This window comes from Podarcis pityusensis (assembly GCF_964106645.2).
Source record: "Podarcis pityusensis genome assembly, chromosome: 9".
NCBI lineage: Eukaryota > Metazoa > Chordata > Lepidosauria > Squamata > Lacertidae > Podarcis > Podarcis pityusensis.
Window position 1 is genome coordinate 75,450,240 of NC_138034.1, and position 287,158 is coordinate 75,737,397.

The 287,158-nt window shown below is 47.5% G+C and overlaps 4 protein-coding genes across 5 annotated transcripts; 3 read left to right on the forward strand and 1 right to left on the reverse strand.

Moving 5' to 3' along the window:
* Positions 1-23,458: 23,458 nt before the first annotated feature.
* On the forward strand, positions 23,459-37,463 carry SPEF1 (sperm flagellar 1). 2 transcript variants are annotated; one of them, XM_081021239.1, is made up of 8 exons: positions 23,459-24,159; positions 25,880-25,991; positions 26,875-27,028; positions 27,947-28,009; positions 31,092-31,140; positions 33,224-33,278; positions 34,065-34,176; positions 34,571-37,463. In XM_081021239.1, the coding sequence occupies exons 1-8, from the start codon at positions 24,048-24,050 to the stop codon at positions 34,676-34,678; spliced, it is 765 nt and encodes a 254-aa protein (XP_080877365.1). In that variant the 5' UTR covers positions 23,459-24,047; the 3' UTR covers positions 34,679-37,463. The 2 variants fall into 2 exon arrangements, with proteins under 2 accessions (XP_080877365.1, XP_080877366.1); XM_081021240.1 differs by lacking the exon at positions 27,947-28,009 and having other exon boundaries at positions 23,836-24,159.
* A 4,857-nt stretch (positions 37,464-42,320) lies between these two features.
* On the forward strand, positions 42,321-115,833 carry ADISSP (adipose secreted signaling protein). The gene is made up of 7 exons (XM_081021277.1): positions 42,321-42,461; positions 71,832-71,948; positions 79,968-80,110; positions 90,677-90,815; positions 109,135-109,257; positions 113,599-113,676; positions 114,977-115,833. Exons 2-7 carry the CDS (start codon positions 71,930-71,932, stop codon positions 115,009-115,011), a joined length of 537 nt encoding a protein of 178 aa, XP_080877403.1. The 5' UTR covers positions 42,321-42,461; positions 71,832-71,929; the 3' UTR covers positions 115,012-115,833.
* Positions 115,834-120,675: 4,842 nt separating this feature from the next.
* Positions 120,676-171,898, reverse strand: HSPA12B (heat shock protein family A (Hsp70) member 12B). Its single transcript, XM_081020804.1, has 13 exons — positions 171,686-171,898; positions 160,008-160,069; positions 152,717-152,817; positions 146,967-147,091; positions 144,811-144,997; positions 142,481-142,585; positions 140,467-140,583; positions 138,224-138,395; positions 131,410-131,496; positions 128,225-128,329; positions 126,108-126,366; positions 124,208-124,311; positions 120,676-121,800 (listed from the first exon to the last, which is right to left on the reverse strand). Exons 1-13 carry the CDS (start codon positions 171,811-171,813, stop codon positions 121,157-121,159), a joined length of 2,196 nt encoding a protein of 731 aa, XP_080876930.1. The 5' UTR covers positions 171,814-171,898; the 3' UTR covers positions 120,676-121,156.
* Positions 171,899-201,609: 29,711 nt separating this feature from the next.
* SIGLEC1 (sialic acid binding Ig like lectin 1) lies at positions 201,610-246,436 on the forward strand. Its single transcript, XM_081020654.1, has 21 exons — positions 201,610-201,688; positions 202,416-202,775; positions 207,763-208,059; positions 210,227-210,490; positions 212,085-212,339; positions 214,940-215,239; positions 216,961-217,215; positions 217,525-217,827; positions 218,836-219,090; positions 221,296-221,598; positions 223,322-223,582; positions 224,929-225,234; positions 226,236-226,487; positions 227,180-227,485; positions 228,625-228,876; positions 231,595-231,897; positions 235,002-235,256; positions 235,767-236,069; positions 237,815-237,923; positions 239,642-239,732; positions 245,913-246,436. The coding sequence occupies exons 1-21, from the start codon at positions 201,640-201,642 to the stop codon at positions 246,039-246,041; spliced, it is 5,208 nt and encodes a 1,735-aa protein (XP_080876780.1). The 5' UTR covers positions 201,610-201,639; the 3' UTR covers positions 246,042-246,436.
* The last annotated feature ends 40,722 nt before the right edge of the window (positions 246,437-287,158 follow it).

Sequence of the window (287,158 nt, forward strand, 5' to 3'; positions counted from 1 at the left end):
TGGTACCTATTTATCTACTTGCACTTTGATGTGCTTTCAAACTGCTAGGTTGTCAGGAGCAGGGATCAAGCAACGGGAGCTCACCCGGTCGCAGGGATTATTATTATTATTATTATTATTATTATTATTAATAATATTTATACCCCGCCCATCAGGCTGGGTTTCCCCAGCCACTCTGGGCGATTTCCAACAAAGAATTTAAATACAGTGGTGTGTTAAACATTAAAAGCTTCCCTAAACAGAGATGTCTTCAGATGTCTTCTAAAAGTCCGATAGTTGTTCTTCTCTTTGACATCTGGTGGGAGGGCATTCCACAGGGCGGGTGCCACTACCGAGAAGGCCCTCTGCCTGGTTCCCTGTAACTTGGCTTCTCGCAGGGAGGACACCGCCAGAAGGCCCTCAGCACTGGACCTCAGTGTCCGGTCTGAACGATGGGGGTGGAGACACTCCTTCAGGTATACAAGACCGAGGCCGTTTAGGGCTTTCAAGGTCAGCACCAACACTTTGAATTGTGCTCGGAAACATACTGGGAGCCAATGCCAGTCTTTCAGGATTGGTGTTATGTGGTCCCAGCGGCCATGCGCAGTCACCAGTCCAGCTGCCGCATTCTGGATTAGTTGTAGTTTCCAGGTCACCTTCAAAGGTAGCCCCACATAGAGCACATTGCAGTAGTCCAAACGGGAGATAACCAGAGCATGCACCACTCTGGCGAGATGGTCCGCGGGCAGGGAGGGTCTCATCCTGCGTACCAGGTGGAGCTGGTAGACAGCTGCCCTGGACACAGAATTGACCTGCGCCTCCATGGACAGCTGTGAGACCAGAATGACTCCCAGGCTTCGCACCTGGTCCTTCAGGGGCACAGTTACCCCATTCAGGACCAGGGATTCCTCCACACCTGCCCACCCCTTGTCCCCCCAAAACAGTACTTCTGTCTTGTCAGGATTCAACCTCAATCTGTTAGCCACCATCCATCCTCCAACTGCCCAAACAATTGGGGGGGGGGGTTTCAAAGCCAGCCGAGAAGGCAAGGTGTATAAACAATATAGAATAAGGATCTAAGACAGAGAGCTTTTCAACCCACTGTACAAGTCTGTTGAAAGAAAAACGTCTCCGCGTCTGATGTGATGGAGGTGGAGAAGAAGGATCATGGAAATTATATAATTGTGATGTTGGAAGAGACCCTGAGGATCATCTAGTCCAGCCTGCAGGCCTCTGCCTCTACCCCATACAGGGATTGATCCTGCAACCTTGGTGTTATCTACGCCTCACTCTAAGCCAGGCACCCCCAAACTCGGCCCTCCAGCTGTTTTGGGACTACAACTCCCATCATCTCTTGCTAACAGGACCAGTGGTCAGGGATGATGGGAATTGTAGTCCCAAAACCGCTGGAGGGCCGAGTTTGGGGGTGCCTGCTCTAAGCAACTTAGCTGCCCGATGATCATTTGCAAGGGGATCCCTTTTAATTCCACTGGATCAAACCTTCCCCACAAAACCATAGGAAAGGATTATTAATTCTGTGTGTGCTCTGTGATCTCACACGTTGCCAATGAACCTCATTTTGGGGAGAGTGCCCAGGGGAGGGCAAGGGGAGCCACTTGCGAGGGGGTGCCCATGGCTAATAATAATAATAATAATAATAATAATAATAATAATTTATTTATATCCCAACCTCCCCAGCCGAAAAGCCGGGCTCAGAGAAACTCTCTGCTTTCCCCAAAAAAGTTGGCAATCCCGTTTCTTTAAGCGCTAAAAGCTCTGATGGATGATCTGGCTATGCCGAAAATGGCAAATGACATGGTAATTATTACTATCATCATTATTAAACTTATTTGCCTCCCCTCCACCAGCAGGTCCCAGGGCAGCTTGCAACAATTTAAAATCCAGTATCTGTAAAAAACAGCTAAAACAAACTACAGGAAAAAGGAAACACTAATCTCACAGCATCTTTAGGAGTTTTAAGGATGAGTGGTATGGAAATATTCTTAATACATAAATATATAAATAAGGAAACTGCTCCTTTATTTCGATGGAGATGCTTGCAAACCAAAAACAAGGCACTAACCAACACCATCAGCTTTGAGGATATTTTTGGAGTTGAATATTTTTACCTGACCTGTTTCCCCATTTAAACCTTTAGGTACTGTAAGATAAAATGAATGGGTGGGTTGCTGCTGTTGTTTTAAAGTGTTAATGCTGTCATTAGCAGTGTGGGAAGAGCAATGGAGAAAGAACTGGAAATTTACAGCCTGTGAAGTATTGAGGGAAAATCTAATCAAGATGTTTTATAGATGGTACTTAACACCTACCAGAATAGCTAAAATATATAAGACAAAATGTATACTTTCTTGGGCTCCATGATCACTGCAGATGGTGACAGCAGCCACGAAATTAAAAGACGCCTGCTTCCTGAGAGAAAAGCAATGACAAACCTAGACAGCATCTTAAAAAGCAGAGACACCACGTTGCCAACAAAGGTCCGTATAGTTAAAGCTATGGTTTTCCTAGTAGTGATGTATGGAAGTGAGAGCTGGATCATAAAGAAGGCTGGTCGCCGAAGAATGGATGCTTTGGAATTGTGGTGCTGGAGGAGACTCTTGAGAGTCCCATGGACTGCAAGAAGATCCAACCTCTCCATTCTGAAGGAAATCAGCCCTGAGTGCTCACTGGAAGGACAGATCCTGAAGCTGAGGCTCCAAGACTTTGGCCACCTCATGAGAAGAGAAGACTCCCCGGAAAAGACCTTGATGTTGGGAAAGATGGAGGGCACAAGGAGAAGGGGACGACAGAGGACGAGATGGTTGGACAGTGTTCTGGAAGCTACAAACATGAGTTTGACCAAACTGCGGGAGGCAGTGGAAGACAGGAGTGCCTGGCGTGCTCTGGTCCATGGGGTCATGAAGAGTCGGACACGACTAAACGAATAAACAACAACATCAGACAAAAACAAATCTGTGCTGGAGGTGGTAAAACACAGGGGACACTTATATATGTTTGGTGGACCTGCAAAAAAATCAAAAGCTTCTGGAACACAGTGTATGATGAGGTTAGAAAAATGTTTAAGTGTAACTTTATGAAAAATACAGGAGCTTTTCTACTAGGGATAACGGACACAGGTATAGCAAGAGAAGATCAGAAAACATTCCTCTATGCCACAGGAGCGGCAAGGATCCTAATTGCTAAAAACTGGAAAAAAGGAACTGTGCCAACAAAAAAGGAATGGCAAGATTAACTGTTAGGGTATATTGAACTGGCTAGATTAACAGAGGCAATTAGAGATCACACTAGACAAGAGTTTCAAAAAGCATGGGGGAAATGCAGAGAATACTTCACAAAACAGCGCCCTACAATACATACCTGGACTTGTCTCGATTAATGTTTGCAGGAGACTTTGTGGATATTTAAGTTATAATTAGAAAAATCTTAATAATTATTCATAAAGGAAACAGCTTATAAGAAGTAAATAAGGAGACCAGATCCAGGATAAAGGAAGTCTTTTATTTGGTTGTTTGTATTGTTGTATGTTATGCTTATTGTATTTCTGTATTGGGGGGTGGGGGGGTTATGTTATGTTGTAAATAAAATTTCCAATAAAATTTACTAATTAATAAATAAATAAAGTGTTAATGCTGTAGTGGTATTTACACTTTTTATTATGTATTGTTATTGTACTACTGTATTTTGAAATATTTGTTGTGAGCCTGGTTGTGTTTGTGGAAAATTCAGCCTGCATTGGCTATGAACACCAGTTTGGAAAAGCGAAGGCAGCTTTCTGAAGAAAAGGAATGCAGCAATTCTGATAGAAATTACTGCACCGCCCTTTTAAAATCACCTTATTTTTGTATCCCTTGCACTCCTCTTACAATGGTGTACATAGTGTAAAGGTGAAAACAATTTTCACCCCTTTAGCTCCAGAATGCTCACTTTGAAACACAAAGAAAACTAATTTAAATTTTATTTATGCACTCATTTAAATTTTATCTAGGTGTTTGTGGGTAAACTGCACATAGCTCCTTTGGTCTGTGATGTTGATTGGATTTTATTGATTGGATTTCATTCTCCAGCTGCCGCCCCTTCTTTCTGAAGAATGCCAGGGTGCATTGTAATGGGTTGTGGGTTTGCTTGGGGATGCAGTTTTGAATTTCAAAGCACTTTTATTCAAGGCAAAGAAGCACCTTGCCACAAGGTCACCAGGGATGCGGGAGCTGAGATTCCTGCATTGCAGAATCCTTCTAACTCTACAATTTTATGATTCTAAGCTAGTGCCCACCCTTCAGAGGTTTTGGACTAAAGCTCTGGACACTCTGGACAGCCAAGGCAATGGTCAGTGATAGTGATGTGAAAAATGTGGATTCCCCCCCCCCCCACAATTTCGTATGCCAGGCCTTCCTATAATTTTGAAGGAAAACGTCACCAATCCACTTTAATTTCTCTAATTGCAATGCATCCGCAGCCAGCCATTCCTTAGGAAACACGTGGGGTTTTTATTCCTTCATTGTAAATGCAGCCTTACAGTGTCTACTCAGAAGCAAGCGCCACAGTATTTAAAGGAGCTTAAAGGTAAAGGTAAAGGGACCCCTGACCATTAGGTCCAGTGGTGGACGACTCTGGGGTTGCGGCACTCATCTTGCTTTATTGGCCGAGGGAGCCGGCATACAGCTTGCGGGTCATGTGGCCAGCATGACTAAGCCGCTTCTGGCGAACCAGAGCAGCGCACGGAAACGCCGTTTACCTTCCCGCCGGAGTGGTACCTATTGATCTACTTGCACTTTGACGTGCTTTCGAACTGCTAGGTGGGCAGGAGCAGGGACCGAGCAATGGGAGCTCATTGGCAAGTCCTAGGCTCTGTGGTTTAGACCACAGTGCCACCCGTGTCCCACTAATTATCAAGTGATCAATTGCTGAAATGGATAAACTGACAGATACAGCTCAGAGAGAGAGGGGAGAGAGGCATAGGGTGGTTTGCTGGTGCCCGGGGCAGGGCAAGCGTTGCACCTCCTTGGTGGACTGGGCAGCTGGGGTGGGGGCACACACCAATGGGGGCACGGAGCCTACATGGAGGGTGAATGGATCCTGCCTCTGATAGGCTCCTCGCCCACTGGACCATCCACCTCCCCACTGGACCAACCGATCCTCTGCCAAACCTCAGCTGCTAGGGCTCTAGGCCTTTCTTGGGGGTGCCTGATCCCGTCCCCTCAAAAATGTGCACCTGGGGCCACTGCCCGCCCGGCCTCCCCACATTTTGCCTCTGGAAAGAGGGCAGTTCACCAAAAGGAAATACTTTTTCAATGACTTTAGGGAGTAAGTGGACTCCGGCTTCCAAGTACTGGGACTCTTACTATAAGCATGTAATACATGGGTAGGCAACCTAAGGCCTGGGGGCCGGATCCGGCCCAATCACCTTCTCAATCCGGCCCACAGATGGTCCGGGAATCAGCGTGTTTTTACATGAGTAGAATTTGTCCTTTTATTTAAAATGCATCTCTGAGTTATTTGTGGGGCATAGGAATTTGTTCATTTTTTTCCTTCAAAATATAGTCCGGCCCCCCACAAGGTCTGAGGGACAGTGGACCGGCCCCCTGCTGAAAAGGTTTGCTGACCCCTGATGTAATATTTGAAAAAGGAGTTTTAATGGAATGCAGCTCCCATTATTATTATTATTATTATTATATTATTATTATTATTATTATTCCCTGCCCATCTGGCTGGGTTTTCCTAGCCACTCTATGGATTGTTGCTGTTTAAATGCTTCCAGCAATACAGAGAATTGAACTGATATGAGGTGGTCGCGGTGGAAGGAATATGGCATTGTGAACCTAGGAAGAATCCCCCTGGATCGTAGTCCCACATACCATTCTCACAGGTTGAAATTTTAATCTACTTTGACTCACAGGGGAACTGCATACTGAATAGTTACTGAACTGCCAGATCGAAAAGCACACACCATTTTAGCTTTAAGCAAACAAGCGACTGAGCTATGGATTCTGCCTAAGAACTAGACAAACGAAAGACGGCAATATTGCTAGTTCCTGAATTCCCTGTGGCTCAGAAGAGTTAACCAGGCCTTTGTGAAATCCTAGATTTCATGGAAATAGGTGGCAAAATCTTGCTTGCTTCGGAGGGCAAGTGTCTCTGCCCACGGCATAGGGCAGCCTTTGTTTGTGGTGCGAACCGAGTTTTCCTCTGATCAAACACTGATGAAAAGGTTGGGCTCTGTTCAGTCGCTGGAATGTTTGTTGGATGCCTGGGTTGCGAACGTGATCTGTGCGGGATGCAACTTCGCAACCCGCAGCATCCGCAACCCGCAGCGGCGTGTCTGCACATGTGCAGGTTGCGATTCGGCACTTCTGTGCATGCGCAACCGCTGAAACCCGGAAGTAACCCATTCTGGTACTTCTGGGTTTCGGCGGTCCACAACACAAAAAACACAACTGAAGTGTCTGTAACCCGAGGTATGACTGTGTAGGACAAAGGTGTCTTTTCAATTGTACTCCCAAAAACTCAGAAAAGGGGTGTGTGTGTGTGTGTGTGTGTGTGTGTGTGTGTGTGTGTTTGCATCCACATGTACTTCACCTTTCTGCTTCCTTACTCTATAGAATCACAGAATTGTAAAGTCGGAAGGGACCCCGAGGGTCATCTAGTCCAACCCCCTCCGATGGAGGGATCTCGGCTAAATAATTCCTTGCAGATGGCCATCCAACCTCTGCTTAAAAACCTCCAAGGAAGGAGAGGCCGCCACTGGGTGAGCTCCCATTGCTCGGTCCCTGCTCCTGCCAACCTAGCAGTTCGAAAGCACGTCAAAGTGCAAGTAGATAAATAGGCACCGCTCCATTGGGAAGGTAAACGGAGTTTCCATGCACTGCTCTGGTTCGCCAGAAGCGGCTTAGTCATGCTGGCCACATGACCCGGAAGCTGTACGCCGGCTCCCTTGGCCAATAAAGCGAGATGAGCGCCACAACCCCAGAGTCGGCCACGACTGGACCTAACAGTCTGGGGTCCCTTTACCTAGATTCAATAAACCAGCAAATAAAATGGAAATTCTTTAATTCACCATGTAAAAAACCATTGGGTGACATCCAACGAAGTCATACTTCCTGAGTAGGCCTCTTGATATCAATGGAGTATGCCTAATATTGGCAACCCGCCTTTAATGGCTGAAAGTCTTGTGACTGCTGCTATTTTGAAACCAGCGATGCCAAAAGGTCAGATGTTTGTAAGTGCCTTGCGAGTGACTCCATCTTTCCAGTGTGTTGACCTTGGGGGAACCAGGTGGCAAATGGGTGCTTGCCTCCAACTTGAATTGGAGATTTAATTATCTGTTGGTCACTAGGTCTCAAGGTCGCTTGCTCTCTCTTTTAAAAATAGCTGTGTAAGGGGAAGTATGAGAAACCACCCTCCCCAATGGGTGGGGGGTGGCTTCTGAAACCCCATTATCACCAGATATCCTAAAATAATGGCTCCAGTGGGATCAGTGGGCAGCTGGAGCTGCCCACCAGCAAGTGATCTAATCATGGGTTTTGTTATGCAGATGCGTCAGAGCTCTGAGAAATCAGCAGGTAAATGGAAAATGGCAATAGTTTGGGGGCAGCTAGACTCCTTGATCTGCTCCTCCTTGCCAGATTGCAGAAGCCACATTCAGAGAAGGGCCTTTGCTCTCCCAAAAGCTAAGCTGAGGCTGAAGGAGCCAGGAAAAGGAATGCCAAGAATATCTGCAGCTAGTGAAAGCGACAGGCCAATTAAGAGGCCAACCAAAACAAAAAGTCTATAAGGAATCTTTAAAGAATATTTAGAAAACTATGGAATAAAAGGAAACATCTTGGCAGAATTAGACTGATCCGTGTATTGTATAAATCTAAGTTCGTAGGGAGGTAAAAAGAAATTATGTAAGAAATATGTAACTGTGTGGTATAGAGTAATGGATAGATAAAGTACAGTGAGATTAACTGGAAATCAATTTTAAATTTCTTCTCTATAAGTTTTATAATTGTGTTCAGTATCAGGAGTATATATGATGATAATAATTATATTAATCTTCTTGTATCTTATAGTGTGGTGGTTTGTTTGATTTTTCTGTTATTTGTATGTTTTATTGTATGTTTGTTTACTTGTACGTAGTCTGTTTTCCCATAAATGTACTGTATTTATTTTAAATTAATAAAGATATATTTTTAAAAAAGGAATGCCAAGAATATTTTTGCCCCAGGAGAGAGGTGTCACAATGCTTGTGCATTCAAGCATTTTACATTCTGGATTTGGTGCTCTTGAAAAAGAATATAATGTTATTTTTATTATCTGTATATATTATTATCATTATTGCCTGTATATGCCCATTCAACTGCTTTGATTTGCAGAAATGGCCCTGTAAAAGATGTCAATAGGCAGGGAGTTCCGAAGTTTTAAGTGCTGCCACACTAAAGGGATTCCTTTGCTAAAATGAGGAACGGGTATTACGTGACATCTATAAGAGTGCCATGTAATGGCAAAAGATTGCTGGCTGTGCATTGCCAGTGAGCTTTATGGCTGAGCAGGGATGTGATCTCAGGTCTCCTTGCTCCTGTGCTACATTTCACACACCACACTCTGCCGTATGGCTCCTGTGGGATCTTTGCCTGTGGCACCAAGGGGTTGAGCTGCCTTGGTGATATATGGAATGTCCCAGCTGCTCAGGAAATAGAAACCTGCAGTCCAGTTTCTGAGACTGAAGGGAAAGTTGTCAGTCTGGCTGGGGTTAAAAATGGACACGGAGAAGGCTGAGGAGCAAAGAATGAGAATAGGGTTTGAGGAATGTGAAGGATAAGGAGGCCAGACAAAAGGAGACTGAAGATAGCACTTGGAATCGGGAATGGACTGATACAGTGGCATAGTGTGGGGGGTGCAAGGGGGGCCGGCCGCACCGGGCGCAACATCTGGGGGGGGGCGCTCGCAGCTCTCTGCCCCTACCTGGCTCACTCACTCTCTCTCACTGCAGTGCTGGCTGTGCGAATCCGATCTGAGCCGCTGGGTCGCCGCCCACTGTGGAGGGGATGGGTGCCAGGCGTGCGGTGCGGAGAGAGAGCGAGGGACTATCTGGGGGAGGGACAGTGCAGCGGCCGCCCAGCGTAGCGCTGAGCGCGGGAGAGAACCACACCAGACCAGCCCAGGCAGCAGCAAGAAGAAGCTGGCAGCGGCGGCAGGTTAGGGGTTAGGGGGCGCAAATTACTTGCCTTGCCCCGGGTTAGGGGGCGCAAATTACTTGCCTTGCCCCGGGGGCTGGCAACCCACGCTACGCCGCTGGACTGATAAAGAGAACCCAAGGGGTCAGTTGAGGCTTGAGGAGCCAGGGCAGTGAGGCGTTGGAGGGCGCTGCAAAGTAGCTGGCATTTGAGCAAGCAAGGGAAATGATTGGCAAGGGAGAGGCAGAGGCAAATCGTCTCCAAAGGATTGTAAGGAAAAGCGACTCCTGCACAGCAGGGGGTTGGCCTAGATGACCCCTTAGGGTCCCTTCCTACTCAACCATTCTATGATCCTCTGAATACCTGTTTTATGAAGAACTGACCTTTCACGCTTGCCTAAAAGGGGCTAGATGAGAGATTTGGTATGGTGCGTCAAGACAACTCTTCCTATCGTTTGGATTCTGAGTTCTCAGGGAACCCCAAACTCTTGCCAGACCCCACAGAACTTTCAGCTTGCAACAGACTGGGGCTCGAGGCCATTGGAGAGGCACTGAGCCCCTTCTTTCCTGGGGAGAAGGAGGTAGGATTCAGCAGAAGAGTTCAGGAGGAAAGTGACCGGCGCTTTCTCCTCTGCTGGAAGAAAAGCTCAAAAAATGTTGCTTTTCTTTAAGGGCAGGATTCAGGAACCATTTGTGCCTCCACCTGGAAAGGAAGAAAGGAAGCATGTTGTTTGTTGTTGTTTTAGTCGTTTAGTCGTGTCTGACTCTTTGTGACCCCCTGGACCAGAGCACGCCAGGCACTTCTGTCTTCCACTGCCTCCCGCAGTTTGGTCAAATTCATGCTGGTAGCTTTAAGAATACTGTCCCACCATCTCGTCCTCTGTCGTCCCCTTCTCCTTGTGCCCTCCATCTTTCCCATCATCAGGGTCTTTTCCAGGGAGCCTTCTCTTCTCATGAGGGGGCCAAAGTCTTGGAGCCTCAGCTTCACGATCTGTCCTTCCAGTGAGCACTCAGGGCTGATTTCCTTCAGAATGGATAGGTTTGATCTTCCTGCAGTCCATGGGACTCTCAAGAGTCTCCTCCAGCACCAGAATTCAAAAGCATCCATTCTTCGGCGATCAGCCTTCTTTACGGTCCAGCTTTCACTTCCATACATCACTGCTGGGAAAACCATGGCTTTAATTATACAGACCTTTGTTGGCAACGTGGTGTCTCTGCTTTTTAAGATGCTGTCAAGGTTTGTCATTGCTTTTCTGAAAGTAAGCATATAATCTCTCAAAAGCCAGCCAGACTTCAGGGGGGGGGGGGATGCACAGTGTTTTGTTTTTGTTTTTTTAAGACAGGTCTCAGATGCAAGGATCTTACAATCCACTTGGGTCTCAGAAAGGAGCGGAGGGGATACAAATGGCAAGAGCACCAGACAAGGAAGTGGGGAGGGGGGTAATAGGAAGGGCAGCACTGGTATAGTGGTTAGAGTGTTCAACTACGACCAGTGAATCCCATGTTCACATCAGCTATGATTCCTGCATTGCAGGGGGTTGGACTAGATGTCCCTTGGGAACCCAGTCAGATGGGCAGGGAAGAAGAAGAAGAAGAAGAAGAAGAAGAAGAAGAAGAAGAAGAAGAAGAAGAAGAAGAAGAATTCCTCAAAAGGAGAATGGCAGACGAAATTAATGGATTACGCAGAATTGGACAAAATGGCAGGAAGGATTCAAAACCTGCGGGACCAGAGGATTGGAAGAAGTATATAAACTATTTGAAGAGCAATTGTAACCAACAAATTACGCTAGTAGGACTACAAGAAGTTTTGCAAGGAGAAATATACAAAGTGTTACAAAGTAGAAAAAGATAGAGATATTGGTTATGAGTTTTAAATGTAATAGGGAAAGTAAGAAATGCATACTAAGAGATTAGACTGGAAAAATTTTCAGACAGGACTGATGGAAGTCAAAAAATTGAATAAGATGTAAAAGTACGTATGTTTAATTATTGTTGAAAGCGGTATGTTAAAAAACCTAATAAAAATTTATATTAAAGAAGAAGAAGAAGAATTCCTGTCGTTGTTTATTATTGATGGATAATCCTAATATTTCTTGCCATAGACAGTGGTAGCCGAGGGGAGAAAGCCACTTTGCAGAAGTCCACCCACCCACCCACACCCCAGCTTGGAGGCATCAAAGCACTCTCTGGGGATTTTGTCTGCTTGTTGTGCAGCTGCCTTGAATACTTTTGAAAACGAAGTCCATGCACAACCACGAATCTCTTCTCTTCTTCCCACTCCCCGCAGCCTCCTGATGAAAAGGAACTGGGCCTCCCAGCCAAACTGAAAAAGGCAGATCTGGCAGGAACAGGAATCTGGGAGAATTTGCAGGAGAACCACGACCCAAGCGAAGCAGGCACAGAGAACCAACCATATTAGGCAATGGAGTCAAAATACGTGTGTGTGTGTGTGTGTTGCATTCTATAATCCTTTAAAAAGCTCCTGGGGAAATGTGAGTTATTGTATTTGACTGTCATTGGGAGGGATTAAATGACTTGCATTCTCCCTCTTGGTATTTATTCCCCATACGCCTTGATTTTTGCAGGCGATAAACCCAGCAGTCCTGAAAAAACAGGAGAAAGGAACAGCTCTGCCAATTCCAACAGCTCACTTCCAGCAGGAGACAGAAGTTAACACCCCTCCACTGTTTATCTCCAGCATCCAATATTCAGAGATATATCACTCCCAGACATGGAAGATCCATGAGCGATCCACTTTAGCAACACTGGGAACAAGGCATAAATCACTCTTTTTAGTGGACTTCGGAACTCCCTGCCGCTTGACACCAGGCAGGCGCCTTCGCTGTGCTCTTTTCGGGGTCTGCTGAAAACAGTCTTGTTTAGACAAGCCCGCCCAGGTGCTGTGAGGGTAGACACGAGTTTTAATCTGTTTTTAGCCTGCTGCTATTTTAACTTTTCAGAAGTAAATTTTAGGAAACAAATAAACAGACATTCCTTCAAATGTAGGAAGGAGATAAAGAGACATTCCTTCAAATGCTCAAAAGCCTGATGTGATTTCCTAGCGAATACAAAGTGAAAAGGGCAGAGAGAGATTTAATTTCAAATGCGAAGAATTTGTAAAAGATGTTTGGAAGTCAGAAAGAGGGAGGGAAGGAAGTTGATGCTTTGTTTGAGCAATGCTTTAAGTTATGGATTGGTGTAATGAAAACGTAATGAAATATGGAAAACCCAATAAAAATTATGTTTAAAAAAATAAAAAAATAAATAAAATTTCTCCCCAATTTCAGTCTGCATGGAACTGGGGTGGGGTTTCCCAGAAGGGAAATAGCCTGCCCCACCTGTTTTGATAGACCTTGTGATTGCAGCAACAAAAGCCACACCAGGAATGACAATCTAATCAGTGCCCAGATTTTAACCAAATCATGCTTCCTTTGACCACTGGCAAGTGCAAACAGGGACAGCCCTTTGCCCCACTGAACGCACAGACTTTACCCGCTTACCTGGGAGTACGTTCCATTGAAAACAGTGGGACTTACTTCTGAGCAGACAGATAAAGGTTGCTCAATTTGCAATAAAGGAATAAACGCCCACGTAATTCCTAAGACATGGCTGGATGTGGAAGCATTGCAATGGAAGGATTTAAAGTGGATTAATGACCTATCCCTTCAAAATTATGGGAAGGGCTTTGCATGCCAGCAAAGCCCTTCATTTCCTTCATTTGGAGCGGGAGTTTTGTTTTCAGGATAAAACAGGGCTCCGTTTTTGCACCTACAACCCCCCCCAACACCACTTTTAATTGTTCTCCAGTTGGAATTGTTCTACACTTGGAAGGTATGTTTTGGTTTGGTTCTAAATACATTTTATTAGATTTTCTCCCAACTACTGTATACAAAAGTGAAAATCACCATAACAGAAACAATAATAACAAACACACACACACAAAACTATATACCAAAACAATTTCAAATCCAAAAATAGGGATTCTCTTAATCCCGTGACTTCCCTCCAGCCCTTCCCCTGGTTCCTTAATTTTTCTTTTCAACTGCATATTATTACTATTCAAAAAAATCATCATCATCATCCAATTTTCTCTATTATATCTCTAAAACTACAAGTGTTCTTAAAATCCTGCCAGTGTGTTAACTTGGTTACAATACTTTTACAACAAACGTTTCCCATTCTTTTCTCAATTTCTTGTCGTCTTGGTTTCTGAGGTTTCCAATTAATTTAGCCATTTAGGCGTATTCCATTAACTTGATTTGCCAGTCTTCTTTAATTGGGACAGCTTCTTCTTTCCATCTTTGGGCTAAGAATATCCGGGAGGCGGTCGTGGCATACAGAAACAATTTCTTCAGAAGGCATATTAAGGCAACATATCAGAGCAGCGGAGTCTCTACATTACAAATATCAAAACCATCTGGCTTCTCCCTGCCCCTCAGTTCTAGGAACTGCCACCTTAAAAATAAGTGCCGGCCTGTCCGGATCAAACATAAGAAAATAAGGGCAGCCCGGTGGGTCAAGCCAAGGGCCCCTCTAGTCCAGCATGCTGTTCTCACAGTGGCCGACCAGACAGGATTCGAATCACAAGAGCAGCTCTCTTGCGGTCTTAAACAAGCAGCTTCACAACAGATTGGGAAGAAAGTGCTGTGAGTTTCTGAGCGAGGAAGGGGGCATTGAGGCCGTGAGCCCGAGGCTCTTCTAATTCCAGAATCCAGCAAGGATTCAATTGCTTCTTGATAGATAATGGCCACACTAAATATGGGTCATTAAGGGAACAAAAGAAGTGGCTCTGTGCCAGAGGACAATGGGTGGAGGGGCCCCTCCCTTAACTGCCTGATACAAAATCCTTTAATGCTTGTTTAATGCTTGAGTTGTGCCTTTAATGCTTGCTTACCCCCCACCCCAAACTTTTCTTTCCCTCTGTATTTTTATTTGAAACCACACAGAGAAACTTGGGACAACCCAGTCAGATGGGTGGGATATTATTATTATTATTATTATTATTATTATTATTATTATTATAGCTAACTGGAAGCTAGTGGGCTGCAGACTGGGCAGCTAAACAACAGAGCCATGCCTGATTTCTGCTGGGATCCAAGGCTGTGGCTCTGGAAGAAGCAAGACTTTCTTGGGGTGCAATGCCGTGAGCCTTTCCATCCTAGGCTCAGGTTGCATGTATGTGTAAATAAACCATATATCCTAAAGACACCAGAGTCTCCGCTGTCCCTCATTCCTGGCAAGTAAATTTTTATTCAGAATTTGTACAAAAAAAAAAGAAAAAGAAAAAAGAACTAACAAATACAAAAATAAACATTTTAACATAAATTATTCATCCTATTTTCATACTCTACAAAAAGGAAACATACAATCATACAAAAAATAATAATATAACCATTAGGCTCTCCTTAGCCTTTGACTTCCCTTCACCCTTTTGGTAAGTATCAAATAAATCTCGGATTGCGTAATTAGTTTATTAAAGTTTATAGTTATTAGCTGATAAAGTTTTTCTAATACCGCCAGTTCCTCCTATATATCCGTTCCAATATAATTCCAAAATTTACTCCAATTTTTTTGAAATTTCTGGTCGTCTTGGTCTCGTATTCTGCCTGTTAATCTATCTAGCTCGGCATAGTTGATCATTTTGACCTGCCAGTCACTTATGTTAGGAATAGTTTCTATTTTCCAGTTTTGTGCCAGCATAATTCTTGCGGCTGTGGTGGCATAGAGAAATATTTTTTTATCTTCATTTTTTATTTCCTTACCCATTATTCCCAGCAAAAAGGCCTCAGGTCTCTTGGGAAAAGTATATTTAAAAACTTTTTTAAGTTCATTATAAATTGCTTCCCAAAAAACCTTCACCTTGTTGCATTGCCACCACATATGGTAGAGGTCTCCCTCCACTTCACCACATTTCCAGCATGTCTTATTTTCTGATCTATAGATTTTAGCCAATTTTGCCGGCGTAAGATACCATCTATAGAGCATTTTCCAAACATTTTCTCTCAAACTCGTACAGGCCGTAAATTTAATATCTCTATTCCACAATTTCAACCACTTTTCAAACTCGATGTTATAACCGAAGTCAATTGCCCATTTAATCATTGCCTCTTTGACTTCCTCGTCTTTTGTATGCCATTCCAGTAATATGTCGTATAATTTAGACAATGTTTTGTTTTTGCCTTCTATTATTTCTATATTGAATTTTGATTTCTTGTCCTCAAAGCCCATTTTTCTTTTATCTTGTTTTAACATATCATTCACCTGATGATATTGTAGCCAACCGGTGAATTGATCCTTTATTTCCTCATACGGTTTAAGTTTAAGCCCTTGTTCTGATTTTCTTACCAAATCTTCGTAGGTGGCTGTCTTCCCTTCCATGTTGTTTTTTTTTATTGTTAAGACCTCTACTGGTGAAATCCACCATGGTGTTTTTCTTTCGAGAAGGTTCTTATTTCTTTCCCAGACCTGATATATTGGTCCCCTGAAAATATGGTTTAAGAAAGCCCTATGGACTTTCACCTTCTCGTACCAGAGATATGCGTGCCACCCATACCGATTATTGAAACCTTCTAAATCTAGTAGGTCTCTGTTCTCCAATTTTATCCAATCTTTTAGCCAAAGTAGGCACGCTGCTTCATAATATAGGCTCAGATCTGGGAGAGCAAAACCTCCTCTTTCCTTTTTATCAGTTAGTATTTTCAGTTTAATCCTTGGTCTTTTCCCCTGCCAGATGAATTTCATCAGGGTTCTCTGCCATTCTTTACATTGTTTTAAACCTTTAATAACTGGAAGAGTTTGAAATAAAAACAACATCCTCGGCAAAACGTTCATTTTAACCACTGCTATCTTCCCTAAAAAGGAAAATTTCATCCTCCCCCATATTTCCAGATCTTTCTTTATTTTTTTCCATGTAACTTCATAATTATCTTTATATAGGTTTATGTTTTTTGCCGTGATCCACACTCCCAAATATTTCACTTTTTTCACCACCATGATTTCCACTTTTTGTTCTAGATCTTTCGTTTCTTCCTTAGTTAGATTTTTAACCAGCATTTTAGTTTTATTCTTGTTTACCTTAAAACCTGCCACCTCTCCAAATTCCTCAATTTTTTGTAATGCTTCTTTTACACTATCTTGTGGATCTTCCAAAGTCAGAACAATATCGTCGGCAAAGGCTTTAATTTTGAATTCCTTCTTTCCTACTCTAATTCCTTTCACTTCTGTTGCTTCCCTCAGTCTCTTATTAAGTACTTCCAAAATTACAATAAATAATAAGGGGGACAGGGGGCAACCTTGTCTGGTCCCTTTATAAATGTTAAAATATTCTGTTGTATTATTATTTATCACCAGCTTTGCTTTCTGTTCTTTGTATATTGCTTCTATGCCTCTTCTAAATTTTTCGCCAATTCCCATCCTTTCCAAAACCTTCTTTAGGAAGTTCCAGGAAACATTGTCAAATGCCTTTTCGGCGTCTATGAAGACCAGTGCGGCTTTTCTGTCTATTTTCATGTCCAGGTATTCAATAATGTCAATCAAATTCCTTACATTATCCCGTAATTGTCTCCCTGGGAGAAATCCTGTTTGATCACCATGAATTTTATTAATCAAGACCTTCTTTAATCTTTCCGCCATTATGTCTGCAAATAGCTTATAATCATTATTTAATAATGAGATTGGCCTATAGTTCTTTACTTCCATAGTGTCCACCTCTTTTTTAGGGATCAATGTAACATAGGCTTCCTTCCAGGTATTAGGTATCTTTCCTTCTCTCAATATATTGTTCATAACCTCTCCCAGCACTGGTGATATTTGGTTAATTAATATTTTATAATATTTGGCCGGAAGGCCGTCCGGTCCCGGCGCCTTCTCAGCTTTCATCTTTTTAATAGCCTTTTTTATCTCTTCCTGTGTTATTTTCTCCTCTAGTGCTGCTCTTTCATCTTCTACAATTTGTTCCAGATGGTGTTTTTGCAGAAATTGATCTATTTCTTGTTCTGTTTCCTCTCCTCTTTTGTACAAATCCTTATAATATCTTTGGAATATTCTTTTTATTTCTTTTGGTTCTTCCATAATCATATCTCCTTCTTTTATTTTACTGATCGTACTCAACTTCTTCCTTTCTCTCAACTGCCACGCTAGATATTTCCCTATCTTATTTGCGGACTCAAAGTTCTTTTGATTCATCCTCTTAATTTTCCACTCTATCTCTTGGTTAATTATTGTAGCAAATTTAGCTTGTAGTATTTTTAAGTTCTGTTTTAAACTTTCTTCACTAGGGTTAACAGTTAATTTTCTTTCATTTTCCATAATCTGTGTTAAAATCTGCTCTTTCTTTTTTTCTTTTTCTTTTCTTAATTGGGTATTTTTCTGAATCAAAAAACCCCTCATGACCGCTTTTCCTGCGTCCCACACCGTCTCTATGGAAGTTTCTCCATTTAAATTCCACCTAAAGTATTCTTCAATTGTTTCTATAGCCTTATTTACTATCCTTTGATCATTAAATAAATATTCATTCATTCTCCATCTGGCTGTTTTAACCTCTCTACCTTTTAACTCCATGGAAACCGCACTATGATCAGATAAAGTTCGGGGCCAAATTTCAGACTTAATTAAGTTCTGTACCAATTCCCTCGAGACCCAAATACTGTCTATCCTCCCCCAGCTCTGATTCGGATTTGAAAAAAAAGTGAATTGTTTTGCAGTAGGGTTTTTAAACCTCCAGACATCCGTCAATCCCAAATTATTTACCATGTCGAAGAAAGATCGTGGTAGTTTACCTTCTTTCCCATCTTGTCTTTTTGTTAATCTATCCATATTCGGCGTCACCACCCCATTAAAATCTCCCATCAATATCATTTTCTGGTCCATCCATTCCATTAGTATATTATCTAATTCCAAAAAGAAAGCTGATTTTTTCTCATTCGGGGCGTATATTCCAACCACAACTATTTTTTCTCCATGAAACACCATCTGTACCACCACTATTCTCCCATGTTCATCTTTGTACAGTAATTGCGGGTCATATTTTTCCTTTATATAAATTACTACCCCTCTTTTCTTAACCTTGTCGGAGGTCACAAAGTCCAGTCCCAATCTCTTATTACTTAATACTCTCTTGTGTTTTCCTATAACATGCGTTTCTTGAAGACAAATTAAATCCCAATTCTTTTTCAACAATACATGTGCAATCTGGTTCCTCTTATTTTTATTATTCAAACCGTTTACATTCCAGGTTATTGTTTTTAAAGCCATCTATTAAACTATTCTAGCTAATTTAACTAGATTAAATAGGGACTACTGTTCCTTGCTTTCCTCCTCTTGTTCTTCTCCTTCTCCTGTTAAGCTCTCCTCTTTTTCTTCTTCTTCACTCCCTTCACCCTCCTCGTCTCTCTGTCGTTCCTCCCTTTCCACCTCCCCTTCAACTTTTCCCAGGTCCTTCTCGTATCTCCTCGCAAATTTTTGGAGTTCAATACTGGTGCTTAATTTAAACCTTTTTTCCTTAAAGTAGAATGAAACGCCTTCGGGAAACTCCCATCTATACAATATCCCATTCTTCTTCAATTGGTTTGTTAATTTTTTGTATGGCTCTCTCCTTCGAAGAAATCTCGAAGGAATTTCTCTAAAGATAATAATTGGGCTTCCTCCAATATATAACCTTTTTATGTGGTTCTGTTGCAGTATTTCATTTCTTATTTCCAAAGTGTTGAACATGACAATTACATCACCTGGCAACTTTTTCTTTCTGGCTCTGTCTAATTTTGGTCTTATTCGAAAAACATTTACTAAATGACAGTTTATCTCCTCCTCGCTCTTATTTAACCAAGTTGCCAGCTCTTTTATCATTTTAGATCTAATATTCTCATTTGGGGTCTCTGGTACACCCCTCAGTTTTAGGTTGGTTTGATTTTGTCTCATTTGCGTCATAGCCATATTGTCCAACAACTCTTCCTGCACTCTTTCTATCTCTTTAACTTCTACTCTAATTCTATCCACCTCCTTCTTACTAATTTTCGTATCTTTTTGCACCTTTTTCATTGAATCTTCCAAAACCTTAGTTCTTACTGATAAATCTTTAACTTTTCCTGTCAATTCCCCCACCACTCCCTCCAATTTCTTATCCAAAGTGTCCTGTACCTCAAGTAATTTTCTCTCAATATATTGTTCATTATTTTTGAATTCTTTCCTTATTTCGGCCATCAGACTGCTATAGTCTTTAATTTCTTTACTTTCCTTAGCATCCTCTTGCCTCGACGACCTCCTTTCCGCTGGTGTTGCCACGCCTTTTTTTGCACCGTTTGTCATTTTGTAGGCTTGAAAGGTCTTGGGGTCCACCACACTAATGTTGTTCAAAAAGGGATGAGGCACAGGATCACCGATAGTCTCTAATAGGTTAATAAGTTACCGGGTCTGGCGTTGGGGTATAATAGCAGATATTAGTCATCACACATCAGGCTATACACAAAGTTTTACAGTCTTTACCTTTTACAGTCTTTGTCCTCTTAGAGGGTGGTATAATAGAGGTCTGGCGTCACCAAAAATTTTCCTTTACTGGAGACTTGGAGGTTCTTCAGGAAGTGTTCTTTATGCTGGTTTAAATTCTCCTATTTGGCTTTTGGCACATGTCCCTTTAAATCTCAAATACATGCAGAGGCGTAGTAGATCAAGGACAAGATGAAATGGCAGGTAACAAAGCCAAGTTAAGTCTCGAAATGGCTTCCTCCTCCCTTTTTTATACCCATAGGGAAGTCACTAACATAAAACCAGCATTAAGGTCTGGGGAAGACCCAGGCTTTCTTCCACCCACTTCAAACAAAAAAAGTTGTTGTTAACAATAACGTCCTCAAAAAACCTGTCAGTTAAAGCATCAACCAAATGCCCCAGAAACCTCCTTTCCTCCTCTCAAACCCGGTAAAGAGTCTCTCAATCAAAATAAAGAAAACTCAATATTATCTTGCTTCCAACTCTTTGTACTTTGTACTTTGTAAAATGTACTTTATTACCGAGGATATTCCTTCCCCTCGCTAGCGGTTACTTTCTTGCTCTTTCATTCACGTCTGCCAGCTTTTCGCTTTACTCCTTTATCATTCTTACCGCCAGTAGTGAATTCCTCCTTCTTTTGTCTTTAATTACTTCTCCGCTGGGTACTTCATTCAACATTCCTTTTGCTTTTACTTTGATTGATTGTTTGTTTTCCAGTGTTCTCCCTCCTCTGCTTTCATCAAAGCTTTAGAACTATTTCCCAGCTTTTCCTCTGTTGTCGGAGGTCCGCCGCTTTCACTCGGAGCCTGAGGCTTCACAGCATGGAGTCTGATATTTCCCCTTCTCGCTGCGGCTCCAGCCTTGTTAAACGCCGGCAACACAGGCGAGCACACGCAGCCTTGCTGGGTGTTATGGCCAACAGGATATTCCACCTGTGGTTTAGGGGTTCACGGAGCCTTCGTGACCCCTCTAAGACCCCCACGCTGTTCGAGGCTCCTCAGACGAGTTGCCTCGCGCTCCTTCCCGTGGCCGCGGCGTCCTGGAAGTCTCTCCGCTGTCCCTCATTCCAAGGAAACCGAACCCTGGGGGAACTCCTGGAACCCGAGCTTGGAGACTGGTGTGACATGCAGCAATATATAAAGCAATAGCACATATGGAAAACAAGTTCGAATCCCACACGGATGCCAATTAGGTTTTTTAAAAAATCTTCAAGCTTTGCTGAAAACTAAAAGCTCTCCAATGCTAAGGTGTTCCACATAGCATCCATTACGCAGGTGTAGAGTGCCTCTGAATTTGGAGCTTTCAATTAAGGACCAGGTGGGCAGCCTGGGAGTCATTTTGGACTCACAGCTGTCCATGGAGGCACAGGTCAATTCTGTGTCCAGGGCAGCTGTCTGCCAGCTCCATCTGGTACACAGGATGAGACCCTCCCTGCCCGCGGACTGTCCCGCCAGAGTGGTGCATGCTCTGGTTATCTCCCGCTTGGACTACTGCAATGCGCTCTACGTGGGGCTGCCTTTGAAGGTGACCCGGAAATTACTACTAATCCAGAATGCGGCAGCTAGACTGGTGACTGGGAGCGGCCGCCGAGACCATATAACACCGGTCTTGAAAGACCTACATTGGCTCCCAGTACGTTTCCGAGCACAATTCAAAGTGTTGGTGCTGACCTTGAAAGCCCTAAATGGTCTCGGTCCAGTATATCTGAAGGAGTGTCTCCATCCCCATTGTCCAGTGCCGAGGGCCTTCTGGCGGTTCCCTCACTGCGAGAAGCAAAGTTACAGGGAACCAGGCAGAGGGCCTTCTTGGTGGTGGCGCCCGCCCTGTGGAACATCCTCCCACCAGATGTCAAAGAGAAGAACAACTACCAGACTTTTAGAAGACATCTGAAGGCAGCCCTGTTTAGGGAAGTTTTTAATGTGTGACATTTTAATGTATTTTTAATCTTTGTTGGAAGCTGCCCAGAGTGACTGGGAAACCCAGCCAGATGGGCAGGGTAAAAATAAATTATTATTATTATTATTATTCGTGGGACTCATAGCTGACAGCGCAGTGTAGTGGTTAGAGTAGCTCTGAGGAGACCTGGGTTCACACCCTACTTGGCCCGAATTCTCTCACTGCGGGTGACCTTGTGGCCACTGTCTCCCAGCCTTTCCTACCTCGCAAAATTGTTGAACCAATAAAATGAGATGGAAAACAAACAGGTCTGCTGTTTTACAGAGGAAAACAAAGAGTAATAATGAATGAAATGAGTAGAGTATTGGCCTCTGCTCCTCCACTATCTAGCCCCCTTTAAAGTCATCTCAAAAACTAACCGAAGCTGCATTTTGTGAATGCCACAAAATAAACTCTTTCATATATTTTTTCTGTCCTGAATCTCCCCCCCCCCAAAAAAAACCCTGTTTCACTGATCCTGAGGCTGTGTCAAACTGTTTTTAAAACTGCGTTTTTAAATTGCTGTAACCCAGCCTGGCACCTTATGGCAAAAGATGGGTAATAAATCAAAATAACCACTGCGACGTAAATGTCTTTCTGCCTCCCACTTATGAGGATGTGCCTGGGCTTGCTCTGAAATCAGAATATCCAACAGATACTCTCAGCTTTCTCTAGGCAGGAAGGTTCTAATAAGTGGGGAAACTGCACCTGTTGAATTTTTGCCTGCAGAGCAGCTTCTAAAGGCATACAACACCTTTAGAGAAAAATATGCCCATCTGAGGCATTAGCATTTAGCATTGTAGCAGAGCTTTACCAACCTGCCCCAGTTGTTTTGGACTCCCGCCAGTGATGGAAATTGTAGTCTGAAACATCTGGAGGCAACCATTTGGCAAAGACAAACCTGTCCTAAACTGGCAACAAAACCAAGTTCTCACAAATCTAGCTGAGATTCCTGCATTGCAGGGGGTTGGACTAGATGACCCTCGTGTTCCCTTCCAAGTCTACAATTCAATGACGCTATGATTACAGTGTGGTCTCTGCTGCCACCTGGTGGTGTTCTGGCTGAAGGACGTAGAGACCCGAGTTCCACATTAACTACACAACAAAGCATTTTCTCTGCTATTTTGCATGCACAAGAATGCGTGGCCCTAATTCCCAAATTTGAGAAATAAAATTATATACGGGACAGCAAAGGATATAATAGATTCTCATAGAATAGTAATATATTGTAACCAGAATAGAAGTCTAAAAGGGGAAGTAAATGTACTTTTAGTATTTTCATTATTGTAATAGTAATTATTATTTCTCATCGGTAGAAGGTAATGTTAATTTAGGCTTCTTTGTTTTGCTGTATGTATGTGGGCCTACCTTTGAAGGTGACCCGGGAACTACAACTAATCCAGAATGCGGCAGCTAGACTGGTAACTGGGAGCAGCCGCCGAGACCATATAACACCGGTCTTGAAAGACCTACATTGGCTCCCAGTACGTTTCCAGGCACAACTCAAAGCGTTGGTGCTGACCTTGAAAGCCCTAAGCGGTCTCGGCCCAGTATACCTGAAGGAGCGTCTCCACCCTGGACACCAGGGTCCAGCTCTGAGGCCCTTCTGGCGGTTCCCTTCCTGCAAGAAGCAAGAAGCAAAGCTACAGGGAACCAGGCAGAGGGCCTTCTCGGTGGTGGCGCCCACCCTGTGGAATGCCCTCCCACCAGATGTCAAGGAAATAAACAACTACCTGACATTTAGAAGACATCTGAAGTCTTCAGGGAAGCTTTTAATGTGTGACATTTTAATGTATTTTTAATTTTTGTTGAAAGCCGCCCAGAGTGGCTGGGAAAACCCAGCCAGATGGGCGGGGTACAGATAATAAATTATCATATTATTATTTGCTTTGAAGAGTAGACAACCACACTTCTTGTTTCCCAAGCACTGCAGGGGGTTGGGCTAGATGACCCTTTGGGTCCCTTCCAAGCCAAGAAAAGTACCAGCAGCTGATTCCTATTGCTCAATCTGCGGTTAAAGTCACAGGAGCGAGCCGGAGAAGATGTTCGAAATCCCTCAGCGACCTTAGCTGGCCTTGCACTTGTGAATATGTCCCGCTTTCCTGGCCTCTGCCCCCTATTCTCGCACGCTTTTTGGGCCCCCAGACGCACAGCCAGCCACTTTCTGGCTCTTTTCCCCCAGTTGCCTCTTAGCCGGCCAGCTCCCATCCCGTTGCTAGGCGCCTGCTAAGATGCTCCGGTTGCCTAGCAACCCTGCTGTTGCGGTTGCGGTTGCTGGGCATCAGCTCAGAACTACCACTCCCAGGGTGCTTTGGGGCCTGCCACACCTGAGATGGGGGGGGTCTGATGTTGCCATGGTCACGAAGGCAAACAATATGGCTGCGCCCAGCCCTGCAGGGCAGAAGGGAGCTGGTGGAGAAGCTCTGAGCCCGGTCCAGGGGGGCACCTAGAGGCTGCCAAGGATACAGGGGAGACGGGCATCAGCATGGCCAACGGGGAGCTGGATGAGGAGAGCCTGAACGACCTGTACAGTTGGGTCGATGCCATCCCTCTTTCGCGCCCCAAGAGGAACATCGCCCGCGACTTCAGCGATGGAGGTTTGGGGGGCCCAATTTTGTGTGTGTCCTGGCACTTGTATATGTGTGTTTCACAGTGGATTATAGAATCATAGCATCCAGGGCCTTGGGCTTGGGCTGATGCCAGCAGCTGCTGCAAAAGTCATGCACTTTATTATTATTATTATTATTATTATTATTATTATTATTAATTCCTATCCTGTCCATTGGGCCGATGCCAGCAGCTGCTGCAAAAGTCATGCAGACTCTCTAATAATAATAATAATAATAATAATAATAATAATAATAATAATAATAAATTATTTCTACCCCGTCCATCTGGCTGGGTTTCCCCAGCCACTCTGTGCGGCTTTCAACAGAGCATTAAAAATAGGATAAAACTTCAAACATTAAAAACTTCCCTAAACAGGGCTGCTGCCTTCGGACATCTTCTAAAAGTGTCCCTATTTTCCAGGGACAGTCCTGGATTTACAGAAGCCATCCCGCCAGCTTCCGATTTGATCCTGGAATGTCCCGCTTCTCCTTAGGAAGTCCCTATTTTCACTGCAGAAATGTTGGAGGGTGTGGTGGGACAATCTATATCTTCATCAGGAAAATGTTGGAGGGTTTGGGGTTATGAGACCCTTCAGACATAGTTGAGTAACTATACAACCTTTAGAAGGCATCTGAAGGCAGCCCTGCATAGGGAAGATTTTTTCAATGTGCAGTGTTTTATTATGTTTTTATATACATTGGAAGCTGCCCTGAGTGACTGGGGCAACCCAGTCAGATGGGCGGGACATAAATATTATTATTATTATTATTATTATTATTGAATAGGATGGCCCTATTTTTGTTGGAGAAATGTTGTAAGGTATGAGTCATAATAATAATAATAATAATAATAATAATAATAATAAATTTATTCCCCACCCCTCTGGCTGGCTTTCCCCAGCCACTCTGGGCAGCTCCCAACATAATATTAAAACACGATAAAAATCGAACATAAGGAGAGGCTGCTGAGATGTGGGGCCATGTGGGGCTCTTAAAGTCACCTCAACCCTGAGTTATGCACGCACTGTACTGAGGCAGACTAGGAGACTGCAATTAATCCAGAATGCGGCAGCTAGACTGGTGACTGGGAGCGGCCGCTGAGACCACATAACACTGGTCTTGAAAGACCTACATTGGCTCCCAGTATGTTTCCGAGCACAATTCAAAGTGTTGGTGCTGACCTTTAAATCCCTAAATGGCCTCGGTCCAGTATACCTGATGGAGCGTCTCCACCCCCATCGTTCTGCCTGGACACTGAGGTCCAGCTCCAAGGGCCTTCTGGCGGTTCCCTCCCTATGAGAAGCCAAGTTACAGGGAACCAGGCAGAGGGCCTTCTCGGTAGTGGCGCCCTCCCTGTGGAACGCCCTCCCACCAGATGTCAAAGAGAACAACAACTACCAGACTTTTAGAAGACATCTGAAGGCAGCCCTGTTTAGGGAAGCTTTTAATGTTTGATGCATTACTGTATTTTAATATTTTGTTGGAAGCCGCCCAGAGTGGCTGGGGAAGCCCAGCCAGATGGGCGGGGTATAAATAATAAATTATTATTATTATTTAGGTTTCATTTGGTAGGTTCTGTTCTGGTTAGAGACATGTTGGGTCACCATAGATTAAGTTTGTAGCAAAAGCCAGGGATGGGGTGGGCTTTGGGAGGGTGGGGGTCATCAGCTGATTCTGCTCCTACTTCTCCCTTTGTTTTCCCATGCAGTTTTGGTGGCCGAAGTGGTGAAGTTTTACTTCCCCAAAATAGTGGAAATGCACAACTACGCTCCGGCTAATTCTACGCAGCAGAAGCTCTCCAACTGGGGACACCTGAACAGGTCAGTGACATCCCTGAGCTATGTCCTGAATTTAAAACCCACTGCTGCCAGCTGAGATATGGGACATGTCAAATGGGAACATTGAATGTTAAACGCTGCTTGTTTTGCTTGGTGATGTCCTCGTCTTCTTTGTGGATTTCGCTGCATTTTGCTGCTAAACGGAGCATAGCTGGCTGCTGAACTTTGAAACGCCTTTGGAAATCCATCACAGACTTTCAGAGCTGCCCATGTACTCCCAGGAGTCAAAAACCTGGATGCCTTAAGCTCTTGCCAACCCCATCCTGATGTGTCCAAGGGATTGCACCCTATGTTCCAGTGGGGACCTTGGATACGCTAACTTGATTTCATTGCAACTAATCCAGAATGCAGCAGCTAGACTGGTGACTGGGAGCGGCCGCCGAGACCATATAACACCGGTCTTGAAAGACCTATACTGGCTCCCAGTATGTTTCCGAGCACAATTCAAAGTGTTGGTGCTGACCTTTAAAGCCCTAAACGGCCTCAGCCCAGTATACCTGAAGGAGCGTCTCCACCCCCATCGTTCTGCCCGGACACTGAGGTCCAGTTCCAAGGGCCTTCTGGCGGTCCCCTCACTTCGGGAAGCCAAGTTACAGGGAACCAGGCAGAGGATCTTCTTGGTAGTGGCACCCGCCCTGTGGAACGCCCTCCCACCAGATGTCAAAGAGAAAAACAACTACCAAACTTTTAGAAGACATCTGAAGGCAGTTCTGTTTAGGGAAGCTTTTAATGTTTAATAGGTTATTGTATTTTAGTGTTCTGTTGGAAGCCGCCCAAAGTGGCTGGGAAAACCCAGCCAGATGGGTGGGGTGTACGGTAAATAATAAATTATTATAATATTATTATTGCCTTTCTTCTTCGGCAGGAAAGTGCTGAGCAAGCTTAACTTCTCCATCCCAGAAGACATGGTCCGGAAGATTGCCCAGTGCACCCCTGGGATGGTAGAGCTGGTGCTGATTCCCCTGCGGCAGAAAATCGAGGAAAAACAGAAACAGGCCAAGATGTCTAGCTCCTATCAGGTTAGCAGAGCCCAGAAGGAAGAAGGGATGGAAGGCAGTAAGCCCTGGCCTGTTGCATCTTGCACTGTTACAGCATTTCCGTTCACCTGCAACCTTGCAAGCAGTCCATGCAACAGGAAACTATTGTGCCCATTTTACAGATTACAGAACTGAGGCTGAGAGACAGCAGTTTGCCCCAGAGCGCCAACAACTCCTTGCTAATGGCCCAGCCAAGTCCAAACCACTGCCTCCCAGATCCATGTGGAGCCTTCAAGCCTGCGGGCTGCAAATGTGGCTTCTTGTTGCGCCGTAATCACTACTGCTCATACTCTGTGCTCTTGCATAGAGCTCATTCATTTCAATGGGACTTCCACAGGAGAACTTCCCCTGTCCGTTGGCGTTTTTTGGTCATTGCACCACAGTTTATTTTGCATGTGGGGACAAAGCCATCCGGTTTATGCCACAGAGTATAAATAAAGTGGGACAGCCCCTATCAGCAAAGCAAGAAACGGGCCAGTCCGCTTGCTATTTTTTTGGAGAGCAGCAGAGGGTGCTCTCCCTCAGCTCACCAAACTGCTTGTTTCAGGCACTGGGAAGACGGTGTCAAGATTAAGGCTGCAACTAACCGCATGCATTGTTTCTGAAAGACGTTTTCTTAGCATGTTCTTCTGAAATGTTTCGTGCTGTGCTGCAATGCCCAGATCTCTGGAAAGTGAGATAAATCGATGGGGGTGAAGTTAGATCTGGCCAAAGCAGCAGCTGGCTGCTCTTTGGTTTACTGATGAATCAGAAAAAAATGGATTGGAGTTTGTTCTGATTCAGCAATAAGCAGAGGGGTTTTTTCCCTGGGAAATCAGCGGGGCAAACGGAAAACCTCTTGGACGTGTGTTTCCTAGGCAAGCCCCTTTTCACGCCTTCCTCCCTTCTGCTTCCTTCCAGGGCCATCCTCCAACCGCTGTGGGCTCCTGCAGTCTTTGCTCCTTTCCGTCTCCATTGCCCCAGGTCTCAGCCTTTTTCCTCTTCAGCATCCGCCCCTCCTCGAAGGTCCCCTCTCTCGCTCGCCCTCTTTCCCCCTCTGCTTATCTGATTCACAGGCTCCAGGCTGGGGGGCGCTTGGGATTGCCAGTTGAGTTGCCCTTTGCTTGAAGGCTTGTCTCTCCTCCAGCAAAAGGGTTGCCTGCTATTGCAAAATGCCACATCCTTAAGGTAAAGGTTAAAGGACCCCTGACCGTTAGGTCCAGCTGTGGCCGACTCTGGGGTTGCGGCGCTCATCTCGCTTTACTGGCCGAGGGAGCCGGCGTACAGCTTCCGGGTCATGTGGCCAGCATGACTAAGCCGCTTCTGGCGAACCAGAGCAGCACACGGAAACACCGTTTACCTTCCCGCCGGAGCGGTACCTATTTATTTACTTGCACTTTGACGTGTTTTCAAACTGCTAGGTTGGCAGGAGCAGGGACTGAGCAACGGGAGTTCACCCCGTCACGGGGATTCAAATCGCCGACCTTCTGATCAGCAAGTCCTAGGCTCTGTGGTTTAACCCACAGCGCCAGCCGCGTCCCTGCCACATCCTTACACCGATGAAATTCATAGAATCGTAGAACTGCAGAGCTGGAAGGGACACCAGGGGTCATCTAATCCAACCCCCTCTTGCAATGCAGGAATCTCAGCTCAAGCATCCTGGCAGATGGCCATCCAAACTTTGCTTAAAATTCTCCACGGAAGGAAAGTCCAGCACCTCCTGAGAGAGACCGTTCCACTGTCAAACATTTCTCCAATGAAAATAGAGATGTCCTGTTTAACTTATTTAACACTAAACTATTACTATTACTATTATCAGAGCTAGAAGCTACAACATTTCTCCAACAAAAAATGGGAACATCCTATTCTATGATAATAATAATAATAATAATAATAATAAAATTTTTTATTTATACCCTGCCCTCCCTAGCCAGAGCCGAGCTCAGGGTGGCTAACACCAGTACAATTACAGTAAAAAGATAATGGGGGGGGGGACCCAATTTAAAATACAGGTTAAAATGCAATTTAAAAGGCAGCCTCATTTTAAAGTAGCCCATAGATCAAAACCATAAGGGGAGGGAAACATAAGGGCCAGTCCGAGTCCAAACCAAAGGCCAGGCGGAACAGCTCTGTCTTGCAGGCCCTGCGGAAAGATGTCAAGTCCCGTAGGGCCCTGGTCTTTTGTGGCAGAGCGTCCCACCAAGTCGGGGCCAGTACTGAAAAGGCCCTGGCCCTAGTTGAGACCAATCTAACCACCTTGCGACTTGGGACCTCCAAAATGTTGTCATTTGTGGACCTTAAGGTCCTCTGTGGGGCATTCCAGGAAAGTCGGTCCCGTAGGTCTTATTATCTTATTATTTATATCCCACCCATCTGACTGAGTTGCCCCAGCCACTCTGGGTGTCTTCTAAAATATTTTAAACAATAATAAAACACGAATCACTGAAAGCTTCCCTGTACAGAACTTTCTTCGGATGTCTTCGGATGTGTAGTTACTTATTTCCTTGGCTTCAAGGGGGGGTCGCATACCTCCGTACCCTCCAACGTTTCTCCAATGAAAATAGGGACGTCCTAAAGAAAAGCGGGACATTTCGGGATCAAATCGGAAACCGGGACGGCTTCTGTAAATCTGGGACTGTCCCTGGAAAATAGGGAGACTTGGAGGGTCTGAGGCGTCACAGAACTTGCTGGAAATGTAAAGGATTCTGGCAAGAATAAGAAGAGACTGTAACTCTCCTTCTCACCTGCGGTGAATATGCAAAAAAAGGCAGATCTGCGTCGAGAGGCCAGTGCACTTATTCTTCCATGGCGCGAGCTGTGCTGCAAAATCTCTTTTCTTGGATAGATTCCAGGAAGGGAGCCAGGTCAGGGCTCTTTCATGCTAGCCTGACGCATCCGGGACTGTCGCAGAGAATATGAATGGCCGCTGTCTGAAAGCACTGGGCTCGAGCTGTTTGATCTGCCACGGCCCATTCACAAAAGACAGCCGGCGTTTGTGGAGTAATGGGTGGGCCGTGCGCGCCGAAACACTGCACTTGCGCTCTGTACAGCACATGCGGCTGTCAGTCGAGAGAAGGAGCCAGGAATCCTACGTGCAGCCCGTTTGTGGGACTCAACGGAACAGGCATCGGCCGGCGCTGCAACTTGTTTAATGCAGCGCAGGGCGGCCTGGCTTGACCCTCCCTGTCCAGCATCTAGAAAGAAGCCAGGGAATTTACACCCAGGGTGGGGGCAGGGACGGCATCCAGGAAACCCCCTTGCAGGGCAGGATTGCAGTAACCCTTACCCACTGCCTGCTCTTCCTCCCTGCCTCACAACTGGTATTCAGTGGTAACTGCCTCTGAACCTGGAGGTTCTACGTAGCAGTCATGAACAATAGTCATTTATCTGCCTCTCCTCAGTGCATCTTTCTCTAGTCCTCCATGGCTGCCCTTTCTTTCGTTGCTTCAAGCAGAGTTAAGGTTGCCATATTTTGAAGAGCACAAAAGGGTACGCTATGATGACTCGTTTTAAATACCCCTACTATATGTAGGCTACAGAAGCTGTGACAGATTGCTGGGGGGGGGGGGGCAGGAGAAGAGAAGAGAAGAGGAAAGCAAGTCTTCAACCACCAGTTATGTCTAGGTCTCATCCAGAAAGTATAGCTCTATAAGACGCACAGACATTTCTCCTTACTTTTTTAGGAAGAAAAAAGGGCATCTTATGGAGCAAAAAATACGGTAATCTCAAAAGCCCGGGAAGCCATCTCACCTCCCCTTTTTCTGACAGTTTCTCACGAGCCCAAGAAATGATTTGGGTGGCTGTTCCTCAACTTTCTCTGCTGCTGTGGGATTAATCCTGCCCTGCTCAGAGGCTGCTGCGACTCCCCTGCTCCTTTGCAAGCTCACACCTGCATGTTACAACTCAAACCAGCATCAGACCAGAAGGTGGGGAGGGGTGGGGGGAAGCCAATTTAACTGAATAGTGTTGATGTGGCCAGGAGGACTTTTCACGGAGGAAGGGAGGAGCGGGACCCTGAGCGCTCGAAGAGTCAACTTGCTTTTCTTCTCTGGCTCTCTCGACACAGGAGCTGGGAATGCGCTCGACCCTGGAGGAGAACAACTACCTGGATACAGGTAGGATCCGTGTTTTAACTATACGGACCTTTGTTGGCAAGGTGATGTCTCTGCTTTTTAAGACACTGTCTAGGTTTGTCATTGCTTTTCTCCTGAGAAGCAGGCGTCTTTTAATTTCATTACTGCTGTCACCAACTGCAGTGAGCCCCCAAAAATGAAATCTTTCACTGCCTCCATTTCTCCCCCTTCTATTTGCCAGGAGGTGATGGGACCAGTGGCCATGATCTTAGTGGTTTTTTTGATGTTGAGCTTCATAAATGACTAAACAACAACAAAGGATCAATGTTGGATCAGGCCAGAACAGCAGAACATCAGAAGAACCGGCTGCTGGATCAGGCCGATGAGTAATCTGGTCCAGCATCCTGTTCTCACAGGGGCCAACCAGATGCCTGTGGGAAACCAGCAAGCAGGATTCGAACACAAGACCACCTCTCCCCTCCTGTGGTTTCCAGCAATTGGTATTCAGAAGCATTGCTGCCTCTGGCTATGGAGGCAGCAATGGCTGGTAGTGATTGACAGCCCTCCTCCTTCATGAATTTGTCTAACCTTTGAAAGCCATCCAAATTGGTGGCCATTATTGCCTCCTGTGGCAGAGAGTTCCATAGATTAACTCTGCATTGCATGAAGAAGGACTTCCTTTTTGCCTGAACCTTCCAACACCCAGCTTTTAAATGTGTCTGTGGGTTATTGGTTTGTTTCTGTCTTATTATGCATTTTGGGTTCTCATTTTGTATTTTTCTGCTGTGAACCACCCTGTGATCTTGGGATGAAGGGCGGTATACACATTTTAACAACAACAACAACAACAACAACAACAACAACAACTAGAGTTGGAAGGGACCATGAGGTTCATCCAGTCCAATGCAGGAATCTTTTGCCCAACGTGGGGCTCGAACCCACAACCCTGCGGTTAAGAGTCTCCAGCTCCACCAAGTGAGGTACCCCAGTCCTAAGCCCTGGAGACTTGCTGCCAGTCAGTGTAAGCCAGGGGTTGGCAAGGTTTACCTGCCATGGGCTGGATCACTCCCACGGAGATAGTCCATGGGCCGGACTAGCGCAGCGCGATGTTGGAAATTGCATCTGCGCATGTCTGTGGCACCGAAAATTGCTTCTGCGCATGCCCAGATGCCAAAAATCACACCTGCATAGAAGCGATTTCCGGCGTCTGGACATGCACAGATGCGATTTCCGGTATCTACGTATGCGCAGACGCCATTTCCGGCAAGGAGAAGCAAGGAGTCACAAAGCCAGGGGTCCGAGGATCAAGAAACAAGGAGTCAAACGCAGCAAGGCAGGGGACGTGTTGCTGTGGCAAAGAGCCGAAGGGAAATGCTGACCTTATATCCCTTCCCGGCTCTTGCCACCTGGTGCTGTGAGTTACCAATTGGCCTCACCTGTGCGGCCGTGCCTTACCTCTCCAGAACAAACTTAGGAAGGCCCCAGTCCTGCAAAGTCCTATTGGTCACAGGGCTCCTGCACGCACAGCTGACAAAGGTCAAGGAGATTAGATAAGGTGGCTGCACAGAAGGCACGGTGGATGCGAGATCAGGTTGCAAGACGAGGAAGTGACTCGGGGGGAGAAGTGGGTGTAAACCTTAACTGGGAGCACCTTTACTCCGAGAACGGACTCTTTCCTCTTTCGCTGTGATCATTAGAATCTCTTTAAATGGTAAGAGACTATTTTTGCTTTGTTCTGCTTATCCACGGCCAAAGGTAGGGAGGAAGCCACTTCCCCGAACCCTGACACCATCCATCACAGTATTGTCAACACTGACTGGCAGCAGATGTCCAGGATTTCGGGCAGGAGTCTCTCTCAGCCCTGCCCGGAGATGCCATCAGGGACTGAACCCGGGACATTCTGCATGCAAAGCAGATGTTCCGTCACTGAGGTGTGGACCTTCCCTAATAAGATGGATCAATAAATAATAAATTCTCATGGGATTTTTTTTATTTTTTAACAAAGTCATATAAAGGTATAGATAGCTATAAATACAGTCTCTGTTGAATTCTGGTTTCATTGCGGGGTGGGGATTTTGGAGGTCCTACATGCCTCTCATTACAGTCTCTGTTTCACATTTTACAGGCTTCACTTCAAAGCCCAAACCCAACAGCACCCAGGACTCTCCTGGGTTGGAAAGGTAATTAAAAGAAAAGAAAAGAATTACTGGCAGTTAGGGAAACCCTGTCTTGTCAGGGCTGGCAGTACAGCTGCAAGCAAATATTATTATTATTATTATTATTATTATTATTATTATTACCCTGCCATAACTGCCTCTTGTGGCAGGGAGTTCCATAGTTTAAGGAGCTGCCCAACCTGGTGGAAATCCTCTTGGTTCTTTCTTTCACCTGAGCCCTGCGGCAGCCTCAGTGCCGCCCTGTCTGTGTCCTTTGCCCGGCTTCCCCAACATAGCGCCCTCCAGGCATGTTTGACCACCGCTCAACTCCCACCCGCCCCCTCCCCATCTTATCCCCACAAACAGCCCTGTGAGGTAGGCTGAGAGGTGGCGAACGGCCACAGCGAGCTGAGCGGGGATTCAAAACCCGGCCTCCCAGGTCCCCAAAGCCAGGCACTCTAACCACTAGTCCACACTGATATTGCTGGACTCGCAGCACTCATCAGCGCTGGCAGCCAGCCCGCCAGGGACGAGGAGTGGGGAGGTCGTAGTTCACCCGCATCTAGGGGCACCACGTTGGCAAGCTCTGCTGCGAACTGGGATAGCTAAATGGAGCCTCCAGGATTAGTGGCAGGCTAGCTGAAGTCCTGCACCAAATCTGGGCTTTTGCTTTGACCTGGTAAAGTACCTGGCTGCTCTTAAGGTCAAGTGTGTGTGTGTGTGTGTGTGTGTGTGCGTGCGCGCGCGTTTTGGGTAGGAACCCCAGGTTTTTGCACCACTGTGATCTCCAGAACTTTTCCTTGTCTCCAGGGGGCCCAAAGGACATCAGAGCTACACGGTGCCTCTGCAAACGGATGCCAACCTCCGACTCCACTTAGCAGAGAGGGAACAAGCCCTTCTGGCCTCGCAGGAGATGGTGCAGGTGAGAGAGGTGATGAGGGGAAGTTCATCTTCCCCACCTGAACTTTAGCCCTGCCCTGCCCTTCCTCAGCCTCACAGAGCCACACAGTTGGAAGGGACCTGAAGTGTCAGATGCCAACAGACTCAAAGATCCCAGTTCCTATTGCAGCAGAATGGGCATTATGTGGCACTTGCCACAGCACCCCTTCTGCCTGTTTCTAGATTTGGGCAGGGTTAGTCTGGACAGACGTGTCTGAGGCTGTTAGCCACACGCACCACCCGAGGAACTCCCTGCCACAGGATGCCGATTGTGGCTGCCTCAGGGCCCTGGGTCTCTTTCCTCTCCACCAGGAGCTGCTGGGGCTACTTAGGAGACCCTTCGAAACCTACCCTTCTGTGTCTCTTCCCTGGTCCAGATCCTTCAGATGAAGGTCCGCCGCTTGGAGCATCTCTTGCACCTGAAGAATGTCCGGATCGATGACCTCACCCGCCGCCTGCAGCAGGCGGAGCAGAGGCGGAAGTGAAGGCACTGTCTCGGGTTCCCCTCTCTGGGGCCCATCAGATGATTTTTTCAGATGGCCTGGCCTTCTCTCTCTCTCTGTCTCTCTCTCTCTCTTTCCTGCCACCTCTTCCTTTGCGAACAGCTGCTTTCAGGCTCCAGGCAGGCTGAGACGTCAGAGCAACAAAGGCTGGCAGAGGTCCCAAGTCTGGCTTGCACGGGCAGATGTCCTCACCGATCCCCAGAGGCCAGGGATGGGGTGAAAAGCAGGAGTCAGCCAAGAGGCGCCAGGCCAGGAGGACGTGCCCTCAATTCTCCCCAACCCTCTTGCTGGTCCACATCCAAGGGGTAGACTGCCCTGGTACAGGGGGCTCTGCTGCTCAGGGATGAGAGCTCCCTCTTGGGCTCTCCAAAACCAGCACTTGCTTGAGAGTTCCCCACTCAGTGACAGTCTAGGAAATGGGCTTGTGGCTTCGCTGTTGCCTTGGACGCCCTGCTTGCCGCCTCCTCACCTGGTGACTAGGTCCAGGCCCGCCTCCTCCCAGGTGAGGCCAGCCTCTGTGCCTTGCCCACTCTCTCCCAAGTCCTTGCGCTTGCAGGTGGCACTGGAACATCTTGAAGGCTCTGCGGGCTGTGGATGGAGCAACAGGGCGTTCTGCCAGGAGCCTTGAGCTCTGTGATTTTCTGTCGAGGAGAAAATGTAGTTTCAGGGTGCACGTGACATCCCTCAGGGGGGATCCTGCTGGTGCATTCCCCCTGGGAAATGTAGTTCAGAGAAGAGCCTCAAGCCTTTGTGGGTGACGTGGCAATCAGGATCCAACCTCCTTCTCTCTCCAGCATTGTTTTCAGCTTTGGGGGGCGATAGTTTTGGCTGCTTCTTCTGTCTCTTCATCTCCCTGCTCCCAGTGCTGCAGATGTGCAGATGGAAGGGTTCCCCATAGACCCCACTTTTTCTGCAGTGAGGGGCAGGCACCTCATGCATTAAATAGGGAGTGGGTCGCCCCTTGAACCCTGTTGGTGCCCGTGAAATCTTTTTGCACAACTGCGCTCTGTGCCTCTGTGGCAAAGGGCATGCAAATCCCAGCTGTGAAAGAAAACGCTTGGGGTTGCAAACCCCAGCCGGCAAATGGGGCTCTTGCACAAAAGTGGAATCTGCAGATGCAGCAGCGACAAAGAGGCGTCGTGACTTCCACTTGATAAGTTAGTTGCAGGCCTGTGTTTTGAACATAGGTTCCCCAATTTTATTTTATTTTTAAATCCCGTTCTCTTTTTAAGTCAACTTCCTTTTTTTTTTTTTTGCCAAAATGAAAGAAGGCAGCTTCTGCTTCCCTAAGCCAGGCTTTGCCAACTTGGTGCCCCCCAGATGTTTTGGATGACAGCTCGCGGGTCGGTCGTTGCTCAGAAAGCATAAACCGACGGCTATATTATTTGAAGATTGGTGGGCAAAGGAGACCGTCCTTGGCGATAGGAGAAAAGTAATTTGCCTTACCCTCCAAATCTAGACCTATCAGGTGGGAGGTTTTGTGAGAGTTTGGGAACACCACCCGGGATGTCCTTTTACCTTGCAAGCCCTGGTTTTTCTCTCTTGGGTTTTTGTGCTAAATCTTCACATATGCCAGGCCACTAAGGAAGGCTGGGCGTTTGCATCCAATGAATTTCGGTCCAAACAGAACCGAACGTTGTTCTTTCTGAGTTCTATTATTTGGCCCTTGCTGGGTGCAATTCAGTCTGACCTTGCAGACCTCCAACATTCTCTGTTATTGACCTCAGGATCTGCCCATCATACGGGGGTGTGCAGAATTTTTTTGCAGCAAGCTTCATTTATGGCGTCAGCAGACCCTGCACACAGCCTCCAACAGACCTCCGTACATAATTCTGCGTGGGCTTCACTGCTCAATACTGTGTAAGATTCCAAGCTTGCCACGTGGACTCTTGAGTAGGCTCTCCCTGTTTAGCTCCCATAATGACCTCTCCTTCCGACACAATAGATCTCAGGAACTGCCATGCAGATCTCAGAATCTTCTAGAGGTGCCTGCACCTGCCATCCTGTTGCAAGGGAGGGTTGAATTCAGGGATTGCCAACGCGGTGCTGTTTGACCCCAGGTCCCATCACATGGACCAGTGATCAGGGATGATGGGAGTAGTCCCAAACCGTTTGAAGGGGCACCACATGGTCTAAACCATGGGGCCTTCTCCTTGCGCCCCAGGAAGCTGGAGGAGATGTCCCACTTCCTATTGTCCTCAGGCATCTAGTGAGCAATTCACATCATAGCTATTGTTTTCCTTGGTGAAAACGGTGTCTGTGGATTTCCCCCACCAGGCCTTTGTGACTGTTGCAGCCCAGAACACAGAACTTGAAGAGACAAGCCAACATTCTTCAAAGCATGCCATTCCACCGTGGCTGCTGCCCCGGGCTCTCAGAGGCGGACGCCACATTTCCTTATGCCACGCGGAAAAAGGAACGTGGCACAAGGGATGGGGGAAGGCTGGCACCATGCCACGCCCCAACTACGATGAAGGCACGCTTGAGCATTTGCTCAGGAGATGCTGTCTAGAGCAGACACAAGACGGGCACCCTTGGCCCAGCTCTGATGTGAAAATGGTGGCGTGGACGAGCAGACCCTCCCGCCGATGGAGCAGGCGTTCTGATCAGTTGCTTTTAATCAATCACTTTTCGATTATGGTGAAGCTAATGTTGCATCTGGGTAGCGTTGGGTCATCACGGGCCGGGGTTTCTGTACAATCGTGTTGTTTCTTTGCATAGGGGCTTGTCTGAAGATCTTTCAGCATTAAAACAGTTAATCCTTCTCGTTCCTCCTCTCTTTTATTTGGAGCACTCTAGCAGCAGGGAGAGGGCTCCAAAGGACTTTGGAACAGCACTCCCAAGCTAGGGCTCTCTCGATGCTTTAGGCAAATGCACGGGGAGAATGCTGTCAATGGATACTAGTCACAATGGGCATGTTCTCCCCCCACTTCCAGAGGTGTCATGCCTCTGAATGCCTGTTGCTGGGAATCGTAGGCTGGCAAAGCTAAACATACCCAGCTCCTTCAACCATTCCTCATATGGCTTGGTTACCTGACCTTTGTTTGTCTTGGTTGCCCTCCTCTGCAACACCTTCCAGCTGGTCAACATCCTTCTTAGATTGTGGTGCCCAGAACTGGACACTGGACTCTAGGTGGGGTCTGACCAAGGCCAATAGAGTGGGCCTATTACTTCACTGAGCACTAAACTTCTGTTGATGCAGCCGAGAATAGCGTGATAGAATAGAGGGACACGGGTGGTGCTGTGGTCTAAACCACTGAGCCTCTTGGGCTTGCTGATCAGAAGGTCGGCGTTTCGAATCCACATGACGGGGTGAACTCCCGTTGCTCTGTCCCAGCTCCTGCCAACCTAGCAGTTCGAAAGCATGCCAGTGCAAGTAAATAGGTACCGCTGTGGGGGGGAAGGAAAATGGTGTTTCTGTGTGCTCTGGCACTCATCACGGTCCTCCGTGCGCCAATAGCGGCTTAGTCCTGCTGGCCACATGACCCGGAAAGCTGTCTGTGGACAAACGCTGGCTCCTTCAGTCTGAAAGCGAGATGAGCGCTACAACCCCATAGTCACCTTTGACAGGACTTAACCATCCAGGGGTCCTTTACCTTTTACCTAGAATAGCATTAGCTTTTGTTTATTTTTTGCTGTTGCCACTGCTGCTGCATCATCACACTGTTGACCTATGCTAAGCTACTGGTCTACTACGACCCCTAGAACAGTTTCACATGTACTACTGGCAAACCAGGTGTCCGCCATCTTATATTTGTGCAGCTGGTTCTTCCTTCCTCAGTGTACAACTTTGCATTTGTCCCTGTTGAAATTCATTTTGTTAGTTTGTTTTTTCCTCAATTTTTTTTATTGATTTTCAACGTTTTCAACATCACATAAACAGATAAAAACATAAAAACACTCAACAAAGCTAACATAGCAATAAACTAAACACATACAAAAAAGATTTGTTCTTCTAGCACCCAACTTCTTCACATTAATAGGTGACTTCCTCGAATCCCTTCTAACTGAATTTCATTATATCACTTTTATAACAGTTCTCCAAATTCATATTTCTAATAATATTAACTCCTTTCATTTACTAACCTCTTCTCCTTTACTATTATTCTAATCCTTAATACTTACTAACACCTTTTCCTATTCTACCCCTAAGCCTATTTGATACTTCCAAGGATTTTCTATTTACCTTATACCACAATATTTAGCTAAATATTCTTTAAATTTCATCCAGTCCTCTTGTGTCGCCTCTTCTTTCTGATCGCGGATTCTTCCAGTCAGGTCAGCCAGCTCCAAAAGTCCATCATCTTCATCTGCCATTCCTCATTTTGTTAGTTTGGTCCCGGTTCTCCAATCTGTTACCGTCATCTTGAACCCCGATTCTGTCTTCTGAGGCATTAGCTATCCCTCCGAGTTTGGTACCATTGTCAGATTTGATGAGCATCCCCTCAATTCCTTTGTCCAAATTATTTATAAAGACGCCGAACAATGGGTCCAGGAGAGAAGCCTTCAGCACCCTACTTATCACTTTCCCCCAGGGTGACGAGGGAACATCCTGATTTCTGCCTTCTGCGTGACTGGAGCCTTGTTTCCAGAACCCCAGGTGCCATTTGCTCCCATAGATTGTATCTCATATCATCTCATTTGCTCTGTGTTCCTTGATCTCTGGGGAGGCACCATGGCGAAACCCAACCTCCTGGCTCCCCGTGAAGGGCAAAGAAATCGGGCCCAGCAAAGGAAGCAGGAGACCAAGGCTGTCGATGACTAATGGGACGAAGAAACAAGACCCCTCTCTCAGCTACAGACCATCCATTAGTGAATTATGGATTCTGATGAGATTACCCAAGTTATTCTGGGCTGCCGGGAGCAGAAAACAGATCGCTCCTTGCCGCTTCTGGGAGACAAATTTATTTTCTCAAGTGTGGTGGGGTGGCATGTGGTTGCACAAAGCACATTTCGGTGACTGGCTGCAGAGGCAGACCGTCGTCACAACAACGCTTGACATGGGGGCATTTTTATAGACTAATTGGAACGGTAGAGTTGGAAGGGAGCCTGAAGGTCATCGAGTCCAACCCCTTCAATGCAGGGGTCACAGCTAAAGCTATGGGATGTATGGTAATCCACTGGGTGTGAGATTTGACCAGCTCTGGCCCGTCTGAAGCTGGTACAGGCTTGTCTTATCTTGAGCCCAAGCAGAGTGTAGTCCCGCAACGAAAGGATAAGCAGGTAATGTGCCACATGCTGAAGTTTATTTACAAGCTATGCTGAGAGCATACAAACACACATCTTGCCTCTGTGAGAGCAGAGAAGCAACTCCTCTCGACACAAAGAAACCGAAAGAACACTGAAAAACAGGAAACCAGTGTACGTCACATCCAGTCTCCCATTCCCATGGGAACCCAACAGTAACTCTGAACTGTGGAATGTAAAAATTGTCTTGTGACAAGCATTTTGCTGCTCAGTAAGGGAAATAGAAACCAACACTGGGAGCAGTCAAGTACAACATTCCTTGTAATGCTAGAGAAGACATGCGAGGGAATGTTTGGTCCAGCCCGTCGAAACTTCCTGTTCTTCCTGGCTGGATCATCCTTCCTTTTGCATGTGATAGGTGGGCGTGACCTTACCTGTCCAGGTAACAAAAGGAGTCACGCAGCACACCTCTCTCTTTTTCACTTCCTTCTTTGTTGGACTAGCTTCTAGCTAGGACTGCTTTGCTAGCTCTCAGCTTTCAGAAGCACTGGGATTATTCCCCCATATAATTATTATTATTATTATTATTATTATTATTATTTATTATTATTTATACCCCGCCCATCTGGCTGGGCCTCCCCAGCCACACTGGGCGGCTTCCAACAAAACACTAAAATACAATAAACTATTAAACATTAAAAGCTTCCCTAAACAGGGCTGCCTTCAGATGTGTTCTTAAAGTTTGGTAGTTATTTTTCTCTGACATCTGGTGGGAGGCGTTCCACAGGGCGGGTTCCACTACCTAGAAGGCCCTTTGCCTAGTTCCCTGTAACTTGGCTTCTCACAGTGAGGGAACCGCCAGAAGGCCCTCAGAGCTGGACCTCAGTGTCCGGGAAGAACGATGGAGGTGGTCTCGCGGCCGCTCCCAGTCACCAGTCTTCAAAGGTAGCCCCACATAGAGCGCATTGAAGTCCAAGCGAGAGATAACTAGAGCATGCACCACTCTAACGAGACAGTCTGCAGGCAGGGAGGGTCTCAGCCTGTGTACCAGATGGAGCTGGGACACAGCTGCCCTGGACACAGAATGGACCTGCGCCTCCATGGTCAGCTGTGAGTCCAAAATGACTCCCAGGCTGCGCCCCTGGTCCTTCAGGGGCACCTCTGCTGGTTCTTAGGTCTTGCTTGCCATAGCTCAGTTTAACCAACTGAGTGTGATGTTTACAGTGCTAAGGTTGCAGGTTTAGCTGCTGGAATGATGCGTATGGAGCCGGGGTGGGTGTGCATTTTGTGTTTACATCTTATATTTTTATGCTGTGAACCATTCTGAGATCTATGGAAGAAGGGCAGTATGCAAATTTAATAAATGACGAAATTGGTAGTAATAATACCGTAATAAACAGCGCTTTTTTTCTGGAAAAAAGGTGGAGGAACTCACCACAAGGTTCATGCAGCGACTAAATGTGTGATGAATAAACTCAAGCAGATAACGATCTGAATTAGAAATGGCCACTACAGATATAGTGGGGCCTTTTCAGCACTGGCCCTGACTTGGTGGAACGCTCTGTCACAAGAAACTAGGGCCCTGCGGGACTTGACATCTTTCCGCAGGACAGAGCTGTTCCACCAGGCCTTTGGTTTGGACTCAGTCTGACCCTTCTGTTTCCCTCCCCTTATGGTCTTGATCTATGGGCTACTTTTAAAATGAGACTGCATTTTAAATTGCATTTTAACCTGTATTTTAAATTGGGGTTGTTGTTTTTTCCTTTCCCCCCTATTATGTTTTTACTGTGATTTTATTGGTGTTCAGCCGCCCTGAGGGTGGGGTATAAATAAAATTTATTATTTTTTATTTAATTATTATTATTATAGGTGGCTTTTTGGCTCAGGCATTGGGTGCATATCCTGTTTCAGCCCTTCCGGGTGGTCTTGGTGGAGGAATTATTTAATTTCGAAAAGGCAAGGGAGAACTCAGTTCCCCCATGTTCCTGCTCAAACAACCCCCGCCCCCGATGATAACATATACAACAACAGCAGCAACAACAACTGACTTATCCAGCCTGGCTTTGTTTGGACCCCGCGAAGCGCCCTGCGACAGAAGGTGCAGTAACAGAGCGGCGACGCTCCCGGCCGGCAGATCAACGCGGAAAAGAGTCAGGGGTTGTTGTACTGTATTGTCTTTTTCGCATCCCGCGCGCTCCATTCCCACGTGCAGCCGCACACGCGAACGGCCCCGCCCCGCCCTGCAACATCTCCCGCCTTTGCCATTGGCCGAGCCTTTCCCGCCTCGGCCCCGCCCCACGGTCTAAAGGGAGGTCCGCCCCGCCCCTGCCCCGCCCCCTCGCCCCACCCCCGCCTTTCCTCCGGGCCCCGCCTCCGCCGCCCCGTTCCCCCGCCCGCCATTGGCCGAAGGGCCTCTCGGCGGCGGCCAATCGGGAAGAGCCTCGCCCTCTTTGTTGCCCGGGCCAATGAGCGGCGGCGAGGGCGGGGCGTCTCCGAGCTCGGGTTCTCCGGGTGGGAGAGAGGCTCGAGCAGGAAGGACGCGGCCGGCCACGCCGCCGACCCCTCCGCCGCACCCGCCGTGAGTGCACCGAACCCCTTGCTCCTCCTTCTCCTCCCCCTCCCCCTTGCGCGCCCCCGATCGCGTTCACACGTTCAGCTGCCTTGGATGGCGAGCGTTCACGTGTCTGCTCATTCACACGTTCAGCTGCCTTGGATCGCGAGCGTTCACGTGTCTGCGCTATTAAGGGGTAACGGTAGCAATAAGCGTCTGGGAAAAGGGTCTCTGCCCCGCAGGAGTTTGCAATCAAAGTTTGATTTGTGGGGTTTTTTTGGGGGGGGGGGTTGAGTATCAAGGCTAAGGGGTGACCTGACAGCAGCCACGTGCTTCAGAGGACCCTGGTCTCGTTTTGTCTTTACAAGGTTTTGTGTATGTGTGTTTTTTATTATAAAGGGAGGGGGATAACTAGGTTGGATCCTGCTAGCGCCTGCCGTTGTGATTCCTCCTTTCTCTAGCTCTTCCCCGTGCTTCTTAATGCAGCTTTAAGCCTCTGTATTTATGCTACTGTTATTACTACTATTTGAACTGATTTTATAATGAAATGATTTTAGAATCTTGTATTATTTTACTGTTGTTAGCCGCTCTGAGCCCGACTTCGGCTGGGGAGGGCGGGATATAAATAAAAAATTATTATTATTATTATTATTACTACCAGTTTTTTTCTCCGGGGGTACACGTACTCCTAAACATTTTGTGAATCTTTGTACTTATGTCCATTTACTGTATTTATTTCCCCTGATTTGAACTATAAAATGGTGATTTAATGAGAGCACCCCTAAACCTTTTTTTATAGGGGGGAAAAAAGCACTGACTATTACTATTATTAATTTGTTTATTACCTGCTCTTTGCCCTAAGGTTCCAGGGCAGGTTTCAGTACAACTCTCTCCCTCTCACCTGCTGTTAGGCTTGCTTGTTTTCTTTTTAGACTAGAAAGCTATGCTGCTCTCTGGCGCTGGTAGTTTCCCCCTGACAGAAACTCCCCAAAGCGTTCCTTCCTTTGTTAAATGGATGCTCTGCCTTCTCCACGAAGATGCATCCAAGGTACCTCGCCACGTGATGTTATTGTGGGGAGATTGTGAGCTTTCGCAAGCAGGTCCTGCAATAAACTGAGCAGTCTTCTGGGTACCACAGCACCCTTTGTGATTGCACTAGACATCTAAAGGCAGCCCTGTTTGTTTTTTGTTTAGTCGTGTCCGCCTCTTTGTGACCCCCTGGACCAGAGCACGCCAGGCACTCCTGTCTTCCACTGCCTCCCGCAGTTTGGTCAGACTCATGCTGGTAGCCTCGAGAACACTGTCCCACCATCTCGTCCTCTGTCGTCCCCTTCTCCTTGTGCCCTCAATCTTTCCCAACATCAGGGTCTTTTCCAGGGAGTCTTCTCTTCTCATGAGGTGGCCAAAGTCTTGGAGCCTCAGCTTCAGGATCTGTCCTTCCAGTGAGCACTTAGGGCTGATTTCCTTCAGAATGGAGAGGTTGGATCTTCTTGCAGTCCATGGGACTCTCAAGAGTCTCCTCCAGCACTAGAATTCAAAAGCATCAATTCTTTGGCCATCAGCCTTCTTTATGGTCCAGCTCTCACTTCCATACATCACCATGGAAAACCATGGCTTTAACTATACAGACCTTTGTTGGCAAGGTGATGTCTCTGCTTTTTAAGATGCTGTCTAGGTTTGTCATTGATTTTCTCCCAAGAAGCAGGCGTCTTTTAATTTCGTGACTGCTGTCACCATCTGCAGTGATCATGGAGCCCAAGAAAGTAAAATCTCTCACTGCCTCCATTTCTTCCCCTTCTATTTGCCAGGAGGTGATGGGCCCAGTGGCCATGATCCTCGTTTTTTTGATGTTGAGCTTCAGACCATATTTTGCGCTCTCCTCTTTCACCCTCATTAAAAGGTTCTTTAATTCCTCCTCACTTTCTGCCATCAAGGTTGTGTCATCTGCATATCTGAGGTTGTTGATGCATTACTGTATTTTAATATTTTGTTGGAAGCCGCCCAGAGTGGCTGGGGAAGCCCAGCCAGATGGGCGGGGTATAAATAATAAATTATTATAATATTATTATTACTAGTGGTAGGGTATATCTAAGGTGTACACCTGCCCTCCTCCTGCCAGCCTCCTGCCTCCTCAACCTTTCCCTCCCACCTGCAGTTTGCCACATGGCCAATAAAAGGGGGTGCACAGAGGGTGGGATGGGGGGGGTCTCTTGTGCCCGCTTTCTGCTTCCAGCATCCCTGTTTTCCCTCCTCTCCGCCTCTTCCTCATAGCAGTACCATGGTACCAGGTGCCCTCCATTTTCTTCCAGTTTCTCTTGCCAGGCTTCTTGAGAAGGTGTTTTGCCCAAAATCCATAGAACCAGGTGCGAGGGGCAGAGTGGTTGCTTCTTGATCAGGGGTGCAGATCTGCAGCATTATTATTATTATTATTATTATTTTATTATTTATACCCCACCCATCTGGCTGGGTTTCCCCAGCCACTCTACTAGCAGATCTCTGGTTGATTTTGCAACGGGATTTCTGGCGCCCCGATGGTTTAAGCACACCAGCAAAACGCCACCCCTCCTGCCCCAAATTGTGCTTCTGAGATGAAGGAATCTCGGAATTGCTTTTTTTTTTTTTTGCGGAAAATCCGCGGACACCATCAGATTCTGGTGCTCATAGGAAGCTCTTTGACTCAAACTTGTTTTTAATTCCGAGTCTGCTTCCCTTGCGTCAAGCTATGCTTGATGGATCTTGGGGCTTTAGAAGATCCTGCAAGCCCTGGTTTAGATTGTGTTGTTTAATACAGGGACCTCAGTGTGAGCTAGAGCTAGGCAATAACTTTGGAAAGGGGGTTCGGGGGGGGTTTGCACAAGATGGAGGGGAGCACCTGTATATTCCTCTTTCACCCTAACCACCCATCCTATGGTCCAAACATTTCCCTTTTCTGCAGCTGCTGCATCTCTTAACAGCTTTCTGGGAGCTGTTCCATACTCCCTGCCTTGTGCTGCCCTGCCTTTTTCCTGATATATTATCAACTTTTTGCCACCTCCTGCTTCAAGTAGGCAGGCGTACAGTGGGCGATGAGTGGCTCCCTTGCCCACGAACCTGCTCCCCTTTGCCCCTTTCCCAGTGACACTGTGTTTGGTGCAATACAGCCTTGGACACCACGGTGCCTTTCTGCCCAAACCCATTTGCCTTGGCTCCTACCTCTGAGCAAAATTCCTGCTGGTTTTGATTCCTGCTCCTCTTTGATCTCCGGACTCCTGTCTTTGCCTTTGGGGAGATATTTGTAGGGGGGCCAGGTTGGCACAGAGAGGGTAGGAAAAGGCAGGAAAAGACCTAGTGGTGGTGAGGATAGAGAGAGAGAATGCTTCATTTCTCTCTGCCCCAAATGCATTTTATAGGCTGTGATATTCCTGTGAAATTCTGGCTGATTTGGGTGGGAGAATCAATCAATTAACACCTTTGTTTTTAACAAGCAGTTCCTTTGTTTTGTTTTGGTACTGCAATATGGCACGAAGAGAAGACTGATTTCACATAACAGGTTTTAATCGGCAAACGAAGTGAAAAAAAGCATCAGTTGATTAATTGGCATGATCAGATCTTAGTGTAGTTGAACCTTAAGGCCATACTTCTTGTATTTATATGTTATTTTGGTCCTTTTTTTAACTGTACGGGAAGTGAGAGGAAGAAAAATATTAAAGATGATCTTTTTCTTTATTGGCCTGGTTCACACATAATTCTAAGCCATGGTTTGTTTAACGGCTAGCATTTTATTTAAAAAGGGACCATTCTTTCTCCAAAGTAATGACTAGTTGTCCATCTGCTTTTCCTTCATGCCTTTGTAGCTTTGTTTTGGACGGGGTTGCTGAACAAACCATGGTTAAGGAAGGATGTTGGACTGGCACATAACTCAAAGCAGCTGTTTAAAGTAAAGATTTGTCAGCCAAAAACAAACCATATCTTCAAATGGTGCTTTGTGGGCAGTAAACATACCATAGTTAAGTTGTCAGGTAAAATTCACACATAAACCTAAGACACGCCTTTAGGAAATCATAGCTTAATAAAGCATGTTTTCGTGTCTTGGGTGAACCAGGCCAATGAGAGGCAGTTTAACAACTAATTCCGAAGAGGTTTTGTGTTATACACAAATGTGCTCAAATATATTAACCTGCCTGTGTTGGCTGGGGCTTTTGTCCAAAATACACGAAGGGCACCAGCTTGGGGACGTCTGGAAGCCAAGCAGTTTTTTAGTTGGCAGTCTAAAAATCCTTTAATCAGCCGACAGTTCTAGTTGACGAAGATCCTGGGAGGCAGAAAATGGAGGCAGAAGCGGAAGATATGAGTGGAAAATGCAGAGAAGCTGGTTGGGGGGTCCGTTATTAGGAGACGCCTCTGAGCTTCTGGGGCAGTGGGTCAGGCTCTCTGGGGTGGGTGGGAGGAAAGCTTATGCCAGCGAGCTCTTTGAGGTGCTGCTACAAGGACTGGTGTTTCTACAGGCCAAGGCCTGCTTTACACATTCTGCATTTTCATGCACAAAGTGGGAAATGGAAAGAAAGCAACGATGGCTGTTTGGGCTTGGTGGCATGTGTTGTTTGCAGCCGTGGGCTGCTTGCTTGCGTGTAACATTGCTGCATGCAAATGTCTCCATGTGCACCTTGTCTCAGAACAAAAAAGGTGCGTGAATGCTGCCAAAAAGTGCCCAAGAGTAAAATTCAACTTTGAGCCCACAAAATGGTCTGAACATAGAACATAGAATGGGGTGGTTGTTGTTTAGCCGTGTCCGACTCTTTGTGCCCCATGGACCAGAGCACGCCAGGCACTCCTGTCTTCCACTGCCTCCCGCAGTTTGGTCAGACTCATGCTGGTAGCTTCCAGAACACTGTCCCACCATCTCGTCCTCTGGCGTCCCCTTCTCCTCGTGCCCTCCATCTTTCCCAACATCAGGGTCTTTTCCAGGGAGTCTTCTCTTCTCATGAGTTGGCCAAAGTCTTGGAGCCTCAGCTTCAGGATCTGTCCTTCCAGTGAGCACTTAGGGCTGATTTCCTTCAGAATGGAGAGGTTTGATCTTCTTGCAGTCCATGGGACTCTCAAGAGTCTCCTCCAGCACCATAATTGGGGTTAAATTACCCAAATAACACTGATAGATGATTTCATTTACCCATAACAATGCCTAGACAAAGAATGGATGCTTCCTCCCTAGACACCAAATGCGTTTTGACCCCCCCCCCCCGGGGCAAGATCACCAAAACCCACACGTGCACCCTCAACCACTGTGATCGGTAAGCTCTCGGTCGTTTAGTCTAGCAGCGCATAAACTTTGGAACTCCCTGCCAATTGACATCAAGATGGTGACTTCACTGTACTCTTTTCGGTGCCTGCTAAATAGCCTTCTTATTTAGACAAGCCTGTCCTGGCGCTTAGAAAGTTGAGGGAATTTTAATCTGTTTTAGTATTGTTAACTTTTGTATGTTTTAAAGCAGAGTTGCCAGTATGTCTTGATTTCAATGTTTTATACAGTGGAACCTCGGGTTTTCAAATGTAATCCATTCTTAAAGTCCGTTCAGCTTCTGAAACGTTTGAAAACCGAGGATCAAAGGGCTGTCAGCAAGTCCAATGGGGGAAATTGAGAAACGAGTCTCGGAAGCCGTTCAACTTCTGAGGCGCGTTCGAAAATGGAAGCTTTCACTTCTGAGTTTTTGGCCTTCGGCTTCTGAAACGTTTGGCATCCGAGATGTTCGAAAACCGAGGTTTGACTGTATTTTGTAAACACCACTTGGAGGGTGTTTTGTTTTGTTTACAATCAAGCGGCATATGAATTTTATTAAATTAAATAAATAAACACGCAATCTTTCACCCAAGGTGAGCCCGTTGCGTGATCTCTATAGATGACCAGGTGGGGTGACCTGACCCACAATGAATACAATGCAGAGCAGTGTATAGTGGTTTTTTGGGGTTTTTCTTTAGAGCAGTGTATAGTTAATTGCAGGGGTAATTGCAGGACTAGATGATCCTTGATGCACCTTCCAACTCTACAATTCTCTGATCCTCTAAATTTTCTGACCCTCTAATTCCCCTGCTTCTCCAGCTGTTCTATCAACACTTCCTGATACCTGCCTTATTCTGTGTTTACCACCTGTTCCCACTTTTCCTCTCCAGACCCGAGCGACGTGGGGCAGTTCGTCTGTGAGGGTAGGACTCGTCCTTTCCTCTGTGTGTGAAAAATAATCTTATCTACGTTGCCTGCAGGGCATTCCCTCCACCGAGGGGATGGGGTCACTCCTGTTTCTGCATAGCTCTGTGCGTCCACCCCAGCTCTGTAACTATATCCACAAGGTCATGTATACCAGACTTGGCTGCAGTCCAGATCTGGTTAACGCCGTCTCTTTATGTCGCCGAACATCTTTTTCCTTCCCTGATTGTGTTACAAAACTCCTGTTAGATTTGGCCCACAGACAGGTGATTGGTTTGAAGAGAGCTGAAAGCGGTTCGAAAGAGAGGAAGCTTTTCCCACGATGTGTAGACACACTTGCAGTCATAGAGTAGGAGAGTTGGGGTACCGAGGCTCATCCATTCCAACCCCTTGCAATGCATGAATCTCAGCTGAAGCATCCCTGATGGTGGAGACGAAGGTGACACCTGGCTTGAGAGCAGTACATGTGAAAAGGATCTAGGAGTCTTGGTTGACCACAAACTTGACATGAGCCAACAGTGTGACGCGGCAGCTAAAAAAGCCAATGCAATTCTGGGCCTCATCAATAGGAGTATAGCATCTAGATCAAGGGAAGTAATAGTGCCACTGTATTCTGCTCTGGTCAGAGCTCACCTGGAGTACTGTGTCCAGTTCTGGGCACCACAGTTCAAGAAGGACACTGACAAACTGGAACGTGTCCAGAGGAGGGCAACCAAAATGGTCAAAGGCCTGGAAACGATGCCTTATGAGGAACGGCTAAGGGAGCTGGGCATGTTTAGCCTGGAGAAGAGGAGGTTAAGGGGTGATATGATAGCCATGTTCAAATATATAAAAGGATGCCACATTGAGGAGGGAGAAAGGTTGTTTTCTGCTGCTCCAGAGAAGCGGACACGGAGCAATGGATCCAAACTACAAGAAAGAAGATTCCACCTAAACATTAGGAAGAACTTCCTGACAGTAAGAGCTGTTCGACAGTGGAATTTGCTGCCAAGGAGTGTGGTGGAGTCTCCTTCTTTGGAGGTCTTTAAGCAGAGGCTTGACAACCATATGTCAGGAGTGCTCTGATGGTGTTTCCTGCTTGGCAGGGGGTTGGACTCGATGGCCCTTGTGGTCTCTTCCAACTCTATGATTCTATGATTCTATTCTATGATCCCTGACAGACGGCCACCCAACCTCTGCTTAAAAACCTCCAAAAAAGGAGGTTGAATGGCTCTTGCCTTCAGGAAGTCCTTCCTGATACTCAATCAGAATCTTTTTCCTGGTCATTGGAATCCACCTGTTTGCTCAATCTTTCATGTGATAGCCTTTTAGATAGTTGAAGATGGCCCTCACATCGCTTCGTCATATCTTCTCTTCTCCAGCTCCCTCAACCATTCCTCATCAGGCCTGATATAACCGGTAGAATTCTACAGGATGGGGTCTTTGTGTGGGAAAACAGTCAAGATCCAAGGATCCCCAAAGGGTGGAGATGTCAGGCATCATCCTGGCACCCAGGCATCATCGCTTGGTCACAAAATGCGCCTGGCTAATTTCAAACACTGCTTGCTGGTTGTGTTTGTGTGTGCATACAGTCATACCTCATGTTACGTCCACTTCACGTTACGTTCTTTCAGGTTACGCCCCGCGGTGACCTGGAAGTACTGGAAAGGGTTACTTCCGGGTTTCGTCGCTGGCGCAAGCGCAGAAGCACAAAATGACGCCACGGGCATGTGCAGAAGCAGCGAATCGCAACCCACGCGTGCGCAGATGCATCACTGCGGGTTGTGTTCTTTTAATGTTGCGAATGGGCCTCTGGAACGGATCCCGTTCACAACCAGAGGTACCACTGTACATATATATGACATACTGTTACATGCATATTTTTGGAAATAAAGTTGGGGCCAGTTAGACATGGTGGTTTCTCCCCGGCCTTTTCTCTCTCTCTCTCTCTCTCTCTGCTGGAATATCATAGTTCTGGCATCGCTAGGCGTGATCTCTTGAGCACATAAAGTGGCCTTCTTTCCCTCCACGCTAAGAGCCTGGCAAACAGCGACGGTCAGTTCCCCTTATCCCTTGCAGAAGGATAAATCAGTTGTGTGCTGGGTAGGGGGACTTTAGTTTTAAAATGGAAGAACTATCTGATGGTAAGGGCTGTTCGTCAGTGGAAGCAGCTCCCTCATAAGATTGTGGAGGTTTTTAAGCAGAGGTTGGATGGCCACCTGCCAGGGATCCTTTAGCTATGACATTGCAGAGGGTTGGGCTGGATGACCCCTGGGGTTCCCTTCCAACCCTAGGTATCTATAAGCTTTCTTCTGAGCTCTTTCGCCTGACTCCAGGGGTTTGGGAATGGCTCACGTTAACCAGCACAGCCACCTTGGGTAGGGACAGAGGATGCGGTGTGGGTGTGGGTGGGTGTGTTGCATGAACCCTAAGGGGCAGTGGTGGTGTAGTGGTTAGAGTGTCTGGCTAGGACGTGGGAGAGCTGACTTCGAATCCCTACTTGGCTGTGAAGCCTTTAGTAATCCTCACAGAACTCTAGCCCAATGGTTGCCATTAATTTGATTTTGAATTGATTTTAAAATGAATTGATTTTAGAATGATGTTTTACTTTTATTGTTGTTAGCTGCTCTGAGCCTGGCTTTGGCTGGGGAGGGCGGGATATAAATAAATTATTATTATTATTATTATTATTTATTATTTATTAAGCTCACTGGGTGACCTTGGGCCAAGTTGCTGCCTGAGAATTAAATGTGAGAGGGGAGACCCCTGTACCCCACCTTGAGCTCCTAGGAGGAGGAGTTGGGATAGAAATGGAATAAAATAAACAAACACACTCCAGGTGCCCAGCTTCCGTTTTTAAGGGCAAGTCTCTAGCGTTTGTGATACCTAAAACGTCCAGACCCTGGTTGGTTGATTGGCAGCTGTCTGTCTCGAGAGACAATGGAGTTTGCCTCCGGGGGTGAAGTCAAACCGCTGCATTAGCAGCACCGAAGTGACCTTTCCATGGTATTTACAGATATACTGTATCTCAACAGGGAGGCTCTGTGTTGTTGTGGCTAATAACCATTGATAGATTTCATTGTCCAGGAAGCTAGCTTCTTCTGCCTCTTCTTCCTTTAAATTTGCCAAAGCGGCTGGTGGGTCCCGGACACCGTCTGCCATGGGCTTCTGCCAACACAGAAAAGGAAAGGGTGGGATAGCTTGCTTCAGGGGGCACCCTATGCAGGCGAGGGTGTGCCAGGGCGGGCGCGGTGCCAGCCTCTGCAGCCGATGTGCCTGCTGCCAGCCGGTTGTTGCTGATGTTGCCTTTGTCCTCTCCGCCTCCTGAATCTTCGCCGGAGATCTGGCTGGGATGCCTTCGCCCAAGAGCTGAGCCAGACATTGGCTTTAATTTATTTTAAAGGGAAACAAACCCCATTTCCCTTCCTTGCCAGGCTCTCTCTGTTCGCCTCTGGAATTTTTATTCTCTGCCGGGGAACAGCCCAGAATGCGCTGGCTGCAAAAGAGGGAATCGCCTTCGGAGGCAAGAGCAAACGTATTTGCAAGAGGAGCAAGGAGTCTGTGCACCGTCGGCGCTTTCTGGGTGTGAAATTTCTGTCTAGCTCACACGAGAAATCTGTGTTCTGGGAGTCACAGAAGGGTAGAGTTGGAAGGGACGCCAAGGGTCATCTAGCCCTACAAAATTTACCGTATTTTTCGCTCCATAAGACGCAACTAGTTTTTAGAGGAGGAAAACAAGAGAAAAAAATATTCTGAATGAAACAGTGGGTGTATGATTTTTGTGGTTCATGCTGTGGCCACAGACATGATATGTGATTTGACGGTGCGTTTGGGGTAGCCCAATGCAAATGTCCCGAGGATCCATGTGGATCAGTGCTTTGTAACCACGTTTTTGCACTATTGCGGCCCCACGAAACAGTGGATGCGTGATTTTTGTGGTTCATGCTGTGGCCATGGACATGCAATGTGATCTGATGGTGAATTTGGGGTGACCCAATGCAAAAATCCTGAGGATCCATGGGCTTTTACCTCCCCCCTCCCAAGCAGCCTCCTTTATCGCTAGTGTCCCTTATCTCCCTCCTGATCGCTTGCCGATCAGCTGCTCAGCAGCTTCGTTTCAACACCCCTTTCCTTCTTTCTTTTTTTAAAAAAAACCCACGATCTGCTTTTCGCCCCTGGGCAATTCGGCTCCAGGGACTACGCATAAGACGCACAGACATTTCCCCTTACTTTTTAGGAGGAAAAAAGTGTGTCTTATGGAGCAAAAAAATATGCTAGTCACATAGAAAGTGGACATGATAGTGTTTGTAATTGACTCCTTGGGAAGTCTGCCTCCGAATCGAGCCAGGGAGTCTATATCCTTCAGGCCTGCTGGAATCAGTTGTGACTCCTGCATTGCTTCCAACACTGCAGTTCTATGACCAGTGTCTCACCCTTCAGTTTCATACAGTCATAGAATTGTTGGAAGGGACCACAAGGATCGTCTCACCCAACCCCCTTAGGACCCCTTTGCCTGGCATGGTTCTCAAATCCACAACCCTGAGATTAAGGGTCTTAGGCTCTACCAACTGAGCTGTCAAGGTTTGATGGTTAATAGCTAAAATTCCTTCTCCTTGTCCTTCTTCCCAGTCTCCAGCGTCAAAAACAGCAGCCTGTGTGCAAGGGGAGGACATTAAAACTAGATTATTTTTATAGAAAACCTTTTTCCCCCCCAGGTGACCTTGTTGAAGAGCTGGAAACAGAATAACCTCCTTTCTCTTTCTGTGCCAAATAAATGGAGCAGGTCCTTTTCATTTTAGGGTTTGCTCCGTCCGCAGAGCTTGGCGCTTGCCTCGCCTCTATCTCGGCTGAGTTCCTTTATTCTGCCAGAGGCATGCGAGGGTGTGGACTTCCATCATCATCATCAAACCTTTATTGGCATCCCTTGCAGAATAAATAGGCCAATGCGATCTCGTCACCATTTCAACAGTACAGTCATTTGCCAAAGGGAAGAAAAGGCGAGCGATCTATTTCACCTCTGTGGGTCTCCAGCAAGGGCAGGGTCCTGTAGCGTACTTGGGCAGAAGAAAATCAAATAGAGGAACTTGGCTACTGCCTTGGTGAGCTCCTGGTCTCTCCCCTGTAATAAGAAGCGTATAACCTCTGTCTCTGGTTTCCATGTTGGGATACATAGGTGGTCTAAGAATTGTTGGTGGAGATCATAATATATTTTACATTTATTTATTTTTTAAAATACATTTTTATTGATTTTTTAAAAAAAATATCAGTTCCAATAGTCATACAATGCATCTTCTCATCTTATACAATATTTTAGACTTCCGTCAACACCTCTGATGATTTTCCGTTCTTTATCACTTATTCTGCATTTCTTAATTTCTATATTACATTTAATTGTCCTTAACTATAATTCTCTTCATAGTCTTACGTGCAGTATTTAAAATAATCCACCTTACAGAACTTCTTGCAGTCCAACTAGCGTAACCTGTTCATCACAATTACTTTCCAAATAGTTCATATATTTACTCCAGTCTTCTAAGAATCTCTGATCCTGCAGGTTTCAAATCCTTCCTGTTAATTTGTCTAATTCTGCATAGTCCATCAACTTCATTCTCCATTTGTCGGTAATTCTTCTTGTTTCCAAATATATTTTACATTTAAGGGCCATGTGAGCTAGAGTTTTCACCAGGTGAGCAACACATGGGCAGATCCTATCTCCTTCTGCCATACCCGCAAACCTACCCCAAAGGAGGATAGAAGGATTACAATTGAACCTTGTTGTTTAGTCGTGTCTGCCTCTTCGTGACTCCATGGACCAGAGCATGCCAGGCCCTCCTGTCTTCCACTGCCTCCCGCAGTTTGGTCAAACTCATGTTTGTAGCTTCGAGAACACTGTCCAACCATCTCGTCCTCTGTCGTCCCCTTATCAAGGTTCATGGTTCTTACATTCCAGGTTCCTATGCAATATTTTTCTGTACAGCATTGGACTTTCCTTTGGCTTCCAGGCATATCTGCAACTGAGCGTCCTTTCGCCTTTGGCCCAGCCACTTCATCAGCTCTGAATCTACTTGTACTTGTCCTCCGCTCTACTTGTACTTGTCCTCCGCTCTTCCTCAGTAGCATGTTGGACACCTTCCGACCTGAGGGGCTCATCTTCCAGCGTCATAACTTTTATATGCCTGTTGTCTTTTTCCATGGAGTTTTCTTGGCAGGGATACTGGAGTGGCTTGCCGGTTCCTGCTCCAGGTGGATCACGTTTGGTCAAAACTCCCCACTATGACCTGTCCATCTTGGGTGGCCCTGCACGGCATAGCTCATAGCTTCTCTGAGTTATTCAAGCCCCTTCGCCATGGCAAGGCAGTGATCCATGAAGGAGACAATTGAACCTAGCCAGCCAAAAAGCCCTTCTTTCTTGTGGGTTGAACAAAAATGGTAAATAATTAAGGTTAAATGTCTGCGCCAAGGAGACTCGAAAATAAAGAGGGGAACATGTTTTCCCCCACAGCTGAGATGAGTTCCTGGCAGTCTATGTCCCACAGCCTATTTTAACATGGCCTTGGAGATTGGAAAAGCCACAGCACCCAGAAGATCCTCTGAAAGCCCAAGTTGCCTTGACTTTGTGCAAAACAGTTGTAGCCTCGGGGAAGGGAAAGGGTCTGACAGTGAGACAGTGGACTTTCGGTGAGATGGTTTTGATTCCTGGAGCCCTTGCCTCCTATTTGTGCAAGGAAAAGCATTCCTCATGTGCGAAGTTGCCTTTTTTTGCATCCTGATGAATGGAAGTGAGACGATGCTGTTGCCGCGGCAACGGAAGCGATGACATGCCTGGAAACCTTCTTCGAACTTTGAAGGTTTGATGAGGGCGGCAGCTGCGCCTTTTCTCAATTCAAAACTTTTGCAAGCTCCTTGAGGCAGGGACCTTTCTCTTCGGGAATGGCGTTCCGTGTTTGCATCGATGGTGGTGCATGGCTTAATAAAAAAAACAGTCCATACATGCCGTGATCTGGGGGGCGGGGGGGCGGTCCCAGGAAAAGCTTCCCTCTGCAGAGTCGGGTGTTAACATATATCTGACTTTCTAAACTGGATGTCCTGCTATAAAATAGGTATAATGTGCAGCCAAGTGGGGCAGAACTGTACCCTCCCCCCCGCTCAGTTATTTAAGCTTTCCCACAGGAAATTTTCCATTTCGTATGGTAAACAACAAAAGGGTGCAATTGCAAATAAAGATTAATCAAGATATTATTAGGCGAGTTTCCAAGTTTTTCCCTTGGCTTACTAAATGCAAGTAAGTAAACATGCTAACTTAGATCACTCTTGAGAATAGGGGGGTGGGATCTGTGGCCCTGCAGATATTGTTGCTGTTGTTTTGTTGTTTAGTCGTGTCCGACTCTTCGTGACCACCTGAACCAGAGCACGCCAGGGACTCCTGTCTTCCACTGCCTCCCGCAGTTTGGTCAAACTCATGCTGGTAGCTTCGAGAACACTGTCCAACCATCTTGTCCTCTGTCGTCCCCTTCTCCTTGTGCCCTCCATCTTTCCCAGCATCAGGGTCTTTTCCGGGGGTCTTCTCTTCTCACAAGGTGGCCAAAGTCTTGGAGCCTCAGCTTCAGGATCTGTCCTTCCAGTGAGCACCCAGGGCTGATTTCCTTCAGAATGGAGAGGTTTGATCTTCTTACAGTCCATGGGACTCTCAACTGGACTCCAACTCTCATCATCCGCAGGACCTATGGTCAGTGATTGGGGTGACAGGAATTCGGAGTCCAACAACACCTGAAGGCAGTGTTCGAAATTTGCCAGGCACATTTTGCACTTAGCTATTGGCCGCCTGCGACCAAGTGAAGATGCTCAGGCATCAGGATGGTGCCTGATGTTCCCACCACCTGGAGATGCATGCCTGTGGATCCTTGGATCTTGACTCTTTTAATACACTGATACCCCATCCTGTAGAATCCTATCAGTTATTGTTTACTTGCACAATCAGAAAGATTTTCAGGAACTGGAAATTCATTCTCTGTGCAGCCTGAGCAGGAGCAGTGAACAATGTTATGGTGAATTGTTGCAGCTTGCCTTTGCTTACCCCTTCCCCATTGTCCTGCTCACAGTTGTGAAGAATATTCCTTCGTTATGAATGGTTCGTATGAACATTAATAAAAAGAGGTTGGAATAGGCCAATACGGTGGAAGCTCAGTTTTCGAATGGAATCCGTTCCAGAAGACCGTTCGGCTTCTGAAAAGCGTTCCAAGCCAGTGTGGTGTAGTGGTTAAGAGCAGTAGACTCGTAATCTGGGGAACCGGGTTCGCATCTCCACTCCTCCACATGCAGCTGCTGGGTGACTTTGGGCTAGTCACACTTCTTGAAGTCTCTCAGCCCCACTCACCTCACAGAGTGTTTGTTGTGGGAGAGGAAGGGAAAGGAGAATGTGAGCCGCTTTGAGACTCCTTTGGGTAGTGATAAAGCGGGATATCAAATCCAAACCCTCCTCCTCCTCCTCCTCCTCCTCCTTCTTCTTCTTCTTCTTCTTCAAAAACTGAAGCAATTACTTCCGGGTTTTCGGTGTTCGAAAGCCGAAACGTTCGACTTCTGAGACGTTCGAGAACTGAGGTTCCACTATATGTGGGCTGTCCCTATTCCAAGTGATTTTTCTTCTTTAAGTTCTCAGAGCTCTTAACCTGGCTGAAGGCTGCCCTCTGATCTAGCCAGATGTTTAACTGAGAATCAATCACAGTCAGTACATCATTTGAAAGATAAGACATTGGAGGTGTCTGGCCCCATAATGGCAACTAGACTGTTTTGGCGACTGTAACCTTGGTTTAAGGAGCGATTTCTCTCCCAGCTTATATATTGATGAGTTTCTAACCCTGCTCTCTCCCTGCTCCGTTCAGCCGCATGGCTTCAAAATCCCCATACATTTTGCATGACGTCATGCGCAGCGCCAAGGCAAGCATGCAACCTGCACCCTTTGCAGCCTTTTGGAAGACGGCTGTCCTTTGACGTCTCTTGTCTGGCTGCTTCCAGGCCCTGCCACCCGGGTTTCCCTGCCTACCTGGGAAATAGAGGATTTGGTGGGGCAGGTGGGGGCTGCCTTTTCTGCTTATGTTTCCAAAGTACAGTAATGCACAACATTCCCTGCACCCCAACACGACGGGGACAAGATTATCGTGCTTGGCTTGGTGCCAGCTGCATGAGACAGGGCAGGATTCGGTCTGCCGCTGACTGTTGGAAGGCAGCGATTAAATTCTCCCACACTGTCTCTGCAAGACAAATTAGTACCCTAAATAAACTCGGCTGTGTGTGTGTGTGTGTGTGTGTGTGTGTGCGCACGCGCAGAGCAGGCTTTCATGGTTCTGCTGCCGATGACGGAAATCTAGCAGCTTGATCCTGTTAGGGGCTGCTCTGAATGCTAAGCAGCGGGCAAAATGGATTTTTCAAAATCTCCTTTTGAAAAGGATAACTTTCCGATATGGAAGGAAGCTGGGAACTTGTACCCTCTAAATCTGTAAGCTCTTTTCAAAGACAGAAGGCACAGGAATCTTTAATACTTTCTTTGTGTTGGCTACAGGAATTGGTATAAAGGGGAATGAATTATTGGGTTTTAAATTCTATTTCCACCCCAAAGACATGGAGCTCTTTGCCAGAAGTTTCATTGGGCTTATTTGGCTGGCGTGGTTTTTTTTGGGTACAGCTGAAGGGACCGGTCTGGGGCTGCTCCTTGCACTTAACATTTCTCTGTTTATCTTTTAAAGTTTGTGCCAGGGTAACATTTTTCCACGTTGGTAAAACTCACGGACCTCCAACAAAGCTCAGCGCTGGAAGATTTCATGGCAGGCAAGACAAAATACTACCTCACACAGCGTGCAGTTAAACTGTGGAACTCCCTGCCACAGGAGGCAGTTCTAGCCAAGACCCTAGGTGGTTTTGAAAGAGGATTGGGCAAATTAATGGAGAATTAGGCCTCTGAGTGCCCTCCGCTGGCAATTGCTCGTGGGGAGAATACAGTAATCTTGAATTCAGGTCCTGCTCTTGAGTTTCCCGCGGGGATGTGATTGGCCATTGAGAGAACAGGATGCTAGACTATCCCCCCAGTGACTCAGTGGGTCAGTTTGCATGGCTGTTCACCAGAAGGTTGGTGGTTCAAGTCCACCCAGGGACAGGAATTCTGCATTGCAGGGGGTTGGACTAGATGACCCGTGGGACCCCTTCCAGCTCTACAATTCTGAGATTCTCTGACCTACAGCTGGGTGGTCAACAATGTCTAGGCAACACGATGACCATGTACATACGCAATAGACAATCTTTATAGAATTCCTTCAAACCATAACAAGTACAGAATGAGATCTTTAGTCTCAAAGTCTCTGAAAATCTGTAAATGAAGCGAGGTACCAGACTTTGTACAATGAAAGACAAGCTGTGAAGCTTTGTGTATTCAGCAAATATGATGTCCAAGACTGAACAGTGATTCCAGATATTGACTACTGTTTCGTAGAATTCTTTGTCATCGTAGTGGGAGGATATAGAATTGCTTCATAAACCCATCTTATTTTAAATGAATGTATGTAAATGAAAATATCAAATGCTGTGGAACAGTGCCCATGTCAGACGCTGATGAAGAATTCTATGAAACAGTAGTCTGGAATCACTGTTCAGTGTTGGACATCATATTTGCTGAATACATAAAGCTTCAGGCCAGTTTCCAATGCAAATTATTCTAATTCTGCAGAGGGAAATTTTCTAGCCAACACTCCCAATGCAAAAATCCCGGAAAGGTTATTGCTCAGAAGCTTGCCCCAGTGAGTAGGACGCAATTGCTCTCAAAAAAAGTATAGAGTTGGATTTTTATTTTTAGTATAACAGAGCAGTTTAGTTACTGTTTGGAAAATAATTCCTTTCTGCTATATTTAATGCCAACAGCACACACAGGGTGGAAGCTGGCCAATTTGTTCTTGGTTTTTCTAGGGAGATAAACACCAATTTGTCTAGTTGTCCTGAAAGTACATAGAAAACTGGACAGGTGGGGATGGGATGCACTTTTAACCTTCTTAAACTGTGATGCCCAGAAGTGGACACAGGACTCCAGGTGGGCTTTAACCAGTTCAGAATAGAGAAGGACCGTAACAAAACCCAATGTTCAGTTATGATATTTGGTTACCATAAGGACAAAAGAGGGAGCTTGCAGGATCAGGCCAATGGCCCTTTCAGTCCAGCATCCTGTTCTCACAGTGGCCAACCACATGCCCCGGTGAAAAACCCGCAAGCAGGATTCGAACACAAGAGCCCTCTCCTCCTCCATGAATTTGCCTAATCCTCTTTTAAAGCCACCCGGATTACTAGCCATTGCGGCATCCTGTGGGAGGGAGTTCCACAGTTTAACCAGTCGCTGCGTGAAAGAAGAGCTTCCTTTTCTGTGTCCCGAATCTTCCAATGCATCTGAAGGACCAGGTGCACAGCCTGGGAGTCATTTTGGACTCCCAGCTGTCCATGGAGGCGCAGGTCAATTCTGTGTCCAGGGCAGCTGTCTGCCAGCTCCATCTAGTACGCAGGATGAGACCCTACCTGGCCACAGTCTCTCCAGAGTGGTGAAGGCTCTGGTTATCTCCCGCTTGGACTACTGCCATGCGCTCTCCGTGGGGCTACCTTTGAAGGTGACCCGGAAACTACAACTAATCCAGAATGTGGCAGCCAGACTGGTGACTGGGAGCGGCCGCCGAGACCACGTAACACCGGTCCTGAGAGATCTGCATTGGCTCCCAGTATGTTTCCAAGCACAATTCAAAGTGTTGGTGCTGACATTTGAAGCCCTAAACGGCTTCGACCCAGTAGACCTGAAGGAGCGTTTCCATCCCCATCGTTCTGCCCGGACACTGAGGTCCAGCGCCGAGGGCCTTCTGGTGGTTCCCTCCCTGTGAGAAGTGAGATTACAGGGAACCAGGCAGAGGGCCTTCTTGGTGGTGGCGCTCGCCCTGTTGAACACCCTCCCAGATGTCAAAGAGAACAACAACTATCTGACTTTTAGAAGACATCTGAAGTCAGCCCTCTTTAGGGAAGCTTTTAATGTTTGATGCATTACTATATTTTAATATTCTGCTGGAAGCTGCCCAGTGGCTGGGGAAACCCAGCCAGATGGGCGGGGTATAAATAATAAATTATTACTATTATGCAACATGTAATTTTATAAGCGGCTGTCATGTCACCTCCTATGGCCTCTTCTCTAAGCTCAAAAATCCAAAACACTGCGACGTTTCTTTGCAGGGTAGCTGCTCCATCATCCACGCAGTTCTTGAGATTTTACGCGCACCACGTAGACCCAGTTCTGTTATCTGTCTTGGTGGCTTTCGGGGCTGAGTCAGGATTTGTGGCGCTGCGGCAGCTGCAGCCATTGCATTCCCTGCGATGCAAGCACAGACCAAACAGAAAGCCCCCCCCCCCCCCCAAAGCCTAGCCTGGATTACACATTCAGCGAGGAGGGGAGCAGGAGAAATGGCTGTGATCTTTCAACGCACGAAAGCACAGCAACGGCTATAACCCCATATGTCTGCACCATTTTGGCAGAGGGATGTGGTTAGTGAAAAAGGCATTATATATAAAGTCTGGCGGCTGAGAGCCAAGCCCTGGGGTGTTTCGGCTTTTAAAGAGCTCCCTTCCTAATGGAAATGGGCTCGGTAAATAATATTTCCACGAGGAGGGAAAGGGCGGGGGGAGAGAAATCTATTTAGTGTTCAGCGTAGTAAGATGGAGGAAGGCAGCTGTTGGAGAGACAGGAAACACACAGAGTTGCCCCATTTGTTTTTTTAAAAACCCAGGTACACGAAGCCAAGTTTGAGCTGTCGTAGTGGTGAGTCTGTGGCCCGCGGCTCTAATTTGGCCCAACCGGAGATCTAATTTGGCCCGTTTCCCCCAAACCACAACCACCTGCCTTCGCACATCTGAGATCATCAGGTGCAGGGAAGGTTGTAAGGAGAATAGGCCATTTAAGACCTTCGAAAAATTAAAATACTGTTGTTGTTGTTTAGTCGTGTCCGACTCTTCGTGACCCCCTGGACCAGAGCACGCCAGGCACCCCTGTCTTCGTTAAAATACTAGTAAGCTCAAAACAGTTTTAAAACTCTCAATAAACGAAGAGCAGATTAAATATCCGGGTAAGCTTGTCTAGAGGGACACGGGTGGCGCTGTGGGTTAAACCACAGAGCCTAGGACTTGCCGATCATAAGGTCGGCGGTTCGAATCCCCGCGATGGGGTGAGCTCCCGTTGCTCGGTCCCTGCTCCTGCCACCCTAGCAGTTCGAAAGCACGTCAAAGTGCAAGTAGATAAATAGGTACCGCTCGGGTGGGAAGGTAAATGGCGTTTCCATGCGCTGCTCTGGTTCGCCAGAAGCGGCTTAGTCATGCTGGCCACATGACCCGGAAGCTGTACGCCGGCTCCCTCGGCCAGTAAAGTGAGATGAGCGCCGCAACCCCAGAGTCGGCCACAACTGGACCTAATGGTCAGGGGTCCCTTTACCTTTAAGCTTGTCTAAACAGGAATGCTTTTAGAAGGCACTGAAAAAAAGCCATCACTGAGAAGGCCCTGGCCCTGGTGGAGGATAGTCTGACTTCCTTATGGCCCGGGACCTCTAAAAACTATGATTATTCATGGACCTTAAGGTCCTCTGCAGGGCAGACCAGGAGAGGCGGTCCCATAAATACGATTGCCCTTATGGCCACTTGAGCTGCCTCCACGGTCAGTCGGAGGCAGAAATGCTTCTGAATACCTCTTTCTGGAAACCACAGGATGGGAGAGGGCTGGTTTTGTGCTTGAATCAGCCCAGTGGCCCACCCCCTCCAGCCTCCTATTCTCGCAGGGATCAACCAGGTGTCCATTGTGGGAAACCAGCAAGGAGGACCCCAACGCAAGATCCCTCTCCCCTCCTGTGGAAGCAACAGCAGAGCCATCATGGCTGGGAGCCATCCATAGTCCTCTCCTCCTCCACAAATTTGCAACCCGGTGCTCCATATATTTCCTTGAAAGTGAGCCCCATTCTGACCAGTGGATAGTGGGGGGTCAAATTGCAGCCTAGTGGGGCAACCCTATAGGGTGTTGACTCGGATGTGGTTCCCTTTGCGTGCAATGGGGGCTTTTTGAAGGTAAGCCTGCCTCGTAGGATTGCAGCCTTTGCCTCCAAGGTGATTTTCCCTAATCCCTTCCTTTTCTTGCTAATCCCATAAGACCCTCAGTTAGCACAATCCTTTCCCTGTATGTTCATTCCCTCCCTCCCTCCCTTCCAAGCACAAACAATCTATTTTGCTCTGCCATTTTTGGGAATGCTAGAAATGTGGTTTGTTTTTATTCCCTGTGTTTTAAAGCCCTATACGGCCTAGGACCCACGTACTTATGGGACCGCCTCTCCTGGTATGCCCCATGGAGGACCTTAAGGTCCGCAAATGGCAACACTTAGGAGGCCCCAGGTCGCAAGGTGGTTAGATTGGTCTCAACTAGGACCAGGGCCTTTTCAGTACTGGCCCCGACATGGTGGAACGCTCTGTCACAAGAAACTAGTGCCCTGTGGGACTTGACATCTTTCCGCAGGGCCTGCAAGACAGAGCTGTTCCGCCTGGCCTTTGGGTCAGACTCAGTCTGACCCTTCTGTTTCCCTCCCCATATGGTCTTGATCTATGGGCTACTTTTAAAATGAGTCTGCATTTTAAATTGCATTTTAACCTGTATTTTAAATTGGTGTTTTTCCCCATATTAAGTTTTTACTGTAATTTTACTGGTGTTAGCCACCCTGAGCCCAGCTCTGGCTGGGGAGGGCGGGGTATAAATAAAAATTATTATTATTATTATTATTATTATTCCTCTGTGCATAAAATGCACATGTGATGATAACACAAAAAAACATGTCTACAGTTCACCTTGATTTCAGGTCTTTGGGATCCCTCCTCCTCACTTTTCTGCACCTGCTCTGAGTAGGCCGCTCCTGCCCTTGGTTCACCTTGAGCTCTTCTGAATGCAGGATTTGAGTCATATGTGATGCCGCCTTATACTGTGCTGGGTAAGCAAACTAAGGCCCAGGGCACGTATCTGGCCCAATTGCCTTCTCAATCCGACCTGCGGGTGGTCCGGGAATCAGTGTGTTTTTACATGAGTAGAATGTGTGGTTTTATTTAAAATGCATCTCTGGGTTATTTGTGGTGCATAGGAATTCATTCATTCCTCCTCCCCCCCAAAAATAGTCCGGCCCCCCACAAGGTCTGAGGGACGGTGGACCAGCCCCCTGCTGAAAAAGTTTGCTGACCCCTGGTCCAGGGTCTCAGTTAGCAAGTAATGGCCAGTGTCAGACACCCATGTGGGTTTTCTGGAGGGGTTTTCCTGTGCAGATTAGGATCATTTCCCTCTTGCGTTCAAAATAAAATAAAAATGAGAGTGATCTGATTTAGCTTGCTTGTTTCCTGAATGCAAGGAAGAGAGAGCTAAGAACGGTGAAGCTGTCAAGACTGAATAAATAAATAAATTTTCCGCTCTGCATCACTTGATGTCCAGGGATTGAACCTGAGGCATTCTGCAAGCCAAGCAGCTGCTGTGTCTCTGAGCTATAGTCCTCTTTGCCTGGAAAAAAATGGATATTTCTTCGATTTCTCCCTCCCATCCTCCCATCTCCATTTCTCAGTCAGACATCCATCTGTTTGAAGGCCGTGGGGGGTGAGCTGCCTGAGTCTTGCCAGTAAAATTACTGAATGGCAGGTAGGGATGGTTTCGAAAAAAAGGGAATGTAGACATGCTGCTGACAGTAGACTGGAGATCCATTCTTTCCTTGATGGGGGAAAAAACAAAACCCAAAACTCTTTCAAGGAACAAAGCAAACAGCACTTTACTTAGATCAAGCCCCCTCGAGTTTGGTTTTGTGGAGCACCTCCTATTAATTTTATGTGGTTGCATTCCTAAATATGCAATATATCATAGTTAAAATAAAGAAAATAAAAAACGTCTCTTCCACCCACCCCATTGTAACAGATGGCATGAGAACAGCCCCGATTTAAAACACTGTAAAAGCCTGTGTGAATTCATGTTTTGCGCTTTTATTATTAGTATTAATATTCTGTTGGGAGCCACCCAGAGTGGCTGGGGTAATAATAATAATAATAATAAATTAATTAATTAATTAATTAATAAAAATAAAAACACTGGCTCCCATGGCCTGAAAATGAGATGAGCGCTGCAACCCCTTTGGCTGGACTTAACTGTCCAGGGGTCCTTTACTTTTACCTTTTATTCCTTAGACTTTCTTCTCTTGAAGATTTAGGGTCAGAGTTTTCCCTCTTGATGGGTTCCCTTCACAGGTTGACAAGCCCCATCTGCCCCTCAGCTCCCTCTGAAACTTCCTTCTTGACTCTTTTTTGTCATAAGGTGCAAAATGGAGGAAGAAGGAGAATCGGAGCTTTTGAAGCTGCATTGAGTTTGAGATGGAATCAATAATAATAATAATAATAATAATAATAATAATAATAATTTATTATTTCTACCCCGCCCATATGGCTGGGTTTCCCCAGCCACTCTGGGAGGCTTCCAACAAAAGATTAAAAATACATTAAAACATCAGTCATTAAAAGCTTCCCTAAACAGGGCTGCCTTCAGATGTCTTCTAAAAGTCTGGTAGTTATTTTTCTCTTTGACATCTGGTGGGAGGGCGTTCCACAGGGAGGGCGCCACTACCGAGAAGGCCCTCTGCCTGGTTCCCTGTAACTTGGCTTCTCGCAGGGAGGGAACCGCCAGAAGGCCCTCGGAGCTGCACCTCAGTGTCCGGGCAGAACGATGGGGGTAGAGACGCTCCTTCAGGGATACTGAAGAAACTTGCAATCAGTTAATACTTGGCAGAGGAGGGAATTCTTTCTGCTTGCAAGTTCTTTGTTCCACGGGACTTTGTGACTCCCAGAAAGGGTTCCTCGGATGTTGGAGTTCGTCGGCCCCTAGATGAGCTCATAAAGTTGTTGTCGACACCAAGCCAAGGTTTTTAGGAACGTAAATGAAATCAAAAGTCAAGAACATGTGCAGGGGAAGGCAACCAAGTTGACCCAGGGTCTGGAAACCAAGCCTTATGAGGAACGATCGAAGGAGCTGGGTATGTTTAGCCTGGAAAAGAGGAGGCTAAGAGGAGATTTGAGAGCCAGTTTCAAATATCTGAAGGGCTTCTGCTCTACAATTCTATGATTCTATAATCAACATTTGCTAATCATCATTCATCATTGCTGGAAATCATAGAATTTGAATAAAATAAGGAATATTGTTGCATAACAGAATCATCTTACTAAATACAGAGGGTCCTCACAGGCAAGGGACGTGCACTCTGCGCATGCCCATGCTCTTTACTTCTGAGGCTCATAATTCCTAGTTAAATCTTTCACGTCCGTGGCGTTAGAAGGGACCCCAAGTGTCATCTTGTGCAGCCCCCCCAAAGTGTAAGAATTGCAGCTAAATAATCCCTGAGAGACGGCACTCCAGCCTCTATTTGAAAACCAGACACGGCTCTCACTGCCAGGAAGTTCTTCCTAACGTTTAGACGGAATCTCCTTTCATTGCAAATAAATTGGCTATTTTTTAAAAAAAAGGTGCTGCGACGTGATTCTTTGTTTTCTGCTAGAGACCGACACAGGGGCCCATCTGGAAGTTGCTTCCCAATTCAGCTCCAAAGGACTTTTTGGCCTGACGTGCTTTAAAAGGACATCTCCTCCTCTGGAGGATGAGCAGAACCAGATGCTCCCAGGCTGGGGGAGAAGTTGGCCCAGGGCCTGATGGTTCTGCCAAATCGCTGGAGGGGACGATGGGATCCGGATTGGAGTGTGCTCAGGGCTCCCTCCCCAGGTGCTCCTGGACTGGGAATGGGCTCAGGGTAGGCTGGGATCTGCTGGTGGATCTCTGGGTAATTTGTAGCAGATCTGCATATACCGGTAATTCTTGTTCACAGCAGGGAGTCATTCTGGACTCATAGAATCATAGAGTTGGAAGAGACCACAAGGGCCATCGAGTCCAACCCCCTGCCAAGCAGGAAACACCATCAGAGCACTCCTGACATATGGTTGTCAAGCCTCTGCTTAAAGACCTCCAAAGAAGGAGACTCCACCACACTCCTTGGCAGCAAATTCCACTGTCGAACAGCTCTTACTGTCAGGAAGTTCTTCCTAATGTTTAGGTGGAATCTTCTTTCTTGTAGTTTGGATCCATTGCTCCGTGTCCGCTTCTCTGGAGCAGCAGAAAACAACCTTTCTCCCTCCTCTATGTGACATCCTTTTATATATTTGAACATGGCTATCATATCACCCCTTAACCTCCTCTTCTCCAGGCTAAACATGCCCAGCTCCCTTAGCCGTTCCTCATAAAACTCACAGCTGTCATAAGACTCACAGCTGTCCATGGAGGCGCAGGTCAATTCTGTGTCCAGGGCAGCTGTCTCCCAGCTCCATCTGGTACACAGGATGAGACCCTCGCTGCCCGCAGACTGTCTCGCTAGAGTGGTGCATGCTCTGGTTATCTCCCGCTTGGACTACTGCAATGCGTTCTACGTGGGGCTACCTTTGAAGGTGACCTGGAAACTGCAGTTAATCCAGAATGCAGCAGCTAGACTGGTGACTGGGAGCGGCCGCCGAGACCACATAACACTGGTCTTGAGAGATCTGCATTGGCTCACAGTACGTTTCTGAGCACAAGTCAAAGTGTTGGTGCTGACCTTGAAAGCCCTAAATGGCCTCGGTCCAGTATACCTGAAGGAGCGTCTCCAACCCCATCATTCTGCCCAGACACTGAGGTCCAGCGCCGAGGGCCTTCTGGCGGTTCCCTCCCTCTGAGAAGTGAGGTTACAGGGAACCAGGCAGAGGGCCTTCTTAGTAGTGGCACCCGCCCTGTGGAACGCCCTCCCAGCAGATGTCAAGGAAATAAACAACTATCTGACTTTTAGAAGACATCTGAAGGCAGCGCCGTACAGGGAAGCTTTTAATGTTGATTGCTGTATTGTGTTTTTAATATTCAGTTGGAAGCCGCCCAGAGTGGCTGGGGAAACCCTGCCTGATGGGCGGGGTATAAATAATAAATTATTATTATTATTATATAACTTGATTTAAAACAACAAACATGCAGGTGCAGTCATCTTTCCCCCAATGCGGGATTCGAACCCACTACCCAGAGATTAAGCGTCTCATGTTCTACCAACTGAGCTACCCCTGTCTAGTAGCCCTCAATGGCAACGTTCATAACTCCCATTGTTCTCGGCGCATTTTGTGATGGGAAATGTCAATAGTGCAAGCAGTTTCTGAGCTCTGGGCGCAGGACTGGGCCTAAGATTTGAGATTAAAACTGCAGCGTGGAAGGAAAAGACGACCTTTTTCTGCCTCCGCGCTTCTGCTCTCTGAAGACTGCAGAAGTTAGAGAAGGGGAAGGTCTAGGCCGGGGCTGTCCAACAGGTCGATCACAATCTACTGGTCGATTGCAGGATGTTCCCCTGCTTGATCCTGGTCGATCTTGGGACCCCCAACCACTTTTTCAAAAATAAAAAATTGCTCAACAGCTTTGCTTCTTCCTCCTCTCAACAACTCTGATCAGTAAGGAAAAGGTAAAGGGACCCCTGACCATTAGGTCCAGTCGTGGCCGACTCTGGGGTTGCGGCGCTCATCTCGCTTTACTGGCCGAGGGAGCCGGCGTACAGCTTCCAGGTCATGTGGTCAGCATGACTAAGCCGCCTCTGGCGAACCAGAGCAGCGCACAGAAACACCGTTTACCTTCCCGTTGGAGCGGTACCTATTTATCTACTTGCACTTTGACGTGCTTTTGAACTGCTAGGTTGGCAGGAGCAGGGACCGAGCAACGGGAGCTCACCCCGTCGCAGGGATTTGAACCGCCGACCTTCCGATCGGCAAGCCCAAGAGGCTCAGTGGTTTAACCCACAGCGCCACCCGCGTCTGATCAGTGCTACCCCCGAAAAGCTCAACTACTTTGGTCAATACAATGGGCATATTACTGCCAGTTTTTTTTATTTTTAGTTGGAATAGATCGCAGTCTCTTGGAAGCTGGGCACGCCTGGACTAGACCATGTGAAACATGAGCATAATATTTTAGCTGCAGTTCATTCATTTTCAGCTTTGCATTTTTGTTCTTAAAAAAGAATGCGCCCATTTCGTTGTTGCACCCATAACCTCGGTTTAAGGTGTCCTTTAGCTCCTAGCTTTCATATCTCAGTTTCTAACATGGCTCAGTAGCCCTTGCCCTCCATGAATTTGCTTGATTTTTAAACCTATCTAGGTTGGTGGCTGTCCCATCCATAGTTTAACGGCGCACTGCAGGAAGAAGTGCTTTCATGAAGAAGTCGTAGCCCAAAACATCTGGAGGGCACCGGGTTGGCAATGGCTGCAGGGTGCATTGCATTCTTGATCTCACTCTGTCGTTTTGCTTCATGGTTTTCTTTCTTTTGCTGAGCTCTCGAGACTCTGCCGCTCCCGTGTTTCTCTTCCTGCCCCTTCACATTTCTTTTAAAAATGGGTCTAGAACTGGGATGCTGTTGATGCAAAGGCTCTGTAAGATAATACGTTCAGAAGCCAAGGAGGAGGTGAGAACTTCAAAGAGAGCTCTATTTTTATATCTGGCACATCTCTCTCTACAATTGACACCAAGGTCCCAGGCGTGCCGGCATCTTGCACAACCTGTTCGGGACTCAAGAGGCTCTGGAGAAATAGGGGAACGAAAGCGTGCTAATGAGATTTATGTTTATGAGCTCAGGGGCTGGTGGTGGGCCGGCATTCCTGAGTGTCCGAATCGGCAGCTGTGCGCATGCCCTTTATTCAATTATTCTTGTTTACTGTACAGCGGTACCTCTGGTTGCGAATGGGATCCGTTCCGGAGCCCCGTTCGCAATCCGAGAGGAACGCAACCCAACGTCTGTGCGTCTGCGCACACGCGGGTCACGATTCGTCACTTCTGCGCATGCACGTGACATCATTTTGTGCATCTGCGCATGCGCGAGCTGCGAAACCCAGAAGTAACCCTTTCTGGTACTTCCGGGTTGCTGCGGGACACAAACTGAACCAAACGTAACAAGAGGTATGACTGTGTTTATAGCCTACCTTTCTCCCATGTTGGCGTTCAGCTCATAGAATTGTAGAGCTGGGGGGCCTCCCCAGCGGTCATCTAGCCCAACCCGCTGCCACGCGGGGACCACCGCTCCAGAATCCCTGACAGGTGGCCACCCAACCTCTCTTTCAAAAACCACAAGGAAGAAGAGTCCGCCAGCTTCCGAACGACTCCTGCAAGGCAGCTAACAGCACTTGGAGACATTATAAAATGCAAAGCTGTAAGAACAAACCGGCTGAAAAGCAATAATTAGAATATGTCAAAACGCATTTGTGTGGGATTTCTCTCATGCTTCTCCCAGAAGCTGCAGTGGGTGCAGAATGCTGCAGCACAATTGCTGACAGGAGGGAGGTGTTGCCAGCATATAACTCCCGTGCTCACAGATCTGTACCGGCTGCCCATCTGCTACCAAGCCAAGTTCGAAGTGCTGTTATTAGCAGATAAAGCCCCTAACAACTGGGGAGCAATTTACCTGTGAGATTACCTTACCTCACAGCTGCCCACTCAGCCACTTCGGTCGGAGGAATTGGCCCTGCTACAGGTGCCCCATAATACTCATTCCGCATTTGTAAGAAATCCATCTTTTAATTTGGCACTTTGGAACTGCCTGCCTAGTGATATCAAGCGGGCACCATCACTGTATTATTTTTGGTGCCGTGATGAAGACATTCTAAACAGGCAGCTCTGTTTAGGGAAGCTTTTAATGTTTAATAGGTTATTGTATTTTAGTGTTTTGTTGGAAGCCGCCCAGAATGGCTGGGGAAACCCAGCCAGATGGGCGGGGTATAAATAATAAATTATTATTATTATTATTATTATTATTATTATTATTTGGACAAGTCCACCCAGAGACTTAGAAAGTTGAGGTAATGTGAATCTGTTTCAGTATATTAACTTTTGTATCTTCCAAAATAGGATTCCTACCCCCTTGATTTTTGTCTTTTGTAAACTGCTTCAAGGGTTGTTTTTTTACAGTCAAGCAGTGCATAAATTTTATGAGATTAATAAATTTAGAGCCAGCTATTAAAATCCAGTTTGCCCTGAAAGAAGCCCAGCGATCAGCTTGGTCTAGACCAAGGTTTCCCAGCTGTTTTGGGGGTATAGTTCCCATCATCCCTTACCACCGGACCTGCTAGCTTGGGGTGATGGGATTTGTAGTCCAGAAACTTGGAGACCCGAGTTTGGGAGACCCTGGTCTACATGTCAGTTCCCAAAGGCTTGTCTGAGCAGGAAGGTGGAAGAAAAGCGAGGAGATGGTCAAGCCTGACCTCTCTTGAGAGGAGGGAATTTCGTGTCTCGTGGCACCACCAGCCTTGCTTCTGATGCTGAAGGGACCGAGAGGAGGTGCCTACAAGTCGCTTCCCACGAAAACATATGTTTGTTATTAAGAAGAATAATTTAAAAAATCAACAGTAAAGCTTTGCAAAACAAACAAACAAACAATTTCAGTCCCAGTGGAGAGAAACTGGATGGGATTAGAAACTTCCAACCCTTTAAAAGTCTTGCAAAAAGAAAAAGGGAGGAAGAGTTTGCAAAGGAAATGGTAGAGTTGTTACCTACCTCAATATGCAGGGGCAGGGAGTTCCAAAGGCTGGTGCAGCTATAGTAAGGTTCCCAGATTTTTTTCAATGAATCTGGGGACACTTTTCAACTTCAATGGATTTTGTATGGGGACTGATTTGTAAATCCGGGGACTGTCCCCGGGAAATGGGGACGTATGGTAACCTTAGGCTCTAGTCAAGGTCCAGTTCCTGCAAACTGGCGTTCTGGACATTTGCTTGTGGAAAATTCTCTGCAATTCCCAGGCAGGTGGGGGCTATAGGGGCGTGTTAGCTTTTGTCCTGAGCTCATTTTGTCTTTTTGCCTGTGGGTCACAGAAACTGCGATTGGGGTTGACGGTTCACTTCACCTAAGGCTGCTTAGCCTGCTTGCCCACTCCTCCTCCTCTTCACCCCCCCCATGAAGAAAATTGTTGGTATGGGCTTGGACATGTCAGCCCTTAGGACCCAGAGGGAACGCTTCGGAGAACTGTTTGGGCAAGGCGGTTCCCTACCCTGTGCAATATCTTTTGTAGGGGAGAGAGAAGTCTTAACTGTGGCTCAACCTGCCTGTCTTCTTCCCCTCTCCTGCTCCCCTTTGTGCACCCCCTCTTTGTCTTCAGAGGCAGCCCGCTGCACCCCCTCGGAGCATGGCCCTTCGCTGACAGGGCTGGCCGAAGTTCGACGCAGAGCAAGCCGGAGGAACTTCTCCCTGGGTCAAATGGCGACTGCAAACAAGGGTGAGTGGCCGGTGTGTGGTACCCGAGTGGGGCTAGATGCCCGTTGCCACGGCGACCTGAGCATCCTGGGTGGTCTTGGGCTGCTTTGGCCCTTCCGTCGGGCATGTTCCTCGAGTGCAGGGTTCCTTGCTCTTAGTTTGAATGCCAGAGCTTCCCTGCTGGATCAGGCCGAGTCCAGGCAGCTGCAGTCTCTCAGCCTGCAACCTGGAGGGTTGTTAGCACAGCGTTTGCCAACCTGGTGCCCTCCAACTTTTTTGGATCCCAGCTCCCATCAGCCAGCACAGGCCTACCTTGCAGGGTTGCACAGGACACAGAGACGATGCAGAGCAGTCTGAGCACAAATGATCAGGATTGCGCTTGAAACATTATGTGTTCCCTTTTGCAAGTTTAGGGAGGCTGCGGTGGTCCTGTGCTGGACGAAATTCCTGCCCACACTAACCCAGTGACCTCCAGAGGTTTTGGACTACGACTGCTGTGCTGGCTGGGGCTTCTGGGAGTCGTACAGTGGTACCTCAGGTTAAGTACTTAATTCGTTCCGGAGGTTCCTTCTTAACCTGAAACTGTTCTTAACCTGAAGCACCACTTTAGCTAATGGGGCCTCCTGCTGCTGCCACGCCGCTGCTGCACGATTTCTGTTCTCATCCTGAAGCAAAGTTCTTAACCCGAGGTAATATTTCTGGGTTAGCGGAGTCTGTAACCTGAAGCGTCTGTAACCTGAGGTACCACTGTAGTCCAAAACCATGGCATTGCTCCAGGTTGTGCTATGCAAAGGCTGTGCTATGCCGACGTCGCACGAATTCTGTCTTGAGCCTTTTTGGTTGTGATATGTCCAAACGAACATCCACCACTGCACCCGGAGGTAGGAAAGGTGAGGGAATAACATTCTTTGTAAATAAGCCTGGTGCCCATCAAAGGGCAGTAGAGCTGTCCTCAGGCAAGGGGGCTGTTGTATCCAAAACAATACAGAACGGAACTGGCTGAAATACCTGGCCGAGTGGCTCGAATCTTTTGCTCCATTTCTGCCTGCCTTTCTGTGTTTCGTATTCAGTCCTTGCCTCCCTTTAATAATCCGTTTCAGAAAGCGGATGCAAATCGGTTCAGAACGTCTCCGGCGAGGAAAATCCGCATGCCGTAGCAAAAACCAGAATGAAAGGGGTTTGAGTCAGTTTGGTGCAGAGGGCAGCGCCGTGACTGCCTGAACTGGGGACGGGTTCAAATCGCTACTGGCTTGGCGGGCAGAGGGCTGCGTCTCAGGCTTGCCGTCCTCGCAGGGTCGTTGGGGGTCTAAGACTGGATAGCCCCTGAGCTCCTTGGAAGAAAGGAATGCTTCTGCGCGCAACGCAGGTGGTGGTGGCCCCAGCCTGGGTGCCCTTAAAAGGGGAGTAGAGAGATTCCTAGAGGAGGAGACGGCTATTGATGGCTACTAGCCATGATAGATATAAAATAGCTCCGCAGTCAGAGGCTTCAATGCTTCTGAATCCCAGGTGCTGGAAGCCACAGGAGGGGAGAATAGCTCTTGTGCACGAATCCTGCTTACTGGTTTCCTGGCTGGCCATTGTGAGAACAGCATCCTGGACTGGCTGTTGGCCTCATCCAGCAGACCCTTCTCACATTCTTACGCGCTTATAAACTCAGTGAACAGATGCCTCAACAGACCAGCTTTGCAAGGCACGCCTGCCTTTTTGCAAAAAAAAAATTAGCAGACGTCTGGAGTCTCCTAAGAATCGGTGCTTCTAATTCTCCTGCCTTCCACTGCCGAAACCTCTCTGCGTTAACCACCCTTTTCTCCCCAAGCTCCCAATGGCCTCAACCCCCATTATTTGGCCTTATTGACAACAGAATTATGTACAGTGGTACCTTGGTTCTCGAACTTAAACTATTCAGGAGGACTTCTGAAACCGTTCGAAAACCAAGGTGCGGCTTCCGATTGGCTGCAGGAGTTTCCTGCCGTGTCGGACGTTCGGCTTCTGAAAAACATTTGGAAACCGGAACACACATTTCTGGGTTTTTGGTGTTTGGGAGCAGGTTTGTTTGACAGCTAAGCTGTTCAGGAACCAAGGTACCACTGTATCTCCTTGTCTCTTCAGAGGTAAGGGGCTTCTTGAGTTCAGTGGGGCAGAGGGAGGTTCATGTAGGATTGCATTGCAGGGGGTTGGGATAGGTGACCACTGGGGTTCCCTTCCAGCTCTACAGTCCCATGATTGTAGCCTCAGCGGCTGATCCATGGCTAATGGGCAGAATTCGGAATGTGCTACCCACCCTCCTCTTTCCTCCTCCTTTGCTGGACAGGAGTTTGTGGAAAGGCAAGTCCATGTACTTTGACCTGGAAGGGGGACGCGGAAAACCTTGCTGGACAGGAGGAGGGAAGCCTCCCAGAAGTTAGTTGTCCTGCCTGGGGCATAACTGTAAACTCATCAGCACTGGAGGGGACTTCAGCTATTGCAAGATATGCTTTTTTATTGCACTGTATTTTATTGGGACCCTGAATTCCACCAACTGGCGTCTGGTATAGAAAGACGTACGCTTAGGATTCAGTAATTTTCAGCACAGGTGTGATTTTGAGTACCAGAACTGAATGGAGCCCAGCCCTTACACTCCCCCCCCCAAACGTGGTCTGTCCTTTCCCCCAACTTTCTTCATTCCAGCTATGATATACTGTCAGTGGGTGAGTCATTTCTGTTGCAGTTGCTGAACAACCGGGGAGTCAGGAATCCTTTGCTTACTCAGACATTAATACGAAGTTAGGAGAGGCAGGTGTAGTAGTAAACAGCCCGCTGGGAGATCCAGCTTCACATCCTTGCTTGCTGTTGTGAGTAGGTTGGAGTAGTGGTTCAGAGTGTCAGACCAAGACCTGGGAGACCAGGGTTCAGATCCTGGCTCGGCCATGACTCCCACTGGCTGTGACCTTGGGCTGCCAGTCCACTGCTTTGCAGCTTAACCTACTTTGCAGTGTTGTTGGGATTAAACCAGGCACAGGGCCTTCTCAGTGGTGGCACCCACCTCGAACACCCTCCCATCAGATGTCAAGGAGTTGAGTAGCTATATACCTTTTAGAAGACCTCTGAAGGCAGCCCTGTATAGGGAAGCTTTTTAAGGTTTGATGTTGTTTGATGATGTTCATATATATGTTGGAAGCTGCCCAGAGTCACTGGGGCAACCTGCTCAGATAGTCGGAGTACAATTAATAGAAATTATTATTATTAAATTATGGGGGAGAACCTTGGATGAGCTCCTTGCAGAAAAAGGATGGGATTATAAGTGCAGTCAATAAATAGTGAATTGCTTTGCTTCTAAACTGTCTGCATTGCTGATTACAGTGAGCAAGGTGGAGGAAGCATTTGGCTGCTGAAATAAACGACTGCTGTGTCTTGTATCTGCTGAACCCGCAGCCTCATATTCTTCCTCTGTCACTGGTGCCCCCAGATGCCCCACAAAGGGATGGAGTGGCTCCTCTAAGGCCTTTTTAGTTTAGAGCAAGGTTTCCCCAACATGGGTCTCCAGCTGTTTCAGAACTACAATTCCCATCATCCCTGACCACTGGTACTGTATCCAGGGATGATGGGAGTTGTAGTCCAAAAAATAGCTGGAGACCTGAGTTTGGGAAACACTGGTTTAGAGAAAAGGTAAGAGGCCACATGATACTGTTGAGAGACAAAAGAGGAGGGCTCCTTTGGGGGTGAGGTCAATCAGCTGGAGAGTTGCAGCGCCTGCTGTGGCTGCAGAGACCAACAGGGGAGAGACATGTTTTGTTGCAGCCGGGGCAGGTGAAGGCATCTGGTTTTGCTGCTGCAGATGCACCAAGGCTAGGGTTACCAGATGTCCCTGGTTCCCGGGGACAGTCCCTGGATTTGCAAATCTGTCCCTGGACAAATTCCATCTCTGGAATGTCCCCAGATTTGCAAATCTGTCCCCTGTGGCAGTGGCAGTCTCAGCAGCCTGGAGCCAGCCTGGTAGCACAGTTGGCCCTGGCTGGCTCCAGGAGCTGCCTGCTGCCATGGTGCCCGCCATTTTTCCTCGCCGAAACTTCTGGCAAGAAAAAATGGCGGGCGCCACGGCAGCGAGCAGCTCCTGAAGCCAGCCAGGGCCAACTGCGCTACCAGGCTGGCTCCGGGCTGCTGACTGCCGCTGCCAAAGGGGAACTGGGGATGTCTGGCGGTACAGATCTCCTGCCTCCTTCCCCCTTTGTTTTGACTGATCAGGGGAGGCTCGGGGGTTGCAGCCAGCCGGCTGTTGCCCAGTTTTTAAAAAGCTCTACACATTTATGTTTCACAAGGTGCGAAAGAAGGGCTTTGCACCTTGCCTGGCAGAGAAACCACGCGCCTTGTACCGCTCCTGGGCAATGGCTGCTCGCCCGTGAGGGGGAAGGAGATCGGGGAAGGCTCAGGAGTCACGGGTGTGCGGCGTGCCATTGCCCAGTTTAAAAAACTCTGTGCATTTTCTGTGTCACAGGGTGCAAAAGAAGGGCTTTGCACCTCATCATCCCCACTACTGACTCCCTGTTGCTACTCAGCTTAAAAAAAAAAAAAAGTGTCCCCGGATTCATTGAAAAAAATCTGGTAACCATAACCAAGGCGTTTTTTCTCTCTGTGCTCCTTCAGTGGTCATTTCTCCTCTGGTCACTGCTACAGATGCATGACCTGACGGTCTGTCTTCAGGCACGGCAGTTGTCTGCAAAGGGATTCCCCCACGGTGTTGCCATCCTCCGTGCCACTTTTGCAGACATTTTTGTGTCACAGAGTTGGGCCTGGTGCCAGAAGCCAGGAGCACGTCCTTGGGGATATGACAGGAGTTTATGATATGGTTCGTGGCATGGAGAAAACTGAAAGGGGATTTCAAGCTTGGTGAAAAACAGGCCTGCCCCTATTCCTACAGTTTAACAGACGCAGCATAAAAAGAAAAGGCAACAAGGAGGGAGGAGAATGGGGGAAAGAGCAAATTTAGGGTACCTGTGCTTCAGGTTACAGAGCTCTTGCAGCGAGCAGCTAGGCTGGAAACAGTTCAGGGGAGTCTGATGGAATGGCTCTTGCTTGGGATCAGATGCAGGAGAGCCAAGGGCAGCTGGCCTCTGCCTTTGGTGCAGCCTGATGGAAAGGTTGCTTCCAGGTGGCTGGGCTCAATGCTCTGCTAATGCTGAACCCCACCCTGGGGGTGGAGAGGACTCGGCCACAGCTGTGCAGCCCTCACCCTCCAGCTATCGGCACCGCCTTCATGTCTGAGCTTGCTGGGGCTCGTGTCCCTGACCTTTTGTTTTTTAAGCACCTGCCCAATATCATGTTTTCCGTCAATCAGATACACAGTGACCCATCACTCTGAACTTTTCCACATTTTTTAAAGAAAACAACTGTGTGATGGGCTGATACGGGCTGTGAGTGCTGCTTGCTGGGTTGGTTTGGGGGATGGGGGAATCTTAACAGGCTTGGCTGTAGAGGCGATCAGGCTGGGTAAGGCAGTTTAGGACCTAGGCTAACGGTTTATTGTCAGTGCTAAGGTGTGGAAACGCCAGGCAGGCTTTTTAAAATGTGCATCTTCAAAATAAACATATTTTAAAAATATAATTTGTTCCATTAGAAAATGTCTTTGTCTTCTTCCTTTGTCTCTTTGTCTTCTTCTCTGTCTTTGTCCTCTTCTTTGTCTTTGTCTTTGTCTTCTTCATAGTGGAGGCGCTTATCCAAAGCGGGCTCCCTGGAAACATTTATAAATAAGTTTCCGTGGCAGAAACCCTCTGCAAAAGGAAGAGCTGGATCGTTTCCACTTGACACGCCTCTGCTCATCAGTCGAACTGTGCACCCTTTTCCCTGTCTCCTGAGCACCAAACTTATCTCTGCCATTTGGTGCATTGTTGTCACTGAGAGCTGCAGCTGTTGACTGTTGATAGCAAGCCCAATAAACACGCGAGACGAAACCGGCTGTGTTCTTAGATAAATAAGGTATACTATTCATAGTATCAAATTATAAATTTCAACGGAAGTAACTCATAAAGTTCAACAAACGGACAAAGCAGAAGACCCAGTGGATCAGATCATTCTTTAGTCAGTTCATGCATGTTTATATTATTTTTGTTGTAAAATGTGTGAGATCATGATATTGTATTTATTTGCATTACTTAGAGCTTTAAGTACTGATGAAGCCCAGGACGGCGAAACAAGGCCAACATTATGGAAATCCTTGTCTAGACTCTGTTTAAGGATTTTGTGGAACTGTAACAACCTTTCATGTGGACTTTTTGGACTTTACGAACAGACAGATGGAATAGGCACCATTATACAGATGGACCTTATGCATGAACTGACTAAGGAATGATCTGATCCACTGGGTCTTCTGGTTGTTCATTTGTTGAACGAACTTCCATTGAAATTTATAATTTGATACTATGAATAGTATACCTTATTGTGGAGTGGAGATGCGAACCCGATTCACTGGATTATGAGTCTACCACTCTTAACCACTACAACATACTGGCTCTCACATTGCAGTAGTCCAAGCGGGAGATAACCAGAGCATGCACCACTCTGGAGAGACAGTTCGCGGGCAGGAAGGGTCTCATCCTGCATACCAGATGGAGCTGATAAACAGCTGCCCTGGACACAGAATTAACCTGCGCGTCTATGGACAACTGTAGTTCTTAATGACTCCCAGGCTGCGCACCTGGTCCTTCAGGGGCACAGTTGCCTGATTCAGGACCAGGGAGTCCTCCACACCTGCCCGCCCCCTGTCCCCCCAAAACAGTACTTCTGTCTTGTCAGGATTCAACCTCAATCTGTTAGCTGCCATCCATAGTGCGGCTGCATTTGGAATACTTTGTGCAGTTCTGGTTGCCAAAGGGATATCGTAGAGTTGGAAAAGGTTCAAAAAAGGGTGCCCAAAGTGATCAGAGGGATGGAGCAACCCCCTACGAGGAAAGGCTGGGCTTTTTAATTTTGAGCGAAGGCGAGTAAGAGGCAGCATGGCAGACATTTTTTTAATTATGCAAGCCGTTGAGAAGGCGGGTGGACTTTTCTCCCCCTCTCGTAACGCTAGAACTCATGGACACCTAATATTGGAAGGTTCAGGACAGATAAAAGAAAGCCTTTCTTTACTCAGCACATAGTTGAACTGTGGAACTCACTGCCACTTGATGGCTACTAGCCATTATGCCTGTGCTATGTCTTCGCAGCTGGAGGCAGCCATGCTGCTGAACGCCAGTTGTCGGAAACCACGGGAGAAGAGGGGCTCTTGCGCTCGAATCCTGCTTACAGTCCTATTGGTAATATCCAAGGCAACATGATGACCAAGTCCAACAATGCAATATCAATATACAGTGGTACCTCGGGTTAAGTACTTAATTCGCTCTGGAGGTCCGTACTTAACCTGAAACTGTTCTTAACCTGAAGCACCACTTTAGCTAATGGGGCCTCCTGCTGCTTCTGCGCCACCGGAGCACGATTTCTGTTCTCATCCTGAAGCAAAGTTCTTAACCTGAAGCACTATTTCTGGGTTAGCGGACTCTGTAACCTGAAGCGTATGTAACCCAAGGTACCACTGTAAATTCTTTATATAATCTATACGGAACATTGAACAATATGAAATATATGAAATATGCACTCTCTGCATAACCAAATAAACAGAAGTGTTACAAATCTCTGAAAGTCACAAAATGTGTACTCTTGGTGGTTTCTCTTGAAAATGTAGAACCAAATAAACAGAAGTATAGATTATATAAAGAGTTTATATTGATATTGCATTGTTGTACTTGGTCATCGTGTTGTCTTGGATATTACTGATATTTGTTTGCAACACAGGGGTTTAATTCTTTGGTTACTTATTGTTGTACAATCCTATTGGGGCATCTGGTTATTCACTGTGAGAACAGGATGCTGGGTTATGTGGGCCTGATCCTGCAGGCTCTCCCCGTGTCTCCGTGTTCACCAGACCAAGCCATCTGCGAATCAGCAGCTCCAACTTCTGTCTAACCTTGCTAGTGGATTCCTCTTTCTGAAATTGGCACCTGATCCCTGTTTGGCTTTGATGTGTCTCCTCTAGGCACCAAGTCCAAAGTGGGAGGTGTCCGCTTCGCCCCGCCTCAACCGGCAGAGGGGACTTCCAGCCATGTGCACTTTGACGAAAAGCTCCACGACTCCGTGGTCATGGTCACCCAGGAGAAAGATGGCAGTTTCTTGGTGAAGGTAAGAGTGCACTGTTGACTTACATTATGCTTGTGGTCCACCGAGACCCCTAGATCCATTTCACATGTACTACTAGTTGGGACGCGGGTGGCGCTGTGGGTTAAACCACAGGGCCTAGGACTTGCCGATCAGAAGGTCGGTGGTTCGAATCCCCGCGACGGGGTGAGCTCCCATTGCTCGGTCCCTGCTCCTGCCAACTTAGCAGTTCGAAAGCACGAAGTGCAAGTAGATAAATAGGTACCGCTCTGGCGGGAAGGTAAACGGCATTTCCGTGCGCTGCTCTGGTTTGCCAGAAGCGGCTTAGTCATGCTGGCCACATGACCCGAAAGCTGTGCGTCGGCTCCCTCGGCCAATGAAGTGAGATGAGCGCCGCAACCCCAGAGTCGGCCACAACTGGACCTAATGGTCAGGGGTCCCTTTACCTTTACCTTTACCTTACTAGTAGGCCAGGCGTCTGTTTGCGGAGTCTAGAGATCGGGGACTGCATGTTGGTGCTCCCATCATGTTGTTTAGTCGTTTAGTCGTGTCCGACTCTTTGTGACCCCATGGACCAGAGCACGCCAGGCACTCCTGTCTTCCACTGCCTCCCGCAGTTTGGACAAACTCATGCTGGCAGCTTCAAGAACACTGTCCAACCATCTCGTCCTCTGTCGTCCCCTTCTCCTTGCGCCCTCCATCTTTCCCAGCATCAGGGTCTTTTCCAGGGAGTCTTCTCTTCTCATGAGGTGGCCAAAGTCTTGGAGCCTCAGCTTCAGGATCTGTCCTTCCAGTGAGCACTCAGGGCTGATTTCCTTCAGAATGGAGAGGTTTGATCTTCTTGCAGTCCATGGGACTCTCAAGAGTCTCCTCCAGCACCAGAATTCAAAAGCATCCATTCTTCGGCGATCAGCCTTCTTGATGGTCCAGCTCTCACTTCCATACATAGTCCCCCGCCTACCAGAAACCCTGTCTGTATGCTGGTGTCCCTATCTGCGCGGTATGTATGTATGTATGTATTTGTTTATTTATTTCCCTTCTCTTCTCTTCTCTTCCCTCCCCTTTTATGAAGATTACCTGCTCTGAGACCCCACAGCTAATTATACCCCTGGCCTCCTCGCTGGCCCAAGTAGGTCTAATTTAGCCAGCTAGCCCTGGGGATTATCTAATGCTTATTACATGGATTTCCCCTAAATTGATTTCTGAACTTTGAATTTTATTGTTATTCTTTTTTTATACTGTATTTTATTCTGCTTCTACAATTAAGTGTTTTAAATTTGTTGTTAGCCTCCCTGAGCCCGGTTTTCTGAACCGGGAAGGGTGGGGTGTAAATAAAAATTTATTAGTAGTAGTATTAGTGAGGACTAGGAACACACTTTAAAAAATAAATTATTGAGTTTTACATAACATATTTCAATTTACACATATTGTTCACCATCACATTTAGGATTCTCAGAAGCCGTAGACTTCCCACCACCCTCTGGTTCCCAATGTCAATCCCTTTTTCTTTCAGCTTATCCATTTTTTTATCTAATTTGTTAACAATATTACTAACTTTTCCCATTGTTACGCTTTTTAAACTCCACAAACCTAGCAGCAGCATAACGCTGAGCTGTTCTGGATTCCAAACTCTTCTGTGTCTAGCATCGCACCCTGTGTTTCTGATGAACTTTCTGCAAGAGGTTTTTCCTCTCTCGGCTTTATTCTTTGGCCCCTATAACTGAGATCCTTCCAGGCTCCCAGAGGGGACCCTCGCTCCCAACAAAGCTCTTTCCAGGAAGGGTGAGCTATATATAAACCCTGTGTGTCTAGATCCTGCCTCGATGATAGCATATTGAAATTAGCAAGTCCTTTTCGTAGCTCAGGGAATTACTGGTTTAATTCGCTTTTGCCCTTGGTGCTTGGAAGCCGTCCAAGCAAAGGGGATCAGGCAAGATTTTCAGCCTGGTAGCATTGGTGGCTTAGTTGCTGTTGACTCAGAGCTTACCCAAATTAGCACCAATTTACCAGGACTTCGCCTGCTTCCTTCTCCTGCTTTGGCTAACAAATTGTCAAGAGACGGAGAGCATCCAGTTCTTTGTAAATCTTGAAGCAGGGGCAATAAAAAACTATTTTACTTTTAAAAGACAACTGAAGGCGGCCCTGTTTAGGGAGGTTTTTAATGTCTGACGCTGTATTGTTTTTAATATTTGGTTGGAAGCCACCCAGAGTGGCTGGGGAAACCCAGCCAGATGGCCGGGGTAGAAATAATAAATTATTATTATTATATTATTATTATTTTCACTGCGGGTGTAGGAGGACGCAGAGACACGGCAGATCAGGAGGTTTGTGTCGTGCAGAAAGCTTCAAAATGGAGAGGCTAGGAGCCTTGGTTTGGGGCGGGACTCAAGGCCTGCTCAATGCGCTGGCTCTGGGATGCTCTGTGAGATTTCACGACGGCGCATGAATCCCCATGAGAATCCCTGGCTTCTCCCGCTAGCTAAGGGGTCAGGTGTGCACAGTTTTCCTGTACACACGGAAATCCTGGTGCCAAACCCCCTGGCTAAAAAGCTGTCACACTGGGATCGATAAAATAAACACCCTAAGGGCACCACTTTGGCTAGCCCTGTTTTGGGGTTCCCTCTGTGAGACTTAATCCATGCGCAGGCGCCTGCTTCCCCCGTTCTTTTCACACACACCACTGTCTCCCAGCTGCTCCAGATGCCCGCAATGGCTGTTTCCTTCCTGCAAAAGGGAATTAGCCCATGGCTTTTGTTTTTTAAAAATTAACAGTAATAAAATCCTCAGTGTAGACTTCAAGGAGCCCCCCCCCCATCCCATCCCACTGCCAAGAACTTTAGATCCCATTCTGGAAGCAGCTGTCCCTCTTGTTTTCATTCTCTTGCCAACGTTTTGTCCCCCTGGAGCAAAATGACTTCTGGGGAAGAGACGGGAGGGAGAGTCCTTGCATGTCGGGCTGGGGGAAAGCCAGATGTGCGGAGAGATCTGTCGCCTGGCTTGTGGCGTTGCTTCGTCAGGTGTGGGGGTCCCTTCCTTCCACAGCACCTGGTTTTGCAAGCAAACCCAGTGGGAGTGAGTGAGGATAGGTGGTTTTTGCAGTGTAAAGGTAAAGGGACCCTTGACCATTAGGTCCAGTCGTGGCTGACTCTGGGGTTGTGGCACTCATCTTGCTCTATAGGCTGAGGGAGCTGGCGTACAGCTTCCGGGTCATGTGGCCAGCATGACTAAGCCGCTTCTGGTGAACCAGAGCAGCGCATGGAAACGCCCTTTACCTTCCCGCCGGAGCGGTACCTATTTATCTACTTGCACTTTGACGTGCTTTCGAACTGCTAGGTGGGCAGGAGCAGGGACCGAGCAACGGGAGCTCATCCCGTCGCGGGAATTCGAACCGCCGACTTTCTGATCAGCAAGTCCTAGGCTCTGTGGTTTAACCCACAGCACCACCCGCGTCCCTTTTGCAGTGTGGGGCCCTTCTAATTCCTATTACGTTTCCCGCTCTCAGAGCAGCCATAGATGGAGTCTTTGGCCTGGTTCAGACTTAGCAGCAAGCTGTGGTTTCCTTGGTAAAATCACACAACCAAGTTTTGGGGTGCCACGGCCCAGTGTGCTCACCCTCTCCTCACTTTTCACGACTGAGAAGAATAAGCTTTCGCATACAGTGGGCAACCCACAACATCTGTTGCATCACAGGTAGCTCACCTCTGGCCTTCCAGATGTTCACAGAATCATAGAATTGTAGAGTTGGATGGTCATCTAGCCCAAGGGTCATCTAGTCCAACCCCCTGCAATGCAGGAATCTCAGCTAAAGCACCCATGACAGATGGACACCCAGCCTCTGCTCATAAACCTCCAAGGAAAGAGAGTTTACAACTTCCTGTGGGAGCCTGCTCCACTGTCTAATGGCCCTTACTGTCAGAAAGTTCTTCCTGATGTAACCCTGAAGTCATGGGTTCGAGTCCTACCCTCCAGAGCAGGGGAAAACAAACTTGCTCCCCCTTCCATGTGACAGCCCTTCAGATATTTGAAGATGGCTATCAGCTGGAACATAAAGAAGGCTGATAGCCGAAGAATTGATGCTTTTGAATTCTGGTGCTGGAGGAGACGCTTGAGAGTCCCATGGACTGCAAGAAGATCCAACCTCTCCATTCTGAAGGAAATCAGCCCTGAGTGCTCACTGGAAGGACAGATCCTGAAGCTGAGGCTCCAAGACTTTGGCCACCTCATGAGAAGAGAAGACTCCCTCGAAAAGACCCTGATGTTGGGAAAGATGGAGGGCACAAGGAGAAGGGGACGACAGAGGACGAGATGGTTGGACAGTGTTCTCGAAGCTACCAGCATGAGTTTGACCAAACTGCGGGAGGCAGTGGAAGACAGGAGTGCCTGGCATGCTCTGGTCCAGGGGGTCACGAAGAGGCGGACACAACTAAACGACTAAACAACAACAATCATATCTCCTCCCAGTTTCCTCTTTTCCCGGCTAAACACACCCAGCTCCTTCAACCGTTCCTCATAAGGTCTGGAACTCAAATCTCAGAACTGCCTTCGGTCTTTGAGCCTCCACATGTCTCTGAGCATGGGCAGAGCGTCTCCTCAAAGTCCCACGCCCGCTGACACCAGGGTTTTGGGGAGTCGTGACCCTGCCTGCGAGGTGACGAGGCTGAGGCTGCTCGACTTGCAGCATTTTTGGGAGGACTGCAATTACGAGATGGCATCAAGCTCCCTTTCTCCCCTTCTCTGCCAGGCCTTCCCATTTTTATCTGTGCGGCACTCCCGCCAAGCCTAATTACTTCTGGCATTTTGGACATAAAAACCAATTATCCAAGTTTCATTCCAGGAACAGCCTGATTACAGCAGCCTCTTCCGCCTCTGCTTTCTTATTCTTCCCTTGCTAGGCGTGAAACCAACAGGGTGGAAAACGCGAAATTGGAGCTAGTTGCTGGGTATTATCTCATTCCTTGCTCTCTAGTTCTCCAGTAATGTGCGGAGGAAGGGATTTTTCACTTGGCTGTTGGGTGTGTGTTTTAAGGTTACAATCCCTCTCAGCCCCCCAGTCCCAGAGCTTTCGATCTTAATTTCCTTCTGCTCACAGAAAGCCATTTCAGATACTATTCTGTCTCAGGCAGGATTAAATGCCGTTTCAAGGGCACTGAAATATTTATCGGTATAGATCTTGCCTGCTGGCACAACTACGAAGCTGCCTTTATTGGAGGACTTTTTGGCGGTGGGTTGGGGGAGCAGGACCTGTGGCCCTCCAGATATTTTTGAATTCCTTGGCTCCCATCAACCCCACCTAAATTGGCCAGTGGTCAAAGAAGACAGGTGGCCCTGTGTGGCCTGTTTGGGTAGCCAGCTGCTCTCCAAGTCCATAGGACCAGTAGTTGTTTCAAGCACCACTCTCCAAATTCCCTTTTTTGCTGAAGGAGCGTCTCCACCCCCATTGTTCAGCCCGGACACTGAGGTCCAGCGCCGAGGGCCTTCTGGCGGTTCCCTCACTGTGAGAAACCAAGTTACAGGGAACCAGGCAGAGGGCCTTCTCAGTAGTGGCACCCACCCTGTGGAACGCCCTTCCACCAGATGTCAAGGAAATAAGCAGCTACCCTATTTTTAAAAGACATCTGAAGGCAGCCCTGTTTAGGGAAGCTTTTAATGTTTGATGCATTACTGTATTTTAATATTTTGTTGGAAACTGCCCAGAGTGGCTGGGGAAGCCCAGCCAGATGGGTGGGGTATAAGTATTAAATAATAATAATAATAATTATTATTATTATTAGCCAGAGGTTCTGTGTGTTCAGCCTGGGGCCTCCTGTGTTCAAAGCACTTGAGTTATCTCTCCGCACAATGCCACTGATTTCTTTTTATGATGGACATAGGAAGCCCCAGGTTAGGCTAGGCTGCCTTGGAGCACCACCCTAAACCATGGCAGAGAGAAGTGAATCAGCCTAGTCCCCTCCTCCTGAGTTAACTGTGATTCGTCATGCGGCCCAGATTGACAGACAGCCTGTCCTTAATTGTGGTTAGCTTAAAGCAGGCCAGTGCCATTTCACAGTTTCTGAAGCCTGTTAACTAACCACAGTTAGATGGCCATTGTTCTGGGTTTCGATAGCACAGGAAACTGTGGTTTGCCGAAAGCGAAACGAAAGATTCTGAACTCCCCCCACAGCTTGCTAAACTATGGTTTAGCATGTTGCCTGTTCATGCCTACTTTATCTGCTCTGAGTGTTAGTGGCTCGCCTCAGTCTTAAGCGAAGTGAGGTTTTAAACTGGAGATGCTAGGACTGAACCCGGGGCCACCAGCATGCCAGACACCTGCTCTGCCCACTGAGCTAGAGTCCCTTGCCGTATGGAGTGTGTGATCTACGTCGGTTGCAAAATGACACTTGACTTGGCCAGGATCTGGGCTGCTTGAGTGCAGCGTTCCCTTCATCAAGGCTGTTATTAAGCAGACATAAGTGTTATCGCAGCAAAGCATTTATTGGGAAGGCCTGTGAAGTACATCTTATTATTATTATTAAACTGCTTTTAGTCTTCAGCCACTTTCTCAACCTGGACGGAGGCGTTTCTGCAGAAGCAGATCTGCTTCCCAACGAGTCGCCCAGATTACTCTCCCCCCCCGCCACCCCCCCTTCTGGGCTCTTTTCAGGCACCGAATCTCATTTACTGATGCGCGCCGTTGCTAACACATTAAGGCCTCGCCGCGATCAAAGAAACTGTGAAAGCAGCCAGGCTGGTGCAGCTTAACGGCTGCCGACGTGCAGCTGGAAATGTTTTGGGACATTTGCAGAGCGGTTTTCGCCCGCCTCATCTTTGCTTGTTCATACTTGGAGCAGGAAACTGTGTGAATCTGGTATCATGAGAGAGAGAGAGAGAGAGAGAGAGAGAGAGATTTTTGCTCCTGGTCTGGCTCTTGCCACATCCGGCTCAGAGCAGAGAGGTGCTTTTGTGTCTTGAGGGCAGCAACCTTTGGGCTTGGGAGACATGATGCTGTTGGGTGGGGTGGCGGCATCTTACGTGAGGACGTGGCTCTTGGACTGGAAAGGGTTTCGCCAGTCCTGATTAGGACCCACGTACCTACGGGACCGCCTCTCCTGCTATGCCCTGCGGAGGACCAAATGACAACATTCTGTAGGTCCCAAGTCACAAGGTGGTTAGATTGGTCTCAACAGGGCCAGGGCCTTTTCAGTATTGGCCCTGACTTGGTGGAACGCTCTGTCACAAGAGACCGGGGCCCTGCGGGACTTGACAGGGCCTGCAAGACAGAGCTATTCCACCTGGCCTTTGGTATGGACTCAGTCTGACCCTTATGTTTCCCTCCCCTTATGGTCTTGATCTATGGGCTACTTTTAAAATGAGGCTGAATTTTAAATTGCATTTTAACCTGTATTTTAAATTGGGTCTCCCCCCCCCCCCATTATGTTTTTACTGGGCAGGAGGGCAGGGTATAAACAAAATTTATTATTATTAATTATTTATTATTTGTACATGCTTTGAGTGTCTCGTTAGGAAATAGAGGACCCAACCGCCCTGGTCCCAGCCATAGAACCATAAAATAGTTGGAAGGGACCGCCAGTGGACATCTAGTCCAACCCCTTGCAAAAGAACCCGCAGCCAAAGAATCCTGGACAGATGCCCAGCCAACCTCTCCAGTGAAGGAGAGCCTGCCATCTTCCACCCACCCACGGGCAGTCAGTCTCATTTACTGTCAGTCTTCTCTTGCCGTCAGAAAGTTCTTCCTATCATTTAGTCTGAATCTCCTTTTGTCTACCTTGGTTCTCAAACTTAATCCGTCCCGGCAGTCCATTCCAAAACCAAAGCGTTCCAAAACCAAGGTGCGCTTTCCCATAGAAAGTAATGCAAAACAGATGAATCCATTCCAGACTTTTAAAAACAACCCCTAAAACAGCAATTTAACGTGGATTTTACTATCTAACAAGACCATTGATCCATAAAATGAAAGCAATAATCAAATGTTCTGTGCTATAAAATAAATATGACATTATTGTAGATAATTAAACTTAATTAAACTTAATTTTTTTCTTACCTGCGCTGATTATAGTCATTGTTTGGATGGGGGGCTTTTATCCCTTTCCACAGTCACACAATCAATCAATCGATCATAAAACGAAAAACAAGCCATAGACACAAAAATGAAAAAGCCACACAAACAAAAACGCAAGAAATAGCAAAAACAAACGCACTGAATATCACCTCAGAACATTGCAATCAGAAGTGGAAGGCTTTAATTATGATGGGGGGGGGGAACGGACTAAAATTTGCTGCTTAAGGGTAAAACGGAAGCAAATAAGCCTTAATTAGGGTTGGGGGAGGGATGACTTAAATTTGCCGCTTAAGGGTAGAAACGGGAGCAAATAAGCCTTAATTACTATGCGGGGGACTCAAATTTCCTGCGCAACAGGAAAAATGGAAGCTCAGGAGCATGTTCAGCTTCCGGGACAAAGTTTGAAAACCGGGACACCTACTTCCGGGTTTGCAGTGTTTGGGTTCTGAGTTATTAGGGAACTAAGCTGTTCGAAAACCGAGGCACCACTGTAATTTGAATCCATTGATTTGGGTCCTCTGGAGCAGCAGAAAGCCAGCTTGCTCCATCTTCCATGGGTCCAGCCCTTCAGATATTTGAAGATGCCTGTCCTATTTCCTCTCAGTCTCCACTTTTCCAAGCTAAACACTCCCAACTCCTTCAGCCCTTCCTCAAAAGCCTTGGTTTCCGGACTTTTTATGCAGGAACCAGCTTTCAGTGGCCTTAACCAGGCCTGCGTCTGATTCACATCCTATGTCTGGATAGCTCAGTTGGTTAGAGCATGGCACTGATAACGCCAAGGTTGCAGGTTCGATCCCTGTAAGGGACAGCTGCATAATTCTACAGAGTAGGGGGTTGGATTAGATGATCCTCAGCGTCCCCAGTTGGGGGTTCCTGGCTAAAGATGCCCGTTCTTTGCCAGTTTGGTGCCCTCCACATATTTAGGGCTACAGCTCCCATTGGCACTACAGTGGACCCTCTAGTTATGTACCACTCTGGATACGTAACTTTCGGTTTATGAACGCTGCAAACCGCGCACGCATTCGCAGAAGCGATCTGAGCACCGTGCGCAGAAGCGCCCAATTGCGCTCCGCTTGTGCGCAGTAGCGGCACCTCTGCCAACGGACTTTTCGGGTTGTGGACGGACGCCCGGAACGAATTTAATTTGTATCCGGAAGCTCCACTGTACTTTGTGTTCTCATCGCCTGCCGTTCCATTTTTTTTTTTAAAAAAGGACCGTGTGAGTCTTTCCGCAGCCCAAGACGTCTTCATCCCCTTTCTCGCTGCCTCAAATCATTTGCCCTGGGAAGCCAAGCTCTGCGCTCGAAGCAATTATATAAATTATGCCTAATTTCTGCCTTTCGGATGTAATTGCGCGATTACGCCTAATGTGCCATGCATCCAGCTCTCTCCACCTGCCATACCGGGTGATTTGTTTCCGCTCAGAGGCAAGCAGGGAGGGCTGCCGGCCTTACACCCTCCCAGGCTGGCTCTCACACTGACCCTGTTTCCAGTCCGCCTGTTTCATCAGGGGCCTCAAATCTGGGCGTAAACTTCTTGCCAATGGCCTTCAGCAAAAGGCCGTCCCGTATAACGCAACCCGCATGCCCCGGTTTAATCCCGGTTCACCGTTTCCCCTGAAAATCCAATCAGGAAGAAAAGTCAGTGGAAATGGTAAAATCCAGATTTGTACGAGACGACGGTGTTTTGTTGATGGTGGTGTTTTGCGGGGGTGCCGCAGAAAACATTGGTGTGCACGAGTCGCAGAGGGTTGACAGCCAACTGCTGTGTGGGTGTCCCTGAAAACATTGTGCGTCAGGATAAATTGTTGCTGAGTTCTTCAGGGCCGTTAAAACAAAAAGAGATTGTGGAGAGCTCTAGAAGGGCCTCTCCAAACGGAACGAATGGGTGGAAAAGCAGGAAATGCAGTTTCATGTCAATAAGGGCACAGTGATGCAGGGTAATTAATCTTAATTTTGCATATTCGCCCATGGGGTCTGAACTGGCGGTGATGGACCAGGAATGAGACCTTGGGGGCCCCAGTGGATAGCTTGATGAAGATGTAGACCCACTGGGGGGGGGGGCTGTGAAAAAGACAGACTCCACTCTAGGGATTACAGTGGTACCTCGGGTTACAGATGCTTCAGGTTACAGGCTCCGCTAACCCATAAATATTACCTCGGGTTAAGAACTTTGCTTCAGGATGAGAACAGAAATCATACGGTGGCAGCACGGCAGCGGCGGGAGGCCCCATTAGCTAAAGTGGTACCTCAGGTTAAGAACAGTTTCAGGTTAAGAACGGACCTCTGGAACGAATTAAGTACTTAACCTGAGGTACCACTGTATAAGGAAAGGAATTTGAAGTATAACTTGACAATATCATAATGGCCTTAGACACCCCCTGATTTGTGTGGGGGTTGCATTCTGGGTCATCTTGTGGAGCGCCCCGCCCCCCCGTCACTTCTGAGTTTGTGGCAATGCACTTGTGCAATTATTATTATTATTATTATTATTACAGTGGTACCTTGGTTCTCTTGCCCCTTCTCCTTCTCCAGGTTGGGTTCTTGAAGATCCTGCACAAGTACGAGATCACCTTCCACCTGCCCTTTGTGCAGCGGCTGGGGCAGGATGTCTGTGCTGCTCAGCTGGCCAACCTGAATCTCCGCGTGACCAGCATAGCGCCTGCAACGGAAGGTAAGGTCTTTCTGCCTTGCATCACCTTCCGCACTGTGAGATGATGGGTGTATCTGAAGGGGACCCTTTCCTGTGGTTTTGAGATTCTCCGTTTCTTAAAATGCTCTTCCTTATGTCCTGAAAACCCTGTTTTGTTTTGTTTTGTTTTGTTTTTTTAAAAAAATCATTTTATAACACCAATAAACAACACAAACAGATTCTTGTATTATCCTTATTTTTTTCTAAACCTTGTTAGGTGAGCTTCCCCAAGTCCCCCCTATCTGATTTTCATTTCACCTCATCTTTAGCAGTTTACATATCATAATTTCTAACCATTTTTTTTATGGCACTTACTTTAACCATAAAAATCTTCACATTTTATCACTTACAAATAATACTATTTTAAAATACACTGTCTTCTACTTCTAACCCTACAGCCTAAATCCAGTTCCAAAGCTATTCTAAGATTTAAATATTGACATATTTTTTCAAATATTCCTTAAACTTCTTCCAGTCTTCTTCCACCTGTTTTATTGATCCTCTTAAAAACACACACACACACACACCCAGTGTTTCCCCTCTTGGTTCTGACTTTGCCTCTGTACGAATCTGTGCTGCAATTGTGTCTGGAATATACAAGGTACAGTTCTGGCTGCCTTGCCTCAAAAGGGATGTTGTGTAGCTCAAAAAGGCTCAGTGCAGGGGGGCCACCAGGTGGCGCGTTGGAAGATGGCCGACAATAACATCTCTCTGACCCATACGAGGTACTAAGGGGCTGCTATGGGAAGTAGGCAGCCTTCCTATACTCCCCCAGGATGTGGGGGAGTGCTGTCCTGCCAGCGGTGTTCACAATGCACCCCCTGAAACGAGTGATGGGGGTGCTGAACACTTGGCACAGGTCCTCGGTGAAGTCAGCTCTTCCTGACGCCGATTCCAATCAGCGCGTGCTGGTTGCTGCAGCTTGGAATTATAATTGGAAACATACGATTGGAAAGGAAGCTGAAAGCACATACATCAAGCAAAGCTCGACCGATAAGGCTGCTGATTTATGGATCTCTGCGACCAGGAGTGACGGACGGATAAGTAAATCTTCTGATGAACTACCACAAGGAGACTGTATGTTTGGAACGAAGGGAGGGTGGAGGAAAAACTCTTTTTTTCTGCATGATGTGACATTAATAACCCTTCACCCCAGATAGAAATAAGATCGTCGCGTTTCTATGAATCACAGGCAGGATTTTAAGAACTATGTGGGACGGAGTATAACAGGAAAAAAGACTGGAGAACGGTGAGAAAAGAGGAAAAATTTTATGACGCAGTTAAAAAATGGCGTCTCGCCAGGACAGGTCTGCCGGAAGAAGAAGGACTGGGGGAGGAGAATCAGGATTGTTTGAATGAGAAGGAATGCTGGAATGTAAGTTTGACCTAGAATCATAGAATCATAGAGTTGGAAGAGACCACAAGGGCCATCGAGTCCAACCCCCTGCCAAGCAGGAAACACCATCAGAGCACTCCTGACATATGGTTGTCAAGCCTCTGCTTAAAGACCTCCAAAGAAGGAGACTCCACCACACTCCTTGGCAGCAAATTCCACTGTCGAACAGCTCTTACTGTCAGGAAGTTCTTCCTAATGTTTAGGTGGAATCTTCTTTCTTGTAGTTTGGATCCATTGCTCCGTGTCCGCTTCTCTGGAGCAGCAGAAAACAACCTTTCTCCCTCCTCTATGTGACATCCTTTTATATATTTGAACATGGCTATCATATCACCCCTTAACCTCCTCTTCTCCAGGCTAAACATGCCCAGCTCTCTTAGCCGTTCCTCATAAGGGGGACCTGACAGAACCCCCAGACTCATTTGATTTATTCGGTAAGCCTGAGAAAAATAAAGGACAGATCGGAGATTAATTTTGTTTATGGAAGCGTTGTACGGAGGCTGTCCCGGATCGATATGATTTTTGGAAGAGTACAAAACCCACATAGAATGCCAGCTTTCAACCTGCTTGTGAAAATCATCAGAGATCGCAAAGAAAGGAATTTATGATAACAACAAGAAGAGAAAGGAAGTAATAAAGGACTATCCGGATCAAACTGGACAGAACTGTCTAATTAATGCAGTAAGATAAGTGATGCTGTTTTGGACTCGAGCCGAGCTTGATGTATGGGTACCCCCAACAAAATTTAAAATTTGGCTGTATAATTTGGAATCAATGTGATACGGATAATGTGATGTGATTGGCCTGTTAATAAAAATTATTTTTTTAAAAAACAAAAAGGCTCAGTGCAACCTGAGCGATTGGAGCGATTCCTCTCTGGGACTTCCTACTTTGCAGAAAAGGCAAGAGGCAACTTGAGAGCGGTTTATAAGATTAAGCAGGGCACTGGGGATGAATTCATGGAGCCAAGCAGGAGGTGCCCTGAAAAGAATTGGGAGCCAATGGTATCGGCAGTGCTGGTCTGACTCGGTCAGAGGGAATGCTGGGAATCACGAGCGGGGAGAGTGTTCTTGTGCTTGGATTTTCCTTGCGGGCCCCCCCTAATGGGCTTCTGGTTGGCCACTCTAAGAAGAGGATGTCCATATCTCATAGAATCTCAGAGTTGAAAGGGACCCAAAGGTCATCTAGTCCAACCCCCTGCAGTGCAGAAATCTCAGCTCAAGCATCCATGGCAGATGGCCACCCGACCTCTGCTTAAAATCCTCCAAGCAAGGCGATCCCGTCACCTTCTTAGGGAAACTGTTTCACTGTTGAAAGTTCTTCCTGATGTTCTGTCGGAATCTCCTTTCTTGTACTGTGGTATCTCAGGTTACAGATGCTTCAGGTTACAGACTCCGCTAACCCAGAAATAGTGCCTCGGGTTAAGAACTTTGCTTCAGGATGAGAACAGAAATTGTGCTCCGGCGGCGGCAGCAGGAGGCCCCATTAGCTAAAGTGGTGCTTCAGGTTAAGTTTCAGGTTAAGAACAATACCCAAATATAGACAGTCATTTACCCTCGCTAGATTCAATGTGCTACCATCTGCCTTATTGCAGGGCAGATTTGAGGGTAAACCGGACGTGGAACAAGTCTGCCCCTGCGGCTTGATGGAGGTAGAAACTGTCTCTCATGTCTTGTTAGGCTGCCGTTTCTACGGGGATATACGCTCAGTATTTATCACTCTTGTTATACAAAAATCTCCAAATGGGTTCGAACTTCAATGTCTAAAACTCCTGGTAGAAGACAAGGATCTGGAGATTGTGTTAAGGGGGGCCAAATTCTGTGCGACTGCCATAAAACTTAGGGAACAAGCTGTACTACCAAAATGATTAAGGTTTTAAATGATAATTTTAGGTTATATTTTAGTGATCAAGATTTAATATATATATTTTTTTAACTGCCGCTATATCTGAATTGTCTCTGTTGTACCTAATTGCAATTCAATGTATTCCTGTTGTGTTTTATGATTTTCCTGATATTGTAAGTGACCCGGAACTGGTCTGTGACCGTAATAATAAAATTCATTCATTCAGGTTAAGAACGGACCTCCAGAACGAATTAAGTTCTTAACCCGAGGTACCACTGTAACTTGAATTGACTGGTTCGAGTCCTACCCCCCCCCACTCCATCTTCCCTTGAGATACTTGAAGATGGTTCTTCTATCTCCTCTCAGCCTCCTCTTTTCCAGGCAAAACATACCCAGCTCCTTCAAGCGCTCCTCATAAGGCTGGGTTTCCAGACCAAGGCAACCTGGCTATAAGGCAACTTCCTAAGAGGCCTGACTCTGCTCACAGCAGGTTTGGGGGCCTTTCAGCCTGGTTTGCAACCTCCCGCATTGCAAACACTGTTATCCCCGGGACATTATGTCCTACGGGTTGCTCTCGCACGCCTCTTTCCTGGGGAGGAACAACACAAGATTCGCTTTCTTTGGCATTTTGCAAGAGAGACACTGCTGGGTGTCTTACTGCTCCTCAGTGAGAAGTTGTGTTGCTCTGTTGAAGCCTACGTTTTTGGGCGTGCTGTGCCCGCAGGAGACCGGATGCGGGAAACATGCAGCCTCTGAGAAAGCTGTGCAGGGTGGAGAAACCCGATGATGGATGTGAGCGATCAGGAGCCCGCTTGTTTTCTCCAGCCAGGTGGAATGCGAGGGAGGTTTGATCTGGGAAGCGCAGGCTGGCCTGCAGAATCCGGCTGGGAAGAAAGAGCCTTGTCTTCCTGTTTGGGATTATCTCTCGCTTGAAGCAGGGTGTAGGTTGGGGTTTGCGGGGGTGGCAGGTGTGCGTCTCCACCCCCATTGTTCAGCCCGGACACTGAGGTCCAGCTCCGAGGGCCTTCTGTAATTCACTCTATGCGGGGCTGCCTTTGAAGCTGTCCCAAAAACTCCAGCGGGTGCAGAATGCTGCAGCAAGGCTCCTCACAGGGTCCTCACGGAGTTTTTCCAGCTGCACTGCCTCCCGGTGGAGTCCAGGGTCAGGTTTAAGGTGCTGGTTTTGACCTTTAAAGCCCTTCACTGCCTAGGACCCTCGTACCTACGGGACCGCCTCTCCCGGTATGCCCCACGGAGGACCTTAAGGTCCATAAATAGCAACACCCTAGAGGTCCCGGGCCCTAAGGAAGTCAGATTAGCCTCAACCAGAGGCAGGGCCTTCTTAACACTGGCCCCGGCCTGGTGGAACGCTCTGCCTCATGAGACCAGGGCCCTGCAGGATCTGATTTATTTCCGCAGGGCCTGCAAGACAGAGTTGTTCCGCCTGGCCTTTGGCTTGGAATCCACTTGATCCCCTTCCCCTCTTTTTCCTTTCTCCTTCTGTGATGGAACCCCTATTTGGGGACTTCCCTGGCTTTTCTGTCTTACAGGCCCTGCGGAAAGAAATCAGATCCTGCAGGGCCCTGGTCTCATGAGACAGCGCCCCAGAGGTGCACTCCATTGTTTCTCGCTCGAGAGATGGATGCCATCAATGAGACACAACCCAGCAAGGCCACATCCGGTGCCATTTGAACCCATTTCGTTGGGCTTCGCTGGAGACTAGATGGCCACCTGTCAGAGATTCCTTCACTGTGATTCCTGCATTTCAGGGGGTTGGTCTAGATGACCCTTGGGGTCCCTTCCAGCTCTACAATCCTATGATCCATCTCTGTGCACTGGTGCCCTCCCTTCTTCTTCAGGACAGGACAGGCTGTGCATTTAACTAAGTAAGCAACATAAGGAACCCAGGATGTCCCTTGAACCAGATTTGGCTGATGAAGGCACACCTCTCTCGCCCTGACCTAGCCACTGTGATCCACGCGATGGTCACCTCCAGGCTTGATTATTGTAACTCGCTCTACGTGGGGCTGCCCTTGAGACTGACCCAGAAACTCCAGCGGGTGCAGAATGCCGCGGCGAGACTCCTTACGGGGTCCTCGCTGCGGGATCACATTCACCCGGTGCTATATCAGCTGCACTGGCTCCCGGTGGAGTACAGGATCAGGTTCAAGGTGCTGGTTTTGACCTTTAAAGCTCTATGCGGCCTAGGACCCTCGTACCTACGGGACCATCTCTCCTGGTATGCCCCGCGGAGGACCTTATGGTCTTCAAACTAAAACATCTTGGAGGTCCTGGGCCACATAGCCTGGCCTCAACCAGAGCTAGGGCTTTTTCGGCCGTGGCCCTGATCTGGTGGAATGCTGTGTCACAAGAGAGTAGGGCCCTGCGGGATTTGACAAGATGGAGCTGTTCCACCAGGCATTTGGCCAAGGCACAGTCTGACCTCCTCCTTTGGTGATCCTCACAGAACTCTAGCCCAATGGTTGCCATTAATTTGATTTTAGAATGAATTGATTTTAGAATGCTGTATTATTTTACTGTTGTTAGCCGCTCTGAGCCCGGCTTCAGCTGGGGAGGGCGGGATATAAATAAAATTGTATTATTATTATTATTATTATTATTAAAGTTCCTTTGTAGCATCCTGCTGCCTTCCAGATGTTTGGGGCTATAGCTCCCATCGCCCCCAGCCAGCACAGCTTGGAGCAGCAGCTGAAAACATCTGGCTGGGGAAGGCTACTCCGTTGGGTCTAAGAACATAAGAAGAGGTTGCTGGATGAGGCCATTGGCCCATCTAGTCCAGCATCTCATTCTCAGAGTGGCCAACTGTAGGAAACCCACAAGAGGGATCCGAGCACAATAGCAACTCTCCCTTCTTCCCACTGGAATGGGAAGAAACTGGAAGAAATCTCCAGCAACTGGGATTCAGAATCATTGCTTCCTCCAGCCATGGAGGCAGCGCAGAGCCATCTAGCGATTTGTGCTCTGCGAAACTGTGTCTTTCCAACCCCAATTTCCTTGAGATGCTTCTAATTATCAAGGGATCCTGCCGTGCGCCGTGAAAGGAAGGCTGCTTTGGTGTGCAAGTTTTAATGTGACAAGATGAGTCATCGGTTTGCATGTTTACTCTCTGCAGCTGCTGGCAAAACGGCTCGGCTCGCATCTCTCCCTGCTGTTGCAGCGGCAGAAACAGGGTGCAGGTCCGCTCTCTTCACAGAATTGGATAATTAGATCATTTCTGCAATCTTTGCTGTGGCTTCGGCTGCGTCATCCATGGCAGGTTGGATGTGTTGTGATCCCAGAAGTGCACAAGATGTGCTCTTCCAGCCCCTCTGGAATTGCCAGATCTCTGTGGAGTAATCAGTCACTCGGCTAATTTTCTCTCGCTCGCTCTCCCCTTCCATTTTCTCTTGCCAAAATATATGGGGCCAGCTTTGCTGTTATGCAAATTGCGCATTTTGCTCAGTGAGGGGCACCTGATGCTTTGTGCAAGGGGGTTGTGTTGCTTGCTATCTTTTTATTGTAAAGCTTTCTGCTTTGTTTTATAAAGGGCATAAAACAGAGAGAACAATTAGAGCAACAGACAAAAAGCAAAAGGTTAAAAGCAAATCCATAAAAGAGGAGCGCAGGATGAGTGCACACGGGTTAAAACAACTAGACTATCAGCGCTGTCAGATTATCAGGTCTTGTTCTGGATTTGCCAGGCCTTGTGACAAGGGCTGCCTCAAAAATGACGGTTCCGCTGTGTGGGGCACAAAAGATTCCCAAATCAGATAAAAGGCGCCTGGGGGTTTTAGTCCTTGTCGAAGCCTCAAATTACGTTTTTATGCTTTATCGTGCATTTTGCTCAGCTAGGGGTACCTGGTGCTTTGCGCCAGACAAGGCCAAGGGGATTGTGTTGCTGAGCAGTTCTTTGTATTCCTGTCTGCACCTGGAAGAGCCATCAAGAGATGCTCAGGTGGCCTTTTCTGGAGGGTGGAAGGGATTTGTTTTCGAGGCCAATGGCAGACTGTTTGGATCTAGGGAGGAGGGGGCACAGTCAGATTTGGGAAGGCAATACCATATCAGGGGTAGCTAACTCCCAAGATACTGTTATACTCACAGAGCTAAAAACTGGCAGTGATATACCTCCCTTTTGGGAGTTCAGGTCAAAGTTGTTGAGTTTTTGTTAGGAAGGAAAGCCCCATTTTTTAGGGGTGCAGGGAAAAGTTGTTGAGCTAAAAAAAGTTGTTTTTTTAGGGGAGCCAAAGTTGTGGACCCCTTCATGGATCACTGCCTTGCCGTGGCGAAGGGGCTTGAAGAACTCAGAGAAGCTATGAACTATGCCGAGCAGGGCACCCAAGATGGACAGGTCATAGTGGAGAGTTTTGACCAAACGTGATCCACCTGGAGGAGGAACCGGCAAGCCACTCCAGTATCCCTGCCAAGAAAACTCCATGGACAAAGACAACAGGCATATAAAAGTTATGACGCTGGAAGATGAGCCCCTCAGGTCGGAAGACGTCCAACATGCTACTGGGGAAGAGCGGAGGACAAGTACAAGTAGATCCAGAGCTGATGAAGCGGCTGGGCTAAAGCCGAAAGGACGTTCAGTTGCGGATATGCCTGGAAGCGAAAGGAAAGTCCAATGCTGTAAAGAAAAATATTGCATAGGAACCTGGAATGTAAGAACCATGAACCTGGGTAAGTTGGATGTGGTCAAAAATGAGATGGCAAGAATAAATATTGACATCCTGGCATCAGTGAACTAAAATGGACGGGAATGGGCGAATTCAGTTCGGATGACCATCATATCTACAACTGTGGGCAAGAAACCCGCAAAAGAAATGGAGTGGCCCTCATAGTCAACAAAAGAGTGGCGAAAGCAGTACTGGGATGCAATCTCAAAAATGATAGAATGATCTCGATACGAATCCAAGGCAGACCTTTTAACATAACAGTAATCCAAGTTTATGCACCAACTACTGGTACTGAAGAAACTGAAATTGACCAATTCTATGAAGACTTACAACACCTTATAGAAGTGACACCAAAGAAGGATGTTCTTCTCATTATAGGGGATTGGAATGCTAAAGTAGGGAATCAAGAGATAAAAGGAACAACTGGCAAGTTTGGCCTTGGAGAGCAAAATGAAGCAGGGCAAAGGCTAATAGAGTTCTGTCAAGAGAACAAGCTGGTCATCACAAACACGCCTTTCCAACAACACAAGAGACGACTCTACACGTGGACATCACCAGATGGGCAGCATCGAAATCAGATTGATTATATTCTCTGCAGCCAAAGATGGAGAAGCTCAGTACAGTCAGCAAAAACAAGACCTGGAGCTGACTGTGGCTCAGATCATCAGCTTCTTATAGCAAAATTCAAGCTTAAACTGAAGAAAGTAGGAAAAACCACTGGGCCGGTAAGATACAATCTAAATCAAATCCCTTATGAATACACAGTGGAAGTGAGGAACAGGTTTAAGGATTTAGATTTGCTAGACAGAGTGCCTGAAGAACTATGGATGGAGGCTTGCAACATTATACAGGAGGCAGCAACAAAAACCATTCCAATGAAAAGGAAATGCAAGAAAGCAAAGTGGCTGTCCAACGAGGCCTTACAAATAGCGGGGGAGAGAAGACAAGCAAAATGCAAGGGAGATAGAGAAAGATACAGGAAATTGAATGCAGATTTCCAAAAAATAGCAACGAGAGATAAGAAGGTCTTCTTAAACGAACAATGCAAAGAAATAGAGGAAAACAACAGAATGGGAAGAACCAGAGATCTGTTCAAGAAAATTGGAGATATGAAAGGAACATTTCGTTCAAAGATTGCCATAATAAAGGACAAAAGTGGTAAGGACCTAACAGAAGCAGAAGACATCAAGAAGAGGTGGCAAGAATACACAGAGGAATTATACCAGAAAGATATGGATGCCTCGTATACCCCAGGTACTGGGGTTGCTGACCTTGAGCCAGACATCCTGGAGAGTGAAGTCAAATGGGCCTTAGAAAGCACTGCTAATAACAAGGCCAGTGGAAGTGATGATATTCCAGCTGAACTATTTAAAATTTTAAAAGATGATGCTGTGAAGGTGCTACACTCAATATGCCAGCAAGTTTGGAAAACTCAGCAGTGGCCAGAGGATTGGAGAAGATCAGTCTACATCCCAATCCCAAAGAAGGGCAGTGCCAAAGAATGCTCCAACTACCGCACAATTGCACTCATTTCACACGCTAGCAAGGTTATGCTTAAAATTCTACAAGGCAGGCTCAAGCAGTATGTGGACCGAGAACTCCCAGAAGTGCAAGCTGGATTATGAAGAGGCAGAGGAACCAGAGACCAAATTGCAAACATGCGCTGGATTATGGAGAAAGCTAGAGAGTTCCAGAAAGACATCTACTTCTGCTTCATTGACTTTGCAAAAGCCTTTGACTGTGTCGACCACAGCAAACTATGGCAAGTTCTTAAAGAAATGGGAGTGCCTGATCACCTCATCTGTCTCCTGAGAAATCTCTATGTGGGACAAGAAGCTACAGTTAGAACTGGATATGGAACAACTGATTGGTTCAAAATTGGGAAAGGAGTACGACAAGGCTGTATATTGTCTCCCTGCTTATTTAACTTATATGCAGAATTCATCATGCGAAAGGCTGGGCTGGATGAATCCCTAGCCGGAATTAAGATTGCTGGAAGAAATATAAACAACCTCAGATATGCAGATGACACAACCTTGATGGCAGAAAGTGAGGAGGAATTAAAGAACCTTTTATTGAGGGTAAAAGAGGAGAGCGCAGAATATGGTCTGAAGCTCAACATCAAAAAAATGAAGATCATGGCCACTGGTCCCATCACCTCCTGGCAAATAGAAGGAGAGGAATTGGAGGCAGTGAGAGATTTTACTTTCTTGGGCTCCATGATCACTGCAGATGGTGACAGGAGCCACGAAATTAAGAGATGCCTGCTTCTTGGGAGGAAAGCAATGACCAACCTAGACAGCATCTTAAAAAGTAGAGACATCACCTTGCCAACAAAGGTCCGTATAGTAAAAGCTATGGTTTTCCCAGTAGTGATGTATGGAAGTGAGAGCTGGACCATAAAGAAGGCTGATCGCCGAAGAATTGATGCTTTTGAATTCTGGTGCTGGAGGAGACTCTTGAGAGTCCCATGGACTGCAAGAAGATCAAACCTCTCCATTCTGAAGGGAATCAGCCCTGAGTGCTCACTGGAAGGACAGATCGTGAAGCTGAGGCTCCAATACTTTGGCCACCTCATGAGAAGAGAAGACTCCCTGGAAAAGACCCTGATGTTAGGAAAGATGGAGGGCACAAGGAGAAGGGGACGACAGAGGACGAGATGGTTGGATAGTGTCTTTGAAGCTACAAACATGAGTCTGACCAAACTGCGGGAGGCAGTGGAAGACAGAAGTGCCTGGCATGCTCTGGTCCATGGGGTCACGAAGAGTCGGACACGACTAAACGACTAAACAACAACAAAAAGTTGTGGAGCTTCTTTGGGGGAGCCAGTGATCTACCGCAGACGTCCAGTGATCTGCCGGTAGATAGATGCCTGCTATACATCGTCCTTTAAGGGTGTAAAGGGGGACGCGAGTGGCACTGTGGGTTAAACCACAGAGTCTAGGACTTGCCGATCAGGTCGGCGGTTCAAATCCCTGCGACAGGGTGAGCTCCCATTGCTCGGTCCCTGCTCCTGCCAACCTAGCAGTTCGAAAGCATGTCAAAGTGCAAGTAGATAAATAGGTACCACTCCGGCGGGAAGGTAAGCGGCATTTCCGTGTGCTGCTCTGGTTTGCCAGAAGCGGCTTAGTCCTGCTGGCCACATGACCCAGAAGCTGTACACCGGCTCCCTCAGCCAGTAAAGCGAGGTGAGCTCCACAACCCCAGAGTCAGCCACGACTGGACCTAGTGGTCAGGGGTCCCTTTCCCTTTACCTAAGGGTGTAAAGCTGCCCTTGCCATCCCGGTGCCCTCCTGATGTTGTTGAACTACAACTCCCATCAGCCCCAGCCAGTATAGACTCAATGTTTTCTTCTGAACGTATTTCTTCCAGCCTCTGGTTGTGATCACCTCTATTTTCTGTTCTTTGTGTCTTCGTTTTTTCAGTCTTTGCCTCCACCTTTAAACAAACCGAATGAATGGTTCAGCTGTTGGGGCCTTGCCTTGTTTTCACGCGCAAAAACACACACAGTCCCAGTGTGGCAAAGCAGAACCCATCTGCCTTCTGATTCAGTGCATCTTTTAAAATATGTACTGCAAGCCGCCCAGAGTGGCTGGGGAAACCCAGTCAGATGGGCAAGGGTATAGGTAATAAAGTTACTATTATTCTGTGTAACTCACGAAGGGGTGAGGAATTTGATTCGATTTGCGTGGAAAGGTGGGCCTTACATAATCGGCTCTTCACAAAACAAGATGCAAGGTGCGACCCTTCTTCAAAACTTTTGCATCTCTCAACGTTGCAATACACTTCTCCAGCCAAGTCATGTTGAGTATATGAGTGGAAAGGGCAGATATCGGATGCTGGTTCCCTTCTGGGGTCTTCTTTTTAGAAAGAATAATAATAATTTTATCATTTATAACCCGCCCATCTAACTGGGTTGCCCCATCCACTCTGGGCGGTTTCCAAAACATATAAAAACATTATAAAGCATTAAACATTTTCTTTTTAAAAACCCCTTCCCTATACAGGAAGCAAGCAGCAATGTCTGCAAGGGACCCCATGAAAGTGTAACATGATAAAAGATTAGATCAATGTATATTAGTGTTGCCATATTTCAAGAAGCGAAAATCCGGACACAAAAGTTGTTGGGTTTGGGGGTTTAGGGTTGTTATTATTTTTTTTGCAAAATATTCAAGTTTTTTAGCTACTTTTCAGAAATTCACCCCAAAAATCAACACTTTCGATATGAGCTGCCACACTCCCAGTTTCTCCCCCCCCCCCAGATATTTTAATTAACTTCCGAAAATTCCGCCCGGATGCCAGCTATGTCCTGAAAATCCTGATTGGATTGCAGCCCTAACCTATATGCCGATTCCCGCTTTGCTTATTTCCCAATTACCCCCTAGAAAAACGAGTGGACGTCTTGCGCTGGGAGAATGCATTCGTTGAGAAAACAGGAGAAGCTTCCATTTGTGGAGGTTTCTCTTCAGTCGTGACTCAAACGGGGTAGAAGGATTCAAGATCGTGAAGCCTTCTGGCTTCTATGCAATGAGTCTGTCTGGTGGATCCTGTCCAGGAACTCCTGAGTTTGTTTTTATATTTAGCCTCGGAGGGTGACTAATGATACGCTACATGGAAGAGGATTGTGATGACAGGAAATTTGGCGGCATGTTGAGATGCACCCAGCAGCTCACAGCCCCTAAACACAGCCGCCCCTCCCAGGCTTCTCATTCCCTGAAAGAGTTGCTGCCAGAGGTGTGCTCAGAGAAGCCTTCGCCAACCTGGTGCCCTCCAGGCGTTTGAAGATCATAAGAGGGGTCTCCTGGATCAGGCCGGTGGGCCGTGTAGTCCAGGATCCTGTTCTCACTGTGGCTGAGCGCTTGCCCCGGTGGGAAACCCGCAAGCAGGACTCGAACCCAGAGCGCTGTCTCCTCCTTTGGTTTCAGAAGCATTGCCGCCTTGGACTGTGGAGGGCAAAGCATGGCTAGGAGCCGTGAGTAGCCATCCCTTCCAAGAATGTGTCTGAGCCACTTTTAAAACCATCCAAGTCAGACACTCTTGAGAGTCCCATGGGCTGCAAGAAGATCAAACTTCTCCATTCTGAAGGAAATCAGCCCTGAGTGCTCACTGGAAGGACAGATCCTGAAGCTGAGGCTCCAAGACTTTGGTCACCTCACGAGAAGAGAAGACTCCCTGTAAAAGACCCTGATGCTGGGAAAGATGGAGGGCCCAAGGAGAAGGGGACGACAGAGGACGAGATGGTGGGACAGTGTTCTCGAAGCGGCCAACATGAGTTTGACCAAGCTGCGGGAAGCAGTGGAAGACAGGAGGGCCTGGCGTGCTCTGGTCCATGGGGTCACAAAGAGTCGGACACAACTAAACGACTAAACAACAACAAAGTCAGTGCCCATCAATGCCTCCTGTGGCAGCAAGTTCCACGGTTTAGCTGTATGCAGCGTAAAGAAGCTGGCATCTGTCTGCCTCGAGAGACAATGGAGTGTGCCTTTCGGGGGTGAAGTCACAGAGGCAACCTCCCGGGGGGGGGCAGGTCTGGGCAGTGTGCCTCTTTTTTCTGAAAGGGGGAGCAAGGAAGAGCCCCCTCCGACTCCTAAACTCAAACTGCTGGGGGTGGGACTAGAATAGATGCCCCCTCTGGCCCCTTCCACCTCTACTATGCAGTGATTCAAACATTGCTGCTCCTTTTATCTCTTTGCAGTTTTCCTTGGCTGCCTCCCCCCCACCCTGTGGCTTCTTGCAGCAGGAAAACAAAGCGCATGCATTTCCACCCCGTCTGCCGGGCCGGCAAGAGATGGATTAAGGGTGCGCCGTACATTTCACCTGCCACACAGGGCTACATCTGATTGGCACAGAGAGGCAGCCCTCTGGCATTTGAGTCAAGGCACTGATCTTCTGCAGAGTGTTCCGGACGTGCCAGGAATACTTTTCTCGGTGATGCGCTGCCCTTTTCAGAAGCCTGGCTTGCAGCAGGCGGCAACGCCTTTCTCCATCCACCCCCCCCCCCATTTTGGAGATGGCGCAAGGCTGTAGTTGGGCACCCCTCCTGGTGGCAACAGCTCCAGGCTGGCAGCCAGCTCCTCCGAGGCTGGGGAGGGTCCTTCTTGCCTGCCAAGCAAGGGATCGAGATGCGCCGATGGGGCACCCCGTAAATGTCCTTTGCGATACGTACATTCTCCTCCGCAGGCACCCCATCCGTCCTGACGATGGGCATGTTCCTGTAATTACGGCTTGCGACAGTCAATAGTGTGATGCAGCAGAAAAAGTCTACTGCGAATAAAGTCTGCGTCCGCAGAAGTCTCGCAGAAGTCTAGTGTCCAGATTAAAGGAAGCAATAGTTCCTCTCTGTATTCTGACTCTATTCTGGGGTACCGTGTCCAGTTCTGAGTGCCACCGTTTAAAGAGGATATTGACTGTTAAGTCAATACAGTGGATGCTTGGGTTGCGAGTATAATCCGTGCAGGAAGCATGTTCATAACCTGCAGCATTTGCAACCCGCAGCACCAAGTCTGCAAGTGCGGGTTGCGATTTGGCGCTTCTGCACATGCACAAAGTACGACTTTTTTCAATGCGTGAGCATCAAAACCCAGAAGTAACCTGTTCCGGTACTTCCGGGTTTCGGCGCGTCTGTCACACGAAAACGCGCAACCTGAAGCGTCTGTAACCCGAGGTATGACTGTATTAGCCAAAATGCTGTGCTACTGAATTTGTTACGCAAACTGCGAATACTCTGCAGGATCCCTAAGCGTGCTAATGCCTTTTGGCATCAGTTGCTGTGATGTTCAGGCAGAAGAAAGCTTTTGATGCTCCCGAACGATCGACCAGGAGGGAGAGAACATGCCAGCTGGGCATGTGTCTCTGCCAGGGTCCTACACGAGAGTAGGACGCTCCTAACATTGACAAGCTGTGCAGAGGAGGGCAACCAAGATGATAAAGGGCAGACTTCTGGGCTGGGGTGTTTTGTTTCATAGAATCACCAAGTTGGAAGGGACCACCAGAGTCATCTAGTCCAACCCCCCCCCCCCACAATGAAGGAATCTCGGCTAAAGCGTCCGTGACACATGGCCACCCAACCTCTGCTTAAAAACCTCCAAGCAAGGAGAGTTCGTGCGCTGTCTTTATTTTAGATCTTGCTGTGATGGATGTGGAAGGTGTTGAGGTTGGTTTTGTGCTTTTATTTTTTATTTACTTACATTGCAGTTGTGTATTTTTCCCCCATGTTTGCGACTCAACAGCAGGAAGAACTTTCTGACAGTAAGAGATGTTTGACAGTGGAACGGACTCCCTTGGAAGGTGGTGGACTCTCCTTCGTTGGGGGGTTTTAAACAGAAGTTGGGTGGCCCTTTTTCATGGATGCTCAAGCTGAGATTCCTGCATTGCAGGGGGTTGGACCAGATGATGGTGATGATGATAATAATAATAATAATAATAATAATAATAATAATAATAATAATTTTTATTTATACCCCACCCTCCCCAGCCAGAGCTGGGCTGAGGGCGGCTAACACCAGTAAAATTACTATAAAAACATAATAGAGGAAAAATACCCAATTTAAAATACAGGTTAAAATGCAATTTAAAATGCAGCCTCATTTTAAAAGTAGCCCATAGATGAAAACCATAAGGGGAGGGAAACAGAAGGGTCAGACTGAGTCCAAACCAAAGGCCAGGCGGAACAGCTCTGTCTTGCAGGCCCTGCGGAAAGATGTCAAGACCCGCAGGGCCCTGGTCTCTTGTAACAGAGCGTTCCACCAAGTTGGGGCCAGTACTGAAAAGGCCCTGGCGCTAGTTGAGACCGATCTAACCATCTTGCTACCTGGGACCTCCAAAGTGTTGCCATTTGTGGACCTTAAGGTCCTCCGCGGGGCATACCAGGAGGGGCAGTCCCATAGGTATGAGGGTCCTAGGCCGCATAGGGTTTTAAAGGTCAAAACCAGCACCTTAAACCTGACCCTGTACTCCACCGGGAGCCAGTGCAGTTGGTAAAGCACTGGGTGAATGTGATCCCTTCCAACTCTGCAATGCTATGCATTCCCGTCACCCAGGTTCCCTGGCCTGGAAGATGGGGGCTGGTGTGAGTTGGCGGCTGCAGGACCTCCATTACCATTTATATTCCCCTGGCAAGGGGGTCTTATACCCTATGAGTGCAAGGTTTAGCACACAGGAGGAGAGTAGAAGGCTTGAAGGGGACGAAGGAACTGCTCTCTTTGAGCGTAGGGGTAAATTGAATAGCTGGTAGCTGCCCAAAGGCAATTAATCCCAATATAAAAAATTCCCTGGACTTTTTAACATGCCAGTAGGAAAAGCTAGGTTTGGTTTATTAAAAAACCCACATCGTATAAGGTGTAATAACCATTATGGTGAGATCCTTCCCTCTACCAAAGACCTCTATATTCCAAACCTCAGGTACCTATTGAAAGCTTGCCTCTATATTTAGGCAAACCCCTTGCCCCGCTCCCCAAATTAATGTGTTCTTTAATGGCTTATAGTTTTAAGTACACCCCTCCAGCTTTGCCGATTTAACACGTAGGAGGCGAGTCATTTGTGAAAAATTTCAAAGCGCTGTTCCCACGCCCAGTGAGTCCCGTCATTGTTCAGGTGCGGAAATTAGGCATTTTTCCTGATCGTTGGAAACCTTCCCCCCACCCCTTGAATGCACCAAATTATTACGCCCCTCCCCAGATGAATGACTGTGTTTATCTTCCTCTGAGTCAAGCGAAATTATTACCGGTGGGTGACAAAAAAATAAAAAAGGTTTTGCTCTGCTGAAAAGCTTGAGGGGTGTGTGTGTCATTTTTTTTTTTTTTTTTTTGTATTTCTGGAGGTTTTTTGGGGGGGGGCTTAATTCCCAATCATGCCCCCCTCCCCGCCTATGTGGAGCGAGTGCTTGAATTAGCAAGCATATTTTATAAAAAGTGTTCGACGGCTTTTTAGGAAAGGCACCTGGCTTTGCACCTTTATCAGCTAGAAGAGGCTCCCCCCTTTCTCTCTCTGAAGAAGCGGGGTCTGTAATTTGGGGGGGTCGGATCTGCCGCTTTGGATCTGCCGCTTTGACCAGAGCGCTGTAGCATCAGTTAAGAGTGCCAGATGAGGACCTGGGAAGAGACTCGGGTTCGAATCCTGACGTGAAGCTTGCTGGGTGTGAGCTCTGGCCCTGCCTCTCTGAGCCTCACCTACCTCCCAGGGTGGTTGTGTGGATTAAGTGAGGAGGGGGGAGATCCATGTTTGAACCATTGTTTAATGTTTCATTGTGTTTTCATATATGTTTAGGTAAGCTTTTAATGTTTGATGCATTACTGTATTTTAATATTTTGTTGGAAGCCGCCCAGAGTGGCTGGGGAAGCCCAGCCAGATGGGCGGGGTATAAATAAATTATTATTATTATTATTATTATTATTATTATTATTATTATTATGTTGGAAGCTGCCCAGAGTGGCTGGGGCAGCCCAGTCAGATGGGTGGAGTACAAATACAGATGTACCTTAGTTTTCGAGCAGCTTAGTTCTCAAACGTTTTGGCTCTCGAACGTTGCAACCTGGAAGTGACATTTCAAGTTTATGAACTATTTTTGGAAGCCGAACGTCCGACGGGGCTTCTGATTGGCTGCAGGAGGTTCCTGCAGCCAATCATAAACCGTGCTTTGGTTTCCAAACATTTTGGAAGTTGAACGGCCTTCCGGAACGGATTCCGTTTGACTTCCGAGGTACGACTGTAATAAAATTATTGGTGTTATCATCACCAGCATCGTTATTATAATTATGCATGACAACATGAGCTCCTTGGAGGAAAGGGGTACAATATAAATCCGTGGTTCGCAAGGTGGGGCACATGCCCTACAGGGGGGCAATTATTTTTAAGGGGGGGCAATTCGAGAATGAATTATTAACAGAGAATGGCTCTTTCCTTTCTATTTTACTATTCCCCAGTATTCCTGAGCTAAGCATTTCTCAATTGACTTCTATCTTAACCTGAAATACATCAGAAATAACCTTTATAATCTTTTTCCAATATTCCTTTACACACATACACTCCCACCACATATGTGCATATACCCCTAACTCTTGACCACAATGCCAATACTTAGGACTCAATCCTTTAACTATATATGCCACTTGCGCCTGGGTTCTATACCTGCGTGCTTCCTTTCTGACATTGCGGTACCACTGCAGTTTTTTGCCTGAAGCAAAATCAAAGCTGTCGCCTAGTCCCAGGGCATGTGCAGAGTTGCAGCTGAGCTGAGCTTCTGCGTAACAGTGGCAGGGAGTTCCCCGGGTTAATGACCTGCCGTGTCAAGGAAATGCTTCCCTTTGCCTCTTTGTCTGCCGTTTCTTTGATCCTTGCGGGGGTGTTGTATGATGACGCCTGCCACTCTTGTCTCCCCCCTGCCGCTCAGGTTACAACATCAAATGCGAGTACACCGCCCACAAAGAAGGGGTCCTCCGGGAGGAGATGGTGCTGCAAAGCCAGACCAATGACAAAGTCTCCATCAAGGTGGTCGTGCAAGCCAGGGTGATGGGTAAGTGTCCCCGTTCCTTAAGCCTACATTTTTTGGGGGGGCTGTGGAAGCCGTTGGAGGACCTGAAGACTCCCACCACTTTTCCACAAAAGAGAAAGTCCTCCATTGGCTCCCAGTACGTTTCTGAGCACAATTCAAAGTGTTGGTGCTGACCTTTAAAGCCCTAAATGGCCTCAGTCCTGTATACCCGAAGGAGCGTCTCCACCCCAATCGTTCAGCCTGGACACTGAGGTCCAGCTCCGAGGGCCTTCTGGTGGTTCCCTTGCTGCGAGAAGTGAGGTTACAGGGAACCAGGCAGAGGGCCTTCTCGGTGGTGGTGCCCGCCCTGTGGAACGCCCTCCCACCAGATGTCAAAGAGATATAAACAACTATATGACATTTAGAAGACATCTGAAGGCAGCCCTGTTCAGGGAAGTTTTTAATGTGTGACATTTTAATGTATTTTTAATCTTCGTTGGAAGCCACCCAGAGTGGCTGGGGAAACCCAGTCAGATGGGCGGGGTACAAATAATAAATTACTATTACTTACTATTACTCCTTCACGCATAACATAGTTAAACTGTGGAACTCCCTGCCTCAGGAAACAACGGTGGCCACCAACTTTGAAAGGAGGCAGGGCAAATTCATGGAGGAGAGAGGCTGTCCATTGCTGGCGGTCAGGATGGCTGTGCTCTAGAGGCAGTAATGTGTCATGGACTGGTTGGACAACAGGAGTGGGGGGGGGACACCAGCTAGGGAACCCCCAAGGGAACTCCCAGGGGAAGAAGGCTCAGAGCCAGGGGAGTGGTGATGGGACGACGATGAGTGGTCAGAGGGAGAAGACTGGGAAGAGGGGAGTGTCGGAAGATGAAGAGGTAACAGGGCTCCGTGAGCGGGGAGAGTCGGTGGCAGAGAGCAGTCCAGACTCAGTGGCAGAAGATGAAGCAGGAGAGGAGGGAGACCAAGAGGCAGTCTGGCTGAGGAAGACTCATGGGTATCTCACCCCCCTGCTGAGATAAGCTCCCATCTCCCAGGACCAGAAGAGGCATGAAAAGGGTGGAGGAGAGGTTTAGCTACAGGTAGGTACAGTCTCCGATTGCCTGGGGGAAACCCTGGAGAGGAGGGGACTTAGGCAGCTGTGGGGAATCAGGGACCTTCAGTCTCAGCAACTGCTTCATGGGGGCAGACCTGCCAGAGATGAGTTGCTGTGCTCATTAGGCCTGACTCTCCTGTGCAGATCCTTCTTTCGCTAATAAAGAATCGGCTCCAAATGGCCTGGTGTGATTGAGCTCACTCCTTTCACAGTGCTTCTGAGTCCCCCTTGCTGCAAACCGCAGGAGGGGAGAGTTGCTCTTGTGTTCGAATCCTGCTTGCGGGTTTCCCATCTGTTTGGCCATTATGAGAAGAGGTTGCTGGACTAGGTGGGCCATTGGCCTGATCCAGCAACCAGCTCTTCTTATGTTCCTGGTTAAGTGTCCCCTTTCCCACAATCCATCCTGAGCTTTGCACATCCCTGGATGACCAACTTTTCTGGGACCCTTCAGCTGTGAATCCCGCATTGCAGGGGGTTGGACTGGATGACCCTTTGGGTCCCTTGCAGCTCTGCAGTTCTGTGACTCTGTGACTTTTTTGTGGTACAAAATCGTAGCAATTTTGTGGTGCGAAAATTCAGCTCTTCGGCTGTGCACAGACAGTCCTGCTATCTGCTTGGACTACTTCAATGTGCTCTATGTGGGGCTCCCTTTGAAGGTGACCCGGAAACTACAACTAATCCAGAATGCAGCAGCTAGACTGGTGACTGGGAGCGGCCGCTGAGACCACATAACACTGGTCTTGAAAGACCTACATTGGCTCCCAGTATGTTTCCGAGCACAATTCAAAGTGTTAGTGCTGACCTTTAAAGCCCTAAATGGCCTTGGTCCTGTATACCTGAAGGAGCGTCTCCACTCCCATCGTTCAGCCTGGACACTGAGGTCCAGCGCCGAGGGCCTTCTGGCGGTACCCTTGCTGCGAGAAGCCAAGTTACAGGGAACCAGGCAGAGGGCCTTCTCGGTGGTGGCACCCGCCCTGTGGAACACCCTCCCACCAAATGTCAAAGAGAACAACAACTACCAGACTTTTAGAAGACATCTGAAGGCAGCCCTGTTTAGGGAAGCTTTTAATGTTTAACAGACCACTGAATTTTAATACTTTGTTGGAAGCTGCCCAGAGTGGCTGGGGAAACCCAGCCAGATGGGCAGGGTATAAATAATAAATTCTATTCTATTCTATTCTATTCTGCTGTGATGTTGCACGGGATCCTTAGGCATCCTCTCGCAGCAAGTGTCAGTGGGTCAGCCCTGGCTCCCCCCCCCCCCCATTTCAGCACATAAATCTCCTGTTTAACTGCACCACACACCGGCCGGTTGCCCCTGGGCTGTGCCACCTTTCGTCATCTGAGCCCATATATCCCCGAATTAATATCCTCTGGCGCAGAGCCTCCACTGCTCAGGAAATTAAACTCGCTTGCTGTGTGTTGGAATATTTATCTCTCGGGTTAATGAGTGTTTGCTGGAGGCGGGGGTGTCAGCGATAAGGGCCCTGAACGCTGCTCTCCATCCCTTGACTGCAGGAGATCAAAGCAAAGATTGCAGAGGGCGAAATGACTGGCACCGTTTTTAATAAGCGCAGGAAAGGAGATGAAATAACAAAAGGGAATTGGGTTTCATGATGGCTATAACTGCCCCCTCGAGGTGGGGGCATGAAGTTATTTCCCAGCTACCCATAATAACATTTCTTTTACAAAAGGCATGAAAGTTAGTTCTGCCTACCGACGATTTTTGAAGACCCTTTATAATAATGATAATGATAATAATAATGATAATAATAATAATAATAATAATAATAATAATAATAATAATAATTTATTTATACCCCGCCCATCTGGCTGGGCTTCCCCAGCCACTCTGGGCAGCTTCCAACAAAATATTAAAATACCGTAATACATCAAACATTAAAAGCTTCCCGAAACCCTTCCCTGTGCAGCTTGGCTCGCTTGCGCGAGTCGCCTCAACAGTTTCCTCTCTGCTTTCTGGCTGCCGCTGCCTTGCATAACGGGACAGAATTAGGAGGTGGGTCCTGTCTCCCCTTAGCCCCCCCCCCAGCAGTGTTTCTTTCTTTCTCCAACGCCGCATGTAGTAATGTTGCGACACACCCACCTTCCTCTTCCGTCCTACAATCCAGCGGGACCCGGCTAAGAAAGGGAAGGTGGTGCCACAGCATTTACTTTTCAGGACAAAACACAACAGAAGGGGTAGTTGCTGCCACCACTCCCTTGTCCGGGGATAGCCCAGAAGATTAACCCAAGGGAGAAGGTTACTCTTCCTTGTTGCCAGCTGCCCCACCCTGCATTGCTTTACCACAAATTGCAGGCAGAAATTCAACAGGTTCCATAAATTAAAGGCAGAAATTCAACAGGTTCAGTAGGAGGCTAAGTGGTCAGACTTTGGATTCAGACTTTCCCCAGAAAGGAAAATCCGCCATTTAAAATTTATTTAAAAAACAAGATTAAGCATACTTAAAAGTAGGCACATCTCTTATATGGTTCAGAAAGGAAAATAACAACATTGTAAAGCATTGCTAGCTAAATGTACCGTATTTTTTGTCCTATAGGGCGCACCGGCCCATAGGACGCACCGCGTTTTTTTGGGGGGGGGGGGATGAATAAAAAAATATTATTCCCCCCCCCACCGCGGCTGCCGCCCCAAGCCTTGCACACAGCTGCCCGAAGCATGGGGCATCCTCCGGAGGGCTCCGCGTGTTTCGGGCTGCATGCTGCCGCCCCAAGCCTCGCGCGCCCGGCAGGACTTCCTGCTGGGCGCGCAAGGCTTGCGGACACTCGCCCGAAGCACGGGGAGCCCTCCGGAGGATGCCCCATGCTTCGGGCAGGTGTGCGCAAGGCTTGGGGAGGAGAGAGGGACAGAGTGCCTGCTTCTTTAAAGGAGCCAACCGGACAGGAGCTGCTTACACTCGTGTAAGCGGCTCCTCTCCCCTCCCGCTTCGCTCCTTTAAAGAAGCAGGCACTCTGTCCCTCTCTCCTCCCCATTCAGCGGCTCTTCTCCCGCTGGAAACCACGGAGGAGGGAAGCATTCGCTCCGTAACACGCACAGACATTTCCCCTTACTTTCTAGGAGGAAAAAAACGCGTGTTATGGAGCGAAAACTACGGTATTCACACTCCCAGAGTCAGTTGGTTAAAGCAACAGATATACATTTCCCATAAATCCTTTGGCCTTTGGTTTTCCCATAGTGCTTTTCTTCAGCTTGACCAAAATTTGTCTACTGAAATTTCCTAACTTCACTACCTCTCTGCTTTGCCTTGCAGACCGCCACCACGGCACCCCCATGCTGCTGGAAGGGGTGAAGTGTATCGGGGCCGAGGTGGAGTACGACTCGGAGCAGAGTGAGTGGCACGGCTTCGACTAGGCCTGCCCCCCAACCCACCGCCTCCTCTTCCTCCTCCTCTTCTTCGAACCCCGCTCGTCCTTCAGAGGGTTTTCTATGTATAAATATTTTCCGGTTATAAAGAGCTTGAAACGAGAATGCCCACCCCAACCGTTCGCTGGCTGCCTGACGCAGATCGTGCTTGTTTTGTGCCCGCCCCCATGGCGCTTGTCTTGTGGGTTTTTGGGGGTGCTGCGCTTAACCCCACCCCCCCACCCTCCCGCCGGTTTCAAAAAGGCGGTTCTGTGGCTTAAGGCGAGAGCCGTCTCTCCGGCCTTCAAACTGCGTCTGTGGATGTGTGGCTTTTTGTCCAAAAGTCCGTGCGCACCCCCAATTTTTGCAAGCGGGTGCACATGCGCGGGGGACCCCCAGAGACCAGTTGTGTGTGTGTTGGTTTTCCTCCAGGTTTTAGCATCGTCTCGCTGCCTGCAAAAGCGTTTCCCGTGGCCGCCCTTTCGCGAGGCTCAGTTTCCCAAGTTGCGCAGTGGCTGATCGCATCAGCTGTTTGGCTGAGACCAGCAGCCATCTCAAAACAGCCAGCAAGTGGCTGCTCCCAAACAGCTGTTTCGGCTGGCTGCTCGGAGGAAGAGAAACCTATGTTCCTCCAGGCATTCAGATAACTTAAGGTTTCCCTGCGTTGCTATAGATAGGTCAGGATTAGTTAGAGAGCCTTTGCCAAGCCAGTGCCCTCTTGATGTTTTAGGACCGCAACTCCCGGCTGATGGGAGTTCTAGTCCAAAGCATCTGGAGAGCGCCTGCTCTGTGAGACTGACTTAGGGCTGCATCAGTTGCTGGGGACCAATTTTACACAGCCGCCCTGCCTTTGGGTTGGGTGCTCTTATTTTCTTTCGCCTCCCACTTCCCCATCCTCAGGGCAAACAAGCCTTCAAGGCGGTACTTTCCTGGGAAGGTTCCCCCAGGCAGATCAGCCTCTGGCAGAGCCAAACAAGGCAGCCCATTATTACGGTAAAGATGGGGCAGCCCCCAAAGGAGGAAAAAGTTGCCCAGTTGCCCTGCAAGAGTGTGTCTCTCCCCCCACAAAAAAACTCCTGTTTCTGCTTTGCTGTAGCCTGGGAAGGTTTGTTCCTTCCCAAGGCTTGAACCCTCCGTTGCCTTTCCAGAGATGCCCCGAGCGAATCTCTTCTTCTTGCAAGCCATACGGTGTCTTGAAACCCCCGCGTCACAGAAAACATGTGTTTTGTTCTCTCTTCCTTCCTGCTGCGGTTTGTTTGCTTTTTAACGTCTTTTTCATATTCAAGATTTGGACCCTCCGCTCCCGACACGAAAGGAATGAGTTGCATTTCCTAGTGAAATCTACCCACGGCGTGGCTTAAGAGGGCAGGTTGAAGAGCTTTGACTTTTGGATTTCGCCCCCCAACCCCAAAGCGGTCCCCTGCAACTGGAAAAGTAGCTCTTCAGGGAGCGAGGCTGCCACAGACTGATGTGCTAGATTTTTTACTTTCTTCTCCCTTCTCTTTTAAATGTTATTTTAAGTTTTCCACTACCTGCAGCAGAACCTCCTGTTTTTGAAATAAAAAAATCTGCTCCAGCAGTAGGAGGGAGGCAGTCTGATGTGCTCCTGCCTCGGCAACCCCATAACTAGACCACTGCCCTCTCAGGAGCAGCCCTTCTGGAGCAGCAGGGAGGTGAGGGCGCAGGATGAGACCCAAGGCTCATGGCTGACCCCTGTTTCATCTGTCTGAGATGGGCACCCCTCCAGTGTTGCTGAACTCCCATTGTCCTTAACCATTGGGCCACGCTGTCTCAGGCTGCTGAGAGCTGAAGCCCATCAACATCTGGAGAACTGCAGATGTTCTGTTCACTTGTTGGAGCCTTGTCTTTAAACATGGCGCTTCCTCTCCCAGATGTGTTTTCTTAACCATTCTCTTTTCTCTCTCACTTTTTTTTCTTTTTTCAAAAAAGATTCATAGTACAAAGACCAGGAATGTGATATAGTTAAGAAACAAACCAATGGGTTTTTTATGTGCCTATATACATATACATATATACATAAATATATATATATATATTCAAATAAACTTGTGTGTTTTTTGGGTTTTTTAAAAGCAAAAAAATCTCTAAAGGAAAACAATAAACTTCAGTTGGAACAAAAAAACCTCCTCCGCTGTCCTGTGTGTAATGACTGGGGATGTGGTTGGGGTTTTAAGTTTTCTCTTTTGCAATGAGGTCTTTTGTCCTCTGCACCCAGCTACCCCCAGCCTGTGGCCTTCCAGGAGGACTACAACTCCCATCAGGCTGTGCTCCCATCAGTACCGCAAAGCGCCTGAAGGGGGCGCCCCATTGGCAAAGTCTGAATCTTGTGGGTGGGAGGCCAGATGCTCTGCTGCCACCTACAGGCTGGAGTGCAGTCCAGCGTCTCTTCTGGAGCCTTGTCTAGGTCCCCAAACTGGGTGGCACTGCCCCCTGCAGGTGGGAGGGTGTGTGGTTTCCCCCTTGTTTTAATCATGCATTTTGCGTTTTATATTTTATTTTTATGTTGCAAACCATCCTGAGATTTACAGATGGAGGGCAGCGTACACATTAAATAAATAAGGCGAGGGGGCATGATTAGCAGACCTTGAAAAGCCGGTATCGCTGGGTCATCTATTACTCTTGGATATTTATTTATACCTTGCCTTCTTCCCTGATGGGGCTCAAGATGGCTTACAGATAAAAACCAAGAATTGCTAAAACATAGAAACAAACGAACACTGCAAAACAGCTTATCCTTAGCAGAATAATTAAAACTATACGCACATCTAGTTTGCTGAAATAAGCAAACTGGCTTCAATTGGTCTTGGAATAAATGTTGCAATTAATGGTTGTGGTTTCAGAATTTTACTGTGCGCGATTATCCTCCTCGATGGGTTCTGCGAACTGCTATTCCGGATCATGCTTTTCATAGTGGAAGCCCTGGGGACGCAGAACCAAGACGGCTGTGGCCTCCAAAACTTGGGGGACCCCTGGTCTGGTTTGTTCAGGGTCAGGCAGCAAGAAAGCAAGTCGTTTTACCTGCTGTTATTCCCCATCCATCCAGCAGAATTCAGTTGACTGGTGTCGTTTCACTGCCCCAGAATCCCTCCTGTATGTGTGAAATTGCTTTTCTGCAAATTGCTGCCCCCCGAAAACAAACTGGATGATGGATGCTCCCCAGCAATGGAAAGTCTTCCCCAGCCATCCTCTCCCCGCATCCTTTTAGCTCATCTGCTGGGGATCGTTTAACTGCAGTTCCTTTTTTAATAATAATAATAATAATAATAATAATAATAATAATAAATTTATCTATTTATATGCCACTCATCTGACAAGGTTGCCCCTGCCACTCTGGGCAGCTTCTAACAAATTAAGACATCCAACATCCAACATTACTGCTGTTCCATGGCAGGTAAGCACAGGTACAGATTGAGCAGAGGAGTGGTGGGGCCAGAACCACTTTAAAAATAATTGCTTTAGTGCATTCCAGGTTCTCTCTCTCCTAGGACTGCAGGAGTAAGTGGGAGGGTGGCAGCAATTCCTGGAGAGTTAGACCCATGGAAAGCAGGGCTGTTGTGATGCAGTTGGGCAACAAAGGGCGTGTGAGAAGCTCTCTGGGGCGGCCAGTGATCAGGGGGAAATGCATCTTTCAAAATGTGACGGAACCTTTTAATATAAAAGGTAAAGGGACCCCTGACCATTAGGTACAGTCGTGACCGACTCTGGGGTTGCGGCGCTCATCTCGCTTTACTGGCCGAGGGAGCCGGCGTACAGCTTCCAGGTCATGTGGCCAGCATGATTAACCAGAGCAGCGCACGGAAACGCCGTTTCCCTTCCCGCCGGAGCGGTACCTATTTATCTACCTTCACTTTGACGTGCTTTCGAACTGCTAGGTTGGCAGGAGCAGGGACCGAGCAACGGGAGCTCACCCCGTCACGGGGACTCGAACCACCGACCTTCTGATTGGCAAGCCCTAGGCTCTGTGGTTTAACCCACAGCACCATCCGTGTCCCTTACCTTTTAATATATGTTCAAATAAAATTGGAAGTGGTCCAAGAGATTATACATCTTCTCATCGCTGAGATTAGAATTTTTGTCATATTGATGCAAAACTTAAAGCTTCTACTAGGAGATATGAATCCTTTCACAATGTGCTGCAGGCTGGAAACCAGAGGGGTAGCTAACTATGCAGCCATTTGTCTAAATTTTACATTACAAAACCCACGGCGAGGTTTCTTTCGTAAACCTTGAATCTTTTCAAGGCGATGGCAGTGTCTGAAGAATGATCCCAGGCAGCGATGTGGGTTTTCCAGGAAATTTGAATGGGCTCACTTAGAGAAATCAGAAATGCCAAATCTAAAGGGGGGGGGGGGGATGAAATTGCCAGCTTGTCTAACATTTGTAATTGACATTTACAGTTACTAATTAATCTGTGAAGCAGAACATTTTCCACAGCAAAAAGGGGATCCTTTAACTGCAGTTCCTGCATTTCAGGGGGTTGGACTAGATGACCCTTGGGTACCTTCCAGTCTTCGAGTTCTGCGATTCAGGAAGCCAAGAGCAGATCTGCCTGCCAAGAGTAGAGTTGGAAGGAACCCCCCCCCCCCGCCAAAGGGGAATCACAGCTGAAGCCTCCATGCCCCACTCGCACCTGGGCCCCAAACGCTCATCTCACAGAAGAAGAAAGCAAAAATCACTTCCGTTTATTTTTCTCTAATAAAGCCATACTGGCCGCAACAAGCTCATGAATGTCCACCCGTTCTCCCGAGGGAGAGAAAGAGAGAGTGCGGGTTTATACACAATATAGAAAAATAAAATTTTGGGTGGGTTCCTACAAAGCGACATATTACAAGCATTAAGGAGGCAGGACAGAGACTCAAAAAGACAGGCCAGAAAAGCTTTTTATCGCGGTTTGGAAGGGGCAGGGTGGCAATGTGGACAGTTTATTCAGCCAGATCTTCCAGAGAATGGTGCAATCCTGCCTGGCTAGTTGGAGAGCAATAGATGGTTGGTGGAGCAGTGAGCAGGCCGGCTAAAGGGACTCTGAGCTGTTGAGGGTGGGGTGTCACTGGAGGCAGTCAATTTATTCTGATTTCCTCCCCGTCCTTTGCAAAGATGCAGTGGACGCTAGCAGTTCTCAAGACTTGAGCATCAGTTGTTTAAAAGCCAAGACTCTGAAGAGACAAGCTGGACACTTAGAAAAAAACTCCCATTTCCAGGAGGCAACATCCAAACCTAGATCAGGGGTCAGCAAACTATTTCAACAGGGGGCCGGTCCACTGTCAGACCTTGTGGGGGGGCCGGACTATATTTTGAAAAAGAATACGAACAAATTCGTATGCCCCACAAATAACCCAGAGATGCCTTTTAAATAAAAGGACACATTCTACTCATGTAAAAACACACTGATTCCTGGACCGTCCGTGGGCCAGATTTAGACGGCGATTGGGCCGGATCCAGCCCCCGGGCCTTAGTTTGCCCACCCATGACCTAGATATACCTGTGATTTCCGCCCCTCCTCTCCAGTTCTGCTTACATCAAGAGAACTAGACTGAAAGGACCCACAAGGAGCTGCTCACTGATAAGATTTCTAAAAAGGAAATTTAGCTCTGAGGTCCTCAAGATGGCTGGGCTACAGCTTTGGGTTTGGGGGAGCAGGCAAAACATTGCCCTAGTGACCAGCCTCTCCCCTTGCCCCCAGCTGAATGAATCTCGCCCCTCCGCTCCGGGCAGGTTGGTGGAAGCTGAGCTAGGCTTTTATTTGGATTAAGGCACGATAAGTAGAGAAACTGCTCCACCTGCTGTTCACACTGGTACCCACTGGCTGCCGCCGATGGGATTGGCAGTCCAAGACAGAGGTTGGGGAGACCCAGCTAAAGCCATGCCAGTCTTCCTCTAAAATGGAAGGTAGGTCCAAATATACATGCTTCAGACATACATTGTTATTCACCGTTGGCTTAAATGCCCGTCCTGTTCCCCATGCAAAAGCACAGAACCTTTCTATTTTTTGCTCGTGCAGTTGTCTTAATTATCCAACACCTTGTGCACGGAGATGCTTCGTGTGTGTGTGTGTGTGTGTGAACCCAACAATATTTAAGGATATTATTATGTAAACACTTCATGTTTCCAGAAGGCATCTTAGGCCAGACAATTGAAAAATTGCTGTGTTTTTTGGTGTTTTTGTAAAGAAGAAGAAGCAGCAGCAGCAGCTTAACAACTTTGGGGTTTTCCGGAATGTCCTAGTTTTTACTTTTTGAAATATGGCAATTCTAGGAGTGGGGGAGTTGCATGGAATGGAATGTGGATACAGTGGTACCTCGGGTTACATATGCTTCAGGTTACATACGCTTCAGGTTACAGACTCCGCTAACCCAGAAGTAGTGCTTCAGGTTAAGAACTTTGCTTCAGGATGAGAACAGAAATCGGGCTCCAGCGGTGCGGCGGCAGCAGGAGGCCCCATTAGCTAAAGTGGTGCTTCAGGTTAAGAACAGTTTCAGGTTAAGAACGGACCTCCGGAACGAATTAAGCACTCAACCCAAGGTACCACTATATTGCATTTCATCTTCCTATGGTGACACTGCTAGGTGAAATTTCCAACTCCCCGCTAGTTACCGTATTTTTCGCACCATAGGACGCAGTTTTTCCGTCTTAAAAACTAAGGGGAAAAGTCTGTGCGTCCTATGGAGCGAATGCAGGGGGGGGAGGCAGGCAGGAAAAGCCCCCAAGAGCCACACACAAGCTTCGTGCGGCTCTTGCGGGCTTTTCTAGAGGAGGGAGAAGGGTCAGTCAGTCCCTTCTCCCTCCTCTAGAAAAGCCTTGCGCAATCTCTCCAGCCGCGGGGAGGCTGTGCAAGGCTAAAGAGGAAGCCTGGGCAGCGAGCGCGATCCATCCCCTCGCTGCCCGGGCTTCCTCCTTAGCCTTGAGCGCCTCTCCAGCCACGTCCTGTGGTCCGGTGCGTCCAATAGAGCGAAAAATACGGTAAATTATGGTCTTGAATGAAGGGCTGCTGCTGCATCATGGACCATTCCATCTGCAAGGCCCATCATTGCACGCAAAATTGTCTCTCCAAAACCTGAAGGGAAATGGAAGGGAAGGTTATGGGACCAACCTCTTCTGCGGAATTTCTCTCTTTGGAGTTTTTTACTGCTGGCCTGCAAAGCTGCCCACCCCTCTGCTCTCTTCTAGAGTCCTGAGAAGATAATATATGACTGTGGTCCAGTTGCCACCACCAAAGACCAAGACTAATGATGGGAGAGATGAAAGGGTCCGTCCACCTGGTATTCCAGCTTGCCTTTCTTTGGCGAGTTGAAGCAAAGAGGACGTGTTTCTGGAACCTGACCTGTGCTGGATTTCTTCCCAACTCTGACATGACTCAACCAGAAAAATCCACAGAGGAGAGGAGGAGAAGGACCACAGCCAAACCCCTTCTTCCTCCTCCTACTCCAAGGCCTCAAATATCCAGGGCATCAGTTGGAAAGGAAATCGATAGAAGCTCTCACGGTCTTTGACGTCTGGACATCCATGGCTGACACCTTGATCTCTGTGTCTCCAAACTGCATGCTGGCTCGGATCTCCCTCCTGCTCTTCTTCGGAGAGCTGGGCTCCTCCAACTCATCCAGGTCGAGGCTGATGGTACCGCATTTCCTGACCCCGGGGTCGGTGATGTAGACCACGTCGTCGGTGCCACAGCAGTAGATGTTGATGATGATCTTCCGCTGCCCCATCCGCGCGGGGCAGTAGCTCCTCTGCACCACCTCGCCCAGGGCCACGGACTGGTCCACGGAGACAAACTTCTCAAAGATGTCGGTGCACCAGTTCTTCCCTTCCTTGACCAGCAGCTTCTCCCTGGGGTGCTTGCCCTCCACAAACTTGTTGAGCACCCCCACGCCGTAGGTCAGAGGGGAGCGCCTCACGCGGACGATGGTGGGGTCCAGGCCAAAGAGCACCGCGCCTTTCAGGATGGTCAGGCCCACGTCCTGCGGGATGATGACCCGGCAGACAGCGCTGAAGGCCGACTGGACCGCGTGTTGCAGCATCGAGGACTCGGCAAAACCTCCCACCAGGAAGAGGAACTTGATACCTTTGACTTCCGGCTTCTTCATGAGGTCACCTGAAGCGAGAGAGGGGACAGTGGAGGGAGGTGGAGAGGCCACAGGGGTCAAAAGGATGGTGGAAAAACTTGGCAAGGTTCCATTTTGGAGCCAGTAACTGTCAATAATAATAATAATAATAATAATAATAATAATAATACCCCGCCCATCTGGCTGGGTTTCCCCAGCCACTCTGGGTGGCTTCCAACAGAACACTAAAATACAATAACCTATTAAACATTAAAAGGTTCCCTAAACAGGGCTGCCTTCAGATGTCTTCTAAAAGTCTGGTAGTTGTTCTTCTCTTTGACATCTGGTGGGAGGATGCCACCACCAAGAAGGCCCTCTGCCTGGTTCCCTGTAACTTGGCTTCTCACAGGGAGGAAACCGCCAGAAGGCCCTCGGCGCTGGACCTCAGTGTCCAGGCAGAACAATGGGGGTGGAAACGCTCCTTCAGGTCTACTGGACCGAGGCCGTTTAGGGCTTTGAAGGTCAGCACCAACACTTTGAATTGTGCTCGTAAACGTACTGGGAGGCAGTGTAGATATTTGAAGACTGGTGTTATGGGGTCCCAGCAGCCACTCCCAGTCACCAGTCTAGCTGCCGCATTCTGGATTAGTTGTAGTTTCCGGGTCACCTTCAAAGGTAGCCCCACGTAGAGTGCATTGCAGTAGTCCAAGCAGGATTTAACCAGAGCATGCACCACTCTGGCCAGACAGTCGGTGGGCAGGGAGGGTCTCATCCTGCGTACCAGATGGAGCTGGGAGACAGCTGCCCTGGACACAGAATCGACCTGCGCCTCCATGGACAGCTGTGAGTCCAAAATGACTCCCAGGCTGCGCACCTGGTCCTTCAGGGGCACAGTTACCCCATTCAGGACCAGGGAGTCCCCCACACCAGCCTGCCTCCTGTCCCCCAAAAACAGTACAAGGCTTCGGGGAAGAGCTGAGGCTTTTCTGACCCTCCACACCTGTCAGGTAGGCTCACTGTCAGCAGAAAGAACCTAAGAGGCCAGCCAAATGTCTGTGGGAAACCAGCAAGCAGGATTTGAACACAAGACCTCTCTCCGCTCCTGCAGTTTCCAGCAACTGGGATTCAGAACCATTGCTGCCCCCAATTGCATGCCCTCCAATGTTTCTCTGGTGAAAATTGGAATGTCCTGTTCCATGAAAATAATAATTTTATTACTTGTATGAAACCATCCGACTGGGCAGCTTCCAACATACATTGGTACCTTGGTTCTCAAATGGCTGAGTTGCTGAACAAATCGACTCCCCAACGCCGCAAACTCAGAAGTAAGTGTTCCTGTTTGTGGACATTTTTCAGAAGCTGAATGTCTGACACGGTTTCCGCTTGAGTGCAGGGAGCTCCTGCAGCCAATCGGAAGCCACATCTTGGTTTTCGAACGGTTTTGGGAGCCAAACGGACTCCCGGAACGGATTAAGTTCGAGACTACCACTGGATATAAAAATATAAAGGTAAAAGGTAAAGGGACCTCTGACCATTAGGTCCAGTTGTGGCCGACTCTCTGGTTGCGGTGCTCGTCTCGCTTTATTGGCCGAGGGAGCTGGCAGGTCATGTGGCCAGCATGACTAAGCCGCTTCTGGCGAATCAGAGCAGCGCACGGAAACGCTGTTTGCCTTCCCGCTGGAGCGGTACCTATTTATCTACTTGCACTTGACGTGCTTTCGAACTGCTAGATTGGCAGGAGCAGGGACCGAGCAATGGGAGCTCACCCCGTCGCGGGGATTCGAACCGCCGACCTTCTGATCGGTAAGTCCTAGGCTCTGTGGTTTAACCCACAGTGCCACCCGTGACCCTTATATAAAAATATAATAAAGCATTAAACATAAAAAACCCCGCCTTCCCTATACAAGACTGCCTTCTAAAAGTGTCTAAAAAGTTGTATACTTGCCTATCTCCTTGGCTTGTGGGTTGCATAACTCCATACCCACCAACAAATCTCTGATGAAAATAGGGAGGTCCAAGTGGGACATTTTGGGATCAAATTAGAAACCGGGGTGGCTTCTGTAAGTCCGAGACTGTCCCTGGAAAATATGGACACTTGGAGGGTAGCAAGAGCACAGGCCAGGGGGATCTTGAGAGTCCCACACTTGGACCTTGTGGCCGTCCTCAGGATCAGGCTGCAAGTTGGTGGAACTGACCAGCAAAATAATACAAATATAGAATTAGACGGGACCCTGAGGATAATCTGGTCCATCCCCTGCAATGCAGGAAACTTTTGCCCAGTGCAGGACTTGAACTCGCAACACTAAGTTTAAGCGGTTCATTCTCTACCAAGGAAGCTATCCACACTCACAAACTGACACACTTTTTTTCCCCTTTTGCCCATTTCAGGGCATTGCCCACAGGAGAAAGAAGCTTGAGTTTCTGCACACAGCCGAGCTCTCCAACTGGGGGACTCACCGATATGTGTGATAATCTGGCTGATGGTTGGCTGGAAGAGCTCATTCATGGCTTCAGAGGACATGCGCAGCATCCCTTGCGAGGACCACTTCACCAGGTTCACGCTGGAGATGCCAGAAAAGAGATTACTTATACTTTTTATTTTTATTTTATTTTTCGTGGTTTTTTTGCTATTTATTTATTTATTGGTTTTCACATATTACATTACAATACAGATGTACCAAAACCAACACCATTTCCTCCCCATTACATTTCTATTTCCTCAATCTATCATATTATTCTTCCTCCCACTTCCCTCCGTCCCCCCACTCGATTTCCTCCACATTAGACAATTTACAATAATCTTTCCATTCTACAGTCTTCTCAAATCATCTATATAGTCTTGTTATCTTTCCTTACTAATTTTTCTTCCATCTAGTACTTCACATTTTAATCTAGGCATATTAGCGTATCTTTTTCCCCCAGCAATATTTTGCCATATATTCATCAAAACATTTCCACTCCTTTTTTAATTTTTGATTCGACTGATTTCTTATTATAGCAGTTAATTTTGCCAAAATTAAATATTCATTTAGTTTACAAATCCATTCCTCCTTTGTGGGTATAGTTTGTGACTTCCACTAGCAGCGATCACTATTCTAGCAGCTGTAATTGCATACAGAAAAATTCTTCCTTCCCCCTGTGGTATCTCTTCATCTATCAATCCAAGGAGATATGTCTCTGGTTTCTTTGCTATTGATACAGTGGTGCCTCGCAAGACGAAATTAATCCGTTCCGCGAGTATCTTCGTCTAGCGGTTTTTTCGTCTTGCAAAGCAACCCTATTAGCGGCTTAGCGGATTAGCGCTATTAGCGGTTTAGCGGCTATTAAAGGCTTAACGGCTTAGCGGATTAGCTGCTAAAAGGCTATTAAAGGCTTAGCGGCTTAGAAAAAGGGGGGGGGGAGCGGAAAAAAAATCTCAAGACTCGCAAGACATTTTCGTCTTGCGAAGCAAGCCCATAGGGAAATTCGTCCTGCGAAGCGCATTGAAAATGGAAAACCCTTTCGTCTAGCGGGTTTTCCGTCTTGCGAGGCATTCGTCTTGCGGGGCACCACTGTATTTTCAACATCTTCTTTAGTTCTTCATGTACTACTATCCAAAATTTCTTAATTTCCTCACACCTCCACCACATTTGTATTGTTGTTCCTATTTCTCCACCACATCTCCAACAGAGGTTGGATTTCAATTTGTATATCTTTGTCAACTTAACTGGCATTAAGTACCACCTATAGAACATCTTTACAAAATTTTCTTTAATTGTATATGAGGCAGTAAATCGTATATCCTCTCGCCAGAGTTTCTCCCATTGCTCTAGATGGATAGTGTTAAGTTGTGGGTGAACATATCAGACGACACAGCGATTCTTCAAACAGCTCTTGTTTATTCACAGGCCAGAACAGAACCGAACTGAAGGGTTTAGCCAGCCTGCTTATATAGAGCTCCACTACAACGCAACAGTAACCACTTTCTGTAACTATCCAATCACTGAATGTCACTTTCGATCCCTTATTTGCATATGTGGACCTGAGTGAAAACTATCTACAGTATCCCCCTGCTGGCCCAGGGTGAGAACTTCAGTACATAACAGATAGTATGTCCGAGATCCTGAGACCATTCAATCTTTCTGCTTCATTTTATGCTGTTTTAGTCTAACTGCAATGACCAATCTACACTGCCCTGATGGTGTCCTACTGAAAGAAGGCCTCCGATTTTTAACAAAAGGGGAAAGAACTTGGGGTGGGGCAGTGAAATTGTGATCCTTTTATCCCTGCCAGGGCCAAGGTCATCCGAGAGTGAGGAGGGACCCCAGTGGTCATCTATCCCAACCCCCATTTTCATCCAACCCTCTGGGAGCCTCACCTGCTGCGCTTCAGAGCCGTCTCCACGTTCTGTCCCCGGTGCTTCCGGTAAAAGTCGATGAAGGAGAAGGGCAGGGAGATGTTGAGGGAGTTGGCGCGGTGAGGGGCAGCTGTCCGCTTGCGGGCCTCGAACGCGATGGTCAGGTCGACCCAGGCCGCTGGGCGCTTGGCCTTGAAGGTGGCGATGAAGTCCTCACCAAAGATCTGGCAGAGAAGTTTCTCGAAGGCCAAGTCCACCCCCACGGCCCCGTAAGGACCTCCTGGAAGGCAGCGACAGGAGAGGGAAGGTCAAAGGAGCAAGGGAGAGGGGCAGCATGGCACAGTGGCTAGCGGATCAAACTAAGGCTTCAGGGGCCAGGGTTCAAATCTCTGCTTGGCAATGCAGTTCACCAGTTGGGACCTTGGGCTGCCTCTCAGCCTAGCCTACTTTGCAGGGTTGCTGTGGGACAGAATGAGGAGATGGGAAACCATGTATGCCTTCTTGAGCTCCTTGGAGGAAAAAGGTGGGCTAATAATAATAATAATAATAATAATAATGGCATGAAGGATATGGGGCTTTCAGGGCCTAAGAGAAGCTAGTCTCTCTCTGTGTTTTCTGCCCTCCCAAAGGTCAGGGTACATCAACAATACAGAACAACAAACCCCAGTGTCGCAAACTTAACACAACAAACAATACAAGCAACACGCAGACCAGTATACTGGATAACACTGTAATTCTTATTGTATAATATACCTGATTTAGTAACAAAAACAAAACGTGTGCACTTGTAAATTCTCTAATATATTTGAAATCAAATGAACACACGCCTGTCAATCTTTGAAAGTAAGTAAGTGAATAACATATTGCATATCCACATGACCATTGCTCCTTGTGCATTTTTCTAATGTATGGGTTGTGCTGAAGAAGATTCCAGCGAAACAGTCAGATTATCCGGGATCACTGTCCTACATTGTTATTCACCTACTACTTCGGCACCACGAACGCCTAAAAAGTTTTACCGCTTAGCCCACAGGATAGCATCTATTACTTTGTTTCAACTATAGACTTATTATACTTCTGCGGACTTTCAAAGATTGACAGACGTGTGTTCAATTGATTTCAAATATATTGGAGAATTTACAAGTGCACACATTTTGTTTTTGCTACTACATCATGTATATTATGCAATAAGAATTACAGTGCTATCTAGTATACTGGTCTGCGTGTTGCTTGTATTGTTTGTTGTTTTCCCAAAGGTCAGGGCACTGACTGGGGTGCCCCCCTGAGCTGAGGAATGCACTTCCTTAAGCTGTTTTTGCAAATATGAGCAACCTATCCGAAGAATGCAGTGAGTCCCAGACATTTGCATTTCCACCTTCAAATAAAGGCTTTGATTTTCCTTCTTATTTCGCTTCTTGCTTGCTATTTCAGTTTCAGCCACTAGGTGGAACTCTAACATCAGAACAGCAACAGGGGAGGCCAGCTTCAAACAACCCTGGAAACCCTGGAATGGCCGTTCTAGCCAAATAGCTGGGTGGGAAACAAACCTGGGCACAAACCCAGCCGCCTTTCAACGCTGCAAAATTGCACGGCTTACATGAAAGTTCAGGGCTGCAGTCATGTTTGTGTGGAATTTTGCCAAATACAGTTGCACCTTGGGTCCCAAACGCCCTGGAACTCGGACGTTTTGGCTCCTGAACACCGCAAACAGTGACTGTTCTGGTTTGCAAACATTCTTTTGGAACCCAAACGTCCAACGGGGCTTCTGCGGCTTTTGATTGGCTGCAGGAGCTTCTTGCAACCAATCATAAACTGTGATTTGGTTTTCGAACGTTTTGGAAGTCGAACGGAAGTCCATTCGACTTCCAAGGTACGACTTCCAAGGTATGGTATGGCTCTCTTTACCATAATTATATGCAGTTTTAGCCAAGCTTTACCACAGTCATGTGCATTCTTGCACACATTGTTTTGCCGGAGAACTGCACCGCAAAATTCGGAGAAGTACGAATTCTGTGTTTCAGATTCCGTAGGGTTTCGGAAAGCGTGAATGAGATAAGTTTACCTTTCTCCTCCACCTACAGCCCTGGACCTCCTTGCAGGTGGCCTTGCTCTGTGGACTCTCCCCAGGCCCCCCTCACCTGACGCTTTGTAGAGCTCCTTGAGGGTCCCCTGTGGCTGTTCAATCTGGTGCACGGTCAGATCAACGGTCCCTCCGCCACAGTCGGCCACGATGTAGCGGTCCCCTGCGGGATGAAGGAAAGAAGGTGGTGATGCCAGGTTCGGGAAAGGAATCACAGAATCATAGAGTTGGAAGGGATACCTGAGGGTCATCTAGTCCAACCCCCGTGCAAGGCAGAAATCTCAGCTGAAGCATCCATGACAGATGGCCCTCCGACCTCTGCTGAGAAACCTCCAAGGAAGGAGGGTCCAGATGTATGCGACAACAGCCGCGAGAGTTCTGATGCAAAATGAAGTTTTGATGGATGCAACAATGGAATACTGAATGGTTTCGTTTATAAAAAATATACAGGGATTTATGTTATGCAGAATGAGCCCTGGAAAGAGAAGAAGGGAAGTCTTTACAGAGGGTGGCGAACACAGCGCATGACATCATGGGCTTTCCCCCTGAGCCAGCTAGATGACATCGCAAGGGATCGTTGCCTTAGGAGAGTGAGAGAAATTCCCAGGGACAATTCACACCCCGGGCAGCACCTCTTTAATCTTCTACCCTCAGGCAGGAGATATAGAAGTATAATCAGTCGTATCAACAGGCTAAAAAACAGGTTCTATCCGTGGACTGTTAGGCTGCTGAACGGAAAATAATATGTTGTTGTTGTTGTTGTTGTTTAGTCGTTTAGTCGTGTCCGACTCTTCGTGACCCCATGGACCAGAGCACACCAGGCTGTTGTTGATATTTTAGGGATGTTTAAATGAATACAGTCATACCTCGGGTTACAGACACTTCAGGTTGCGTTTTTCCGGGTTATGGACCCGCTGAAACCTGGAAGTACCGGAACGGGTTATTTCCAGGTTTCGGTGCTCACGCATGTGCAGAAACACCAAATCGCAACCCGCGCATGTGCAGACCCACCGCTGCGGGTTGCAAACGCTGTGGGTTGTGAACATGCATCCCACACGGATCACGTTTGCAACCCGAGCGTCCACTGTATTCTAAATTGTAAAACATGAAATTCAATAAAAATTATAAAAAAATATAAATTATAAAAAAGAAAAAAAGAAAACTCCTTAATCCTGATTTTCTTTTCTTTATGGGAAAGCGCATCTTGGTTTAAGTCCGCTTTGGTTTAAGACCGGACTTCCGGAATGGATTAAGGTTGTAAACCAAGGTACCACTGTAATCAATCCATCAGTCCTGCAAACTGCAGAATATTTCGCTCCACACACACACATCCCAGCTGACTTCTGAATTCTTCTTTTAAAAAAATCAGTCGAATTTCCCTCCTTTCCTTGCCTTTGAATTGCCCCACTGGCTTCTGTCTGCCACAACAGCTGCAAGAATATTACTAGCGAAGAATTGGAAGAAACAAGATTTATCAACTATTGAAGAATGGCAGATGAAGATGATGGACTATATGGAACTTGCTGAACTGACCAGAAGACTCCGAGACCAGAGAGAAGAGACGGTGGAAGAAGATTGGAAGAAGTTTAAGGAAAATTTGAAAAATATGTTAATAATAGCTTTGGAAGTGGATATAGGCTGTAGGGTTAGAAATAGAAGATAGTGTATTTTAAAATAGTATTATTTGTAAGTGATAAAATGTGAAGATTTTTATGGTTAAAGTAAGTGTGATAAAAATTGGTTAAAATTATGATATATATAAACTGCTAAAGATGAGGTAAAATTAAAATCACATAGGGGGGACTTGGGGAAGCTCACATAACAATGTTTAGAAAAAATAAGGATAAGTCAAGAATTTGTTTGCATTGTTTGATTTTTCTGTTTGTGTTGTTTAGTTGTGTTATAAAATGAATTTAAAAAAGGAACTTTTTACCACATGTGGTGGACCTGTCCCAAGGTGAAAGACTTCTGGAGAAAGATTTATAATGAGTTGAAAAAAAATGTTGAAATATACATTTATAAAGAAACCAGAGGCCTTTCTTCTTTGAATAACAGGTCTGGAACTGCCCAAGAAAGATGTTAAATTATTTTTGTATGCCACAACTGCTGCTCGAATTTTACTAGCTAAAAAGTGGAAAATGCAAGAACTACCTACGGTGGAAGAATGGCAGATGAAGATGATGGATTTCTTGGAGCTAGCCGTCCTAACCGGAAGAGTCCGTGACCAGAAGGAGGAGGTGTATCAGGAACAATGGACAAAATTTAATGATTATTTAGTTAAATATGTTAAGTTAAACTAATTGGAAAAAGCTTGCAGGTACTTGATTGGCTTAGGATTTTACATACATTAAGTTAAGAATTAACATGTTTAATCTAGAAATGAAAAGAATCAAGGATGTTAGTTGTTCAAGATAAATTTATAAGAACTTTATTTGGAAAACCGTTAAAAGGATATACATTGAAATTCAACCAAGGGGAAACGAGGAAGTCAATTAACAATGTTAATAAGTGTAATTTTAATAAGGTTATGATGTTTGTTTGTTTGTTTGCAGAATGCTGCAGTGAGACTCCTTACGGGTCTTCGCTGCGAGATCACATTCACCCGGTGTTATACCAGCTGCACTGGCTCCCGGTGGAGTACAGGATCAGGTTTAAGGTGCTGGTTTTAACCTTTAAAGCCCTATACGGCCTAGGACCCTCGTACCTACGGGACCGCCTCTCCTGGTATGTCCCACAGAGGAACTTACGGTCTTCAAATAAAAACATCTTGAAGGTCCCAGGCCACAGAGAAGTTAGGCTGGCCTCAACTAGAGCCGGGGACTTTTCGGATGTGGCCCCGATCTGGTGGAACGCTCTGTCCCAAGAGACTAGGGCCCTGCGGGACTTGACATCTTTCCGCAGGGCCTGCAAGACAGAGCTGTTCCACCAGGCCTCTGGCCAAGGCACAGCCTGACTCCCTCCCTCGGCAATCTTCGCGGAGCTTGGCCCAATGGTTGCCAGTGGGTTGATTTGAATTAATTTTATAATGAATGATTTTAGAGTGTTGTGTTGTGTTGTACTGTTGTACTGTTTTATTGTTGTTAGCCGCCCTGAGCCCGGCTTCGGCTGGGGAGGGCGGGATATAAATAAAATTTATCATTATTATTATTATTATTATTATTATTATTATTATGTGAAAATCAATAAAAAAATGGGGGGATTTTTTTTGGGGGGGAAATGAATTGCCCCACTGGATCTTCCTACCTGTCTGCATTTCGGACCAGAGCTCTCCCATCCCGGACTCGACCAGGAAGGTGCGACTGTGTCTGGAACGACGGAGTTGTTCTCGGGCTGCAGGGAGACGGATAGGAAAGTAAGCAGCAGCAAGATGGGGAAAACACACACACACACAGAGGAAATGGAATAATCCCTTCGTTGTTTTGTTTTATAACCATAGAATGTAGCCTGAGGATCTTCAATGCCCTGCAATGCAAGAATATGCGATCGTCCCACACAGGGATTGAACCTAAAATCTTGGCATTATCAGTACCACACTCGTAACCGACTGAGCTATCCAGCTCCTATTATTTTATTTTATTTATTATTTTTTTATATCCCGCCATTCCTCCAAGCAGCACAAGGTGGCGTACGGCTCGCGACCTCCCCATGTCGTCTTCAAATCAACCCTGCGAGGTAGGTTGGGCTGAGAGCGAGTCGCTGGCCCATGGTCACCCAGGGAGTTTCAATTGGACTAGTTGTAGGCGAAAGTACAAGGTGCAAGCTTCCAGGTCACACTGAACTCTTCAGCAGGGGAGCTAGGACCCTCGTACCTACGGGACTGCCTCTCCTGATATGCCCCACGGAGGACCTTAAGGTGCATAAATAGCAACACCCTAGTGGCCCGGGGCCCGAAGGAAGTCAGATGAGCCTCAACCAGAGCCAGGGCCTTTTCAACACTGGCCCCAACTTGGTGGAACGCTCTGTCTCACGAGACCAGGGCCCTGCAAGATCTGATTTCTTTCCGCAGGGCCTGTAAGACAGTTGTTCTGCCTGGCCTTTGGCTTGGAATCAACTTGATCCCTTCCCCCTCTTTCCTTTTTCCTTTCTCTTTCTGTGATGGAACTCCTATTTGGGGACTTCCCCGGCTTTTTTTCTGGCCCACGTAGGAACAGTCTGGATAGTTGGCCTTGGTGAAGATTTGACGTTTTCATCCTCCCAAAAGTTTTTGATTTGAGTTCCTACTGAAATGAGGCTGCATTTTAATGTTGTATTTTAATCTTGTTTTTTAAGTTGTATTTCAATCAATTGTTTTTATGCCTGGTGTTAGCCGCCCTGAGTCCGGTCCTGGCTGGGGAGGGCGGGGTATAAATAAAATTTTTATTTTTATTTTTATTTTTATAATTATTTATTATTATTATTATTATTATTATTATTATTATTATTATTATTATTATTTTAGTTGAAGGTAAACAATAATTGAAAGCTGAAAGAAAACACAGTGTGTGTCCAGGTATGGTTTTAACCGGACTCTTGGGCTGGCATTTCACGCCGTTCAGCTTAGCTGTAACACAATGTCCTGCAAAGGGTCCTAGAATTCTAGAGTCAGAGGGGCACCCAAAGGCCATCTAATCTGGCCCCCTGCAATGCAGGAACTTTGCCTCTGGCCTTGGGCATCATCTTATTAGGAAGGGCACAGAAGGGAGCTGAAGAGAAACAGATACACAGAGGGGTGTTTTTGCCTTCAGAAACCTCTTGGGCTTAGAATCATAGAACCAGTGCTTTTTTCCTAAAAAAAAAATATACTCTCATTTTGACTCAAGAAAAAACCACCATTTTATAATTCAAATCAGGGAAAATAAATACAGTAAATGGACAAAAGTACGAAGATACACAAAATGTGTAGGGGTGCGCGTACCTCTGCACCCCCCCCCAGGAAAAAAGCGCTGCATGGAACTGTAGAAATGGAAGGGGGCGCCCAAGAGTCTTGGTAGTGGCACCCGCCCTGTGGAACTCCCTCCCACCAGATGTCAAAGAGAACAACAACTACCAGACTTTTAGAAGACATCTGAAGGCAGCCCTGTTTAGGGAAGCTTTTAATGTTTGATGCATTACTGTATTTTAATATTTTGTTGGAAGCTGCCCAGAGTGGCAAGGTATAAATAAATTATCATCATCATCATCATCATCATCATCATCATCATCATCATCTAGTCCAATCCCCTGCAATGCAGGAATCACAATTAACACCCCTAATAAATGAGGCAGAGACTCAAGATCTGACTCTCTCCTCCATCGGACCAGTGGTTGCAAAAATTGTTTGAGCAAGAAAATGGGGAGATAGGGAACGCTCCCGAGAAGTCCAGGAGCAATGCTCAGCAATCTGAAGTTGTTCTGGAGTCGCCACGTGCAAGATCTGGAGCGCCTTGGGTAAAAGCAGCCCTGCAGTGCAGGCTGCATGGTCCGTGGGGGGGCTGAGGACAGTTAGCCTTCTCCCCCCCACCCCCAAGGCCAAACAGATGCAGGGAAGCTCCCTGACCCGGCCAAGGTTTCAGGAAACAGGCCATTTCCCCGACAACTTCCCTCCTGAGAGTCTCCCGACTTCCGGCTTCCCTCCCTTGGCTTCGAGACAGAAGCCTTTCTTTAGAATTACAGACCTTGCCTCTCGCACAAGCACGCACAGATCTAAAAGCAGCCTTCCGATTAGCACCTCAGAGTCATTTTTGGAGGAGACAGCATTTGAAAACCAAAATCCCTCTGATCTCTTTCAGCTTCTGCCTTCTGGAAGAAGGTCCAGGGTTATAAAGACTAGGACTAGCCGCCTGAGAAACAGTTTCTACCCAAATGCGATTTTGGTTTTAAACGCAGTAATAGGAGTCTCTATGGGAGTATATTGTCTGTAATTATGGGGTATCAGAGTTTTTAGGGGGCTAACCAGGTTGGGATAGCTGGGATAGCAGGTTTGTTGGGTTTTGAATGTTTCATGTAGATTTTCAGTTTCGTTGTTCTGTATGAGACAAAGATTATCGTATTGTATCGTAACTCAGCCTAAGCCACAAAGAGAAATGTTTTGCCTCAGCTCACACCTAGGGAGGGCTTTCAACAGGTCTGGGCCCAGTGCCTCTGAACATGTACAAAGTGTAGTGTAGCAGTTAGATCAGTGTTCTGGGCCACAACCCTTCTTGGTTTCATAAACTCAGCCCCAGCGCCTCCTTGCTCAGAACAGCGGTTTGCACGACCCATGGAGGAAGATAATAATAATAATAATACAGTAGTAGTAATAACAACATCATCATCATCATCAACAACAACAACAACAATTTATTTGTACCCCGCCCATCTGGCTGGGTTTCCCCAGCCACTCTGGGCGGCTTCCAACAAAGATTAAAAATACACCAAAATGTCACACATTAAAAGCTTCCCTGAATAGGGCTGCCTTCAGATGTCTTCTAAAAGTCTGGTAGTTGTTGCTCTCTTTGACATCTAGTGGGAGGGTGTTCCACAGGTGGGCGCCACCACCGAGAAGGGGATAGACAGGAAGTCTAGTGTGTTGATATGTATAATTTTTTTTGGGGGGGGGAATTGTTTTTGTTTTTTCTCTTTGTTCTTTCTTTAGTTTCATTTTCTTTCTAGGTATGTAAAATTTGTATATAATTTTTGTATGCATGTTGGAAATTATATTATAGTAAGTCCTGTAATGTAACATGACAACGTTTACCAATGTAATATAAGAATGTTAACAAATAAATAAAATTCAAATTCAAAAAAAAAAGAAAAAGAAAGATATAAATGTCAGGATAAATGAATCCCAGAATCACAGAGTTGGAAGGGACCCCGAGGGTCATCTAGTCCAACCCCCTGCAATGCTGGAATCTCAGCTCAAGCATCCGTGACAGATGGCCATCCAGCCTCTGTTTAAAAACCTCCCCGCTTCCTTGCAAGACGGTCACAGGGGGCTTTGTCAAAAGCCTTGCTGAAGTCAAGATACACTATGTCCGCAGCATTCCCCTGATCCACCAAGCTTGTAGCTCCATCCAAAAAAAAAGAAATGAGATTCGTGTGGCATGACTTGTTTTTGAGAAGCCCATGGGGGGTTTTAGTAATCGTATGTACAATACTCCCTTCCTGAGCATGTGCAGAATGCCTTTGCTTTGTGAGGCAGACCAAGTTTTGTGTTCAGAAAGGGTCCCAAGACTGTTGATCTGAGAGAGGGGTTGAATAACTTCTGCTTAGAAGGAGAGGGGCACCGTGGTTCAGATCCTGGAAACTTCAGGCGTGGTACTCGCTGGTGGAATCAAGAAAGGCTCCCTCAACTCTCCTTCCTACAGGCAGAGCTGCAGAAGACTCAGCAAAGCTGTTTGCAGTGAGACGGATTCTTTAATAACTGTGGTTTGTTCTGCTAATAAAATCAAATGAAGACCAGATGTGTGGAAACCTTAATTTAAACCACTGTTTTCTGATGCTTTCCCCCTTTTCTTACTGTTTTTTACTGGCTCCGTCAGAGAATAGGCAGCCCAAGAGGGAAAACTGGGTGGAGCTGGGTAGAAGATGCACACACCACCTGCGGAACTCACTGCCACAAGATATTGCCAAGGCAACTGACCACATGGGTATCAGCACATCTCACCTTGGCTTAATGTGGGTTGTGCTTCCTTTTAATTCCCCCAGCTACTGCTGCCCCACACTTTCTCATCCCTATGCTGTCAGTGGCCTTGTGCGCATCCAGATTTAGGGAGGATGCCGCACAGACGAGGGGGAATTGAAGGAGGCTAAAAGGGTCACGATCCAAATTCAGAAGAGGTCACCATGATTTAAGAAGGATGTTGACAAACTGGAAGCTGTGTGGAGGAGGGTGGCCAACATGACCAGGGGTCTGGAAATGGAGCCTGATGAGGAACAGTCGAAGGAGCTGGGTATTTTTTATTTTATTTTTTAAATAGTTTTTATTGATTTTTACATTTTTATCTTCATCACAAGAACATCATCTCAGATATAAACCCAAACCCAAATACAACCACCCTATGACTTCCCTCGCTTCCTCTTCTGGTTTGTTGCATAATAGTTTCCCTGCTTTTTGGTTATACCGCGGTACTGTATTCTCTAAATTAGGTCCTTTCTTTATTCTGCGGCTACCTTTGAAGGTGACCCGGAAACTACAACTAATCCAGAATGCGGCAGCTAGACTGGTGACTGGGAGTGGCCGCCGAGACCATATAACAGTGGTCCTGGGAGATTTGCATTGGCTCCCAGTACGTTTCCGAGCACAATTCAGAGTGTTGGTGCTGACCTTTAAAGCCCTAAATGGCCTTGGTCCAGTATACCTGAAGGAGCGTCTCCACCCTCATTGTTCAGCCCAGACACTGAGGTCCAGCTCCGAGGGCCTTCTGGCGGTTCCCTCCCTGAGAGAAGTGAGGTGACAGGGAACCAGGCAGAGGGCCTTCTCGGTAGTGGCACCTGCCCTGTGGAACGCCCTCCCTTCAGATGTGAAGGAAATAAGCAGCTATCTTAACTTTACGATACGATATGATATCTTTATTGTCACTGTCCCATACAGAACAACGAAATTGAAAAATCTACATAAGACATTCAAAAACCTCTAAAAACTCTGGAACCCCATTTTAAAATACAATATACTATAGAGACTCCTTATACTGCGTTTAGAACCAGAATTGCATTTGGGTAGAAACTGTTTCTGAGGTGGCTAGTCCTGGTCTTTATAACCCTATATCTTCTTCCAGAAGGCAGAACCTGAAGATGTCTTAAAAGACATCTGAAGGCAGCCCTGTTTAGGGAAGTTTTTGATATTTAATGCTGTATTGTTTTAACACTCGATTGGGAGCCGCCCGGAGTGGCTGGGGAAACTCAGCCAGATGGGCAGGGTATAAATAAATTATTATAATAATTATTATTATTCTGTTTGGTAATTGTAAGTGTTTAGTCAAATCCTGCTAGGGAGTTCATTTCTTTACAATATTTCTGTAAGTACATCGTAAGGAGCTGGGTTTTTTTTAGCCTGGATGAGAGATGATAACCATAACCCCTGGAGGTCTTAGAGTTTGGATGGTCATCTGCCATGGCTGCTTTAGCTGAGATTCCTGCATTGCAGGGGGTTGGCCAAGAAGACACCAACCAATTTGACCTTCACGAGTCCTTTTTCAAAGCCACCCAAAGGCCATCGCCGTAGACGGGTCTGATTCAGTAGGAGCAACTCCCTAAAAGCTAGGTCCTCTGTGTCTTTACACAAAACAAATGAAATACTGTGAAAATCCCTGAAACGAGAAGTAATCGACTAATTATCTTATAAAGGTAAAGGGACTCCTGACCATTAGGTCCAGTTGTGGCCGACTCCGGGGTTGTGGCGCTCATCTCGCTTTATTGGCCAAGGGAGCCAGCGTTTGTCCGCTAGTCATGTGGCCAGCATGACTAAGCCGCTTCTGGCGAACCAGAGCAGCGCACGGAAACGCCGTTTACCTTCCCGCCAGAGCGGTACCTATTTATCTACTTGCACTTTGATGTGCTTTCGAACTGCTAGGTTAGCAGGAGCAGGGAACGAGCAACGGGAGCTCACCTCGTTGCGGGGATTCCAACCACCGACCTTCTGATCAGCAAGTCCTAGGCTCTGTGGTTTAACCCACAGCGCCACCCGCGTCCCTTAATTATCTTATAGAAATAAACTAAATAATAAAAATCATAAAGTTTAAGGAAAATTTTAGAAAAACCTAGAATTGTACAAAGCCTTAATGGGATGCCGGCTACAAACTTCGTTTCACTGAACTATTCAGTTTCCTCAGAAGGAAATAGAAAGATCATAAACCTTAAATGACCAAAATTCAAAAAAGGGGATTAAAACTCCCCAAAATTCTGAAGCATTATAATCCTAGCTGAAACTAGGTGAAGCAAAGCACAGTAATAAAGGATTAAGGGCTCAAAGGTATAGTTTCTAATCCTAAATTTACAAAAAATGTTTGAAAACCTAAATGGCAAGTTTTAGACACAGCCCAACTTAAAGAAAGCCAAACACAGTAATAAAGAGTGGTCTGCCCTTTTGCTCGCTCCAGAGCGCAGGATCCCTGCATCTTACCCTGCCTGAAGCTGGAATCGATGGGCAGATCCGACATGAGCCCATTGGCCTGGGGCTTGTAGCTCAAGTCGATCAGCTGGTTGAGGCGGAGTTTGCGGCAGTAGATGGAGGCCGCTTCCGGCTCCAGCGCAATCAGGAGCTGCTCAGGGTTTTCCGAAGGAACCAGCCCAGCCTGGAGGAAGGAAGAGAAAGGAGGTCACTGGGAGGAAGGAGTCGTTGCAGAAGACAGCCCAAAAACCTCTCTGGAGAGCCTCTGGCAACAGCCGCTCCTGGAGGAGTGATTAACATCATCCATAGAAATATGCAGTGCAGAATTCACTAGGGCAAGGAAGTTTGCATGCCCTCCAACATTTCCTTCTCTCTCTCTCTCTCTCTCTCTCTCTCTCTGTATGGAAGTGAGAGCTGGACCATAAAGAAGGCTGATCGCCGAAGAATTGATGTTTTTGAATTATGGTGCTGGAGGAGACTCTTGAGAGTCCCATGGACTGCAAGAAGATCAAACCTATCCATTCTGAAGGAAATCAGCCCTGAGTGCTCACTGGAAGGACAGATCCTGAAGCTGAGGCTCCAATACTTTGGCCACTCATGAGAAGAGAAGACTCCCTGGAAAAGACCCTAATGTTGGGAGAGATGGAGGGCACAAGGAGAAGGGGACGACAGAGGATGAGATGGTTGGACAGTGTTCTCAAAGATACCGACATGAGTTTGACCAAACTGCGGGAGGCAGTGGAAGAGAGGAGTGCCTGGCGTGCTCTGGTCCAGGGCGGTCACGAAGAGGCGGACACGACTAAATGACTAAACAACAACAACAACAACAGAACCATCGAATTGTAAAACAACAAAGGAAAAGGGGGACATTCCAAGATAAAATGAGAACCTGGGACAGCTTATGTAAATCAGGGATGTCCCTGGAAAATAGGGACACTTCGAGGGTCTGAGTTGGAGCATATTGCAGCAGTAAGAATGTTATCTGCCCAAAAATGGAAAGAAGAAGAAGTCCTAAGGAAAGAAGAATGGATGCAAAAACTTATGGAATATGCAGAAATGGCGAAACTTACCAGAAAAATAAGAAATCAAGATAACAAACTTTTTTATAAAAGAATAGAAATGGTTCATTGAATATCTACAAACAAATTGTAACAGATAAGGACACTGGCAGGATTATTGTAACAACCTGCAGTTTTACAAGAGTATATAATTAAAGTAGTTTAATAAAAGAATAACTTAAGTTAATTTAGAATATTCAGGAAATTATAAAAATAAATTTAAGGAACTGCAGAAGGAGGAGGAAGGAAGGTGAGTTTTGAAATGTTAAAATGACTGCAAAACTATTGAAATGTACCGTATATAACTGAAAACCATACTTTTTTTAAAAAAAGAAAGAAAAAACAGCTCAATGGCAGCCAAAACCACGGGGGGGGGGGGGCGTGAGTCTCGCAGGCATCTGACATCCTGAATTTATTGTGTGAAGGCCAAACTCCTGAACTGAAACGCTTGGTCTTGCCGCAAGGCAGACCCAAAAGAGAAAATAACAGAACACCACTAGTAATCACATACAGCTCTCAAGTTAAAACAGTTCAGTGCATCATCAGAGATTTGCAACATCTCCTAGACAATGACAGTTCTCTTTCTCAAGCTATGGGAGGAAGACCTTTCATTGCCTACCAACAGCCACCTAATCTTAAACAGCTCCTCGCCCACAATAGTACAGCAACCAGACTTAACATGGACACTGGTACCAGAGCCTGCAATAAACCCAGATGCCAACTTTGCTGCCACATACACCCAGACAACACCATCATTGGACCCAACAACATCTATAACAATACCATCTCAGGCCTATTTAATTGCTCATCTTCTAATGTTTAGTCGGAATCCCCTTTCTTGTAACTTGAAGCCATTGGTTCATGTCCTACAAGAAAACAAGCTTGCCCCATCTTCCATGTGACAGCCCTTTAGATATGTGAAGATGGCTGTCATATCTCCTCGCAGTCTCCTTTATTCCAGCCTAAACGTACCCAGCTCCTTCAACCATTCCTCATAAGGCTTGGCTTCTAGACCCTCCTCTGCACACATTCCAGCTCGTCAACATCCTTCTCAAATTGTGGTGCCCAGAACTGGACACAGGAGGACTCCAGGTGTGGTCTGGCCAAGGCAGAAGAGAGCAGGACTATGACTTCCCTTGATCTGGACACTAGACTTCTGTTGATGCAGCCAAGAAGAGCCATGGCTTTTTTACTCACCAGGTAGGCAGCCTCCCTCATAAACTGCTTGGCAGGCTGTTTCCAGATGGCCGGCACAGTGATCACCCACCGGATGGCATCTTTCTCTGGCAAGGCTGGGCACTGGTCCTTGAGTTCCTGCAAGTCACAGGGAACAAAGCAGGAGGCATTGACTCTCCACTGGCTCCAAGAAATGGAGGGGGAAGGGAGCAGCCATAGGAAGGAGAGGCAAACTTATTCACTGTCACGGCTAAAAATTGGCCGCTGTTTCTTTAACGCTAAAAGAACTAAGTCAGCATGAGTCAGTGGCCTACAATGACTCATGAAACCTTTCACCAAATTGTAACGGTATATATAGAGTGGTCAATGTTAGTGTTGGGTGTTGGGTTGGTTGGATGGATGATAGAAAGCTGGTTGTGTTTGGTGTTTGTAAAAGCTGTCAGTCGTGGTTGGAGAGGAAGGCTTTTTAAGAATAAAAGCAGCAATACTCTGCAAGAATACTCTTTCTCAAAGACTCTTTTGTGCCAACTAAGGTCTGAGGACTAGGCAAAGGAGTAAAAAGGAGGTCAGAGCCTTTTTCTTTTCCAAACACTGACATTCACTGCTACTTCTAACTGGAAGGAATGCAGATTGTTGCAAGGTAACACGCAGATAGCTGCCTGGCAGCCATGTCCCAGGCCAGCCCATGATATTTTGCTGCCTGAAGTGGAGCCCAAATGCCGCCTCTTCCACACAATTTGGGCCACCACCTTCAAGGTCCTCCTGCGACATCCAAACACCAACTCTTCTCTCTTCTCCGCCCACCTCTCCCTGGCACTGCCTGAATCCAGTCACTCTTCTGTGCTGCACCAGCCCTGGAAACTGCCATATTGTGGGTACCTCCCAAATCTGTTTGGAGAGGGAGGTATCGGAGATGTGGGGCCATCACTGAAAAGGCTGCTTATCCAGTTGGCACCTACCTCAGCTTGGAGAAGGGCCTGTGTAGCTGATTGAGCTTCGTGATCAGGCAAGCTTACAGGGGAGAAGGTGGCTCTTTAGGTTATTCTGGTCCCAAGCCGTGTGTCCGTGCACAGGGGGCCTGCAAACCCATCCCACAGTGTCTCTCCCTCACCTTGCTGTTCCCTGCTTGCATTAGAATGGAAAAGAAGCTTTCTATTGCAACAAAGGGCTTTTTCCAAGCCTAATTGCAGCACACAAGTAATTGGGGGTGTGTGTGAGCTGCAATATAGGGCATGGATGCCCCTCCAGAGGGCAACAGTGCAATAACATTGGGGGAAGCACTGCAGAAGAACTAATAAAGCAGAATGATGAACTGGCTAGATTAACAGAGGCAATTAGAGATCACACTAGACAAGACTTTCAAAAAGCATGGGGGAAATGCAGAGAATACTTCACAAAACAGTGCCCTAAAATACATACCAGGACTTGTTTCAATTAATGTCTGCAGGAGACTTTGTGGATATTTAAGTTATAATTAGAAAAATCTTAATAATTATTCATAAAGGAAACAGCTTATAAGTATTTACTTCTTATAAGGAGACCAGATACAGGATAAAGGAAGTCTTTTATTTGGTTGTTTGTATTGTTGTATGTTATACTTATTGTTTGTTATGTTTGTGTTTAGTGAGGGAAGATTTCTGTTTATGTTATGTTGTAAATAAAATTTCCAATAAAAATTTAAAAATATAACAAAGCAGAATGATGTCCGGTGTATAAACCCACCTTGAATGCACTATTATTGCATGAGTAACATGTTTCAGGAAACCCCTGCAAAGGAGCTGCCATCTACAGGGGCCCCAAGTCTGCGAAGAAGAAATATTAGCAAAAGGAGGGTCTCTGAGTGGGGAAGAAACTGTGGGAGAGGCTAAAAAGGAGACTGTAACAAATTATTACGGTGGAGGAGAAACACCAGCCGGTCAAATGCCTTCTCCAGACAACTGCAGAAAGTTATTTCGTGCCCAGCCGAATTTTGCCTCTGTGTGACTTCTCTGCATGACGGACATGCACCTCTGGGTGTCTCCCCCCCTTCCCTTACCTGCAGTGCTTGTCGCTTAAAGAAGTGGAGAGCATGAGCAAAGACCTGCAGAGCCTGCACCTTCTTCCCATTCACTGCTTCCAGTTCGGTTTTCATGGTTAAGTCCTAGCAAAAGAGGAGGGAAACAGAGATGGATTGCTCTCAGTTCATTCAATAGCCCCCGTCTTTGGACATCCAGGGGAGCAAGCTTGTCCTTTGCTTCTTCCCTTGTAGGCTTTCTCCACGGGGAACTGACCAGGGTCCTGATCTTCTCCCACCGACACGCCCTGCCCCCTTGTTACCGTACATCTCACCTGGACTCCAGCCGGCTTCTAGCCTCAAGGGGACATACACAGGACCCTTGAGCCTCTCATAAATATTCCCTTCTCCACCTGCATGCTTCCACCTAGACCACCACCCCGTGACAGACTGCCAGGTTTCCCAAGGGCATTGCAACTCCATTTTTAAGCTGGTCTTAAGCATGTCTTTGTAACCGAATTGTCCATTCAGCTTGCCTGAGCAAAGCTGCTCTGTTTCTCTTCCAGAAGAATTCTGAGTGAGTAAATGTAATTTTACCTTGTTTTTGATTGTTATTTTAAGGGGGGGAGATGGAGTAATGCTAGGAGAACCCAGTCTGCCTTAAGGCATCCTGAATTCCCAATGTCTCAACAAATGAAACTGATTTGTAAAAATGTTACATGGGGAAAAAAAATACGAGAGAGACATTGCAAACACTTTTGTAAAACAAGAAAATCTTTAACAAAACAAACAAGCAAACAAAAATTAAACGCTAAAACTATCTATCTAAGCTTCCCTTCTAAGATGGAAAGGGATACCATTCTGCTGAATTCACAAACATGAGGAAGGAAGGTCACTATCTAATAAATATATCTTCTCTTAGCATCTATCCATATTCCAACATGGCCATCAGCTGCAAATTGCACATGGGAGTTTGAAGATCACATGGGAGATCATCTGCCCAATGGAACAGCCAGAATCTCCCTGAAGGCAAACGGGTTTCCTCTTAAGTAGCTTAATTCAAAGTGTTCACATGGCATTCTTAACAAAACAGATGTGCACAAACAGGTTAGAATCACCAACTCCTGCCTTTGGGTTATCAGAACCTGCCTAACTTGTTCCTGGTCGTCTCTGAGAGCTCAGAAATATCAACACCAATCATCACACCTCACTTTGGAAAGGAAAAAAACCAAACAACTGAGAGAGGCTGCTTTCATTTTGGATAAAGAGCATCCAGCGTCCAGGAGAAGCTTGTGGGTGACTGAAAACTGAAGGTCACTTTTGCTGCGTTGTTCTCAACGAAGAATGCAACAATAAACAAGAATGCAAAATAAATACAGCAGAATAGATTGAAGCCTTGTGGATACAAATTGTACAAATTGCTTCCCTTCACTGGAGGTTTTTAAGCAGAGATTGGATGGACATCTGTTCGGGATTCTTTAGCTGGGTTCCCTGCATTGCAGCGGTCATCTAGTCCAGCCCCTGCAATGCAGGAATCTCAGCTAAAACATCCCTGACAGATGGCCACCCAACCTCTGCTTAAAAACCTCCAAGGAAGGAGGTTCTGATGGCCTGGGACTCGGGATCGGACTCAGAGCCAGAGGAGTCTCAGTCCGCACTGGATCCTTTGCCTCAGGCATCATCTGAACCGAGTCTGGAGCCTGATTCTGAAGAGTCCCAGTCTGCACAGGTTCCCCTGCAACAAGCACCAGCTGGGCTGAGTCAGGGGCCTGAGCCTGCCCTGGCTCCAGATGCCTTACAGCTGCTCCACTACCGGTTGGGTCAGGAGTGGTTGAGGCGGCCTCTGGATCTAGTAACCCACCAACATCTCCCGAGCTTCAGAGATTGAGGTCTGAGAGAAGGAGAGACCCGAGTACTCGCAGGAGGAGTGCTCGCCTTCGGGCGAGACAGGGAGGTGAGTCGCCGGGGGATCAGGACCGGCCGCTACCCCGACAAAGATAAAAGGCTGTCGGACCCTGCCCCAGGTTGCGGGAGCAATATTGCTGCTTGCTGGAAGCTGCCTGAGACCCTGTGCCTGACCTTGCCCAGTTTCCTGCCTGGGCCCTGTTGGACTGACTCCTCACAGAATCCTTGGATTCGGGACCAGACCTGGACCGTGTGGCTCGGGTTAACCCCCCCCGGCCCAGCACAGAGAGTCCAGAACCTCCTGGGGCTCGACCATTCCACCTTCAAACAGTCCTTGTGAGCTCAAATTTTGATCCTTAAGTCTGAGAGGAACTTGTTGGCTGCCTTGAAAGTGCTTCCATATCCCACCAGTCGGGGATACTGTGCCTTGCATGGCCCCCAAAGGAGGCTTCAGCCACTGAACTCACGCTAGTGCTGTGGATCTTCATTTTGAACTTCTCAAAGTACAGCCAGTCGCGAGCTTCATCGGGATCCAGGTCGTGGTAGTAGTCCCTGGCGGTGTAGCCAAAGCTGTGGAAACTGCCGTCCGGAGTCAGGAGGAGGCTGGTGGGGGTCTTCTGGTGGGCTACTCCTGGGTCTCCACCTTCCCATTTCCTGGAAGGAGGGATCAGAAAGTGGGTTGACTTGTCTGTGTCCTAAACGGATGTGGGGAACCACAGATGCAATGGCTGGGTGGTGTCCACCCAGGCCCCTCTATTCAGCCCACGGACTCACTGAAAGAGGTCACACACCCCCTTCCCAGTCCACTTATCTCACTGGTCCACAATCTGCTGCAAAACTAGGGTGTCCACAGGCAGGGGAGCTGTAAGGGCAGTTGGCCCTCCACCAATAAACCCAGGTAATAATAATAATAATAATAATAATAATAATAATAATAATAATAATTTTTTATTTATACCCCACCCTTCCCGGTTCAAAAACTGGGCTCAGGGCAGCCAACAACAAATTTAAAACACTTAATTGTAAAAGCAGCATAAAATACAGTATAAAAACATGAATAACAATAAAATTCAAAGTTCAGAAATCAATTTAGGGAAAACCCATCTAATAAGCATTAGATAATCCCCAGGGCTAGCTGGCTGAATTGGTCCTACTTGGGCCAGCAAGGAGGCCAAGGAAGAATTAGCTGTGGGGTCTCAGAGCAGGTAATCTTCATAAAAGGGGAAGGGGAGGGAAGAGAAGGGAAATAAAAGATCAGGCTGAATTCAAATTAAAGGCCAGGTGGAATAGTTCTGTCTTACAGGCCCAGTGGAAGGAGGTTAAATCCTGCAGGGCCCTGGTCTCATGGGACAGAGCATTCCACCAGGTCGGAGCCATCACTGAGAAGGCCCTGGCCCTGGTGGAGGATAGTCTGACTTCCTTAGGGCCTGGGACGTCTAAACTATGGTTATTCATGGACCTTAAGGTCCTCTGCAGGGCATACCAGGAGAGGCGGTCCCGTAAATACGAGGACCGTAAGCCACAAAGGGCTTTAAAGGTCAAGACCAGCACCTTGAACCTGACCCTATACTCCACCGGGAGCCAGTGCAGCTTGAAAAGCACTGGGTGAATATGCTCCCATGGCAGAGACCCCGTGAGGAGCCTCGCTGCAGCATTCTGCACCCGCTGGAGTTTCTGGGACGGTTTCAAGGGCAGCCCCACGTAGAGCGAATTACAGTAGTCAAGCCTGGAGGTGACTGTCACATGGATCACTGTAGCCAGGTCAGGGCGGGAAAGGTAAGGGACCAACTGCTTGATGCGGCAAAGGTGGAAAAATGTTGCCTTAGCTGTTGCTGTAACCTGTGCCTCCATGGAAAGGGAGGCGTCAAGGATTACACCCAAACTCTTAACGGAAGGCAATGGCACTAATTGGGCCCCCGCAAGAGAAGGCACAGGTACAGGTAAAATTCATGTCAGGGACTGGGCATGGTGGAAACCGCCTTCCCAGCCTGACCCTTCCAGAGAAGAAGACGACAGTTCAGAATTTGAGGGAGGTCACAGCTCAGAGGCAGATGAGGGGGAAAGCTGGGAAATAATGGGAGGGGATGAGGAAGAAGCACAGCTGACGGACGCAGAGTCTTTGGAAAGCATTCCAGACCCTCCCTCTCCCAGAACCCGACGGGCCTTGAAAGAGCTCAAAGGCAGAGGCACAGCTGTCAACATTTCCCTTTTCTTGCGAGGAATCCTATTCGGAATAAGGGAATGCACTTTTCAGCACCCGTAGCGATGGCGCATGAGAGAGGGAGCGGGTGGAGACTCACTCGGGGCAACGCCATTCTTCCAAGAGGCGGCATTACCAAGCCTCTCTCTGTGAATATTGAATAAAAAGCAGTTGGTAAGAACTTTTCCTTGTCTTATCCATTCCTGGCGACCAGCCATAGGGCTTGGATCCTGTGCCACCTGACAGTTCACCCTTCAACCTCACAGAGGGGGATTTTAAGAAGGTGAATGTTTAACGCAGGGCGAGGCTTGCAGGGAATTCATTTTGACCCTCTTGTATTTGTAGAATTGTAGAGGACCCCAAAGGCCATCTAATCCAACCCCCCTGTGATGCAGGACTCTTCCTCCCGGCAATGCCACGTACCTCATCATGTGGATGGCCTCTGGGTCACTGGCAAAACTGAAGGCGTAGCCGCTGGACGTGGTCCCAAAGTCAATGGCTACCACCACAGAGAAAGGAGTGGTTTGGCGCATCCGGATTTCATTCCTCTGGAAACAGAAGGCAGAGGATTCAGTTCCTGGAGGGCATTTTCACCACACCCGACTAAGAATCTGTGGGCTTAGCAGTGCCTTTGCCCCCCTCCCCCCAGCCGATGATTTGGACAGCAACTTCCATCACTCCCAGACCAGGGCTGATAGGATTTGTAGTCTGAACTGTTAAGTCGTGGGTTGACATAGCAGCCGGCACAGCGATTTCTTCAAGTAGCTCTTTATTATGGTAAGCTGGAATAGAACTGACTGCGAACAGCTCAGCCGGCCTGTATTTATAGGCAGCCGGCTGTCAACATTGTAACCACAACAGCCCAGAGTTCCCGCCTAAAATAACTGGCGCGGACCTGAGTGAAAACTATCTACAGACCTGAGTGAAAACTATATACAGTATCCCCCTGTTGGCCCAGGGTGAAACTACACTACATAACACCCCTCCCCACCGAGATAAGGCGTTAGTTACAATCGTAATGGTTTCAATTAGGCACAAAAGCACTACGCGTAATGGTTCAATTAGGCACAAAAGCATATCGGTTACATTTCCCATACTTAGACCAACAGTGATACCTGTCCAACAACATAGTCCTTTAAATAAGTTGGGCGCTTGGAAACTCTGCCAGACCGCCGGGGACTGGTAGCCAAGTCCGGAGGGCCACACAGTTCTCGCTGAGGCTGTGGTGCGACCCTAGGTGGCGTTGGAACCAACTCCCCTGGATCCGCTGCTGTGGGTGGAGCCTCCGCAAGTGGAGTGGTCTGAGTCTGTTCTGAAACGGCTTGGTTCGGCTCCACGCTGGCAGTTTGCGAGGGAGGTGTAGGTGGGGCCTCGCCATCTGTACGTGTCTCTTCTGGAGCCGCAAGCGCAGTTGGGGGCACCTCGGTAGTGTCCAAGTCCCCAACCCTGCGTCTAAGCTGGTCTATGTGCCGTCGCCACAAGCGTCCGTCTTCGAGTGCCACCTGGTACGAGCGAGGTCCAGTGACTCCCACTACTGTGGCTGGCACCCAAGGGATGTCCCCCACATAGTTCCGGGCAAAGACCTGGTTTCCTGGGACAAATGACCGTGGTGCGTTGGCACAGCCTGGGGGTTCAGCCACGGCAAGTCTGGGTGTAGCCGGTCGAGCGGTGACCTGAGGCGGCGGCCCATAAGCAGTTCAGCAGGACTCCTCCCTGTGGCCGCATGAGGGGTGATGTGTTGCACGAACAAGTATTCGGCGACCCGCTCATGCCAGTCTCCCCGGTCCAGGCGCGCCAGTGCCTCTTTTGTCGAGCGCACCATTCTTTCCGCTTGCCCGTTGCTGGATGGATGAAAGGGTGCCGTTAGGGCATGGCGGATGCCCAGTCCCAAAAGATACCGCTCAAACGTGCCTGACGTGAACTGCGGTCCGTTGTCAGAGACAAGGACATCAGGACACCCATGCGTTGCAAACAGGCCTCGCAGCACCCGGATGACAGCTTCGGTAGTGGTGGAGGGCATCAGGGCGACCTCCAGCCATTTGGAATAGGCGTCCACCACTACCATAAAGGTCCGGCCGTGAAAGGGGCCAGCCAGATCGATGTGCACCCTCAACCAGGGTGTCTTTGGCGTCTCCCAGGTGTGTCCCTTAGCTGCCGGTGGTGCAGGCCTCAACTCCTGGCACGCTTGACAGGCGGACACCCAGGCAGTGATGGCATCGTCCATATTAGGCCACCAGACGTAACACCGAGCCAACGCCTTCATTTTGACAATTCCCGGGTGGCCAACGTGCAGAGCCTCCAGGACGCGCTGACGGAGTCCCTGGGGAATCACGACGCGGTCTCCCCACAGCAGACAGCCGCGATGAGCTGAGAGTTCCTGTTGTCTGGTTGCGAAGGGCTGGAACTCCGATGCAAAAGGCCTTTGTGGCCACCCCCTCCACACCCAGTTGAGCACCCGGCTGATGGTGCGATCCTGGGCAGATGCGGAGGCCACAGTGGCAGCCGATACAGGCGCTGCCGGAAGATCCTCAATCAGAAGGAGCGATGAAGCTGGAGCCGGGTCTTCCACAAATGCTGGAAGAGGGCAACGGCTGAGGGCGTCGGCATGGCCCATCGATTTCCCCGGGCGATGGATGAGCCGGTAGTGGTAGGCAGCCAGGAAAACAGTCCAGCGCAGCATGCGTGGTGAGAGGACCGGTGGAGTTGGACGATCACCGGCGAGGAGGCCCAGGAGTGGCTTGTGGTCAGTGATGAGGTCAAAAGTCCTGCCATAGAGGTATTCATGGAACCTCTTCACTCCAGCCACAAGTGCCAACGCCTCCTTGTCGAGCTGGCTGTAATTCCGTTCCGTCGGAGATAGAGTCCTGGAAAAGTAGGCGAGCGGTGCTTCTCTTCCATCTGGAAAACGGTGACTAAGGACAGCACCGATGCCAAAAGGTGAGGCGTCGCAGGCAAGGACCAGCGGCCTGGATTCACTGTACTGTACCAGCACACTGTCTGAAGAAAGGAGAGCCTTGACCGCGTTGAAGGCCACCGTCTCCCGATGACCCCAGGCCCAAGGCGTCTTAGTGCTAAGGAGTCGGTGAAGAGGCTCAGCCACTGTGGCTTTGTGGGGCAGGAACATGTTATAAAAGTTCAGCAGCCCCAGGAATGCCTGCAACTCCGTTTTGTTCTTTGGGGTGGGGGCCTGCTGGATAGCGCGGATCTTGGATGTGGTTGGATGAAGACCGGAGGCATCGATAAGATAGCCCAGGAACTCTACCTGTGGAACGGCGATCTGGCACTTCTCCCTCTTTACCTTGAGCCCGGCCTCCTGGAACCTGGTCAGCACGGCACGGAGGCGCTCGAACAGCTGCTGGTGTGAGTCTGCAGACACCAAGACGTCATCAAAATATGGTACCACGCCCGGAAGCCCTTGCAGGAGACGCTCCATAAGGCTTTGGAAGATGCCAGGAGCCACACTCACCCCGAACTGCAACCGGCGGCAACGGAATGCCCCCCGGTGGGTGACGATCGTCTGGGCTTCAGCAGTGGCATCATCGACTGGCAGTTGTTGATAGGCTTGGGCAAGGTCCAGCTTAGCGAAGACCTTACCCTCACCCAGGGAATGCAGCAGGTGTTGGACAACAGGAACCGGATAAGCGTGCTGCTGAAGTGCCTTGTTGATCGTGCACTTGTAGTCAGCGCAGATTCTCACCGACCCATCTGGCTTGACAGGCGTGACGATGGGGGTTTCCCACTTTGCGTGGTCAACCGGCTCCAAAACTCCTTGGGCGATCAGTTTGTCCAGTTGTTCGTCCACCTTAGCCTTGAGAGCAAAGGGAACCCGGCGTGGCTCTAGCTTGATGGGGGCGACTTGTGGATCAAGGCTAAAGGAGATGGGCGTACCTGTATATTGGCCCAAGGTGCCGTCAAAAACCTCGGCAAAGTCTTTGACCAGACCCTCAGTCTCTGCGTTAGAGATGCAGTTGATGCCGGTGACTTCCAGGCCGAGGGCATCAAACCAGTCTAGCCCTAGGAGGCTTGGCCGCTGACCTTCGACCACCACCAACCGGAGCAGGCCCGAAAAATCCTTGAAGGCGATCCGGAACCGGCCAACGCCTACCACGGGAATGTCGTTTCCCTGGTAGTCTCTCAGGTGTACGCGGTGAGAGTCAAGTTGCCTTTTGGACACTCTGGGTACCAGTCTTTTGATGGTGCTCCATGACACGATGGACAGGGCAGACCCGGTGTCGATCTCCATGTCACATGGAGCTCCTTCAATGAGCACCGTGACGTTCAGCTTGCGTCGCGTAGGCGAGTCGGTTTGGCCAATCGTGGTTCCAGACGGGCAGCGGCAGTTGGTGAGAGCGAAACAACTTTCCTTGGCAGACTGGAGTGAAGACTTGGACTTGCGAGTCGATGAAGGGGGGGTGTCAGACGGAGCCGATCGGCAGACCTTAGCGATGTGGCCCCTTCTGGAACACTTCCTACAGATGGCGTCTCTGAATCGACACTTGGCACGGGAATGGTTGCCTCCGCAGCCAGCACATTCCGGTTGGCCCTTGGACTTCTGTTGGAACTTCCTGCGCTCCCGCTTTGTCTGGTGCACGTCATCGTCTTCACTGGAGGATGCCTCCTCACTGCTGTCCTCTTCATGATGCACCGGAACTGGCTCCCTAGCAAGACGCGGGCTGCTGGACTTGCGGATCTCCTGGGCGGAGCGTTCAGCAGCTTCTGAGGCCACAGCTTCCTCAATGGCTTTCTGTAGCGTGAGGTCTGGCTTGGCTAGGAGGCGCCGTTGCAGATGGATGTCCCGGACCCCGCAGACGATTTGATCCATCAGGGCATCGTCTAAGTCTCGGAACTCACAGTGCATTGCAGCCTGTCGCAGGGCGGTGGTGTAGTTGTTGATTGACTCCCCCTCTACCTGGTTCCGGTGGTAGAACGCATGGCGGGCAGCAATCTTGGACGGCTTTGGTGCGTAGTGGTTGCGGAGCTTCTCTTGGATCGTGTCCCATGGTGTTGCCTGGACTGCTTCAGGCGCAACCAACGCTCGGGCCGTCTCAAACACCTCAGGCCCACAGAGGCTGAGGAATAGGCCCCGCTTCCGATCCTTTGATACTGCTGTCAGCTCGTTGGCTTGGAGGTAGCAGTCGAACCGAGCGAGGTAGGAGTCCCATGATTCAGAGGCTGGCGCAAACGGCGGTAGAGGCACAAGTGAAGCCATGATTCCGATGCCGGCGTGAAGGGCGATGGATGGAACACAGTGCTCTAGCCAGAACAGTCAGCTCTGAATTGGTTCTGCCCAGTGATTTCGCTCAGTGATTTCGCTCTGTGATTCAGCTCAGTGATTCAGCTTAGTTCAGAGGCTGGCCGCATCTGGCTGTGCTCTGATGTCCATCCATCCCACCTTCGTCGCCAGTGTTAAGTCGTGGGTTGACATAGCAGCCGGCACAGCGATTTCTTCAAGTAGCTCTTTATTATGGTAAGCTGGAATAGAACTGACTGCGAACAGCTCAGCCGGCCTGTATTTATAGGCAGCCGGCTGTCAACATTGTAACCACAACAGCCCAGAGTTCCCGCCTAAAATAACTGGCGCGGACCTGAGTGAAAACTATCTACAGACCTGAGTGAAAACTATATACAGTATCCCCCTGTTGGCCCAGGGTGAAACTACACTACATAACATGAACCCTATGGAGGACACCCAAATGGTCAAGACTGGCTTAACCCATTGCTCAGAGTGAGGTGGTGGAATCCCAGACTGTTCCATCGCAGGCTAGATGGTGGAGGATTGCTTTAGCATTGTAGACTTGGAAGGTACCCCAAGGGTCATCTAGATCAACCCCCTGCGATGCAGGAATCTGAACATTTCACTTTTAAAAAATGCTTCCCACCTAAGTAAATAAAACTGGGAGAAAGGGGGAAAGAGACAGAAAACTGCTGTAGGCAACAGGCTTAAGACAAGCGAAAAGGACATGTTTTGCACACTGCAGGTGGCCTCTGGGACTCACTGCCACAAGGTGCTGTGACAACTGCTTTTAAAACAAGGCCGGATGAATACTCAAAGGGACAGGCAATAGACTGAATTTAGGCAATTTTGGGTGGGGCGGCAGGGATTATCACCCTGGCCTGTGAACCTGCTCTGAATTGGGTCGATTTTTGGTTCGCATGCCATTCTCCCTGCTTACCGGCGACTGGGACGGCGTCAGAGGGGCGATGCTGCAGCTTTCGTTGTGGAGTCTGGGAGAGTTTTGGGGAGACGGGGTGCAGGATCGCTCTCCGTTTGCACCTGGCGGATAAGAAGAGATAGGTAGGTTTGCGAAAGCCCCTGTCCTGGTCACCAAGAATGAGTGGGAATCTTCCTCGAGGTGACTAGGAAGGGAAGCATTTATTTTTAATCGTATCAGCTCTTTGCTTTCTTTCAGGCTCCTCATTTGCAGGGCTGAAAGGGAAGTGTGAAAGGAATAAAGGAAGCTGCCACAGATACAGAGTCAGCCCCACTGGTCGATCTAGGAAGAACCACACCGTTCAAAGCACATTTGATGCCAATTTAAAGCACATGAACTTCTTCCAAAGAATCCAGGGAATTTAACCCTTATTAAAAACTACCCTTAATCTGGGTAGTTTAACCCCGGCAGAGTTACAGTTCCTACCACCCTTAGCAAACTACAGCTTCCAAGATTGTTTGGGAGGAAGATGTGCGTTTTAGTATTGCCTGCACACTGATGCCAAGGTCTCAAGCAGGGGCTTTTTAGCCCTAACTGTAGATGCCACCAGGGATGATGATGATGTTAATAGTAGTAGTAGTAATAATAATAATAATAATAATAATAATAATAATAATGTATTTATTTATACCCAACCCATCTAGCTGGGTTTCCCCAGCCACTCTGGGCGGCTCCCAACAGAATATTAAAAACACAATAAAACATCACACATAAAAACTTCCCTGAACAGGGTTGCCTTCAGATGTCTTCTAAAAGTCAGATGGTTGCTTATCTCCTTGACATCTGATGGGAGGGCATTCCATGATACGATATGATACGATAATCTTTATTGTCATTGTCCCATACAGAACAAGGAAATTGAAAAAATCTACATCAGACATTCAAAACCCAGCAAGCCTGCTATCCCAGCTATCCCAGCCTGGTTGTTGTTGTTGTTGTTTAGTGGTTTAGTCGTGTCCGTCTCTTCGTGACCCCCTGGACCAGAGTACGCCAGGCACTCCTGTCTTCCACTGCCTCCCGCAGTTTGGTCAGACTCATGTTTGTGGCTTCGAGAACACTGTCCAACCATCTCGTCCTCTGTCGTCCCCTTCTCCTTGTGCCTTCAGTCTTTCCCAACATGAGGGTCTTTTCCAGGGAGTCTTCTCTTCTCTTGGTTAACCCCCTAAAAAGCCTGGTTAACCCCCTAAAAAGTCTGATACCCCATAATTAAATACAATATACTCCCACAGAGACTACCTTACGCTGCGTTTAAAACCAAAATCTCATTTGGATAAAACTGTTTCTCAGGTGGCTAGTCCTAGTCTTTATAACCCTGTATCTTTTTCCAGAAGGCAGAAGCTGAAAGACATAATTTCTGGGGTGCGCACTATCCTGCGCTACCTCTGCAGCTTTCTCGTGGCTGCTGTCATCATCTGCAGTGATCTTGGAGATCCTGGGCCACAGGGAGGTTAGACTGGCCTCGACCAGAGCCAGGGCTTTTTCCGGCCATGGCCCCGATCTGGTGGAACGCTCTGTCACAAGAGACTAGGGCCCTGCGGGACTTGACATCTTTCCGTAGGGCCTGCAAGACAGAGCTGTTCCACCAGGCCTTTGGCCAGGACACAGCCTGACCCCCTCCTTTGGCAATCCTCATAGAACTCTAGCCCAATGGTTGCCATTAATTTGATTTTGAATTGATTTTAGAATGCATATCAATTAATTGATTGTGATTTTATGTAAACTGTGTTACTTTTATTGTTGTTAGCTGCTCTGAGCCCAGCTTCGGCTGGGGAGGGTGGGATATAAATAATTTTTTTAACATTATTATTATTATTAAAAACCCTCAAGCCGGGATGTCTTTGCCACTTGGTTGTCCCAAATGCGCAAACTGGTTCTTTTGCTCTGTTGAAATCAATAGGACTCAAACTGCCAGTAAGAAACCTCAAGCAAGCCTGGGAAAAAAGGAGGTGTGTGTGTGTGTTTGTGTGTTGCAGACTGCAATTTTCCAAGAAGGGGACTCTGCTCCAGCCCAAGAGAGGCGGGTGTCGTTCTCTACGCTATCTGAAGCAAACATGCCTCTGGCTTTGCTGTCAACTTTTCCCTTTTCTTGTGAGGAATCCTATTTGGAATAAGGGAATTCCCTTTAAAAATGGGGAAACGTTGACAGCTATGCGTGGTGTTCGTGCGGATTGGAGCCCTGAGTGTGCTGGACACCTCGTCTCGCCCACGCAATGCACGCTTAATGAGGCAGACATGTCTCCGTCCCGTCGGCGCATAGACCGCACTCCCCTGCGCCGCAGATGGTTCCAATTAGGGGATGGAGTTAATTGCTCCCCCCCCCATCACTGCTGCCCCGTTCCAGGCCAGAAGTATGGCTTCTTGGCTGACAGGATCCAGCTGTTGGTTCAGGGGAGAGGAGGAGGAGGAGGAGGTGGTGGAGGAGAGTCACTTTATCTGCAAGGCATCTGAGACCCCTAGCAGCGAGGGCCTCTCTCAGAGCTGGAAGGGGGCCGGGGGCGCTGGTTCAGATCTCAAGGCCTGCTTTGAGCAAGGCTGGTCTGCCCAGGCACTTGCCAAACAGCACCCTAAGAGGAGCGCGGCTGGATCAGGCCAAGCACCCATCTCGCCTGGCATCCTCTCCTGGCAGTGGCCACGGGGTCTGTAGCACAAAACTACGCAAAAAGAGCCTGCAGGATTCATTGCCATCAATAGCCCTCTCCTCCTCCATGTATTTCTCTAATCATCTTCTAAAGCCACCCAAGTTGGTGGCCATCACTTCCTCCTGTGGCAGGGAGTTCCACAGTCTATCTGCTCTGAGTGAGCACATTTTTCATTTGGTCTACCCTGAATCTTCCAACATTCAGCTCCATCCAAAGCCCACGAGTACCTGTGGTATGAGAGAGGGAGAAAACCCCTTTGCTGTCCAACTTCCTCCAGACACGTATATGCGGCAGCTAGACTGGTGACTGGGAGCGGCCGCCGAGACCACATAACACCGGTCCTGAAAGACCTATGTTGGCTCCCAGTATGTTTCCGAGCACAAGTCAAAGTGTTGGTGCTGACCTTGAAAGCCCTAAACGGCCTCGATCCGGTATATCTGAAGGAGCATCTACACCCCCATCATTCTTCTCGGACACTGAGGTCCAGCGCTGAGGGCCTTCTGGCAGTTCCCTCACTGCGAGAAGCCAAATTACATGGAACCAGGCAGAGGGCCTTCTCGGTGGTGGTGCCCACCCTGTGGAATGCCCTCCCACCAGATGTCTAGGAAATAAACAACTACCAGACTTTTAGAAGACATCTGAAAGCAGCCCTGTTTAGGGAAGCTTTCAATGTTTGATGCATTACTGTATTTTAATATTTTGTTGGAAGCCGCCCAGAGTGGCTGGGAAGCCCAGCCAGATGGGTGGGGTATAAATAATAAATTATTATTATTATTATTATTATTATTATTATTATTATTATATTTTTATTATTATTATTATTATTATTATTATTATTATGTCACCTCTCACTTGCTTTTTCTCCAAAAAGTCCCCAAACCTCAACCTTTTCCCCTACAGGAGTAGCTCCATTTCCTTGATCATTCTGGTTGCCCCAGGTTTGCAAAGGCATAGACAGACAGTATTTTCTTTATATACGGTATAACCAAAGATTACCATCCCTTCAAAGTAGGCCCCCTCTATCCTTCTCAGACCACCAACATCCCGAGAAGGACAACTTTTGAGAGAGTTACTCCATCGCAGCTCCTGGCTGAACGCCTGGAGAAGCGAGTCGTTTTAAAAGGCTTGGGTTTTATGAGCCTGTCAAAGATGGTGGTTTTTTTTGTCCCTTTCCAAATACAGCTCCAGAGATTAGTCTCAGCAACTCTCGCTGTGAAGAATCAGCGACTGGAGAGACACGACACCAGACCCTTCTCTCCGATTCCCTAAGTGGCTTTTTCTGTCTCGGGCGCCTGTCATGTTAATATTTCATCTGGTACAAAAAATAGACAGAAACCAGCCAGGATTTTGAAATGAAACCAACATGTTCTCAGAGAAGGCTCTTTACCCAGATCTTCTTACTTGCGCGTATTGGGGGGGGGGGGGAAGAAGGGAAGAAATGAAAGAGGCCAAAATGAAAACAAATAGCTGCTTTGGGATCAAAGCCGCTGGAACTGAGCTCACGCAGCAAACAGGATGCCTCGCAAAACGGTACACAAATTCTTAGGAAACAATAACATCATGGGTGTAAATTATAAATCATGCCGCAGGTAAGTTGAAACACTCAGGAGCGTGCCTCAGCCTCCTCTGTACGAAAGGAATTGCAATTACGTACGCAGGCAATCCAAACACATCTCCGAGAAAAGTGGAATGGCCACTGGCATAAGAAGAGCCTGCAGGATCGGGCCAATGGCTCATCTACTCCAGCATCCTGTCCTCACAGATGCCTGTGGGAAACCTGCAAGCAGGATTCGAACGCAAGAGCCACTCTCCCATCTGGTGGTTTCTAGCCCTGCTACTACCAGCTGGGGCGGCACAGCAGAGCTATCCTGGTTAGTAGCCATCAATTGCCCTTTCCTCCTCCATGAATATGTCTAATCCTCTCCAAAAGCCATCCCAGTTGGTGGCCATCCCTGCATCCTGTGCCAGGGAGTTCCACAGTTTAACGATGTGCTGCATGAAGAATGGTGGCTACATTCTGCTTCTCGTGTCAGAGGATCTGGGCTTCCCATTGGGGCAGCTGGTTGGCCACAGTGAGAAGGTAGAAAAGGAAAAAGGTAAAGGACCCCTGGGTGGTTTAGTCCCGTCAAAGGCAACTATGGGGTTGTAGTTACAGGTAGGTAGCTGTGTTGGTCTGCCATAGTCAAAACAAAATAAAAAAATCATTCCAGTAGCACCTTAGAGGCCAACTAAGTTTGGGGTTGTGGCACTCATCTCGCTTTCAGGCCAAGGGAACCAGCGCTTGTCCACAGACAGCTTTCTGGGTCATGTGGCCAGCAGGACTAAACCGCTTCTGGCGCAATGGATCACCATGACGAGTGCCAGAGTGCACAGAGATGCCGTTTACCTTCCCGCCACAGCAGTACCTATTTATCTACTTGCACTTGACGTGCTTTCGAACTGCTAGGTTGGCAGGAGCTGGGACAGGGCAATGGGAGCTCACCCATCGTGGGGATTCGAACCGCTGACCTTCTGATCGGCAAGCCCAAGAGGCTCAGTGGTTTAACCCATAGCGCCACCCGCACCCCTTTTCCCACAGTGAGAACAGGAGGCTGGGCTAGATTACATGATCCAGAAGCGCTCTGCTTCCACAGGAATTCCACAAGGTGCCTAAAATATGCAAATATTTTGGATATTTTGGATTTCCCCCCCTGCTTTTGCTGATCATGGGGAGGGGGCAAGGTCAGAGCGCTTATTGCCTCATACTCTCTGACCCATGGAAATCCATTTTTGATGCCTCTTTGACTTCTGAGATATCAGCGGGGGATTCCTGCACACTTTCTGAGCAAATCTGAGCTTCAATATGGGCTAGAATATAAAATAAAGATTTTTTTAAAAAGCATATGAATTCTAACAAAGGTCTGTATAGTTAAAACTATGGTTTTCCTAGTAGTGATGTATGGAAGTGAGAGCTGGACCATAAAGGAGGCTGATCGCCGAAGAATTGATGCTTTTGAATTATGGTGCTGGAGGAGACTCTTGAGAGTCCCATGGACTGCAAGAAGATCAAACCTCTCCATTCTGAAGGAAATCAGACCTGAGTGCTCACTGGAAGGACAGATCCTGAAGCTGAGGCTCCAAGACTTTGGCCACCTCATGAGAAGAGAAGACTCCCTGGAAAAGACCCTGATGTTGGGAAAGATGGAGGGCCCAAGGAGAAGGGGACGACAGAGGACGAGATGGTGGGACAGTGTTCTTGAAGCTACCAGCATGAGTTTGACCAAACTGCGGGAGGCAGTGAAAGACAGGAGTGCCTGGCGTGCTCTGGTCCAGGGGGTCACGAAGAGTCGGACACAACTAAATGACTAAACAACAACAACAACAACATGAATTCTGATTTTGATTGTGTAGTTCTGCAAGAGTGCAGGTTCCCTCTCTCTCTCTCTGTCTCACTCTCTCACACACTGCCAACACAAAGACAGACAGATAAACTTGATTCGCATTAGCCAACGGCCATAGCAACATAAAACAAGCAATATATACAATTAAAAAGACAACAATGGGTAAAAAGGGCAATCAAATGACCAAGATCATCGTTCAGATAGTGGCCCTTAATCTCATTGCACCCTCGATAAACCTAGCAACCTTTGCTGTTGTCTGATCATTTTGATCTGATAAAAGAAAGACCAGTGTGGCCGCAGATGGGCGGCCTGGGATGGAAAGTAAGAGTGGGGTGATGATCTCATTCCTCAGATCTTTATAAAGGGGGCAGGACAGGAGAACATGAGCCACTGTTTCCAGATTGCCATCTCCACAGGGGCAGAGTCCTTTCTCAGTTGGAATCTTTTGGTATCTGCCCTCAAGTACGGCAGAGGGCATCACATCCAATCTGGCCAGTGTGAAGGCACGTCTGTATTTTGGGATGGTTAATTTATACAAATATGGTGCCAGGGAATCAAACTGAGAAGGGGCGGGGGGGAGGCATACCAAGGACAGAATTTCTTTGTAATGACCAGATTGTTCTGTTGCTCTAAGTCCAACACAAAGACCACAATCTGGATCAAGACTCTAGGTGTAGACAGAAGGGCTTTGCACCTTTGTCCATCTGTTCCCCCAGCAAAAAGCTCAAATTGAAATGCCTGGAGTTGTGTGTGTTTTTTTTAGGAAAGGAGCCTGATGGGTAAGTGGGGAGGTGGGTTGATATCCTCTCAACACATTCTGAAGTGCCGCCTCCTAAGCAACTTCTCTGTTTTGCCTCTGGCTATTCTGCAGAAATCCCCAAGCCCATCATCGTTGCAGAAGTGACACTTATCAATTCCTCAGAAAGTTCAGGAACGCAACACAGCTAAGGCTGCCAATTCAAAACATGTTCGAAACAACAACGTGTTATCCTTTTTCCTTGGCCTTGGACAGAACTCCCACCCAGTGCTTTGGTAAGTAACAGTGAGGTAATGTAAGATTACCAGGTCTAGTGTCTACTGCCCTCTGAGGCAGTAGAGAAATTGTCTTCATCCTCTACAGAGATTTGGAAAGTGGTACCCAGGTCATCTGCCCGCCACCCACCTTCTTTTATTTTCCCAGGCTGAATATGCCCAGTTTTCCCATATCACTGATTATCTTCCAGTATTTCTTACCGATTTGGAGAGTGTGCATTGCTGGTTCCACAAGCGTTGACATCTTCACATCACTTTTCTGGCTGAAAGACAGACAGAACATCCCAATCAAATTGCCCTCTGATTTATTTATTTTAAAAGATTTTATTGAAGTAAATAAAGCAAACCAATAGAAGTACAAAAAGGCAGCACAGCATTTACAAAAATGATTTAATATTAGGTGGGTAAAGTACTTGAAACCATCAAGTAAGCCAAATTTCATGTTGTGCTGTGGAGAGGCTGTCCTGTGTCTACTTCTTGTAGATAAGATAAAATCCCAACAAGCAGCAATGAATTTTTCAGGGTTCTCCAAGCCTTTATTTTCCCAGCTAATGCTAAACTCCACATATTTTTACACCATGCATCAGTTGCCCAGACTGAAAGTCCCCGTCTCCCCACAGATGTATAAGTCCCCTTCTTTCCAGGGCTTTTCCCATGCCTGTGTGCAGCCAACCTCTCCTCCACCCTCTTCAAGCCTCTCCTGGTTCTGGGAGACCAAGAGGGAGGGGAGCTGGTCACAAGAGAGGGGGAGACACCTTGACTTCTTCCTCAGCCAGACTCCTCTCTGCCTCTTGGCCTCCCTCCTCTCCTGCTTCAGCTTCTGCCTCTGGTTCTGCACTTCTCTCTGTCACAGAGTCTCCCTGCTCACAGAGCCCTGTTATCCCTTCAGCTTCCAATACCTCCTCTTCCCAGTCTTCTCTCTCATCTCCATCTGACCACTCATCATCATCCCACTACCAATCCCCAGGCTCTGAGCCTTGTTCCCTTGGTGGTTCCTCAGCTGGTTCCTTCCTCCAATCATTGATCTGTGTCCAGCCAGTCCATGGCATCTGATAATGATGATGATGATACATACATACATACACACATACCCTGCCCATCTGGCTGGGTTTCCCCAGCCCCTCTATGTGGCTCCCAACAGAATATTAAAAACACGATAAAACACCAAACATTAGAAACTTCCCTAAACACGGCTGCCTTCTGATGTCTTCTAAATGTCAGATAGTTGTTTATTTCCTTGACTTTCTGATGGGAGGGAGTTCCACAGGACAGGTGCCACCACTGAGAAGGCCCTCTGTCTGGTTCCCTGCAACCTCACTTCTTGCAGGGAGGGAACCATCAGAAGGCTTTCAGAGCTGGACCCCAGTGTCCGGGCTGGACGAAGGGAGTGGAGACGCTCCTTCAGGATGATAATGTTGCTGAGATGCCATTACTCTGGCAGACCTCTCTGAACACCCCACTGCCCACCCTCAGAAGGCAACATCACACCAAGCCCATCAATATGTGTTGCTTGCTGGCCAATGCGTATTTTTTTTGGTCATAGCCCATGCACTTCCTACACTGCATATTTCAGAACGCTCTATTCATGCTGCAATGGTCTGAAGACTCCTTGTGTTGGCAACCTCAAGGCGGTCTATGTGGGGTTGTCCTTGGGTTTGGTTCGGAAGCTCCAGCTGGTCCAGAATGCTGCGGCCAAATTGCTGATGGGGGCACTTGCCCAACAACATGTGTTGGCATTGTGAAAGCAGCTGCCCACTTGCAATCAAGCCATGTTCAAGGTCCTTCTCTTAATTTACAAAGCCCTGAACAACTTGGGTCCAGGGATTTCCTGAGCCTTTTCATCCCAGCTCGATTCAAATGATTCAGCAGAGGAAACACAGCCCAGAATAACTAAGGAGATAGTACAAGAATACTTGGCTAGTTTAGATGTATTCAAGTCTCCAGGGCCAGATGAACTGCATCCAAGAGTATTAAAAGAACTGGCAGATGTGATCTCAGAACCACTGGCAGTCATCTTTGAGAATTCCTGGAGAACAGGCGAAGTCCCGGCAGACTGGAGGAGGGCAAATGTTGTCCCTGTTTTCAAAAAGGGGAAAAGAGAGGACCCAAATAATTACCACCCAGTCAGCCTGACATCAATACCAGGGAAGATTCTGGAGCAGATCATTAAGCAAACAGTCTGTGAGCACCTAGAAAGGAATGCTGTGATCACCAATAGTCAGCATGGATTTCTGAAAAATAAGTCATGTCAGACTAACCTGATCTCGTTTTTTGACAGAATTACAAGCCTGGTAGATGAAGGGAACGCAGTGGATGTAGCCTACCTTGATTTCAGCAAGGCATTTGACAAGGTGCCCCACGATATTCTTGTAAATAAGCTGCTAAAATGCGGTCTTGACTATGCTACCACTCAGTGGATTTGTAACTGGCTGACTGACCAAACCCAAAGGGTGCTCATCAATGGTTCCTCTTCATCCTGGAGAAGAGTGACTAGTGGGGTGCCACAGGGTTCTGTCTTATTCAACATCTTTATCAACGACTTGGATGATGGACTCAAGGGCATCCTGATCAAATTTGCAGATGACACCAAACTGGGAGGGGTGGCTAACACCCCAGAGGACAGGATCACACTTCAAAACGACCTTGACAGATTAGAGATCTGGGCAAAAACAAACAAGATGAATTTTAACAGGGAGAAATGTAAAGTATTGCACTTGGGCAAAAAAAATGAGAGGCACAAATACAAGATGGGCGACACCTGGCTTGAGAGCAGTACATGTGAAAAGGATCTAGGAGTCTTGGTTGACCACAAACTTGACATGAGCCAACAGTGTGACACGGCAGCTAAAAAAGCCAATGCAATTCTGGGCCTCATCAATAGGAGTATAGCATCTAGATCAAGGGAAGTAATAGTGCCACTGTATTCTGCTCTGGTCAGACCTCACCTGGAGTACTGTGTCCAGTTCTGGGCACCACAGTTCAAGAAGGACACTGACAAACTGGAACGTGTCCAGAGGAGGGCAACCAAAATGGTCAGAAGCCTGGAAACGATGCCTTATGAGGAACGGCTAAGGGAGCTGGGCATGTTTAGCCTGGAGAAGAGGAGGTTAAGGGGTGATATGATAGCCATGTTCAAATATATAAAAGGATGTCACATTGAGGAGGGAGAAAGGTTGTTTTCTGCTGCTCCAGAGAAGCGGACACGGAGCAATGGATCCAAACTACAAGAAAGAAGATTCCACCTAAACATTAGGAAGAACTTCCTGACAGTGAGAGCTGTTCGACAGTGGAATTTGCTGCCAAGGAGTGTGGTGGAGTCTCCTTCTTTGGAGGTCTTTAAGCAGAGGCTTGACAACCATATGTCAGGAGTGCTCTGATGGTGTTTCCTGCTTGGCAGGGGGTTGGACTCGATGGCCCTTGTGGTCTCTTCCAACTCTATGATTCTATGATTCTATGATTCCTGAGATTCTCTGCAGGAGCGTCACTGCCCATCCGTCAAGAAGGCTCGTTTGACAGCAAGAAGAAACCAAGGCTTTAGTGCCATCACCTCAGAGTTGTGGAATACTCTGCAAATAGAGATTTGGAAGGCACCTTCTGTTTTAAATTCTAAATGCCTGCTGACAATTTTTCTATTCTGCCAGGCCTATGCAGCCAATTAAGGAAACATATTTCCACAAAGGCTAATTGACGTCTGTTTTTAACTTCTAAAATATGTTTTTATCACGTGGTTTTAAGTATTTTTGTTGTGAAGAGCTTTGGCTTATTGTTTATGAAATACATATTTTTAACAACATATAAAATGTAACAAACTGAAGTCCAACGGAATATGACACACACTGGAAAGGGCTTTGGTGATTAGCAGCCATTGCGAAAGGCGGGTGAGATGTGATATTGAACATCTGTCTCAGGTGGGGAAGTGCATTGACCACAAAATTTGGTCCTCCTCCTTCTCTGGCAATCACTCGTAGCTGAGTAAGATTGTCTTTCATGAACATGGTCTTAACCATGGGTAGGCAAACTAAGGCCCGGGGGCTGGGGGCTGGATGCAACCCAATCGCCTTCTAAATCCGGCCCTTGGATGGTCTGGGAATCAGCGTGTTTTTACATGAGTAGAATGTGTCCTTTTATTTAAAATGCGTCTCTGGGTTATTTGTGGAGCATAGGAATTTGTTCCTTTCCCCCCTTCAAAATATAGTCTGGCCCCCCACAAGGTCTGAGGGACAGTGGACCGGCCCCCTACTGAAAAAGTTTGCTGACCCCTGGTCTTAACAGTGAGTCTGTAAGTGACTGTGGAGGCCAGTTCTGAATCCACACATCCTTCCACAGTGGGGAGATTGGTTTCCAGGCAGGAGTTGACCACGGTGTGGATTTGCCAAGCATGCCTTCCTCTTAGCATGTTTCTTCCTTTTGTCCTGAGTTCGAGCATACAATGCATACCCTTTGGGGAAATTGCTTGCCAAAGTAGGAACAAGAATGTGTGTGAACATTCAAGTCCACTTGAATTTGGGGCAAGCCAAACTGAAGAGTAGAAAAACGAAGCAGCAGAGCCACACATTTAAAGCACACCCGATACACACTTGAAGCACATGATTCCCCCCCTCCAAGTATCCTGGGAACTGTAGTTTGTGACTGTGTGACTGAAACTACAGTTTCCAGGATTCTATGGGGGGAAGTTGTGTGCTTTAAAAGTGCATCAGTTTTTAATGTGTGACATTTTAATGTATTTTTAATCTTTGTTGGAAGCCGCCCAGAGTGGCTGGGGAAACCCAGCCAGATGGGCAGGGTACAAATTATTATTATTATTATTATTATTATTATTATTATTATTATCAGATGTGCCTTAAATTCATGGTGTAGGTCAGCTGTGAGAGAAACTGAAATCAACACAGCCATCCATTCCTCCCTGGCTAGGAGCTGATCTATCACCAAACACGCCTCAACGATCGCCAGATACTGGGCACAAACAACAGGAGCAGGCTATCTGAGGAGGGGCCACACCCCGTGTTCCAAACGGGCCGCTCCAAACCCCGGAAGTCCCAAGAGGAAAGATCTCATTCTGAAACTGCAGCTGCCAAGCTCTTCCTGACCAGGAACACATTTCCGTAACTGCGCCGCCTATAAATAGAGACGCAGGAATGGGTGGGAAGGGGATGGAGAATGACTCCAGTGATATCAGCTGCGGAGATCTCTAAAGCTGGTTTAAAGAGCACACTCTCTGCATTAGAGACCAGGGGCGCCAATCAAACTGATGCCAGCGCCTCGTCTGCCTGGCCCTTGTGAGAACAGGATGTAGGGCAAGACGGGATGCTGGCCCGATCCAACAGCCTCTGATTATGTTCTTATGCAGAGAAGTTAAAGGTGGTCCATAATTTGGCAGTCTGTCAACCCACCAACTTTGGGCTTTGGGGCGATCCGCGTTCACACCTGAACACATTCTGTCTGCCTCCACTATTTGAGGCATCATCTTAAAAGTGCTTCCAGTGCATTTATAGTTTTAATCCTAACAACAGCCCTATAAAGTAAACCGGGATTATTATTCCCATATTGTAGATGGAAGGATCAAGGCTGAGAGTGGGTTTGACTAACAGTACCTAGTGAGTTCATGGCAGGTGCAAGATTTGAACCAAAGGCCTCCTGATTCACAGCGCAGTCTCTACACTAGCTCTCTAATCAGAGTAGAATAAAGGGAACCAAACCGATTTGTAAAATATTTGGTTCATAGTGCCCTGCTTCACCTTTTTACTAGTTTTTTTTACTATTCTGTTCTAAATTTGCTATTCTCCATTTAAAGTATCATTATGGGACACGGGTGGCGCTGTGGTTTAAACCACTGAGCCTAGGACTTGCCGATCAGAAGGTCGGCGGTTTGAATCCCTGCAACGGGGTGAGCTCCCATTGCTTGGTCCCTGCTCCTGCCAACCTAGCAGTTCAAAAGCACGTCAAAGTGCAAGTAGATAAATAGGTACCGCTCTGGCGGGAAGGTAAACGGTGTTTCCGTGCGCTGCTCTGGTTCTCCAGAAGCAGCTTAGTCATGCTGGCCACATGACTCGGAATCTGTACGCCGGCTCCCTCGGCCAATAAAGCGAGATGAGCGCCGCAACCCCAGAGTCGGCCACGACTGCACCTAATGGTCAGGGGTCCCTTTACCTTTACCTTTACTACTAAACAGTCATGGAGAACCCTGGGAATTATAGTTTGCTGGTGGGTGCCAGAAACTGCAGCTCCATGAGATCAGTCAGCAGCCTTAACAAACAGCAGTTCCCAGGATTCTCCATGACTGCTAAAGTGGTTATAGAAATAGATTGAAACGGATGGTTTGGATTTGACCAAGTTAGTCATCTCCCGAAAGGCTTGCTGGCCATTTTGCTTACAAAACCTTAGATCTGAGTTTTCAGGCAGTTTCTAGCAGTTCAGGAGCAAAGCAATTGCAGATATGCCATTGGAGCTAAGCTGCTGTAATTCAGATTCTGCAAGGCTTGTCTCAGCTTGCGGCTGAGCAGTCTTAAGATTATCATCATCACCAAGGGCAATTTATTTACAGAGCTGCCGGTGTTTCATACAGTGCGGTGTGTGGGTTTTAATTTGCAAGCTGCTTTGGGGGTTTTCTTTTGAATGGAAGGACCGGGCAATTGTTGAGACTTCTTAAAGGGAGTAAAAGGCGGGATATCAAATCCAAACTCTTCTTCTTCTTCTTCTTCTTCTTCTTCTTGTTTATCTGAATTCAGTCATAAAGATGACTGAACTCAGGGACATGGAAGTTTGGAGTATTCTGCAATGCTACTTTTAGACTCTGGATTTAACCATCTTATTTCCACCCCACCCCACTTTTTAGATGGGAATGTGTGTTACTACATATCAGGTGGCAGAGCTGGGGGAGAAGAAACTTTGGGAACCTGGTTTTCCTTTTACAAAGCATCCTCAGGTGCTCGTCTTTTTAACTTCTGCAGAACTAGTCATCCAATAAGAGATCACTAAAAAAAGGAGGGCCGTCAGGATGACAGACAGAGATATTATTACAAAAGGTATAGGCAGGTGTGGCCCTCAAACCACTTATGAGTGCCAGAGCATGGGTTATAAGAAGAAAAGGGCCCCTGAGCATATACAGAGTGCCTTTTCTTCAACAAGAATTACCCTGACTCAGTTGGATTCATAGGCACGGAAGGAGCTTTGCGTCTCAAGTAGAACTGGCACCTTTCATTTTAGGAATTGCTGGAGATCCTTCTCTGGGCTTACAGAATCATAGAATTGTAGTGTTGGAATGGGGACCCCAAGGATCATCAAGTCCAACCCCTTGTGATGCAGGAATAATTTAAGGTATGCGGTCTACGCACCAGTCCCAACACAGTATTTGGGTTTAAGTATTTCTAAAACATGGAGAGAACATCCGATCCAACGATTGCACCAATAATTCTCCCTCTCTCCTGCCTTGCATATGTTTGCTTCTCTGCCCTGACTTCTGGTAGTGAAAGTATTTTGTTTCCTATGATGTAAAAGGCAAAGCATACATAAGATTATAATTTCCATCTGTGGGATCAAAGGGCACTGCTACAGAAAGAACCACAAGCGTTTGATTGGCTGCAGTGGCGTTGTCCCCGCACGCACCTCCTCTTGCAAAGAGAGAGAGAGAGAGAGAAAATACAACTTTGAGCAGAAGCCAAGCGAGAGCAACCACCAAGATGCGATCATAATTTGCTTCCGAAGCAGTTTTCAGCGTGCAAAAAGGGCTCTGCAAAGCATTGTGCCTTTTCTCACAATCAGCCTTGAGAAACTGTTGGCTCACTCGGCCTGCTTTCTGGATAAAGAAGCACTGAAAGCATTTGTTGTCTACAGCAGACTAGTCAAGAGGGAGGGTCTGGTGGCACATTTTTTGGCAACAAATCAAGAGCCACTAAGTTCAGGAAACCTTCTGGATTTTTGCCCATTGAGACATGGTCACCAAAGTGGACAGCCAGTTGGTTCCTTCTGAGGGACTGAGGGGAGGCAGGTGGAGAGAAACATTGCGAATTCTTAGAACAGGGGACCCTCCCTTTGTTAGATTCCGGAATAAACACTTCTGCAGAGCAGGAATTCAAGAGCATTTCTTTCCAACTTTACTAATGGTTAAAGCCTGTGAGCCCATTGTGAAAACGAACAAAAAACGAACCCAGGGCAGTTTGCAGAATCAGCCCAAGCCTCTCCCAACTTGATGCCTTGGACTACAATTTTCATTAGACCCAGCCAACGCAGCCTCATGGGAGTTGTAGTCCTAAATATCTGGAGAGTGCTAGGTTGGAGAACCCTAGTTTAAGCTGAAATTAAGGGCTTATCCATACTGTTGTTTAAGGTGGGTCAGAACATAAGAAGAGCTGGCTGCTGGATCAGGCCAATGGCCCATCTAGTCCAGCATCCTCTTTTCACAGTGGACAGCCAGATAACCGTGGGAAACCTGCAAACAGGATCTCTCTTCCACTATTTGTCACCACAATCTTAAGTGCTAATAGAAGCTTAGAGATTTGCAGTTCATGGTCTTGTTCCATCTTTTGGCTGTTGGGTTTATAGGAGGAAAGAGGAAGAAAAGAAAGGTCTGCACCTCCAGATATCCTCCTCATCAGGCTCTCCTTCCATCTTACTCTTCTTGCACAGTTCATGGGAAATTTATTTCGAAGAAGTACCACCTCCACGTTCCACGCTCAAAGTCCCTGAATGGTTAAAATGAGTTTGGCTTCTTATTTTCTCATCTTGGGACAAGTTTAGGTAAGGAGATCAAGAGCCCAGAAAGAAGTTTTTCTTTGACACTTTTGAGTCTAAACCAAGAAATTTTAGCAGCCCACGGAGACATGGACATTTGTCAGGGAGCACTGCACCATGGGATACGGAGTGTTTTCAATGCATTTTCCAGGCTGTTACTCGTTTCACAACTATCTTCCCTGTTAAACACGTGTGTCTTCTTGAAAAGGTGAGTGAGGAGAAATATACCCTTCCCAAACCCTGATTCTGAATATCATGGGATGGTTAAAGAAGGTGGGGAATTATACATTGGTCCCTGTTGTCTCAGGCCAATATACTTCCCTGTATACACTTATTTGCTTCTGAGAGCTGTTCCCACCTTTTACCTACTGGACTTCTCTTATACTCTTTTCCAAATGCAGGGATGAGACTCAGAAATTTTGGGAATCATAATCAACAAAAAAGCCCCACCCTGACCCCTCTCACATGCTCCTAAGTTCACCTGTTCCAAGAGGACCTGTAGACCTCAGCCAATACCCAGGCAACCCTTAACTATTTTCCAGATGGGAACTTAAACTGTTCTAGGCCCATGTTTCTGCAAGGGTCCTCTGCCTATTATTATTATTATTATTATTATTATTATTATTATTATTCCCCATCCATCTGACTGGGCTGCCTTCAGATGTCTTCTAAAAGCTGTATAGTTACTCATCTCCTTGACATTGGTGGGAGCCACCACTGAGAAGGCCTTCTGCCTGGTTCCCTTTCCAGTTGCTGACCAGGAAAAGCTTTTACCCAGTACTGAGAAGTTGTGATTCGAAGAAACTTTCATGCCACTGTTATAGAGCAGGTCCAAGGTTTTCTTCAATATTTTGTAGCTAAGCAAACCTGGAAACTCCAGATGTTTCAGATCTCTACTTCTGGAATTGAGACTGAGGGCTCAGACCTCAAGAGAGCCAGTGTGGTGTATTTATTCTTTATTCCTTATTTAATGTATTTTTTTAAAAAAATAATAATCTCAAGTGGTTTACATAAAACAAAGAAGCAGATAACAATAAAATGTAGTGGCTAGAGGGCTGGACTCGGGACTTGAAAAGGTCCGGGTTCAAATCCCTCTTCTGCTGTGAAACTCACAGGATGACCCTGGGCCTTATTACCTCACATTGTTGCTAAGGGTATAAAATGCAGAGCTGGGGAGCTGCGTTCAGCATCTTGAACCCCTTGGAGGAAAGAAAGAGAGATAGAGCGTTGAACTAAGGGGTTGGGAGGCCTGGTTTCAAATCCTGAATACTTATGGGATTGCCTTACCCCAAATAGGTCCACTCAATACAGCCTGGGTAGCTCAGTTGGATAGAGAGTGGTGCTGATAACACCAAGATTGCAGGTTTGAGCCCCATATGAGACAGATGCACAGTCCTGCGATGCTGAATATTTCTGCACTGGGCAGGCTGGACTAGATGATCCTCAGGGTCCCTTCCAACTTGACAATTCTATTATTCTGTGACATCTCTGAACTGTGGAACCGGCCCTGCGACAGAAGCCACGTCACACTCACCCACACTTGTAAGAAATCAATATGTTAGCGAGGCAGCACCTACGTACACTTTGGAACTCACGGCCTGTTGACGCCAGGCAGGTGCCTTTACTGTACTCTTTAATAATAATAATAATAATAATAATAATAATAATAATAATAATATATTTATACCCCGCCCATCTAGCTGGGTCCCCCCAGCCACTCTAGGCATCTGCTTAAAACATTTTTGTTTAGGCAAGCCTCCCCAGACATGAACAACTTAACGGCCTCGGCCCGGTATACCTGAAGGAGCGTCTCCACCCCCATTGTTCTGCCCGGACACTGAGGTCCAGCGCCAAGGGCCTTCTGGTGGTTCCCTCACTGTGAGAAGCCAAGTTACAGGGAACCAAGCAGAGGGCCTTCTCGGTGGTGGCGCCCGCCCTGTGGAACGCCCTCCCACCAGATGTCAAAGAGAACAACAACTACCAGACTTTTAGAAGACATCTGAAAGCAGCCCTGTTTAGGGAAGCTTTTAATGTTTGATGTATTACTATATTTTAATATTTTGTTGGAAGCCGCCCAGAGTGGCTGGGGAAGTCCAGCCAGATGGGCGGGGTATAAATAATCAATTATTATTATTATTATTATTGTACCCTTCTGGTGGTTCCCTCACTGTGAGAAGCCAAGTTACAGGGAACCAGACAGAGGGCCTTCTTGGTGGTGGCACCAGCCCTGAGGAACAGCCTCCCACCAGATGTCAAAGAGAACAACGACCAGACTTTTAGAAGATATCTGAAGGCAGCCCTCTTTAGGGAAGCTTTTAATGTTTAATAGACTATTGTACAGTATTTTAATATTTTGTTGGAAGCCGCCCAGAGTGGCTGGGGAAACCCAGCCAGATGGGTGGGGCATAAATAATAAAATAATTATAACAACAACAACAACAACAACAACAACAACAACAACAACATGCATTTTATCCTGTTTTAGCTACTGTTTAAACATCTTTTAGATGTTTCCAAATCCTGTTCCAAATTCACTGTTTTTATTGGCAATTTCAAATATTTTACTTAAAAAAAACCAAAATAGGTTTGGCGGCTGGTGGTTGTTCTTACAATCAAGTGGGGTATAAACTTTGTTAAACAGATTTTTTTTTTTTAAATGCACCTGATAATCCATACCTAAGTAAAAGAAGACCTGCAGTCTTAACCCAAGCTAGTCCCCCAGCCCTCCCACATTGCTTGGGGTGGTTTTTGCAGTCTTGGGTAACCTACAACCTACCCGTATCTCCGTTTATCTTCACAACAACCTTACAAGGTGGTCTCTCGCCCAGAAAGTCTGGCTCAGAGGCCAGGAGCCAGCCAGCCAGCAAGCAAGCAAGCTTCTGGGTTGCGTGAGCAGGGCTAAAACCCAACTCCTTTTCCTCCCCGACTCCAAGGCCACCCCACCACCCACCCCACCCTCTCCTCCCCTGGCATGAAGGGCTATTAGAGATGCCACCTAATCTCCAACCTCCTTCCACCCTGCATCCTTCGTTTGCCACAAGCCGCCACCCCCAACCCCAACCTTGGCATTGCCCATGGCTTTCTAGAACTGCCTGTCTCCTTCTTCCAAAACTCTTCTCGCCTGAAAGGATTTGCCGAGAAGAGAGGCTCACCTCTTCTTCACGGGCGGTGCCAGCAAACCGCAGATGGCGCGGCCGGGACAAAGCCCCCCAAGTCCAGCTGACCTTCCTGCTTCCCCTGAGGCCACCTCTTCTTCTGGACCTCGCAAGCTGAAGACCATGCCCAGAGAGAGTCCTTTGGTCCGCTTGGTCCTCAGTCTCTCTCTGCCTCTCCTCCCGATTTCCTCCAGGCCTCCCTCTCCTCCCCACCCCCTTATCCTGGCCCAGCCCAGACCTGGCTCTTGTTCAAATTGCAAGCCCAGCTGCAGATGTGCTGCATGGGACGGTAGGGTGGGAGGAAGAAGGGGGGGCCAGGCTCAGCCTACCCCACCCCTGCGGGACAGAGACCCCCAACACCTCCCTCCTCCTCTCTCCTTTGCCTGGGCAGCGCGGGAGCCCTTGCCGAAACATACCACCCCCTTCCAAATGTAGGGAGGCTCCCCCCCCCCCGATTCCTTTGCAGGAATGTGCAAGATGTGGAGGGCAGACACAACATGTGGGGAGGGGGGGAGGGCGGGGAGGAAAGACCCTCCCCTTCCCCAGCGCAGATTCTTTGAGAGAGAGAGGCCTGGGGTGGAGAATTGCAGGAGGCCAAGGAAAATAGAGAGAGGAAAGAGGGGAAAGGTTAACTGCGTCTCATATCTAGCCCGCCTTTCAAGATCTGCTTTCTTTTCCTTTTTTTTTTTTTTTGAGGGGGGGTTTGCAAACGTGCATAGGAAGCAACAGATGAGACCGCAGAGAGCATCTTCTGCATCACCTAGCCAGAGACTTATCACCTAGCCCATGGGCTATGGAGGGTTACTAAGCACAATGGCTAGTCGGAGGCAGGAACACTTTTGAATCCCAGTTGCTGGAAATTGCAGGAGCGGAGAGGGTAATAATAATAATAATAATAATAATAATTTATTATTTATACCCCACCCATCTGGCTGGGTTTCCCCAGCTACTCTGGGCAGCACCCAATAGAATATTAAAGGTAAAGGTAAAGGGACCCCTGACCATTAGGTCCAGTCGTGACCGACTCTGGGGTTGCGGCGCTCATCTCGTTTACTGGCCAAGGGAGCCAGCGCCAGCTTTTGGGTCATGTGGCCAGCATGACTAAGCCACTTCTGGCGAACCAGAGCAGCATTTACCTTCCCACTGGAGCGGTACCTATTCATCTACTTGCCCTTTGACGTGCTTTCGAACTGCTAGGTTGGCAGGAGCAGGGACTGAGAAACAGGAGCTCACACCGTCGCAGGGATTCGAACCGCCGACCTTCTGATCGGCAAGCCCTAGGCTCTGTGGTTTAATCCACAGCGCTACCCGCGTCCCAATAGAATATTAAAAACATGATAAAACATCAAACATTAAAAAAACTTCCCTAAACAGGGCTGCCTTCAGATGTCTTCTGAAAATCAGATTGTTTATTTCCTTGACATCTGATGGGAGGGTGTTCCACAGGGCAGGCGCCACCACCAATAAGGCCCTCTGCCTGGTTCCCTGTAACCTCACTTCTTGCAGTGAGGGAACTGCCAGAAGCTGGACCTCAGTGTCCGGGCTGGACAATGGGGATGGAGACGCTCTTTCAGGTATACTGGACCGATGGCTTTAGCAGAGGATTGGATAAATCAGTGGAGGCTTTTGATGGCTACTAGCCAGGATGCCACTGTCAGAAGCAGTTTGCTGGAACCCACAGAAGGGGAGAGTTGCTGCAGAACTCAGGTTCTGCTTACAGGCTGTCCATCGGGGCATCTGATTGGCCCCTGTGAGACCAGGATGCCGGACCAGATGGGGAGCCCCCTTTGGCCTGATCCTGCAAGCTTCTTCTTCTGTTCTTACAGGGCTGAAACAAAATAGTTGAAGAGAAGCATTGTTTGCCCCATGGTGTGTATATGAACTCCTATGTTTTGTTCCATTGTCACATCTGGCCAAACAGATTTGGCAGACATTCAGAACAAGGCTGGAACTTATAGTACCTGTTTACCAAAGGTGAAAGTGAGATCACTGTGTTAAGGATGGGCAAATCTGTCAAGTTTTTTCTCTCTCAGTTCATAGTTTTCTCAGTTCTCCACATGTGCATTTTTTTAAAAAGTCTGTGTGAGAATTCTGAATTTTTGGATGCTGTTTTAACTAATATACATGCATTTTACAAGCACTGTCCCACAATGGAATGCATTTCTGTCTGTTATTTTCACTCATATTGGCATTATCTATGCACACCCCTTAATACATCTGCGTTTTTGTGCATTAGAGAACGGCATCACAAAATTCAGAAATGTGCGAATTTTGCAAGATAATTGTGTTTCAGTTCACGTCTTGATCTAAGATGTAAGAAGGAGGTAGTTTTTCATAAAAAATACAAACAAAGATCAGTTTGCTGCACTCTATGTGGGCCTGGTTTGGTGCAGAATGCTGCAGTCAGATTGCTGAGGGGAGCATCCGAACCGAGATCATGTGATAGCATTATGATAACAGTTACAGATAGGTAGCCGTGTTGGTCTGCCATAGTCAAAAGAAAAAAAATCCTTCCAGTAGCACCTTTAAGACCAACTAAGTTAGTTCTTGGTATGAGCTTTCGTGTGCAAGCACACTTCTTCAGATACACAGATACTTAGTTGGTCTTAAAGGTGCTACTGGAAGGATTTTTTTTCTTTTCATTATGATAACAGTTGCGTTGGCTGCCCACTTACGACCAATCCAGGTTGAAGCTCCTGTTTGACCGTGGAATGAATGACCTTCGAACGTGGTGGGACCCCCTCCCCCATTCACTGGAAGTCCTCTGGTTCTATGATTCTAGGACAGATTCTAGTGGCATGCTTCCAAGAGAGCAAAACGTTGAGGTCATCATGTCACGAAAGACTCAACAGATTGGGAGAGCGTTTCATCAGGGCTTCCAAGAAAGCCACTTCTGCCCTGCAGAGGAGGTGGGATTGCAGGCATCACGGCCCCAGCCCCCGCGCAATTGGGGGAATCCCTGGCCGCGTCACACCCTGGCCAGCCAATCGTCTGGCTTTGGGGGCATGGCCTGCCCAACTTAAACGCAGGCGTGGCCAGGGATCTCCCTCTTTTGCTGCCTACCAGCTGTTCCTGTTTCCCACCCTCCCGCCCTATAAGGTTTTCATTCCTTGACCTTGCTATGGACCTCAGTTGGTCGCCGTTGAGGGGCCTGGTAGGAATTTTTCCACTTGGCAAATTGGCACCACCACTTGGTTTTCTCCTACCTCGTAGCAAATCGTCACAACTTTCTGAGTATTGGCGGTTAGGCATTGGTATTGCTCTGTAGATGGAAGAGGGGAGGTAGCTCCATCACCTGCCCCGCATATTGAAGGGTAGTCCGGTAAAGGATTCCGGGGGCGTGGCCCTGACCAAAGCCTATGGAGGTGAGGGCCTAAGGCACACCCCATATCAGTGACCCCGGGGGAGTTCCTAGTTGATGTGCATCAGCAGGACTCCCCCTACTGGTGGTTAACCCTTCCCGGTCTTCAAGCAGATGGGCTGAAGTCGGATATAGTCGATTAGGACCAATGCCTAAGCCAATACCGCTCATCACCTGTAACCAATAAAGTTGTGGCCTTATTTAGCCCATTAACCTTAATAATTGTGTCATGTGTCTTTATTTCCACTGGGGGGGGCCAGGAACCCACCACGCAAGCACCACCCAATGGAGACGGCCGGCCTCACACCCTCGAGGTCCTTCCTGACTCGTTCCGAGTTACGTTCTAGATCCTGACATTCCCGCAGGGTCAGGCCTCCACTGGCACGCCTGAATTCCCAGGGTGGTGGCTGCCCTCCGGGACACTGCTTATCACTCACCTCACTGCCCCGCCTCGTCCAGGGGCATGTTTTTGTCTGAAAATGTCCGTGGCTATTTGTTGTTAAAAAGAGAGAGAGCGAGAGCCAAATCGTGGACTGCAGACCGAACACACCCTGCTTGGGAAGGGCTGGTTTGCTTCCTGCTGCACAATAGAGGCCGTGTTACTAAATCCCCTCTGAAAGGTCTTTTGCCAGGTCCTAGAATAAATAACCCAAGTGGGACAAGGTCATTGTAAAGACCGACTTGTGGGTGTGGCCTTTGGGCGGCCTCCCCTAGGTGTCCCGTGACTCAGGAATGCTCCCTTGGAGGAGAACATGCACTCAGACAGAACCCTTTGCAGTGTGGTGCCTGGGACTCGGGCTTGGACTCGGAACCAGAGGAGTCTCAATCCGCACCGGATCCTTTGCCCCAGGCATCATCTGAACCAAGTCTGGGTCCTGATCCCGAAGAGCCCCAGTCTGCACAGGTTCCCCTGCAACAAACACTAGCTGGGCCGAGTCAGGGGCCTGATCCTGCCCTGGCTCCAAATGCGGGGATGACCTCGTTGCCTCCAGCTGGGCCATCACTTACAGCTGCTCCACTACCAGTTGGGTCAGGGGAGGCTGAGGCGGCCCCAGGGTCTAGTAACCCACTGATGTCTCCCGAGCTGCAGAGACTAAGGTCTGAGAGGAGGAGAGACCAGAGTACTTGCAGGAGGAGTGCTCACCTTCGGGCAAAACAGGGAGGTGAGTTGCCAGGGGATCAGGACTGGCCGCTACCCCAACAAAGATAAAAGGCTGTCGGACTCTGCCCCAGGTTGCGGGAGCAACATTGCTGTTTGCTAGACCCTGTGCCTGACCTAGCCTGGTTTCCTGCCTTGTGTCCTTCCTTGGCCCAGTCGGACTGACTCCTAGCGGAACCTCCAGATTCTGGGCTGGTCCTGGACCGCATTTCACAGGTTATCCCCGGGCCCAGCACATGCAGAAGCTCAGGGAGGAATAGAAGCATTAATTTGGTATCATTCACCCTCTTCAAGAAACTGTGGGGCAGAGCTGGATTACCCCACAGGCAGACTAAGCCTGTGGCTTGATTCTACAAAAGGCTACATGGGGAGACACAAAGCCTCAAACTCTGGGGTGGGGCAGGGGTCCTACCAGGCAAATGGCAGCCCAGATATGCAAGGGGTTGGACTAGATGACCCTTGTGGTCCCTTCCAACCCTAAAATCCTGTACTCTGCCAGAGAAAAGCATGCCCACTCTAGGTAGAGATTTCCAGGTGATGCAGACTGCCGTGTCCTGAACGAGGCTGCCAACTCCTCTGCAGGGCTTATTGGCTGCTGAGTACGAATCAGGCTAATCAGTAAATCCTTATTAGCGTTGATTTGTGCTTTAATTGCACATAAAATGCCCAGGCACTCCCTGCTCCCCCGTCTCTTCCTCTCAGTCTCTCTCTTGCCTGTTATGTCTTTGTCTTCTCCTTGTCTCCCTTCTGAGCACAGTAACAGGCCTGGGATTATTGCAATCTACGCGACGCCAAAAAGCTTTTAGCCGGCCCTGTCTCCTTGCCATCTTGGTGTTATGCTTTAATAGCTCCTTAATGTTTTGACTGAGCGGTTTAATTCCAAGGCTCCCTGTTCCAGCCGCGCTGAGAGGGAGGTTAACATGTCTTCCCATTTGCCTGATGTGATTTCCCTTGGCAGCAAGAGGTGTGACGCCGTGTACCGCTGAGGAGGCAGCTTTCGGGTACATCCTAGCAATTGGCTTGAACAGCAGATTGGTGCTGGGGTGCAGGGAGATTTCTCAATGCGTTTCAATAAACTGAGAATATTGTCCCTTGGTGGAGGATAGAGAAGGGTACAAATGGTTCGTGCAGCCGCCTTTGGAACTGTGTCCAGTTCTGGTTGCCTCACCTCAAAAAGGATATTGTAGAGTTGGAAAAGTTTCCAAAAAGTGCAGCTCAAATGATCAAGGTGATGGAAAGATGCCCATATGGAAAAAAAGAGTGCAGCATTTGGGACTTTTTAGCTTAGAGAAAAGGCAACTTGATAGAAATTTATAGAATTATGAGTGGCTTGGAGATAGTGGATAGAGAAACTTTTATTTTTTTGCTCTCTCGTAGGACCAGAACTTGTGGACATCCGAAGCTGAATGTTGGAAGGTTCAGGCCAGGAAAAAGAAAGCCCTCCTTCACACAATGCAGTGTTAACCTATGGAACTCACTTCCACTGGATCTTCAGGAGGGGACTGTGGCCACCTGTAGTTCTGCTGAGCCAGTGTGGTGTAGTGGTTAAGAGTGGTGGACTTGTAATCTGGTGAACCAGGTTCGCTTCCCCGCTCCTCCACATGCAGCTGCTGGGTGACCTTGGGCCAGTCACACTTCTCTGAAGTCCCTCAGCCCCACTCACCTCACAGAGTGTTTGTGGTGGGGGAGGAAGGGAAAGGAGAATGTTAGCCGCCTTGAGACTCCTTCAGGTAGTGATAAAGCGGGATATCAAATCCAAACTCTTCTTCTCTTCTTCTTCTGTGGTTTACCACATGGGGCAGCTGCACCCCAATCAAGCAATCCTTGACAGATGCGTACAGCCAGGCAAGGAGGAATCCTGGGCCAGCAGGAATGCAAAGCAAAGGACCAGCTGGCCTGTAAGCCTTTATCCCATCAGGGCCCAATCAAAAGAAGCCTGGGTGGGGCTGAAAAAGCAATCCTGCTAACAAACAGAGCCCTCTAGTGGTAATGGCCGGAAACCCTCCCTGACACCCCTTAGATAAGCACCTGGTTCTTAGAGACAAATTGGGGGATATCAGTGCTCAGTTCTATGACCCAAGACCTCAAGTCCCCAAGATGGCAGACACCTGGAAACCTGTGTCCAGTTCTGGGCCCCACAATTTATGAAGGGTGTTGACAAGCTAGAATGTGTGCAGAGGAGGGCAACCAAGAGGATCAAGGGTCTGGAAACCAAGCCTGATGAGGAACGGTTGAAGGAGCTGAGTGTGTTTAGTGTGGAAAAGAGGAGACTGAGAGGAGATATGATTTGTTGTTGTTGTTTAGTCATTAGTCGTGTCCGCCTCTTCGTGACCCCCTGGACCACAGTATGCCAGGCCCTCCTGTCTTCCACTGCCTCCCGCAGTTTGGTCAAACTCATGCTGGTAGCTTCAAGAACACAGTCCAACCATCTCGTCCTCTGTCACCCCCTTCTCCTTGTGCCCTCCATCTTTCCCAACACCAGGGTCTTTTCCAGGGAGTCTACTCTTCTCATGAGGTGGCCAAAGTCTTGGAGCCTCAGCTTCAGGATCCGTCCTTCCAGTGAGCACTCAGGGCTGATTTCCTTCAGAATGGAGAGGTTTGATCTTCTTGCAGTCCATGGGACTCTCAAGAGTCTCCTCCAGCACCAGAATTCAAAAGCATCCATTCTTCGGCGATCAGCCTTCTTTATGATCCAGCTCTCACTTCCATACATCACTACTGGGAAAACCATAGCTTTAACTATACGGACCTTTGTCAGAGATGATAGCCCTCGTCAAATATATTAAGGGCTGTCACATGGAAGAGGGAAAAGCTTCTTTTCTGCTGGTCTGGAGGGTAGGACTCGAACCAATGGCTTCAAGTGACAAGGAAGGAGATTCTGACTAAATACAGTCGTACCTTGGTTTTCAAACAGCTTAGTTCTTGAACGTTTTGGTTCCTGAACACTGCAAACCCAGAAGTGACCATTCCGGTTTATGAACTGTTTTTGGAAGCCAAATGTCCGACGGGGCTTCTGCAGCTTCTGATTGGTTGCAGGAGCTTCCTGCAGCCAATCAGAGGCCGCGCTTGGTTTCCAAATGTTTTGGAAGTCAAACGGACTTCCGGAACGGATTCTGTTTGACTTCCAAATTACGACTGTATCAGGAAGAACTTTCTGACAGTAAGAGCTGTTTCACAGTGGAACAGTCTCCCTCAGGAGGTTTTTAAGCACCGGTTGGACGGCCACCTGTCATGGATGCTTTAGTTTAGACTTCTGCCTGGCAGGGGGTTGGACACGATGACCTCTGAGTTCCCTTCCAACTTTACAGTTCTATGATTCGGTACCTAGAGCAGGAAGGCCAAGTGGCAAGACCTCTTCTGCTCACTATCCTGGCAACCATTGCCCAGAGCCCCGTGTGACCCTCATGGAAACACAGGACCTGGGCAAGAGGGGGGTGGGGTCTTTGCAGGAGAACTTACTGCTGGGGTGCACCCCGTGGGTCAGATCTGCACCTGCCACCACCAGAGGCACTGAAACCCGCCATCTGAAGTTGCCGCTTCGCCTTACCTTACAGCGGGGGAGCTGCCCGCATCTGCTGGCACTCGTCGTAGGAGATCGTTCCTGACGTGGCTGCCCTAATCTTGCTCTTAAACACTGTGTTCACATTAGACAGGGACATTATATCCCTCCCACCTTCCCTCTTGGCGTGTCCCTCCACGGCCCGGAGAAACGGAGACGGCAAAATGCCAGGGAGTCGGGGGCTTGAGCAGCGATGGCACCTTGTGTCTTTGTCACAAAGATTTAGGCTCCTGAGCCTTGAAGGACAAGAAGATGCCATGCTCCCTTTGCTGGATAAATGGATACAGTGTCTTGCTATTAAGGCATGTCTTGTTCTATCAAGGCTCCCTTACCGTATCGCTCACTTTCGCTGCTCTTTTGTTTCCAGATCTCTCTCCTTTCACTCTCGCCCCAAGCCATTAGCGACTGATGGAAAAGTGCGAGAAGGGGGCAGACTTTGCTAGAAAGTTTGGTGCTGACCTGCTAATAAACTGGGTTCGGTCACAGAATCACGGGGCTGGATCAGGCCCCAAGGGGATCTGTCTTTGTCTGTTTATCCTAAGGGACTGTTAGCATTTGTCAAAAAAGTGAGGAAGAGGAAATACATATGATACGATAATCTTTATTGTCATTTTCCCATACAGAACAACGAAATGTGTGTGTGTGTGTGTGTGTGTGTGTGTGTGAGAGAGAGAGAGAGAGAGAGAGAGAGAGAGAGAGAGAGAGCTATATCTTTATTGTTTTAAAATAGATACATTCATGCTAGGAAAACAAACAAATCAACCAACAAACATGCAATCAAATAATCAAACTATAAATTGACAAACAGACAATAGCAATATATGAAACAACACAATTCTTATAACTAGCATCATTTGTACTCCCAATGATGTGAACGATTGTAAAACTTATAAAACAAGAAATTAAAAATGATTTCCAATTAGTCTCGCTGTACTTTATCTGTTGATTATCTTATACCGCAATCCTTATAGACTATTTGTCATCTTAGGAAGAATATTGTTTGATCAGTTCAGCAACAAAACCTTCTATTGGGTAAAGGTAAAAGGTAAAGGACCCCTGGGTGGTTAAGTCCTGTCAAAGGCAACTATGGGGTTGCAGTCACAGATAGGTAGCCATGTTGGTCTGCCGTAGTCGAAACAAAATAAAAAAAATCATTCCAGTAGCACCTTAGAGACCAACTAAGTTTGGGGCTGTGGCACTCATCTTGCTTTCAGACCATGCCGGCGTTTGCCCACAGACAGCTTTCCGGATCATGTAGCCAGCAGGACTAAACCACTTCTGGCGCAATGGGTCACCATGACGAGTACCAGAGTGCACGGAAATGCCGTTTACCTTCCTGCCGCAGTGGTACCTATTTATCTACCTGCACTGGCATGCTTTCGAACTGCTAGGTTGGCAGGAGCTGGGACAGAGCAACAGGAGCTCACCCCGTCGCGGGGATTCGAACCGCCGACCTTCCGATCGGCAAACCCTAGGCTCAGTGGTTTAGACCACAGCGCCACCCGCTCCCTAATTATGTTCCAACCCTCCCTGGGGGGCAGGACCCCAAACACTGGAAGGAACTCAGGGCATCAGAGGATTGGAACCCAGAGAAAAGGTGGGAGTAAAAAGAAATGCACAAAACAAACAAATCTTAAATCCTCTTCGTGTTATTCTGGGGCCTCATGGTGGCAGCGGGGTGTTGGTGACAACTACTAGGGAAAGGAGTACGACAAGGCTGCATATTCTCTCCCTGCTTATTTAACTTATATGCAGAATTCATCATGTGAAAGGCTGGGCTGGATGAATCCCAAGCCGGAATTAAGATTGCCGGAAGAAATATCAACAACCTCAGATATGCAGATGACACAACCTTGATGGCAGAAAGTGAGGAGGAATTAAAGAACCTTTTATTGAGGGTGAAAGAGGAGAGTGCTAAATATGGTCCGAAGCTCAACATCAAAAAGACTAAGATCATGGCCACTGGGCCCATCACCTCCTGGCAAATAGAACGGGAAGAAATGGAGGCAGTGAGAGATTTTACTTTCTTGGGCTCCATGATCACTGCAGATGGTGACAGCAGTCACGAAATTAAAAGACGCCTGCTCCTTGGGAGAAAAGCAATGACAAACCTAGACAGCATCTTAAAAAGCAGAGACATCACCTTGCCAACAAAGGTCCGTATAGTTAAAGCTATGGTTTTCCCAGTAGTGATGTATGGAAGTGAGAGCTGGATCATAAAGAAGGCTGATCGCCGAAGAATGGATGCTTTGGAATTGTGGTGCTGGAGGAGACTCTTGAGAGTCCCATGGACTGCAAGAAGATCCAACCTCTCCATTCTGAAGGAAATCAGCCCTGAGTGCTCACTGGAAGGACAGATCCTGAAGCTGAGGCTCCAAGACTTTGGCCACCTCATGAGAAGAGAAGACTCCCTGGAAAAGACCCTGATGTTGGGAAAGATGGAGGGCACAAGGAGAAGGGGACCACAGAGGAGGAGATGGTTGGACAGTGTTCTTGAAGCTACCAGCATGAGTTTGACCAAACTGTGGGAGGCAGTGGAAGACAGGAGGGCCTGGCGTGCTCTGGTCCAGGGGGGTCACGAAGAGTCGGACATGACTAATTGACTAAACAACAACAACTAGGGAAAGGGTGGCATTTTTGCAAGATAGCCTTCGTTTTCCTAGGGAGTCAAAAAGAAGAAAGCCACCTCAGAAATTTTCTCAGAAAACCCTGCTTCCAAAACTTAAATCTTTTTGAGGGACAAGACCAGGGGTTGAGTTTGGGGACCCTTTGGAACTCAAGGCTGCCCATGGCTGCTGAGCTCTGTCTCACTCCATCTGCATAGACAGCACGGAGGATGCAGGAAGTCTTAGCTGGAAATGCTGTCTTTCCCCTGATTTTCCGAAAGCTGAGCGTTACACCTTGTTCCCATTTCCTAATGCATCTCATATTGTTAACTGTCATCTGTTCTGCCTCTAGATTTGAACCAACGAAGCCTGTGCACATTGCGATGTAAGGAACTGATATTACAGATAGGGATCTCAAATAAGAAGCGAAAGGAATTGCCAGGCGGGGGTGAGCCTTAACTTCCTAGGAGGACAGAAAAAGATCTGAGAGTAAAATCAAGATACTGGGTCCTGAGGAAGGGAAGGGGGGGGTCCTTTCTCAGGGTGAGACATTTTGGGAGAGGGGTCCTGAGTCCTCCATGACTTTTCCAAGATGACTGGACATCCATGTGGTGGAGTCTCCTTCTTTGGAGGTCTTTAAGCAGAGGCTTGGCAACCATATGTCAGGAGTGCTCTGATGGTGTTTCCTGCTTGGCAGGGGGTTGGACTCGATGGCCCTTGTGGTCTCTTCCAACTCTATGATTCTATGATTCTATGATCCTCTTTCTGAATGATCCAAGAGTCTGGAATGACTTGAAAAATCCAGAATTCTGTCCTCCTTTGCAAGGGCCCAACCCACATACTAATCTTGCCCCTGCCTAAAATTTGTTTATTGGTGTGTGCTTTTCTTTTTGTAAATTTACCAAAGAATAATAATAGTTTTTAAAAAGTCAGGATTACAGTGGGACCTCTGGTTATGAACTTAATTCGTTCCAGAGATCTGTTCTCAAGTCGAAACCATTCTTATCCTTTCACTAATGGCGCCTCCTGCTGTGCGTGTGCCTCTGGCGTGCGACGTCTGCTCGAATCCTGGGGCAAAGTTCGCAACCAGGAGCAACTACTTCCGGGTTAGCGGAGCTCGTAACCCAAAGCATGCGTAACCAGAAGCGTTTGTAACCAGAGGTGGCACTGTAAGGGGTTTTCTCAGGGCAGTGGAGGGTTATGTGTGCTGTGAGCCATTGGTGGGACTCAGCTCGCCCTTCATCTGATAGGAAATAATAATAATAATAATAATAATAATAATAATAATAATAATAATAATTTATACCTCGCCTATCTGGCTGGGTTTCCCCAGCCACTCTGGGTGGCTTCCAACAGAATATCAATAATAAAAAGTGACAACATCAGTCATAAAAATCTTCCCTGAACAGGGCTGCCTTCAGATGTCTTCTGAAAGTCAGAGAGTTGTTATTTCCTTGACATCTGATGGGAGGGCGTTCCACAGGGCGGGCGCCACCACCGAGAAGGCCCTCTGCTCTGCAGCTGGAGGGGAATGGGGGTGTTGAAGGGGATCAGTTGGAGGGAGGGAGAAAGGTCCCTACGGTCATACCTCATGCTGAATCCTTTTCAGGTCCCGTCTTTTCAAGTTGTGCCCCGCGGCAACCTGGAAGTACCGGAACGGTTACTTCTGGGTTTTGCCACTCATGCATGTGCAGAAGTGTTAAATCATGCCGCACGCGCAGACGCGGTGCTTCTGGATGTGAACGCTTTGAGTTGCGGATGTGCCTTTGGGATGGATTGCATCCCCAACTCGAGGTTCCACTGTACAGTGGTACCTCTGGTTGTGAACGGGATCCGTTCCGGAGGCCCGTTCGCAACATGAAAAGAATGTAACCCGCAGCGGCGCGTCTGCGCACGCACAGGTTGTGATTCGCCACTTCTGTGCATGCGCAAGATGTCATTTTGTGTGTCTGTGCATGCGCGAGAGGCACAACCCAGAAGTAACCCTTTCCAGTACTTCCAGGTCACGGCGGGACATAACCTGAAAGAACATAACATGAAGCGGACGTAACATGAGGTATGACTGTATTTTTATCTGAGGAATGTTGGAGGGTATGCCAGGGAATAAGAACAAGAACATAAGAAGGGTCTTGTTGGATCAGCATCCTGTTCTCACAGTGGCCAACCAGATGCCCATTATGGGAAACCTGAAGGCAGGATCCGAGCACCAGTGCTCTCCAGTGTGGCCAGTGTGTTGTAGTGGTTAAGAGCAGTGGACTCGTAATCTGGTGAACCGGGTTCGCGTCTCCGCTCCTCCACATGCAGCTGCTGGGTGACCTTGGGCTAGTCACACTTCTCTGAAGTCTCTCAGCCCCACTCACCTCACAGAGTGTTTGTTGTGGGGGAGGAAGGGAAAGGAGAATGTTAGCCACTTTGAGACTCCTTAAAGGGAGTGAAAGGCGGGATATCAAATCCAAACTCTTCTTCTTCTTCTTCTCCGCCCCGTGGCTTAAAGCAACTGGGATTCAGAAGCAGTGCTGCTGCCAAGACCCCTCTCCCCTTCCATGAATTTGTCTAATCCTCTTCTAAAGCCATCCAAGTTGGGTGGCCATCCCTGACTCTTGTGGGATGGAGAGCAGGAACACAGACCAGTTTAGCATTCCCAGCTCATGGGCGGCTGGCATCCTAACAGCCATGGTCTGCTCTGAAGAAGAACCCCAGCAACGAGTCCCCATTCCCACCGATCCGTAACTCCTTTAGAAAAATTCAGCTTTGGAATGACACATTCCCATACCCGGGCCCCATCCGAGGAGGAGGGGAGGCCGAGGGTGGCGGCAGAACACGGAGAGGAAAGTGGACTGTTTTGGGAAGCTTACAAGAAAAACCCTCCAGCTGTTCCGAGGTTTACGTCCATTTGATCTCGGAAAAGTCCTTTCGACCGACCAAACGGGGTGGGAGGGAGGGAGCCCCACGCATTGTTAGAAAGGAAGTCCTGCTACATGCCAAAGGCATTAAGGGGGCTTTTGGGGGGGGGGCTCCCTGCCAGAAGCGGAAGAAGAGGGAAACACTCTCCAGAAGAATCTCAGGGAACTTTCAAGAGTCAGGCAGCAGCAAGCAGCTTCTCTTTCTCTCTTTCCCGCTCTCTTCTCTTCTCTTCTCTTCTCTTCTCTTCTCTTCTCTGCTCTCATGGATTAAATTGGACCTCAACTATGTCTTGGCTTTTTCTACCTACAGGTTGTTAGGGTGCTAGATGAGGAGACCAGGGTCCCAATCCCCTAATCAGTCATGAAGCCTGCTTCGGGGCTCTCACAGTTTCTCAGCTTCATCTACATTGCAGGGTTATTGCGAGGACAAAGATGGAAAGGAGGAAAACCACTTAGAGCTCCGGGGGGGGGGGGAGAGACAGGATAAACATGTATCAATAAATGACAGTAAAATCCTCCACTTCCAGTTTTTGATTGGGTTCCTCATCCGTGGCCCTTGGGTGATTCTTGGGACCCCCTTAAATGGCTTGCACCAACATGTTGGACCCCCCCCCACCGCTATCATCTTCAAGCTCCTCCCCCCCCCATTTAGAAAAACCCACTCACATTATATTTGTGGAAAATATTGCAAGAAGAATCACCATAGAAATAATAAGTTAATAACAATAAAAAATTATTATTTATACCCCACCCATCTGGCTGGATTTCCCCAGCCACTCAGGGTGGCTCCCAACAGAATAATAATAATAATAATAATAATAATAAAGCGATAAAAAAATCAAACATTAAAAACTTCCCTAAACAGGGCTGCCTTCAGATGTCATCTGAAAGTCAGATAGTTGTTTATTTCCTTGACATCTGGTGGGAGGGCATTCCACAGGGCGGGCACGACCACCGAGAAGGCCCTCTGCCTGGTTCCCTGTAACCTCACTTCTTGCAGTGAGGGTACTGCCAGAAGGCCCTTGGAACTGGACCTCAGTGTTTGGGCAGAACGATGGGGGTGGAGACGCTCCTTCAGGTATACTGGGCCAAGGCTGTTTAGGGCTTTAAAGGTCAGCACCAACACTTTGAATCGTGCTCGGAAATGTACTGGAAGCCAATATGGTCTCGGCAGTCACTCCCAGTCACCAGTCTAGCTGCCGCATTCTGGATTAGTTGTAGTTTCTGGGTCACCTTCAAAGGTAGCCCCAGGTAGAGCGCATTGCAGTAGTCCAAGCGGGAGATAACTAGCGCATGCACCACTCCGGCGAGACAGTCTGCGGGCAGGGAGGGTCTCATCCTGTGTACCAGATGGAGCTGGTAAACAGCTGCCCTGGACACAGAATGGACCTGCGCCTCCATGGAGAGCTGTGAGTCCAGAATGACTCCCAGGCTGCGCACCTGGTCCTTCAGGGGCACAGGTACCCCATTCAGGACCAGGGAGTCCCCCACACCAGCCCACCCACTGTCCCCCAAGAACAGTACTTCTGTCTTGTCAGGATTCAACTTCAATCTGTTAGCCGCCATCCATCCTCCAACCGCCTCCAGACACTCACACAGGACCTTCACCGCCTTCACTGGTTCTGATTTGAAAGAGATGTAGAGCTGGGTATCATCCGCATATTGATGAACACCCAGCCAAACCCCCTGATGATCTCTCCCAGCGGCTTCATATCATGGAAACAAAATCTCTTTCTGCACTTTGCAGAATGCCCTATTCTGCCTTCCCCCAGGGCCCTTCCACAGGGCGCTGACCCCCCCCCACACACACACATTAAGGGGCCCGCAAGCTGTCTCTCTCTCTGAGTTGCAGGTGTGCCACCCCAGGTGGGAAATGGGGAGCCCCAGCTCTGCCCTCGACCTCCTTCTCGCCCTGGCATGCGCCCTCGCTCGTCCCAGCCCCCTCCCGGCTCCCGGGCAGGGGCTGGGGTGTGCAGAGGGCTCTCAGTGGTGGCAGGGGATGTCGGCCCCCTCAATATTGGGGGAGCTTGGCTCCCTGCCTCAAAATATAGAGGGGGCTGAAGCGCCTTGCGCCCCTATACCCGGCGCCCCTTGCCTTCCTTTCGCCCCTGTCTTTCCACGTCCTTAAAGCTGTTTCTATATTGTGAGGAGGGGGGAACTGAGGAGTGTGTCCCCGTCCTCCCCCACGCCTGTTCCTGTAGTAACAAGGTGCAGGTGGGCTCCACCGCGAAAGCTTTCAGCCTGGAAAATCTCAGCTGCAGACACATTAGCGGGCTTGACGCCGCTCAAGGGGGGGGGGGGGACACGGATCAAGTTTCCACATGTTTGGGCTGGGAGGAAGAGGCACGTTACAGGCGTGTTTTGTGTTCTACGGAAAGGGCTTTTAAAATATACGGTGGGCTTTTCTTCTGCAAAGCAGGAAAGGGGAGGAGGGGGGAGAAAGCGTGGAAGCTGCAAGATGCAGGGATGGCCTCCCTGAAACAAAGCCGTAGCTCTGAATTCTCAGGCTGGCTTTAAAACCCGAAACCCAGGCAGCAGATATTTCAGAGTACCAAAATCACCCCCTGCTAGATGCCTGGATGCCTGAAGCAAAGGACACTAGACAACAGAAGTTCACAAAATCATGCACGGCATGGATATATAGTCATAGAATCCTAGAACTGTAAAGCTGGAAGGGACCTTGAGGGTCATCCATTCCAACCCCCTGCAATGTAGGAACCACAGCTAATGCACCTCTGACTGACGGCCATCCAAACTCTGCTTTAAAACCTCCAACAGATCAAGGATAGAAAAAAGGCTATTCTTCCTCTCTCACCATGCCAGAACTCGCAGACATCCAGTGAAGCTGAACACTGAAAGTTTCAGGACAGGTAAAGAAATGACTTCTTCATGCAGTGCATAATTGAATTATGGAACTCACTCCCACTAGAGGCAGTCATGGCCACAGCCTTGAATGGCCTGGCCCATTTAGTCCAGCATCCTGTCTGCAGATGGTGAACAATCATGAACAGAAAAAGCTGTCCCCTGCCAAGTCAGATCTTTGGCCCATCCAGACCAATGCTGCATGCCTTGACTGGCAGCATCTTTCGAAGATCACAGACGGAGCCAGTTCTCAGCACTGGCACCAGTGTTCTTCTTTAGTGGGAGACACCAAGACCTGAACCCAGGACTTTCTGCTTTCAGAGAATTTTCTCTTCCCCTTCTTCCCCATGTGGTTTTAATAAATACTTGACATTTGTACAAATTTATTAGTTGCTAGCACTCCCTTTAATAGCGAGCACGGGTGGTGAGTTCCGATAGACACGGAGCCATAACAGGACCATTGATAAATGAGAGCGAGGGATTGGTGTGATTGGGGGATTCTACAGGTTTGCATGGGGGGGGGGCGACTTTCGTAAGAAGCTAAGAGTGGGGGAAGAGACAGAATAAGAAACATCCCAGGGTGGACTGAGCAAAATGTTGCATGATGGAACAGGAGGGAATTTGAAAACCAAGGGGTAAGAAAGAAATGCCCACTGGGAAGGAACAGTTGGCATAATAATAATAATAATAATAATAATAATAATAATAATTTATTTGTACCCTGCCCATCTGGCTGGGTTTGCCCAGCCACTCTGGGTGGCTTCCAACAAAGATTAAAAATACATCAAAATGTCACACATTAAAAACTTCCCTGAACTTCTTTCAAGACCAGTGTTATGTGGTCCCGGCGGCCGCTCCCAGTCACCAGTCTAGCTGCCACATTCTGGATTAGTTGTGGTTTCCGGGTCACCTTCAAAGGTAGCCCCACGTAGAGCACATTGCAGTAGTCCAAGCAGGAGATAACTAGAGCATGCACCATTCTGGTGAGACAGTGCACGGGCAGGAAGGGTCTCATCCTGTGTACCAGATGGAGCTGGGAGACAGCTGCCCTGGACACAGAATTGACCTGCGCCTCCATGGACAGCTGTGAGTCCAAAATGACTCCCAGGCTGAGCACCTGGTCCTTCAGGGGCACAGGTACCCCATTCATGACTAGGGAGTCCCCCACACCAGCCCACCCACTGTCCCCCAAGAACAGTACTTCTGTCTTGTCAGGATTCAACCTCAATCTGTTAGCCGTCATCCATCCTCCAACCCTCTCCAGACACTCACACAGGACCTTCACCGCCTTCACTGGTTCTGATTTGAAAGAGAGGTAGAGCTGGGTGTTAATTAACCATATGTCAGGAGTGCTCTGATGGTGTTTCCTGCTTGGCAGGGGGTTGGACTCGATGGCCCTTGTGGTCTCTTCCAACTCTATGATTCTATGATTCTAATTCTGCGAGCCCCTCCAACTTGTGCTTGGGTTTTATATGTATGCAAATAAAACCATAAATCATAAAGACACTGCAGACTCCGCTGAGCTCCATTGCAAGGAAACCAAACCTTGGGTAAGTGTTGGGAACCCCTGGAGTCTCTCGCTGCCCAGAGATTGAGGTAGCATAAAGCTCTGAACACACTCCTGGAGACATATGTATGAACAATATCCCATTGCCTTGAGCCTTTTGACGGAGAAGCAGGAGGAGGAATTCAGCCCTGCTGACCCACCTCTGGGCTGGAAGGGTCTCGCTGACCTCACAGATTCCTGGCTGCTGAGTTATGTCCTCTCACTGACAGTGGGTAAATATTTTCCCTGGCAGCCGAGCCTCCCTTTCAAGCCTGGCTTGGGAATGTCCCCCCCCCCCCCTTCGGACGTTGCTGGAGGAGCCTTTGTTGCCTCTAAGGAGATGCCAGCTGATAAAGGGGTGCCAAAGAGACCACCCTCCTCCTGCAGGAGCCGCCCCCCCCCCCCCAAATCCAAGTATTGTTATTAGGATTGCAAATTGGTAAACAAATCTCTGTCACTGCAGATGGTGACAGCAGTCACGAAATTAAAAGATGCCTGCTTCTTGGGAGAAAAGCAATGACAAACCTAGACAGCATCTTAAAAAGCAGAGACATCACCTTGCCAGCAAAGGTCCGTATAGTTAAAGCCATGGTTTTACCAGTAGTGATGTATGGAAGTGAGAGCTGGATCATAAAGAAGGCTGGTCGCCGAAGAATGGATGCTTTTGAATTCTGGTGCTGGAGGAGACTCTTGAGAGTCCCATGGACTGAAAGAAGATCAAACCTCTCCATTCTTAAGGAAATCAGCCCTGAGTGGTCACTGGAAGGACAGATCCCGAAGCAGAGGCTCCAAGACTTTGGCCACCTCATGAGAAGAGAAGACTCCCTGGAAAAGACCCTGATGTTGGGAAAGATGGAGGGCACAAGGAGAAGGGGACGACGGAGGACGAGATGGTGGGACAGTGTTCTCAAAGCTACTAGCATGAGTTTGACCAAACTGCGGGAGGCAGTGAAAGACAGGAGTGCCTGGCGTGCTCTGGTCCATGGGGTCACAAAGAGTCGTACACGACTAAATGACTAAACAACAACAACAATATATATATGATGCTTTCAGTTCCAAAGTTCAGAATGCTCTCCTGGAAGAGAGAATGCCTTAGATTCTGGAGATGCCTGTACAGAAAACACACCTTGCCCCTTATCAGAGAGGAATGCAAAGAGTTTCCAAGTGATGATGGGGGAGAGAGTGAGTTTCATTCCTTCATTCTCCCTGCCAGCCTCCTGCAGTTTATAAATCATGGAGCTGCAGAATTGGAAGGTACCCAGAAAATTCATCTAGTCCAACCCCCTGGTTTGTAGGGGGGCAGCAGCCTTCCCTGATCTAGTGCCCTCCAGGTGCGTTGGACTACAACTCCCGTGGGCACCCAGAGAGCACCGGCTTTCGGGAGGTTGATGCTTCCACCGACACTTCCTCTCCTCTCCTGCCACTTGTGACTTCCTGCTCTGGTTCCTTCGTATCACATGCTGCTGCAGGCTGGGGGGACAGGCATCTAGGGGGGAGGCTGACTCAGCTAGCTTCACATGCTGACCTTGCTGAAACCAGCAGCGGGTCGAAAGAGCACCCAGTTCCTGCACGTGGGAAGCGTGAAGATCTGATAATCTGCTCAGTTTCTTTTCCTGATAATGCAACAGCTACTTCCTCTGGAGGAAAGTGAAAGAATGCGCTGAGTCCAGCAAAGCACAGAGACCAAAGACCTGAATGGCAGAAAAAAATGGGCGGAACCTTGAGATCAGTTTTGGTTCTTTGACTATGGTTGCCAGACGTCCCCATTTCCCGGGGACAGTCCCCAGATTTACAAATCTGTCCCCGGACAAAATCCGTCTCCGGAATGTCCCCGGATTTCATTTAATGTTCCCGGATTTATATTTTAAGTGTTGTAGATTTATTAGTAGGGAATGAATGTTGCGTGATTGGTTCAACGGCACAAGACACATCATATGGGGTCCAGTATACCTGAAGGAGCGTCTCCACCTCCATCGTTCTGGCCGGACACTGAGGTCCAGCACTGAGGGCCTTCTGGCAGTTCCCTCATTGTGAGAAACAAAGCTACAGGGAACCAGGCAGAGGGCCTTCTTGGTAGTGGCACCCGTCCTGTGGAACGCCCTCCCACCAGATGTCAAAGAGAGAAAAAACTACCAAACTTTTCGAAGACATCTTAAGGCAGCCCTGTTTAGGGAAGCTTTTAATGTTTAATAGGTTATTGTATTTTAGTGTTTTATTGGAAGCCGCCCAGAGTGGCAGGGGAAACCCAGCCAGATGGGTGGGGTATAAATAATAAATTATTATTATTATTATAATATTATTCCGGCGAGGCAAAATGGCAGGCACCATGGCAGCAAGCAGCTCCTGAAGCCAGCCAGAGCCAACTGCGCTACCAGGCTGGCTCCAGGCTGCTGTGACTGCCGCTGCCACTGCCAAGGGGAAACCGGTGACACCTGGCACATCAATTGGGGGAACCGCTTACCCCCTGTGACCCAAATCGAGCTGGGAGAGAAAGCCCCTGGCCACCCAGCCAACTGCCCAGCGGCGCTCCGGGTCCAGGAAAACCCTGGAGCCAACGCAGGGAGAAGGCGGAAAGGAGAAGGAGAAGGAAGAGAGAGAAAGAGGAAGGAGAAAAAAGAGGGGAGCCCTGACCTTGCCGCGCCACTGCAGCCGCTGAGGAGGAGAGGTAGGAGAGCAAGGAACATGTGGCAGAGCCCAGGCCTGACCCAAGCCTACTCCACGGTGGCTGGCGCTCCAAGAGAGCAGGCCAGGGTCCAGAGGAAGCCGTGCAACAAAGGAGACCACAGAAGAGAAGATATTACTTCTTAATTATTATTTTTTAAGAACTTTCTTTTCTCTTTAAAAAATAGAAGTGTCCCCAGATTCTTTGAAAAAGTTCTGGTAACCTTACCTTTGACTTTCCTTGTTGCAGCAGCGATGGGAAAACACAGACCAGAGGCCCAATGTGACCCACGGATCCTTGCTATCTATCTAAGTCTCTTTTTTTTAATAATAATTTTTATTGAATTTTACATTTTATCACAATAACATCATATCAAATAACAAAAGAAAAACAATTCCCCACTTTCTCCCTCTCCCCCCATGACTTCCTCCCCTGTTTTTTTTTTACATTTCAACTTTTTCTGCTTGTTTGTTATCTCTTAATATGAAGTTCTTTAAATTCAGTGATGTTTTGCTCTTATATCATCATGACATCGTCTTTGTAATTTCTATGTCCATTTTGATAATTGTAAGTGTTTACTCAAATCCTGCTAGTAAGTCCATGTTTTTACGTTGTTTCTGTAGATACAAACATAAACGGCTCCCAGTCTTTTTTAAAGTCTCTATTGTCCTCCTCTCTGAGTCTTTCAGTTAGCTTCGCCATTTCAGCGTATTCCATCAGTTTTTCTTACCATTCTTCTTTAGTTGGTATTTTGGCACTTTTCCATCTTTGGGCTAGCAATATCCTTGTCGCAGTTGTTAGCATACATAAAAAGTTACTTCTTTTCTTTTGGCAGTTCTTGATCTGAAATGCCTAGTAAAAAAAGCTTCTGGACTATCTATCTAACGTTTGAGGCTCTTCTGTGCTGATCGTGCCCCTCCGTGAAGAAGAAAAAGAGTTTGGATTTGATATCCCGCTTTATCACTACCCTAAGGAGTCTCAAAGCGGCTAACATTCTCCTTTCCCTTCCTCCCCCACAACAAACACTCTGTGAGGTAAGTGGGGCTGAGAGACTTCAGAGAAGTGTGACTGGCCCAAGGTCACCCAGCAGCTGCATGTGGAGGAGCGGAGACGCGAACCCGGTTCCCCAGATTACAAGACTACTGCTCTTAACCACTACACCACACTGGCTCTCTGGATTGGGATTTGACATGTTAATTGGAAGTTCTTATTGGAAAATTAATAAAGGCTCTAACAACAACAACAACAAAAAGATGTTCTGCCACTGCAACACTTAAGAAACTGAGGCCATGGGCTTTATTTCTGCATTACACTGTTAAAGGAAGTTCAAAGTAGGACAAGGAGAAGAACCCAAGGAACATATCAACAACAAAAACCAGCAGGAGAAATTGATTTCAATACACCGCAAGCCTAGGGACACAGGGCCAAGCTTGGGAATACTAGTTGAGTGGGCCAGCGGTGTGACTTGGTATAAGCACCATATCTCGCAGCAGAATCTTCTGCAAAGCCATCAAGAGGATGGTGCTCTTGCCTTCATGTTTGCATGCTTCCCATTTGGTGGGTCCACCGTGAGAAACAGGATGACCCTTTGGCCTGATGCAGCTGCAGGGTCCTTCTTATCTGGTCAACGAAGCCCCCTGTAGAAGGGAGGATTATGTTTAATCTGTAACTTAAGTACATCCCTAACTCTGTGTGTGTGACAGCAGCCAGCTGAGAACAGCTTCTGTGGAATTGCATAACCCCAAAACTCCTAGTTTCCTTGCAGTTCCTTCTGTTGTTCCTCCCAGGGTTTGACTTGAGAAGCTGTTTATCATTCTTGCTGCTCTCTGGATTCTTTCCAACTTGTCACCCACATCCATCTTGAACTTCAGTGCCCAGCACTGAACCCAGAAGGCTGTTCCCTGCTTCTTCTTCTTCTTCTTCCTCCTCCTCCCTCCCAAGATGTCTCATCAGCGCTGAATGATGAGCGTTTTAAGTGATTGGGCCCAGAATGAGAACAGCTGACACAATTTGGGACTTCCCAGAACGGGAGGCAGATAAAGCTCTCCCAGACCAGAAGTTCTGCATTCTCCTGGACCGCTTTGTCCTTGAGGTCCAGCATCCCGTTTAGAAGCCCAGAAGCAGCATCGCTCCATTGTGTGTGGCAGAGAGTTCCAAAGGACCGCAGAGACCTGTTGCAGGAGGAGCTGCTCTCTGGGAAAAGGCAAGGCAGACCCATTTCAATCATGTTACTGGTTTTGTTGTTTTTGTTGTTGTGCTTATTTTGCAGTTGGTAGCCGCCTTGAGCATTACTGATTATTTGAGAGTATGCAGAGTTGGAAAAGGTTTGGAAAAGGGGATGAAGCATCTCCGCTACGAAGGAAGATTGCAGCGTTTGGGACATTTTAGTTTAGAGGGAAACAGAGTAAGAGGTTACACAATGGAAATTTATAGAATTATGCATGGCGTAGAGAAAGTGGATTGGGAAAAGCTTTTCTCCGTCTCATAACACTTGCAGACATCCAGTGAAACTTAGGAGTGGAAGATTTGGGACAGATAACACAAGAACAGGGCCTTTTCTGCAGTGGCTCCCTGTTTGTGGAATGCTCTCCCCAGGGAAGTTTGCCTGGCACGTTCATTATACACCTTTAGGTGCCAGGCAAAAGCGTTCCTCAGGAACCAGGCCTTGGCCTGATTGACATCCAGTGCCCTTTTAAAATGTGTTGGGGAAAAGGGAATTATTGGGTTGTCTTTGTTTTTATTATCTTTTTGTGTTTCTGCATTGTGATTTTGTGTTGTAAGCACCTTCTCTGAGAGCTGGGGGTATAGGGCAGTATACAAATCATCATCACCATCATCACAACAACTTATTCATGCAGCAGAGAGTTGAATTATGGCACTTGCTCCCATAAAGGCACGCCAACCCCATGGGGCTGAGGCCTCTACAACCCACCCCCAATATCTGCTGGGACAGGGCTCAGCCCCCCCACCAAACTTTTTTAAATAGAAAATTTTTATTAATTTTCACATGGACAAATATACATAATATATAATACAAAAGATGATACAAATGGAAAAAGAGTAGGAAAAGATAGAAAAACAAACATAAACAAATACAATATATTACACTTACATAACAAATTAAAATAGTAACTTCCAATAATTCTCATTATACTACTTATATTATCTGTATTCCTTGCACAGATTCATATTATTTTATTTTGTATATAGATATATAAAATCCACGATTATATTTTAGATAATTCTTGGTTATCAGTATCACTCTATTTCTGCAAGCATCTTATTGTTCGTACTGTACATTTTCATGTATTCTTTCAATATTTCCCATTCCTTAAATACCTTTTGGTTTGACATTCCTCTAATTTTTCCAGTCGATTTTGCTAGTTGCAGGTATTCTATCATAAGAATTTGCCACTCTGTGATCATTGGTAAGATTTCATTTTTTCCAATTTCCAATTATTCTGGCATCAATCTTGGACCGGCCTGGCGCAACGTCGCCCCGGGCTGCACTACATTGGGAGACGTAACCTCACCCCCCTGCGCCATGTTGGGCTCAACTCAGCGCTTGTGCTCCCATAGGAGGCAGGGGCGGCCCCCAACTTGGATGGCTTTAAAAGAGGATTAGACAATTTAATGAGGAGAGGGCTATCAGTGGCTACTAGCCAGGATGCCTATGCACTGCCTCCATGGCTGGTGGTAGTGAATGCCAGTGGCTGGAAACACCAGGATGAGAGAGTTGCTCTTGTGTTCGAATCCTGCTTGCAGGCTTCCCCCAGAATAGAATAGAATTTATTATTTATACCCCGCCCATCTGGCTGGGTTTCCCCAGCCACTCTGGCCGGCTTCCAACAGAATATTAAAATACAGTAGTCTGTTAAATATTAAAAGCTTCCCTAAACAGGGCTGCCTTCAGATGTCTTCTAAAAGTCTGGTAGTTGTTGTTCTCTTTGACATCTGGTGGGAGGGCATTCCACAGGGCGGGTGCCGCCACCGAGAAGGCCCTCTGTCTGGTTCCTTGTAACTTGGCTTCTCGCAGGGAGGGAACCGCCAGAAGGCCCTCGGAGCTGGACCTCAGTGTCTGGGCTGAACGGTGGGGGTGGAGACACTCCTTCAGGTATACTGGGCTGAGGCTGTTTAGGGTTTTCAAGGTCAGCACCAACACTTTGAATTGTGCTTGGAAACATAGTGAGAGCCAATGTAGGTATTTCAGGACCGGTGTTATGTGGGCTCAGCGGCCGCTCCCAGTCACCAGTCTGGCTGCCACTTCTGGATTAGTTGCAGTTTCCGGGTCACCTTCAAAGGTAGCCCCACGTAGAGCGCATGGCAGTAGTCCAAGCAGGAGATAACCAGAGCATGCACCACTCTGGAGAGAAAGTCTGTGGGCAGGGAGGGTCTCATCCTGCGTACCAGATGGAGCTGGTAAACAGAATTGACCTGCACCTCCATGGACAGCTGTGAGTCCAAAATGACTCCCAGGCTGCACACCTCTCTCTCCCTCCCTCCCTCTCTGAGAGAGAGAGAGAGAGAGAGAGAGAGAGAGAGAGCCATGTCAATCTATTCGGCTCAATCAAAGTTTGGTATGTTCCATCAGACGCTATAAAATTCCCAAGTGGAAATGGAAAAACATTTTAAAGCTTGAATGATGGATAGGCAAGGAGTGTTACCATAAAGCACCAATGCTGCAGCAAGCAAAGGCTCTAGCAGCTCAGCCAGCTGCTTGTGGCTGGAAAGCCAGACAGGATGTTTGTGACTGTTGCCATGGGAACAAAGGGGCAGTCCATTCTGTACTGAGCACCGGATGTTAGCTCAGTGTGTGTGTGTCATATGACCCGTACTGGATGTACTTGGGAGGAGTTTTCTTCTTGCTGTTGTTGAGTGCAGACATGATTCTCTGTACTGATGTATGAGGCAGAAATAAATGATGTAAATAGTTTTCTGTCTGCTTCTTTCCCCTCCCTGGGGACACCAAAGGGGAGAGAGGAAGAACGGTGTGTTCCTCTCATACATCTGAGAAGAATCGCCGGACCTCGCCTGCTTATCAGCAGAGGTTGGGAGACGCGGGGAGGTCGACAGGAATATCTGCCGGTGCCTACGCTGTGGCACATTCCTCTGACCCAGGCAGAATTCCAACAAGGAGGACTTGATCCCATATCACCCACATCCCATTTTCCTCCCACGAGATCACAAAGCAGCCTTTTGGACTCACTGAAGTAGGTTGGGCTGAGAGAGAGTGCAACAAGGCCACTTGGTGCTTCAAAACAAAGCAGGGAGACACATGAAGGTCTCTCTCTGGTCCACGTCCAACACTTTCCACTTCTATCCTTCTGAAGCGGGGAGGAAATCCAGACACACAGAGAGAAACCAAATTTCAGTGTTCCGGATTAGGGTACCTGGGGGAGAAGTTATTGTTACACACCGCCCCTGGCAGCAAGCACTATTTTTCATTTTAAAATACAGTATTAAAGGTAAAGGGACCCCTGACCATTAGGTCCAGTCGTGGCCGACTCTGGGGTTGCGGCGCTCATCTCGCTTTATTGGCCGAGGGAGCCGGTGTACAGCTTCTGGGTCATGTGGCCAGCAGGACTAAGCCGCTTCTGGCGAACCAGAGCAGCACACGGAAACACCGTTTACCTTCCCGCCGGAGCGGTACCTATTTATCTACTTGAACTTTTGGCATGCTTTCGAACTGCTAGGTTGGCAGGAGCAGGGACTGAGCAATGGGAGCTCACCCCGTCGCAGGGATTTGAGCTGCCGACCTTCTGATCGGCAAGTCCTAGGCTTTGTGGTTTAACCCACAGTGCCACCCGCATCCCTAAAATACAGTATTAGAGCGCTTGTATTCTTTAGTGGTTAGTGGGTCAGGCTAGGACCTGGGAGATCAGGGTTCAAATCTCCACTCAACCACAAAGCTCACTGAGTGGCCAGGGATCAGACAGAGTTTCTTGGCCTAACTCACCTCACAGGCTTGTTGTGATGATAAAATGGGATGGGAGAGGGAGAGAACCATGAATGTGACCTTGAACTCCTTGTAGGAAAAGTGTGATATATTCTGCCAACAGAGATTTAGCAGGCACCTTCTGTTTTAAAACTGAAACGCCTGCTGATTTTTTTTTCTATTCCAACAGCCAATTAAGAATACATCTTTCCATAATGGTTAACTGAGGTACATTTTTAACTTTATATATATATATATATATATATATATAGAATGGTTTTATGCATTTCTGTTGTAAGTCACCTTGATTTTAAAAAATGAAATAACTACTTTTAAATAAATAAGTAATAAACACATGTCAGAATAAATAAATCCATTTGAACAACATCAAAAACTCTCCTGAAATGTGAACTCTGATTTCCCAAAATAAAAAAAATCCTTCCAGTAGCACCTTTAAGACCAACTAAGTTAGTTCTTGGTATGAGCTTTCGTGTGCAAGCACAAGAAGTGTGCTTGCACACGAAAGCTCATACCAAGAACTAACTTAGTTGGTCTTAAAGGTGCTACTGGAAGGATTTTTTTTATTTTGACTATGGCAGACCAACACGGCTACCTATCTGTATCTGATTTCCCAGTGTAGGGCTTCAGCAATAAAGATTATTGTATCGTATCGTATCGTATCTAGGCAGTGGTTTCAACTAGATGACTCTAGTCCAACACTACACTTCTAGGATTCCAACTGTTGCCACATAGCTCTGTTGGCTCCCACAGTGGCATATTAAAAAATAATGAATAACTGTTGACCTGGGCCTGACTAGCAGAAGTGCAAAACTATTCCTCCTCCTGTTACGGTTTCAGTGACGCACTATGGGCTGGGAAAGTCTACCAAAACCCAGTGACATCTGGGCATTTGCCTGAGCATCCCACTCAGACCTCCAAATAGCAAGTGGGCCAGGGCGTTTTTTCAGCCAGAACTTGCTGGACCTCTCAGGTGGGTGCCATTGCAATTATAAGAGAACAAGGGAGGCGTTCGTGGTGAGTTCCAGCACTTCTTTTTCTAGAAAAATAGCACTGGGGACATCTATCAGGGAGAAGAGGAAGGGGAGCGTTGCTCTCCATCTCCCTTTCGAAACGTCCCGTCTGTTTCCTGAACTCAGCCCTTGGCAGCAGCTTCCAAATGAGTTTCGTTTCTTCCGATCAGCCTCACCCATCTGACCCCAGAGCCCAAGTTCCTCTGCTCACAGCAACAGGCCCTGACGAAGGCATGCACAGTGGGGCTGTCTCTGATGGGCTCTGAAATCCAAAATCTGGATTAATGGTTTCAGTTTCCTTTGAGCAACCAACAGCCAATGGCCATTAACATCTGCGCGCGCACACACAGACGCGCACACGCGCACACACACACACACACACACACAGTGCCTTCTCCTTGCAGAAGTCTATCTCTGGTCCTAAAAGGATTGACGCTGGAAGGCAATTGTCATTGTCCCATACAGAACAACGAAATTGAGAAATCTGCATAAGACATTCAAAAACCAACAAGCCTGCTATCCCAGCCATCCCAACCTGGTTAGCCCCCTAAAAACTCTGATACCCCGTAATTAAATACAATATACTCCCATAGAGACTCCTTACGCTGCATTTAAAACCAAAATCACATTTGGATAGAAACTGTTTCTCAGGCGGCTAGTCCTAGTCTTTATAACCCTGGACCTTCTTCCAGAAGGCAGAAGCTGAAAGAGATCATTTCCGGGGTGCACACTGTTGTTGTTGTTTAGTCATTTAGTCGTGTCCGACTCTTTGTGACCCCCTGGACCAGAGCACGCCAGGCACTCCTGTCTTCCACTGCCTCCCGCAGTTAGCTGCTAGGTAGGTGGGTGAGCTGAGTTGGAAGAAGGCAGGAAGCTATAGACCCAGAGACCTGCTTGCTCCGTGCAGGATCCAAAGCTGTGACTAATGAAGAGGCAAGATATTTTAAGGTGTTGTTGTTGCAAGCCCCTCTGTCCTATGCTCAGGTTGCATATAAAGAAAGCCTCCAAGTGTCTCTATTTTCCAGGGACAGTTCCGGATTTACATAAGCCGTCCTCATTTCTGATTTGATCCTGGAATGACCTGCTTAGGACAATCCTGTTTTCATTGGAGAAATGTTGGAGGGTATGTAAGACCGGATATCCTAAAGACAGCCTCCACTAGGCAAGTGCCTGGAACCCCTGGTGTCTCTAACCGCTCAGAGACTGGGGTGGCATGTGACGTTATTATTGCTGCTGCTGTCGTTGTTGTTGACAGATTTTACAAACAAGGCAGTCCCTGCCTGCAGGCTTGCAGTCTCCTGGGCATGACTCAAAAGGGCAGCGCTGACATCGCCTTCATCATTGCAACAAAAACAACAATTCAGCTCCATTTGGTATGCAGGATGAGACCCTACCTGCCCGTGGACTGTCTCGCCAGAGTGGTGAATGCTCTAGTTATCTCCCACTTGGACTACTGCCATGCGCTCTCCGTGGGGCTACCTTTGAAGGTGACCCGGAAACTGCAACTAATCCAGAATGCGACAGCTAAACTGGTGACTGGGAACGGCCACCGAGACCACATGACACCGGTCTTGAAAGACCTACACTGGCTCCCAGTACGTTTCCAAGCCCAATTCAAAGTGTTGGTGCTGACCTTGAAAGCCCTAAACGGCCTCGGTCCAGTATACCTGAAGGAGCCTCTCCAACCCCCATCGTTCTACCCAAACACTGAGGTCCTTCTGGCGGTTCCCTCGCTGCGAGAAGCCAAGTTACAGGGAACCAGGCAGAGGGCCTTCTTGGTAGTGGCACCCGCCCTGTGGAATGCCCTCCCACCAGATGTCAAAGAGAAAAACAACTACCAGACTTTTAGAAGACATCTGAAGGCAGCCCTGTTTAGGGAAGCTTTTAATGTTTAATAGACTAATGTATTTTAATATTTTGTTGGAAGCCGCCCAGAGTGGCCAGGAAAACCCAGACAGATGGGTGGGGTATAAATAATAAATAATAAATTATTATTATTATTATTCAGCACATTGAGAGAGTGCATAGCTCAGAGACTGAGCACATGCATTGCACAAAGAAGGTCCCAGGTTCAGCGTTTGGCGTCTCCCCCTGAAACAGGGACAGGGAACCTGAAGACTTCGAGATGCTCATAGACCCCAGCTCCCACCAGCCCCAATTGCAGGGAATGATGGGAGTTGTAGTCCAACAGCATCTGGTGGGCCACAGGCATTCCACATTCCGTGGCCCATTTGGTCATCTTTTGGGGAGGTCTTGAATCTAACTGTGAACTTTGCTTTGCTTCCCCCTCCAGGAATTTGCCGTTGAATCAGCCGCTCCCACCGGCTATGCCTTTGCTCTTCTTCCTTTTTGCATTCTCCAGTTATGTCGCCCAAGGTATGTTTGCTAAATACTAAACCTGATTGCTGAAATGTAGCCTTATTAGACTTTACCGATTGGTAGGGTGAGCGTTGCTCCCAGAACAGGGAGGAAGGAGTCAAATGACACCGAGGTTGATTCAGAGAAAGAGTTTATTCTGCTCTCCGGATAGCAGAAGGCACTTGCGTGGTCAGTTCACAGCAAGTCCAAAGAAATGAGAGATTTCATGCAGTATATATATCCTCCAGGCACCCTCTCCCCCCTTCCCCAGGAATCCAGACACGTAAGCTTATACATGTAAGTTGACATCACAGATGTTCCTGCTCGTGTACTCTTGACCATAAAAGGGTGTTCCAGTTCCTGTATTCCTTATCTTGGGGTAAGAAGGTCACCAATTCTAAGAGTCCTCCTGGCGCCGTTCCCGGGGGGCTGACAAGGTCTGTGTGTCACTGTGGTCAGGTGCCATCCCTGCTCCACTGGAACTGGCAAGGCCATCCATTGCCGTCACGGACTGATAAAGGAGAGGGCTTTGAGCACTTGTTTATACAGCTGGCTTTCTGTTTATACATTGACTCAAGAGCTCAAGTTAATGCATTTTAGAAATGCTCCCTTGGAGGAGGAAAAATGAGGATTTTGGGTCCCGTTTCAGACTGACTGCACAGAACCCATTCCTTCCCCCTTCAGTAACAAGTCCTTTCAGGGCAAAAGGTGAGATATAAATAAATAATAATAATTCCTATTGCAGCCTTTGGTTCCTGGGCTGTCACGACCCCCGAACATTTGTGGAGCGTCAAAGACTCCTGCGTCTTCATCCCGTGCACCTTCAGCTACCCCAGCAACGTCGCTGCCCCAAATGGCATCACGGCCATTTGGTACAAAGATATCACAGGGCAGAAGGCTTTGGTTTACCACTCAGCAACTCCTGGTAGCGTTGAGGGCCGGTTTCAAGGGCGCACAGAGCTGCTGGGAGACCCCCTCCAGCGCAATTGCACCTTGCTTCTGAGGGGTGTGACAACTGCAGATGCCGGCAAGTACACCTTCCGGTTCGAAATTAGCGAGGGGAACCGCTGGTCCGATCAAAAGGGGGTTGTTTTAACCGTCACCGGTAAGTAACCAGACACTCCCTGCCCACAAAAGTCTGCTTTGTGATGCATCCCGATTTCTCGACTGTTTTTGCTAAGCCTACCCGTCCTCAGGGCTTAAGCCAGCCTTCTTCATCCTGCTGCCTTCCAGATGTTTTGGACTACAACTCCCATCAGACAGGGAGCTGGAGTGCAAAACATCTGGAGGGCAAAGCCTGGCTTAAAACAACTGAATGGAAGCTACTAAATTAGGAAAGGCTGCGCACCACTGTATCAAGCTGGAAAACCCCCTCTGCTGTTTAACCAAGCCGTTTATAGAATCATAGAGACATCTAGTCCAACAAACTGCAATGCAGGATTATGTGGTTTGCCCCTACGGGGATCAAACCCATGACCTTGGCTTTATCAGCACCACGCTCTAACCAACTGAGCCACCTGCAGGCCATTATCATCAGGGATTTGTGATGGAGTGAAGGCTGTTTGCTGATTGGGGTTGGCTGAGCTGCTCTGAGGTCACAGAGAGGCAGGGCAGGCAGAAGGACCTCGCTGTGATTGGCTGGACTGCTTTGACCTAAAGCATGGTTGGCCAAATTCTTTTCCAACACGAGGGTTGTATTGATGGTCAGGGCTACATGCCAGGAATGGGCACAGCCAATATGTCTGTGCGTGAGTGTGTACACCCACACTGCATGCAGTACACATGCAGGACGCACACAGATACACTCGCCACTAGGGATGGCAACAAACCTTCCCAAAAGTGAACAAAAGAGCAAGCCTGGCTCATTGCAGGGGCTGCATTAGATGACCTCAGGGTTCCTTCCAACTCTACAATTCCAAAAGCACAGTCTGATCACAAGTGGGGAGAGATCTGTTGTGCTCAGATCCTGCTGCCAGGCTTCCCATGGAAATCTGGGTGGCCTCTGTGACTAGGTGGGCCGTTGGCCTGACCCTGCTGCAGGTCTCTTCCTGTGGGATATATTGATTAATATTATCCTTCCTAACTCGTGTTAGCAAGTTTCTTCACTTAGCAGACTGCATTTCCCTATTACTCAGCAGGAAGCTGGTTGCAGACTTGTTAGAGAGACAATATGCAATTCCATCTGGCTTGCCCAGATTGAAATACAGTGGTACCTCTAGTTATGAACTTAATTTGTTCCGGAAGTCCGTTCTTAAGCCAAAGCGTTCTTAAACCAAGGTGTACTTTCCCATAGCAGCGGGGGACTCAATTTACAAATGGAACACACTCAAAAGGAAGTGAAACATGTTCTGCTTCCAAGGCAAAGTTCACAGACCAAAACACCTACTTCCGGGTTTGCAGCGTTCTTAATCCAAGTTGTTCATAAACTAAGCTGTTCTTAAACCAAGGTACCACTGTACTGGGGATGATACAATACGATATCTTTATTGTCATTGTCCCATAAAGAACAATGAAATTGAAAAATCTACATAAGACATTCAAAAACCCCTAAAAACTCTGAAACCCCATTTTAAAATACAATTATCACTCTATCTTACATATCCCAGTACCTAATACAGCTCTAACAGATCCCCAAGCAGCTTCCTGACTAAAGATGTAAAATTTAACAGAAATACAGTGGTACCTCGGGTTATGAACTTAATTCGTTCTGGAGGTCTGTTCTTAAGCTGAAACCATTCTTATCCTGAGGCGCACTTTCGCTAATGGGGCCTCTGGCGCGCGATTTCCGTTTGCAACCTGGGGCAAAGTTAGCAAACGGGAGCAGCTGCTTCCGGGTTAGAGGAGCTCGTAACCTGAAGTGTTCGTAACCAGAGGTACAACTGTATGTTTTATTATTTCTGTTAAGACCCCTTTGATCCCTCCTAAAAGAATAAAGATACAACAGTCTTATTCATAAGTAACAAAAAGAAGTTTGACTCGCGATCAGGTGATCCCTGAAGGCAGGCTTTAGGCTTAAAGTTACAAATACTGTATGTACAAACAGGTTTACCCCATATGGGTGATAACCTACGTCCAGGTACAGTCCAGGTGACACAGGAAGCAGGCAGGATGAAAAAGAAGGGAGAGAGAGGGAGGTGGCTACGTGACTTGGCTTTTTACCAGGTCTGTTAAGGTCACACCCACCTACTTGTTGTTGTTGTTCAGTCGTTTAGTCGTGTCTGATTCTTCGTGACCCCATGGACCAGAGCACGCCAGGCACTTCTGTCTTCCAGTGAACATGCAAAAGGAAGGATGCTCCAGCCAGGTGTAACAGGAAGTTCAACTGGCTGGACCAACGTTCCCCTGCATGTTGACTCTAGGCAAACAGGAAATGTTGTACTTGACTGCTCCAGAGGATTACATCTCACACTTCCAACATGTTTATGTTCAATTGTCTGTTTAGAATGGAAGGGAGGTTGGGTGTCCAGACCCGGCAGTTAAAGAAACGTGGACATTGTTGAGGAGGTTCGTAGGAGAGGCTGAGCAGGAAAATGAAACAGTCCATTGCACATTGTGGATTTTTGACGGCAGTGTGATGCCTTTCATGGGCACCAGAGGAAGTGCAGGCAGGCAGCCTGGCGCCCGCGGGCACTGTGTTGGCTACCCCGATCTAGTGCTGCTTCTTATCTCCCTCCCCATTCAGACCATCCCCTTCTTTTCTTTCTTTCTTTCTTTCTTTTTTGTTTGTTTTATTAAAGATTTTCTTGATATACAGAAGTATGTGTAATGTCTCTTGTATTTTATCCATGTAACATTTTTACGAATCAGTTTCATTTGTTGAGACATTAGGAAGAAAAGGGATGGAGAGGGGAAAGATGGGTGGGGTCAGGTGGCGATGTTCCTACTTTCAGCAGCCAGAAACACCATAACCAGACACTGGAGAGACCTCTCAGGAGTAAGCATGGACCAATGGTACCAAATAGTATGGGAAACAGCCCTACTAGAAAAATAAGCTGAATAATAAACTGAATAAACTGAAACTGACACAGGGACAAACAGAAGAAGACACCTTCACCCCGGTATGGCTCCCCTTTATCACATACACAGCCCAACAAGACAACAACAAAAATCCACCAACAGCATACAAATCAAGATGGCTAACCTGATCCAAAACACCCACACACCCCACTCACACATGAAAACAAAGACCACCACAGCCAACCACAAACAAACAACCACACCCTAGGCCAACTCCAACCTCTCTCACCACTAGAGGAACACAAGTGAACAGCAGAGAACCTGCACGAGCAACGCTGACACCAAACCCTACATACATTAAGCAAAACAGACCATCCCTTTCTATTCCCTTTTGTTTAACCAGGTTGGGGTGTCTCCTTCCAGCTGATTCTCTTCCCATTGTCAGCTTCCCCTCAGTGATAACCATTCACCAAGTTTATGCACAAATTTGTCCTCCCAGCCCAGTGTACACCCAGACCACAGGCACTCCGCTTGGTTCCTCATTCCTATCTTTAGCCCGGGCATTTCTCAGGCTGTTCCTCCAAAAAAACAACAAAAAACAACAACTTGAGAGCAGCTAATTAAAGCTGAAATCTGAAACTTAAGCATATTTGCAATGGAAAGCCTGTGTCCCATATTCAAAAACAGAGGATATAAGAGCTGAGCTGAGCTTCACTTCTGCTTGTGCATTTCTAACTGTTTTTAGCCTGTGATGTCTTCCTTAGGTCACCTTCCAAACAACCTGTTTACAAACACTCCAAGGGACAATCCTGGATTTACGGAAGCCGTCCTGGTTTCTGATTTGATCCCAGAATGTCCCGCTTCTCCTTTGTTGTTGTTGTTTAGTCGTTTAGTCGTGTCCGACTCTTCGTGACCCCCTGGACCAGAGCACACCAGGCCCTCCTGTCTTCCACTGCCTCCCGCAGTTTGGTCAAACTCATGCTGGTAGCTTCGAGAACACTGTCCAACCATCTCATCCTCCATCGTCCCCTTCTCCTTGTGCCCTCCATCTTTCCCAGCATCAGGGTCTTTTCCAGGGAGTCTTCTCTTCTCATGAGGTGGCCAAGTCTTGGAGCCTCAGCTTCAGGATCTGTCCTTCCAGTGAGCACTCAGGGCTGATTTCCTTCAGAATGGAGAGGTTGGATCTTCTTGCAGTCCATGTGACTCTCAAGAGTCTCCTCCAGCACCATAATTCAAAAGCATCAATTCTTTGGCGATCAGCTTTCTTTATGGTCCAGCTCTCAATTCCATACATCACTACTGGGAAAACCATAGCTTTAACTATACAGACTTTTGTTGGCACGCTTTTCCTTAGGATGCCCCTATTTTTATCAGAAAAGTATTGGAGGGTATGGAATTACCCTCCAAGCCAAGGAGATAAGTAACTGTACAACCTTTAGAAGACATCTGAAGGCAGCCCTGTATAGGGAAGTTTTTTAAAAAATGTTTTTATATACGTTGGAAGCCACCCAGTGTGCTGGGGCAACCCAGCTAGATGGAAGGGGTATCATCATCACCATCATCATCATCATCACCTCCACCAACACCATGGAACAGAATGTCCCTATTTTCAAATGTTGGAGGGTATGTGTTTATTGGACATTCACCCTGATTGGCTGGAACCAGATTGGCTGGTTAGACAAAGTTGGCTATTTAATGAGCAGCCTTTCTGATCTGCGGGGAGGTTAGCCCATGTTGTGTCAAGCAAAAGTTATCACTACACTTTCCTACACTTTCCAGTTCATTTCCCAGTCACTTTCCTTTTTGCAAAATGCCAAATCAGGTTTAATAGCACAACCTGAATTTTCTGGTGTGTAATTTATCCCACCTGAAAATCACACCCATATGTTCCCCCCCCCCCAATAATTATGTGTCCCTCTTCCCCTCTTTCTACCTACAACTAATCAAGTGACAATTAATCAGTCATCTATATCTGTGTGAATATGGAATTGTTGGTTTGTTTGTGTTTTATTATGTATTTTATGTTCTTATTTTGTATTTTTATGTTGTGAACTGCCCTGTAATCTTCAGACGAGCAAAGATTAACTCAGAAGATTCTGCTCAGCTAAGCCCATCCTTTTGCCTTTTCTCCTTAGACTCGGTCGACATCCCCACCATTGCCTCCCCGGATGACCTTCGCGAAGGGATGGAGGTGTCCTTCAGCTGCTCCAGTCCCTACACCTGTCCCTATGACAGCATCTCCATGAGATGGCTTGGCTATGACACGACGACCTCGCTTGTGTCCAAGACACTGCAGCTGGACACAGCGGCATCACTCAGGAAGCAAACCCTGACCACTTCCTTGACCTGGAAGGACCACAACTGGGAACTGAGCTGCGAGGTGTCTGTTGGGGAGCAGGTGGCCACGGGAAGAATCACACTCAACGTGAAACGTGAGTTTATCCGTGTGAGGAGGATGGAGCGGCCAGGAGGGCAGTTATCAGCGACAACAAATAAATTACTTCTACAGTGGTACCTCTGGATGCAAACGGGATCCGTTCCAGAGCCCTGTTCGTATCCTGAAGCGAATGCAACCCGCGTCTGCGCGGGTTGCGATTCACCGCTTCTGTGCATGCGCGTGACGTCATTTTGAGCGTCTGTGCATGCACGAGCGGCGAAACCCAGAAGTAACGCGTTCTGTTACTTCCGGGTCACCGCGGAGCACAACCCGAAAACGCTCAACCTGAAGCAACTTCAACCCGAGGTATGACTGTGCAGTGGTATCTCGGGTTACATACGCTTCAGGTTACATACACTTCAGGTTACAGACTCCGCTAACCCAGAAATGGTACCTTGGGTTGAGAACTTTGCTTCAGGATGAGAACAGAAATCGTGAACCGGCGGCAGCAGGAGGCCCCATTAGCTAAAGTGGTGCTTCAGGTTAAGAACAGTTTCAGGTTAAGAACAGACCTCCAGAACGAATTAAGTACTTAACCTGTGGTACCACTGTACGTCTAAGTCCTGTGTAGAAAGGTGGGACAGAACGGTTGTTGTTATTGTTGTTAATAAGTGAGTTAGTGGCTTCCCCTGCATGCGAAGACAGGCTCTGGCGAATGGAGCAGACGAGACCATGAGTGGCTCCAACAGGCAAGAATTCGGTTCTGGACATGTTATAGAGAGGGAAGTGAGGGGCAGATGAGGCTCCTCAACCTGGGAAGGTAGCCCCTCTAGGAGAAGGGAACTCTGATCCCAAACCTCAGCTACCTTGAGGGACATCTTTGGGAAAAGAAAAGGCTCAGGAGTAAACCCTACACAAATCTGGAGTGGAGTCCCTAAGGCGGTTGGATGGCGTCTTGTACTCCTCCATCCGGCAACTCCTGCAGCCAAGCTGGTGCCAAACGTCTTGCTCTGTTTTCCTTTGGACCCCATCAGCAAGGCAAGGGGGGTCTTGTCGTCTGGGCAGCCCAGAACCTCCAGACACACTGCCCAGGCTTGCTCCCCAGAGAAGTTACTTGAGTGCCGCTAACACAGCGGTTTGACTTCACCGCTGGAGGCATACTCGGTTGTCTCTTGAGACAAGTGCGTGCCAGCAGCAATCATTTATGCTCTGCCTTTCTAGTCCAGGTAGCTTTCAAAGAAATTTAATGAATAATAAGGATGTGTTTGTGGGAGCGGAGTCCTTGGGTTTCTTGCGTTTTGTGTTCTCATTTTGTATTGTTATGCTGTAACATGCCCTGTGATCTTCCAAGGAATGGCAGTATTTAAATTTAATTACAGTGGACGCTCGGGTTGATATTTGGCCCTGCTGCGCATGTGCAAAGCGTGATTTAGTGTTTCTGCACATGCACGGCTGCCAAAACCCAGAAGTAACCTGTTCCAGTACTTCTGGGTTTTGGCAGTCTGCAACTCGAAAAAACGCAACCTGAAGCATCTGTAACCCGAGGTATGACTGTACAGTGGTACCTCGGGTTACAAACACCTCTGTAACTTTGGGTTACAGACTCCGCTAACCTGGAAGTAGTACCTGGGGTCAAGAACTTTACCTCAGGATGAGAACAGAAATCATGCTACGGTGGCGTGGCGGCAGCAGGAGGCCCCGTTAGCTAAAGTGGTACCTTAGGTTAAGAACTGTTTCAGGTTAAGAACGGACCTCCGGAACGAATTAAGTTCGTAACCAGAAGTACCATTGTAATTAATAATAATAATACAGCACCCTAATAATGAAAAGACAGTGATGGCTGCCAACCTAGATGGCTTTAAAAGAGGATTAGGCAAGTTCATGGAGAAGAAGACTTGATGGCTACTAGCCTAGATGGCTATGCACTGCCTCCACACTTGAAGGCTGCAATGTTTCTGAATCCTAGTTCTCGGAAGCCACAGGAGGGGGAAATGTTGCTCTTGTGTTCGAATCCTGCTCTGCTGGGTTTCCCAGAAGAGGCATGTGGTCAGCCACTGTGAGAACAGGATGCTGGACTAGATATGCCTGATCTTCTTACCTTCTTATGAAAAGACAGCCTTCATTTCCCTATGATGGATTCAGCGCTCAAGAAAATGGATGTTGCACTCAGCGAGCCACTGCCATTCCTGTTCTTTGTCTCAAAGTCTTCCGCTTGCTCTTAGATCCCCCCAAAGGTGTGAAAGTGTCGCTCAATCCCTCCTCCAAGAACATCCGAGTGGGCGATGAGGTATCCCTGACATGCACTGTGGACAGCAGCAACCCCGAAGTCACTGCCTACAGGTGGTTCAAAGATGGCGTCTCCTGCGGAAGCAAGCCGCTTAAAACCATCAGGAGTGCTGCCCGTGAGGATTACGGCCTGTACCACTGTGAGGCAGAAAACTCTGTGGGCACTGGCGTGGCCGAAGGGGTAACCCTCTATGTTTTCTGTGAGTACCAAGGAGAGGGACTTTGGTGTATGTATCTGTGTGCGTATTTATTCATTTATGAGCCAGTTACATGCATCTTCATTTAAAGCAAAGGATTGTGAGAAATGTAGTTTACCCCTGAAAGAGCTACGGTTCCCAGAATCTCTTAACAAGGATTCTTTGCTTTAAATGGTGCAGGTGTGATCTAAAACCAGGAGATTAAGCAGATGTGTGGGGAAGGGCAAGTGGGCTCCATCCCATATGGCCTCTGCTTTCAATTGTCCAGCTGTTGCTTCTGCTTAAAAACCACCCCTTTCTTTTCTGTTAAGCAAATATGATTGGCAGCAACACTTTTTGCCCCAAGATCGCCTTTGCCAACCTCCTGCCAGTCGGAAAACCTGGTGTGGTATAGTTCTAGCTGTGGCTGATGGGAATTGTAGTCCCCAAACATCTGGAGGGCACCTGGTTGGCTGGCAAAGATAGTTTACCGTTTAGATTTTCTTCATTACTTTGGGTTGCACCAAACATGGCCTTTTCTCCTGTTCCTTATGGTGGGAGGGGTCCTCTCCTGCTACTTAAGACTCCCCCCAGGCAGACTGGGCTTGGAGGTGGAAGTGGAACCTTTTCCAAGATGGTTGGCATAAGGAACCAAACCAAATCCAGGAAATGATTATTTAATTTGCCCAAATGATCTCATTTTGAATTTTGTTGTTGTTGTTGAGTCGTTTAGTCGTGTCCGACTCTTTGTGACCCCATGGACCAGAGCACGCCAGGCACTCCTGTCTTCCACTGCCTCCTGCAGTTTGGTCAAACTCATGCTGGTAGCTTTGAGAACACTGTCCCACCATCTCGTCCTCTGTCGTCCCCTTCTCCTTGCGCCCTCCATCTTTCTCAACATCAGGGTCTTTTCCAGGGAGTCTTCTCTTCTCATGAGGTGGCCAAAGTCTTGGAGCCTCAGCTTCAGGATCTGTCCTTCCAGTGAGCACTCAGGGCTGGTTTCCTTCAGAATGGATCGGTTTGATCTTCTTGCAGTCCATGGGACTCTCAAGAGTCTCCTCCAGCACCATAATTCAAAAGCCTCCATTCTTCGGCGATCAGCTTTCTTTATGGTCCAGCTCTCACTTCCCTACATCACTACTGGGAAATAGGGATTTTTAATAGAGCATGATAAATAGAGTCTTTGCTGTCCCTTGACTAGACGTGTCACCCAGTGAAGGAGGGGAAGTGTGACCAGCGCCTTTAATTCCTGGGTCATTCCATTTTTATTTCTGGTTTTCAATTTTATACATTTCATTAACTTTACAATAATTTCAACATTTTGAAACTCGACTTCTCCCCCCCCCCTTCTGCAGTTCCTTAATTTTTTTATATTTTCTGCATATTCCAAATTAACTTAACTTACTCATTTATTTGACTTCCTCCCCCCTCTTTCTGCAGTTCCTTTATTTATTTATTTTTTCTGCATATTCCAAATTAACTTACTCATTTATTCGTCTGCTTTAAATACATACTCTTATAAAACTGCAGGTTGTATTGCAAGATTCCGGGGTCATTCCAAGTATGGCATTACTGAAACTAGCTTTTTCTCACGGTTCCTTCTCCCCTAATCTTCCAGCTGCCGTGCTGTCCATCAGCCCTTCTTCCAGTGTCAGGGAAGGGGAGACGGTCACACTGACCTGCGACGTCCCTGGAGAAGACAAGCAGGAGATCCACTACAGCTGGTACAAGAATAACATCTGGATCAAGGAAGGCAGCGCCCGGATCCTGGTCTTCCATGAGGTTTCGGTGGGAGACACTGGCTATTACTCCTGCAAGGTGCAGAATGACAAAGGGAGTGAGACATCCCAAGCTATTGGCCTGAGCGTCTTCTGTGAGTTTCCTGACGTTCCCTCTTGCGCTTCATGTTCAAAGCACACTTCGTATCAGGGATGGGGAACCTGTGGTTTCTTCCCTGTTTAGGGAAGTTTTTAATGTTTGATGTTTTATTCTGTTTTTAGTGTTCTGTTGGCAGCTGCCCAGAGTGGCTGGGGAAACCCAGCCAGATGGGTGGGGCATAAATAATAATAATAATAATAATAATAATAATAATAATAATAATTATTATTATTATTATTATTCCCCACTCCTGCTTTTCAGCCTATAGCAAAATCCCTGCATTAAATGGGGGTCATCTGGCATAGAGCTGAAATACAGTCGCTTACAGATGTCCCCACTCCCATGAATAAAAACGGAACTGATTCACAAAACCATCAATTTTCACTTGATTGGGTGCTGAACAAATTGGCTGGAATTCTATACGGATAGAAATAATAGTTCTGAAGCAATCAACATACTCCCTTGCCTAATCCATCCTTTCATTTCTTTAAAAGATTTATTTTTTTTAAAAAAATTATTACATTCCTATCCCACCTTTCCTCCAAGAGCTCAAGGTGGCGTACCTGGTTTTCTTCCTCCCTATTTTATCCTCACGATGACTCTGTGACGTAAGTTAGGCTGAGAGAGATACGGTCTGGCCAGGGCCGTCTTACCCATAGGTGCTAGGGGTGCGGGGCACCCAGGCGCCGGGCTCTCAAGGGTGCCAGGCCAAGAGTTTGGGGCCCGAGAGTTGAGTCCGGGGAAGAGCCCTTCTGTTGGTCAAAGTGCCGCAGTGGGTTCTTCTGCTTCGGGTGGCTCTGCGTCGCGAGTTTGGGGGCAACCGAGCCAGCGAGACGCTGAAGCAGCTGGCCGTCTAGTTCCACCCTCCTGCATGCCTGGGGCTGGGCAATCTGGGGGGGGGCACCAGGTAGATCTTTGCACCCCGGTGCCACGTATGCTTAAAACAGCCCTGGGTCTGACCCCTGGCAAACTGCGTGGGGACTTGTTACCGAGCACAGTTCAAAGTGATGGTGCTGACCTTTAAAGCCCTAAATGGCCTCGGTCCATCGGTCCAGTATATCTGAAGGAGTGTCTCCACCCCCATCGTTCTGCTCGGACGCTGAGGTCCAGCACCGAGGGCCTTCTGGCGGTTCCCTCACTGCAAGAAGCCAAGTTACAGGGAACCAGGCAGAGGGCCTTCTCGGTGGTGGCGCCCGCCCTGTGGAACGCCCTCCCACCAGATGTCAAAGAGAACAACAACTACCAGACTTTTAGAAGACATCTGAAAGCAGCCCTGTTTAGGGAAGCTTTTAATATTTGATGTATTACTATATTTTAATATTTTGTTGGAAGCCGCCCAGAGTGGCTGGGGAAGTCCAGCCAGATGGGCGGGATATAAATAATCAATTATTATTATAATTATTGTACCCTGTTCTCCCAGGTCCTAGTCCAATGGCAACACCACACTGGTTCCTATATGATATTCCAAGGGTCGGTCACAACCATAGAGATGATCTGCAGGGCCAGCCCTACAATTAGGCAGATTATTGTCTGGTGTTGGCTTCTGTGGGGCAGGAAGTGGCACTGAGGTGTGGAAAGACAGAGCTCTGCGTGCCACTTCTCCAGTCTGCCTTCCTCTGAGCCAAGGATGGGAAGATGTCAGGTTTGCAGAGACAACTTAGGTCTCGGTTTGCTTTTTACTAAAACCCTGAAACCCACATGCAGAACAGCAGTTTGAAATAGGGAGCAGCATGCACAGGGCTTATCCACACTTCATTTTCACCCCACACTTTTCAGGGCAGAGGTCTGTAGTTTAACACTTGTCCAAAGGTCCTTCTCCCTCCCCATTTTTCTCCGAAGATTTCCCCCATGCAAACCGCTCTTTAAAGCCAAATCACAGCCAAATCACAGCCATCAGCAATTTGGGTTTTTCGCAGATTGATGTTTGTTCCAATTGAGCTCTAAAGAGCAGTTTTTCTGGGGGAAAGCTTGAACACGGAGCTTTAAAGCACGGACCCTGCATGGAAAGAGCAGAAGAAAAGTAAGTGTGGATGAGGCCTTAGAATTGTGAGACGAGGGACTTCTGCAGCTGATCCTGGAATTCCCTGCCACTTTAGGCAGCCAGGATTCAGGGTAGAGTGGAAATTCAGTCCTCATTTAAATGCAAACTTATCTAACTTGTACTTCCCTGAAAATACGCAAGCCGAAACGCAGCTCTCCTTTGAAATTCTCACTTCCTTGAATTTTGCAGAGCAGCTCTCCCGCCAAAAGTGCACACCTTAGCAGAGAGTGTGCGCAGCCATGCGCATGTTAGTGGGAAAGACATACAAAAATGCATTATATTAGAGAAAATGGCATGCAAGAATGTATGTGTTAGGAGAAAATGCACACACACATATGCAATATTCAATATTTTGCAAGCTAACATGGAAATGTGGAGAACTGAATTTAAGAAGGGAGACAAAAGACGAGAGAAACTGAAAGTGGCCTATTTCTCTGTCCTCATTTGGGATCAGTGCGGCGTTTCTGTTCAGTTGGAGGGGAGGCGCTCCTACGAACCTGGAAATGTACCTGCTCCTAAGGTGTGCATGCAACGATCTTGTTTCTCCTGCACAGACCCTCCGAGGGCCCCCTCCCTCTCCTTGTTCCAGGAGACCCAGGAAGGGCAGCTGGCCATCATCTACTGCACCGTCGACAGCAACCCCCAGTCCACCCTGAGCCTTTACCGGGACAAGCGGCTGATCGCGACCACCAGCTCGCACTCGGCTCCCAGCCAGCGGATCAGCATCAGCACCACACGCAACTCTTTGAAGCTGGAAATCCAGAAGGTCGTTCCAGAAGACCAGGGCGAGTACCAGTGTGTGGCGTCCAACGCGTATGGGAACGCCACCACTGCGAGATTCTTCGGTGCTCAAAGTAAGATTAGTGCAATGGGTTGTGTGTGTGGCTGCCTCTGGAACTTCAGCTGGTGCAGAATTCAGTGGCCAGGTTGCTCACCAGAGCAATCCGGTTTGAGCATATAAATCCAGTCCTGGCTGCCAATTAGTTTCTGGGTCGAATTCAAAGTGCTGGTTTTGAAAGCTTACATGGCTCAGGGCTGCAATACCTCAAAGACCGCCTGTCCGCATGTGATCAAACCCAGACCCTGCGATTATCCTCTGAGGCCCTTCTTTGCGTGTCTGCTCTATGAAAGGTTCAGAGGGTAGCAGCATGAGAACAGGACCTTTTCTGTAGCGGCTCCCCACTGGTGGAACACTCTCCCCAGGGAGGCTCACCTGGTGCCTTCGTTCCATATCTTTAGGTGCCAGGAAAGAAACATTCTTCATCAACCAAGCCTTTGGCTGTTCAGCAATCTATGGCCTTTTAAATGTGTGGTGGGGTATTGTTCTTTATATCGTTATGTTATGCATTTTGTGTTTTTATAATGCAAAACATAACATCTCCAGTTAAAAGACTCTCTGGCAGAGCAGAGTGAGACCCCAGAGTCTGTAAAGCTAGCCCTGGCAGCAAAGTCCAGCGATTCGGCTCAGTATGAAACACCTTTGTATCTCCACTTGATTTGGGCTTGCCCTTCTAGCTTTGCTTGGTCAACACCACTCACCAGGTGGGTGTGGTTCCTGCACAGCACGGGGGTTCGACTAGATGACCCTTGGGGTCCCTTCCAACTCCACATTTCTATGAGGCTGAATCCTGACAAGACAGAAGTACTGTTTTGGGGGGACAGGCGGCAGGCAGGTGTGCAGGACTCCCTGGTCCTGAGTGGGGTAACTGTGCCCCTGAAGGACCAGGTGCGCAGCCTGGGAGTCATTTTGGACTCACAGCTGTCCATGGAGGCGTAGGTCAATTCTGTGTCCAGGGCAGCTGTTTACCAGCTCCATCTGGTACGCAGGATGAGACCCTCCCTGCCCACAGACTGTCTCGCCAGGGTGGTGCATGCTCTGGTTAACTCTCACTTGGACTACTGCAATGCACTCTATGTGGGGCTACCTTTGAAGGTGATCCGGAAACTACAACTAATCCAGAATGTGGCAGCTAGACTGGTGACTGGGAGTGACCGCCGAGACCACGTAACACCGGTCTTGAAAGACCTACATTGGCTCCCAGTACATTTCTGAGCACAATTCACAGTGTTGGTGCTGACCTTTAAAGCCCTAAACAACCTTGGCCCAATATACCGGAAGGAGCGTCTCCACCCCCATTGTTCTGCCCAGACACTGGGGTCCAGCTCCGAGGGCCTTCTGGTGGTTCCCTCCCTGCGAGATGTGAGGTTACAGGGAACCAGGCTGAGGGCCTTCTTGGTAGTGGCACCCGCCCTGTGGAACGCCCTCCCACCAAATGTCAAAGACAACAACAACTACCAGACTTTTAGAAGACATCTGAAGGCAGCTCTCTTTAGGGAAGCTGTTAATGTTTGACAGACCACTGTATTATTATTTTTTAATATATATTTTTAGACCACTGTATTTTAATACTTTGTTGGGAGCCGTCCAAAGTGGCTGGGGAAACCCAGCCAGATGGGCGGGGTATAAATAATAAATTCTATTCTATTCTATTCTATTCTATTCTATTCTATTCTATTCTATTCTATTCTATTCTATGATTTTATGATCAACAGTCTCTGTTTGCTCTTCTCCCAGCTGCTAGGGTGGTGGCCAGCCCATCCCAAGAGTTACCCGAAGGCGAGCGAGTCACCCTGACCTGCATGTCCACCTTGGGGCCTGGAGATGGGACCACCTACACGTGGTACAAGAATGCTAAGTGGCTGCAGGAGGGAGTGGAGAGCTCCCTGGTCTTCCTGGCGTTGGCCAGCGGTGACGCAGGAACATTCCACTGCGTTGCTCGGAACGAGAAAGCCAGCAGCACATCGCCAGCCATCACCCTGCGCGTCTTGTGTGAGTAGCCCATCCGACCCATCTCATAAAATGTGGCTGGAGCCATAGCGGTCTAGAGCAGGGGTAGGGGACCCAAGGGCCACATTACCCTATAGGGCCTGCACGTCAATGGTGGGCGGGGCTAGAGGCAAAGGTGGGTGGAGCAATGATGGGACACCTAGCTTTGTTCCAGGAAAGGGTCGTGGTTGATTCCTGCATTGCACGAAGCTGCCCAGGGTGGCTGGGGTGACCCAGCCAGATGGGAGGGGGATTAATAATAAATTATTATTAAATTGTTATTATTATAACAGATTGTTTTCCACTCCAAAGATGCCCCCAAGCAGCCTGTCCTGAGGTCCTTTCTGGAAACCCGAGGAGGATACCTTGGCGTCATCCAATGCACAGTCGACAGCGAACCAGCCTCCGAGATAACTCTGCGCAAGGGTGACACGCTCATCGGGTCCACCACCATTGCCCACTCCTCCGCCGACCCAAGAGTGAGCGTGATCCAGTCGTACAACACACTGAAGGTGACCATCAAGGGCGTGAGGCTGGAAGATGAAGGAAAGTACCTGTGTTCTGCTCAGAACCGCTACGGACAATCCACAGCCTTCATGGACTTCACAGCGGAAAGTAAGTCACAGAGATTTGAGAAGCTATCGGTCCACTTGTCAAAAATGCCCCCCCCCCCCCAAATGGAGGTTACGCTTTATATTACATCCAGACCCTGATATTCTTTCCTTCCTACCTGCCGTCCTTAAGTGGCATGTTATGTACTGAGTTGAATAGGATCCAAAAGGCAGCAGTCTGATTGGTCCTAGAATAGGATTCAGAATGCAGCAGTCTGATTGGTCCACAGGAGCCACCCAATCCAGCTCCAGGTGGAAGTGAATCCGCAACCTGGTTGGCCTACAGGAGAATCCTGGAATGAGCCAATCACGTGGGGCCCATTGTGTAAATAATGTATATAAAGCAGATATTTGGGGGGAACTTTCATTCCTCACTACTATGAGCTGAATAAAGAGAATGAAATCCACACTTGACTCCAAGTATATTTCAATGCCCCTTGAGGGTCCCTTCTACGATTGATTGCTGCTGCTCCACCCAGGTATCTGTGTTAACATATCAAAATTACACTCCTATGCCCTTGCACAAAGAAAACATAGCATGAAAATAAAACTTCCCTTATCCTGTAAATGGCCTCCTTATTTACTTCTTGTATACTGTTCATTTTATATGTGATTATTACAATTTTTCCTAATTATGACTTTAAAAACTGCAAAGTCTCCTGTAGAAATTAATCGAAACAAGTCCAGGTGTATATTTTAGGGCACTGTTTGGTAAAGTATTCTCTGCATTTTCCCCATTCATTTTAAAATTCTTGTCTAGGTTGTCCCGTAATTGTCTCTGTCAATCTGGCCAGTTCAGTATAATCTAATAATTTATCCTGCCATTCCTTTTTTGTTGGCACAAATTCTTTTTTTCCAATTTCTGTTGTTGTTAGTTATTTCTGTGGTTTATATACTGCCCTTTATCTAAAGATCTCAGGGTTGTGCCCAACATCAAGGACACAAGAACCACAACCACAGCTAAATGCAGGAATTGCAACTGACAACTGTCCCCGTTTTATTTCCCACCCAGCTGCAAGAATCACCATCTCCCCGTTCTCAGAGGTGCGTGAAGGTGAGGCGGTCCAGCTGTCCTGCGAGGTGAGCAGTGATAACACCACCTCAAGCAACTACACCTGGTACAAGGATGGTCTCCCTCTCCCTGATGCCCGTGGGGATTCCCTGGAGTTCCAGAAAGTGTCCAGAGGCGATTCAGGAAACTATCGCTGCCAAGTGGAGAACGAGAAAGCCAGCAAGAGCTCCACTGCTGCCACCCTGTCTGTGCTGTGTAAGAGTCGCTGCCTTTTGCAGTTTTGTTCAAGATCAGAGGTCAGCAAACTTTTTCAGCAGGGGTCCGCTATCCCTCAGACTTTGTGGGGGGCCAGACTATATTTTTTAAAAAATAAGGAACAAATTTCTATGCCCAACAAATAACCCAGAGATGCATTTTAAATAAAAGCACACATTCCAATCATGTAAAAACACCAGGCAGGCCCCACAAGTAACCCAGTCGTTTAGTCATGTCCGACTCTTTGTGACCCCCTGGACCAGAGCACGCCAGGCACTCCTGTCTTCCACTGCCTCCCGCAGTTTCGTCAAACTCATGCTGGTAGCTTCGAGAACACTGTCTCACTATCTTGTCCTCTGTCATCCCCTTCTACTTGTGCCCTCCATCTTTCCCAACATCAGGGTCTTTTCCAGGGAGTCTTCTCTTCTCATGAGGTGGCCAAAGTCTTGGAGCCTCAGCTTCAGGATCTGTCCTTCCAGTGAGCACTCAGGGCTGATTTCCTTCCGAATGAAGAGGTTGGATCTTCTTGCAGTCCATGGGACTCTCAAGAGTCTCCTCCAGCACCAGAATTCAAAAGCATCCATTTTTCGGCAATCAGCCTTCTTTATGGTCCAGCTCTCACTTCCATACATCACTACTGGGAAAACCATAGCTTTAACTATACGGACCTTTGTTGGCAAGGTGATGCCTCTGCTTTTTAAGATGCTGTCTAGGTTTGTATTTGCTTTTCTCCCAAGAAGCAGGCGTCTTTTAATTTCGTGACTGCTGTCACCATCTGCAGTGATCAAATAACCTAGAGATGCATTTTAAATAAAAGGACACATTCTACTCATGTAAAAACATGCTGATTCCTGGACTATCTGCAGGTTGGATTTAGAAGGCGATTGGGCCGGATCCAGCCCCCGGGCCTTAGTTTGCCTACCCATGTTCAAGATGCTATCAAATTAGACTTCCGGAAGTCTTTCCCCGCAAACACTCTCTCACACAAAAATCCCATATACATATAGCAAAAGTAGGCAAGGCGATTCCCTCCCGTCAGCCGGCTTCATGGCTGTAAATTAATCAGCTGCTCTCAGATCTATTTTATATGAGATAATCCAGGATATCACATCCACTTAGGAAAACAGCATGTCCTCTGAAACCTGCCCCACCTGTCTTTGGGCCACGGCTCTTGGATTTACAGACTAACAAAATGCAATGCTAGAAAAAGAGGCAACGTCATAAATGTTTGTAAAATTATGCGTGTCCTTGAGAAAGAGAAGAGAGGCAAGTTTTATAGTGCATATAAAATAATAATTATTATTATTTTATTTATTTATTAAATATGTATACCTCCTTCATCCGATGATCTCAGAGGAGTTCACAAGATAAAAATACAGGATAAAAGCACACAATAAATAGTTAAGACTAAACTAAACAATAACCCCACTCCCACTAACACATTTAAAAGGCCACAGAATATTCATCAGCCAAAGGCCTGGTTGAAGAGGAAAGTTTTCGCCTGGCACCTAAAGATGTATAATGAAGGCTGAAGGAGCGTCTCCACCTCCATCGTTCAGCCCAGACACTGAGGTCCAGCTCCGAGGTCCTTCTGGTGGTTCCCTCACTGCGAGAAGTGAGGTTGCAGGGAACCAGGCAGAGGGCCTTCTCGGTAGTGGCACCCGCCCTGTGGAACACCCTCCCACCAGATGTCAAAGAGAAGAACAACTACCAGACTTTTAGAAGACATCTGAAGGCAGCCCTGTTCAGGGAAGCTTTTAATGTTTAACAGACCACTGTATTTTAATACTTTGTTGGAAGCCGCCCCAGGTGGCTGAGGAGACCCAGGCAGATGAGTGGGGTATAAAGTATTAGTATTAGTATTAGGTGACAGATGAACCTCCCTGAGGTGATACTATAACCTTGAAAGATAGCCCTTGTGGGACCTCCCTCTGATCCTTGTTCCTCCCGACCCAATGCCTTCAAATTTCTCTTTCTTTCCCAACTCCTTATAGTTTCTTCTGAAGTTCCAGTCCTATAAAACATACTATTGGCCAAACACTCTCTGTTCAAAGTTATACATTTTCATCCCATAAATTAAATGCTATTATCTGATCAGTTGTCAGGCAACTCAGTCGGAGCAAGAGATATAATTTCGCACTGGCACTGTTTCATTCATTAAAAGCCTGGGTCTTATGCCCTTGCGTGTGTGTCCTCTGGTTCCAGACCCCCCTGGGAAGCCTCGGGCGTCAGTCTTTGTGGAGATGGAAAGAGGTCGGGTCGCCATCTTCCAGTGTTCAGTGGACAGCAACCCTCCAGCCCAACTGGTCCTGTATAAAGGGGGTGAAGTCGTGGCTTCCAGCAGCTCAGCGAACAGCGCAGCCTCCCAGAGGGTCAGCATCACGGCTGCTCCCAATGCCATGCGGGTGGAGATGAGAAACATCGAGCCACAGGACGAAGGCAGCTACAACATCACAGCCACCAACACCTACGGCTCTTCCTCCAGGCTGGTGTACTTCCGTGTGCAGAGTGAGTGCAGAGAGGCTGCGATTGTGGCGCCGATAATAGCCGTGTGTCTATTTCAATGTTGCCGCCATATTGCCAGGCGTGGAGAGTCCTCTCCTCCCTTCGGCAACTTCACAGACGAGAATTAACGAGCAGTTTATCATTTATAGTCCTTTTTATTCAGTCGTCTGGTTGCAAGCAAAAATCCACATCTCTCCACAAGGAGGGCAGTTGGCTACTCCAGATCCTCCCCCTTTCCGGCCCCCGCAACATCCGGGGCGCTAACAGGAAGTGTGGTGTAGTGGTTAAGAGCAGTGGACTCGTAATCTGGTGAACCAGGTTCGCTTCCCCGCTCCTCCACCTGCAGCTGCTGGGTGACCTTGGGCCAGTCACACTTCTCTGAAGTCTCTCAGCCCCACTCAACTCACAGAGTGTTTGTTGTGGGGGAGGAAGGGAAAGGAGATTGTTGGCCACTTTGAGACTCCTTAGGGTAGTGATAAAGCGGGATATCAAATCCAAACTCTTTTTCTTCTTCTACATACTTTGTTCTCTAATAAGGGCAGATCTCCTAGTTTGGGGAGAGGGAGGGTCCCCCACACCACTCAGTGTGATGTAGGAGAGCCAGTGTGGTGTAGTGGTTAAGAGCGGTGGACTCGTAATCTGGTGAACCGGGTTCGCTTCCCCGCTCTTCCACATGCAGCTGCTGGGTGACCTTGGTCCAGTCACACTTCTCTGAAGTCTCTCAGCCCCACGCACCTCACAGAGTGTTTGTTGTAGGGGAGGAAGGAATAGGAGAATGTTAGCCACTTTGAGACTCCTTAAAAAAGTAAAGGTAAAGGGACCACTGACCATTAGGTCCAGTTGTGGCCGACTCTGGGGTTGCACACTCATCTCACTTTACTGGCCGAGGGAGCCAGCGTACAGCTTCCGGGTCATGTGGCCAGCATGACTAAGCCGCTTCTGGCGAACCAGAGCAGCGCACGGAAACGCCGTTTACCTTCCCGCCGGAGCGGTACCTATTTATCTACTTGCACTTTGACGTGCTTTCGAACTGCTAGGTTGGCAGGAGCAGGGACCGAGCAACGGGAGCTCACTCTGTTGCGGGGATTCAAACCACCGACCTTCTGATCGGCCACATGACCCGGAAAGCTGTTTGTGGACAAACACCAGCTCCCTTGGCCTGAAAGCAAGATGAGCACCGTAACCCCATAGTCACCTTTGACTCGACTTAAACGTCCAGGGGTCCTTTGTCTTTACCTATACAGTCATACCACATGTTACGTTTGCTCCATGTTGCGTTTTTTCATGTTGCATCCCACGGCGACCCGGAAGTACAGGAAAGGGTTACTTCTGGGTTTCGCCAGTTGCGCATGCGCAGACGTGCAAGATGACATCACGCACCTGTGCACAAGCGCCGAATCGCAACCCATGCGTGCACAGACGTGCCGCTGCGGGATGCGTTCCTTTCATGTTGTGAACGGGCCTCCAGAACAGATCCTGTTCACAACCAGAGGTAGCACTGTATAGAAATATCTGCATGAATGAATAATCCCCTGAGCATTCATTCTTTGCTGCATTTAAGCCTGTTACCTAGTTTCCTGGAATTCTAGACTTGTTCCATTGGAAGGGACCACAGGGGTCATCTAGTCCAACCCCCTGCAATGTTGGAATCTTTGGCCCAACCTTGTCCTCGAACCCGTGACCCTGTGATTAAGAGCCCCATTCCTGACTTTCTTCCCCAATCCAGCTGCAAGAGTTCTGGCTTCGCCATCCCCCGAGTTGCTGGAAGGAGAGGCGCTCACCCTGAGCTGCGACGTGATGGGGTCTGCTCCCAAGGAGTCCACCTTCTCCTGGTACAAAAACAGCAAGCGCCTCCAAGAGAGCGATGCCAGCACACTCACCTTCAAGGCCATCACCAGCAGCGACGCTGGATCCTACCATTGCAAAGCCCACATGCTGGATGAGGCCAGCACCAGCGTCTCTCTAGCCATCAGCATAACTGTCTTTTGTAAGTGGCGGCGTTTTTCCGGTTGCATCCCTAACCTGGATTAGACTCCCTTCAGTCATCTTGGGGTGGGCGATAGCCAGACGTTAAGCATGCAATGAGGAAATGCCACATCCTTCCCAATCCCAAGGGACAGCTTCATTAACACTAACATTAACAAAAATGAGGTCCAGCTCCGAGGGCCTTCTGGCGGTTCCCTCCCTGCGAGAAGCCAGGTTACAGGGAACCAGGCACAGGGCCTTCTCGGTGGTGGCACCCGCCCTGTGGAACGCCCTCCCACCAGATGTCAAGGAAAGAAACAACTATCTGACTTTTAGAAGACATCTGAAGGCAGCCCTCTTTAGGGAAGCTTTTAATGTCTGATGCATTACTGTATTTTAATATTGTGTTGGAAGCTGCCCAGAGTGGCTGGGGAAACCCAGCCAGATGGGCGGGGTATAAATAAATTATTATTATTATTATTATTATTATTATTAAATAACATGTGACCTGGAAATCTGGAAATCTGGAAAATTGGATCCCCTCCAAAGTGATGCCAATGTTTTGTGCTCATTTTGTGCTGTTTTGTGCCACGAACCCTGCATTTCATGCCACCCCCTGAAACAGAGTAATTCATACTCAGACCAGGGGCCGTAGGTACCCCCCCCCCCCACAAAACCCAACACCGTCCAATTCACTACAAACCAGTGCCAAACTTTTGCAAGAGTTTTAATAAAAATAAAAATAAAAATAATTGTATTATTTATAACACCACCACTCTGGGCAGCTTACAGAATATATAAAACACAATAAAGCATTTTTGTGCCACAGACCCTACGTTTTGTGCCACCCCTCAAATGGAGTAACTGATACTCAAACCAGAGGCCATAGGTATCCCCGCTAAAACCCAACCCTGGAGGGTGGGGATTCACAACACACAACAGCCCAAAATGAGCCCAAAACATTGGCATCGGTTTGGAGTGGATCCAAAATTCCTGGGTCACGAGTTAATGAAGCTCCAAGGGACCTCCAAGCCATTTCAAACTGGATTCCTCCATGGCACTGCCTACAGGTGATCAAAAATCCGGTTTTGTGGCTCCCTGAGAGTTTATAGACAAAATCTTTTCATCATCTATGGCCTTTAAAAGGGAAGACGTGAGGGTATTTTCTCCCCCTTTACTATTATTATATTAAGTATTTTGTGTTTTATGTTGCAAACCTCCCTGTGGTCTCTTGCGGAAGGGCAGTTTTATAAATACAATAAAGGATAACGTAATAATCATTTGCCTGTCCTGAGTCAACAATCAGCTGGAAAGGAGGTAGTCCCCACCATTGACCCTAAAGCTGGCGTCTCTCTCCTGCCTGCACAGATCCGCCTCGGAAACCTCAGGTGACCTCCTTCCTTCAGACACAGGGCAGGCAAGTGGCCGTCATTCACTGCAGCACCCAGAGTGAGCCCCAGTCCCAGCTGGCCATCTACAAGGGCGCTGAGCTCCTGGCCTCCACCATCAACTCTGGCAAGGTGGCACCCAACCAGCGGGTCAGCGTATCAGCCTCGTACAACAGCTTGAGAGTGGAGATCTCCCACGTGGTGATGGAGGACGAAGGAGAGTACTTCTGCTTTGCTGGCAATGTCCATGGCAACGCCAGCTCCTCAGTGACGTTCATCGCAGAGAGTGAGTAGGAGAAGGGGTGTGATTGTGTGAAGGGTGGCTCAGCTGGTAGAGCATGAGACTCTTTATCTCAGTGTTAGGGATGTTCCACCCCAGAGCGACAGCGAGGACTCCAGAGAGGAAAGAAGGCAGACTGGGGGGAGTAGAGACTTGATTCCTTCCCACATTGAAAGTGATGTAAGCCCCTCTCGCTCTGGAATGCAAGCTGTTGAAGCTGGCTGCAGGGCAAAAGCCACTGTTAGATTTGGCTCAAGAGGAGGAGGGGCTGGCTGCACCTGAGTCTCCTCAGAGCAGGAGGAAGAGCCGGGTACTAGGGCAACATTGGCCCAGCAGGAGGTGGGGGAAAAGGTGGAGGATATCCTGCTGGCGCAGACAGCGTCATCCAGTGGGACCAACTGATTCATCCAGTGGAGCTCAGATTGCAGCTACTGTGTAATTACTAAATAAATCTAAGAGTAATTAACCTGCCAAGGGACACGGGTGGTGCTGTGGGTTAAACCACAGAACCTAGGACTTGCCGATCAGAAGGTCAGCGGTTCAAATCCCCGTGATGGGGTGAGCTCCCGTTGCTCGGTCCCTGCTCCTGCCAACCTAGCAGTTTGAAAGCACAAAGTGCAAGTAGATAAATAGGTACTGCTCCAGCGGGAAGGTAAATGGCGTTTCCGTGCACTGCTCTGGTTCGCCAGAAGCAGCTTAGTCATGCTGGCCACATGACCCGGAAGCTGTACGCCGGCTTCCTCGGCCTATAGAGCGAGATGAGCTCCGCAACCCCAGAGTCGGCCACGACTGGGCCTAATGGTCAGGGGTCCCTTTACTTTTAATTAACCTGCCAGCTTGCCATGTCTTGTATGAGAGAGACATTGTAAATCCTGACACTCTAGGTCATGGGTGTTTGAGCCCCAGGTTGGCCAAAGAGATTCCTGCATTGCAGAGCAGCCCTCCTTTTTCAGATCTGTCCATTAACAGAGCTCTGTTTTCCTGCCTTCCATGGTCGGTCTGCTTAGCTGCAAAAATCTGGATTTCTCCTCCGGATGTTCTCGAAGGGAATGCAGTGAACCTCACCTGTGCAGCTGACAGCAATACAGCTGGTGATCTGCACTATACCTGGTATAAAAACAGCAGGTGGTACGCTGAAGGCGCATCGAATATGCTGTCACTTCCCCACGCTACTGTGTCTGATGCTGGCTCCTACTACTGCACAGTGAAGAACCAGGAGAGGGTTCGGAACTCCTCCTTGGGCACTCTGAACGTCCTCTGTAAGTCCCTGAATTTACAAGCTGTTGTTGCCCAGTCCCTGTGGTGGTGGGTGCCCATAGAGCAGAAGGAAGGGAGGCCACCTGTAGGTGGCGCAAGAGACAGCGGCAGGCAGAGTCAGCCAAACGTAACTTTCTTCTCCTACCTGTTGCGTTCTACAAAGGCAGCACTGAGACTATGAGCTGTGCATAAATTCTATGGAATAAATAAATAAGGATCAGGAGAACTGAGGCCTGCTGCAATAATAATAATAATAATAATAATAATAATAATAATAATTTATTATTTGTACCCCGCCCATCTGGCTGGGTTTCCCCAGCCACTCTGGGCGGCTTCCACAGAAACAAAAAATACACTAAAATCACACATTAAAAACTTCCCTGAACAGGGCTGCCTGCAAAAGACCCCTTAACGCTACCCCTGCCTCCCCTCACCAAAAATGCAAGTATGATGCTTCTAATTTGCATAATTTCCAAGCAGTCGAAATCTTGCAAGTTAACTGTGCATAAGATGCAATCACACTATACTGCGTTTTGATGCATCCCCCAAAAAAACTTGCTTAGATCAAAACTGAAAAAAAGAATGGCTTGGCTACATTTTAAACCCAGAATGTATACGCACATCTTTTTGTTACTGCTGCATAACTCAGTCCCCTGATTCTGCTGATTTCGCTCCTCTTTCCCCCTACTGGAAGATCCTCCCAGGAACGCTTGGGTGAAGTCTTTCCTGGAGACCCAGAAAGGGATGCTGGCCATCATTGTGTGCTCTGTCGAAAGCAACCCTGGGTCTGTACTCTCCCTCCTCCGAGGCAGCGAAGTTCTCGCATCCAGCTCTTTCCAAGCCAGCCGGGCGCCAAACCATAGGCTGAGCGCCGCTGCCTCTCCAAACTCCTTGAGACTCGAGATCAAAGATGTCAGCCTGGACGACGAAGGGATGTACGAGTGCCTGGCTAGCAATGGCATTGGCAAGACCAGCACCGCCTTAGACTTCACAGTGGCGAGTGAGTGAAGACAGCTGGCGCTTGGGGAAGGGTTGTAGCTCAGTGGCAGAAGGTCCCAGAAAGTCAATCCCCAACAGCTCCTCTAGGTCAGTGTTTCCCAACCTTGGGCCTCCAGCTGTTTTCGAACTACAATTCCCATCATCCCTGACCACTGGTCTTGCTAGCTGAGGATTATGGGAGTTGTAGTCCAAAAACAGCTGGAATCCCAAGGTTGGGAAATGCTGCTCTAGGTAACTGGGGAAGTAGGTCAGACCCAAGAGAGCCCATCTAGTCTAGCATTTTGTTATCAGTGGCCGGCCAGGTGTCCCAATGGAAAGCCCCCAAGCATTACCTGAGTGCAGCATCTTTCTCCCCACTTGCGATTCTCCAGCAAGTGGTCTTCACAGGTGTATTCAATACTGGTGGGAGAGCACAGCCATGTTAAGATTCCTGCTCCGTGTTTGCAGTCATGAGATTGTTGTCTATCGCATGACGGTGTATGTTTTCATTCCACAGGGTGGGAAGTGACGGAGAAAGGATGTTTTGGTATTACTGTGTTCCGTGAAGTGGGACTATTGTCCTTTTTTCTTTCTCTCTTTGCTGTCTGATGAGAAAGAGGAAGGAGCGAAGGTAGAATGCTCCGAGTGTAATATATGTAAATAAACGTAGATTAGCCACAACGCTGTGCTACTGAGTTTGTTACGCAAACTGCGAATACTCTGCAAATCCCTAAGTGTGCTAATGCCTTTTGGCATCAGTCGCTGTGATGTTCGGGCAGAAGAAAGCTTTCGACACTCCTGAACGATTGACCAGGAGGGAGAGAACATGCCAGCCAGGTGTGTGTCTCTGCCAGGGTCCTACACGAGAGTAGGATGCTCCTAACAAGCCATTGTGGCTAGTGGCCATCGATAGACTTGGCCCCCATTCATTTTGTCTAATCCTCTTTGAGAGCCATTGAAGTTGGCGGCCATCACTACATTCCATGGCTGTCAGTTTTGTTGTTTACTTGTCAAGGAATGCTTCCAAATAATACAGGAACAGTATATTTTTGTTTTCCATGTCAATGTATGTTAAACAATGATACTTAGCACAGACTGGGGAAGCTGATGATTCCCTGTTGGCTTCAATCCATTTCAGCTTCCCTCTTCTCCATCTTGCAGCTACGAGGGTTGTGATTAAGCCAGTCTCAGAGGTGCGTGAAGGGGATCGGGTCTCTCTCGTCTGTGAAGACAGAAGCTCCCCATCAACAGCTGTCTACACCTGGTACAAGAATTCCAGGTGGCTGTCTGAGGGCTCGGCCCCCTCCCTCATCTTCCAGGCGGTGGCAACCAGCGACGTGGGCTCCTACTCCTGCCAAGTTCAGAACAAGAGGGGGACCAGGAAGTCTCCACCTGCCACCCTGAGGGTGCTCTGTGAGTACAGCAAGAATTCCCTTTTGGAATGGGTTTGTGTGTGGACTTATGAAACATTCCTTAAACCATGGGGCTGGTCTTGCAATCTGCACACTGGAGCCTGTTAAAATGACCCATTTTGTCCAGGGAAGAGTCACTGTGCATAGTGCTGATTGGCTAGCACCTGTGCCGTCATGAGTCTACTTTCCTTCTCCTCCTCCACACCTCCCAAACTCCCAGGGTAGTTTTTCAACTTAGAAAATGTTGAGTGGAGCAGGAGACGGGAGGAACTTTATAGGAATGGACACATAGGCCTCATCAACTGGGAAAGGGGGATTCTTCTACTGTGAAAAATCTTGAAATCTTTTCAAAAAGGAAAGAAGAAAGAATGACTTGTGCCTTAAATATGGAGGCAGAAGCTAAAGTGACAACTAACTCAGCATTCTTATTGCTAATCTCTGCACTTGCTGATTACAATCTGAAGGGGAGGGAATCTGGGCTCTCTCCCCATGGGGAGTCACTTGATTGTGACTTCCATTTTGGAAATAAGATTGTGTGCATCCTGAGAGACATTTTGAAGACTTGGGGATGGAAGTGCCTGTCAGCCTATTTCCCTCCTTCCTTAGGTTCAGTTCAGTCTATTTCTGCAACCATTTGGGTTAGTTTTCATACATTTCTACTGATACGGTACACATATTTAGCACCCAATTTTATCTAACGTATGCCTTATTGCAAGCCATTTCTCCTAATCTGATCCATTTTTATGAACACTTTCCCTTAATATACAGTACAAATCTAAAATGCTGCCTGCATTTCATGTCTCATAGTGAAGTGCAAATTGGAGGGGGTCACATCAAAAAAATGCAAAACAAATTTCTCTCCCATCTTCAGTGAGGACTAGAAACTTTTTCCACAAAGCATTCTGAGGTTTGCAGCACGTACCCTCTACTTAGAATTATAGACTCATCGAAGAAGTGGAAGATACCCAAAGGGTGGCGCTGTGGTCTACACCACTGAGCCTTTGGGGCTTCCCTATCGGAAGGTTGGCAGTTCAAATCGAATTCTTCTTTTGTTCTTCAAAAGTTTTCAAGATTTTTCACTGTAACAGAATCCCAGCTTCTGCCAACCTAGCAGTTCGAAAGCATGCCAGTGCAAGTAGATAAATAGGTACCGCTGCAGCAGGAAGGTAAACGGCATTTCTGTGCGCTCTGGTTTCCGTCACGGTGTTCCATTGCACCAGAAGCGATTTAGTCTTGCTGGCCACATGACCCGGAAAGCTGTCTGTGGACAAAGGCTGGCTCCCTCAGCCTGAAAGCGGGATGAACGTCTCACCCCAAAGTCGCCTTTGACTGGACCTAACCATCCAGGAGTCCTTTATTATTATTTATTGAATTTATATACTGCCCTATACTCGGGGGTCTCACAGAATAAAATCAAGATATAAAAGCACAAAATATCGAATAAAAATTAAAACAACGACCCAATAGCCCCCCCCAAAAAAACCACATTTAAAAATGGCGTAGTATGTAAGAGCGGTAGACTCTTTGGATCATTGGATTGCAGAGATAGAAGGGGTCCCCAAGGGTGATCTTGTCCAACCCCCTGCAATGCAGGAACCACAGCTAAAGAATCCCTGGCGGGTGACCATTAAGCCTCTGTTCCAAAAGCTTCAGTGAAGTGTGGGAATGTTCAGGGATGCAGGAGAGGATATATTGTTTGATTATAGCCTTTCCAACTTGTGTTAACAAGTTCACAATTTAGCAGAGTAACATTCCCCCTTTTTAAGCTCACAGCAGATGTGTTTGCTCAGGCTGGCTAAAGCCTCTATAATAACTGTTCTGGTATTTTCCCCTTATTCCCTCATAAAAGATAAGACACGACACAGTCTTCTATAAAAGTATTAAAAGAGTTTACTCACATTCTGTTCACAATCGGATCCCAGAAGGCAGACTTAGCTTAGAAAAGTCACATACACCTGGAAACTATCTTATAAGGAGACAGTCCCTCTGTCCTCTTTCCTGGGTGGCCAGTATGGTGTAGTGGTTAAGAGCGGTAGACTCGTAATCTGGTGAACTGGGTTCGATTCCCCGCTCCTCCTCATGCAGCTGCTGGGTGACCTTGGGCCAGTCACACTTCTCTGAAGTTTCTCAGCCTCACTCACCTCACAGAGTGTTTGTTGTGGGGGAGGAAGGGAAAGGAGATTGTTAGCCGCTTTGAGACTCCTTCGGGTAGTGATAAAGCGGGATATAAAATCCAAACTCTTCTTCTTCCTCTCTTGGCTGGAGGCCAAGAGAGCATCTTTGGTTAAGCAGATGTTGCTTCTTCGATGCATGTAGCCAAAGGAGAGAGATGGCTGCCCTGCCCTGTGCTTTTGTCGTTACCTGCACAGGTGAGGCCACACCCACCCCTAGTCACATGCAGAGGAAGTCTGTCCCAGCCCAGAAGGAAACAGGAAGTTTACCTGCTGGCTGGACAAACATTCCTCCCCATGTGTAAACAAGTTCATTCTAGGAATGTTGTACTTAACTGTTCTTGTGTTTCACATCCCACACATATAGAAAGAGGCGGTCTTTGAGGTATTGTGGCTCTGAGCCGTTTACCTTTGCCTTTACATTAGCTAGTCCAGCCCCCTTGCAATGCAAGAATGCAGGTATCCACGGTTTAAATCCGGGCCTTGCTGCCAGGCCACACCTCTTGTGCAGAAACATCTTGACATGTGACATCATCTCTCCCCCACAGATGCTCCAAAGAAGCCATCCCTGACTTCCTTCCTGGAGACTCAGTCCGGGAGCCAGGCCATCATCGAGTGTACAGTTGAGAGTCACCCGCCGTCCGATGTCACCCTGTACAGGGAGGGTGTGGTCTTGGCTTCCAGCAGGAGGTCTGGGACTCTCCCTACCCAGCGGCTCATTGTCCACTCAGCCCACAATGCTCTGAAAGTTGAGATCAAAGATCTCCGCCTCGAAGACAACGGGCAGTACCGATGCTCAGCTAAGAACACCTATGGGGAGACCACCGCTTCCATGCGCTTCAATGTGGAGAGTGAGTGATTCTCTTCTACCCTCTCCCCTTTCCATGTGGGGGAATGACCCTTTTATGAGTGTCCAGCAGAAGCACGGCTGCCAACATGCGTGCCACTTTTGGCCCCAGAATCATAGAATCATAGAGTTGGAAGAGACCACAAGGGCCATCGAGTCCAACCCCCTGCCAAGCAGGAAACACCATCAGAGCACTCCTGACATATGGTTGTCAAGCCTCTGCTTAAAGACCTCCAAAGAAGGAGACTCCACCACACTCCTTGGTAGCAAATTCCACTGTCGAACAGCTCTTACTGTCAGGAAGTTCTTCCTAATGTTTAGGTGGAATCTTCTTTCTTGTAGTTTGGATCCATTGCTCCGTGTCCGCTTCTCTGGAGCAGCAGAAAACAACCTTTCTCCCTCCTCTATGTGACATCCTTTTATATATTTGAACATGGCTATCATATCACCCCTTAACCTCCAAGGGTGCAGAACAGGATAGGGCAGGGGTGGAACAGGCTTACGCACGACGGCTGATGCACCAAATGCCACAAAACATAATAATAATAATAATAATAATAATAATAATAATAATAATAATTTTTTATTTATACCCTGCCCTTCCCGGTTCAAAAACCGGGCTCAGGGCAGCTAACAACAAATTTAAAACACTTTAAAACAATTATAAAAGCAGCATAAAATACAGTATAAAAACATGAATAACAATAAAATTCAAAAATCAAAAATCAATTTAAGGGAAATAAGCTTTAGATAATCCCCAGGGCTAGCTGGCTGAATTGGTCCTACTTGGGCCAGCGAGGAGGCCAAGGGAGAATTAGCTGTGGGGTCCCAGAGCGGGTGATCTTCATAAAAATGGAGGGGGTGGGAAGAGAAGGGAAATAAAAGATCAGGCTGAATTTAAATTAAAGGTCAGGAGGAATAGCTCTTTCTTACAGGCCCAACTGAAGGAGGTTAAATCCTGAAGGGCCCTGGTCTCATGGGACAGAGCATTCCACCAGGTTGGAGCCATCACTGAGAAGGCCCTGGCCCTGGTGGAGGATAGTCTGACTTCCTTAGGGCCCGGAACCTCTAAACTATGGTTATTCATGGACCTGAAGGTCCTCTGCGGGGCAGACCAGGAGAGGCGGTCCCGTAGAAACGAGGGCCCTAAGCCACAAAGGGCTTTTAACCCACATGCAAAACAGAATTGCCTGTACATCCTTACACATGCAAGCCCCTGTGGCGATTTATTTGTTTCATAAAATCTTATATGTTGCTTGACTATTAAAACAAAACAAAAGGAGTTTACAAAGAGAATGAAACAATGAAAAGATCAGTAAAGATAGCTCATTAAAAGGTTCAGAAGAAAAAATAATGAACTGATAAACGGATTAAAACTCACATAAACATTTTACATGTCTGAATAGGTTTGTCTGCACAAAAATGTTGTTAGCAGGCACCAGAAAAAGTACGCCTGCCTGATATCAATTGGCTGGGAGTTCCAAAGTGTTAATGCTTACACATGAAAAAAAATGAGTTCTTACAAATGCAAAACATGTGGCACCTGCAACAGGACCAGTCCCACTGATCAAAGTGGGTGTTTATGGGGAAAGGCAATCTCTTAGGTATACTGGTCCTAGGTACTTAAGGGCTTTAACCGGAACGTGGGTGGCGCTGTGGTCTAAACACTGAGCCTCTTGGACTTGCCATTCAGAAGGTTGGTGGTTCCAATCCCCACAATGGGGTGAGCTTCCGTCACTCTGTCCCAGCTCCTGCCAGCCTAGCAGGTCGAAAGCACACCAGTGCAAGTACATAAATAGATACCTTTGCGGTGGAAAGGTAAATGGCATTTCCGTGTGCTCTGGTTTCCATCACAGTGTCCCATTGCGCCAGAAGCGGTTTAGTCCTTCTGGCCACATGACCTGGAAAGCTTTCTGTGGACAAACGCCGGCTCCCTCGGCCTAAAAGCAAGATGAGCGCCGCAACCCTATAGTCGCCTTTGACTGGACTTAACTGTCCAGGGGCCCTTTACCTTTTTACCTTTTTCTTAAGGGCTTTAGATACTAATAGCAACACTTTGAACTTGGCCCAGTAGCAGATGGGCAGCCAGCACAGACCTCTGAGCACAGCTGTTCTGTGATGACAAAACCCCCTGCTGTCAGCAATGGTGCTGCAGCCTCCTACACTAAGGTTACAATATTTTTTTCAAAGAATCCGGGAACACTTTTTTTAAGAGAGAGAGAGAGAGAGAGAGAGAGAGAGAGAGAGAGAGAGAGAGAAGTTATTTTAAAAAAGATTATTATTTTTCAAAAAGAAGAAGTAATATCTTCTCTTCTGTGGTCTCCTCTGTTGCATGGCCTTCCTCTGGGCCCCATCCTGCTCTCTTGGAGCGCTAGCCGCTGTGGAGTAGGCTCAGGTCGGGCCTGGGCTCGGCCACATGTCCGTCCTCTCTTACCTCTCCTCCTCAGCGGCGGCAGTGGCGTGGCAAGGTCAGGGCTCCCCTCTTTTTTCTCCTTCCTCTTTCTCTCTCTTCCTTCTCCTTCTCCTCCTTCTCCCTGCATCGGCTCTGGGGTTTTCCTGGCCCCAGAGACCCGCTGGGCAGTTGGCCGGGTGCTCTCACTCCCAGCTCAATTTGGGTCAAGGGGAGGTCAGCGGTTCCCCCAGTTGACACACCAGGCGTCCCCGGTTCCCCCTTGGCAGTGGCGGTGCAGCGACAGTCTCAGCAGCCTGGAGCCAGCCTGGTAGCGCAGTTGGCTCTGGCTGGCTTCAGGAGCTGTTCGCTGCCGTTGCGCCTGCCATTTTGCCTCGCCGGAAATCCCCATATGATGTGTCTTGTGCCGTTGAACCCATCACGCCACATTCATTCCCTACTAATAAATCTATAACACTTAAAATATAAATCCGGGGACATTAAATGAAATCCAGGGACGGATTTCTGAATCCAGGGACTGTCCCCGGGAAACGGGGACATCTGGTAACCATATCCTACACCCATTGCAGCTTCCGGATCAGGCACGAGCGAAGCCTCGCATAGAGTGCATTGCAGTAATCCAGCCCTGCAGTAACCAATGCAGGAAGCAGAGGAGGACAAATCATTTTGGTTTCTGTCTTGCTCTTTTCCCTACTCAGATGCCAGGGTCGCGATTGAGCCCTCTCCCGATGTCCAGGAAGGAGCAATGGCCAACATGACCTGTGTGGTTGTCAGCCAGGCGACGGGGGAAATGAACTATACGTGGTACAAGAACAGCAAGTGGCTCCAGGGTGGTCCAGAGCGGTCCCTCCTCCTGGTGGGCGTGGCCAGGGACGATGCTGGCTCGTACCACTGCCAGGCAGAGGGGAGGATGGGAACCGTGACCTCTGCCTTGGTCATCTTGAACGTGCTTTGTAAGTTTGTGGGTCTTTGTGAGATCTGTGAAGGCTGCTACAGGGCCAGCTCAGCCCACTGGGCTGTCCCACCTCCGATTCATAGAATTGTACCATTGGAAGGGCACCCAGGGTCATCTAGTCCAACCCCCTGCAGTGCAGGAATCTCAGCTCAAGCATCCAGGACAGATGGCCATCCAACCTCTGCTTAAAAACCTCCAAGGAAGGAGAGGCCACCACCTCCCGAGGGAGCCTGTTTCAGCCCGTCGAGCAGCTCTTACTGTCAGAAAATTCTTCCTGACATTTAGTCAGAATCTCCTTTCTTGTAACTTGAAGCCATGGGTTCGAGTTCTACCCTTCAGAGCAGGAGATAACAAGCTTGCTCCATCTTCCATGTGACAGAGGTTGAAAACCTCTGCCCTAGGGGGTTCCCCCAGCTGCAGCCTCCTAGCACTCCTCTGCATCCAACCGGTCCTTGACACCTCCAGATTAGATGGACTATCTTTTTTTCCTATGTTCTTACCCATTCAGATGCACCCAGCACCCCTGCCATCAGCGCCTACCTGGACAACCAAAACGGGAAGGTGGGCATCATCGACTGCAAGGTGGACAGCCACCCCCGCTCCCTGCTGGCCTTGTACAAAGGAGATCGGCTCCTGGCTGACACCAACCACTCCCATGCCATAGCCGGTCTGCGCTTCGCCATGTTCCCCTCCTACAACAGCCTGAGAGTGGAGATCCAAGACGTCACGCCAGAGGATTCGGGGCATTATGTCTGCCAGGCCAGCAACCCGTTAGGAAAGACCGCCAGCGCCGTTGGCTTCAGCGCAGAGAGTGAGCAGAACTCATGCAGGGGGGGCGGGAGACAGAAATGGAGAAATGAGTGGGGTTTTCAGAGGAGTGGGGAGTCCATGTGTTTTCTAAAAACCAGTACACTATGGGATGGCCACCACCATTCCATGGGCTAAATCTGACCCGCAAGGCTGTTTTCCCCCAAACCACACCTACCTGCCTACCTGCCTCACACCAGGCTGCCAGAAGCTCGGCCTACACTCGAATAGGACCCTGGCAGAGACACATGCCCAACTGGCATGTTCTCTCCCTCCTGGTCTTTCGTTTGGGAGCTTCAAAAGCTTTATTCAGCCCGAAAATCACAGCAACCGATGCCAACAGACATCGGCACACTTTGGGATCTGCAAATTTTGCGCATTTCGCATGACAGACCTCAGCATTTTGGCTAATCTACTTTTATTTACATATAAACACACACGGAGCACTGCAACTTGGCTCCCTCTCTCTCCAGCATCAGACAGCAAAGAGAAAAAGAACAAAGGACAATAGTCCCACTTCACGGAACACAGTAACACAAACATCCTGTCTCCGTCACTTCCCACTCTGTGGAGTCAAAACATATACTGTCATGTGATAGACAACAATCCCATGACTGCAGTCACGGAGCAGGAATTCTAACACAGACATCGTAAGTGACGTCAGATGTGCAGCGCATAAAGATGAGGCTGGATCAGCTGTGTGACTGAGTTTCTCAAATGCACAGTTGAGTCTTCCAGACAGGAGACATGAAGTCACTGCCCATCAGCTGACAAACTGGGGGGGACTCAATTCTGCAGCTTATTCCTGCAGAAAGCAGGGCTGAAGTCACTACCCACCCATCAGCTGGACCTCTGTTCATAATCCCCAATCCAAGAGGTCCTGTATGATAGAATCATAGAGATGGAAGGGACCCCAAGAGCCATCTAGTCCAACCCCTTGCCTTGGACCTCAGCTAAAGATGGCCATCCAACCTCTGCTTAAAAACCTCCAATGGAGGAGAGCCCACAACCTCCTGAGGGAATCTGTTCCACTGTAAAGTGGCTTGCAGTGGACTTCCTCAATCTATACACCACTGTGATGCTAGAGACAGTTTTACTTGGTCAGAACAACAGCGGCCGGTGGAGAACCTGCAAAAGTGGAGTCTGCAGCCTGTAAATCACACAGGTTTATATAGAGGCATTCCCACTTTACACATGGCTAGAAATTAACCAACATTCTCAGAGGAAAAGCATGCCTGCGTTAGGGAAGCTTTTAATGTTTGATGCATTACTGTATTTTAATATTTTGTTGGAAGCTACCCAGAGTGGCTGGGGAAGCCCAGCCAGATGGGCGGGGTATAAATAATAAATTATTATTATTATTATTATTATTATCATCATCATCATCATCATCATCATCAGAGCTGGATGCCTGATTCAGTTAGAAGTACAGGGCACCTCCTTTCAATTGTTTTATGTTGCAAACCGCCCTGTGACCTTGGGTTGAAAGGCGATATATAAATTTAATAAACAATAATATCAGGCTAGCTCAAGACTGGGCTTTTTCCTGCACAAGCCTTCTTGACGCACTCCTAATATGGTTTGAGGAAGCAGGTTCTCCAAACAATATCCTTTTCTGCCCTTCCTTTCACTGCTTTTACATCTTAGGCTAGAAATATGTTTATTGATAAGCCTCCCACCACGGGTGGTTCTCAGTGTCCTCTTCTGAGCTATTTTCTCACACACACTCCAATCTCTGTTTGCCTGCAGCGCTCTCAGACCTCCACTTGTTCAAGATCCTGGCTGGGGTATTCTTTGCCTTGACTTGTGCAGCTCTGCTTTGTGGCTTGGCTCTTGGGATGCAAACATACTGGACCCGGTAAGGCTGGCTGGTGTTCGCTTCCATCGATCATTAACCCAACGGATTCGGGAAGAGGAAGCCTGTCTTCTGGTTGGTCTCTGAGATAACAGGATGCTGGACTTGATTGACCACTGGCCTGACCTAGCAGGGCTATTTATTCCTATGTTCTTATTATTTCTAGGAACTTTTTTGGGGGGAGGAGCCCATAGGATTTGCTGCCACAAGTTGTAGTGATGGCCACCAACTTAGTGCCCTCCAACATTTCTCCAATGAGAATAGGGACGTCCTTTTCTATAATTTAGGACACAGGTGGTGCTGAGGTCTAAACCACAGAGCCTAGGAGTGGGATGAGCTCCCGTTGCTCGGTCCCAGCTCCTGCCAACCTAGCAGTTTGAAAGCACGTCAAAGTGCAAGTAGATAAATAGGTACTGCTCCAGTGGGAAGGTAAACGGCGTTTCCATGCGCTGCTCTGGTTCGCCAGAAGCAGCTTAGTCATGCTGGCCACATGACCCGGAAGCTGTCTGCGGACAAATGCCATCTCCCTCGGCCAGTAAAGCGAGATGAGCGCTGCAACCCCAGAGTCATTCGCAACTGGACCTAATGGTCAGGGGTGCCTTTACCTTTACCTATTCCATAATAATAAAATTTATTACTTATACCCCTGCCCAACCAACTAGGTTGCCCCAACCATTTTGGGTAACTTCCAACATACATAAAAACATAATAAAACATTAACCCACTTCCCTATACAGGGCTGCCTTCAGACGTCTTCTAAAGGTTGTATAGTTATTTATCTCCTTGGCTTGGAGGGTCGCATAACTCCATACCCTCCAACATTTCTCTGTTGAAAATAGGGACGTGCTAAGGTGCTAAGGAAAAGCGGGGCATCCCGGGATCAAATCAGAAACTGGGATGGCTTTGTAAATCTGGGAGTGTCCCTGGAAAATAGGGACACTTGGAGGGTCTGCAACTTTTACAAGGATTAGAAGATAAAGCTAACAATCACTGCTAGTCACCATGATGGCCTGCTGCCTCCTGAATTTGCTACCACTGGCTGGGGAACGAGAGTGAAAGAGGGCTGTTGACGTCATATTGTGTTGGTTGCTTCCCATTTGGGAAGGTTTCTGGTTGACTGACGTTGAGTAGATAAATACTACGCCAGCTGGCTGGGGCTGATAGGAGTTGCACTCCCAAAATATCTGGAGGGCATCAGGTTGGCCAAAGCTGTAATTAGAATCATAGAATTGTACAGTTGGAAGGGACCACAAGGGTCATCTAGTCCAACCCCCTGCAATGCAAGAATCTTTTGCCCGCATGGGGCTCGAAGCCACAACCCTGAGATTAAGAGTCCCGTGCTCTGCCAAATGAGCTATCCCAGATCCCTTATGTTTCCACTTGCATTGAACCAACATAAGTAGCGATAGCCACCCAGCTGGATGGCTTCTAAAGAGAGAAACTCGCAGAGGAGAAGTCTGTTGGCAGCCACGTTCTCCCTCCTCTGTCCAAGGCAGGAATGCTTCTTGCTGCCAGCTGCCAGGAGAAATCGAAAGTGGGGAGAGTTGCCCCTGTTGCCGTCAGCTCCTGCTTGTGGGATTCCTCCTGTGGGCATCTGGCTGGCCTCAGAATGCTGGACATAGGGTTGATCCAGCAACCAGGCTCTTCTCAGATTCCCAAGTTTGCAGCGCAGCCACACCCAAAGAGACAGCCCCTCCAACCCCTTGTGTTATATTTTCCAGGATCAATGAAGAGTGCAAAAGGTGGAAGCAGCAGAAAAACAAGAAGGCGGAAGCAGCAGCAGGGGCAGAAAACAGAGACGAGACTGTCCAGGTTCAAAGAATCATTGGATTGTTGGGGGAATGTTCAGGGATGCAGGAGAGGATATATTGTCTGATTATATCCTTATCCACCTTGTGTTAACAAGTTCCACAATTTCAGCAGAGTAACATTCCCCTTATTTTAAACTTTGCAGCGGATGTGTTTGCTCAAGCTCGCTAAAGCCTCTATAATAACTGTTCTGGTATTTTCCCCTTATTCCCTCATAAAAGATAAGACACAACACAGTCTTCTATAAAAGCATAAAAAGAGTTTACTCATATTCTGTTCACAATCGGATCCCAGAAGGCAGACTTAGCTTAGAAAAGTCACATACACCTGGAAACTATCTCATAAGGAGACAGTCCCTTTGTCCTCTCTTGGCTGGAGGCCAAGAGAGCATCTTTGGCTAAGCAGATGTTGCTTCTTCGATGCATGTAGTCAAAAGGAGGGAGATGGCTGCCCTGCCCTGTGCTTTTGGCGTTACCTGCACAGGTGAGGCCACGCCCACCTCTAGTCACATGCAGAGGAAGTCTCTCCCAGCCCAGAAGGAAACAGGAAGTTTACCTGCTGGCTGGACAAACATTCCTCCCCATGTGTAAACATGTTCACTCTAGGAATGTTGTACCAGACTGCTCTTGTGCTTCACATCCCACAACTGTAGAGATAGTAGGGGTCCCCAAGGGTGATCTTGTCCAACCCCCTGCAATGCAGGAACCACAGCTAAAGAATCCCTGGCGGGTGACCATTAAGCCTCTGTTCCAAAAGCTCCAGTGAAGGAGAGTCCACCACCTTACAAGGGAGTCCATTTCACAGTCAAGCAGTTCTTACTGTCAGCAAATTCTCCCTCATGTTTAGTAGGAATCTTCTTTCTTGTCATTTGAATCCATCCGTTCTGGTCCTGCCCTCTGGAGCAGCAGAAAACAAGCTTGCTCCCTCTTCCATGTGACAGCCCTTCAGATACTTGGAGATGGCATAATAATAATAATAATAATAATAATAATAATAATAATAATTTATTATACCCCGCCCATCTGGCTGGGCTTCCCCAGCCACTCTGGGCAGCTTCCAACAAAATATTAAAACTCCGTAATATATCAAACATGAAAAGCTTCCCTAAACTGGGCTGCCTTCAGATGTCTTCTAAAAGTCAGATAGTTGTTTATCTCCTTGACATCTGATGGGAAGGTGTTCCACAGGGCGAGTGCCACCACCGAGAAGGCCCTCTGCCTGGTTCCCTGTAACTTGGCTTCTTGCAGCAAGGGAACCATCAGAAGGCCCTCAGCGCTGGACCTCCATGTCCAGGCTGAACGATGGGGGTGGAGACGCTCCTTCAGGTATACTGGACCAAGGCCATTTAGGGCTTTAAAGGTCAGCACCAACACTTTGAATTGTGCTCGTACTGGGAGCCAATGTAGGTCTCTCAAGACGGGTGTTATTGTTACCATAAAGCACCAATGCTGCAGCAAGCAAAGGCTCTAGCAGCTCAGCCAGCTGCTTGTGGCTGGAAAGCCAGACAGGATGTTTGTGACTGTTGCCATGGGAACAAAGGGGCAGTCCATTCTGTACTGAGCACCGGATGTTAGCTCAGTGTGTGTGTGTCATATGACCCGTACTGGATGTACTTGGGAGGAGTTTTCTCTTGCTGTTGTTGAGTGCAGACATGATTCTCTGTACTGATGTAAGAGGCAGAAATAAATGATGTAAATAGTTTTCTGTCTGCTTCTTTCCCCTCCCTGGGGACACCAAAGGGGAGAGAGGAAGAACGGTGTGTTCCTCTCATACATCTGAGAAGAATCGCCGGACCTCGCCTGCTTATCAGCAGAGGTTGGGAGACGCGGGGAGGTCGACAGGAATATCTGCCGGTGCCTGCTTGTGGCACATTCCTCTGACCCAGGCAGAATTCCAACAGTGGCAGCCTTCGGATGGTTTCGATCCATCGAACATCTGCATGAGAGGCTGGTGGATTGTCCTCCTCTGCTCCAAGGAGGGAGAAAAGCATCTGAAAGCAGCCAGAGGCTCCACAGACAGCTGGTGGAAAGAAGAGGTGTTTTCCAGAGCAACAAAGTTCAAGGTATGCTGCATTTCGGGCTAAAAGTGTGAACGCAGGAAGATTAATTCCCTGGTTCACGGAGCTGCGTTTCAAAGAAAACAAAAGCTCCGGAGGAAGAGGCCTGCAGCTTGGAGGCTGAAGCCTGCATTCCACAAATTTTTGTGGTAGATAAGATGTCTTATTGAAATGCATTGTTGCTAGGTAACGGAAAGTTACTGGCAGAGGAGCTGGACAGTGAGCCTGGGAAAGCGAAACAAAATCAGAGAATGTTTTGGCTACAAGGTTTACGAGCTCTTGGAAGGGACTTTTCAATAGCAGCCTGAGTTTAGCTGCCAGGTGCAAAGAGCGTAAACAATTTGCAGTTTGCTGCGTGAGAAAAGAAAAAAACAACTGTTGGATTTCACGGTTTGTTTGACAGTGAGCTGGAGGCTTGGCTTCAAGATGGATGCCAAGAAAGGAGGTTTGCCTTGCCCACCTCCCTTGACCAATGACAATTATTCATCTTGGTCTGTAAAGATGAAGGCCCTGCTGCAGAATCAGAGGCTTTTTGATGTAATTGAAAACCCCATCCCTGCAGCACCAACCAGAGGTTGGGAATCACGGAATGTAAGGGCCAGGACTGCCATAATTCTGTGTGTCTCAGATGATCAGTTGGTGCATGTTCAGCATTTAGAAAATGCGAAAGAGGTATGGGACACGCTGCGTACAACGCATCAGAGAGATGCTGGTTCTTCAGCGTTGCTGTATTTTGAGAAATTGACCAATCTGAGACTTGCGCCTGATGGAGATGTTCAAGCGCACCTGACAGAAATGAAGTTTCTGCGTCAACAGATGGTGGAACGCAATTTCCGTCTTCAGGAGGAAGTGTTTTGCTTCATGATCATAAACAGCCTTAGCCGCACCTACAAGGTTGTTGCCAGTCAGCTTGGTTCCCTACCGGCCGCGCAGCTGACCGCGGAGAGAGTTTGTGCTGTGGTCCTGAATGAACACGACAGACTTGCTGCACTGGAAGAAAAAGACAGGGGGAGGGAAGAACAGAGTTCTAATTCCCCCACTGCTGATGCTACTGGAGAGCATGGTGTAGCATTGAGTGCTGTCCGATGCTACAATTGTGGACAGACTGGGCATCTACAGCGAAACTGTAAGAAGCCGCGCCAGTCAAGAGGAGCAAAGAGCAGCTCTACGAAGCCTCAGGCATCAGGCAAAAGCCGTACCAAGTGCCAGGTGAAACCTGCAAAGGCTATGATGGCGAAAGGAACCACGCCAGATGTTGGGAACGCATTCATAATCGACACGGGCTGTACAAAACATTTGTGCCCGCACAGAGGACTATTTTCAACGTTGAGGAAGCAAAGCTTCACTGTGAAACAGGCCAACGGTCAGGAGTTGGAAGCGACTGGAATTGGGACTGTGTATCTTGAGAGTCTGAACTTGACTATAAATGATGTTTACCTGGTTCCAGAACTGAGATTTAATCTGCTGAGCGTGTCGCAGATTGCAAAGAAAGGACTGAAACTGTCCTATGATGCTAAAAGCTGCAAGATCTACAAAGATGGAGAACTGTTTCTTACTGCCAAAGAGAAAGATGGACTGTATTTGTTGACTTTTGATCAAAGTGATTACATGAAATGTAATTCCTCTGTTTCTAACGAAATCTCTCTTGCAGGTGTGACCAGTGTGAGCACCAAGACCAAGAAGGTCGACAGAGCATTTCAGCGGGTGTATGCTGATGTGATTGGTCCTCTAGAACCATCTAGAGGCAGTGCAAAGTATTACCTTGTGTGTGTGGATTGTTTCACTAATTATTCTTGGGTTTATATGATGGAGAAACCGCAAGAAACTTTAGAAAAGTTTCAGGAGTTTTGTGACAAGGTTAAAAATATGCATGATGCTAACATTGATTGTCTTTTCACAGATGACAAACAAATTTTTCTGTTACAGAAGTTTCAGAAGTTCCTGGATGGAAAAGGGATAGACCACAAAGTGGCAGTTTCGCAAGAAGCGTGGAACAGGGGGGTCTGTGTAAAAGTGAACAAAGAATTGCAAAAGGGGATGAATGCGCAATTGCTGAGTTCACATTTGCCACATGAATATTGGGCGGAGTCTCTAGCGTCCTATCTTCATGTGTGGTTGAGAAAAGTCTCAACAGAGTTGGGATGTTCTCCTTTTGAGAAGCTATTCAATAGAAAACCTTCTGTTGCCTATTTTAAGGTTTTCGGGTCTCATGTGAGAACAGAAGCTCCAGGTGGAGTAAAGAATGCCAGAGGCATTTTTGTGGGTTATGAAAAGGGTCTCTACAGAGTAATTTTGTCTGAATCTGGTCAGGTGATTCTCACAAAGTTCCTAGAGAGTGCTCCAAAGCAAGAGCGGATAGTACAGACATTTCCCACAGGTAACGATTCTGTTGATAATGATGATGATGAGTTTGATCTTATTGAGTTCAGTAGTACTGATAATGACAGCGATAGCTCAGACAGCTCAGTTGTAACAGTCATTGAGAGAAAATCTCACACAATGGATAGACCTTCACAGATGAAGGAAGAACCACTGATTGCTACTGGTTCTCAACAGAGTCCAAAGGTTGAACCAGTGAGCACAGAGGATCAGAACCTCAAACGCAGGTCTGAGAGAGTTACAAAGGGTGTACCACCAAAGAGGTACTCAAAAGAGTTTGCTAACTTAGCTGTTGCGTGTGTTGCTATTGTTAACAACTCAAAGCAGGTTGAAGCAGTGTCTAAGTCAGAGACAAAGACACAACAGAGGGTAGCAAGCCAAGGTAATGCAGAAGCACTCATTCCTTGGAAGCCAGACAACCAGAGAGGTACATTGGTTAAACCAGTGGCGGGTAGTTCCAAGGGTGGAACTGAAACAACAGGGGAATGTTATAAATATAACAACTGTTTGTTTTCTTCTCTGGATGACGCTTTGCTCGCAGCACACATTGATACTTTAGGGGGAGTATGTTACCATAAAGCACCAATGCTGCAGCAAGCAAAGGCTCTAGCAGCTCAGCCAGCTGCTTGTGGCTGGAAAGCCAGACAGGATGTTTGTGACTGTTGCCATGGGAACAAAGGGGCAGTCCATTCTGTACTGAGCACCGGATGTTAGCTCAGTGTGTGTGTGTCATATGACCCGTACTGGATGTACTTGGGAGGAGTTTTCTCTTGCTGTTGTTGAGTGCAGACATGATTCTCTGTACTGATGTAAGAGGCAGAAATAAATGATGTAAATAGTTTTCTGTCTGCTTCTTTCCCCTCCCTGGGGACACCAAAGGGGAGAGAGGAAGAACGGTGTGTTCCTCTCATACATCTGAGAAGAATCGCCGGACCTCGCCTGCTTATCAGCAGAGGTTGGGAGACGCGGGGAGGTCGACAGGAATATCTGCCGGTGCCTGCTTGTGGCACATTCCTCTGACCCAGGCAGAATTCCAACAGTTATGTGGTCTTGGTGGCCGCTCCCAGTCACCAGTCTAGCTGCCGCATTCTGGATTAGTTGTAGTTTCTGGGTCACCTTCAAAGGTATACGCATTGCAGTAGCCCAAGTGGGAGATAACTAGAGCACGCACCACTCTGGCGAGGCAGTCCGCAAGCGGATATCACCTCTCAGTCTTCTCTTCTCAGTCTAAACCTACCCAGCTCCCTCAACTGTTCCTCATATTTCCAAAGCCCTTTATCATCTTGGCCACCCTCCTCTGCACACCTTCCAGAGAGTTTCAACTCTCTTTAAAGCTATTGTCTTGCCTCCATCCAAGCCCCTAGCACTAGGATTGGATAGGGACACAAACTCGGAACAGGCGATTACTTCTGCCTTAGAATGGGATCAGTTGCTCTGCAACATCAGGGCTGCACGTGGCGCAAGTTTCCTTGAAGTCATGTGGAGGTGAGTCACTGGTGGGAATGACTGATTGATTGTGGGCAAGTGTAAGTAATGTGGTGGGTGGTGCAAGCCGAGATTGTTGAGGGAAGACTCTGCTCTGGTCTTCAGGAATCCCTGTGGGGCAGAAGGTGTTTCCTAATGCACATCACCTTCAGTTCCTCACTTAGGCTACTGGGTCACATTGGGAGCTGGGAATCAACCTCAGGAGCCTTTTTGGATTGCTGAGGTTCCATATATCTGACTTGGTCACTTGGCTCTTTCCACAGCTGAGTGAGGAGAACCCAGGAACGCCTCCGGCCGGACGGTTCTGCCTCTCCTACAGGAAGCTGCGAGCAAAGACCGAAATTCCACCACAGGAAGAACATTCTGAACAAAGCTGCACAAGCGCCTTGTGAGCAGTGGGAAGAGATCTGGTGGGAGTCACAGCAACCAGACGACCATGCCAGTTGTGGAGGACGAGGTGGAAAGGGTGGTCATCTAAAGGCTGTTGCTCTGGACACTGAGTTGGAATCATAGAATTGTAGAGTTGGAAGGGACTCTGAGGGTCATCTAGTCCAGCCCCCTGCACTGAAGGAATCACAGCTAAAGAGGGACCCACAGCCTCATCATTTCAGGCACCCCATTTTTCACCAAACCACCATGAACCTTTTCACTCATTTAAAATTTCAGAATTGGTCTTGGATTTTGAACTTCATCAGATTTCATTTTTTTAATATACCGGTATATATAAATTTTTATTAGTTTTTAACATACCATTTTCAAGAGTGATTAAACATACTTTTACATCTTCTTCAATTTTTTTGACTTCCATCAGTCCTGTCTGAAAATTTTCCAATCTAATCTCTTAGTATGCATTTCTTACTTTCCCTATTACATTTAAAACTCATAACCAATATCTCTATCTTTTTCTACTTTGTAGCACTTCGTATATTTCTCCTTACAAAACTTCTTGTAGTCCTACTAGCGTAATTTGTTGATTGCAGTTGCTCTTCAAATAATTCATATACTTCTTCCAATCTTCTGTAAATCTCTGGTCCCGCAGGTTTCGAATCCTTCCTGTCGTTTTGTCATATTCTGCATAGTCCATTAATTTCATCTGCCATTCTTCTTTCGTCGGAATCATCAGATTTCATTTTTGATGTTTGAGTGGGCTGGGCAAAAAATGAAGGAGGGGTTGCAGCCTTCCACTGTGAGCCTTTCTTTCCCTCCAGCGCAATCTATTCTGAGCAGGAGATCCTCTTCTGCTGACCTCCAAGTTGGGCAGAGATAGGAAGGGGCCACAGCTCAGTGGGAGAGTGTCTGTGTTGGAAGCAGGTCTCAGGATCAATTCCTGGCAGCTCCAGGCAGGCTTGGGAGACGCTCTTCCCTGAAACCCTGGACAGCTGCTGCCGGTCAGTGTAAACAGTACTGAGCAAAATCAACCAATGGTCTGACTCAACATGAGGCAGCTTTCTATAAGGACCATGTCTTGAAAGACCTACACTGGCTCCAAGTACATTTCTGAGCACAATTCAAAGTGTTGGTGCTGACCTTTAAAGCCCTAAACAGCCTCAGTCCAGTTACAGATAGGTAGCCGTGTTGGTCTGCCTTAATCAAAATAAAAAAAATCCTTCCAGTAGCACCTTTAAGACCAACTAAGTTAGTTCTTGGTATGAGCTTTCGTGTGCAAGCACACTTCTTCAGATACACTGAAACAGAAGTTGCCAGATCCTTCTATATAGTGAGAAGGTGGGGAGGGGTATTACTCAGAAGGGTGGTGGGAATGGGAGATTGGCAGATAGCTGGGATGAGCCTGCTGACGACTCTTAACGACTGTAATGGGTCTTACAGGAAAAGGCAAGGGGTGAGAAGGTGAGAAATGGCTTAGTCATGTATAATGGGATAAGAATCCAATGTCTTTGTTCAAACCAGGTTTCTCCATGGTTTTAAGTTTGGTAATGAGTTGCAATTCAGCAGCTTCTCTTTCCAGTCTATTTCTGAAATTCCTTTGTAGTAAAACAGCTACTTTGAGATCTTGTATAGAATGTCCTGGGAGATTAAAGTGTTCTCCTACTGGTTTCTCTGTTTTGTGATTCTTGATGTCAGATTTATGTCCATTTATTCTTTGGCGTAAGGTTTGGCCTGTTTGTCCAATATAGAGAGCTGAAGGACACTGTTGGCATTTGATGCCATACACAATGTTAGATGATGAGCAATTGAATAGTCCCGAGATGGTATGTGTGATGTTGTTGGGGCCAGTAATGGTGTTGTCCGGGTGTATGTGGCAGCAAAGTTGGCATCTGGGTTTATTGCAGGCTCTGGTGCCAGTGTCCGTGTTAAGTCTGGTTGTAGTATTATTGTGGGTTAGGAGTTGTTTAAGATTGGGTGGCTGTCTGTAGGCAATGAAAGGTCTTCCTCCCAGAGCTTGAGAAAGAGAACTGTCATTGTCCAGGAGAGGTTGTAGATCTCTGATGATGCGTTGTACAGTTTTAACTTGGGAGCTGTATGTGATGACTAGAGGTGTTCTGTTATTTTCTTTTTTGGGTCTGTCTTGCAGCAAGTTCTCTCTGGGTTTAAGTCTGGCTCTGTTGATCTGTTGTCTAACTTCATCTGCTGGGTATTTTAGTTCTGAAAAGGTTTGCTGTAGATCTCTTAGGTGAGAGTCTCTGTCTGTAGAATTGGAACAGATGCGGCTGTAACGTAGTGCCTGGCTATATACAATGGACTGTTTGGTATGTTTGGGATGGTAGCTAGAGGCATGTAGATATGTTTGTCGGTCAGTTGGTTTACGGTATAAGGTGGTGTCCATGCGCCCATCCTGTATTTTTATAGTAGTGTCCAAAAAATGTATTTCTTGCATAGATTGATTCATTGTAAGGTTGATTGTGGGGTGAAAATCATTAAATTTCTGGTGAAAGGTGTCCAGGGTCTGTTGACCATGTGTCCAGATGATAAAAATATCGTCAATGTATCGCAGATACAAGAGAGGTTTGAGTGGGTAGGAGTTTAGGAAACGTTGTTCTAAATCTGCCATGAAGATGTTGGCATACTGTGGGGCCATGCGGGTGCCCATTGCTGTGCCGCTGATCTGAAGGAACAGGTCATCACCGAATTTGAAGTTGTTGTGGGTAAGGACAAATTGGCAGAGTTTGGTGGCAAGGTCCGCTGTGGTTTTATCTGAAATGGTGTTCCTTATAGCTTGTAAACCATCGTTGTGTGGGATGTTGGTATACAGAGATTCCACATCCATAGTAGCTAGTATAGTGTTGTTGGGAAGATTATTTAAAGATTGTATTTTCCTCAGAAAATCTGTGGTGTCACGTACATAGCTGGGAGCACTGATGGCATATGGTTTCAGCCTCAGTCCAGTATATCTGAAGGAGCGTCTCCACCCCCATCATTCTGCCCGGACACTGAGGTCCAGCACCGAGGGTCTTTTGGCAGTTCCCACACTATGAGAAGCCAAGTTACAGGGAACCAGGCAGAGGGCCTTCTCGGTAGTGGCACCCGCCCTGTGGAACACCTTCCCACCAGATGTCAAAGAGAAAAATAACTACCAAACTTTTAGAAGACATCTGAAGGCAGCCCTGTTTAGGGAAGCTTTTAATGTTTAATAGGTTATTGTATTTTAGTGTTCTGCTGGAAGCCGCCCAGAGTGGCTGGGGAAACCCAGCCAGATGGGCGGGGTATAAATAATAAATTATTATTATTATTACCATGTGCATGTAGAACAGACTGGGTCGTGCCATCTGCCTTGTCAGCAAAACTTTAGATAATCCCATGAGGTGCCAGCTTGCCAAATCCCGTACTTTTACTCCTCAGCCAATGGCATCTGGGTCAAAACCAGTGTCCTCATCGCCTTCTTGCCATAAAAAGTCAACATCAGCGCTACACAGTTAACACCTTCCCCGCCAGAGTCATCTCGCCGCAGCTGTCTGTGCTATTAACACTGTGCTGTCTAATAAATAATGTCACCAGCAACACAGTTTCCAGCACCCCAGCTTCTTCTCCAACTTTCTCTGAGACATGAGTGAGGAGCATGAGAAAATAAGAAGGGACTGCGGGATCAGGTCAAAGGCCCATCGAGTCCAGCATCCTCTCCTCACACTGGCCGATCAGGAGGCTGCGGGAATACTCACAAGTAAGACCTGAGCCTAAGAGCCCTCTCCCCTCTTGTGTTTCCCAGCATTGCTGCCTCCAACTGTAATAATAATAATAATAATAATAATAATTTTTATTTATAGCCCGCCCTCCCCAGCCAAAGCCAGGCTCCGAGTGGCTAACAACAATAAAAGTAACACAACATTCTAAAATCAATTCATTTTAAAATCAATTCAAAATCAAATCAATGGCAACCATTGGGCTAGAGTTCGGTGAGGATTGCCAAAGGAGGGGGTCCGACTGTGCCTTGGCCAAAGGCCTGGTGGAACAGCTCTGTCTTGCAGGCCCTGTGGAAAGATGTCAAGTCCCGCAGGGCCCTAGTCTCTTGTGACAGAGCGTTCCACCAGATCGGGGCAATGGCTGAAAAAGCCCTGGCTCTGGTTGAGGCCAGCCTAACCTCCCTGTGGCCTGGGACCACCAAGATGTTTTTGTTTAAAGACCGTAAGGTCCTCCGTGGGACATACCAGGAGAGGCGGTCCCGTAGGTACGAGGGTCCTAGGCCGTATAGGGCTTTAAAGGTTAAAACCAGCACCTTAAACCTGACCCTGTACTCCACCGGGAGCCAGTGCAGCTGGTATAGCACCGGGTGAATGTGATCCCGCGGCAAAGACCCTGTAAGGAGTCTCGCCGCGGCATTCTGCACCCGCTGGAGTTTCTGGGTCAGTCTCAAGGGCAGCCCCACGTAGAGTGAGTTAGAGAGTTAGAGAGACACAGTAGAGCCATTCTGGCTAGGGGCCATCCCAGCCCTCTCTGCTCCATGAATTTGTCCTCTTTCCATCCATTCTTGTCTCCCCTTCAGCAGAAAGCAACAGTTTTGGTTGAGGACAACCTTCTCTCTCTGCTCCGCAGCCCAAGGGGAGGGCAGGACTTCTTTATTATTTATCCATTTATTTATTTATTTGCATTCGTATCTAACTTTTTTCTTCAAGGAGCTCAAAGTGGCAGACATCGTTCTCCCTGCCCTCATCTAATCCCTACAGCAACACCCCTGTGAGGTAGGTCTGGCTGAGAGGAAGAGACTGGACCAAGCTCACCCAGTGAGCTTCACAGCCGAGTGAGATTTGAACCCAGGTCCTGGTCCAATTCACTAGCCATGCTGACTTCCCTGCGAGACTTGGCTCAGTCTTGTTGCAAAGGATGAAATCACACCTTCCTTTTTAAAGTACTTTAAAATCACTTGAGAGTCTTCCTTTGCTTCAGTTAACACACATCCCCACATTCTCCATTCTCTTTTGCACACCATTCCATGTGCAAAAGCCGCCTTTTCGGAAGTCCAGGAGGCCCAGTTTGAAAACTGATGAGGGTGACACCTGGTGGAAAACGGGTAGAAATGCAATGCACCAGGCTAGCCTAGCCTTCAACAGCTCTTTCCAGCTGATAATGGTGGGGGTGCAATTTGGTGGGGGCGTGGAGGGTGCTGTGGGTTAAACCACAGAGCCTAGGGCTTGTCGATCAGAAGGTTAGAAGGTCGGCAGTTCGAATCCCCGCGACGGGGTGAGCTCCTGTTGCTTGGTCCCTGCTCCTGTCAACCTAGCAGTTCGAAAGCACGTCAAAGTGCAAGTAGATAAATAGGTATCGCTCCAGTGGGAAGGTAAACGGTGTTTCCACGCGCTGCTCTGGTTCGCTAGAAGCAGCTTAGTCCTGCTGGCCACATGACCCGGAAGCTGTACACCGGCTCCCTCGGCCAGTAAAGCGAGATGAGCGCTGCAACCCCAGAGTTGGTCACAACTGGACCTAATGGTCAGGGGCCCCTTTATCTTTACGTCTAAACCACATACGCATACCCCTAAACCTTTTGTGAATCTAGGTTTGGCCCCATTGAGGGACAGTGTTTCAATATGAGTAGGAAAATGAGAGTAGCCCTAAACATTTTTCTAGGAAAAAAGCACTGGCCTTCTGCTCCATGAAGCTGTCTACACTGCCTTCGAAGCCATCCAACTTGGTGCAGTTGTCAGTTCTGGGAAGCAGGGGCTATCATGACAATCCCCTTGGCCATGTCCCTTCTAAGACCATACACCCAAAAGGAATTGATGACCTTTTGTTGCAGGCATGGGAGCTGCAATACAAAGTCAGCTTGCCCCCCCCCCCCCACTGCCTTCCACCACAATCCCCCAAAATGTTGTTGAGCTTTTTGGGGGCGATTGCTTCCTGGTTCTGTTTGCAGAAACCCAGACATTTTGCCAATTTTAAAAAATCACAGAGCTGCCAGAGCTGTCAACGCACACACAATGCTTGATTTGATCCTCCCTTTTTCCCCCAGATGTAGCTCTTTATTGACCCAATATTCCACGATTTAGATCTTTCCCCCAATCCTTCTTCCCTGGCCATTTTGTGCACCATTTTGTGCGTTTGCCCCTGGTGCCAAAACGTCCTGAGCTGGCGAAGACTTCTGGTGGACTCACGAAAGCTTAGTGGTGTTTGAAACTGGATTTATGTGTAAGCTAAACAAGCTATAGCTTAGGGCCCCACTCTCTTGGGGACCACCCAAAAAATTAAAGGGAGGGGGAACAGGATGTACGTTTCCAAAATATAAGATAAAAACAAATAAAATAAAACCTACATACAGCAGCAGTGTTTTGTTTTGTTTTGTGTTGTGTTGTGTAGGCTCCTGTGATGCAAGTAATGGGCCCCGCCTGCTAGCCTGCTCCCTAAAATATCACTGGTTAGATACCTATTAGGTCCATAAATGACCATATAGCATATATTCAACACAAAAAACAGCGACAACTTGTTGTTGACAAAGGACAGCTGGATATATAAAGGGCCCCATTACCTTCAGTAGCTTAGGGCCTCATCAAACCTAAATCCGGCCCTGGATGTTTCCATTGGTCATAATAAAGAGACTTTGGGGGGTTTTCTAAAATAAAAGTAGCTGTTTAACCCTTAGTCATGCATGCTAAAGCCATCTATTTCTTCCTCTGCTTACTTCTTTTTCTTTGGCATGCAAAACATTAGCAAGTGCTCAGGAAAGAAAAATTCTACCCACTTTCTCCACACAACGCGTAATTGCATGTGTTTCAATAATTTCCTCCCTTACTTACCCCCCCCATACTAAAAAGCCCAAGCATCACAGTTTTAATAGTTAATTGGTTTTGTTCAAAGGTGTTTTTGCTGCATACAGTATGCCAGTTAATTGCTGTAAGCTGCCTTGTGAGGGTTATGCATTAAATATAAATACATTAAGTGAACAGATCAGATCAGAATTAACAGATGGATCTGTTCAAAATTCATCAGCTTAAGTGACTGACTGGATCTACCTTATCTTTCACCAGTCCCAGCCCTTCAGCTTCCCTTTGTTGTTAGTCGTTTAGTCGTGTCCGACTCTTCGTGACCCCATGGACCAGAGCACGCCAGGCACTCCTGTCTTCCACTGCCTCCCGCAGTTTGGTCAGACTCATGTTTGTGGCTTCGAAGACACTATCCAACCATCTCGTCCTCTGTCGTCCCCCCTTGTGCCCTCCATCTTCCCCAACATCAAGGTCTTTTCCAGGGAGTCTTCTCTTCTCATGAGGTGGCCAAAGTCTTGGAGCCTTAGCTTCACGCTCTGTCCTTCCAGTGACCACTCAGGGCTGATATCCTTAAGAATGGAGAGGTCTGATCTTCTTGCAGTCCATGGGACTCTCAAGAGTCTCCTCCAGCACCATAATTCAAAAGAATCAATTCTTTGACGATCAGCCTTCTTTATGGTCCAGCTCTCACTTCCATACATCACTACTGGGAAAACCATGGCTTTAACTATACGGACCTTTGTTGGCAAGGAGATATCTCTGCTTTTTAATATGTTGTCTAGGTTTGCCATTGCCTTTCTCCCAAGGAGCAGGCGTCTTTCATGACTGCTGTCACCATCTGCAGTGATCATGCAGCCCAAGAAAGTAAAATCTCTCACTGCCTCCATTTCTTCCCCTTCTATTTGCCAGGAGGTGATGGGCCCAGTGGCCATGATCTTCATTTTTTTGATGTTGAGCTTCAGACAATATTTTGCGCTCTCCTCTTTCACCCTCATTAAAAGGTTCTTTAATTCCTCTTCACTTTCTGCCATCAAGGTTGTGTCATCTGCATATCTGAGGTTGTTGATATTTCTTCCGGCAATCTTAATTCCGGTTTGGGATTCATCCAGCCCAGCCTTTCGCATGATGAATTCTGCATATAAGTTAAATAAGCAGGGAGACAATATACAGCCTTGCCGTACTTCTTTCCCAATTTTGAACCAATCAGTTGTCCCATATCCAGTTCTAACTGTAGCTTCTTGTCCCACATAGAGATTTCTCAGGAGACAGATGAGGTGATCAGGCACTCCCATTTCTTTAAGAACTTGCCATAGTTTGCTGTGGTCGACACAGTCAAAGGCTTTTGCATAGTCAATGAAGCAGAAGTAGATGTCTTTCTGGAACTCTCTAGCTTTCTCCATAATCCAGCGCATGTTTGCAATTTGGTCTCTGGTTCCTCTGCCCCTTCGAAATCCAGCTTGCACTCCTGGGAGTTCTCGGTCCACATACTGCTTGAGCCTGCCTTGTAGAATTTTAAGCATAACCTTGCTAGCGTGTGAAATGAGTGCAATTGTGCGGTAGTTGGAGCATTCTTTGGCACTGCCCTTCTTTGGGATTGGGATGTAGACTGATCTTCTCCAATCCTCTGGCCACTGCTGAGTTTTCCAAATTTGCTGGCATATTGAGTGTAGCACCTTCACAGCATCATCTTTTAAAATTTTAAATAGTTCAGCTGGAATATCATCACTTCCACTGGCCTTGTTATTAGCAGTGCTTTCTAAGGCCCATTTGACTTCACTCTCCAGGATGTCTGGCTCAAGGTCAGCAACCACACTACCTGGGGTGTACGAGACATCCATATCTTTCTGGTATAATTCCTCTGTGTATTCTTGCCACCTCTTCTTGATGTCTTCTGCTTCTGTTAGGTCCTTTCCACTTTTGTCTTTTATTATGGTAATCTTTGTACGAAATGTTCCTTTCATATCTCCAATTTTCTTGAACAGATCTCTGGTTTTTCCCATTCTATTGTTTTCCTCTATTTCTTTGCATTGCTCGTTTAAGAAGGCCTTCTTGTCTCTCCTTGGTATTTTTTGGAAATCTGCATTCAATTTCCTGTATCTTTCACTATCTCCCTCGCATTTTGCTTGCCTTCTCTCCCCCGCTATTTGTAAGGCCTCATTGGACAGCCACTTTGCTTTCTTGCATTTCCTTTTCATTGGGATGGTTTTAGTTGCTGCCTCCTGTATAATGTTATGAGCCTCCATCCATAGTTCTTCAGGCACTCTGTCCACCAAATCTAAATCCTTAAACCTGTTCCTCACTTTCACTGTGTATTCATAAGGAATTTGACTTAGATTGTATCTTACCAGCCCAGTGGTTTTTCCTACTTTCTTCAGTTTAAGCTTGAATTTTGCTATAAGAAGCTGATGATCTGAGCCACAGTCAACTCCAGGTCTTGTTTTTGCTGACTGTATAGAGCTTCTCCATCTTTGGCTGCAGAGAATATAATCAATCTGATTTTGATGCTGCCCATCTGGAGATGTCCATGTGTAGAGTCGTCTCTTGTGTTGTTGGAAAAGAGTGTTTGTGATGACCAGCTTGTTCTCTTGGCTTCGTTTTGAACTCCAAGGCCAAACTTGCCAGTTGTTCCTTTTATCTCTTGACTCCCTACTTTAGCATTCCAATCCCCTATAATGAGAAGAACATCCTTCTTTGGTGTCATTTCTATAAGGTGTTGTTAGTCTTCATAGAATTGGTCAATTTCAGTTTCTTCAGCACCAGTGGTTGGTGCATAAACTTGGATTACTGTGATGTTAAAAGGTCTGCCTTGGATTCGTATCGAGATCATTCTATCATTTTTGAGATTGCATCCCAGTACAGCTTTTGCCACTCTTTTGTTGACTATGAGAGGGCCACTCCATTTCTTTTATGGGATTCTTGCCCACAGTAGTAGATATGATGGTCATCCGAACTGAATTCGCCCATTCCCGTCCATTTTAGTTCACTGATGCCCAGGATGTTGAAGAAGCTGGTAAAATGCGGTCTTGACTATGCTACCACTCAGTGGATTTGTAACTGGCTGACTGACCGAACCCAAAGGGTGCTCATCAATGGTTCCTCTTCATCCTGGAGAAGAGTGACTAGTGGGGTGCCACAGGGTTCTGTCTTGGGCCCGGTCTTATTCAACATCTTTATCAACGACTTGGATGATGGACTCAAGGGCATCCTGATCAAATTTGCAGATGACACCAAACTGGGAGGGGTGGCTAACACCCCAGAGGACAGGATCACACTTCAAAACGACCTTGACAGATTAGAGAACTGGGCCAAAGCAAACAAGATGAATTTTAACAGGGAGAAATGTAAAGTATTGCACTTGGGCAAAAAAAATGAGAGGCCCAAATACAAGATGGGTGACACCTGGCTTGAGAGCAGTACATGTGAAAAGGATCTAGGAGTCTTGGTTGACCACAAACTGGACATGAGCCAACAGTGTGACGCGGCAGCCAAAAAAGCCAATGCAATTCTGGGCCTCATCAATAGGAGTATAGCATCTAGATCAAGGGAAGTAATAGTGCCACTGTATTCTGCTCTGGTCAGACCTCACCTGGAGTACTGTGTCCAGTTCTGGGCACCACAGTTCAAGAAGGACACTGACAAACTGGAACGGGTCCAGAGGAGGGCAACCAAAATGGTCAAAGGCCTGGAAACGATGCCTTATGAGGAACGGCTAAGGGAGCTGGGCATGTTTAGCCTGGAGAAGAGGAGGTTAAGGGGTGATATGATAGCCATGTTCAAATATATAAAAGGATGTCACATAGAGGAGGGAGAAAGGTTGTTTTCTGCTGCTCCAGAGAAGCGGACACGGAGCAATGGATCCAAACTACAAGAAAGAAGATTCCACCTAAACATTAGGAAGACCTTCCTGACAGTAAGAGCTGTTTGACAGTGGAATTTGCTGCCAAGGAGTGTGGTGGAGTCTCCTTCTTTGGAGGTCTTTAAGCAGAGGCTTGACAACCATATGTCAGGAGTGCTTTGATGGTGTTTCCTGCTTGGCAGGGGGTTGGACTCGATGGCCCTTGTGGTCTCTTCCAACTCTATGATTCTATGATTCTATGATTCTATGTCAATATTTATTCTTGCCATCTCATTTTTGACCACATCCAAGTTACCCAGGTTCATGGTTCTTACATTCCAGGTTCCTATGCAATATTTTTCTTTACAGCATTGGACTTTACTTTCGCTTCCAGGCATATCCGCAACTGAGCGTCCTTTCGGCTTTGGCCAAGCCACTTCATCAGCTGTGAATCTACTTGTACTTGTCCTCCGCTCTTCCTCAGGAGCATGTTGGACGCCTTCCGACCTGAGGGGCTCATCTTCCAGCGTCATAACTTTTATATGCCTGTTGTCTTTGTCCAAGGAGTTTTCTTGGCAGGAATACTGGAGTGGCTTGCCGGTTCCTGCTCCAGGAGGATCACGTTTGGTCAAAACTCTCCACTATGACCTGTCCATCTTGGGTGGCCCTGCACGGCATAGCTCATAGCTTCTCTGAGTTATTCAAGCCTCTTCGCCACGGCAAGGCAGTGATCCATGAAGGGGTACCTCCCTTTACTCATAGGGAAAACAGGATTCTGTCTAATACCTAGCCAGACCACTGCTCCATCTAGCTCAATATTGCCTTCCCTGATCATTGCAAACCGCTGCTGACATTCCTTGCCCAACCTGAAGATATCAGTGATCGAACCAAAGAATGTGCATAGCAGGCAGCTGGACTAGATTGTGGGAGGATCTGCAGCCAAATCACAAATGCATGATTGCTAGATAGTCACAAACATGATGTCATATCCTCAAAACCTTTGTGGCTTCCAAGATGTTGAAGAAATCCTGTATTTACAAATTCTGACTTTCTGAATATAAAACCGGCCCTGTTTTTGTTTCTGCTGCAGTTTCTCTCTTTTATTTGTTTTGGGGGGTTTTTTAATGATTAATTTAAAAAAAGTTATACAACATTCTGCAAAATACAGTGTTGTCAGACAGATTCCAACTTGTGGGAATGTTCGGGGATGCAGGAGAGGATATATTGTCTGATAATAGCTTTTCCAACTTGTGTTAACAAGTTCACAATTTAGCAGAGTAACATTCCCCCTTTTAAACACACGGCGGATGCATTTGCTCAGGCTTGCTAAAGCCTCTATAATAACTGTTCTGGTATTTTCCCCTGATTCCCTCATAAAAGATAAGACACAACACAGTCTTCTATAAAAGTATAAAAGGTTTACTCACACATCATTCTGTTCACAATCGGATCCCAGAAGGCAGACTTAGCTTAGAAAAGTAACATACACCTAGAAACTATCTCATAAGAAGGCATTCCCTTTGTCCTCTCTTGGCTGGAGGCCAAGAGAGCATCTTTGGCTAAGCAGATGTTGCTTCTTCGATGCATGTAGTCAGAGAGAGAGAGAGAGAGAGAGAGATGGCTGACCTGCCCTGTGCTTTTGCCATTACCTGCACAGGTGAGGCCACACCCACCTCTAGTCACATGCAGAGGAAGTCTTTCCCAGCCCAGAAGGAAACAGGAAGTTGACCTGCTGGCTGGACAAACATTCCTCCCCATGTGTAAACATGTTCACTCTAGGAATGTTGTACTTGACTGCTCTTGTGTTTCACATCCCACACAACTAAACACCAGAAAGAACTTTCTGGCAGTAAGTGCAGCTTGACAGGGAACGGTCTCCTTCGGAAGGTTGTGGACTCTTCTTCCCTGGAGGTTTTTAAGCAGAGGCTGGATGGACATCTGTCATGGACGCTTGAGTTAAGATTCCTGCATTGCAGGCGGATGGGCTAGATGACCTTGGGGACCCCTTCCAATTCTACAGTTCCATGATTCTCGGATCTGATGGCAATACAGTCATATCTCGGGTAACAGATGCTTCAGGTTGCGTTTTTTCGGGTTACGGACCGCCGAAACCCGGAAGTACCAGAACAGGTTACTTCTGGGTTTCGGCGGTCACACATGCGCAGAAGCACTAAATCGTGCTTTGCGCATGCGCAGAAGTGATGAATCGCAGCCCGCACATGCACAGACACGCAGCTGCGGGTTGTGAAAGCTGCAGGCTGTGAGCGTGCATCCCACACGGAACACGTTTGCAACCCGAGCATCCACTATATACGTAGTCCATGTACAATTACAGATCAGTATTGAATAAAACAGGCATGAAATGAAACCAAAGGCATGCATGAGGCTCAGCCAAGGAGCAAATGTCCAGAAGAGGCTGGAGGACCACACCTGTGCTGCAGGTAAGATGATGGAGACCAGCAGGTTCCTTTCACCTGGCCCCCTGGGGAAGACCAGGGGTGGCTGAAACTGAGTGGAACATGCTTCCCTGCTGTTCAGTAATGGAGTAATACCTACTTGCTTGCCCTGTGAAACAAACTTGTTAAAAAAGCAAATTGACCAGGCATATTCTTTGTTTATATTTGTCCTGATAGTTCCTGCACAACCAAAAGCCATATCTAGGTGGCAGTGTTGGAGCAGAGATTTAGACGTTGAGACTAAAATGTTATATATTCCCTCCATAATGAAACTGTCTTGAATCTTGATGAACGGATTTTTAAAAAAAATTTAATTATTATTTTTTATGCTCACATGGGGCTGATCCTCCTGTAGGAATCTCAAAGCAGCAAGCTAGTGAACCTTGTGGATTAATTATTTCATTTATTGTTAATTGATATAATTATGACCTGGCAGGGGTTCCAATTGGGCTGGCTTCCCCCAAAGGCACCCCCACCTGCCCTACACATGCCATCATAGGGGCAGCATCCATCTATCGATGCTGGCCTGCAGGGGCTGGAAAAAGCTGGAAAAGAACTGACTGAATCCAGTTCTTGTACAAGAGCAACAGGTTTCATCATCTATACGTGATTCTCTCTCTCTCCCTCCCTCTCTCTCTCTCTCTCTCTCTCTGTTGTTAATAACAGTAATGAGATTACATCATCATCCTCATCATTACACCCTTCTTTCCTCCAAGGAGCTCAATGTTGCTTACATAGGTCTCCTCCCCATTTTATCCTCACAACAGCCCTGTAAGGTAGGTTGGGCTGAGAGCAAGTGGCAGGCCCAAAGGCTAAGTGGGGATTTGAACTCTGGTCTCCCAGGTCCTTGTCTGACACTCTAACCACTGCACAACACTGCCTCTCACAGACCAGAGGAATCACAGGCCGGCTCTCTGGTGCTCTGCAGCGCCACTCCTGCAAATGCCGTTTCCCTTCCCGCCACAGTGGTACCTATTTATCTACTTGCACTTTGATGTGCTTTCGAACTGCCAGGTTGGCAGGAGCAGGGACCGAGCAACGGGAGCTCACCCCATCACGGGGATTCAAACCGCCAACCTTCTGATCGGCAAGCCCTAGGCTCAGTGGTTTAGACCACAGTGCCACCTGCGTATTAAAACATTTAAAAATGTTTTTAAAGCAATGAAACACAATAAAACAACCAGATAGTGTGTCTGGTTAGACAACCTTTTCTGCAAGGGTCTTGCTGTAACTGCAAGCAGCTCAAGGGGGCATGAATAGTTCCCCTCACTTCGCATTTTATCCTCACAGCAACCCTTTGAAGTGTGTTATGCTGACAGAAGGTGACTGGTTCAAGGTCACCCAGTGAGTTTCACAGCTGAATGGGAATTTGAACCCAGGTCTCCCAACCCCCTAGCCTAACAGTCCATCTGCTGCAAGACACAGTATCTCCTCCTTAGACCCAAATCATTTTATGATGTCCTATACAGCAGAACAAGATGTTTTCCTGAATATTCCCCACATATGACTATTTTTCAATCTAATCTTATTTTATTTCGGTGCCGGATGTTTGACGTGTCGATATCTGGAAGTGTTTGGTTGCTGTTGTGCCACAATTAAGAATTTCGTTTAACAAGTGTTTGAAAGCTGACAAGGCAATGGCATTTAACATTTGACAATACTGGATGGTTAAGAATTTATGAGATTACATAATTGGCACCTGACTCCATCAAAGCAGCCCAGTGATGCCAAGAAGTCTGAAGTCTTCTAATTCAGAGGTGGGTGGAATTGTGGAATTTCACAGCCTTGACAAATATTCATTTCAGGTTTAGCATAATGCAGATTATAAGGAGATTATAAGGAGGCAGCACACTGGTTAATTATCATTTATTACTGGTAGCTTCTTCATCTACCAGCTCAGAATATTGGTCCATCTAGCGCAGTATTATCTACACTGACTGGTAGCAGATCTTCAGGGTTCGAGACAGAAATCCTTTCCCAGCCAGGGGTTGAACCTGAGCATGTGCAGAGTGTCTTTTCTCAACCAGCCAGGAAGCAAGCCCAGCTCTTTCCCATTCAGAGCAGAGATGAAGCTTCAGTAATTGAGCTCCAGTGCCTGTTGATTTATGAATGAATTCCTGGAGTGAGCAGAGTGTTACCATAAAGCACCAATGCTGCAGCAAGCAAAGGTTCTAGCAGCTCAGCCAGCTGCTTGTGGCTGGAAAGCCAGACAGGATGTTTGTGACTGTTGCCATGGGAACAAAGGGGCAGTCCATTCTGTACTGAGCACCGGATGTTAGCTCAGTGTGTGTGTGTGTCATATGACCCGTACTGGATGTACTTGGGAGGAGTTACTTCTTGCTGTTGTTGAGTGCAGACATGTTTCTCTGTACTGATGTAAGAGGCAGAAATAAATGATGTAAATAGTTTTCTGTCTGCTTCTTTCCCCTCCCTGGGGACACCAAAGGGGAGAGAGGAAGAACGGTGTGTTCCTCTCATACATCTGAGAAGAATCGCCGGACCTCGCCTGCTTATCAGCAGAGGTTGGGAGACGCGGGGAGGTCGACAGGAATATCTGCCGGTGCCTACGCTTGTGGCACATTCCTCTGACCCAGGCAGAATTCCAACAGTGGCAGCCTTCGGATGGTTGCGATTCATCGGACATCTGCATGAGAGGCTGGTGGATTGTCCTCCTCTGCTCCAAGGAGGGAGAAAAGCGTCTGAGAAAAGCTAGAGGCTCCACAGACAGCTGATGGAAAGAAGAGGTGTTTTCCAAGCAACGGAGCTCAAGGTATGCTGCATTTCGGGCTAAAAGTGTGAACGCAGGAAGATTAATTCCCTGGTTCACGGAGCTGCGTTTCAAAGAAAACAAAAGCTCCGGAGGAAGAGGCCTGCATTCCACAAATTTTTGTGGTAGATAAGATGTCTTATTGAAATGCATTGTTGCTAGGTAATGGAAAGTTACTGGCAAAGGGGCTGGACTCTGTGTGTAAGCCTGGGAAAGCTAAACAAAACCAGAGAATGTTTTGGCTACAAGGTTTACGAGCTCTTGGAAGGGACTTTTCGATAGCAGCCTGAGTTTAGCTGCCAGGTGCAAAGAGCGTAAACAATTTGCAGTTTGCTGCGTGAGAAAGGAAAAAAACGACTGTTGGATTTTACAGTTTGTTTGAGAGTGTGGGCTGGAAAGCTGAAGAGGCTTGGCTTCAAGATGGATGCCAAGAAAGGAGCTTTGCCTTGCCCACCTCCCTTATCCAATGACAATTATTCATCTTGGTCTGTAAAGATGAAGGCCCTGCTGCAGAATCAGAGGCTTTTTGATGTAATTGAAAACCCCATCCCTGCAGCACCAACCGGAGGTTGGGAGTCACAGAATGTAAGGGCCAGGACTGCTATAATTCTGTGTGTCTCAGATGATCAGTTGGTGCATGTTCAGCATTTAGAAAATGCGAAAGAGGTTTGGGACACGCTGCGTACAACGCATCAGAGAGATGCTGGTTCTTCAGCGTTGCTGTATTTTGAGAAATTGACCAATCTGAGACTTGCGCCTGATGGAGATGTTCAAGCGCACCTGACAGAAATGAAGTTTCTGCGTCAACAGATGGTGGAACGCCATTTCCGTCTTCAGGAGGAAGTGTTTTGCTTCATGATGATAAACAGCCTTAGCCGCACCTACAAGGTTGTTGCCAGTCAGCTTGGTTCCCTACCGGCCGCGCAGCTGACCGCGGAGAGAGTTTGTGCTGTGGTCCTGAATGAACACGACAGACTTGCTGCACTGGAAGAAAAGGACAGGGGGAGGGAAGAACAGAGTTCTAATTCCCCCACTGCTGATGCTACTGGGGAGCATGGTGTAGCATTGAGTGCTGTCCGATGCTACAATTGTGGACAGACTGGGCATCTACAGCGAAACTGTAAGAAGCCGCGCCAGTCAAGAGGAGCAAAGAGCAGCTCTACGAAGCCTGAGGCGTCAGGCAAAAGCCGTACCAAGTGCCAGGTGAAACCTGCAAAGGCTATGATGGCGAAAGGAACCACGCCAGATGTTGGGAACTCGTTCATAATTGACACGGGCGCAACGGTTCACATGTGCCCGCACAGAGGACTGTTTTCGACGTTGAGGAAGCAAAGCTTCACTGTGAAACAGGCCAACGGTCAGGAGTTGGAAGTGACTGGATTTGGAACTGTGTATCTTGAGAGTCTGAACTTGACTATAAGTAATGTTTACCTGGTTCCAGAACTGAGATTTAATCTGCTGAGCGTGTCGCAGATTGCAAAGAAAGGACTGAAACTGTCCTATAATGCTAAAAGCTGCAAGATCTACAAAGATGGAGAGCTGTTTCTTACTGCCAAAGAGAAAGATGGACTGTATTTGTTGACTTTTGATCAAAGTGATTACATGAAATGTAATTCTTCTGATTCTAACGAAATCTCTCTTGCAGGCGTAACCAGTGTGAGCACCAGGAAGGTGACGAAGAAGGTCGACAGAGCATTTCAGCGGGTGTATGCTGATGTGATTGGTCCTCTAGAACCATCTAGAGGCGGTGCACGATTTTACCTTTTGTGTGTGGATTGTTTCACTAATTATTCTTGGGTTTATATGATGGAGAAACCGCAAGAAACTTTAGAAAAGTTTCAGGAGTTTTGTGACAAGGTTAAAAGTATGCATGATGCTAACATTGATTGTCTTTTCACAGATGAGAAGCAAGTTTTTCTGTTACAGAAGTTTCAGAAGTTCCTGGATGGAAAAGGGATAGACCACAAAGTGGCAGTTTCGCAAGAAGCGTGGAACAGGGGGGTCTGTGTAAAAGTGAACAAAGAATTGCAAAAGGGGATGAATGCGCAATTGCTGAGTTCACATTTGCCACATGAATATTGGGCCGAATCGCTAGCGTCCTATCTTCATGTGTGGTTGAGAAAGGTCTCAACAGAGTTGGGATGTTCTCCTTTTGAGAAGCTGTTCCACAGAAAACCTTCTGTTGCCTATTTTAAGGTTTTCGGGTCTCATGTGAGAACAGAAGCTCCAGGTGGAGTAAAGAATGCCAGAGGCATTTTTGTGGGTTATGAAAAAGGTCTCTACAGAGTAATTTTGTCTGAATCTGGTCAGGTGATTCTCACAAAGTTCCTAGAGAGTGCTCCAGAGCGAGAGCGGGTTGTAGTACAGACATTTCCCACAGGAAACGATTCTGATGATGATGATGATGAGTTTGATCTTATTGAGTTCAGTAGTACTGATGATGACACTGATAGCTCAGAGAGTTCAGTTGTAACAGTCATTGAGAGGAAATCTCACACAATGGATAGACCTTCACAGGTGAAGGCAGAACCACTGATTGCTACTGGTTCTCAACAGAGTCCAAAGGTTGAACCAGTGAGCACAGAGGATCAGAACCTCATACGTAGCTCTGAGAGAGCAACGAAGGGTGTACCACCCAAGAGGTATTCAAAGGAGTTTGCTAACCTTGCATATGTTGCTATTGTAAACGACCAAGGACAGATTGAAGCTGTGTCTGAGTCAGAGACAAAGGCACAACAGAGAGTTGTTAACCAAGGTAATGCGAAGTCACACAACCAGAGAGGTACATTGGTTAAACCAGTGGCGGGTAGTTCCAAGGGTGGAACTGAAACAACAGGGGAATGTTATAAATATAACAACTGTTTGTTTTCTTCTCTGGATGACGCTTTGCTCGCAGCACACATTGATACTTTAGGGGGAGTATGTTACCATAAAGCACCAATGCTGCAGCAAGCAAAGGTTCTAGCAGCTCAGCCAGCTGCTTGTGGCTGGAAAGCCAGACAGGATGTTTGTGACTGTTGCCATGGGAACAAAGGGGCAGTCCATTCTGTACTGAGCACCGGATGTTAGCTCAGTGTGTGTGTGTGTCATATGACCCGTACTGGATGTACTTGGGAGGAGTTACTTCTTGCTGTTGTTGAGTGCAGACATGTTTCTCTGTACTGATGTAAGAGGCAGAAATAAATGATGTAAATAGTTTTCTGTCTGCTTCTTTCCCCTCCCTGGGGACACCAAAGGGGAGAGAGGAAGAACGGTGTGTTCCTCTCATACATCTGAGAAGAATCGCCGGACCTCGCCTGCTTATCAGCAGAGGTTGGGAGACGCGGGGAGGTCGACAGGAATATCTGCCGGTGCCTACGCTTGTGGCACATTCCTCTGACCCAGGCAGAATTCCAACACAGAGGACCACTCATGTCTGAATGAGCTTCATAGACTGGATGAACAAGGTGGGAGGAAGTTTGTTACAGCACTCATGTTAACAGTAGACTGGAGGGGTGTAATGGAAACCCCACTTCTCCAACTTGTTCCCCTGAAATCTCGCTGTGTGCTCCCTGTCGGATGGATTTAGATGAGTAGGAGAGGATATTTTATTTAGTAATTATCCTTTCTCTTTCTCACTTATGTGAGAATGCAAATATTTATTACAGTAAAGTTTAAAACCACCATCTAGGCACAGCTTATCTTTAGGAGCTATGAGGACAAGGTTGCAAAACCTTCTAGAACAATTATGATATTTGAGGATGCTTAGGGAAGCTTTTAATGTGTAATAGGTTATTGTATTTTAGTGTTCTGTTGGAAACCGCCCAGAATGGCTGGGGAAGCGCAGCCAGATGTGCGGGGTATAAATAAATTATTATTATTATTATTATTATTATTATTATTGGCAGACTTGGATTATTTTCTCTTGTTTATGTTTCCCTCATAAGAAAGAACTCTCAGTCTGTAAAATAAACAAGAAAATCCAACGTTTACTCACATCAACGTCTCGCCAGGATTCAACAACTACAGTGATGAAAATCAGGCATGCAATAACCCTTAAACGTTACAAATATCCAAAGTCCATCCTCCAAAAATATGGACATGTAAACCTGTGTTCTTTTCCTTCTTTTCATCTCTTCCCCTATTTGCTTGTATAACAGTTCAGTAGTTACTGAGCATTTACATGAACATATACATTAATATATGCCATTTGTATGTCAAAATAAGCATCCAAATGAGACTGCCAATGGTAGGATAAACATTCAGAGGTGGAAAGGGAAGTAAAATCTTCAGACCACAGAGCAATAGATAATGGGTATTTACCCTTCCAGTCTTAAAGCATAAGTCTCTTTGCTCACAGGATCCACTTTCATTGTCCACCTGTTAATCCCCACTTCACATCACAGGTAAAGTCATGGGTTGGCAAACTAAGGCCCGTGGGCCAGATCAGGCCCAATTGCCTTCTAAATCCAACCCGCGGACGGTCCGGGAATCGTCGCGTGGATTGACAGCGTGCGCGTTCTTTCCCTCTCCCTCCCATGGCAGCGCCACCGCCGCCTCCTCCCTCCCTCCTCCTGGCTTCTCCCTGCCCTGCCTAGAGGAGGAAGGGGGCTGGGCTTTGTTGGTGCCAGCAGCAGCCCCTCTCCAGAGCCCTTTCACACACCTCTCATCGCCCTCCACCACCAGCCCCTGCCGCTCACAAGACACAGGTAAGAAGCCACTGGGGCTCGTGGTGCTCTTGCATCATCCCCCCCCTCCTGAAATATAGTCCAGCCCCCGACAAGGTCTGAGGGACAGTGGACCGGCCCCTGCTGAAAAAGTCTGCTGACCCCTGTGTAAGGTTGTGTTCACCTGAATCTTACACTGAAATCAAAGTGCCTTTTAGTATGCTGTGGCCATGCTGTTCTGCTGCGCAAGATCTGCCTCCTTCCAGGGATGGGACTTGCCTGCACATTATATTTTCTGAGAATCATCCGGCTCAAAGGACCTGTTGATGGCATTTTACCATTGTACTGTGGAGAGTGTATTAACTTATGGTCTGTGTGTGTGGTTTGGGAGCTGCACGGTCAGGGGAAAAACAATGCTGTCCAGGGTTGTAAAGACTGCGGAGAGAATAATCGGGTGCACTCTTCCCACCTTGGATCAAATCTATGCTTCCAGGAGCCATAAGAAAGCTGCAGAGATAGCGCAGGATAGTGCGCACCCCGGAAATGATCTCTTTCAGGTTTTGCCTTCTGGAAGAAGGTACAGGGTTATAAAGACTGGGACTAGCTGCCTGAGAAACAGTTTCTATTCAAATGCGATTTTGGTTTTAAATGCAGTAGTTTCTGTGGGACGCGGGTGGTGCTGTGGGTTAAACCACAGAGCCTAGGACCTGCCGATCAGAAGGTCGGTGGTTCAAATCCCCATGACAGGGTGAGCTCCCGTTGCTCGGTCCCTGCTCCTGCCAACCTAGCAGTTTGAAAGCATGTCAAGTGCAAGTAGATAAATAGGTACTGCTCCAGCGGAAAGGTAAACGGTGTTTCCATTAGCTGCTCTGGTTCGCCACAAGCGGCTTAGTCATGCTGGCCATATGACCCGGAAGCTGTACGCCGGCTCCCTCGACCAATAAAGCGAGATGAGTGCTGCAACCCCAGAGTCAGCCACGACTGGACCTAATGGTCAGGGGTCCATTTCCTTTTAAGGTAGTCTCTATGGGAGTATATTGTATTTAATTATGGGGTATCAGAGTTTTTAGGGGCTAACCAGGCTGGGATAGCAGGCTTGTTGGTTTCTGAATGTCTGATGTAGATTTTCAATTTCATTGTTCTGTATGGGACAATGACAATAAAGATTATCATATCGTAATGGCTATTTCAAGTTCCCTCGACTGTGCCACACTCGGTCGGTCGGTCTGCTGTGGGTGGCGTGGAGTGAGGTTGAGAGGAACTAGTGCAGAGAAAAAGAGACACTAACACTTCTACAATTCCAGAAGCTGACCCTCAGAAGCTGTCTTGATGCTTCAGAAGTGTTGAATTCTTTGGGTAGTGATGCTGCCTTGAGACAGCTGGCTGGTGTTGCCACTTAGCTTACAGCTTGTTCTTCTGAAAATGGAGCGTTCCAGAACATGTTGCTTGACCAAACTCATGCCTTAAGAAATGCCTTTATGGAGCTCATATTCCAGGTGAAGCCCACAGCAATCTTGGATGGTTGATGCAATAAGGTTCCATATGACGACACACTCTGCATATGTGACCGACCTCAGGAGGAAGGCATCAGACATGACTTGGTAATCTGCCCTTTATGTAGGGATCCAAGAGATCAACTCCATTGCTAATTCCTGGAAGCAGGCTTAATATGGCAAGAAACAGCTCGCTTCATTTTCTGTGACGCTAACAGATTTGTGGCACATAAAGTAGTGCTTTATGCTCTGGCTGCAAGGAAGATTAGAGAGAGCTAGACAATATTGCAACAAATTGCGCTGGAGATTCAGAGGTCTAGTGGAAGTTCAGCTAGGTATGAGGCAGCAGATGATGATGATGATAAAAGTGTGGTTTAAATTTGCAACCTTACAAAAATTGGCTTTTAGGATATCACTGCTGAAACAGACATATGGTAAAACGGAACGGGTGTGAGTGCCTGCAGAATTTTAATGGAGTGGCTTATACTCGGGGATTGTCTTTTTTCTTTTTCTTCCTTGAATATTAAAGGTGTGGCTTATATTCGAGTGTGGCTTATATTCAGGCCAATACGGTAATAAAAAAAGCAACAAAACATCTAACGTTAAAAAGTACCCTAAACAGGACTGCCTTCAGATGTCTTCTAAAAGTCAGATAGTAATTTATTTCCTTGACATCTGATGGGAGGGCGTTCCACAGGGCAGGCACCACTACCGAGAAGGCCCTTTGCTTGGTTCCCTGTTACCTCACTTCTCACAGTGAAGGAACCACCAGAAGGCCCTCGGAACTGGACCTCAGTGTCCGGGCTGAGCAATGGGAGTGGAGACGATCCTTCAGGTATCCGAGATGATACTTATGAACTCTGACTCCCTTCCTTTAAATCTTTGATGCTTTGTGTTATGTAATTGCTGTATGCTGTGGTTTGTCATATGGCAAATTGTAGTGAAATTGTACGTTTCCAAGCACAATTCAAAGTGTTGGTGTTGACCTTTAAAGCCCTAAACAGCCTAGGCCCAGTATTTCTGAAGGAGCATCTTCACCCCGGACACCAGGGTCCAACTCTGAAGTAAACAACTACCTGACATTTAGAAGACATCTGAAGGCAGCCCTGTTCAGGGAAGTTTTTAATGTGTGACATTTTAATGTATTTTTAATCTTTGTTGGAAGCCACCCAGAGTGGCTGGGGAAACCCAGCCAGATGGACGGGGTACAAATAATAAATTTATTATCCTTGGTGCGTCTGGGGCAGCAGGAAACTCTTTTCCCTCCTCTCTGCATAGAGCATTCCATGACTTCCAGCTTACAGGTGGACAGACTTATCGGCTCTTGAAGGAGGCTTAAAAAACATTAGAACAGGCCTTCAGTTTTCCACTTGTTTGTTTGCAGGGGAAACTAATCACAACTGTTTCCCCAATAAATATTTGTTCCCTCAATCTGGCACCTAATGATAAGTATTGAGTTAATATATTTTATACATTGTTTTCAGACTAATGTTGCCACAGAAAAACTAGCCTTGTAGTTGCTGGTTCTTAAAAAAAAAAAATAGTGCTAGGTACCTTCTCTGTGTAACATTAAGACAGACAAATGAACTGAGGAACAAGGAAAAATTCTGTTTTCTTGTCCTATGCTCTTTATAATATAATGCTGTACAAACGGAATTGTTTTGAGAAGATGAACAATTGAGAAACAGGTTTAAACATGTGTTTCCTGTTACCAGCTTTTGTTCTATAATATTCCTTCTTGCATAGTAGCTTTAGTTTGAGAGATGATATAGCAGTACTGGTAACTAAGCAAATCTATGCATTTAGAAAACTATTTTTGTAGTTTTGTACAAAAAGGCAAACAGAAGATGATGTATTTATGCGATGCTTTATCCTGTGAACCTAAGAACAGTTTTCTGTGCTATCAACTTGTAACAGGGTAGCCAACAGTTTTTAAGTGGTTTTTAATTAAAATTTTGCTTTAGGCCTTGCGGCAAAAAGGAAAAAGGAAAAAAAGAACAGGCCTACAGTGGCTCATACAGAAACACAACAGATAGCATCCTCTGAAACAAGGTAGTTTAATGCTGTATTGTTTTTAACACTCGGTTGGGAGCCGCCCAGAGTGGCTGGGGAAACTCAACCAGATGGGCAGGGTAGAAATAATAAATTATTATTATTATTATTATATTAGTTGGATCTGTAACAGACTTTTTCAAGCATTTAAGACTGAAAGATGACTTCAGTTTTATCGCAGCGTGAGGATGGTATCGCTATGTGGGGAGGCAGAGACACATACCGTTAATTGTCAATTGAGCACTGAAACAAAATGCTATTACAGCACAATCGTACAAAACGTCTACTCAGATGAAAGACCCTTTGAGTTCAGTGGAACATACTCCTGTGTAGGATTACAACCTAATTTATCCTTCCTGACTGTGACATTTTGAAATGGGCACTTAGACAGAAGTCCTATATGGAATCTGGCCAGGTTGAACCCATGTACGTCAGTGGGGCTAATCATGTTAAATCCAAGCTTAATGGCTTGTAGATTGGGAAACTCGGGGGTGGGGGACGTGCAAGACCCCACTTCCCCTTCTTTGGCTTCCATTAGGGTCCTTCATTTGTTAGCTACACATTTCAGGCTGGGTAGATCTCAGTTAACTACTGTGGGGCAGGCCCTCTCGGTTGGGCCATTTCCAGCTTTTGAAGACCCCTATCCATCATAAAGGGAAGTGGGTGGTGCTGTGGGTTAAACCACAGAGCCTAGGACTTGCCAATCAGAAGGTCGGCGGTTCAAATCCCCACGACAGGGTGAGCTCCTGTTGCTCCGTCCCTGCTCCTGCCATCCTAGCAGTTCGAAAGCACGTCAAAGTGCAAGTAGATAAATAGGTGCCACTCTGGCGGGAAGGTAAACGGCGTTTCCATGCGCTGCTCTGGTTCGCCAGAAGCGGCTTAGTCATGCTGGCCACATGACCCGGAAGCTGTATGCTGGCTCCCTCGGCCAATAAAGCGAGATGAGCGTCGCAACCCCAGAGTCGGTCACGCCTGGACCTAATGGTCAGGGGTCCCTTTACCTTTTATCCATCATGAAGGTCTGTATAGTTAAAGCTATGGTTTTCCCAGTAGTGATGTATGGAAATGAGAGCTGGACCATAAAGAAGGCTGATCACCGAAGAATTGATGCTTTTGAATTCTGGTGCTGGAGGAGACTCTTAAGAGTCCCATGGACTGCAAGAAGATCAAACCTCTCCATTCTGAAGGAAATCAGCCCTGAGTGCTCACTGGAAGGACAGATCCTGAAGCTGAGGCTCCAAGACTTTGGCCACCTCATGAGAAGAGAAGACTCCCTGGAAGACCCTGATGTTAGGAAAGATGGAGGACACAAGGAGAAGGGGACGACAGAGGACACGATGGTTGGACAGTGTTCTCGAAGCTACCAGCACGAGGGAGGCAGTGGAGGACAGGAGTGCTCTGGTCCATGGGGTCACGAAGAGTCAGACACGACTAAATGACTACACAACAACAAATCCATCATAAAAATTAAAAACGACAAATGAAAACTTAATAAGGCACCCCAAAAAGAGAGCGAGTGGTTTGATTAGACCAGTGGTTCCCAAATTTGGGGGGGGGGGGCCACCACCCACTTAGTTCCAAAAACCTATGCCCATAAACTCATCCCCTATAACAAACGTTATTCACAACAGCAGTTTGCATGACACGCTAGATAGTAACACAGTGAAATTTAAAACGGTCCCAATTAATTGCATATTTATTCACAATCCAGTCAAAACTCTTTAGTTTAATTAATAACAAAATGGATGAACTTTTCAGAGTCTGATAATCATTTACACCTCCAGCACCCAGCTGCCTCCATACTGTGAGTAAACTTCTTTTTACTGACTTTAAATAAGATTGTCATGTCTATTCTTTTAAGAGGGACAAAAGGGAATGACCAGGAATCCTATATTTAGAAGCTCAAACGAGCTTGCAAAAAGCAAACCGCTGTGCATTTAAAGGGGAATGTTTAAAACTCTGCTAAGATATAGAACTTGCTAGCGCAAATTAGGAAGAATATTCTTAAGCAATATATCCTCTCCTGTCTCCCTGAACATTCCCACAGGTACTGCCCCCTGGAGGGATTCCCTAGGGGCGCTAAGAGGCAAGGGAATCATCAGTTCACAGTTGGATCCCTGAAGGCAGACTTAGGTTACAAAATATATACATGTGGAATCTAGATTGTCCCTTTGTCCTCTGTTGGCTGGAAACCGACAGGGCATCTCTAGCTGAAGAGCTGTTGCTTCTTTGACAAAAGCAAGATGGAGAAGAGAGAGGAAAGAGGAGTGGGGCTGTGTGCCTTTTGGTTTTGTTACCTGCACAGGTAAGGTTACGCCCACCTCTAGTCAGATGCAGAGGAAGTCTTGTCCCAGCCCTGGAGGAAACAGGAAGTTTGCGACTGCCTGGTACAAAGCATCCCCTTGCATGTCTACTCTAGGAATGTACTTAGAATCATAGAATAGAATCATAGAATCATAGAGTTGGAAGAGACCACAAGGGCCATCGAGTCCAACCCCCTGCCAAGCAGGAAACACCATCAGAGCACTCCTGACATATGGTTGTCAAGCCTCTGCTTAAAGACCTCCAAAGAAGGAGACTCCACCACACTCCCTGGCAGCAAATTCCACTGTCGAACAGCTCTTACTGTCAGGAAGTTCTTCCTAATGTTTAGGTGGAATCTTCTTTCTTGTAGTTTGGATCCATTGCTCTGTGTCCGCTTCTCTGGAGCAGCAGAAAACAACCTTTCTCCCTCCTCTATGTGACATCCTTTTATATATTTGAACATGGCTATCATATCACCCCTTAACCTCCTCTTCTCCAGGCTAAACATGCCCAGCTCCCTTAGCCGTTCCTCATAAGGCATCGTTTCCAGGCCTTTGACCATTTTGGTTGCCCTCCTCTGGACCCGTTCCAGTTTGTCAGTGTCCTTCTTGAACTGTGGTGCCCAGAACTGGACACAGTACTCCAGGTGAGGTCTGACCAGAGCAGAATACAGTGGCACTATTACTTCCCTTGATCTAGATGCTATACTCCTATTGATGAGGCCCAGAATTGCATTGGCTTTTTTAGCTGCCGCGTCACACTGTTGGCTCATGTCAAGTTTGTGGTCAACCAAGACTCCTAGATCCTTTTCACATGTACTGCTCTCAAGCCAGGTGTCACCCATCTTGTATTTGGGCCTCTCATTTTTTTTGCCCAAGTGCAATACTTTACATTTCTCCCTGTTAAAATTCATCTTGTTTGTTTTGGCCCAGTTCTCTAATCTGTCAAGGTCGTTTTGAAGTGTGATCCTGTCCTCTGGGGTGTTAGCCACCCCTCCCAGTTTGGTGCCATCTGCAAATTTGATCAGGATGCCCTTGAGTCCATCATCCAAGTCGTTGATAAAGATGTTGAATAAGACCGGGCCCAAGACAGAACCCTGTGGCACCCCACTAGTCACTCTTCTCCAGGATGAAGAGGAACCATTGATGAGCACCCTTTGGGTTCGGTCAGTCAGCCAGTTACAAATCCACTGAGTGGTAGCATAGTCAAGACCGCATTTTACCAGCTGCTTTACAAGAATATCATGGGGCACCTTGTCAAATGCCTTGCTGAAATCAAGGTAGGCTACATCCACTGCGTTCCCTTCATCTACCAGGCTTGTAATTCTGTCAAAAAACGAGATCAGGTTAGTCTGACATGACTTATTTTTCAGAAATCCATGCTGACTATTGGTGATCACAGCATTCCTTTCTAGGTGCTCACAGACTGTTTGCTTAATGATCTGCTCCAGAATCTTCCCTGGTATTGATGTCAGACAGACTGGGCAGTAATTATTTGGATCCTCTCTTTTCCCCTTTTTGAAAATAGGGACAACATTTGCCCTCCTCCAGTCTGCCAGGACTTCGCCGGTTCTCCAGGAATTCTCAAAGATGACTGCCAGTGGTTCTTGACTGCTCTGTACTTGACTGCTCTGTGTTTCACATCCCATAGTACCACCCACTTTAGGAACTTCTGATTTATAAAATGAGAGGAAACCTTCATTGTGGCCTGATCTGCTGCCATCAGAACATGCACATGTTAATTCTTTAATATGACAATACCTGTATCGGTTAACCCCAAAAAATGCGGTTTACCAAATCACATCTCTTATTCGCTTAGATTTGCCTCTCTAAACTGAAAAAGAATGTGTGGCATTTGGGTCTGGTGTGCATAAAAACAGGCGGTGAAACTTATCAAATGCCAAAAAGAAATTCAAAAGTGTCTAAATCTGAGGGTCAGACTCAGGGAAAATGACCCACCTACCCAAAAATGACGTGAGGTTGTTGGGGTTTGAACATATTTTATTTGGGATCTGGACCTTTAAGTAATGTTTAGCAGATAGAGATAGATAGATAGATAGATAGATAGATAGATAGATAGACATATAGATAGAGATAGGAGTTTTAATCTTTCAAGTCCACTATCATTCTAACTTTCCAATAGTTTTGAATTATTGTTGTTATTTTTTCTTGGTTACAATTTTATTGTTTTATCCTTTCCGTAAACCGCTTTTAGGCTTGTTACAATCAAGTGGTGTATAAAGTTCATTAAATAAATAATGACTAATAATAGATAGAAAGATGCTTGGTCCTCCAAACAGGAAGAAGGTATCTCAGTTCAGTCAAGTTTAAAAACGGTTCCGAGGCAGGGGTGGGATTCTGCAATGTTCTTAAATATTTCCTCATGGAAATCGAAATCAGTGGGAGTCGAACGCGATTTAATCTTGCATCTCCAGCACCAACACCTCTTTCAAAACGGGTCATGGGATTTAAAAACCGTTCCGGCCATTGGAAACTGCCTTGGATAGAATCGGGTTAGCAAACCGGTCCAGCCACCCCGATGGGCGAACAGCTTTTCAGAGTCCCAGAATGAGCTCCTTTTAAAGGGGGGGAATGCTGAGGAGCGGACGCGGGCGAGGGGGATTTTGCAGGGACTCATCCGGCCACAGAGCAGCTCCCTCAAACCCTCGTGTAGATCCTCCGAGATTTCTTGAGGATATTGTGGACTGAGGCTCAGCTGGGGTTCCTTTCCAATACATGTTGAAGCAAAACAGCAACGGGTCTCCCTGCTCCCCAGTGTTGAATGACAGAGTCCCCAAAACCAGTCAAGTTTGTTTGTTTGTTTGTTTGTTTATATATTGCATTTGGATCCCACCTTTTCCTCCAAGGGGCCATATATTGCCCTCCCCTTTCCACATTTCATCTCCACAACAACCCTGCGAGGTAGGCTAGGTTGAGAGGCAATAGCTGACTCCCAGTGAACTTCATCATGGCCGAGTGGGAATTCGAACCCTGGTCTCTCCCAGGTCCAATTCTGACACTCTAGCCGCTACCACACTGCCTCTCAGCAAGGAAATGTTCCCTCCCTTAGGAGGAAAATCCCACGGACTCCTCTCCTCCGCCTGTCTGCAGTAAATACCCAGACAGAGTAATTCAGAGTAATTCACACACGAATAATTTAAGGGATAATTAACCATTTTTCACAAACACAAAATTTGCTGCCCGAAGCATCTCCGCCTAAGGATAGGACCGGCCCTGTGGAGTTCAGCCCCATAATTTATCAGCTGCAACGGGAGCCTCTCCTGCTCAAGCACGCTTCCCAATGAGGCCCTTTCAGCTGGATCAGGTCCGTTGTGGTTTCTGCAGCTAATACCGTATCGAACCACTTCGGGTGTCACGCGCTTTTCTGTTGGGGTCCTCTTCCTACTTACCCCGGAGTAAGCCTCATGACGCTTAACGGGGCTTTACCTGTGAGTTTGCACGCTTTAAGTGCATCCCGTGTCTGCTCAGGAGCTGAGTCCCGTGCTTCTCACGGGAGCTGACTTCCAGGTAAATATAGAGTTCCACTTTCGTAGAATCAGGGAATCATAAAATCATGTAGTCGAACACCCTGCAATGCAGGATCTCTGACAGATGTCAGTCCAACTTCTCTTTCAAACCTCCGCTGAAGGAGACGTCGCCACTTTCCCAGGTGTCCCGTCCCGCTATCCAATGAGATTCTTGCATGGCCGGGGGTTCGAACAGATGACCCTCGGGAACCCTTCCAACTGCACAGTTTTGTGGTCCTATGGTTCTATGCTCAAACACCTTTATTTCGTTCCATTAATTGAACTCGCTGCAGCGAGGGCCTGACAGGTCGCACCTACCTGACAGGTAAGAGCGCATCCTTTGGGGCCCTTGGTTATGCATCCCATAATGCCAGAATCATAGAATCGCGGAACTGTAAAGTTGGAAGTGGCTCTGGAATTGGATTCGGGAGTGAGAAGCCAGGAGAGCAAATTCCAGGAATAAGATCTCCTGCGCAAGCCCTCTGCGGAAGCCAATGGGGCTTGCGCAGGAGAACTTCCGGGTTGGTTCTCTGCCACATCCCCTCGGCGCTCACAGTTTATTCTAATAAAACTAGCTACCATAACGGTCCGTTTAGTTAAAGCTATGGTTTTCCCAGTAGTGATGTATGGAAGTGAGAGCTGGACCATAAAGAAGGCTGATCGACAAAGAATTGATGCTTTTGAATTCTGGTGCTGGAGGAGACTCTTGAGAGTCCCATGGACTGCAAGAAGATCCAACCTCTCCATTCTGAAGGAAACCAGCCCTGAGTGCTCACTGGAAGGACAGATCCTGAAGCTGAGGCTCCAAGACTTTGGCCACCTCATGAGAAGAGAAGACTCCCTGGAAAAGACCCTGATGTTGGGAAAGATGGAGGGCACAAGGAGAAGGGGACCATGGAGGACGAGATGGTGGGACAGTGTTCTCGAAGCTACCAGCATGAGTTTGACCAAACTGCGGGAGGTAGTGGAAGACAGGAGGGCCTGGTGTGCTCTGGTCCAGGGGGTCACGAAGAGGCGGACACGACTAAACGACTCGACAACAACAACCATAAAGGACAGGTCATATGGTGTAAAATGGAATGGGGTGCGCCTCTCTCCGCTGTTTCATCCGCTTTCAAGCTCATCCCCACCCCGCGCAATAATCGGTGGGAACTGAAGTTTACACCCTCGAAGAATCTTGGGAACTGCAGTTTACTCTTAGCAGAGTTGCAATTCCCAGCACCCTCGGCAAACTACAATTTCCAGGAAGCTTTGGGGCACGTGCGCGCGCTTTGAACTGCTTTGCGGTTCTGGTTGCGCGCAGACCGGCGTGCTCTCCGTGCTGGCGAATATCAGACCGGGTGACTCGTTTGCCTTTTTTGTCCCCAAAAAGGAACAGATCCAGAGCTCAGCAGCCTGCCCACACTCCACCCCCCACTTTCCTAATAAATGCAAGCCTATGTTTTTAATCTGGGAAGTTTTTAATCTGTGATATTTTATTGTATTTTTGGTTTTTATGGAAGCCGCCCAGAGTGGCTGGGGAAACCCAGCCAGATGGGCGGGGTACAAATAATAAATTATTATTATTATTATTATTATTATTATTATTATGCGCACCTGTTTGCAATTGAAATATATGGATTTGCTCCCAAAAAGCGGGGGGGGGGGCGAGAAATGCGCACTTCATCGTGTTGCAGTTCAAGGGCTGGCGAGAAGCGCCCCCGGAAATTTAAAGCGCTCACATTGCAACCGTGTATCTACTCTGAATTCAATGAGACTTGCTCCCAGGTAAGCGTGCACGCAACTGCAGCCATATAAACTCCCCCCTAAAATATGTCTCCGCCGCAATTTATATCCCTGACAGGTTCATCCTATAGAACCCTACCTCGAAATTATGTCTCACTGTGTTCAATGATATTTATTACCAGTATTGCAGCCGAAACCATTTACTTCTGCCACACACGGACACACACAAAATCTATTCTCTATATCAATATATTCCTATAAAGTGTGGGGGAGAGAGAGATGGGGTGAGGGGTAGACGCCCCACGCTTAATTCTTCTTAAATTGTAGCACAGTTCCACACACTGAGTTCGTAAAGGATCTCTCTGCGGCTTTTAAATGAATTATTCCGTTAAAAGGTCCTCCTACAAGGAAGAATTCGTTTTAAAACAGCGTCGCTAACCAGCAGCGACAATATTAATACCGACACTGTTTAGGACGGATCTACAAGAAGGAAGTGGAAAGGAGGCAGATTTTCACAGCTAATAAAACAGATTTCAAAGAAACTGTCCAGCGGTTGAAGATACAGGGTTGCTGTTTTATATCTATATACGCCTTTTGGAAATATAATCTTGCACGGTTCTTGCAAACGTTCCTCAAATAAGTATTATACAAAATTCCATTTTTCTTTCGTCCTCCTGCTCCCGCTATGCTCCCTGTAAGAATAAACACCGAGTGCTTTTCGCTTCCTCCCTTCCAGTCAAAGCCATTAACTTTTCAGGGTGCCCTTGATTTAAATGAGCGGGGGGGGGGGCTGAAACCCGTGATGACTTCTCCCCCGTAATCTCGGAAAAATCACCTTTATAATTGCCGGATTGGGGTCTCAGGCCGAGGGGCATCCTCACAGAAAACCCCCTTCCCAAATTGTGGCGGGGCACACACCATAGGAGCCAACTCCTGGGGGGCCGAAGGGCTTCGCCTCCCCTAAAATATTTGATGGGGACCCCCCCCCCATTGATGGGCATTGCCATTAAAATAGTGTGCGTGCATCGCGTCATGTGATCGAATATGTGGGGCGGGACTTACTTGCCTGCCCCCCCCCCAATATTTTATTCAAGTTGGCACCCCAGCCACATACTATACCTCTGAGGCACATTCCCCCCCCCCCTTCTTCTCAAAGAATTATGGGCACCTGAGTTTGTTGTGGGAACTGTGACCCTGTAAAATCACAGCACCCCCAATTATTTGAGGGGTGGGGGAATGTGCTCCAGACACCCCTTCGTTTCTGTCTCGGAGAAAGGATTTCCAAATGTTGGTGTTGTTTATTATTCGGCCTTCACCTTAAAAGTCCCATTATGAATTTTTGTTTGTTTGTTTGTTTGTTTGTTTGTTGCATTTATACCCCCATCCCTCCGCCCTCACAAGGAGCTCAAGCCCTCCTCCTCCTTTAATTCCCCACAACAGCCCTGTGTGGCGGGTGAGGCTTAGAAGCAGTATGACTGGTCCCTAAGGCCACCCAGTGAGCTCCGTGGCCCAAATGGGAGATTTGAACCCTGGTCTTCTCCCGGGTCCAATTCCGTCTCCCTAGCCACACACACACTCTCCCGCTCTCCCAGGTTTTCTCCTCCCTATTTCGAAATTCCCTCCCTTCCCATAGATTCCATTTTCTCTTCCTCTTTTTCTCCCCCACCCCAATACCCGCAATAAGGTTGGGGGGGGGGGGAATCTGACGCGTTCTGGGCCAACCCTCTCTCTCCCTGCGCCATCCTCTGGCAAAGGGATCCACAAAAACTATTGAGAAGCATTGAAAGTATTCAATTCTGCTCCCCCCCCCTTAAGAAAGCTCAACATGTTTGGTGCGTGATCTCCTAAAAAAAAAAAAAAAAGGAAAAAGATCAACAGCTTTGGCTGCCCCCCCCCAAAAAAAAATCCCGGCTACGCCCATGCCTCTGGTCCACGAGTGGGGCTGGGAAAAACGCTTCACCCCACCCGTGGCATGACTATTGAGAGCCCCTCCCCTTGCGCCCAGCTGCGCCTCCCACCGCAGCGCTGCTGTCCCGCCGAAGCAGGCCCCTCCCTTCTCCTGCCCCCCTCCCCCTGCCCCCCCCCCGCAGCCGCAGAGCGAGACCAATGTTTGTAAACACGCTCAATGGGGGCTTTCATCAAAGACAGACAAAAGTGCTTCTTGTGCAGCCCCGGAGCACCTGGGACGAGACGCCACTGGAGACGCCACGGGGGGGGGGTAGGAAGGGGGAGGGACCTTCTGTGTCTGGAGGTCTGGGCGAACGGGGATGTGGAGGGAGCAAAAAGGAGGAAGGGGGAATGGGGGGGTTCCTCCTCTCTTCCTCCCTCCCCCCCCACACACATTTACTTGCACTTTATCCCACCCCCCCAACCCCCACTAGTGCATTTAGCGCTCTCTCTCGCGCGCTCTCTCTCTCTCTCTCTCTCTCTCTCACACACACACACACACAGACTTCAGACTAGTAGGGTTATTCCCAAGAGCAAAACCTTCCCACCGGCTGCCAACCTGAATAAAATAGGAGGGGCAGGTAAGCCCCCGACTCTCCTTCCCCGGAGATTTCTAAGCAGAGGTTGGGTGGCCCTCTGTCAGAGATGCTTGATCTGAGATTCCTGCATTGCAGGGGGTTGGACTAGATTGCCCCTGAGGGTCCCTTCCGGTTCTACGGTTCTGTGATTCTATAATCGATCACAAGACCTGGGTCACGCACACCATTTGAATCATCACCATCATCATTTTTAATTTGTATACCGCCTTTCTGTCTTACAACACTCAAGGCGGTTTACAAGCTGAAGGAAAAAAATGTACATCTTATAGCAATCTAGTGCAATACAAAAACGTGATAATAAAACAAAACTTTAAAATAAGCAACCTACATCAAAAAAGTAACATTCAACCATTATGAGAATAGTATAAAATAGTAATATCCACATATAAAAGTTAAACAGAAATCCACTCAGCAGTTACAATAAATAATTTCTAAACTATAGTCAATAAAACAACGGCAAGCCACAGTACATAAAATAATACAATACGAATTGAGAAGCAGAGACCAGATGGTGGAGCAAGGCAGGTGGAAGGAGGCCTTGCCTGAGGAAGTCTCTCCCCCCACAGCGCTTCCTCCAATGCCTGTTAACTTGGGGGGGGGGAGCCCCCTCAAATATTTTATTTATCCTGGCCTCCCAGCCAGAAATAGGAACCTAGGAACCGGCCTTATCCCGACCACAGGGTTCATCCACCCAGCCGGGCATTGTCGACACGGGCTGGTAGCGGCCGACCAGGATTTCAGGCAGGGGGCGTCTCCCCCAGCTATAGCTGTTGCTGAGCTGAGGGCCTGCGGGCCTACATCGCAGGGTTGTTGTGGGATTAACTGGAGACCAGGAGACCCGTGTAACTGCCACCCCCTTTATGCAGAAAAAGCTTGACTATAAATAAAGTAGTGATGTATGGAAGTGAGAGCTGGACCATAAAGAAGGCTGATGGCCGAAGAATTGATGCTTTTGAATTCTGGTGCTGGAGGAGACTCTTGAGAGTCCCATGGACTGCAAGAAGATCAAACCCTGAGCGCTGAGTGCTCACTGGAAGGACAGATCCTGAAGCTGAGGCTCCAATCCTTTGGCCACCTCATGAGAAGAGAAGACTCCCTGGAAAAGACCCTGATGTTGGGGAAGATGGAGGGCACAAGGAGAAGGGGATGACAGAGGACGAGGTGGTTGGACAGTGTTCTCGAAGCTACGACAATGAGTTTGACCAAACTGCGGGAGGCAGTGGAAGACAGGAGGGCCTGGCGTGCTCTGGTTCAGGGGGTCACAAAGAGGCGGACACGACTAAATGACTAAACAACAACATAAATAAATAAAACAAACAAACAAACAAACAAACAACTCCGGCTCGGATTATTCCTACGAGGCCAAACGACAGCAAATACTATTCGATGCTCCCTCGTCGTTTTGCAACTGAATCTTGAAATATCTCCAAGAGCTTATTTTTTGGAGGGATCCCTACGTGACGCCCGGCCTCCGTGTCGGGACCAGGTTAACCCAGTGGCTTTTGCTTTCATACGTTCTCTGCAGTTTGTAGGAAATTATAATTTTCCTTTTGTGCCTTTTGCACACGCACGCTACATTCAAAGTGGCTCGCAAAACACGACAATCCCCGCCTCCCAGCAAAAAAATATAACCATTCATTCCTTCATTCCTTTAGATGGAAAAGAGAGGAGCCATTCACACAAAACGCGTATCCCTTTCCCAGCCACACCGGTTTTTCGTGGGATTCACAGCGGTCCTCAACATACACCCACACCGGGAAATATGCTCTTCGTTTTATAAACAGTCATTCATCAAAAGCTGCGCCCGGCTATTATTTTCCAGCTCCCTCTGACATTCTCTAGGGTCAAATATTAATCCCTGCGCACGTGTGAATAGGGAACTGACGCGCATGCATTGAGGGGCAAAGGAAGGCGCGAGGGGGACGTTGCTGCAGGGCTCGGGGAACACAAATGCGGCAGAGAGAGAAAAGGATAAGGCAGAAAGAAAAGGAAGGTCACATCCGGCGTTTAGCTCCGAGGCTCTCTAATGCTTCGACTTAAATCTTGAGAATTATTACCTTTCTTCCGGGATATAATTCTGCTGCTAAGAGAGCGGAGAAGAGGCTCTGCCCAGGAGCTAGAGAGGCTATGGCTGAAAATAAAAAGGGGATTATTATTTTTGGGTGTTTTCGTTTTAAGTAAATCCTGCGAGGCAGATTTTAACCTGGAGTCCATACATCGCCGGAAGAGGCTGCGCGTGTAGCTGGGAAAGGAAAGCGGGGAGCAGCGGCGTGACCGGGATTTTTGTTTGGGGGTGCTAGGACTTTTGTTGGGGGGGGGCAGAACCGACCTATCTGCAAAGAGATCAGTCAGTTAGTTAAGTATTTTTATTTTTTTTACTTCATGGGGGGGGGGAAGCTGCCCCCCTCTGGTTACGCCCATGGCGGGAGGTTTTTATGGGGGGGGGGGGAATCTCAGAAAAAAGTGGGGTCCACCTTCGCGCCCTCCAACCAGCCCATCTTCCTCCTCTCTTCCGAAGGGCGTGGGCCCGATTCTCCGGCCCAGGGCCCCTTCCCCTGATCCGGCCCATTTCCAGAGCCTTAGTGCAGGAGATGGCTGGATAGCACCCCTCACACCTTTCCTCCTCCTCTTCTGCCTTTTCGGTGGGGATCTTCCTTTCCTCCGAGTAAGCTCCCAACTCCTCCCCGCCCTGCGTGGTCCCGATTCACCTCGGAAATACAAACAGAAAAACCTTTGTTTTGTTTGTTTAGAATAGAAACGAAAGACATGATCACACGCCCAGGGCCAATTTCGAGACATTTGGCGGGGGTGGGAGCGAGCCCCCACAAAAAGCGACCTGCTTTTTAACCTCATTCCCCCCACCTCCGATATAATAATAATAATAATAATAATAATAATAATAATTTATTATTTATACCCCTCCCATCTGGCTGGGCCACCTCTTCCTTGTGCTTCCAAGCTTATTGCATAGTCTTTTAACGCCTTCCAAGGATCCTGCACAGTTTACATTACGCAGAAAAAAGCACTTTGGACAAAATAACTCGCAGATACCCGCTGCCCTGCTCTGTCCCTTGATCTGTTTGTGTGTGGTTCGGGATTTTTTGTTTGTTTGTTTGTTTGTTTTGCTAATGAGTAATGATGTTAATTTCCTTGATTTTTAGCCACGTTGGCATCCAGTGAGAGTCACACGGCTGCCTGGGCCCCGATCCTCTACGGTCACTGGACTATTCAGTCCGGACACTAAACTCTTCGCTGAGCAAGAACGCCAGCAAGAAAAGCGTTTTAAAATGCACCTTTACAGACGTCTACTCGGAAGTAAGCCCCACGGAATTGCATGCAGGAGCTGCACTTCCCTGGGAGTAAATCCCATCCTGAGCTAGACGGAGCAAGGGTCTCTTGATATTGAAGAATGAATAAGAAATCTCGAGTAATCCTTGTGACTTTGAAAAGCAATACTTTTCCTTGTTTAGGGAAAGTCAGAACAAACATAAAGCCATATATATGTATGTATATATCTTTTGGTGAGGGCGCCTGTGCATTTAACGTATGTATTACATTTGGCTGCCGCTTGCCCTCCGAACAGCACAAGGCTGTATACCTAGTTCTCCCCGTCCCCAATTTCGTCCTCACAACATCCCTGCGAGGCGGGTTCAGAAACAGCAATTGTCCAAGCGCCACCACTTTAGCGTGGCAGTCCCTGAACTTCGGAACTCCCTGCCGATTGAACTCTTTTCGGGGCCTGCTTAAAAACGTTCTTGTTTAGGCAGACAAGATCTTGTTTAACCCAGATCTTTAGAAAGTTGGTGCGTGTTTGCCGTTTGTTGTTATTTTAACTTCTTGAAAATTTTACATTATTGTTGCTGATTTTTCTTATTGATTATTGCTTTATCTCTTTTATAAACGTCTTTGAGGTGTGGGTTTCTACAACCAAGTGGCAAATGTGTGTGTGTGTGTGTGTGTGTGTATACATGCCAGCTTCATGGATGAGCACTGAGGGACAGAGTGAAAAGAATGTTTTGTTTTGTTTTGTTTTGTGATGTATACACTTTGACACTTGAGGGGTGTGTGTGTGTGTGTGTGTATCTGTGTGTGTTCGACCTTATTTATGTGGTTGTAAGTTGCTTTAAACTGTTTCTAACATTGTGTTTTAACTGTATTAAAACAATTATTAAATTTGTATACCTTGCTTCATCCCTAGATCTCCGGGCGATTGGTTGTATCAATCAATACGTTTAGTGTTCTCTAGCCAAAGGCCCTGGCAAGTTCAAAGCAATAATATTAATAAAATAAGGCAGAACATACACCCTTAATATAAACCGATTTCCATGGTGTTAAGAGAAAGAAGATACTACAGACACCAAGGTGGAGCTTAAATCTAGTTTAATTTCAAATTAAACCTCCGAATCACCGCAACAACTTAAAGCGATTTGATTTAATTCATTTTTCCTTATCTTTTTTTGTGGATTAAGTTTTAATTGTGCAAACCTTGCATTGGGACCTTAGGGGGCGGGTGAGTAAATTAACGATGGTGATTGTAAAATGTCCCCAGAACCTGCAACACCGCAAAGAATGTTGGTTGAGGCGTCACCTATGCAAAGAAGGGGGAAATGATGGATTTGTCGCACGACAAGGGACTCGGCTACATTCGTAAAGGTAAAGCGCTTTATATGCATTATAACACTGTGACACCAGAGGGCGCTGTGGAGTCCCCGCTTTTGCCTACCGGATTTCCCTGTATGAAGTTTACCACGCGTTTAACTGAAACGCTTCTTTAATGTGTCTAGATCCAGCCAAGGTCTCCAGGCCAGGCTTGCCAGAGTCAGACACCAAGGACCCCTGGCTGGAAGAAATCCGGAGTCTCTCTCCTCCCGCACCCAAATTTCTCCGGGGGAGCTCTGGGTGGGTAGGCGGTCAGGTCCTGCTGGCGGGCCTGATAAAACTTCCAGGCTCTTCTGATGGAAAGAGGACCTGGGGGTGAAGGGGGGGCGCCACTCAAGTGGCTGCAGCCTGTGTTTACTAGAGGCCAAAATGCGCCAGCAAGAGAAAAAAGGCGGCTTGAAAAGGATGATCATGGATTCTTGGAAAGGTTCTACTATCTGGGGGGGGGGGGTGTATCAACAACCTCAGATATGCAGATGACACAACCTTGATGGCAGAAAGTGAGGAGGAATTAAAGAACCTTTTAATGAGGGTGAAAGAGGAGAGCGCCAAATATGGTCTGAAGCTCAACATCAAAAAAACGAAGATCATGGCCACTGGGCCCATCACCTCCTGGCAAATAGAAGGGGAAGAAATGGAGGCAGTGAGAGATTTTACTTTCTTGGGCTCCATGATCACTGCAGGTGGTGACAGCAGCCACGAAATTAAAAGACGCCTGCTTTTTGGGAGCAATGACGAACCTAGACAGCATCTTAAAAAGCAGAGATATCACCTTGCCAACAAGAATTGATGCTTTTGAATTATGGTGCTGGAGGAGACTCTTGAGAGTCCCATGGACTGCAAGAAGATCAAACCTCTCCATTCTGAAGGAAATCAGCCCTGAGTGCTCACTGGAAGGACAGATCCTGAAGCTGAGGCTTCAATCCTTTGGCCACCTCATGAGAAGAGAAGACTCCCTGGAAAAGACCCTGATGTTGGGAAAGATGGAGGGCACAAGGAGAAGGGGACGACGGAGGACGAGATGGTGGGACAGTGTTCTCGAAGCTACTAACATGAGTTTGACCCAGCTGCGGGAGGCAGTGGAAGACAGGAGTGCCTGGCGTGCTCTGGTCCAGGGGGTCACGAAGAGTCGGACACGACTAAACGGCTAAACAACAATCCTCAGGCGGGGAGTGGGCAAAGGAGACCGGGAGGTAGGTCCAAGAGGTATGTGTGTGGCAGGAGTGCCAGCCTGGCCCCGGGACTATGGTGCCATGCAGCGTGCATGACCCTGGCACCAAAATTTGTGCCCGGCCCCTTCATGGGGAATTTTGCGATTGCTGGGGCACGACTAAACAACAACAACAACAAATAATCCGTGCCAGAACAGTGCTAAGAGTAATAGTAGTGACACGATCTTTGCCCGTGAATACATCTCAGTATGTATATGAATGCACAAGAAAGCCAGGACCAGGCAGGCGAGCGAAAGACCCAGCGACACGCTTGTGCTCCGTACACACGTGCGCGCTCAAGGGGCCTACTCTCTGCGCGTCGGAGGCGTCAGTCCTGCATAGCCATTCCGAAGCAAAACCTGCATCGCGCCCTTGCCTGCTACAACGCTCGTGAGCGCGGGCGCGCATCACCAGCGGTAGCCTTTGCCTCTTGGCCTGCCCACGCTGCTCTCTGTCTCCGCGTGATCAGCACCGTAACTCACGGCGCAGACACCCCTGACCTACGCGTATCCCTTATTTTAAACGGGTGGGGGGAGTCCTGCGCGCATGCGAAGCGGCCCCTTTCACCTTTCAAAACCAATTGCTATCACTCGCTCCCCTCCCCCCCCCCCGCCAGCTGTTTGCTTAAACAAATAAAGCACATAACCCGCTGCATCCGAAGAATCTGCTAGGCGCTTTCCAGGAAAAGCGTTTTCTGGGGCAGCTTGGAGGCTTCCGGAAGCATTTGGCTCATTTGGTTCTTTCGTAGTGTTTCCGTCCTGGACACAACAGCTGTAAGGTAGCTGAAACTGAGAGCGTCATCGTTTGCACTCTAGCCATTGCACAGCTGGCTCCTCTAACCCTACTGAATAAGAAGACCCTTGGAAATTCCTCCCTTTGGACTGCAAGAACATCAAGAGGGGCCTGGCACGTCTGAACAACACCGTATTGCACGGGATCAAAACCCGACGCTTCTAATTGTTTGCTGATGCGTCGTTCAGGTATATTCACGCCAAAGAAAAAAAATCAGTTCGCATTTTGGGATGCCAGTAAGTAAAGGAAGTGAGGGAGAGTAAAGGAGATGTACGTGTGAATCCAACTCAAAGTCCTTTCGGCATCGGGCTGTGAGTCGATTAGTTTTCTTCTCTGTCATTTATCAAAAAGA

Coding starts and splice junctions, on each gene's coding strand:
- SPEF1 (XM_081021239.1), top strand. CDS start 24,048: ATGGCCAACGGGGAGCTGGATGAGGAGAGCCTGAACGACCTGTACAGT. Junction 25,992..26,874: donor AACTGGGGACACCTGAACAG/GTCAGTGACATC, acceptor CTTCTTCGGCAG/GAAAGTGCTGAGCAAGCTTA. Junction 34,177..34,570: donor CCTCGCAGGAGATGGTGCAG/GTGAGAGAGGTG, acceptor TCCCTGGTCCAG/ATCCTTCAGATGAAGGTCCG.
- ADISSP (XM_081021277.1), top strand. Junction 90,816..109,134: donor CATAGCGCCTGCAACGGAAG/GTAAGGTCTTTC, acceptor CCTGCCGCTCAG/GTTACAACATCAAATGCGAG. Junction 109,258..113,598: donor CGTGCAAGCCAGGGTGATGG/GTAAGTGTCCCC, acceptor TTTGCCTTGCAG/ACCGCCACCACGGCACCCCC.
- HSPA12B (XM_081020804.1), bottom strand. CDS start 171,813: ATGGTCTTCAGCTTGCGAGGTCCAGAAGAAGAGGTGGCCTCAGGGGAA. Junction 160,070..171,685: donor GCACCGCCCGTGAAGAAGAG/GTGAGCCTCTCT, acceptor TCTGTCTTTCAG/CCAGAAAAGTGATGTGAAGA. Junction 128,330..131,409: donor CTGGTCCGAAATGCAGACAG/GTAGGAAGATCC, acceptor TTCATCCCGCAG/GGGACCGCTACATCGTGGCC.
- SIGLEC1 (XM_081020654.1), top strand. CDS start 201,640: ATGCCTTTGCTCTTCTTCCTTTTTGCATTCTCCAGTTATGTCGCCCAA. Junction 217,216..217,524: donor CATCACCCTGCGCGTCTTGT/GTGAGTAGCCCA, acceptor TCCACTCCAAAG/ATGCCCCCAAGCAGCCTGTC. Junction 235,257..235,766: donor GGTCATCTTGAACGTGCTTT/GTAAGTTTGTGG, acceptor TTACCCATTCAG/ATGCACCCAGCACCCCTGCC.